The sequence below is a fragment of the Copadichromis virginalis genome, linkage group LG17 (assembly GCF_057382275.1).
Source record: "Copadichromis virginalis isolate Kocher_CV1m ecotype Utaka linkage group LG17, C_Virginalis_male_GT1.1, whole genome shotgun sequence".
Classification (NCBI taxonomy): Eukaryota; Metazoa; Chordata; class Actinopteri; order Cichliformes; family Cichlidae; genus Copadichromis; species Copadichromis virginalis.
Genome location: NC_140634.1, coordinates 6466278 through 6710344, shown reverse-complemented (window position 1 = coordinate 6710344; position 244067 = coordinate 6466278). Strand labels below are relative to the sequence as shown.

The 244067-nt window shown below is 40.8% G+C and overlaps 6 protein-coding genes and 6 long non-coding RNA genes across 14 annotated transcripts in view; 4 read left to right on the top strand and 8 right to left on the bottom strand.

Moving 5' to 3' along the window:
• Positions 1-4955: 4955 nt before the first annotated feature.
• On the bottom strand, positions 4956-9574 carry LOC146688901 (uncharacterized). 2 transcript variants are annotated; one of them, XR_014916201.1, is made up of 3 exons: positions 7205-9562; positions 5398-5442; positions 4956-5215 (listed from the first exon to the last, which is right to left on the bottom strand). It is a non-coding gene; the product is annotated as an uncharacterized LOC146688901 (long non-coding RNA). The 2 variants fall into 2 exon arrangements; XR_014916200.1 differs by having other exon boundaries at positions 4956-5442; positions 7205-9574.
• Positions 9575-10202: 628 nt separating this feature from the next.
• On the bottom strand, positions 10203-13209 carry LOC146688900 (uncharacterized). The gene is made up of 2 exons (XR_014916203.1): positions 13139-13209; positions 10203-12087 (listed from the first exon to the last, which is right to left on the bottom strand). It is a non-coding gene; the product is annotated as an uncharacterized LOC146688900 (long non-coding RNA).
• A 1149-nt stretch (positions 13210-14358) lies between these two features.
• LOC146688899 (uncharacterized) lies at positions 14359-22741 on the bottom strand. Its single transcript, XR_014916202.1, has 2 exons — positions 22611-22741; positions 14359-17790 (listed from the first exon to the last, which is right to left on the bottom strand). It is a non-coding gene; the product is annotated as an uncharacterized LOC146688899 (long non-coding RNA).
• An 11319-nt stretch (positions 22742-34060) lies between these two features.
• LOC146688896 (inactive tyrosine-protein kinase transmembrane receptor ROR1-like) lies at positions 34061-169171 on the bottom strand. The gene is made up of 12 exons (XM_085437603.1): positions 168823-169171; positions 81030-81092; positions 72892-73182; positions 72598-72637; positions 48851-48978; positions 47334-47651; positions 47007-47252; positions 46700-46902; positions 37305-37484; positions 36404-36631; positions 35843-36207; positions 34061-35644 (listed from the first exon to the last, which is right to left on the bottom strand). The coding sequence occupies exons 1-12, from the start codon at positions 168926-168928 to the stop codon at positions 34942-34944; spliced, it is 2871 nt and encodes a 956-aa protein (XP_085293729.1). The 5' UTR covers positions 168929-169171; the 3' UTR covers positions 34061-34941.
• On the top strand, positions 40622-41816 carry LOC146688898 (uncharacterized). Its single transcript, XR_014916178.1, has 3 exons — positions 40622-40988; positions 41197-41524; positions 41765-41816. It is a non-coding gene; the product is annotated as an uncharacterized LOC146688898 (long non-coding RNA).
• On the top strand, positions 41849-44079 carry LOC146688897 (TOG array regulator of axonemal microtubules protein 1-like). The gene is made up of 7 exons (XM_085437474.1): positions 41849-41856; positions 41933-41988; positions 42169-42292; positions 42409-42514; positions 42614-42852; positions 42948-43103; positions 43191-44079. Exons 1-7 carry the CDS (start codon positions 41849-41851, stop codon positions 43423-43425), a joined length of 924 nt encoding a protein of 307 aa, XP_085293600.1. The 3' UTR covers positions 43426-44079.
• Positions 169172-179981: 10810 nt separating the features above from the next.
• On the bottom strand, positions 179982-189068 carry pgm1 (phosphoglucomutase 1). Its single transcript, XM_085436493.1, has 11 exons — positions 188714-189068; positions 185977-186139; positions 185714-185857; positions 185375-185500; positions 184991-185181; positions 184035-184189; positions 183821-183936; positions 183592-183727; positions 183088-183271; positions 182605-182739; positions 179982-180744 (listed from the first exon to the last, which is right to left on the bottom strand). Exons 1-11 carry the CDS (start codon positions 188957-188959, stop codon positions 180655-180657), a joined length of 1686 nt encoding a protein of 561 aa, XP_085292619.1. The 5' UTR covers positions 188960-189068; the 3' UTR covers positions 179982-180654.
• A 4834-nt stretch (positions 189069-193902) lies between these two features.
• On the bottom strand, positions 193903-205208 carry efcab7 (EF-hand calcium binding domain 7). The gene is made up of 13 exons (XM_085436659.1): positions 204826-205208; positions 203350-203561; positions 202894-202980; positions 202259-202442; positions 200750-200871; positions 198482-198623; positions 196576-196685; positions 196213-196376; positions 195852-195985; positions 195592-195740; positions 195256-195465; positions 194790-194897; positions 193903-194639 (listed from the first exon to the last, which is right to left on the bottom strand). Exons 1-13 carry the CDS (start codon positions 204953-204955, stop codon positions 194559-194561), a joined length of 1833 nt encoding a protein of 610 aa, XP_085292785.1. The 5' UTR covers positions 204956-205208; the 3' UTR covers positions 193903-194558.
• On the top strand, positions 195690-202368 carry LOC146688894 (uncharacterized). The gene is made up of 3 exons (XR_014915979.1): positions 195690-195756; positions 195860-196091; positions 202232-202368. It is a non-coding gene; the product is annotated as an uncharacterized LOC146688894 (long non-coding RNA).
• Positions 205209-218250: 13042 nt separating the features above from the next.
• On the bottom strand, positions 218251-236167 carry alg6 (ALG6 alpha-1,3-glucosyltransferase). Of its 2 annotated transcripts, none has more exons than XM_085436726.1 (14): positions 236102-236167; positions 235594-235678; positions 235214-235303; positions 234901-234989; positions 234604-234686; positions 234152-234216; positions 232676-232861; positions 230248-230383; positions 227061-227146; positions 225622-225706; positions 225360-225430; positions 224212-224280; positions 221851-222043; positions 218251-219229 (listed from the first exon to the last, which is right to left on the bottom strand). In XM_085436726.1, exons 2-14 carry the CDS (start codon positions 235659-235661, stop codon positions 219032-219034), a joined length of 1419 nt encoding a protein of 472 aa, XP_085292852.1. In that variant the 5' UTR covers positions 235662-235678; positions 236102-236167; the 3' UTR covers positions 218251-219031. The 2 variants fall into 2 exon arrangements, with proteins under 2 accessions (XP_085292852.1, XP_085292851.1); XM_085436725.1 differs by lacking the exon at positions 236102-236167 and adding an exon at positions 235916-236089.
• Positions 236168-241618: 5451 nt separating this feature from the next.
• Positions 241619-243683, bottom strand: foxd3 (forkhead box D3). The gene has a single exon (XM_085436453.1). The coding sequence runs from the start codon at positions 243287-243289 to the stop codon at positions 242096-242098; it is 1194 nt and encodes a 397-aa protein (XP_085292579.1). The 5' UTR covers positions 243290-243683; the 3' UTR covers positions 241619-242095.
• A 174-nt stretch (positions 243684-243857) lies between these two features.
• LOC146688890 (uncharacterized) overlaps positions 243858-244067 on the top strand; it is a 9168-nt gene continuing 8958 nt past the window's right edge. Inside the window, exon 1 of the long non-coding RNA XR_014916036.1 lies at positions 243858-244067. This exon is cut by the window's right edge and continues 49 nt beyond it. This is a non-coding gene — a long non-coding RNA (uncharacterized LOC146688890).

The window sequence follows — 244067 nt, the reverse complement described above, 5'->3', positions numbered from 1 at the left end:
GTGTGTACCTCACAAGTCAAATTATACATTGTGATGGAGCAGTCACAATACACCCGCACGAGACACAGTTTGATTTTTCTAACACAGAGTTTGTATGAAGTTCACTTTATCAGCTGAAAATATTAAAGCCAGAACTTACAAGATCAAAAACCTTTTACTTCATGTACAGGGTTTCCAAAAAAGTTTTATTTCAGGTATATAAACCATTACATTTGATTCAAGTAAAACAAATAATTACATTGATTCTTGTAAAGTGTTTCCAAGAAAGTTTTATTTGATGTAACGGGTTTCCAAAATTATTTAATTTGATGTAATGAAACCAATAGATTTGAATGGGGTAAAACAAATAACTCGATTGATTCTTGCAATGCTTTTCCAAGAAAGTTTTATTTGATGTAACGGGTTTCCAAAAAAAGTTTTATTTCAGGTATATAAACCAATACATTTGATTCAAGTAAAACAAATAATTACATTGATTCTTGTAAAGAGTTTCCAAAAAAAGGTTTTGACTGGCAACAACGCTCACCTGCTAAATCCAACAGAACACCACTGGGACATTATGTTTCACTCCATCTGACTGTGCAGGAGCTCAGTGTTGGGTATGGTAAATGGTCTGTTTCATATTTAGTGCTTTTAGACTCTTCCTGGTTGTTGATGTTTGTTTCTAAAGATGTTGTTGATGAGACTTTGCAGAAAGCAGCTTCACCTCTGATCACACACACACACACACACACACACACACACACACACACACACACACACACACTCACTCACTCACTCACTCACTCACTCACTCACTCACTCACTCACTCACTCACTCACTCAACTCCACTCACTCACCTGGAGGATCAACACTCAGGCTAATGATGCTGATGTGGTTATTGCTCTGGGGATTTAGCAGGTGAGCTAAATCATGTGTAACATGTGAATTTCCTGAGTGTGGCATTAATAAAGTCTGTGTCTATGTCAAAGCTGACGTTTAAATTCCTTTTTAAATTTACCAACATTTCTGATTTGCGGTTAAGACTGTGACATGTTTTCACCATTTGAAAGCCAGAAGAGTGATCACTCTTGAAGCCTGGTTGCTGCAGAATACTAGGACTACTAGTACTAGTTCTAGTACTACTGCTACTCCACAAAGCACATTGTTCAGGAATTTCACAAATTTGCTTACGTCTAATGTGTTGGCTTACAGGTAAACTTGTTTTGCAGGTGGATAGGATGAAAACTTCCAGCATCACATAATGTTTTCCGATCAGTAGGTTTGGAGTAAAAAAGAACTGGACATATATTTGTCTTCTTTGGGCTACTTTTATGTCAAGAAAGTTAACTTATTTAGAACTGTGATCAAGGATAACACATAAACCCTTGCAAATGTGATGGTAAAAGAGTCTAACATCTAGGTGTTACATGGTGTTGCAGGTGATAAAGATCCATAAACTACTTCCATTTGTTTAGAGGTGATTGCCAGTTTTGTTGGGATTTTTAGAGATACAGAGATCCTGTTCTGCTTTACTTTAAAAAAAAAAAGGATTTTCAGAGCTGTTGATATATTAATCAGTGTTCATAGAAACATGGATCAACCATGTTTTGACAGTGAGAGTGTTACATTGTGACAGTTTCCATAAAAGTCTGCAAATTCTCTGAACAGGTAGCCATGAAGCAGCCAATTAAACTTAATATTATTTGTATGGCCATATCACAACAACAGCATAGCCTTAAACCAGGTTTGGAGTAAAGAGAACTGGACATATAGTTTCTTTTTTGGGTTACTTTGAAGTGAAGAAAGTTAACTTGTTTAGAACTGTGATCAAGGATAACACGTAAAACGTTGAACGTTTCAACATAAAAAGTGTACAAACTCCAGAAAAGTGGCAACTGAGGTGGCAAAATTGCAGGCAATTTTCACTTAAGTAGAAGTACAGCTGCTAGTGTCAAAAACACTCGAGTAAAAGCTTGATAAAGTATCGGGTCAGAAATGTGCTCAAATTGAGGAAGTCAAAGTAGTAACCTAACTGAACCTTGTGCTATAATAAAAAAATAAAATAATATTAGTAGATAGGACTACAAACTTAGTCTGGTGGTAAAAAGCACAAAGGCCTCAGGGGGACATTTGGCAGCCAGGGTTAGAGCTCAGACACCTGGAGCCTGGGGGTTGGGGCTAACAACACTGACTGGTAAAAGAATCTAACATCCAAGTGTTACATGATGTTGCAGGTGACAAAAAGCCATAAACCACTGTTTAGAGGTTGTTGTGGAAGTTTTCCGTTTAATAAAGCCTGCAGACAAGCGATGAGCGGTAGCTAACATTCTTTAATCAAGACAAAGAACAGAAATCAAGCTTGGTGAGGGACTGCCATCGCTGGGACAGAGGGTGAGCAGAGTCTCTCACTGAGCCTAGCATGGCTCTCAGTTTTGTCTTTCCCGCAAAGAAAGTTTCACACTGCCTTGCTATCTTTTACAGTGGAGAAAAGACAAAAAGACTCTTCCTGTGGAGTTGTCTGCTTCCCCCCAACTTCCTTACCAGACCCCACTATCTGTTAAACTGTTTAAATGGAGTGTGAGGCAGACATGCTAAAACAGTGACCTAAAAGCATTACCAATAAACAATGGGATCAATACATAAATGAAAGAAATGCAGCTGATAAAAAAGCCATAAACTACTTTCATTTGTTTAGTGGTGATTGCCAGTTTAGTTGGGTTTTTTTTGAGACACAGAGAGTGAGAGATCCTGTCCTACATTACTTTAAAAAAGAAGATATTTTCAGAGCTGTTGATATATGAAGCTCTGAGCATTGAGTGTTGCATTGTGAGAGTTTCAGTAAAAAGCCTGCAAATTATTGCATTTATACTGGAGAGCAAAGAAAAATTAAATTCTACTTGTACTATGGAAAATCAGTTTCATAAAAGCTACATAAACAGAGCTGAAGAAGACTGCGTTTGTAAAACTAGCGGTAACGTGTGAGAATTATAAGTTATAAGACTGTTTCTGCTATCGATACAATTTGTGTTGTTAATCCTAAATGATTCACGGTGACAACATCATAAGAACAAGGTCATTTTACTCCACACACACACACATTTGGAAAATCACATAGTTTGACCATAAAAATTCCCAGAATAATTAGTATTTGAGATTGCTGAAGCAACATCACTAAAGAAAAATATCCTTGCATGTCACTTTCGTTTAAAAATATAAAAAATGTGAAGTTTTTTTTTTGTAAAACATAAAAACAACAAAACTTAAGACCTTAAGAATCTCCTTATGAATGTTGTGAATATCTAGATCATTGGTGTTTGGATTTGAGGGTCAACAGGGCGAACACTGAGGCTGGGTATTAGAAATACAACATGGCAACATGAGACATGTTAACTCTGAGAACACTAACATCTAGATTAAGGTGTGAGAGGTAAATACATAACAGAAGCTAAAAAGGAGTTGCTTGTCTCTAGATTAGTTAAAATAAATTGAAAATAAACTGATTTGAACACGTTTGATGCATTATACAAAAAAAGGTTCATGATGTAGTTCACATGATCTAAGCAAGAGTGACTCGGAATCTCAAATGTTAAAGTACACTTACTGATTGTACTTTTACTACATGAGCTAATGTAGATGCTCTAAAAGCACGCTGGCTGAAAAAGAACCACACGTTTGGAGAAACTGTGCTGTAACTTCTCATACTGTGAAGTTTTCTGACAAAAGTGAATTGAAAACTTATGCTGTACAGCTTACTAAGGGGTCCTTTGCTGGGCCATGTGCAATTACACAAAAGAACAAGTTAAATTTCACCATAACACTGACTGGAGAAAAGCCAAATTGGGATTCTAATTGACATTACAACTGAAATCAGTGCTGTGAAAGTTAGTTTAAAATCACTCTTGGTTCTTGGCTAGCTTTGTGTTAGCATCCTTTGTGTACTGATGCTTGCAAGAAGCTAAAGTTGCTTTGGCAGAATTTTCTTTCTCATATATGCACACATAAGGAGAGAGATGTTTTATAAGCTTTAGTCATCACCGTGCACTTTTCCTGATTCACACAAAATACAGCAATCTGGCACCTTCCCGCAGGGTCTTGCACGAGTATTAAACATGTTCATTTGTGCTTTGGACTGTCACCAGATTTCTTCTAGAAGTTTCTTGCCAGTCAGCAACTATCTTGGCAACACCACTTGAGTTTGTGTGTTGCATGCTAACACCATTATCATATGTGTAATAATACTAAAGCTTCATCTTATGCACACACAAAAAACAAATATGGCTCCTTCGTGCAGGGTTTTCTGGTATGTTCATTTATGCTTCCCAATTTAAAAAAAAAGAAAAAAAAAAAGAAAAAGCAAACTTCTTGCTTCTCAGCCACTGCGGCCACATCCTCACTGTTTTTTAGACAGTTATATAAACATACTGTGAGTGAGTCATAAGCTTAAATACAATAGTTGAAGGAACAAAAACTTAATGTTTAAAAATACCAGTCAAATCTGATTAAAGTAAATAAATAATAAGTATACAATGTAGTTTTAAGACTTATCTCAATGTTTCGTAACATTAATGTTCTATGAACTCGTGAGTCCAGAAATCTGAATGTCATGAAAAGTATTTATTATTCGTGTATTATTATTTTACAATACAAGGTTGTTTTTCTCCTGATACTTCATGCAAACCACATTTCTCCAGGCCGGTCCTAATCAGCTTACTCAGTATCACTAGATCCAATGCTGCTCCTCCAGCACAGCACACAAAAGTAGGAGAGACCGGAGATGCCATGGCTTAGTTAGGAGACTGTTTGCTTCAAGGCCACTAGAAGGTGCTGCCATAAAACTACAATAAATGAATTGACCTTTTGACCTGCTCACACTCTTTTATGCAAAACCCTGCTGATGTTACACACACACACACATAAAGAGATTCTAGGTCTGACCAACCGTCTCCGCCGTGGGCAAAAAGATGACAGTCAATAAAATTCTAAAATTTTATTTATAAACACAATGAATAATAGTTAAAAGTCCAGTGTCCCATTTAGGTACAAAGTAAAAACACACAGTCCAAGGCCAGAGCCAGCTATGCCACAAAGCCAGTTGCACTCCACACGTTGTTCACTTCAACAGGGGTAGCAATTGTCCTCTGAGACCCACCACCCTGTAAGTAGAAAGCCAGTGATCACTCCATCCTCTGCAACTCAGCTGCCTTCAGGCTACAGCATATAATAGGCCCTAGCCTGCACAGAGCGACAAAATAAGACAATTCACTATATAATTCACAGCCCATCCATCCCAAACATATCAGATCATTAGAGGTTTTGTCACATTACATACCTGCACTGAGAGACAAAATAAGACTAATGACGCTAAATTTAATTACGGGTCATGGACAGCCTTCATAAATGCTCATATTACTCACCCACACTGAATTCCAGCACAGGTTCATCTGGGTCCTGACTATTTCCTGCAAAATAACACAAACGTCATCAGAACATTAAGTCAGAGAAACAACATTTGGAGCTTTTGTACATGATAAATTATACTGCAGTAGTAAAACAAAGTCAAGCAGCAGTACATTTATTAAAATCACCTTCAGCTGTAATATTTAAACTGATTTAGTGTCAATTTAGATTATGTTTAGATTAAAATGAAACTAGTACCCTTGTAATGTCTTTTTAAATTAGAGGTAAATATTTGTATATTTTTTTACATAATATAATTATATTTACTGGATTTTCTCTCTATTGTAGTTTAATATTATAGCTATTACTTGTTTTTTATTGACTTGTCTTGTTTTTACAATGATTTGCTTTGACTGCAGCCTTTAAAGAAAAGACTATCTGTTCAGTAACTATCCATCAGACTGGGTCCATGTTACCAGTCAAATGGGTAATAATTAAAGTAAGTTTTGAATTACGTATATTTGGGTGTTTAGGTGACACTTTTGCAAAAAAAATTATATAATTAGGTTTAAAAAAACTAAACATGTATGTATTTAAAAACAATAAGTGTGTTAGAATTACTACAGCAACAGGTTGTAGCTCACTGTACTGTTTTTGAGCACAACTTTGGTGCTTTTGCCTCATTTTTAAATCAGTGATCCCAGTAGCACAGTCTAAGCAGAGACCTCAGTGCTTGGCAAACAATCAATAGAATCAATATAATTATTAAAAAGAAACAAAATAAATGCCAACCATATAAAAAACATAAACTTAAAGAAAAAACTAAACTTGATTTTATGTCTTTAGGCTATTGTTAACAGCAAGCATGAGGTTAGTGCATATGTATTATTATTGGAAAGATTACTGCAAAGAAAAAAAAGTTGAACCAGGAGGGGGCGATATTGCTCTTCTTACAATGAGTTACATGCAGGCTATTACTTACCGTGTCACTCACATTTATTTCACAAATTAGCTGAACCCACTTAATTCGATTTAATTGTATTTATGCAGAGCTGAATCACAACAACATTCTCCTCGAGGTGGTATAGATTGTAAGGTAGAAAGTCTACAATTAAAAAGAAAAAACCTCAATACAGTGGGAAGGAACAACTCACTTTTAACAGGAAGCACCCTCTGGCAGAACCACGGTCAGGGAGCAAACTATCAAACTACGAGGTCTTTAAAATAAGGGTTCCACAGTGTCACAGTTTTCTGCATATAGTCGATTAATAAATGTTGAGAAAACAACTAATCGATTCAAATTTTTTATTTGAACAAGTATCAAATTGATTTTCACAGAAGCGTTCAATGGAACAAATACATAAATGGTAAACTGACTGCTTTTTATATAGGGTTTTTGTATTTTGCTCGTGCATTAAAAAGCGCTTTATACAACATGCCTCATTCACCTATTCACCCAAACATTATTACAAGCACCTTTTCTACAATTAAGCTAAACATGCATAAAATGTTAGCAGTGGAGATTTGGCACCTGAAAGGACCCCCTTTGATCCACTCCTAGTTTGAGTCTATTTACATTTAAATACTGATACTTCAATTTTGCCTTGGTTTGAGCTCCATAAAGCAGGCAAACCAGAATTAATCACAGAAGGCAAAAACACTGAAACTACGTTTTAAGCTGCGAGCCAAACAAACCAAAGGTAACCGTGTTTTGAAAAGAGCTATGAAGAGAAACAGACAGACTACTGTAATTTCTCAATAAAATGTCGCTTATTATCGCTCACTCTCAAGAACAAAAACGTGAGTAATTTTCCAGTAGCTCACCATATTTGGGATCTTCTAACATCCACACTTCATGTTTAAACGGTGGTGCGGAGGCGGTGTACCGTCGCAGGACGGATGTAGCATTCAGCGCGGTGTGCCTTTTTTTCAGTTGCTAAGCAACAGATTTGTCCCGCCCCCTTTCGTTATGACGAGCCGGGCCAGTCCTTTGACTGGTGACGTTACAATGAAACCGACCTTATATATAGACCTGGCTGTTCAGTTGAAACGCATTCATACAGCGGGACAGCAGCGCTTTAAACGTTCAAACACGGAGTTTAACACAAAACAACATTTTAGGCATAAAAAACAAAAAAGTGAAATGGCAAGCTCAAACTGTAACACAATGACAAATGATGAAACAGTTCAGACCAATCGGGATAATTCTACAGTACATGCTTTAGTATCCCTCTTGAATAACTTGTTCAGTGATTTTTCGTACAAGCAGTGGGAAGAGCTTACCTCAGGCTATCCGGATTGCTCCACCGCTAAGCGGCTTGCAGGTTTTGTAGAGGACGTAATGGACCTGTGTGAACAGTCAGGAGCAGTATCACCACTGAGGTCTTCCCAGAACTCCCCTGTACATCAAAACTGTTCTGTCCACACCACCACTGGCAAAACGTTTTTGTCACCTGTGAAATTTTTGGACGATTCTGCTGAGCAGGAGTTTGATACAGCACAGAATATAGATGCTAACAGCCAAGAAACAGCTAACACAGAAGAACGCTGTCAAAATGCTGACCAACACAGTGCTGCAAAAGCAGAAAACAATCCAATTCCAGATCCCCAGCAGCAGAAATCCTGTGTTGAACATGAAGCCAGCATCCCACCGTTAACAAACATAAGTCAAACGGAGTCATATAAAAAGATACAGAATCACAGATCTTCTGTAGACTGTGAGCCACCTGAAAACACCTTGTTAGAGACATTAATTCAGGCTGTGCTTTCAAAGCTTGGTAAACTTTTAAAGTGCCCTCATTCTCACCAAAAACGTTTGTTGGATCTACTCTTGGACAAATTCAAGTGGATGGATTTGCATTTAGACCGAAAAGTGCAGAATTATTTTGACTGCATTGCTAATGCCATTTTCACTGATATTTGTGACAAATTACATAAATTGTCACTAATATCATTGGGGAGGAGTGGGGAGGAGGATTCAATGAATTTAATGGGACAACCAATGTTTAATATCATAACTACTTCAGTATTCCAAGAACACCTGTTGGCAGTAACAATTATCGATAGACTGGAATCATATGAAAAGAAAGAAAGATGCAGACTTTCAGTGGAAAGCTTTGTGGAAGGACTGATTTCCCGGGTTGCAAAAAAATCAGGCACAGTCTTCATCATTGAAGATGCTGAAGCTATCTCCAACCGGCTTACCATGAAAATCTGGACTGAAATCAGGGCAGAATACGACAAAATCCCCCCAGAGAAGTTCAAGAAACTCAGCGAGAGGGTTTTCAAATCCCTCTGTAAAAGATGGAAGCATGCAGCGGTTATTGTGACATTCTGGCAATTAAACGTCCAAGATCTTGATGAAGATATTGTTAAAACTTTCAAAAGAAAGATATTCACAGAACCAAGTTGCATATCTAAGTGCTTCTCATCGGTGCGTGCATTTTTTGGGAGGTTTAAGGGAGGAAACAAAGTTTCCCCTTTATAGTGACATCGTGATATCAACAGCAAGATATTTTCTAAAACTCACTGGACACTTTAAATTAGCTAGTTTTACATTTAGATCAGATCAAGTCATTTTTGAAATCCCCAGGAATGGTCGCGGCAGATGGCCACCCCGCCCTGAGCCTGGTTCTGTCGAAGGTTTCTTCCTCTTAAAAGGGAGTTTTTCCTTCCCACTGTCGCCTCGTGCTTGCTCAGAGGGGTTTGTTCTTTTGGGGTTTTCTTTTTAATACTGTAAGTTGTTACCTTACAGTGTGAAGCACCTTGAAAACACCATTGTTTCCTTTGGTGCTATACAGATTGAAGTGACTTGCACTGACAACATAACTAAGCTGGGACTTTAATTTAACATCAATAAAATTATAAAAATATTACATCTTGATTTCTGCTTGTTTTCATTGTCTGTGACTTAATGAATACAAATGTGTAATTTAACAGATTTTTTCTTTATGTTAGTCTGACCGGTGATTCCACGTTGGCCTTAGGTGTTGGCGCGGATACGCTGCAGCCCCTGAGCCATTAATGGCCCAGCACACTACAGTAAAAACAAAACAACAGCCATCTCTCCAACTAGGAAAGGAAAATAATAAACTGCCTCCTTGGAGGCAACCTGACTCAAAACAGTTGCAGTCCAACTCAGACCGACTGCAATCACTCTCAGGCAGATTGATGAAGATCTGCAAATAACTGTTGTCTAATTTATAAATGCAGACAGATTGCCAACACGTCTGTTTACAATAGAGGACTGTACTTACATGGTTGCAAACTGGTTGTTGTCTTGCTTATATGAAAACATTGCTTTGGAGCAATGAAACTCAAACACATTCATTTTTAAAATGCCTCAAAATGAAATTTTGAAATATTTGGCTTTATGCTTTGAAAGTGCCGTTGTGAGTGGGAGTGTGAAATCCTTACTTGATGTGTTCCCTTTGCCTTTACTGTTTTCAGTTTTATTTGTCATATGCAAGTTAGCACAGGGTCAACATTGCAATGAAATGTGTTTGACGAGCAGCAGTCACTCAGCAGCATGGTACAGTAGAAATATAATAAAATAAAAAATAGAAAAATAGTAAAGAGCAAAATATTAGAGAGACGTGGTAAAAGAGAAAAGATGACTAAATATATATGTATCTATAAATATAAATATATGTACACTAGTGATTAAATAAGAAAATCTTGAAAAGAAATATGACGGGAGGCCAAATGGGATGTTGCACAGGAATGAGCAGCAGAAAATTACAGTATTACTCAGACTTTTAATAGTCATATTGTCAGTTTTGGCCGACGGTCATGGGTCACTTCCACTAAAATAGCACGAGACTGGAGTAAAATGTACTTTATTAATGAGAACACATGGTGATACAGCAAAGAATCCAACCCTTCTGAAAAGCAAATGGCTTCCTGTTATACTCTACCTGATTCAGGTGAGCATCTGGAATAGACCAAGTCTGGGGGTCAGCAAACCAAAGGAAAACAAAACCCTCCCCATAAGAAAACCACTACAATATAACCAACACGATATAGCACATCATAGACATATGAAGATTTGGAACAAGTCCTATAAATAATTCCATAACATATAAACTTCAGTCTCTTCTATATACATTAAAACAGCGGTCCCCAACCTTTTTTGCGCCACGGACCGGTTTATGCCCGACAATATTTTCATGGACCGGCCTTTAAGGTGTCACAGATAAATACAACAAAATAAAACTAGTACCGGTACCGGAAAAAAAGAAGATTTATTCATAACACACGTGAAAGACCCAGGAAAACAGAATTAACGATAAAAACGATAACAAAATAACGATAAAAACTCTGAAAACCATACATTTCACACCCGAGCCTCATCTCTCGACCAAACGACGGTCCGTGGCCCGGCGGTTGGGGACCGCTGCATTAAAACACCTTAACCACACAGTTAGGTTTCAGCCCTCGCTGACTCAGAACAAAGTAAGACAATCAGAGTTCGATTGGTTTTTACTTGTGCAGGGGAAGCCTGGTCAGATTCTCAGAGTTGCAAGCTCTACACCCAAACTCAGACAACTCCAACTCCAGCCTTTTATTGAATGAAAACAGTTACACAACCGCCCATTGTAAACCCCATATGTTGTGTGGTAAAAGCTAAGGCACTGTGTGTGTGTGTGTGTGTGTGTGTGTGTGTGTGTGTGTGTGTGTGTGTGTGTGTGTGTGAGAGAGAGAGAGTGTATGTGTGTCTGTATACGTGACTTCCTGGTTACAAACGTTTTAACCACATCTCTAGTCATAAAAGGGTATCTCCCCTCAACCTCGTATATGGCTTAACCTATTTAACAGTCCACCATTTACATGGTGAGCCCATACTGTAAAGGGCAGGAAGTGAACATTCCTTACCAAATAAGGAAACCAGAATCTTACATAGATTGTGCCTGCAGTTGAAAACTATAGCTAGTAACATCCCCAACATCCTACATGTGGGGGAGGAACAGAAAAATATCTGAACATACAGTTCAAGACAAGGTCCAAGCACAATAATGACAACTTTTAACAAAATCACTCCAACACACACTCCCCTAGCCTGGCACATTGGTTTGCTCCAGGAGCTCATAAGCAGGTGATTGAGCTGCTTTTACTCTTTACAAAGTGAGTACTGTTAACACTTCTCTTTTTACATATACAACTAATTTAGGTTACAGACAAATGTTTAAATGTGAACAGCTCTAACACGGGTTCTTTTCCTGACACAGGTAGGATGGCCAGTCCCCCTGTCTCTTCACCTTTCACGAGTCACTTAAATAACAACCCAAAAAACCTAATAAAGATCACAATCAACCAGTGTGTGTTTTTCTTCATTATGGTTTTTAAATACAAATCAGTCAGTCAATTAATAAAAATACAAGTAAGGGTAATGGAACCCCTGGTCTCCATTACACACATAAATACCATAAAGACACTAAGTCGTAGAGCTCTGAACTCCTTGCTTTTATGATATTTACACTTCTTCTTGGCCTTCTCCTTCACTCTGAGTCACTGCAGGATAAACGCATCAGCTCAGACATTCAATAATTAAAATATGTGTAGGTGACCGTTTGGCAGAAGACGATGTCGAGGCGGTACTGCAGTGACACGTCCGTGGCTATCGTCGGGGCGGTGTCCTGCATCAGCAGGAAGTCCATAGACTTCTTGGCTTTGTTGCTCATCGTGGCTCTGTAGTCCGTGGGCGTGGCCTGCAAAAAGTGTAAATAAACCATCAGAGACCAAACACAAATATGCCTTCCAACCACTAGTTTAGACAACATCTTGCAAAGAGTGTGTATTTCAGAGTGCAGTTGTTTTTAAATTTGACAGAAACAGAAAAAAAGACGGAACAGAAGGACAACAGGGAAAGCAGAAGCACCGACACACTGAAATCTTTTAGGGTCAAGCTCCAGAACTAGCCACAAATCCTGCTGGAAAGAACCTAAAAATACTTAAAAATACTTGCAGAGATCTAATGGAGCCGTTAACTCAAAAGCCTGGTGTCAGGCATGTTCTTTAATAAATAAGAAACGAGCTGATATGTTACAGACCCCAGTCTTTACGTAAAGAAAAAGCTGACATTTAGAGCGGTCTCGCAGCAGATTTTAAAACAGTGACACTGATTTGTGGGGTTTTTGTGCACAAATTTGAACCTTTTTGTTTTATCCATGTCCTTGAACACAGCTTGTGACTTGGGCGCTTTCATATGTACCGATTCATTTAGGTTTGTGCACTGAGGCCAGATTTAGGTATTAAAAACGAGTCAGTCATAACACTTCTTACATTAGTTAAAAAGCTGAGCTTACACTAAACCAACATTTAAATTTCCCCTTGTGGGACTAATAAAGGTATATCATATCATATCATATCATATCATATCATTACTACAGTATTGCTGCAACATTGTAAAGACAAAGATGACACACGGACCAGACATAAAACACTGAACACTTTTTAAAGAAGAGTCATTTAAGAGTATTTTCTCTAGAATAAAGTCGGCTGATATGGTGAAGGAAAAATCTGCTCACGAATCCTCCAACTTCTTAAAAGTAAGGAGTGACCTGAGCTGGAAATCAACATGAGAGGGATGACTCAAGAAGAAGAAGAAGCAACAAGAAAAGAAAAACAGAGTTCAGAGTCTAGTTAAGATATTAAGCTGTATCCACAATGTGTGCCAAGAAACTAAGCTTGTCTGTTCTCATGCTAAAGAAATAAAAAATCTGGAATCAGAAAACAGCCAATAACTGCTGATCAACTCACCCACTCCTCTTCGTGCCAGTCCACGTGCAGTGACGACTGGCTGTTGTGACCGGTGTACTTTGCTCTCAGCGTATCCTGGTCATTGCGGAGCACTACTTGTTCAGACTCAGTGGAAGGAGAAGCTTTGGTTGCGATGTACTCGCCCCGTACTGCGTTCAGGGCCTAAATAGCTGAAGCTAGCAGCTTGCAGCCGCACACTGTCACCAGCTGACGGGTCTGAAAGGAAGAGGGTATGAATGAAATATGAAGCGTCCCCACGTAACGTCAAACACTTTTAGTACCTTGTCAGCCAGACTGGCGAGCGATTGGTCTTTGGCAGCTTGAGATAGCCTCTGCATAATAGCTGACCTGAGTCTTCTGCGTGTTGACGTGGGCGATGATCTCTTTGGCTCGGACAGTGTCCTGGGGTATGTGGATGATGACTGAGCTGGAGAGGGCGCTACTGCAGGGAACAAAGACACACAGACACGTCTTTATCCAAGCTGGGACTGAGGATACTCTTACACTCACCAGCCACTTTATTAGGTACATGTGTTCAAAAGCTTGTGGCAGCAATTTAGTGCATTTAGTCAAATAAAGACAATAGAGTGGCCTGCAGGTGTATATTTTTGTAATGTTTCTGTCTTATGCCTGAAATATGCTTCAGCAGGAAATATATGCTGTAACTGGAAACAACAGTGTGGAATGGACCGGTTTAGTGTTAAGAGGTGTTACATCTGAAGTTAGAACGTAAATTTCCTGCAGAAATCTAAATCAAGCTTCAGAGGTACTGTTCCAAAAATATAGGGAGGGACGTTACCCACCAGATGTAAAAACAAACACTGTCTGCATGCACATGCCTGCTCTCAACGAGCCTAATCGTGGCTTAGAAAAAACAAGGAGGAGCCGACTGCCGGGGACGGAGAGCGATACCACTCGCTTCACAAATTCAGACCATCTGTGTAGAAGAATTTTAGAAACGTCTCATTAATATTGTCAGGATTTGACTTGTTTTTGATAGACTTTAAAATGACTGAATTTATACAATGAGCAGTATTCATATACAACTTTGTGACAAAGGATTTGCTCATTTTAAGGTAACACACATTTTAGTTCTATATTAGTGAACACATCACCGATGCGCTACGTGCCCTTTTTTCCTTGCATTAACATGATAAGCTGTGCAAAACCCCATTCTTCCAGCTTAAAACTGAAAATACTTTGTTGTACAAATCTTAAGGATAAGATAAGAAGAACTTTATTTATCCCGAGGGAAATTCTTTAGTCATACACATACTCAATGCAGCAAGAGAGACAGAGGAACAGAGGAATAAGATATACCATATATACAATAAGAATACTACTATTACAGTAATATACAGTAGGATAGTGCAAAATACAATATCAAATAACTCTAATGAAGTTAGTTCAGTCAAATGAAAACAAGCAAAGCAGTGCAAGGACTCACCATTCCTCCTCATTTACGCTGATTGGAAAAGTAACAAAAGCAAAATTAAGAGGAAGCCATAAAATGGGAACTGAAGTATTAATGCAGAAATTGAAGAAACAAGATGACCAAAAACGACTGTTTAAATACAAATCACAAGACGAATAAAGCAAAATATAAAAACCCAAAACAGGAGCAGAGGTCATCGCTATGCCATTGCATTTGTCCCTAACCACCAGAATCCCTCACGTTAACTTTTATCAAGTGGAAAAAAGTGAAGCTGGCGTTCATCCTCCAGCTTCACTGTGCTAATGTTATGCTAACAAACCTGTGTCGCTAGCAATCATGTAGCACAACATTATATACCAGGTAGTCCAACTTCAGTAACCCTGCAAACGCCACTGCTGTTTACTTTTCTGTCTTCATTTATGTTGGAAGTGGTAGCAGAGCTGTACGTTTTAATTAGTTTAAAAAATCTCTCAGTCAGAACATGGTATGAAATGTTTAGGTGGAAACTAGCAAGCTAACTTCCTGTTAACTTGTAACTCCGTTAAATTTAATAAATTCTGTTTTCATTGATGCATGGATGTTAAACTTAATTGTTACACCTGGTAAAGCAGCAAGGTTGATGATTTTATTAAAGATGAAAGAATTTAGACCGTTTTTAACTCTCAGTGTTCATCCGACTTTGGGAGCTGAAGCCCACGGAGTTTTGGACCCAGATTACTCCATGAAGCTCCTCACTACGGCAGCCGTAATGCTCTGACAATCCATCAAGCAGTGCAGCTTACCAAAGTAGTACTAAAACATTTTTTAACAGATGTCTGCACGCCAAAATCGGTTCGAGGTCAGTAAGCACAACCAGAATTCATACATAGGCACTCTTTCGATTTTTGAGAAAATTAATTAAGTGTGCCATATAGTGTGGAAAATATGTTATACAGAAGAAAAGAATATTTCCCGATATATATCATTACCGCATGTGCTTCAAATTATACAGCGATATGGATTTTAGGCCATATCGCCCAGCCCTAATGTGACGCCCGACTTTACTCTCAACTTACTGTTTCTTTGCTTCCTCAAACTTCTGGATGAGCTTCCTCAGAACGCCATTTTTAGAAACCCTGGCAGTGAGAGGCCGGTGCTCCGACAGTTACGACATCATATGTCTGTTCTGGAAAGACAAACGAGGATGTTTTAGAGGCACAAAAAGAAGTATGTGTGATCACAAGAAGATTTTTTTAAAATCATATGTATTTGTGTCTAAACCAAAACCCATTTCCCCTGTCCAAATCACGTTTTATGTTTTTAAACCCACTTTGCACAGAGAGGCATGTTTTGAAAAATTATTCTTACAAACGGGGAATGAAACAACTACGCTTAAAATAAAGATGGTATTAGTTTATTTTGTTCCAACCTGTAATTTATTGTAGTTTACTTTTATTTGTTTGCTTTTGGTTTTTTAAAGGTTTGAGGTGTGAAAGAAACTGCAGTGGAGTTTGAAAACAATAAATGGCTGTGTGTGGTTTGAGAATGTGTTTGTGCCGGGGGGCTGCGAAGATTTTCTTGTAAAACAAACAGGGGCCTAGCAAAAAAAAAAAAAAAAAAAAAGGTTTGGAAACCACTGGTTTAATGTAACATCCTTTTATTTATCCTCCCTGTCCTATATATCCACGTTCAAAGTCATGGGTTTGGTCAATCTAAGGAGAGAAACTTAGACCTCCCTTTTGCCAGCCACCTCTTCCAGCTCATCTGGGGGAAAACTGAATTATTTCCAAGCCAACTGTGAAATGTAATCTCTCCACCGAGCCCTCAGTTTGCCCTGGGGCCTCCTACCTCCAGGACATGCCTAAAACACCTCATGCAGGTGGTGTCCAGAAGGCATCCAAATCACATGCCAGAATCACATCAGCTGCCTCCTTTCGATGTGAAGGAGCAGTGTCTCTAATCCAAATGCCTCCCCAATGACTGAACTCTTCATCCTAACACAAAGGCAAAGGCTGCCTACCCTTCAGAGAAGGGTTATTTTGTCACTTATATCTGCCATCTCATTCTTTCTGTCACTATCTAAAGCTCACGACCATAGTTGATGGTGGGGAGGTAGATTGACAGATAAATCAACAGCTTCACTTTTATGCTTAACTCTTATTTCAAAACAACAGAGCCCCAATCTGTCTGTCAACCTCCCGCTCTGTTCTCCCTTCATTTGTGAATAATTCAATTCAATTCAATTTTATTTATATAGCGCCAAATCACAACAAAAGTCGCCTCAAGGCGCTACAGAGAAAAACCCAACAATCATATGACCCCCTATGAGCACTTTGGCGACAGTGGGAAGGAAAAACTCCCTTTTAACAGGAAGAAACCTCCGGCAGAACCAGGCTCAGGGAGGGGCGGCCATCTGCTGCGACCGGTTGGGGTCAGAGAAGGAAGACAGGATAAAAGACATGCTGTGGAAGAGAGACAGAGGTTAATAACAGATATGATTCAATGCAGAGAGGTCTATTAATACATAGTGAGTGAGAAATGTGACTGGAAAGGAAAAACTCAATGCATCATGGGAATCCCCCGGCAGCCTACGTCTATTGCAGCATAACTAAGGGAGGATTCAGGATCACCTGGTCCAGCCCTAACTATATGCTTTAGCAAAAAGGAAAGTTTTAAGCCTAATCTTGAAAGTAGAGATAGTGTCTGTCTCCCGAATCCAAACTGGAAGCTGGTTCCACAGAAGAGGGGCCTGAAAACTGAAGGCTCTGCCTCCCATTCTACTTTTAAATACTCTAGGAACAACAAGTAGGCCTGCAGAGCGAGAGCGAAGTGCTCTAATAGGGTGATATGGTACTACAAGGTCATTAAGATAAGATGGGGCCTGATTATTTAAGACCTTGTATGTGAGGAGCAGGATTTTGAATTCAATTCTGGATTTAACAGGAAGCCAATAATAAGACCTTGAGGTACCAAAATTCTCCATTTGATGCAGCGAGTCATCCCTGACCTGCAGACAGGACTCTGCTCTTTCTTTGCTGAAGACCACGGCCCTTGACTTGAAGGTGCTCACTGTCCTTCCTGCAACTTCACTCTTTGATGCAAACCATCCCAGTTTACATCTAAGGCTGTCTGGGAACGTTTAGAGACAGGACACTCTCAGCCATCTGCTCCAGCACTCGTAGGTGGTTCCCATCAGTGGTTGGGAAGCGGCACATCCTCGACATCATGCCGCCAAACACTGAAGAAACACAAAATTCAGTTAGCTGGGATTAGATGAAGACAGATCTGACCAACGTTTTTCTCTGTGGACTGCCACTCAATCTCCGAGGTAAACAGACACCTCCCATTCACCGGGGACAATCAATTTAACTCAACCTTTTCAGGATATGTGACTGGAAGAGTTAATGAAGCTCTGTAAAATTGTCCACTTCTTTGTAAATGAACCGTCCCATGTTGTGTAGCTCTCTGGATTTTGTACTTATTGGCCTACATATTTATTTAAAATAACAACAGCGTGAATATCAAAAACTGTTAACATTGCTTTAAAGTTCTCATCTAGTTTATATTTACCTATAAAACCAGATGAGATGACATTGATAATATAACAGCAGTTTTCTCTGCTGAGTTGATGTTGCTGATCAGTGGCTGGACGACAAAAACAAAACATAATCAGAATCAGAAAAATGTATTAATCCCTAAAGAAATGATGTGGTTACACAATGATAATAACATCATAAATGTTGCTTTGGCTCATTGACCTCAGGTATTTGAATTTCTCCACCTATATTACTTCTACTTCCTGCAGCATCTCTGTTAAATCTGTCTCCCTCTCATTCACACAACATCTCTCCAGAACACTCCTCCACCGCTACAGGCCGTCTTTCACCTGTTTCTTAATGTTGTCCACAAACATAATAGACCAGAGACTCCTGCCTGACCTCAACTGTCAACATACCCATCATCATAAAAATGAGAACAAAATAAAGAGCATAGATTCCTTTCAATATTTTGGATTTCTTTTCTTTTGACAGAGGAAAAATTCAAAATAAGATGAACAGTAAAAACAGGTAATAAATAATAAAAATAGAAGCTAAGGAAGATCTTCGGAACACAAATTTGAAACTCAAACACAACTCAAAACTCTAGGACCATGGCACTGAATCCTGTGTGCTGTTTAGCAATAGTTTTAGTTGTATGTTTTCTATCCAGCCTTTTCTTAGAGCAACTGCTCATATCCATAGCAAAGAACTCCTGGTACCAATTATATTTTCATTTAAAAAAAGGAAAAATAAGTGTATTATAATGTAGCTGGGCACTGTCCCAAAAACTGGTGTTTCTTTAAAGATAAAAAGGCCCAGTTTGCATAGAAAATCTTATTTACTCATTTTTGTTGTTTGAGCTTAGTTGTTGTTTGAGCTTAGTTGTTGTTGTTTCGGAGGCAAATTGAATGCAATAGTTTGATCAGTTATACTTTGAGGATCTGTTTGGGTTTAAGTGATGGGAAATGTCTGTATTTGTTGAGTATCTATAATCATTTACTCACAAATCAATAAATCTGAGTTTGTAATTCCTGGCATTTCAAAGCAAGTCAGTCCAATATTACATTACAAAATATCAATTTTTTTTTTTATATAAAAGATTGCACATGCACACCCACACAATAATTTGTAACCATCAATATAGGCTGATAATTCTTATCATAAAGCTAGCACACAGTTGCAGACTTTTAAACAATATGGTCTTCAAGACACCATAGGGAAAGCTTAAACTGTTTGATTATAAATTTAAATGTACAAAAAAGGCAGTCTGAAAATCAAGTATAAACATTTAAAAACAATTTTACAAATGGACAAAGTACAAAAAGAGCAACAGTCACTCAAAATGAAGAGAAGCAATGTCTGAGGAAGTGGTTCGTAAATAGGAAAAAGGTGTTCATCAGTTTACTGTAGGTGCAGATGGCGGTCTGGCCGAGAATTGTACAGAAAGCATCAGAATGTTTTGCATACATTCTTGTTTGTTTGTTTTTCTTCTTTGTTTTTGGCAGTTTCAGTTCAACTCTTGTGTATAGAAAATAGTCTAGATTTAAACGGCATGGGAGGATGAAATGGGAAACTGAATGATGTAAGGTAGGAGGAGGTGGACTGTTCCATTTCACACACAAGGATGGACATCTGCACAATCCCTTAGGGCAGCTTTGAAAATGCATTGGCCTTCAATTCATTGTACATTCACTACTCTACATTAAGGTGTAGATATATATATAGATATATCAATATACAGTACTTGTATCCTGCACCAACATAAAGTGGGACACTGAACAGGCATCACTGACGGATTGGCTTGAAGTATTTCAGATCAAATATATTTTGGGTTAGGAGGGGTAGCATAGAGGTAGCCTTGTGTCTCACTGTTTACTACTGTGAAGTCATCAAACCTGTAGCATTTAGTGAAGCTCAGAAGTGTTGCATGTTAGAAATCCACCGCACTGATATTAATCTTTAATAGGGCTGAAAAAATTTGAGAGCAAAGAAAACCACTGCTGTTTAATGCCCTCCGCTACCTTAGTTTAATTGGTCACATGACTGCATCACATGACTAAAATGTGTCATCGTTTTCAAGGCTCCGGTTCGATGGCCACAATGTGACACAAAAACTGTGTTTTCAAATCTATCCGCTTTGGAGAGCGTTTTCAAAACGCTGCGTTTTCCTTGACCGAAAACACCGTCTCAGTGTGGACGGGAGGCCAAAACGGAGAGAAAACGATGTGTCTTCAAACAAAACTGTATTAGTGTGGACATGGCCTGACTCTGACTCAGGCATCCTTTCCTTTAATGTTGGTTTAATGGCCATGAATTCCAACATGAACAATAATGATGTTGCCAATGAGATAGCATGAACTCATTAAAAAAGCATGTACTGAGGTCACAGTGTAGGTCAAGTGAGAAGTATGGTCATTTTCCTGCGAGACAATCAAACTTCTTTTTGAATCCAGAGGAGGCACCAATGCTCTCCTTGGCTTGAGTTCAATAAAGACTAAATATCAAAAGGGCCACAAATGCAGTGTCTACTGTGGAGCAGTTGCACTGGATTGCACGAGCTGTAGTTACAGGTGTGGAATGAATCGGCAATGCATTGTCAAAAGAAGAAGCCTAAGGGGATGGATCACTCTGAATCTATTTAATCTGGGTTTTGTCAAGCCTATCCCAAGCCCTTTCACCAACCACAACATTTTTCAATTAAAGCAAGGAAAGAAAGTTTGTATGTAACTGTAGCTGTGTCCATTTTGATGGGATGGGACACTTAACAAATATTTGTTTTCACTCAATTCTGGTCGCTGGGGTTTGGATCTTTTGTGTCTCTAATGGTCAGTGTTTGATTTTTCAACAGGTAAAATTAAATATATGTTACAGATAGTTTTCTGCCTTTAAATATGGCAGCATTTCGGAGCTATTACAACAAATTGCAACCACAACTCCAGCTTGACATACTTACATTGTTTTTCTTTTTCTTTTTTAAACATTTATCTCTTGGATCGTTTTCAGACTGCAGCTCAGCCAAAAGTGGCCCAGTCTGTCCGTGAAACTGCTAATCCCGACTGGCTGTCTGACTGGCATGTCTCTTTGGAGAGAGCAATGCTGGTTTACTCACAGACAAATATTTCATTACACAAAAAAGCAGTTAGGGGGTCTTCATTAACAGAGACAGAAGGATTTGTTTTACAGGATTACCCCATTTGCACTTTTTTAATTACAGCACAGGCCCACAGAACCACCTGGTTTGGGATGATAAAGGAGGCGAAGAGGAGAAACTGAGGCTGATTAGACCAGGATTCAGGATTTGTGAATATATTAAATTACATTTGGGGTGAGATCCAGCAAAGTCCTAATCACAACAGGAAGACTGTAGGGTTCCACATCTGGCTTCAAAGACTTTGACTGAAATTTCTGTTGGCATATAAACAGAAGGAAACATGGCTATTACCTGTGGAAGGGTTAAACCAAAACCATCTTTGAATCCTTCTTCTGTGAGGTTACACAGCTACATATATACAGAATGGTGTTCTGGTAGAGTAGGTGCCTCGGTGCGTGGGAACTAGAAAATACAACAAATGGATTTTGTCATGCTGTGTAAATAAAGCCAAAGCCAGATTCAGTTAATGGAGCATACACTGCAATCACTAAGCATGGGTGTTGGTAACACAAAGATATTTACAGTGAAAGACTGAAAACAATAAAAGCTTCATATAACACTGGAGTCGTGGTCCACCAGTACAGGACGACAGCTGGACATATAAACAGATCCTTCCTCAAGCGATACTCAGGCTTCCATAAGGTTATAAGGAAATCTGCTCATGTATGATGCAGAATGATTGTAGTTCATTCTTTAAGTGTAGGATGTGGATACAAGTAGAAAGGACTTGTTTGCTGGGTGACAGATGAAAGGGGAAAAGCTTTGATAGCATGGCAAAGAGTTAAGGTTGCTCTGTTTTCATCTGAAGGCGGAGTCCCATTAAACTAACCAAATGACTGAAACGCAGAAGACATTAGGTCATTAGGTAATAAATTGAATAAAATGAATTTGCATCACGATTTTCCATTTTTGCTCCGGATGGAGCAGCAGGAGACGCCTCCACAAAGATCTCTTTGATGAAGAAAGTCTAATTTAATTTTGACAGTAATTTGGCTGTAATAACAATCAGTCACTGCTGTAAGATATAAAAAAAAATGTAATCATGAAATATGTAAATTAACACTGATGCAGCATCAACCTTAGTTTACTAGTCATGGTAAGGTGACTTATGGGAGGTATGAGGCTGCATGTCAGTGGTTGTGTTACATCACTGATAATTTATGGGACAGGGGTGGGATTAAATAAGTGTATACTTCTTCCCACTCCCTTTCAACATGTAAATTAATCAGAATGTTTTTTTGTATGTAATTTGTATAGTATTTTTTTCTCTCTTATTTCTTTTCTAAATGTACTTGTATATTGTTCACATGTTGAAATAAATTACCAATCAATCAATCAATCAATCAATCATTGCATGAGTGTCCTTACCGCAGCACTCTTCCCAGCTGGCCCTGGGTCGCCTCAAACCACTTGGAGGGAATGTTTTGGGTACAGCTGCTCCTCATACTCCTCTTTGCCTCAGACAACAGCATCATCGTGTTAAGGAAAAAAGACATCATCATTTATCTGATGTTTAGGTCTCATCAGAAAGATGAAGGGAGCAGCAATGTTTCAGGGTTGGTGCTAACTTCCAGTTCAACTTATGACACACTGTGGCTCATATTTAGGCTCATAATTTAACTGTGGAAACAGTAATTAGCACAACAGGACCATTGTAAGACAAAATGTGACACTTGATACCACTTTCTCAAGAACTCTAAGCACCAATTACATTTGATAACATGGAAGTGCAGAGGAGAGATCCTCCACGACTAACCTGATTTTCTGTCTCGATGACCATGGCGCCGAGGTGATTACTCAATTGTAAAAACAGAAGTAATTTTAGACATAAATAACCTCTGAGTTCCAGCTGACATGAACTCATTGGCAGCTTCTGAGCTTGAGCCTCGGAGTCTCTGGGCAGCCATCCATCAGCAGACAGGAAACGCTCCAGGGACAAACTAGCTGGACCCAGTCTGGTCCAGCAGACTTGCCTGAGTGAAGTCTCCTCATTTGCATCTCAACCTGGTATTGAGTGAAGGTGATGGGTGGGGGAGGGGTGTCAGGAATCTCACAGGAGGCAACATGTGAAGAGAGAGGCTGGCACAGTATACGTACAGCCATCCCATCACTTACATAACTCGGGTTGCGGGGGAGCCTATTCCTCTATTCATCGCTAACAGGCCCCTACTGTGCAGACACAATTTCCCAAAATGTCAAACTGTTTCTTTTAGAATCAAGAAAAAAAGAGGACAGACATCCATTCAAGCCTTTATCTCCAGGAAAAGGGAGACCTATCATAATCACACATCTGATCTCCACGGTGATCCTGCACATTCGGCTCAAGGTCCCTTTCAAGTCCATGTACCCAAAACGCACTCGTTGCTTTTAATCCAAACCAAGGCTTTTCCACAAAAGCGGTTTTGTTGGGACTGCAGTAATGCGTTTGTCACTGATGCAAGAACAGATAAAAAAAGGAGCGTTTTCCAGAACACTGAGCTGTACAGTTGTATCACACCCAGACATGCTAACCATACAAACATGCATATTTTTTGTTGCCACACATTTTCACCTGACATAAAAACACCTGCTGCCCACTGTTTGTCTTTTGAAATGAAGGCTAATGTTGCAGCCCAGACAATGGTGTTGCAAATAACACATTTACAGTCTCTGACTGAAGTTTTGCTACACAGCTAGAAATCTGAGGAACAGCTAAAACTGCTTTGAGTATTATGGTGAGTGTTCCCTTTTATGGCACTTGCATTGCTCCACCATGATTACATGCTGCTGAAGCATTAACTATCCCCACAGAGAGTGGGTTGATTTCTGTGCAATCAGACTTTAAGAAAAATACTGGGTGGTCTATCCCATGGTCAAATGATTCATTGCACATGTCAGGGGTATCACACATAAGAATCGGAATCAGCCTGGCAAAGACTCTAATCCGGCTCACTGGTTGGCTTTGGAAAATAGGAAGGAAGACATGAATTTTGGACATTTAACTGTATTTTCAAAACAGGTTTTACAGTTTTTCTTACTGATAAAGACCTCCTCTATAGCCATCTTTACTACACCAAAGTAATTAAAGTAATAGATACACAATTAACGACAGAACTGTTCATGGCTATTAATTGTATACTATAGAAATTTCTGTTTTGTTTAGTTTTTTTACAAAGTAGTATATTTTCTGTGAATATAATCAAAACTTTGTGTTGTGTAGGATTTCTTTATCATGTTGACAAACTGAAATGTGCTGCAGAAATTGTGCTCCTTTATCGCCGAGATAACATGCGTAGTTAAACTTCTTTGTGCCGACAAAAATTGGAAATTTCACTGGTCCAGCCCACTAGAGATCAAAGTGCGCGATGTCTGGACCTACGATGTCAAACGGGTTTTACATCCCTGGTATGTGTCAATTTAGTCCAGATATAAATGAACATTAAAAAGTGGTTTTCAGATGGTCCCTGTGATAGATGGCTCACCCATGCAGGGCTTAACCTGCTTTTATTCTTTGAATGACAGCGGGATGAGTCGATGAGGAAACAATGGTGGAATGGGTTTTCAGATGCTGTTCATTGTATTATAAATCATTCATTTTTTTTATTCTAACATTATGGCTAACTGAGGGACTATTTAATCAGTAAAACGTCATATAATAGAAGAAAGAAATCTCATCACATCTCTCAAAGTCTATGCTGACATCTTCAAATTGTCTAACCAAAATGTCAGAGGTCCTATAGTGAAAACTCATGACTATGATACAAAATGGCAGCAGATCAGTACCTTTTGAAGTGCTGGAAATAGAGTTTGTTTAAAATTTGTACTTTTTACAGTAAACCCTTTCATGCATGAATTATGACAACCTCAATCAGGATTTTCTCGTACTCATACTCAAGTATTCTTACTCATCTTTAGGCATGAAAAAAAGATTTCTGAACTTCATTTTTTTAAACATGTGCTTTTCAAAGAGTTTGTTACAACAGACATTTTAACTTATGAATTTGACACACAAATAAATAATATACGCAGTGTAAAAACTATAAAATAACAAAAATATATATATATTTAAATATGACAATATAATAGTCTCTGACTATATAAACTATCACACACTGATGTTATAGTTTAACATCAGTACAACAACTGATTAATTATTTTGTTCATGCACGTTTGTAAAAATATTCTGAGAACACAACATTCTGTTCCCTCAATAAGAGCACAGTCAAAATAACATCTGACACATTCACAATCACAGAGACACGAAGCCCCAGAAGAAGACAGAAAAAGTGTGATTTAGACAAAAAACGCTGTCATTTCTTCCTGTAGACATACAGCACCTGTGGACAGTATTGTTTTTGGATCATCTGTTTTACACATTTTACATATATGTATAAAATCCGTTTTATATATAGAATTTTATGCCCAACAAAATGCATTTTTTCTTTTCCTATTAGGGTGATTTAAAACAAGTTGGAAAATCTCTTTACCAAATTAACCTCTATGCCTTTGCCTTATGTAAATATGTAAATATGTAAATATTTAAATATGTAAATGTTATTTTGTTTTTTTTTCCAGTCTGCAAAAGCAGAAAAGGTGCAGCATTAAGTTGAATATGTAGCTTGTGCTCTACAGATAGTTTTTTTTTTTTTTAAAAAGCTCTTATTTTGCTTCTCATCAGCATATTAATAGTCGTGTATGTTTATGCATGTTTGGAAAGAAATGAATCGTTTCACAGTGACTCAGAATCTGCAGGATCCAGGGGCCCGACCAGCCTCCCCCTGCTGCCTCAGGCCAGGAGGGGCCCCAGCGTGGAGTGGGATCTTAGACTTCAGGGCTGAGTGGAACCAGACAGGGTTTTGTCAGAAAGGAGTTGAAGTGGAGATGGGAGGGGTGGGCGGGGTGAATAGGCAAAGAGTGGCAGGCCTTGCCCTTGGAGCCCCACAACTGATACACACAGATGGAAAGCATTAGCCCTCCATTCGAGCACAAAGATGGATGGATTATTAGATAGAAAGTCTGAGTGGAGTTGGAGAGGAGAGAAGGAGAAGAAGGAGGAAAAGGGGTGTGAGTGTAGGCCAAGAGACTGAGAGGAGATGAGATGTGCATTCACATGTAAAAATGTCGAAGAACTTTGACATGTAAACAGTACATGATAATTAAAAAAAACCCCAACACATATGAGGAGGAAGGAGGAAGACCATATAGAGACCGGATCTTAGTAGAAACGGTTTGTGCTGATTCAGTTTAGACATGCTTTGATCAAGTCAACATATACATATACATTTGTCCAGGATATTTATTCAGTAATCAAAGTCCACATATGTAACACAGGTGATGGAGTGCTTTTCCACTGATACTGAATTTTTATAGGTGAGGCGTCTTTCCCCACCAAAGTGGGTCAGTTTTATTCCAGCCTTTCTTGCAGTGTCACCTACAATCTGGAATCTGTATCACCCTTTTCCAACTTTTTATTAAAGCTACGGCCAGCTACGAGATATTCAAGACTGAGACGCCACAAATAATTTTTTTAAATGAACATAACTTTCTAAAATATCTCTTAGTTATAAATGCTTTGTTGATTGAAGTCTTTACCATCACTTTCATCACTGAGGACTTACAGCCAGATCTTCTAAGCAGGTACAGTATGTGGCTTAAAAAAGATCTTTCACAGAAACATGCATGCATGAATCTGTCTTTGTGTGCATTTGTATACATTATAAGTGAGTCACTCGCTAAAGGCTGTGACCTTAATCCCAGAGCTATTTATGCACGCTGTCTCTGCACATAAACATAAGCGTTCTCTTTACTTTTACATGCTGTGTGTGAAGATACCTATCTCTTAACCTCTAACAGATGTTTCTTCACTAAATCTAAGCGTAGCATTTAATACACACCTAGTTTAATTATCCACTTGGTCTACCTTAGTCATTTAAGTCTCATTATTTATTTATTTTTATTTTTTATTTTTGGTTTGACCAAACAATCATACTTACTCAAAACATTTTAAGTGTAAACTAAAGGTGTAGAGATGATTATCATGTCATTACTAGAACAAATAAGTGGAAAAACAGCATGAATTTTTTTTGCTACAATAAATAAATAAATAACCTGGGAAAGGTAATTGCATGCTCTCAAAGTCCTGTGCCGTAAGTCCTGCCTCAATCATTGTCTTGATTACCAAGGAGGGACATAGCAAGATTGTGTGATTAAAACTAAATAACATTACATTTTAAGGGGCACCACGGTGGCACGGTGGTTAGCACTGTTGCCGCACAGCAAGAAGGTCCTGAGTTCTGTGTGGAGTTTGCATGTTCTCCCCGTGTTTGCGTGGGTTCACTCCGGCTTCCTCCCACCGTCCAAAGACATGCAACTTGTGGGGATAGGTTAATTGGATAATCCAAATTGCCACTAGGTTTGAATGTGCGAGTGAATGTGTGCGCGAATGGTTGTCTGTCCCTGTGTGTTGGCCCTGCGACAGACTGGCGACCTGTCCAGGGTGTACCCCGCCCCTCGCCCTATGACAGCTGGGATAGGCTCCAGCGCCCCCCGCAACCCTGAAAAGGATAAGCGGAAGCGAATGAATGGATGGAACATTACATTTGGACTGTGAACAATCAATGATATAAGTACACACGATGGGGAGGACCAAAGCCCTAAAATGCTAAGGCAGGCGAGGTAATAAACTTTAAACAGGAATCCAGAAACCAAGCATGAGGAACAACACACAGGGAGCACAAACAAAAAAACAGCTTGGAGCAGGGCAAAGGTGACGAGACAACAAAGATTGAATAAAAAGGAGGGGTAAAAACCAGAAGTGAAACTAAAACAAGGCACAGGAGGAAAAAGTAAAGCGGGACTAGTACGCCAAGACTAGTACTAAACCGGACAGGGGAACATGGATTGACAAATCTACTTATGCACAGAGGAACTCAAGACAGGGAATAACGAGGAGAGCAGAAACACCAGAAGCATCATCAGAAGAGGAACCAACATTTAAAAAAGGAAAGCACACTTTAAAGCAGAAAACAGTATCTGGAGACTGGCTGATTCATTTAAGTGCCCAGTCACCCAGACTGCATCAATGACCAGACTATTATGTTTATAACTCAAGATACAGTTAGTTGTTTCTTGAGATTATATGATAGATGAAAGGGTGTTGTACCTACAGATATACTTCATCCTACAGATTGATTAGTGTGTAATTATATTACATAACAAATTATTAATTATATATTCTCATAAACTTAGAGTTAAACCAATAAAATTACATAGCGGGAGGTTTCTGTAAGCTCCCACATTGCTCCCATCTTTGTCCCAACTGACAAAGATGGACTTCTCCATTCTGCCTAATCACACTTTATGTATGTGGCTAAAGATCAAACACAGACATAGCACGCCAAAGGCGGAGGATATAAAAAGTCTTTGGCATTCATGTGCAGCAGAGGCAAATTTTAATTAATGCCTGCACCTTCAATCTCAAGATACAGTCCTGATCAAAATGTTTTGTCTCACTCCCATTTCTTCTTGTGGCATGTTGAAGCTCTACTTGGAACCTTGTTAAGATCCAACAATGCAAAATATGATTTTTTTTTTTACCATTTTTCAAGTGGTCTTAAACTTTTGATCGGGACTGTATATGAGTATCTGTATCACAATAAGGACTGTTTATTTTTAAAATGACTGAATCATTTTAACCTGAACAGTGAGTGCTTCAGATGATGTTACTAACAGCAAGGTAGATAGCTTCATGGACATACAATTGCAGTGGTGGTTAAATGAGTAGTTTGAACACACCTATCCCTTTACTCTCTCATCTTGACCCTCCCAGTGCGATGAGATGATGCTAGATTCCATCCTGGAAAACCAAAAGAAAACCAAAAGGCCCTCTTGACTCACTGTTTACATGCTGTCTCCATAGGAATCTTATGGTAAAGCAGATACACCTTGATCTCTCTGCTCAAATGCTGTTAAGCCAGACATTACCTCAAGAGCCATTCACTGCACTTTGCCTGTATCCCTTGCTTCCCTACCCCTTCTATTCATCTTGCTTTTCTTATACACACCTCTGCTCTTCTTTATCTTCAAAGCCCATTGCAGCCCATTTCATTCTGAAATAAAGGGGCTAAATGAGGCTTCTTTAGCAGAAAACACCCTCAGGGCTCACCTTTCTTTGGTAACGAAGGGAGTGGTCATCCTTAGTTATGCAGGAAGCTGCTTCTCTGGCTTTGAACCAAAGAGATTCAAGCATCAGGGTGAGTCGCACGCATCAGCTAGACTTGTTTGTGTTTATTTAGACATGTTCTTGTCTGCATAGCTGTGGCAGATAATAGCTATAAGTACTGTTTTTTTTAACTGAATTATTTCGGTTGCACTTCTACTCTGCTACATGTCAGATAAAAATATTATACTCTTTATATTGTCTTTTAGATCTATCGCCATACTGGATTTACTTGTCGCTTTTAAGATTCTGATTACATTAAACTATGGGAAAAAAAGATGTTGAAATAAAATAAAATAAAAGTTTAAAACTATTTCCCTAAACCATTCAAAATATTTTCGTCTTCACTTCAACAGAAACCATAGTTCCTAGAAAAGCCACTTGAGGCTGGCTCCAATCTCACTTCCCAGAGATTCCAAAGGAACCTCCAGAGCTGAAAACTTAAGCCAGTACAGAAGGGCCAAAAATGGCAGTTTCCCTACAGTCGGTGCCATTACAGCAGTTTTGCACCAAATAGGTGTCAGTCCCAGTTCATACAATAGATTAGAGCCCTGCACTGGGACCAGACGGTTAAAATAAGACAGCATGTCCCGAGATTGTCAGCTGGGTGGAGAGTATAACTGATCTTACTAATTATGTGATATTACTATGTGTTAATATGCAAGAGGTCCGCCCCCTAGTGTCAGATCTCTCATATGACTCTGCGGCTCAGTTCATCTTATAGCAGTGTTTTTGCCAAAGCACGCTGCTGTTTGCAATTAAAATGCTTCTTACGTTCACCAAACAGCAGCTTCTTTCTAGAAAAGTTAATGAAGATGTGGAATATTTAGCACCTAAATATCCAGATGTTTTCCTCAAGAATCACAAAGAAGCTTAAAAAATAGTGAATAATAGACTGAATTCAACAGATGGCCAGAAATCTGGCTGCAGATTTCTCATATTTTGATATTGTTTTGCCTTCCCACAAATGGCCAAAATAAAGTTCATTCAGACACAATATTAAACAGCTTTTTAGAATTTAAGGAAAGAAAAGACGGTGAAAAGATTCAAATTGAAGGTTGACTGATTAGGGTTTTTTTTTTCCTAATCAGCTTGTGAGGTAAAATTCAACACTCCATAAGAAGGTTACATTTGAGTATTAGGTAGGAAAAGTCTGCCCAATAGAACATTATTTTCATTTTGATATTTTATGTTTCTGAACCATGATTCTAAATCACCCATGAATGTTAGCAAGAACGGTCACATGTCCACATGGTACTCTGCCCTACGGCAAATGTTGATTGAACTTCCTGACAATTAGCTGCAAACTTCCCCAAAAAACTAATGGATGGAAAATAACCATTGCTTGCACCTATAATATAGTCACCCAGAAGCTAGTAAACAGGATTTTATTAAAGGACTAGGAATTAAAAAGGGTGCATTTGATAGCAACATCAGTTGCTCAGTCAGCAAGCACATGGTGTACCAGTACTGGATGTACAAATTGGTTTTCTGGATGACACGATGCTGGCATCTCCCATCAGCGCAGATGTTGGTTTCTATCAAATACAGATGCCTCCTTTCTTCTCTTCTGTTTCCTGTGCACTCCTCTCTTTGGTTGCACTTGCATGCGTAGCAAATGGTTTTGGTTGATGCCTTGGGAGAAATTACATTAAATGGTGTCAGAGCGCGGAGTGTCTGATGTAGGAGTCGTGAGGGTTTACTGCTGTGCTACCGCTGCTCACAGAACACAATCACAAAACAAACTGTTCCAGACCGGCAGCAGAAAATGTTTTGAGCAGTCTGAAAGTCTGCATTGCTGCTAATGACCGACTGTCTTCTCTTTTCCTGCGAACACTCGCAGGCTCATGCTTGACAGGGGGAAGAAAGGACACCTGCACTGCAAAATGGAGCTTCAGTTTTGGTTTGTTTTTTGCATGACTAGTTCATTCAAATGACAGAATACTTATTTAGTTTGTTGGTAATTATATTTTATCTCTGCAAAAGGGAAGAACATTACTAAATATTCTGATAGCATTTTCTGGTCCATGAGTTCATTAACCCTTTCAGGCCTTTAAAGGCAATGAAGCAAAACACCTAGATCAGAGCTGAGCTCTCAGGTTGAACCTGGCAGCGTTGAATGGACAGAAACATAACGTCCTAGAGGTGTTCTAGAACATTTAGGTTAGGTAAGTGTGAAGTGTCAATGATATCAATTGATCCTGGTACCTAATGGCATTCAGAGTCCTGTTGTCTAGGTTGAGCCTGTTGAGGTCATGAATATGCCTCCACAGACCATCACTGACCCACCAGCAAACCGGTTATGCTGAACAATGTTACAGGCAGCATAACATCCTCCACAACTTCTCCAAGCTCTTTCATGTATGTCACATGTGCTCAGGGTGAACCTGCTCTCATCTGTAAAAAGCAATAGATGTGGACCTGCTAATTCAGGTATTCTGAGGCAAATGCTAATCAGACTCCTCTGTGCCAGCAGTGAGCAAAGGGCCCACTAGATGATGTCTGGCCTTCATAAGTCTGTTTCTGATTATCTGGTCAGAGACATCAACACCAGCGGCCTGCTGGAGGTCAGTTTGTAGCTCTGGCAGATACTGCTCCTGCTGATGGAATAACGATCTTGTGCTGTTCTCATAGAGTAGCCTCCTTTCTCCTGGAATGTCCTCCATGCTCGTATGACTTTACTGGCAGACACAGTCTGTATGTCTGTAAATGTAGAACATTACATCTGTTATGACATTCATATGCTGGATGACAGTCACTCTGGTTCACTTATTTTTTTTTTTTCCCAAATCAAGGTGAAAGATCTGAATTTGAGTCTGAAAGAAATGAAGTGAAGCAGACAAACACACACCCGGAAAGGCTACACAGGAGCCATTTTTTCATCTTTGACTATTATTTCCAACTGTTTCCAGTTGTGACTACAGTAATCAAACAGCTAAAGGGCCCCACCACTTGGCCAACAGTGGTCACTGCAATTACAAGGCAAAGATATTCAAAACTGTTCTCAGAAATGGTGATTTGGTGGCCCCCAGTGGATTCACATTGCTATTACAAGTCTGTATTCTTAAAACTGATCGATCATACAACAGAAGCAGCGGGATTTACCAAACATTATTTAATAAATGATTTTGCAATACAAAACATCTGTGCAAAAATATTCAGACAAAATACAAAGCCAAGGCCTCTCTTGATCAATATGCATGTAAACCTGTTATGGGTACACTGGCATTGAAATATACATATACTTTTGTTTCTTCTTACCAATAAAAGACAAAAAAAAAGGCACTATAATGAATTTTTGCCAAATACAAAAATACCTAAACTTGATTAAGATTCACAGTCTTGTGTACAAGTGGTTTGTGCACTGCTATATTAGTACATAGACTACATAAAAAAAGATGACTGTAGCCACAATGACGGCACCCAATGGTTGAAACCTTCACTTGAGCATTTTCACTTTTATTATTTTATTCTATTAGACTCTGTACACTCATACGGTAGCCATGCCTTATACTATTCTCTGCCTTATTAGCAATTGTCAGTGACAGCATCCTTAAGAAAATGAGAAACGTCCTGTATTAAATAAGGCTTCACTGATGTCAAAAATCAAGTGAGAAGTGGACTGGACTGGGGGAGTCGCCCCCTGTTGGCCATCAGTGCAGACTGCGTTGGCCTTGCTTTTTTAAATCTGGAAGCAAAGTCCAGCTTATATATACAGTCTATGTTAGTATTCGTACATCATTTACATTGCTGGGGCTCATGGGTAAAGATGCTTAGGTAGCTCACTCTGCTTTAGATAAATAGAATCACAAAAACACACAGAGAGGAAAGGCATTTGAAAAATACACTCTCAAATGATTTCAAATAGCATGGAAACAAGAGCACACCCTTCATGCTGCTAATAACAGCCAACCAGCTTCACTACTGACCTCTACTCACTTGAATGCTGAGGAAAACTAAAGAGCAGTAGGATTTATAAAGACAACTGAATTTGATTGTGATGCCATTTTTGCAGCTACTTTTTTCTTGTTGCTACATTTCACATGTGTCCACTTACTTTACAACTCAGAAATGCACTTTATTCTCTGCATGTCCTCAGTAAAAACAACCCGGATGTGTTATTGCTGTAGTTAAAACATGCACTCAGGAACATTCGCACCCATTGATTGTTGACTTGACACATTACTGCTGGTTTTCTGACTTTTGTTTTGAGGGAATGAAAGAAGCTTCATATTTGGCCTCTCATAAACCATCGTGGATGGCTGAGGCATAGTTTGTGCGGCTACGAAACTGAGACTCACCAAACACACACTTCATCATCCTTCACTGGGAAACAGACAAAACGGTCAGACTTTTTTTTCAGGTTGTACTTTTTCTGTTAAAAGCTGCACGTGCTGAGCTTTTTTTTTCCCATCTCCAAAATGAAATCCGTAAAAACTTTCGGAAAAAACATAAAAGACTGTATCCAATCAATTATGCGGCGAATGAAGTGTTTGCCCTGAGAACGGTGTGGGTTAGCTGTGGAAGGAAGCGAGTGCTTTGTGATGTCTTTTGTTCATCTGCAGGGGGCCCTCTTGCCAGCTCTGAAGTTAGATGCGATGTCTCCCGGAGAAACAAAACTGGGGGGGGGGGGGGGCGATGATGAAAAGAAATGATACTTAAAGGGAGGCCGATCAGATAAACTTCCATCTTCACTGTGTCCGGTCTTCTTGTTGCAGACGTCTCAGACAGCGTGATGAAGTTGGAAAATAAAAAAACAAAAAAAAACAAAACACACATTCAGCTGTCATTCTCAAAGGGACTTCTTAGCACCTGCATTAGTGCTTTCATAGCTGTTGGCAGCATGGGAATTATGCATGCTAACATAAATGTTACTGATTGGTTTATGAGGGCCAAGGAGGCATCATTTATTGGAGCAGGCCACTGTTGATCGTTTTTATAAAGTTACTCGCCGTTTCAATTCGCGCTCCCTTGGATATTTGATTTTTTTGTGTTGACAAGCAAGCCAATGAACTAGTTTAGAAAAAAAGGCACCTGAAAGTCATCACATGAATATCCATGTCTGCCTGACATCCTGTAGGAAAAAGTCCATCGAGTGGGAATTGTTTAGTTTTTTTTTGTCTGATTGGAACACAAACTGTTGAATAAGGCCACGGGAAGAATGTTTTCACCTTTAAAGTGTTTTACTTAATAAAAAGTTCATTTGAATATATATCTTTGTATTTCATTCATTCATTCAGGACCTATGTACTGTATTTACACAGAGGTTAAAATAACATTTTCAAACCATGATAGTAAGTACGCCTCCTGTAAACAGTAAGGCATGACAGAGTCAGACAGCTGCTTATATAGCCTGCTTAGTGTTTCTTGGATACTCAGATGTGTGGCACGCTCCATCTCTGTTGGGTCTCGGTAAGACCAGAGAAGAACTGTGACGCTGCGCCACTGGCTGAAGCGCTAAACGTCTCATATCTGGGATCTAAGCTCAAAGAGGTTGAATATTTACAGGTCTGCAGTGATGACTGAGTCGTTGTACATCAGCACATCAGAGTCAGGGGTAAGCAGTGCTGACGTCTGAGACACGTGGTCCACCATCCCCTTCTGGGAGATTTGTCCGTACACCTGAGCCGACCCTCCGCCGCTCCCCGGCATGATGCAGTGGGACAGCAGCGGCGTGTTGGCGTCATGGTTGGAGCCCGTAGTGGAGGGCACGCCGCTGACGTGACCCGTGCTGGTGGAGCCGCTAGCGCTGCTGGGGGAGCGGCTTTTTGGAGGGGGCAGGTGGTGCTGGATTACCCTAGTAGGCGGAGCTGGGGGTGCAAAGTGAGCTGGGAATGCTGCGTATCCTGGTGGGATTGGGTATCCGTTGACTGGGATAAAGCGCTGGTGGGTTTGGGTCACGGCCATGGGCGTCCATGCTGGAACTGCACCCATCTGTCCCGGCGCGGGAATAGCCTGGGCTGGGTAGAGGTACCCCGCGGCGGCGGCAGCAGCGGCAGCATAGCGTGGGTTGCTAAGGTTGCTGACGGGGCTGGCGCTGAGCGAGGTGGTCTGAGTGGTGGCGTTGCCTCCTCCTCCAGAGGGCGTGCTGGAGCTGGCGTGGGACGACAACCCCTCCCAAGCTCGCAGGCGGGCGTGAATATCCTTGAAGCGCGGCCGACGTGCTGGTCCTTCCTGCCAGCACTCTGTCATCAGACCATAAAACCTAAAAGCCAACAGAGTTATTTCATTACCACAAACAGCAACAATCAGACTGCTTCTAAAACTCTATTTGAATTGAATACACTAAACTAACCCTAATACCAGAGTCCAATAAAGACACTTGCACACTTGAGTTTCACCATTAGCTGGATGCACTATCTTCTTGTATACTTCTCATATTGCACCGGTAATTGCAACATACCTTGGTGGGCAGTCTTCGGGGCAGGGCAGCAGCTGCCTCTTTCTCACCATCTCCATCACTTCCTGGTTCGAGAAACCATAGTAGGGCTGTAGCCCGTAGCTGAAGACCTCCCACAGCACAACTCCAAACGACCAGATGTCCGAGTCTGTGGTGAACTTTCCCGAAGCGACGGCCTCAGGGGGCATCCAGCGGATGGGCAGCACAATTTTAGGCTGGAGGCAGTAGTAGTCTGAGGAGTAGATCTCTCTGGAGAGACCCAGGTCAGAAATCTTGACGTGGAGCTGCTCGCCTACCAAAATGTTCCGAGCTGCGAGGTCCTTGTGAACGCAGAAGTGGCTGGCCAAGTACTCCATCCCAGCAGCCACCTGGTTCACAATATTTAGAAGATGTTTGAAGGAGCAGTGAAAGGTAGACATTAAAACACTGATTTTAATTCAAAGTTTCTACATGAGCGATTAAGATCATCATCAACATTTCATGTAAATGGTTCATGTTTAAATGGAAGGCACAACAGTACTTCTTCCACTTGTAGCCAACTACGAGGATGTTTTTAGATCCTACCTGTATGGCCATATGCAGAAAATCTCCATGATCCAGGCTGGATTTCACCGTGCCGTCCTCATCGCTGCTACAGCCGACGTCTGAGTGTGGCGAACGCATGATGAGGAACTCGTGGAGGTCACCTTGGGGCAGAAACTCAAACAGCATGCAGACCGGCTGCTCCTGGGTAACCACACCCACCAGGCACACCAAGTTGGGGTGCTGAAGCTCGGTCAGCACTGCGGCCTCCTTTGATGAAGTTGGATAAATAACGGTGAATTTCAAAGAAACAAACAAACAAAAAAAGGTGGCTGGCAGGTTGATTTCAACATTTACTGGAAAAGTGGATATTTACAAAAGATGTGGGAGTTTAATGGAGAAACTGAGTCTGAAACTGTGTGGCTTTGACAGGTGATTATAAGAAGATCACCCAAGCTGGTTTCACAACGGCTCATTGATCACTTTTGAAATTGAGTCGATGGCAGTACCACTTTAAAATGTGGGCACAGTTCAGGTCTGCCTCACTTTCTGTAAACGGAAAGTGAGGATTACGTCTTACACATGCCGACTGCCTCAACCCGCCGTCACATCTAAATTTATCTGGACAACCTTCCACCAAGTTACAGTTTATTTTGGGAGCTATTTCCAGAGAACTCATCTACAGTTGAGCAGTTCAGCCGTCTCCAATCTTTCACTGCGTCTACCTTCTATAGACATACAACAAGCCGTGCTTGAAATCTTGTGGGCCTAGACGCCTTTCCTCTAAGAAAGCATCCACATGTAGTTTTTAGCAATAGGATATTTTAGTGGTACATTTCATTTTCCAACTCTACACAAAGACGACTGATGTGGCTTCATTATTGTATATATATACATTTTTTATGTGTGTTGTAAAAACGGTTAATTTAGAAACATTTCTTACTTGCTGGAAGTCAGCCCACTGCTGGGCATTGGAAATGTCTTTGAGGGTCTTTATGGCCACAAGCTGGGCCTGGTCCATGCCCGGCAGATACAGATGACCTTTGTAGATCTTCCCTAGAGTACATTCTCCGAGCTCCTCCATGAAACGGACGGCTGATAAGGGAAGCTCCTTGGCCTTGCTCTACAGAAAGAAGGAGGAGGAAAAAAATGGTAAGGTGACATCAACAGGTTGAAAACACATTCAACAAAAATGAAATCATTACTTTCTTTGTCGGGTCAGCAGCCTTTCATCACCGCTGTCCTTGTAGGGAAAAGAAAACATGATGTCGCTGCTTTCAATCTGATGTAGGCGAACTGCCTAATATAACACCAAATCCGTGTTTGAATTGTAGAAGAAAAATAAAACTATAGCTCAGAGCTGATAATTCACGCAATCAGACTCAGCCCATTACATCAGCCCCCAAATCGCCCCTTTCACGCCTCTGGAAAGCGATGTGGGAAAATTGCGAAATCTGGCAACATGTCGCAGCTTAAAAATGTCATCTGGCTGACAGGTTAAGCAAAATTTGGGAAGATGAGGCAATTAATTCTCTTGCCAGTAAACCCTAGAATCAGCTGCAACAATAGCAGAAAACAATGTAGCGCTCCCTGTGAGGGATGACTTTGCTTTTTCATCTTTTGGAACTCACTGAGGAGTGCTCTGACTGGAATGCTGGGTTACAGCACATCTAAATCCAACAGGAATGAGCTGGGCTGTGGGGTTAGGACAGGGTCAGGCACGTTTTGGAATTCATTTAAAGTAAATTGCAGTCAATTAAATCCATTTCCTCATTAAGATAAAGAAAACGAATGATTCAAATGGAGAAAATGCGGTTCAGCAGTTTCCCACAAACACCACAGCAGATACACTGTGTAAATGCCATCTGTTAGAAATTAGTCACCTTAATAAGTATATTTAGTGTCAGATTTCTGTGTAAAATAGTTGAGGGGAAAGCAGATCACTTGTTTAAGAATTCATGAGGACTGTTCATAAGATGCCCCCACCTTACCATCTCTCAAAAAAAAACAACCCAAAATCCAGGGAAAATGGCCTTCTTCAAAGGAAAGTTTATAAGAATTTATTTTTTATATTTTATGAGTGATTATTTTTTAATTTTTTAGGGGGCAAAGTCTGTGAGCTACACTTCTGAAAGTGTGAGCACAGACTTTCAAACCTCAGCTCAAGTTAATCCAATTTGGATGTCCGATCTCCAGCAGCAGCTTGGGAGGCCAGTAGAGGAGATGGGACCCACATTTTGTTTACAGCTTCACATGTGCAAAGCACGTAATAGACTTTAAAATGGAGCAAATCAGCTGAACACTTCACAGATATTAAAGCCTGATTATGGGGGAAAAACACATTTTCATCCATCTTCAGTGCGATAAGTCCCAGGTATGATGCCATAACTTTTTTTGAGACTCTTATCCAAAATCTGTGACGGTATTTTAATTTCTCAGTATGAATTTTTTTTTTTAACATAACGTCTTATTACAATGTGTATCTTTCCCCTGATTTTTTCTTCAGGCAAATCTGTGATGTCAGGTTTCTGTGTGTGTCTTCTTTTTTTATTTTGATCATTAAGATTAGTCTTCTTTGCAACCAGAGCATGACCACGGTTGATAATCATACCGACCATCTCATTAGAACAGCACCAACAGATGACGGTGGGGATGTTGGGGACTGAATATTTTTTATATAAAGTCGATGGTGCCAAACTGCCACTCGTATCTATGCTTGGGAAGAGATAAAAGGTGCAGAAAGGTTGGCAGAGATTTCCAGATTCCAGGAACTTTGAGATGAATAATGAAATTCCTCTGTGAGGACACATGCACTCACACACTCACACATGCACACCGTCTGTACGAGCTCTGAGGGGGGTGGTGAGTGTGTGTGTTGTGCATGATGTGAGACACAGATGTTTTTAGTTATGGGTTTTTTTCCCCGCTGTCTTTCCTCCCCACACCCAAACCCTCAGATCCTCCTCACACCACCACAGATTTCTATGTGTGTGTCTAAATGGACTGTCATAGGCAGTAACCCTTGGGTGACCCCCTGCAAGCAAAGCCTGTTAGGTAGCAGCTTAATCCAAGACAAAGCTGCAGATAATGAAAACAGGAAAGAAAGACATTTGACTTAGTAAAACGTCTAAAAGTCGGAATATTTAGCCCATATAAAAAAGTTTTTAAAAGACAGAAATCACACAGCCGCTCCCTTTTATTAAAATTTTCTTGTAGATCTGTAAAATTTAGCTACAAGGCTGAATGGACGCATGAGGGCGGGGCTTTGGTAATCTTTCAGCTGATGGTTATGCAGTCTGCTATATTTCAGAACCAAGTTGGCAACAAAGACCATTTAAAATCAACTGTATAATTCCATGACTGCATGGCTGTCACTCTCCTGTAAACGTAACTCTTTGCAGACACAAGGTCTTCATGTAAACAGCAAGGAGAGACTCCCTTTTTAGGTCAGTGAAACATTTATTCCAGTCCCCCTCCCAAAAAACCCTCAGAAACAAAATAAAGCAAGGATATTAATGGATTCTGACGCATCTGTGACATCTGCAATTCTCTCCGCGGCTCTTCGCTGTAATACTATACGCCTTACCTTGAGCATCAGCTCAAGTGTGCCCAGCAATACATGCTGTCTAGATAAACCCCCAACCCTCCGCCCTCAACCACCACAATTATGTGGAAAAAAAGATGCGCTTACACGACATGACAGGGTGTGCAGCCTTGAAGGCAACATGATACTCATGCTGATGTGAGCTGTGTGTTTTACTGGGAGACCATGATATACATTACAAAAAAGAAAAAAGCTCCAGTGGTATTAGGATGGACAGAAGCATAGCAATGGAAAACTAGATCTACTTCTACTGAATCGAGAAAAGGTTCCTGAGAAGAGATTTAATTTTCAGTATATAAGAAATTTGGGGCGTTTCTGAAGGTACTGTACCATGTTAGAGCATCTTAACATAGAGTCCTTGAATACTAGGCAGTTGTAGAGGATGAGTTACTCTACTTTAAATGACTCCCACCCCTTATTGGAGGATTTCAGCTTCTTCCTTTGGGACAGAGGTTTGCAGCCCCTAAATGCAGGCGAAGCTTGAAGAAACAGCTTTGTCCAAACTGCTATTTTGTTGTCGTTGTTGTTGTTGTAGCAAATGACACACATGTTTTTTTCTGTATTTTTTAAAAACTGTATTTATTTATTTACTGTACTTATTTCTCTGTTTATGACAGTGCTTTTATCTCCTTTTTGCCGTTTTATATCAGTATAGTGTTGTCTAGTTTTAGAAGCTGTGATTAGGACGTCTATTTAAATTTGTTGATTAAAGATCATAATTAGAGATCATAAGCTGCCTTTGATTTAGACATGTCTGATATTTTTGTAAAAACACAAAATAGTGTATATATATGAATATTTTCAAAAAATGCACAGAATGCTCTGTGAGTTCATGACATCATCATAACTGATTTACTGAGCAGCTGAGTTAGAACTTGTCACTCACACACTGAGAAGCACTCACAAACTTTCTGTTTCTAAACAATTTGTTCACTTTTTATCTCAGTCATGCCTGAAAAGACATCAGGTAACTTTTTCCATCGCTTTCGAGATTTGATTCAGAGAAAACGCACAGGTGGAGATGTAAGTAACTAAACATACTCATTCTTGACTTCTCTGCTGTTCAAATGTAAACGTTTCGGAGAGATGTGTTATATTTTGCTGCTTTGCACAGTGTAATTTTTGTGTAAGTCACTGTAGACAGAGCAACTGTCAGCGCTTCACCACAGAGTCCAGGATCCTGGACTTTCACAAAGCTCTGAGCAGTAAGAGAAATGTGTTCTTTCAACAGGCAGACACATCGCATATCGCACAGAGACCCAGAGATTATGCTGTGCGACTCCCACCTTTACCTAAGCAATGCGCAGGCTCTCCACAGAGAGTCCAGAGAAGCAGGAACTTAAGTCCCTGGTTGGATGACCCCTTTTGGAATCAGGAGGACCCTAAAAGAAGTCCGTGTAGCCTCAGCTCTGTAGACACACACACACCAAGTGAGCTGAGGGCCATTCCTCTCATTGACAGTCCTGTTGAGATGACACCGCTCCCTCCAGTTCCTCCACCTCCTCGAGCAGCTTGTCCATCACAATTGCCTGTTTTCTCTGCTAAACATTTAGGAGCAGGTCAGTTCAAAGGTGATGCTTTTCTTTAGTGGTTACACCTGCTGTTAATCAGTTAGTTTAGATTTTAAAATTTGACACTGTAGATTATCTATTTTAATGCTAAATTACACATATTCTTGCTGTCCATTCATTTTATATGCTTTTTTGTAGAAAAAAAAAATCAGGAAGAAAAATGTCTATTGTTGTTTTTTTTAGTAAGATGTCAATTTGTAGTTATTTATTTATTTTTTGTCTAAACAGACACGAAGGTCATTCGTGGAATAAGAGTCTTGACAGTAAAAGACAAATTTGGGACTATTTTGGAAAAACTGCAGCATTTCCAGGATGGGATTGTAACCTCACCTGGACACACAGTACCAACCAAAACATTTACTGCAGTAAAGCCTTTGACTCCAAAACCTCCAACAGTTCCCATACCGCAAAAACGAGGACCTCGGCTTGGGACGCTGCTGCGCCGTGCAAAAGTCGTCCCTATAGACGGTAAGTGGTTTTCCTCAGTAACTGTAGAAGATGCTGAATAATCAAACTTTAAATTAAGAGATTTTTTAAAAAGATTTTAATGAACAATTAATCACTGCATCATGTACAATGCTTCAAATTAGAAGAAATTACATTTTCTCTTTACTAACCTCGTTGATTATCAGACAAAAAAGCAGACAGTCAGTGCAGTCAGAATAATCCAAGAGAGGGCAGGGTCAAACTCCCGCCTCTAGCTACACCTGTAGAGAGCCTGTCCCACAGCTTTAGTCTGCTGTCTTCAGACGACTGGTAAGAAGCGTAGTAAGGAGACATTAAATACTGCACAGAAACAGTGCTGCATAATGTGGCTGTGTTATTTGTGGTGTTCCTGAAGTCGTGTTCAATGTTGTGTTGTGTAAATACAGGATTAAGAAAAGACAGGGGTTGCAAACTATTCAGTCTCTGGCAAAGCACCACTCGGACATCCTGAAGACTAAACTGCATGAAGTGTGTCTGGTCCTCACTGAGGAGGTATTGCACACTTTATGTTTCTTATATGTGTTTCATGCAGCTAGTTTCCCTTCAAGCGCATACTACAGCCTCAACTGATGATTTTCACTCACATTTTAGGTGAAAAACCAACGCTCAGCAGTAGCCTGTGAGGCCATACATACCATCGATGAGCTCTACATTCAGCTCCAGAAAACAATGGACCCAGAAGTTGAAACAACAGGCCGAGCTCTATTGCTGAAGCTTGCACAGACCAACAACAACTTTCTTCATCAGGAGGTCAATCTGGCACTTGATGCCATGGTGGAAAATTGCAGCCATGGACGGATTCTGAGCGCTCTGTTTAACACAGGACTGACGTAAGAGGAGAGAAGAAGCTGTAGTGATTTTATTAGAAGACATGAAAGAGAGATGATGTTCACTGAGTTGTGTGTCTAATATTGTCCTTGCTCAGCCATCGCTGTGTCGCAGTGAGGAATAGCACAGCTCAACACCTGCACCAGCTGGCTGACAAAGTTGGAGCAGCCGTCATCCTGAAAGCAGGAAGCTTCACTGAAAGGTTTCTAATTGCTGCCTCTAGAATGGCAGGGGATGCTGCACCTGAAGCCAGGTGGGTACTTTTAAATGGGTTTGAAGTGCATCAATGTTTTATTTTCTGTGAGTTTACACAATTAATGACAACTGTAATCTTCCACAGGTACCATGGGCGAACAATCATCAAGAAACTGACCCTTCACAAGGACTTTATGAATTTGTGGATGAAGATTGTCCCTGAAAAAGACAGGCGTCCTGTGGAGAAGAGCCTGAAAAAGGCTAATAATTACAGGCAGCAGGTCAGCATTCAGACTAGGCTCTCCTCTCCAGCAGGGCCTGGGATCCCCAGATGTGACAATGCAAGTCCTGACGAGTACAGAGGAGAAGAGCTACAGTAGCAGCAGCACTCTGAGGCTAAGCTGGGAAAGTGGTTGGAGGTTCAACCATCATGACCACAGACAGTCCCAGTCGCTCTGCAGGAGTAAACTTCTCCATCTTCAGGACTACAAACTATTTCTCTGAAGGACAATATTATTTAGATTTACATTAATTATTATTACATCATTCTTATTATTACATTATTTGTATTATTTCATTATTATTATCACATTTTTAAGATCCTGAATGGACAATGAATGAATAAATCCCTTTTTTTTTCATGTGAATTAAAATGGCACTTTGGTTGGCACATATACAGTTTCTGTTTTTCTGTCAACAAATATTAATACATTCTTAGTTCTCTTGTTTTCGTTTTTAACCCATGATTTTGCATTTTTATCAGGATTCAAAGTCATTTTTATAACATAAAGAAATATTAAATAAATACTAGAAAGTGAAAATTTCAGAAGAAATTTTAAGTGTGTCTATGCTAATCAGTGTAGTTTAGAATAGAATAGAATAGAATTCAACTTTATTGTCATTGCACAGGTACAGGGCAACGAAATGCAGTTGGCATCCATTCAGAAGTGCTTTAGTGATATAGATATATTACAATATATATTAGCAATAATATAGATATGTAAGTATATTACAGAAATGGGTCTATTATGGAATGTTATAATGTACACGGTATGAAGTATGTTGTGAATATTCTATAACTATAAGTATGTACAGGCTGTAGTGAGTACAAGCTATGTACAGGCTATGAACAGGATATAAATATGAAAAACTATACAGAATATGAAATAAATAACTTTACAGAAATAATGGGAACTATGCAAGTTGTAAACAGTTGTAGGATTAAAAATTATCGAATGTACAGGTTTGCCATTCATACGGCTACAGAGAGCAAAACTCAGCAGAGCAGCCATTCTCCACCATGAACTATGGTAAAAACAAACACCGCTCGCGCCTCACAGATGACAGCTTACAGTTTTGTGTAAAGATGAGGTGACTTCGTACAGCCCCGATTTGCAGACGCTGTGCACAGAGGTTCATGAGCAGAAGTCCCATTGTACCACGGCAGACCCGACAATGTTTGCATGAACACGCTTTGAAGCATTACGTTATGGACCACTTTTCACACATGGTTGGTGTACCCACACAGCCGGCTGTAGCTTTTCAACTCACAGCCCAACACACACCAAAAAAAAAAAAAACAGCCGAGAGAGCACAGACTTTACGCCCGTGGGTCCACCTCCCCTGCAGCGGCACTGCAGACCACGCCCTGCCACACACATCAAACACGTAAAATAAATATTTATGCACTTTTGCATTCACTTTTTGTTTTTTGTTATTTTTACACAGTGTTCTGAATGATTAACAATGGTCTACAGCCAATCTTGTGTATTAGTATACAAACTTTGGTTGTAAGATTCAGATAACTATTTAATAAAAGGTAAATGTTTTATATGAGAGCAAGAAAGAAAAGTATATCTTTGTGTCCCCCTTTCCCTGTTAATGCCCCACCTGGCCCCCTGGCAAAAGCTTTGCTAGATCCGCCCCTGCACAGTTACCAGCTGTCAGCTACACAAAAAAAGGAGCTTGGTGTTATTTGTCTCTCAGAAACAGTTGATAACTTTCCTTCAACTCATTCATGTCACCTAAAAGGTAAACCTGTTTCTCCATCACCAGTTCAGCTCTGATGACTCAGTAAGGACATCTCATGGTTAGGACCAGCCCTTTTTTTTTTTACAGCTGTGGCTCCAGCAAACATCAGCTGATACTAGAAATTAAAATTAAATGAATTCTAACAACAGCTGATCAAGCTTAAACGTGCTGCTGTTGTTTAGCGCAATAAACAAACAAGAGAAAAGCCGATCATTGATCAGTTTCATGATTGAAGTTTCAACAGGCGAGAGAATGACAGGGGAGGCTGTCATAACGTTCAACATCAGTAACTTAGCGTGTACACAGCTGTCGTGCTAGCTAGCACGCAGAACGAGTTATTGTAACTGTCAGCACAAGGAAAATAAACTACACCTAAACTCGGTTTATATCTGACCCAAATAGAGTGCAGTTCATAACTTCTTACCTGAAATTCAGTTCACCTCACGCTCTGACCGACAGCCGCCTGCTTCTCCTGCCTTCGGTTTCCCTTATCCACGATTGAGCTCCGTTAGCCACCACTGGTCGATCGGCGGCCGCCTCGCCGCCTCATATGTCTCTTTCCCCACATACAGTATGAGGGGAAAGAGACATACACCGGTGGCTAGCTGCCCTCTGTTGTAGCTCCGCGTTAGCCACCACCCAACAACTCAGTTATTTTTCCCACATCGACCAGCATCATCGGCCCATATAAACGAAATATAAGTCCACTGAAACACAGACTGTTTGCGAGCGATCGGGGTGGGGGGTGGGGGGGTGAAAGGAGTTAGAGCCGCCTCACTGTAAGCGAAGCCCGGGTGCTTTTTAGCTAAGGGTCGCTAGCCGCGCTAGCTAGCTAGCAGCAACACGTAAGAGAACTTGCTAATATGGGATGTCTTGATAAAACGAGCAGCTATTTGAAGTTTACACACCTACATTCTCACCTGAAAATATCTTTAAAGTTTATTTTGTGACCTAGAAACACTAATAAAAAACATATATAAAACGAAGAGGTAGCCGCCATTGTTTTACTCGGCAGAATTGTGGGATATGGAGTTTTCCACCAAGCGGAAAAATAATAATAAGAATAAGAATAATAAAGCCGACGAATAGTAATAAGTGTGCCTCTTGGCATAGGCACATTTAAAAAGATTAATTAAGTGAGAGGACCAAGGATAAGGAGAAGTGTAAGGGAAGGGTGTGGAAAAAGAGACAGTGAGAAATAAACAGGAGGGAGGTGGTGGGCTGCAGTTGAACATTCCTGAACCTGCTGAGCTCTGATGATGGATCTGATGCTTTGTCTGAGACAGGTCGTTTCCACACACACTCAAGCCAGTAACCCCGGCATGCCGTGACATATCCCTAATGACACACAGAGGGCTGTGCCAGTGTTTTGACTCCTTCTGCAGTCTGTTTGCATGCCAAACGACAGCCTCTTTACAGTCATTACACAACAGCGTGATGATGCACTTAGTGTCCACTTCAAAATCGTGAAGTTTACAGTGTTTAATTTTTGCGTTGATATTACATGTAAAAAGTGTTCTATATCTGCAGAAATAAACGGTAATCTGCAGGATTACCAGGAAGGCCCTCCGTCATTTATTCCCCACCCTGAGTGCCATCTGCTGTGACTGTAACGCTCCCTACCTTAGGCTTGTATGCAGTCGCGAGCATGGACATCTCAACGTTCTGGCCGCGGACGGGTTTGGGTTGGCGCGTCACGGGAGGCCTGGAGGACTTCTGGTTGTTGCGGCACACGCAGATGAAGAAGAAGAGCAACGCGATGGCTAAGGGGATTACCACGCTGGGAACCAGGATGTACAAGATCTCAATGCCAGACTCCTTATGGTCTAAACAGATGGGACATCGAGAGAGGGGAATCATGTCATTTCACACGTCACACATGTGTCACAAAGGCAACATCGCAAACTACGATTTAAAACTAGTGTCTCACCACAGAGGGGTATGTCGCAGAGCTCCATTCTGACCCCCTCATCTAGTGTGAAGCACCAGGGGGCCTCGTGTTTGTTCCCTGGGTTGCGGCAGTATGAGTGTCCTCCGTTAAGCTCCGGGTAGCGCACAGCCTGGTAGTTGTGGCTGTGAGGATACTGGGAGTTCCACGGCTGACACTGACGCCCTGACTTGGTTATGCTTACCGTCCCTCTGTAGTCTACCCCACTGTTGTTATAACATTTGTGATCTGGTGGAATATAACAGACAATGATGTTTTAGCAGCGTCAACACAGTAAATCATTACAATTGCCACATGAACATGTCTCACTCTTGTTAATAGGCTCTGTCATAGGGATCCCGATCCTCAGACAGTTGGCGGCCTCGGGGCTGTCGGAAGTAGCCAGGTCATCGCAGTTTGGCAGTTTCAGTCTCTTCAGTATTATCGGGTTGGAGCGGGCGATGATGTACTCAGTTTTACACAAGTCGTTCTCCAGGATCTCGCATTCGTCCTTACAGAGGTCACGGGGTTTGTCGGACCCCGAGCTGCGGTCGCACGTTGGGAAGGCAAAGTGGCAGAGGGAAGGGATGGCGAACTGCGAGCAGCGGTCAGACAAATGGTTGGACGTCCCGATCATGGTGAAGGCCGCTGGGAACGAGAGGATTCAATTTCAGTTGCTTGAAAGTTTCTAAATAACGAAGAATTAGGAGACTGAATAAAAACAGAGAATTTCATACTTTAAATGCACGACTCGCGCACAGCGATGCTGTTCACTTATTGCAAACATGTGCATTGCTGCGGCTGTCATTATCACTACGGCGACTACGATGAAGAGGAGACGCGAATAAAAAGCGGCCAAGTGAACCTGACAACCATCCAAATGTTTCTCCAGCACATGTTGCTTGAGTAAAAAGGAACATAAAGATCAGTAAGTGTGACATTAAATTCAAGATGCTGAATCTGGACTCTGATATGATTTACAGTCCTACTGTTGGCCTGTTACGACTCTGTGGCGCCATAAATCTCAATTATCACTCGTCCTTGATGTTTCAGATCAGGCTCTGGATTCATGGCCTGCGTCATTCCCTGAACTGTTGCACGGATATAATCAATAATGACCTCTGAGGACAAACGCATGCATACGCATAAAACAAAAAGCACACACGCTGAGACACAGACGTGTAACAACACTGGAAACAGTGTGTTGGCCACATGTGATTCATACTGAGTGGTGAACTCCCTTTGAACTCTCTAAGTGACGTTCGGCTTCCTTCCTGGAGCATATTAATTATGATTACCTTCTGAAAAATCTGAATTTACACAAAGTTTTTATTGAATTACTACATCTTTTTTATTTTTAGCAGCAAATTATGTCTCTAAAAGAGTTTGGCAGTTTCAGTCTCTTCAGTATTATCAGTATTATCAGTATTATTTGTCTTTTAGAGACAAATTATGTCTCTGAAAGACATAATTTTCTCCCATTTAATTGAATCTACCAAAAATGCAGGTGCCATCTGCCATCAAGAGCAAGGACAGAAGAAGCGGCACTTATTCCAATTTTTCAAACAAAGCATAAAGAAATGACTTTTGGCTCAAGACTTTTGCACAGTACTGTATGCCCTTTGGTCATTGATTGTGTTCAGTTGTCTTTCTTGAATCTGCAGGAACTAAATATTTAGTAACATGGAATCATCTTCATCAAGTTAAGCCTGTACACACAAACTAATCAAACGTTTCTTATGAATGAATATGTATTTATGATGGATGTAGAAGTAAATTTAATCTATTCTCAAAACATTAATTCGATTTGTGTTGGCTCGAAGGAGGTTTAGCCCGCTCAAACTCACCTGTGATCTGGGTCTCAATCTCCCCCTGCATCTGCAGCGAGTCGACAAAAATGCTGCGGTTGCCGATAAAGCGGGCGCAGGCTATGCCTCTGTACGGCTGGCAGAATCCATCTTCAGGAAACCCGTTGCTGAGAGGTCAGAGGGGCGAGAAAGAGAGGGTGCTTTTAAAGTTCGTCTGAACAACATGAATCAATTTCATCGACTCTTTCACAGGAAAACCACTAGAGGTCAGTCTACATTAGCATATCCCACAAGACCAACTAGTTCCACTTCTGTGGGGGGAAAGGCTGCTCCTTGCTGCCTTTGCTTGGCTACAGATCAGGCAAACTCAAAGGCAGATATCTAATACACATAAATGTCCTTATTTACAGTAAACTGCTTTAAGAATTAATATCTCACGTCGGACTTTATTTGTGTTGCGTCAGAGAGTCGTCACTCTGAGCCACAATTTAAAACATATGAAAGGAGAAAGAGAGCAACCTTGTTTCTACAGCTATGCAACTCCACTCAGTGAGCTTCTTTTGGGGCATTTCTTTTAATTTCCTCGTTAATGTAACGATTCTTATCCCGCTTAACACAGTCATCATCATCCTCTCCCCTTCCTGTCTCACTCTCTGTGCTTTTTTATTCTTTCTCCATACACACATACACACACACACACACACACACACACACACACACACAAAGCCCACGCTCACCGGCAGACCACTCGCTCAGTGTGAGATCACTTTGTCATGCGCTTTAAGTCATACCATATGGGACGTTAAGACCAGGCACAACTGCAATATGTGGTATAGGCGAGTCCACGATGCCACTGCATATATGAAGTATATCCTCATGGTGCAGACCTGCTGCCTGAGTAATGGCGAACAGAAGCAGCTAGACTATGACATTTTTAATATATTTAACTTAAAGTGCAGCCAATCACAGCTAAGACACAGGCCTCAGCTGTGATTGGCTGAACAATAACACCAATAGTCAAACATTTCGACTCTGATAGGTAAGGTGGCCCCGAGAGGTCGATCGGACCGCAGCTTATGAAAACACCAGCAAATAGAAAAATGCTGAAAAAGCACACAAAATAAAACTGAATAAAAACCCCAATAGAAATAGAAAAAAAGTTGCTAATAATCACAAAACAACACACAAATGTTTTTGGGGAGACAATAATGTGACGGAAGAGTTGCACAAATGACAAGCCAACAGTAGATGGCCAATAGCAAACTACCTACAGTATTATATGAAAGTGTGCAATTAAAACAACAATATAACACATAACATTGATGAATCCTCAACTGCTTTTAATGACGCCTCCGTATTTTTTGATTTCTGTCCGTTCTGTGGCTGGTCCATCACATTATTGTGTCCCCAGAAACATTTCTGGATTTTGTTTTTTCTACTTCTGTTTTATTCAACTTCTGTTGTGTTTTCTACGCCTTTGCTGCATTTTTCTATTTACTTAGTGTTTCCTTAACTTGCAGTCTGTTTGACCTTTCAGGGCCACCATATATGGGGGTTTAAAAAACACTATTGTGTAGCAGCCTAGTGAGAATTTAACTGCTTCTCTACTTCTTTTGCACATCATTCTTTTATTACAGCTTTACAGAAACGTCACTTTTGCTAATGAGAGTTGGATGGTTTACAAGAGATGGTACAAAGTGCGAAAAGCACTAATTTTACTCCACAAGCTGTAAAAATTGCACACACATTCCCCCATCCTGGTTTGGTGTGAGTGTGAGGTCAGTAGGTTACCTCTCTCTGTGGAGTGTTAAGTGACTGAAGGGCCAAGGTCAGTTAACCCCCTTTCCCTGTCTGTGCAGATCTTAAATGGGCTTTCCAGACATGGACACACACTCACACACACACTCATGCACACACACACCCACACTCACACACATGACTACCAGGGCAGCGGTCTGCATACTGCCGATTCCTCAGAGATAGGGTAACTTTACAACTTAATGCAGGTTTAAACAGATTTTATCCCCGGAATATGTAATTTCCTACTAAAATATGCAGTAATAATGACTTCATGTTGCGGTGGGCCTGCAGAGGGCTTAGCACCCCTTCAACAAGCCGCAAATGCATAAACTGATACTCCTTTGGATGTTTTTCACCCTTTTGGGGAAGAGCCGCCTGTGTTTAGGTGAAAGCAATAAAGGGAGTGTCTGGTAGTTGTAAGCAGTAATAATTGAATAATTTGAGAGACTTACAATTGGTTAGGTTCCTGCCATTTTTGAACGTAATGAAGCGGAACATAAAAAAAGGTAGCTCTGGCATGAGAAAACATACACAAACGGGATAAAGAGCGAGGGCTGGAGTGTGTCCAGGCAACCCAGAGGTTAGTTTGGTTGTGCGTCACAGAGAACGGTGGACACAAACATCCACACTAGCATGAAGCCACACACAGACAAGCAAATGACAAGGGAGAGGAGACGATCCACCGCAGTGCAGCCAGATCCCCGCGGGCAAATTATAACTACTGCAAGTCAGAACGCCCTAAACCAAAGCGGCTCAGCTTGAATCCCAAGTCGCCCTCACTGGGCTTCCTGTATTTTAGCTTCTTTCACTGGTTTCCAAATCAACGGAGCTTCCAAGACCATGTCTAAGAAGATGATTAAAGCATCTCGTCTGGTAGGGAAGGAATGGATAACAGCATGTTCGAAGAGCGATAGACACATCTACGAAAACCTAATCACTGTGAGACATCTGAGGTTTTCCGAAAACCTCTCTCGGTGTTTTCTTGTCCATTTATTTTCTCATGTGTTTGTGTGTGTCAGTGTAAGCTATCCCGAGCAGGGGAAAGCTAAGCGTGGTTGCTATTTGTGTAAACAGTGAATAACTGTTCAGGCCTTTGATTTTACACACTAACGCCACGGGCCCTCTGTATAATGTTTTATAACAGTTAATTACAAAGGGAGCCTTCTCCGTTCCAGACTCGATCTATAATCCAGATATAAACAGAAAGACGAGCCTCACCACAGAGCCTAAACAAGGTGCTGAAGACACTGATGCATTGTCCAATTACATTTTTTCCGACCTCATTATTTATTCAGGGAAGTGCTTGCTGAGCAGCCATGGTCTTTTTCCACCCAACACCCAGGTTAACATCCACAGTATTAAATAGAGACTAGTATTTACCAGACCTGTGTGGTAAATACATTTGCACAATAGGTGTGTAGAAAAGATATAGAGTTCAACTCATTCGATTCATATGTAATTCAAGTATTTATTTACTTTTTTCACGCTCGAAATAAATAAATAGGGAGATGGATATAAATGGAACATCTAGCTCATGTGAGCCACATGAAGCAACCCTGAATTGGACAAATGGAAGACGTTGGATGGGTGGATGGTTGTTGAAGAATGGAAGTACAAAAACACCTACGTACATGTTGTTATTACCTGGTTGGACCCCATTATAACCGTCCTTTCAAAACAGCTTTAATTCTTGGTGGCACAAGATTTTATCCATACTAGCGTGAGAGCATGAAGCAGTTGGTGCACATTTTTCTCCCCTTCCACCGCATGCCAAATTGGACTGAGATCTGACAGTGTTGTGTGTCAAAATCCCAGTATATCAGCAGTTTCAGCACATCTAGCACCAACAACCATGCCACAGTCTTTGTTCAGCTTTCTTTTCCATTCCAATGCTTGGTTTGAATTTCTGCAGCTCATCTTGACCATGTCTGCATGGCTAAAGGGTTACTGTCATGTCATTAGCTGATTAGTTATTTGTTAATGACCGGTTGAGCAAGTGTACCTAATAAAGTGGGAGGTGAGTTTTATATAAATTTGAAAGCATCCAATAAGAGAACAAGACTGATCCTATCCATACTAACTATTTTGGCACTGTTATAAAAACCAAGCTAACACTGCTTTATGTTTTCAGTCTCACTCGAAATCCCAAATGTAAATCCACACGGTGGTGCTAGGAGATTGTCAAATACATAAGGTAACATAATCCAACATCTGCATATTATTGCATGGTAATCCATCTAATAGGTGTTGAGATGTTTTAATTTGAACCAATGTGGTAAACCATCAGACTCAAACAGCAGCTCTGGAGTCATTCTGTAAACTAAAATTAGGATTACAAGGAAAAGAACATGGACATATTTACAATATTGTGTCTTGAGCCACTTCAAATTTCTTTATGTTTTGCTAGCAAAATTGGAAATAGGTGCAGGGATATATTAAAACATGTGCAAGCCTACATGGAAATAAAGTATAGAAAGCAAAAACAGAGTTTGTACAATTGTAGTGTGAGAGTCAGTATTTGGTATTTGGCCACCTTTATTTTTCATCACTGCCTGAATTCCCTTTGGCATCTTTCTTATAATTTCTTTAAGTAGTCTTCAGGAATAGTTTTCCTTGAAGGCCATTTAAGTTTTTTGTTTGATGTTGCTTCAGCTAGATAAATGGGAACAATTGCTACAGGCTGCTAGCCCAAAGTTGCAATTTCAAATTGGTACCTTGCGAAGTTTTCGATTATGTTTTGACACAACACTGATTCATCATTTGAGTAAGGTGCCTTTTTATGCTTGAACAAGCCATAGGTCAGCAGTCAGTTGCTTGAACTGGTCAGGTGCACGGACTACACTGTGAAAAAGCAGCCAATGTCCAAACAACTGTGAAAAAGCACCGAGAATCGTTGCTCAAGACCATTTTAATAAACATCACAAGAAAGTCTGGCTCCTAGAAGCAAATTCTAAAGAAATTAGGAGTGGCTCAAAACCTTTGCACTGTACATTTTCAGTTTTTCATAGGCAGAAACACACGTGCTTGGACAATGAAACATATAAACCACAAACTGATGATAGGATGGAGTGGGCTCGTTTTGATGTCTTCTCTCTGATCTCTTGACTAATACTGTGTCAGAACATCAGTACAATGACACAGACACGTTCCGGGATTTAAGGGCTGTGGTTTAACACAAACATAGAATTATCAGGAAAGGGAGAGTTTTCAGTTAAGGAAGAATGTTAAAAAATGTTGAGTCAACTCTGAATATCTCTAATAAGTTGTTCAATCTGGATTTTTTAAACCATATTCATCAAAACGTCCAAAGTTCTCAGTATTTCCACAGATTCCGCAAACTCTCCCAGTTCCACTTTCCAATGTGATGACTCGTCTTCACTCTTATCTGCTTTAACTTTTCCGTGACGATTTTTATTCATTAGTGGGACACATGGCAGTGAAGATAACTGTCCGACCAATGAACACAGAACATGAACACAGCTCAAAAAGGCTGTGACACGAATGAGCACACACTTTCTTTATTCCAGAATATGACAAGCGGCCTCGTCCTGGTCTCATTTGAGGATTAAACTTTGGTGTAGGGTTCTGATAATGAAAGAAACCTTTAAGCCTTGAGGATATAAGCTCGAGTGTTTCCCCATAAGAAGTCTGTGATGATGGGTTTGTGCTTAGTTGTGGGGTAAAGGGATGTGAATCTCAATGCTCTTTGTTGGAGCATGCTATGGAAAGGAAAGGATTTGAGGATGATGAGAAGGGGGAGGGAAATCCTGATGACACTTTAGATTTTAGGGTTTTGTTTCCATTAGCTGCTCTGGGTGCTGAGTGAAGAGGAGATGAGCTGCTAGCAACATGAGGTCACAGCTGTTGTATCCTGATTAGGGATGCCCCTAAACTAGTTTTTATTTAATCACTCTCATCCTGGTTTGACAGGAATAATAAATGCTTTGACAGAATCAGGAGGTCTAACATGACCAATAACTTTTTGCTGCTCTAAACCTGCAAATTTAGTTGATAATGTACCTTTTTGTTACCAACCCATTATACATATTACGTTGTATAAATTCATAATTGTCATGTAAAAGAAGCCAAAGTGCAATGATGTGCAAATCATCTAAAGAGAGTCAGAAAAGAAGGTGACTGGTTGGATATGCCCAGTAAAGCTCATGAGTTGTATTGTATCACTTGAATACAACTGTTTGCAAATTTATGTGTTAGACGCTATGTATGTTTGCAACAGATTAAAGATGCCCAACAACAAATCAGACGGCACTTGTGCATCTGGAGATGCACAAGTGCATCTAAGTCTCCGTTTTTCAATTTGTCTGTGCAGCAGGTGAAATCTACACGCATTCGTCAGCATGTTGGGCTCTCTCCATTGGTGTGCACTCGTGATTTCATTATCACAGTAGGGCTGTGTAATGATCTCTTACTGACAGGGAGCCAAAATGGCCACCAGAGGCTGAGGCTGACTGGGATCTGTGGCTGCCAGTGGCCCGTGACCACACTGGGAATGAACAGCAAGTGAGGGCAAACTGAGGCACTGCATCAGGATACAATGGAGAGAGAAGGCCCTCTTGGTCATCATGTTACTGCTGCTCGCTGACTGCAACAATAGAGGCTTCTGTCAGAGAGAAGGAAACTAACAGAGCGCTAAGAGAAGAAGGATGTAAGAACAAACATGAGGGATTAATTTGAGCTGGTGTGCATTTTTTTTAAAAGGGAAAAAAATAAGGAGGCTTCTCTGAAAACAAAATCAAAATCACAGTTTTTTTCCATCCAGCATAGCAAAACTTTGGTAGTATGGTCGAAACTGCCTGAATGCTAAGCTTGATTAATATAGCCATCAGTATGAGGGTTTATTGGGTGCCAAAACCATGAATGAAGCTTTATAATACTAGGAGGAAGAAGGTTTCTTCTTCTGTGGTTTTGTATCACAGTATTAATATAAACAGTAACGGGGTAAACAGTACAAATGGGGAATTCAGTGTCTGCCGTTTACAGATGATCCAGCTGTTATTTTACTGCCTGCCTGGCTACCCACTCAGTCTGGTATCATTTAAATAAATGGGGAGGCTGCACTTTTAAGCACACAGACAGTGGGTCTAAGGCAAAGTGTATAAAACATGGATGTGTCACTGGTTTGGTTTGTGGACTACTGTTTTGGAGCCTCTATGGCCTTTTAAGAGACAAGTAACCAAACACTGGAGTGACCATATAAGCTGTGAGCTAATGCTAGCTAGGTTAAAAAGGATGATGCAGTGGAAACCAGCTAATTATGTGCTAATATATAAAAAAATCTCTCTCTCTAGATATTTATCTCACTGCGACTGTAACCGGGGTTTAGACATTAGAATTCTCTCCTAATGAGTCATATTTAAGGTGTAGCATCTGTGCTCCACTGACCAGCAGAAAGGGTACACTTCTGAAGAGACCAGGTGCCAAAGAATCAAAACCAGACATTTTGGAAAACTGTGAACAACTTCACTTTAAAAAAATTTCCTCTTTTACAAGAGCAACTTTGTATCAATAAATATGGAAGAAGAGTGTTGTTTACATAAAACAATGAAATAAGACAACAAAATAGAGAATTATTCCGAAACAAAGTTAGTTACTCAGTGGCTTTGACCCTTTGAATATTTTTACTCTGGCTTCATTTTTCAGTCTCATTGCTTATCACTTGGTCTGAACATAGTCTACAGTCGCAGTCTTTGTTTCTCTGCTAATGCCAAATATAGAATTCTTGCACATACTTCAACTGATTTTTACTGAAAAGCCAGTGCAGTGATTAGTGACTTTGAAAAATAAAAGCTAAAGCTTTCATTAAGCTGTCTGTTTGAATAACTCTTGAATTGAGATAAAACCTAGAAAATTATTTTTGTAAAACACTTCACTGAATGCAACTTAGATACTTATCTTATCTATAATAACGCAAAAATGACTCCCAGATATAGATGCTGGTGTTGCACTGCGCTCTGCTATAAGACCCAGAAAAGTTTAATACAAGAGTTCAACATGCAGGAAAGGAACCGACATCAATCCCATCACTCCTCACAAAACTCCTGACCTGGTGACATCACTTTCCCAGAGGGCAGAAGGGACTCAGAGGTCCTGGAGGGTGGAGGGTTTGGGCAGTGAAGGTGTCAATCTGTCTGTCAATTAGGAGTATAGGAGGCAATATGTCTGCTTAAGCCTGACATAAACCCAGTGGTTTTTCGGCAGACGCATACATACAAACAAACAGAGCTCAGGGGTCACAGAGTCAAATTTGCTGCCTGAGGAGGAGAGGGCTGGAGGGTTTTCGCTTGAATAGCCACATGAATGCCTTAGCAAAAACTATAACCCAAAGCAAAGGAAAGTAAAGGAAAAAGTGTGATGAAGAACATTAAAAGGAGGGTCAAAGATTAATAAAATACAAAATACAAAGAACCTGGCAGCTCTGATATCTGAAAAATAGAAATGTTGATAATTTTCAGAACATCTAAAGTTGTTTAAGCAGGAAGGACCAGCAAAATGGGAAAACAGCCTTATAATGTTTGACTTCCATGTAACAAAAAATTAGGGCTCTGAATTCCAAACTGTCAGTCGAGTATAACAAATACATCAGTTCGTAATTTATTTTCGTAAGAGGTCTTCTCCCCCCGGAGAGCTATTACAAATTTTATTCTTGTTTTCCATATCTCTGTTGCAAATAGATTCCTGACTTTATCTTTTTTCTTAATAGCATTCCTTGAATTGACTCCAGGCTGCCAGCAAACATCCGTGTGGAAACAATAATGACGAGAGAAGAAAGGAAAGCAGAAAATAAAGAAGAGTGAAACAAGACTGCCAGGAGCAAACCTGCTTCTACCCCCCGACACACAGATATACACACACACACACACACACAGATATATACACACACACTTTTGTGCATGATTTACGACAGCTTATAGCCTAGATCACAGATCCCAATCTGAACACACAGAGACAGACACTTAAAAAAGACAGGAGGACACATGTTTTGGCTAACTGGCTACTGACGGTGCTTAAGGAACAAGAATGTGCATGTTTGAACACAAGCACGGCTTCCTGAGGAAACTGAAATAATCCTTGATGAGAGCGAGTAAGAATCACAAAAGACACGGAGAAAGGTAACACTGTTGTGAAGCTCATAAATAATCCGTCTTTAAACACACTGGGGACTGTATGACAGAGAAAACACACAAAAAGACTTATGTTCAGTTTAAGGACATCCACCTTAAACGACATTCCTGTAACTAAACAAAGCTTCTAATGAACTGCTGACAGTATCTTCTGTATGCCTTTGTCCACTGGATACATTTTCTGCAATTCCCACGGAAAAAAAAGCATTACAAATGATAACACACTTTATTTATATAGCACCTTTAAAAGCAGTTTACAAAGTGATTTGCCAAAAGTGCAAAGCACTTTAGAAAGGTAGAAAGGTTTCAGGTGAAAAGGAAGGTGAAACTTAAAATTATATCTACTGCAATGTAAAAAAACCCAAACAAACCCTAACATCATTAACCCTTTCAAAATTCGCACTAGCAAAATGAAAATGTCAGGGAGCTATACCTGAGCCTGTGACTTTAAACACTGTTCTGGGGGTTAGAAAGATAGTCTAAGAAATACATTTGAGAAAAGGGATACTCTTCAACTGCATGTTGATAACAGATGTCATAAAATACATGTAGATTTTTTCTTTCTTTTCTTTTACAGCCTCTTTTTAATTTACTGCTGGATATATTCAGTCCGGGTGCGGTGTTGAATTTGGCTCTTTGTCCTTGTAGGAGGTGATAGAGTGAACAAAGGTGCAGCATGTTTGATTAACAATGAAGACCAGATCCTCTGTGCTAAAGTTTGCAGTAAGAGCAGTTAAAAGGAAACAACAGTAAAAAGTGTCAGAAATCAATATGCAAAATACTGGATTTTGATCCCAGTCACTGAAAATATATCTTTGGTTCACTTTATAAATTTCTTTTTAGGATGAATGAACAATTATTACCCAATGTGATCAGGTGGAACCCCCTTTCCTTTGCTATACACATCAGTCGTGTTGCTGTTTCTCAACACATTTTACATTCAGAGTATCCAGGCATTTTGTCTGGAGTTCCTGGGAACTACAGGCAAGTAGTAATATGTTGATGAAACTGAAGCACACAACCAAGCTTAAGGAATGTGAGTACAACAGAAAATATTTATTGGAATGCTCCAGCCATAATAGTACAATATTCACCTGCTGTGTGACAACCGGTGTAAAGCACAAATCTTGACACGGACATAAGAACTTACAGGCATACTCAAAAATGGTTTTGCTGAAGGTATTTTAAGGGATATGACTTGTCTTCAAGGTCCAACCTTCCAATAATAAGATAAGTTAAGGCTCCTGCACTCGTGGAAACAAACACAACTATTCATTTGGTGAAAGCGCCAGGCAAACCCTCTCACAGCTGTCGTATATATTTACAATGTGCTTGATATATGTGTACGTATGTGCAACTTTGTGTATGTTCACAGAACCTTTTTGTGATGGAGGAAACATTATAGTATTTCAACAAACCAAAAGGTTTCTGTGCATGCACGAACCTCGCCGACTCACACGAACTGCTTATCAGCCGAAGCTGCATTATAACAAAGTCAAAGTCCCTCTAGAAGCAAGCCAGCGCAAAACACCACTAGACACATATTTGGGGATTATTCTGAAGCATTAGCTAAATTAACTTTAATTTGATTGTTTACTTAGACATGGAAATGGCATGTATGGAATCACAGGTCAAATCAGATGAAAACTGTTTAAAGTGTTTGCTGGCTTGGCTGCAAAAACAACCCTCCTTGCTGTTTGGGGGATTTCCCCATCAATTTAAAATAGGAATTCTTTGAGTTCTGTGTTTATACCAAGAGACATGAAGTCAAAATGATCTCCTAATAGCAAATAATTTCACTTTAGCTCTTATTGAGGCGGTCGAGTCCTCAAGATTTTCTGATTAACAAATGCAAATGCAACTTTTTTTTAGATTCTAACATTTTATAAAAAAAATGGATATCCTGATATATCTCTGCTTTTCCACATAGTACTACATGGTGTATATAAAAAAATCACTTAACACACTTAAAATAAATGTATTGAGTGGGTTAACTTTTGGAGGCTTTGTTTATTTTTATTTTTTTGGACTGACGATGATGTGAAAGTGTCAAAGTGTATCGTTAGAATGTATCAAAGTGCTACAGAAAGCATTATCAGTGGTCAGACAAAGCAATGGCTATGGGGAAGGGTGAAATCAAAAAGGTATGCGATCCCAGTTGTAATGCATTTGGCAAATTCATTTGTGACTCATAAGACTCAGTTATGAACATGGGTGTCTGTGTGTCATTTTTCACCACACAGACTAAGAGTTTTCATGCTAAGACTGGGTCAGCAGCATTTTATAAAGTCCACTTTAAAATTGCTAAAGTGCAGGAGCAGTGTAAACTCTAGGCATACAATATATCTCTTACAGTCTTTACAAAAACAGAGCTGAACACAGGCTGGAAAAAGAAACATAATTTAATCAGTTTTGTCACCAGGCTCCAGCAGCCCAAATTTGCTCATACTTGACCTCACCCTATCCTGGCCCACCTAAGATGAGTTTGACATCATTTCACAGCAGTGAATGAATCTGATCAAAACAGAAAAACATACGTAATCTGGGCTCTCTGCCTCACACTGACACTAATAAAACTGTAGAATTGGTCCAGTGAGGTTGCGTTCATCTAGCTTTTCAAGAAAATCCAGAAAAGGAGACTTTATCAAAACCCTGAATGGCCTTTGGTCACATGCATGCAATTTGGTGGGCGCCAGGACTAATAAATGCTAAACTGATTGATAAACTGACCTGAACTGATGGAAGATAATAACACTCTCAGCGCAAACTGCATTGATCACATTAAGTGCTGCATGCCATCTGGCTTTCGCTGGCAGGACAGCGATCTAAACTGCTAACAAAAGCGTCTATATAACCTCGAAATAGACACAACGTACACTGTGCCCATTTGTTTCTCTCACACACCACCAAGGGCAAAGAAAGAGCACTTTCTCTGCATACAGTTCCCTTTTTTCCTGTGCAAAAGTGTATATGTGTGTGTGTGTTCATGGGAGGTTTAGGGCAGAGTTCAGGGAAAACCCAAATACCCTGTGTAGACCTTCTAACCCTCAGGGAGAAACTGTGATTCACAAAATATCTCTCTCTCTCTCTCTCACACACACACACACACACACACACACACACACACTTTGCCAGATCTGACCTTGACCAGACCTGCCAACGAGATCACCAACACACATACACAAAGAAACCTGGGAAACAGGAAGTCGGCCTTGTCCAAGCATGTGTGCGAAAGCTCCGTTAATAAAGAGTGGTGTATGAAAACTCATGTGTGTAAAGACAGACGTGTGTCGCGTCTAATGCCTAATAATGTAAATTGCTTTAATGGCTAAGGCCGTCTACAATTTATGCCCCCCCCCCCGAGTGTGTGGGGCAGGATTTAGGTGGGGCTTGTGGGAGGGAGGCTGTGGTGGTATCTCTGATTTCAAACAGCCGCTGGTGCTCTGGGACCAGGGCATGTCAAAAGGACCCGTCCCCGATGAGCCATATTAGGGCCCTGATCCCCAATCAATCAGCACCACGCTAAAAAGAATCCCAAACAAGACGGCAATTAAGCCCCGCCGAGGACTTAACTAAACATGTGAGAGAGATAGGCTTTGTAAGAGTAACTCTGTGGGCACTTCTTTGACTCGGTTTGTGAGTGTGCATTTTTGCGGGGAAAAAGGCCCCAATCTATGCAAAGTACAGAGGTTCAAAATGTCCCTGCAGAACAACCTTTGTTTTTCAAAGTGGAACAGTAAACACACTCATATTTGAACACGAAGCATCAGAGCGCCTACCGATTATGTTTTGACGACTAGACTAGAAGCTGAGTCTGATATGCAAATGCAGGTAAAAAGGAGACCTTTAATATGCTATAACTTGCTTTTTCACCTGGTGAGGTGACCACTGAACCTTTAACTATAATGCCCTTTTTTGAAAATTTCACCAGTAAATTATTTGATACACACCCCAGCTTATTTTAATGGGGTCAGGCTGGAGGATTTGATTGGCTTTCATTGAATGACCCAAACATGGACAGAATACCTTTTTATAAATTTCGCCAAGAAAGTTTCCCCGCTTCATGTTCCACGTTTTGCAGATAAACATAAGCAAATAGGGGACTGTCCACCAGCTACTGCTCTTACCTCAATTAAACTGCAAGCAGGTTGAGAAAACTCACAGAGCCATTTGCGTGCAAGTCCGAATGGCAAGAAAAAAGACTTTCAGTGTGACAGATGTGTTCCCCCTACTCCTAAAATTAAAAGAGAGAGAAGAGCCCCATGTGTTAGTCTGAAGCGCTGAAGAAAATCAGCATGTGGTCGAGAAGAAATGCATCCAAAAATTGAGAGGGCCTGTCATCCCCTCAGTCTGAATGGGTGCGATGCTTGTGGTGTAGAGCAAATCATAATCAGTCCTGGCCAGCATCAGAGAACCGCAGCCGTGTTGACACTGGCACCGAGGTGCGAAGAAGTGAAACCAAAATCCAGGGTTTCTCAATACAGCACACAAGTTCACAGTCTCAGTAAGAGTCTATTGTGACCAAAAACAGCACATGCACTATGCTGCGGGCTGGGGGGTTTAATGGGCGAGTGGTTTTGAAATGGCGGGCCTGCATATCTCTCTGAACTAACAGGACACTTTTTTGCGCCTCGTTTCAGAGTTAGCATGCATTTGGGGTTTTGTTAATATCAAATAAGGCAACCGGTTAGCCAAACAGCATGTTCACCTTCTTCCTGAAGTTAAGAAATAACGTTTGTATGCTGAATGCGACTCTATCGCCAGGGGTTGCTAGCATGATGACATAAATAAAGGAAGCAGCTACCTCGGCTTTGTCCAACACCACAGATTCACATTTTATATGTTGATTGTGTTATCTGTAAAACTGCTAAAGTGATTTAAAAAAAACCAAAACCCAGATTGTAGGGTTGCAGGAGGTTATGTGTGGTGCTTTCTGGGAGTCCTGAAGGCAGTTGATGCATTTCAGTGTTTTCAATGGACTAAACAAACAGTTTGAATTTTGTTTACTTTGGACAGCAGCAGGCTGGCTCATTCCCTGTTCTCAGTTTTGATGCTAAGCTATGTTAACCAGCTGGTGCAGATTCACATTCATCAGGCTGGTCTACTCATTGTAAGGCACCTTAGTAGCTGTGCAATAACAAGAGAGAGTTTTAAGGAAACTTGCCATATGTGGAAAAATGTAATTACCCAGAGTTTCACTGGAAGGCAGCAGATAAAATGTGAATGCACCACATAAAACACTGCAGTCAGTGTAAAAAAAAGAAGAAGCTAGTAACCACAAAGACAATAGGTGAGCCTAAACTCAAAAGAAATGCTTACTGAGAAGATAACACCCTACAGAAACGGCCCTATACTGATTAAACTACGTGACTGCGGTCTCTTGTTGCCTAAGAGCTGGAAGATCTTGAGAGGGAAATACAAGATACAGCCTTGAGCTGAAAATCTGTAATAGATTCCCTAAATAATTATTCAATTTAAAAGCTTAATTGTGGTTTAATTTTGCATGCTTTGCTGATCGTTGCCAGATTAAAAAACCCTCGACGGCATCGCTGTATCCTCCCCCCTGCTTGCAGAACACACCTAGAAGGCAGTGCTGTACATCAAGTGTGCAATTACAAGCCGTATTAATAAATCGGTGCCAATTACATAGATATTGCAAGCACAAACATTTCATAACAGCTGCTCTACATGAGGAAGAAAAGACTTTTCAGGGTCTCAATCAGTCTGTTTTGATTACTGCAGGCGCACGAGCCTCGTCAAGCTACAGCATCAACTTTGTGTGGCATCTTCAAGTCATTACACGTTATGAAAACGACTTCCTCAAACTAATTTGTCAATCAGCCCCAGCACCGTGGGACACACACACGCCATGGTCCCGTCTATACAAAGTCAAATTGCGCCTGGATTTTTATTTTTTTTTAAACCCTTTGATGCTTTGAGTGTACAACAGGATTGCCAGCAGGCTAAAAGGCGGAGCACGCCTCCGGGCCGTTGTCTCCTCAGCTCCAAGGTCGATTTAATCTAGTGTGTTGACAGCTGGCTAATTACAGAGCCTTATACAGTGTGTTGGTTGGTTTCTTGCCACACAGCCACATGCACACTGAGATACAGAGGACATATGTATATACACACACACACACACACACACACACACACACACACACACACACACACACACACACACACACACACACACACACACACACACACACAGGAAAAGTTAAGACTGAATGTGCGTTTACACTATATTACAGTTAAACACACCTGATTGGAGCAATCACCTCAAGTCATCAAGTTACATGTAAACGAGAGATCAACCGGCAAATTAATCGCAAGCTTATAAAAAGTAAAAAAAAGATATTACACACACACACACACACACATATATATATATACACACTCACTACAACAGAAATTTTGATACAATAAAGACTTTCAGCTCTTGATGGACACTAATGATGAGTAAACCAGCACAGCGCGTCCTTCATCGAGCGCATTCAACCGTTCACTTCCTAAAAAGGGGGATACGTCGAAGCGAGTGAAAGGAAGATTAAGTGTAAGCAATGAGCAGAAAGGTTAGAGCTCTGACCAAATAAAAAAAGGAGCCAGAGAAAACAGAGCTGAGAGAATCTGTTCTCTGTTAAACCTGCCTCTCTTTTATTCTTCGGCACAGAGTGGACTGAGGAGAAAGGAGGCACAGGAGAGGGAAAGGAGGAAATAAGAAAAAAAGAAAACAGCCATTTTTGTGATTTTCTTAAGTTTTTTTTTTTTTACCAGCGCCGAGAGAAAAGCAGCGGGGGAAAGTTTTGCGAAATTTAAACAGCCTCGACAGCCGGGGTGCAGTGTTATTAATCTTTTCAAACAGCGAGAAAACCCCTGTATTATAAACACAGACAGAGACTCTGGGATCGGCGGCTGTGTTACGTAAAGTGTGTTTATTGCTTCTGTCAGATTAAAACTGTGTATATCCAGTAAGTCAACATCTTTATTTTGAGGGGGGGAAACATATATAAGCTGCTGTTTCTGAAAATCTGAAAAGGAACTAGGAAATAGAATAGAATAGCCTTTATTGTCATTGTACAGAGTACAACGAAATTGGAGTGCCACTCCCTTGGTGCAAGTTTCAATAATAAATATAAATGTAAAATATAAAAAGTACAAAAAAACAATCGTAAGTACTCAAACAATAGTATGTACAATATATACAGGATAGCAGCATTAATATAATGACAGTATGAATAGCAGCATAATATAATGACAGTGACGGTATGGAATAGGTTCAATTGTTTTTGTGCTTATTTACTACGGTGATAGCTCTGGGAAAGAAGCTATCCCTGAATCTGTTTGTCCTGGTTTTATGTGACCTGTACCGTCGGCCTGACGGTAATAGTTCAAACAGTTGGTTGCTGGGGTGAGAGTAGTCCTTGATGATATTGCCAGCTCTGCTGAGGTACCGAGAGTTTGCAGTGACCTCCAGGATGATATTGCCAGCTCTGCTGAGGTACCGAGAGTTTGCAGTGACCTCCAGAGAGCAGCCAGTGATCTTCTGGGCTGTGTTGATGACCCTCTGCAGTACTTTCCTGTCTGCAGCTGAGCACCCTGCATACCATGTTGTTATGCCGTACGTTAGGATGCTCTCTATGGTGGCTCTGTAAAATGTCACCAGCAGCCTCTCCTCTGGGTTGTTCCTCCTGAGCACTCTCAGAAAGTGGAGACGCTGCTGGGCCTTTTTAACCACCGCTGTAGTATTTGCAGTCCAGGAGAGGTCATCAGATATCTGCACGCCCAGAAACCTCATGGAGTGTACCCTCTCCACACAGCTCCCGTGAATGTAAAGTGGGGCCGGGTCTGCTCTGCCCTTCCTGAAGTCCAAGATAAGTTCTTTAGTTTATCTTGGACTTCAGGAAGGGCAGAGCAAATAACCTGTAATCTGTAGGAAGATGGAAAACACATCCCAGCAGACACAAAACACCACCGGCATTTAACTTACGTTAGTTGTGTTTCTTGTCATCTAGTAAATGTATGATCAATATTATTATGGCTTTGCTTTTGGTCTCCACCAGTATTGAGGAAAAATATCTGGTCTGCTAGCTGCTAATCACACCTGTGTGCCTTTCACTTCCATGCAGAAACTGTATTGTGGGTTTTGGGTCAAAGCTCTGCAGAACTAAAAGGAAATGTAGAGTTGGGTGATACCTCTGTGGGTTTGGCACCAACACAAAAATCTTTCAGGTTTTATATTTTACAGCTGCTTTAACCATATGAATGATGCAAACTTCCAAGTCATGCATTCAGTGCCTCCCTTTAGTGTTTTAACATTATAATTCAAGTAAAAAAAAAAAAGGCATTTAAAGATCAGGTTCAGCCTAATGTGAGTCTCGTTCGAATGCAGACAGAAAAAGAGACTTTAGATGCTAGCTTTTTCTGGGAGTATTTAACTGCCTCTGATGGGAGCTTACATCGGAATCTCACGCCGGCTCACGCGGCTAATCACACCTGAGTGCCCCCGACCCCGACCGGACTCCGGCATCAAAGAAAAACATGCAACTCCCAAATGTTAATGGTGCCATCGTCCTCCTACTCTGCTAACAGTATTTGTCTTTCACTCCCTTCACCCCACTCGCCGTGCATAGGCAGAAAAAAAGGGAATGAATAAAGTTGGGGCGCTCTAATTTTGGCAGGCGAGACTTTTCCCCCCTCTCCCTGTGTTTGTGCAGGCTCTGTGAAAACATCTCCAAGGTGGAGAGAAGATGGAGGAGAATGTCAAGCAGGAGCCCTGACACAGTAATCTGCTTCTTAATTATGGTAACTGCTGATATAATAGTGGACTGTGGACTGAATCAGCGCTTTAGATTTGATGCGAGTCAAAAGTAACTCACAGCAATTAGGCGTTGAAGCTTAACTTGGACAGATGACAGGTGGACCTGAAGGCACATTTTCAGATATTAGAGGAAAATACACCATGCATGGCTGTAAATATAAAGCTACAATGTTTGTACAAGTGAAATGGCTTCGATCAAAGGCTGGAAACACGGACATAGGAAGCCTCAAAAATAACACTTTTAGCTTATCACTATAAAACAATTAAAAATACAGTTCATATTGTTGTGTTGCAATTTTATTGTTGGACAATAGCAAAGGATTTCTGGTCTGCACTCGGACAAGTTAGGCCCACACTTGTCTGTTGCAACCACAGGAGTCGCCCCCTGCTGGCCACCTGCACTGGCTGCACTGGCCGCAAGCTACGTCGCGTTTTACATCGAATTTCTAAAATTTAGAGCAGCGGCGCTTGCTTGCTTCGCTGGTGTATGAAAACACAACTGATTCGTGCAACATATCCATCACATAAGACAAAATAACATTACAGGCACTACCAATGAACACTAATTTACAGTAAGTTAATATTAAAAATGTACATATACACTGTGGTGGGGTGTGGTACATGGCTCAGCTGTAGGGGAGGGGTGGTGTCAGGGGAAGGCTGACTGACACAGCTGATTTTCATGGTATAATTATGCCTTCCCTATTTGAGTGGGATGCCGGGACCTGACAGGAGAGCTGTGTGTACTACACTGGAGAGAGGCGGCTGTAAAGCTGCCTAACCGGAGTGGCTGCAAAGCAGTGTGCCGTGGGTCATCATGTACACATAACTCATCTCATCCAACTCTTAGCAAAAGTATCCTAAAATGACAAAATTTGCGATTAAGAGGGTTGCGAAACTGGCATAATGTTTCGGCTGTAACCTGAAAATTAAAACAATTTTCAGGTTTCCACTGTTCCATACCTGGAACAACAGAAACAGAAAGAATAAGTAAACAGACATGCCACGCATAGCCACATATCCATATTTAATTACTGACCATCTATTGGTGCTGCTCATTTTTAGCTGTTGGCATCTGGAAAGACAGAAGCTCTGAAATATCTTCATTTCACCAAACCTTTAACATTCCAAAATGCCATGCTTTAAACTTTAAGATGTCTCTTTCCATCTCTCAATCATCTACGTGTCTTTCCCCCCCTAATTTCAGACCTGCTTTACTGCACTTCCTTCCTCTGGTCTCAGGCAGCTCCATTCAACACAAACTGCTTGGATTGTGAGCTGAAACCTCGAGGCTCTCCGCACTAAAAACCAAACCCTCGGGACACACACTGTAATCCTTTGCACACCACAGAGTGTATACTTTTTAGTTCGGCTCAGAGGGGATGGAAATCTCAGCCCAGGCTGAAGCAAAGGCAGCACAGAGGACCTGAAGTTTGCGTTCAGGTTCAACAAGGTGGGTGGCGAGAAATTTTCCCCAAAATTTATGAGCAATACTTGCGGATAATTCTTCCCTACAACACCGCTGTCACTTTCAGCTTCTTGGGAGCAGGAGGTGAAAGAAAGAAAAAAAAACAGTGCAGGGTAAATGAATACAATTCACACAAACTGACAAGCTTCTAAACCAGATGTCTTTCAGAAAACTCTAAAGGAGCAGACGTTTTGATTGCTGAACAGCTGTGGTATGAGGTAACTGGCCAAAGGTCACCAAGTGTCATCATTAGGTGAACTTGTCTTCTTGATGGCTGCCACCCTAACTTTACAGCTAATAAGCTGGCCGTGACACTAATGATGAGCAGCAGCCCGCCGCCACCGCACCTCCACTGTTGTCAAAGGAGGCACCTGTCTATTTAAATGAAGGCTGTAATGACTGTAATGACTCGAGCTCGCGCTGCTTCCGCTTGACTGCAACCCTTTCCTTTAAAAGTCGACAGAAAAGAAAACAAGGTGAGGAGAAGGTAATTTCTTCCACACCCATGGCGTACAATGTGTCTAGTTTGTTGAAGAGCTAACTCGATGAGCTTTTCAAGGCTCAGGCTGATCACTGTGTTCTGCTGGATCAAAGTTTTCTTTGTGCCAACTTTTATCACTAGTATAAAGCCTTTGAAAGCAGTTTATAAACCTTAACAAACGTTACCATAAAATGATGTGTGACTATGATGCAAGAGCAGAAACCTCATGGTTTAAAATGATACTTTGACAATGAAAATAAATCTTTTATACATAGCATATGGGTGTATTTTAACTAGAATGCTTGAAAATTGTGGTTTTGTGTGACAACTGGAATGTTTGGCACTGTCCCAGTTATAATAACATACACTTGTTCAAGTGCTAGTTTCAAACCAAGCATCCAAAAGGGGAAGAACGGTGACTTGAACGTGGCATGATTGAAAGAGTTGATCAGCTGGTGTTTTTGCATGCAACCATCTCTAGGGTTTACAGAGAACGGTCTGAAAATGACACACAAAAAAAGAAAATGCCTTATTGGTGTTAGAGGGCAGTGGAGAATGAGCTAATGGGAAGGGAGAAGTAACACAAATAAGAAAAGATACTTACTTTGTGACTATAAGGTGACAATCAACCGACAACAAGGAATAAAAGTGTCACGGTTCTGGGTCCGTCGGACCCAGTAGTTTGAGTTTTATTATGTTTTGGTTTTAGTTTGCATCAGGGATTGTTTTCTTGTTCTCTTGTAGTGTTGATTATGATGATGTTTATTATTTGAGTTTCATGTTTCTGTGGTGTTTAGGATTTGTTCTTCAGTTGTGTCTGCTTAGTATTTGTCTAGCTCCATGTGCCATTTTCTGTCTGTCTCTCTATGTCGAGTTTGTGTCTTAGTGTGATGGTTGCTTGTTCCTGTTTTATTGTGATGGTCTGCGTCTCATGTGAGTGTGTTCAGTTTTACCTTTGTCTCGTCTTGTTGATTATTCCCAGCTGTGTCCACCACCTGTGTGTAATTCCCCTGTGATTCTCTGTGTATTTAAGTCATGTCTGCCGTCATTGTAGTTGCTGGTCCGTCTGTGTATTTCACCCTGCGTCATCTGTGTGTTTCCCTGCTGTCAACCGCCAAGTGTTTCTGCTCATATTCAGGTTCGTGTTCTGTAGTTAGTTTGTTCCCAGTCTAGTTAGTCATAGCTCCCTTTGCCGTTTGTATTTACTTTCATGCTCAATAAACCACCTTCACACCTTCACGACTGCCCGCGTTTGGATCCTCCTTCATTGCCTCCACACGGCTCACCTCACTCGCCGTGACAAAAAGTAGGTTTTAAAAAAATAAAAAGAACTATTTAAACGAAAAACCTGTTATACCCAAAATATGCAGAAGAGCATCTCTGATCACACAACACAAACATTGAAGGGCTACAGCAGCAGAAGACCACAAAAGGTGCCACTGCTCTCAGCTAAAATCACAACTCAGCAAAATGGGACGACAGGAGATTGGAAAAATGTTCGAAGGTCTGATGAGTCGCAATTTCTAACTACAACGCTCACACTGCATGGTCAGAATTTTCTATCTTGCCTTGTACTAATTGTTCAAACTGCTGGTGGTGTTCTGGTTTTTCTTGGCACAAATTGGGTACCTTACCACCAATTAAGTATTGTTTAAATATCTCAGCCTGCCTTAGTTTTCCCCTCATAGCATAGTTTCAGGAAGGCCATGGAAACATTCCTCCTCCCATTTTTGTCCATATTGACGTGACAGCATCGTATAATCGACCATACTTTGCTCATCAAGAATTAAAGCAGTTCTGAAAGCAAAAGAGAGTCCGATCAAACTCTAGTAAGGTGTATCTAATGAAGTGGCTGGTGAGTGAATGTCAGTATGTAGCAGAAGGAGGCTAAAATCACTTCCTCCTACTTGAAATCTCATTCAATTTTCCATTTCAGTTTATTTCCAGCACGACCGTACTGCGAAGCCAAAAGTCTCTTTGAAATTTCTTCTTTTTATTGATGTTTCCCTTGAGAAAGTGCATTGTGATTCTTTTGTGAACCAACTGCATCATCTGTGAAAGCTGTAATTTGGCTGCACAGGAAGACACCAAAAAAACATGTAAACAAAAAGAAACGGCAGAAACAGATGTTTTAAGAGGGAGCGGGGCGCGTGTGCACGAGGCCGTGCATGAGGCCGCGCTCATGCCAGCGTGTGACTGGATATACTAAGTGTCTGACATGCGTTTTGTGCCAGCAGTTTTGATTCACAGGACGCCGCATGGAACATGGCAGCGAGCCTCGCCATAATGTCATTGGGGAAAATCATCCAGCTTCGTCTCTTTTGATCCTGCAAGAATCAAACGAACTGAAAAAAATTCAAAGAGGTTTTATCCAATAACCGGGGAGACGTTAAAACAAAACGAAGGAAGCATGCCAGACACAAAGAAAATTTTGATTTGGGCAGCGTTAGAGTGCCAAGAACATGAAAATGTTTTATGGAACGTATTTTGATGCTGTCTAAAAGAATTTTGTAGAACTTGGTTTTTATTTGCCACTTAAGGCCTCCTTTAATTTTATTTGCATGTTCATATTAGAGGATTAGCATTGTGGGTGCGTTTGTTGCTGGTATTGAATTAGGTGACTTTAAAGTATCATTTAACAAAAACCACTTACAAAATATGCAAGTCTTTTTAGACAGCATTATTTAAGGGAGAGTTCAAGCAATCGACCAAGGTCACCAGAAGACAGAATTCATTCTCGCTTTATACTCCTGGATCTGCTCTTTTCTGAACTCAGCTGTTTCTGTCAAATTTTAAGGCCCACTTACAGGGCAGAATGACTGTAATCAGAAGTTAGTGAAGGTGGGCTCTGATTATGCAGCTACCTTTGGAAACTATTCTAATAGTTGTCAAACACTATTGTTATTGATGTATATACTGAGGGGGGAGGTTGTCAAACTTCGTCTTTCTAACTTAATTATAGACTAGAAATCAGATCAATGCTTTCAATGCATTTTGTCTGTCAACACAAAAAAACAGCAGGTCCAATTTCATGAAACTTGGTGGAGTGATGCACTGTGGGCATTCTGTTATGGATCTGGATCATTTTTATTCGTTTTCCTCTAAAACTGAATGAATGGCACAGGTTTCGCATTTGTTAACATTATGAACCAAACCCTGTTTGCTCATTAAAGTTGTTGTGTGTGTAAGTGAAGTAACCCACTTTCTCCAATATGAGCATCAGTGTATTAGATGCTATATAGAGACAAAGCACTGTGTGTGTCAGTGTCTGCTTTGGGCCCCAAACTCTGCGCGCAAGTGTGTGTGTGTGTGTGTGTGTGTGTGTGTGGGTGTGTGTGTGCGTGTGTGTGCGTGTGCGTGCATGCATGTGTGTGTGTGTGTGTGTGTGTGTGTGTGTGAGACGGCCCAACAGTCCACATCCCAAACCGTGGACTGAAATATTCAAATATGGACCATGTGCGTGTCTACAGTTGGGTGGAAAAGCTTTCTAGAACAGGAGAGATCTGAGCTTTAAAGGCTCATATTAAATATTCATTTAGTTCCCCATGAGACCTGTACCAATAAAATGGAAAATTACAGACCAGGCCTTGTTATAAAGTGAGTGATTACTCAATGAATATGCTTTATAGGACGTCTTAGGGTAGCTCTTTGCAAACCAGCATTGAATTGCTGTAGCTGGACAAACAAATCATCGCTGTGTTTTCCACTTTCAAAACTGCATGTGCAGACTTCAGTATGAAGTAGGAATGCTCCATACACTAATATGTGTCTTTAGTTAAAATAATTATCAGAGTAAATATTAAACAAAATTACAGTGTATATTATCTTTTTGGTTCATAAGACCTGCAAGTTGCATGTTTTACTAACCTAAACCGATGAGGTGCTTGTGACACATGCACGAGCAGGTCTTTCTTTAGTTTTAAAGTTCCAGCAATATGTAAAATGCAATTCTCTCATAATCTGCAAGTTGTCTGTGGGATCTGCTCACAAACGAACTTATCTGAAGCTGTCCCTTGTATTGTGGTAATGAATAGACTGACAGAGAGAAAAATGGTTAGAGGAAAAGCGACTTACATGGGCTCTTTTGGCAGAGACGTAGGGAGCGGATCTGGATCTGGAAAAGAAGACAAGGGGATTTTTTTTACTACAGGATAAACAATATTGTTTCCAGATTTTTCTCTGTGCAAGCTGCCAGCTACAAGAAGAATCAGCTGAGATGAGTGCTGCTATGAGGAGCCAGATCTCTAGGAAAAGAAATAGAAATAGGTGGGGGGGAAATGGACGGCAGTAAGTTTTTAAAAGTTTGGCTGTTTTATCAGTTTGAGATGCACAGATGCTTAGATGCTACTGGTAACAAAGTCTTCTCACCGAACTTGACAAACAGCACGCCCGTAGTGGAAACAGAGCCCTGGATGTTGGTGGCCACACACTGGAAGTATCCCGTGTCAGTAGTGTCCAGGCTGCGGATGCGGAGGCGTGATCCAAACAGCATGGACCTGTAGGAGACCCGCCGCGGCTCCTGTACCACAGGAGCGTCGTTCTTAAGCCAGCGCACAGTGGGTGGTGGGTTTCCGGAGACACGACACAAAAGCTCGGCCGTCTGGCCCACGGAGGTGGTTATGTTGTTCATGGGAGCGTCGAGGCGGATGAAGTGAGGTCCTGGTAGGCAGTGTAGGTAGGATAAAAGAAAAGAATACGAGAGAGAGAAAGAAGAGACAGATGGTGATCATGTGGAGGTGACTAGAAGAAAAATGCCCTTTGCATGCATTCTTTACAGATTATGAAATGTATGTATTTTCTTTGTTCTTTTTAAATGTACTTAAAGATGTTTGTAGTGCAGTAAAAACAACTGCAAAGTGCAAGTTTTTGATTTTTTGCCCTGTTGAAGCCAAAGCCAATTTATTATACCTGATACACACACGCACACACATATACACATACATATATATATGTATGTGTGTGTGTGTATATGTATATATGTATGTACGAACAAGACCATGAATGAAGAAAATCAAGAAAATTGTACTACACAGCCAAGAACGATGACATAAATCAAACAACACTTACTGTACTACCTCAGAGCCAGATATTAAATAAAACATGCTGCTGTGTGAAAAAGAAACGCGGTAAAACAAACTCCGTGTTTTCAGACACACATATTCAGAGCCTGGTTTCACAAGTTATTTTGTGGTTGCCACTGTTGTGACACCTAATTTCTCTTTTCATCATGGCTGTATGATGCCAGAGGGTTTCCCCCTCAGATTTATGTGTATGAGCTCATGAGGCAATATCACCTGCGTTGCGGTCTTCGAAAAAAAGAAGAATCAAATTTAAAATGACTGGTTCCCAGTGTTTCGTGCCTGTTTTCAAACAGTCAAAACAAACAGCTCTTGATTACTGTTATGAATGAGAGGAATGATTACAGCGAGCAAAAAGTGCCTCGCCATCGAAACCAATTCATGAAGGGTAATGCTATTAGAACACACTGCAATACAAAGATGAACTAAATCGTGATTCCCTCCAGAACCGTATTTTTCCCCTTAAGCTGGTCAGTAAAAAAAAAAAAACTATCTGGAGGGCCACCTAAGAGTTTAATGTGCAGGAAAAACATTGGTCTTAATGTCATGAAAAACCTCTGGAAAGTTCTCTCAACCCCAAAACCTGTGTTAGGTATGCAGAAATGCTCCTGGTTACACAAACTGGCCAAGACAAACAAATGAGGAAAAGCACATAGGCCTACAGAAGAATCTCAAATGAAAAATGATGTGTGTGAATAGAGAGGTTGATGGGTATAAATAGAGGCGCACACTTACTTGTGCGAGTACACCAGCACTCAGATTTTTACTACTGTATTCCATGCAAGATTAACTTCAAGGTTTTCCAAGGAATGTTAACAGAAAAATGTTAGAGAGCGGTCAGAAAATTAACCGTATCAACATCGACGTCTATGAAGGTGAACATGCTGGTGATAGAAGAACTGCATAAAACAGTGCTCATTCATATTACAGCCTCGTTTGAATAAACTTTACTTGGGTTGGAGTGCGGGCCAGCTTTCTTTCACTGTGAGCATCCCGTGTTGTGGTTGGTGGAATGATGATGCAGTGTCTGTACAAAAGTTGGAGGGGCAGTCAGGCAGAAGAATGTGTAGTGTAACTTAGTAAAACGTGTACAGCGTAAGACGAAAAACTGCAATCACGCAAAAGGTGTCCACCTACATATTGAGCTTCATCGTGGGCAGTCTTTGTTTAAGGCTTTTGTAAAAGAAGAGAGAAGTCATCGGAAAAAATGTGTCTACTTTATGTTCTTTGAGTGTTTGGTGTAAAAACCTGAGCACATGGCCTCTATCTCAGTGCATGTGCTTGGCAGGTTGTAGAACACACACTCACAGCTTCTTCCATAAAGACTGAGGGCTTAACACAGCACTGTGGTACTAACAAGTACCACCCCACCACCGTCTTCTCTCCCCATTTTTCACCAACCTTAATATGACCTCTTTTCTTCATGTGCTCTACACAGTCCTGTATCTCAAAATTACAGCAGCGAGATCAAACCCTTCAGGAGGTCGATGCTTTTAAAGTCAGCTGGAACAATGACTGTAAACCTTCATCCAATTTTCCTTTTTATTTACTCCTCCACTCCACCACTGATGTGTGCACTTCATTTCCACACATAAAAACTGGAAATGCTTTAGCATGACATCACGTAGACACAATGCTCTGTCACAGGGCTTTGCCGAAAGCTGTGAACCTGTTTCATATTTATCTATGACAACGACACACACAAACAGAAAATATTCCCCGAGTGAAGCCGTCTCCGCGTGCCACTTGTTGGTTTTCATAACTTGTTTATCCAGCCGTTTTGCTACTTTGTGTTTTGTTTTACTTTTAAATTGAATTTGTCCAATCCGATTATGTTACTGTTTCTAACGATCTTAAAAGTCATGAGACGACCATAAACATACCGAGATCGGTGGCGAGATTACGTTCCGTGTCTGTTAAGTCCAGTTTCACGCACATTAGGCAATGATATTTTCTTATTTAACTTCACTGTGGAGCGCTGTGTATACTCAATTTGTCGCATTAACCCTCTCACGGCTGCAAAAGGTAAAAATGTGCTCTGACCTCAAGTGTGGTGCAATCTATCACTGCCGTTCAGTCAAAATGCACTGGAAGTCCAGAAATCGGTTAAAGAGAAGAAAACGCTCTGGAATTTGTTGCTGATTTGTTTCTCAAAAGTAATTATGAGTCTGAAAGCATTCATTAAAGCAGTTAGACAGCTTTTAAACTTAAGGAGTAATAATTACGCTATTGGCATAATGTGCCTATTTCCTGATACTTGGTTTGCTTCGGGCTCTGTTTCTCTCCGTAGTTTACATTTTACTGCAATTTTTATGATTTCTGTCTGTACTGAATGTTGGAATGTCAGTAATCTGGTACTTCAGGGATGTCAAATCCCGGGTCTCATACAACCCACTTAGATTTCAAGTGGACCGGGCCACTCAAGTTTCCCCTTTCAGTCAGTGTGAACAAGTTTAACACCTCAGATATCTTAATATGAGACAAATAAGTATCATTTTAACAGCTAGAAAATATTCTGGTAGCTCACTGCTCAGCTTTACTGTTGATTCAAAGAAAATGCCCAATATTTTCCATTTTAATTTTAAATTGGAACTTTTCTGTCATTTAATTTTTTATCTATAACTTTATTACTTAGTTGTTGTATGAATGCCCTTGGAGAGGAAATACCTTCAAATGTATGAAAACACAGTTAAAAGTCCAAAATTTATGCCCTTCTTCAAAATGTCCAAAGGTATCCATTGGGCCCGATCGGAGTCTTTGGTGGGCCGATTCTGGCACCCAGGCCTTATGCTTGGCAACCCTGTTTTAGTGAGTGGACTACGCCGTATTACTGCTTTTCCATTGACAAGAGGCTGGTGCCTAATGTACAACTGCTTCCATGAATTTTCATTAGTTGAGTTGATGGAAAATAAAAATGCTCTTTGGAGCGGTGTGCCTGCACACTTCATTAGCCGTTATAATAACTCATAATAAAGCAGCGGGGAGCAGAACGAAGAGCGAAAAAAGAAAAAGAGACAAGAGGAGAAGACAAAAGAAGAGAGGTCAAGAGGAAAAAAGAGAAGGAGGAGAAAGATGTCCTGCCAATGCCTGTGTAACAAAGCCACTCTGTATGTAATTGTCCCGTGGTGAGTGTTGTGGTATTTGGCACAAGGAGGATGCTGAAACTCAAACCCTTTCTGCGGACTGTCCCTTTAATGTGGCAGGGGAGCTAAATGGTGTCCTGTCATCAGCCTGCATTTTCCTTGCAGTAGTTTTTGCACAATCAAACGCTCACATGCAGGCACATGTATGTAAACACCCGCACACCCACACAACCGCCAAGGAGACAAACTATACGTGCTCGAAAACTGCACACATTACTCAGTACCTTTTCACGACATTGTATTCTATATGGTTTCAGTGAACATACATACAGTAAGGGTGTGACCGTCGGGGCTCCTGTCAACAAAACGCAGGTTCAGAAACACGAGTGGCTGCAAAGCTAACTAAACATATTCAACAGATACACTGAAGGCCTCGCACTATAGTGCTTCCAGCTTCCAGCTGTGGGTAAAGGTGAAGTTAATTAAAGCTGGGTCACTATCCAGCAAAGCAACAGAGGAAAGAAAGTAAGTAAAGAAAAAAAAGGGTACAAAATGAAACAAAGAAACAGAGAGCAATAATGAAAGAAAGCCTGCAGGGAAATGAGTTCAGTAAACTATCATCACCCCTGATTTCAGCCCAGTAATGAGCCTCTTTCAGCACGATAACTTCCTGCTACTGATGCATACTGATAGAGCCACGCTACCTGAATTGTGCCTGTTTGGTCAATCAAAACCATCCCCGCCTGCAGACAAAACAAGGGGTGTAATCACCCTCCATCCATCAGATAAGAAACAGATGTAAGCACAGGAGGGCTGAGCACTAAATGACAAACACATACACATATACTTTACGTTTATAGTTTTTATATTTGATGATGTGGAAAAATAAAGCTCTCTGGATGATTTGTTTAGAAGAAGAAAGTGTGTACATTATTGTACTTTATTGAGCCCCGTGGGGAAATTGCTCTCTGCATTTAACCCATTCACTCAGTGAAGCAGTGGGCAGCCATTGGGCGCCCGGGGAGCAGTGTGTAGGGACGGTACCTTGCTCAGGGGTACCTCAGGGTAGCTGTTAAGGGGAATCGAACCCCCGACCTTCCGATCATGGGGCAACCACTCTACCTACTGAGCTATCCCTGCCCAGTTTGGATCTCATTATATTTATGACTGTTTTTGAAAAATCCTTGATTGGTCAACATAATCATTATCTTCACTAAACTGCTCAGTCTTGTCCAGAAACTGGTGTGTGTCTGCTTTTGTGTACACAGAATTTTCTGTGGGAACGAAGCTGTGGGAGAGTTGGAGTTTCGAGAGATGAATTAAGCAAACCAGACGAAATGAGAGAGCCAAACTAAGGTTCGAGTTAAATACAAACTTTAAGTTGAGCATTTTCCAGTCAGTGTTTCTTTGTGAGAGGCAGATGTTTGCTCTTTTAGCCAAAGATAAACTGTGGAGAGGGGGTGCAATTTAACGGATACATATGGGCAACGACGTTGAGAAAGTACCCAGAAACCTATCGCATCCCACATACATCGTACTTACTGATAAGTTTGTTCTCTTGCAAAAGCATTGGACTTGTCATTGAACACATGAATCCACGAATCTATCTGCAAGCAGCTAAAGCAATCATGTGGAGGTTTTTGATGCAGCCCCTTCCTTGTGACCGACTTCCCCTAGCAACAGCAGGCAACCTCCAACAAACCTTCAGCAACCATTTGTGGAATATACATTTTTTCTTCCTAGTGGCCTAGTGTTGCCCGCAGGTTACTCACAGTTATCTGGCCTGTGTGTTGGTCAGCAATCGATTTTTTATTACCATGCTCAAACAAGCGAGCTTGTGACAGCAAATTTTCTGGGAGTTACGAGGAGACCTTTTATTTTAAAATGTTCTTCATATCAGCAGTACAGGAATCAGAATAATGGAAATGGAAATAAAGGAATAATGTTTATTTGGGAAAAAAAATCAAAGTAACCAAGGAAGGAAGACATTCTGGTGAAGCTCAGTTCCATGCTTAAGATGACTGCTTAGAAAGAAAAATCAGAGACAAGTGAGGGAATCAGAGTCCAACTCTGTTTATATAATGTCCATAATCTGCGTTTATGAAATGAAAACTGTGCAAATCAAACATGAGAGGACTGTGGAGTACACTGATTATGCAGTGCAGAACCACAAGAGTTACTGTGCTGTTCCTCTGTGAAGCCAAGTGTTTTGGCCAGCTCTAACAAACAAGCCCACCCAGGGCTTCATATATGCTTGAAGCTAAAGACACAACAAAGAATTAAATGGATGCTGTGCAAAGAGAAATTAAGTCATATATTGTCCTTAACTCCATCCCTATATATAAAAACAAACACGGGCATTTTTTCCACAAAAAACTGAATAGATTTGATGCATGTCATTTGGGCTGATTGTTCTCTTTGTTCCCTGATTGCCAAGACTTTGTGGAACAATTTACAGTTTTTTCTGATTGCTTAAGCACATTTTTTGTAACTATTGGCTAATTTTGCAAAACTCTTCACACAAATAAGAAAACCTGTCACCCAATAATCAAAACATTGTAGTTCTCTTGCAAAAGCAAACACAGCTAGATTAACTCTTCACACCTTTGTAAAAATGGTGTTTCCGTATCAAACAGTACACACAAGCCATCATCTACTAAGCACACAATGCGCCAACTGCACACTGATGGTATGAATACAAAACACATCTGGCTTTTGCTTTCTCTGTGCACAAGGTAGGCTATGTCAGTTTGAGCTCATACTTCTGTCATAGATCCATAAGCATAGAGGGATCCAAACTTCAAGTACATCAAAACAAACACAAGTGTTTATTTCCAAGTATAGGATTATTTGCAATCGCCATAATGACTATATGGGTTACTTGGTCTGCAGTGAACATGCTTCCTCTGCCCCAGCATCTGGTCATCTAGCAATTCTGTAAAGTAACAATTTCAGTATTTTTACATCAATGGTATTGGTGTGTTTCTCATTGGCATATGGCAGTGCTACAAATCTTTGTGCGAAGTGACTGTACTGACCGATTCTCATTTCAAGATGTCCTTATGGTACTTGCTACAGTGTAGCGGCTCGAGTTAGGCTGGACCCGTTGGCCAGCTACCCTCAGGGTCATTCCACGGTTGATTACATGGTCCACTATTGTAGCTCTGATGTCATCAGCAATTCTATTTCTTACTCTTCCTACCCTTCCTCTCCCCCCTCCTCATCTTCCTCTCCCCCCCTCCTCATCTTCCTCTTGCTCCTCCTTGTCCTTGTCGTCCTCTTCATCCTACTTCTTCACCTCCACGTCCTCTTCCTTGGCCTCCTCTACTTCTCACTCTTTCTGCTCCCTCCATTGTACTCCGCACACACAGCTTACCTGTATTATAGTGCTTAGGCTGATTGCAAAGTGAACTAATTATCTAAGAAAGTTTTCACATGTGAAAGTGTGCCAGACAGTTGGCAAATTAGTGTTAATGATAGCCATACATGTGTATACTTTTGCTAGGAGTGTGTTGGAAATTTGGTAATTGAGTGTTGTGCAGTGAATTGTGCCTACAGTTTTGCAAAGTGTGTGTTACAAAATTGCAAACTGAGTGCAAAGCAGTTTTTGTGCTTTTAGTTTTGCAAACTCAGTGAGTGGTTTTGCTATAAGTCTGAATAGTTTTAGAGATTGTGCTACAGGAATCACAGTTAGGGTTTAAGCATTCAGAAAAAACTGTAATATAAAGGAGAAAAAAACATATTCTAATTGTTGAGGGTCAGGGTTAGGGTTAGGACTGTGCTCATTGTGATGAAAACTTAAGACCTCAGAAGTACTCAAGTGCATGTCCAGAGCCCACAAATGTTGGTATAAACATGAGGTCAAAATGCAAAGTTTAAGAAGATGTACTAAAAGCAGCAGCACCTTGGAGACTACACTGGTATTTTCCACTTAAGAAAGAGTAAATGTAGATATAAAGAAATACAATGCTCCTGTGGCTGTATTTCCATATGTTGAGTAGATCAATGTGCAATTTGTTCTGTCAATTATCTGCTCTAGTGCCTTACACTGCAGTGGGTGTCTGGGTTGCTGAAGTCAACCATGTGGAGGATGTGTAATTTTTAACACTTCATTTAAAGTAATTTCAACAGCACATGTGGGGTTACAGTTCAACACTGTGTGTGTTAATTTGAACTATGAACATGTCATCATCATGTTGTCTCTAACAGATGTGCTCATAGCTTTGCCAGAGTGAGCTTTGTTAAGAACGTCATGCATGGGTTATCTGTGGTGTGTGTGTGTGTGTGTGTGTGTGTGTGTGTGTGTGTGTGTGTGTGTGTGTGTGTGTGTGTGGTGTGCATTTACCATCGCTAGAGGTGTTCCACAAAGTGGCAGCTTGCATACTGGGATCTTGGGGGAACTCAGATCCTGTGAAGAGAGGAAATGAAAAGTAGAAAAGCAAAACTTTTATTTTTAAATGCTTAAACATTAAATGCTTTAAAAGGTTGAAGAATTGATGTCTTGCATATATTTTCCACTAGCAAAATGATGATGATGTCGATGTTAATGCCAACTACCAGTTAGCATTAACATGGGTTGTATCTGATGCTTTTGTGCGTTTTTAGTATTTATGACATAGACAATTTATTTATGGTCGGAGACTCAACAAACTGCAAATGTTTGCAAATGTTTGCAAAAAGCAGCAACTAGCAAGGAAACTCAGTGAAAGGTTCCAAATGATTGGAACCTTTCAAGCAAGTTTTCAGTATCAGATATCTGCACAACATAATTGCAACATGTAACAAATGGACATGAATTAAGTAAATTTGAATTGAAACTACGGGTTTTTTTTTTATATAAAAAGTCAACATAGCCAAGTACCCACTTGAGGCCTCACACTTAAAATGGAGACTCTCACAATCCTGGTGCTTTGAAACAAGACATGATGAGAGAAGGGTAGATAACTGTTGACTCACTGGAGTCCACCTGCTCCACTGATAAAACCACTGGTTGCAAGAAAAATGTTTGTATTCCCCAACTGGTGGGTGAGTCCTTATTGGAGGTTCCTGACTGTTGCTAGGTGATATTGGGCACAAAGAGGGTGCTACACTAAAAACTTCCTTAAGCTTGCTTTGGTTGCTAGCAAATAGTGTGGAAGAGGCTGATTTGCCTGCAAACACTACTGTTTTGCAGTATGTAGCGATACTCAAAAAAGTAGATCACAAAGTGGAAGTAGAGGACATCTGCCCAAATCAGAAATGGCACATGCCTTCTTTTAGAGTGAAAACTGGGCTTCAGCACTGCAGCCAACATGTTTCAAAAAAACTTTTATTTTGAAAGCGAGTCTCTCAGTTTCCAGTTTGTGCCACACTTTTTACAATTTCCCTCCTTTTTAGAGAGTAGTTGGCGAGTGCTTGGGCCCAAGTTATCATGTTTCATGCAAACCACAATTTCCTAGTGACCAAAGCTATTACAAAGATGTTTTTGCCAGCTGGTTGGGGGTTGCACTTTTTTCTCTATCAACCTGTGGTTGCCACTGGATGACCGACCATTCTCTAGGCATATGTCACTGGGGCTTTATCAATTGATTTCCCAGAGACTGTCATCAAGCTCCAGCAACCACTCACCAATAGTCGGGGAACACACGACTGGTGGTTAGCGGATGGTCATGAACGAGTCTCTAGGCCTGTGTGGCTGGGCCTTATTCACTTGACCCTACATTGTCACCATTATTGTCATGTTCCTGCAAAACATCAAGGTAACTTGACTTGTGTTTACAACAGCTAGTTTAAAAAAACAAAAACAATCAGCTTTACAGCTGCATTCTTTACACCTGAAAGCTATATCCAAATGTAATCCACATGGTTGTGACAAAGTAAAAAGAGGGTCACAGACTCAAACTTTCTGAGCCAGTGGCATGGACCTACATTTAAACAATGCTTAACCACAATTCTGGAGAAACTTTTCTATGTAAAATACTGTGTACAGACACAAACACACTGCTTCTTAAATGTAAAATAACAGTGGTGATAACGCTGTACATTTTCTAGTGCAGATCAAAGGTTTGGGTGTACAACAGGGAGCCTATCAACAAGCCATGTGGACCTAATGCGCTCTTATTACCAGCTGAAGACAGAGCTGCTCTCTGCTTTTCATTACTGGGGAGAAGAGACAGAAAATCGGCTTCAGAGTGCAGTGCTGCAGGTCATAGGTGATTCCTAACAAATTAAACAGCCAAAAATGAAGGACTGGCAAAAAACTCTAAGCTGTTTTACCTTCACTGATTCTCAGGGCACCAGACCGCTGACAAACTTTCAGTTCACATACAACATCCCACAGTTCTAGCCGGCTACAACAGTGTGTGAGTCTGTGTGTTTTGGTGCAGGCTGGGATAGTTCAGCATGATGAATAGGCAAATGGTTGCCATCCAACTTTGGGAACGTAACCTAAAGTCACAAACGGATGTGAAAATGCAAGCATGTGCATGGACACCGCTGAGAATTGACTGCAAACTTAACTATACACATGGTGCATTTGTTTCACACATACACACGAAAAATACAGAATTCCTAAACACGTCATAAATATTTTTGAATTAACAACTTGAAAACTGACAGTGCGTGGCATGCAGGGTGACAGTCGACGAGAGAAAGTCTGCAGACAAACAGCACCAGGAGCCTGGTGACACAGGGTCACGCTAATTGGGTGATAATGTGTCAGGATGGTAACGACTATGTGGTGGTGCTTGTGAAATGAACTGTGTTAATGAGCAGCGCTTTGGGCCTCAGCACCTGTTAGTGAGGAGTCTGGAAGCTTGGCAACAGGCTCACAACAACAGGCTCACAGTTATGGGTGTTATGCTCATGATTGTTAAGAGATATGTAGCAAACCCAGAGGGCAGACATAGAATCAAAATGTGTCTCTTTACTAAATTAGTAGTTCATCTGTAATGCTACCTGATTCCACAAGCTATTCTGCACTTTTGGAGTTAGAATGACTTGCTGGTTTCTTCCAGGAGGCTACTAACAGTGTTTTATGGCATGTCCCGGCCCCATGGTGAGTCTAAATTTACTCTGTGTTCTCTACTGTTAGACTAAGAAGTCTGGAGCTCTGTGCTTTACAAAGGACAGAGGAGAGTGGACGTCGCAACTCACTAGCTTCACCAACACAAAGCTAGCCAAGGGCAGCCAGGTGAGAGTTCAATAGAAGTGGATGGTCGTGGGAATATAGTGAGGGAAGGGGGAGGAGGACGAAGTGCTCGTTTATGGAAAAGGAGGCACAACTGTGTACTTCTGAGAAAAAAATGTTATCATTCCAGAAAGATTTGAAGTTTATAATTTTGTTCAAAAACAAACACTTGTGCACAGCGATTTTGCTGTTATGTCTAAGGTCTGCTTACTTCCTGCGTTTCATTTTTTCCCCACATTGTGCGCCCTTTAAAGAGAACACATCTGTTCTCTTTCATTAAGACAATCATCTGAAATATCTAGGAGAAAATGCAGAGCAATTTTGAGATTAGCTTTCTAATGTTTTTCAGCAGTGGAGGCGAGCTGTTGTATTAGACCTGTTTGTTAAAAAGGACCTAAAAATAGATCCCAGGTTTCATCAGCTGTGGTTCTGGCCATTGATTGAATCACGATTTGGATACTGACTGCAAGACCCATATGTACCTCTGTACTGAATCCCTGTCTGTCAATATGAATAACCAAAGAAGAACAAAAGCATTGCTTGCATTATAATATAGGGAGGAAGAAATCGTGCACATATGTGTACCAGTCAAGTCTTTCGACCATGAACAGGCTGTTTCCAGTAACATTGTCTCAGAGTTGCAAACATTTTAAATTACTGAGGTGGCAGATCAGAAAATAGTGATGAGAAGGGAAACAGAGATAAGGAGTTTCAACAAACCCAGCCTATTTTTTGCAGTGGTCAGGAGAATGGCCAGACTGGTTGGCGCAGACAGGAAAGCAACAGTAACTTGTAACAAACAAGGTATTTAGACGAATCTATCTGAGTGCCCGTGTCAAACTTTGACGCAGACGGAAGCAGCTGGAGTACAGCCAGGTGCTCCTGTTATCAGCCAAGAACAAGAAACTGAGGCTACAGTTCACATGGATTCAGCATAACTGGATAACAGAAGATCGGAAAAATGTTGTCTGGTCTAATGAGTCTTGATTTCTGCTACAAAATTCGGAAGGTATGATGAGAATTTGGAATATCCTATCCTATCCTGCCTTCTATCAAGAGTTAAATCTCATCTTCCCAGTTTCTGATTGCTGCTTCTAGTAGAACAAAATGCTGTTTCACAACGCTCAAATCATCTTAAACTGCTTTCCTGAACGTGACAGTGAGTTTGCTGTACTCAAATGGCCTCTACAGTCATCAGATTTCAGTCCAACAGAGATTCATATCATAGATGTGCACCACGCAAATCTGCAGCAAATGTGTGACGCTATCATGTAAATATGAACCAAAATCTTGGAGAAATGTTTCCAGCAGCAGATTGAATCTATGCCTTGAAGAATTTTCAAAGTCAAAAACAGGTTCAATCCAGACCTAGCAATGTGTACCTATCAAAGTGATCTAAGAAACAAAAGCAACTGGACTTCTTTAAGTTTCTCAAAAATACCTCACCTCTCGTCTGAGAAGCTTGGTGGAGAGTCCAAGGTATTTAAGGCTCAGTTGAAGTTGTCCCTTAAGTGGGAAATTGACCTAGTATTGATCATGTGCCTCTTTAAACTGAGCCAAGACGTGAAAAAGGCTATTGGTCATTATCAGCAGAGGTTTTGTGTGAAGCCGTTGCGTTTATCAAGTGGCTCAGCCACTCCAAAAATGCATGGCACAACACAGAAGAGACACCTCGACAGGATGAAGGTCACATTTTGTTAATATTTTTACCGTTCACATTTAGGCATCTGAAATAGGGATAAGATCAGAATGCAAGTTTTGTACTACAAGAGTCCAGCTAACTTTAAGCTGTGCTTCTGCAGTTTCAAATAATTTCCATTTCAAAAGTCACAAGTTACTTTTCCAGATTTTCCAGATTTCCATATATTTCCACTGGTTTTTATTATAGTGATGATTATCACAACTGTTAAAAACATTTTTATCTCTAAGTACTGTCGAAGGCAAGCAATTGGACTTCACTTGGAAAAATAAAACTGTGAACATATTTTCCATAGCATGTCAGAAGTGACACTTTTAAAAATTCAATTCTGGTATGGCAGTGAACGCCCATCAAAATTACGGATACGTGACAATCTTTATAAGAGTATCATGTTCCCTTCTTGGCTGCTTTGTCATACTTCATTCACGTTAAAGCTCTGGAACGTCCTCTTTCATTTGCAGCTGAGTGCCACTCCTAGTAGCAAAATATGCAGTAAATGGTTAACGTGAAGGTGCCTCTGAGAAGTCCAGACATCAAATCTCCACACAGAAAATTCCATGAGAGCAGCCTCTGATCCCCGTCCAGCTGTATTTGGCTTACGATGATAAAAATCAGGCAGGGACACGAGCTTAACCCCCATAAAGCTCTCCGAAATTGGTGTGACTTTACTGTCGCAGCAGTGTATGGCAATTAGTGCAAATCTTTAAACTCAAAGGCTTGGGAATGAGGAAAAGGAAGGAGTTAACAGAGAGCTAAGAAGAAAATGAGACACTAGGTTCCTCACAGGGTAAAGCTTAACCAAATCAGAAATGTTCAATTTGAGCAGTTATGCGTAGCAACTAATATGCTGTTATATGGTCTGGGGGGCTGTGTTTGGAGCCAGGGTGGTTGGTGTGGTGAGTGAGACTGATGTATGAGCTCTCCCACTCTGTTATTAGGGCCTCTCCCAAGGCCCCCTTCCATCCCTATTAGCTGGAAAACTGACCTAACTCAGGGGTTAACTGGAAGAATGGGAAACCAACCATTTTCACAGTGCAACTATGAAATATTTCTGCCTTTAAGAGATGAAAGCTACAGATGAGGAATTATAATTATTTCTTTCTACAATTTGTCTTCATCAAGTCTCTGTTTCCATTCAGCAAGTTTCTATTCCTGTTCTGTCTCTGTGATGTCAAAGAGAGAGGGTGTCCTTAATGTGGTCTTCTTGAACACACCGCTACAGCTGTGGAAACAGAAGCCCCACCAACCTGCTGGTCAAGCCTCCTGTTTAAGAGGCAACAAAAAGAAGGAAGGAAAGCAGCTAGTCTCAGATACTGAATCAACGTGTAATGTAACCCCAGTTACAAAAAAGCACAATGCAATGATGCAATGCAATGCAAATCTCACAAACCTGTGTTTTATTCATACTAAACATATATGTGAATTGTTGAAAATGAGACATTTTAGTATTTCGTGAAAAATAGAAAAAAGGGGAGGTTAACTAGAAACAGATCGGTAACATGCTTGGGTATGAAAAGAGCTTCATAGAGAGTTTCTCAGAATTAAAGATGGGAAAGGTTCACCATCATCTATAAAAACTGTATCTTTATAGTAAGATGATGCAGAAATATGGTGATCTCTGACCTAAAGATCATTTGGATGGAATCATTTGGAATCATTTGGAATTGAGAGATTAGTTTGATATGTTTCCTATGTTCTAAAATATGTTTTTATCTGTATTTAACATGGAATTGGGGTTTTAGACTAGTTGAATTCTGAATTGTGCAAAGTTTCTCTCTTAGAGTCCAGAAAAAAACAAACACAAAGCTAGTACTGAGCACGTCTCCTTTAAATGCTCTAATTTTCCCTAAAAACCACTCAACTCATCCCCTGCATACTGACATGAAGGAAGTAGCTGTGAAGTTTTTATGTCATCTACTTTTCAAAAATGTGAAGTTTTAGACAATGTAAAGTTTGAATAAAACAGTTAATATTCCAGTAATCCTTAATGAATTATTAGCCTCATACTCTCAGACTGGAAAATGAATGAAAAGTTACAATCACTAAATGGCAACAGGCAGTGAAGAAAAAGAGTGGTGAGAAGTGAGGGAGAGAGGAAAAGTGAGGGACTACAAGGCAATTATGGATAAATTGAGTGAAGATGATTTGGAAAATGTGAGTGCAGAGAAATGACAGAAAGAGAGGAAATAAAAAGGAGAACCCTCAAAAAAAAAAAAAAAAAAAAACTCAGTAAAAGAGCCGCTCGTAAAATCGACTTTTTAAGAAGTGGGCTTCTGTCCCACTGAGCAGAGTGAGGGTTTATGTTGGCTGGAGAGTTTAGAAACCACAGCGAAAAACTGTTGACATCTAAGAATCTGGTAACCTGAGCGAAGAAAGAAAAAGGCAACACAAACAAGTAGTGGGTAACGGTAACTCAAGTGGACACGTTTCAGGTTAAGCCTTCAGTTACAGCAGGTTTGTACACAACACTGTTCAAAACATCCAGGCGCTTATGTGGTCTGCATTGTGTTGAACTTGTCCTCTACTCATGTAAGAGAAGAGTAAAGTAATCCTTCATGCAGATTTGAATTTGCAGACATTTATATTAGGGCTGCCACAAACGATTATTTTGATAGTCGACTAGTCACCGATTATTTTTGCGATTAGTCGACTAATCAGATCATCATCCATTGGACGTACAGCTTATTGCACCAGCAGCATCTGGTCTTATATAACTATCATTAGCTTACAGCTTGAAGTGTTTGTGCTAACTAAAAATAAAGACAAGATGGTAGTTTATTAATTTTTAATGAAATTTGCAGATTGTTTCGGTGAAGTTTAATAAACTCCTTGCTTTCTAAAATATAACAGGACACCAGAGTATATTCTCCAGCGTCTCACACTTCTGATAATCAGCTGTCTGCTTGACAGTTTTAGCTGTGCAAAAACTATAACTTTAATCTCAGCCAAACCGATTTACTCAGGAACAAATAAAATACTAAAGAAAGCCAAACAATAACATTTTTAAGTTATCTAAGTGACTTATATATATGTTTAACCTGAGTAGCGAAAGACGGCGGTGGGTTTGAAAACGATCTGCCGGGAGTCCGGTGTTCTCACGGCTCTAGTTAGCCTCGCCCCCGCCTAGCTAACGAGCTAGTGGGTAACAGACGTCTCCGAAAACGTCGGAGCGCTTTTGAAAATATGTGGTGTCTTGATAAACTGAGCAGATATTTGAGGTTTACACAGCTACATTCTCGCCTGAAAATATGTTAAACGTTTATTTTGTGACCAAGAAAGAATAATAAGAGTAAAGTTAAAACTAACTAGCTGCCGCCATTGTTGACAGCTGCGCTATGAATTCTGGGACACAGCTTCTTCTTCTTCGGGGTTTAACGGCAGCTGGCATCCTTGTACATGCAGTGCTGCCATCTTCTGTTTCAGTCCGTTATTACACTCTTAAATCCTACTACTCATTCCTGCGTCTTTTGTGATCTTACAAAGCTTCAAACGATGCGTCGACTATTAAATTAGTCGACGACGATTTTAATAGTCGACATAATCGTGGCAGCCCTAATTTATATGCAATGTAAAGTTTATAAAAGCTGGAATAAATGATGTTGGTAAAGTCATTTTAGAATTTTTATTACAAATGGAAGTAACGGTATGACCAAAATCATAATAATCCTAAAATAAGGTGAAACTGATTCCATTAGAAAGAGATGGGGTGTGTGTGTGTGTGTGTGTGTGTGTGTGTGTGTGTGCTTGTATAGCTGCACCTGGGTGCTTGTGTGCAGGTGTTTGTTCCCAAGCTCGACTAAAGCGTACAAAGATATAAAAGCAGGCCTGTTTAGGAAGCATTTACTGAAGACATTATGGGGCCGAGAGCACAGGAACTACTTACTCTCTCTCTCACACCACAAACACACCTGCATTGCATTTGAAAGTACTGCGCTGTAACCTTATATGAGCAAAGACAGGGGTGAGACACACAAGAGAGAGGAAAAGCAAGCTAGGCTTGGGAAGGGAGGTTTTGAGGAGGTAGATGACAGGAGGCAGCATGACAGAGGCCTTTTTGGATCAGAACAATAGGCAACAACAGGAAGGGCTCATGTTGCAGCAGACATTTGCTCCAACATGTAAAAAATTGTGGAGAAAAAAAAGGCACATTGCTTCCCATCAAAAAAAAAAAAAAAAAAAAACACCAAAAAAAGAAAAGACAAAGTGCTAAACAGGGAAAATGGTTTAATTCAAGTTAAGAATACTAAAAGTGGAATTACTGCTTTGGCTGATAGGACATTCATAATAAAGTTTGGGTAAAAACATCAAATTTGCAGGCAGCACAGTGGTGCGCTGCCTCTTAGAAGCTAAAGGATTCTGGCTGAGGCCTCTCTGTGTGGACTCTGCATGCCCCAAAACCTGTATTTGAGGTTAACTGATGATTCAACACTGGTCTTACATGTGAACATGAGTGTGAATCATAGTTTGTCTCTCTGTGTGTTGACCCTGTGATAGGTTGGTATGTCTCACTTATGACCAATTTCAAGCACACCGTAAAGAAGCTGAAGGTTACACATATGAACAAGTAAAAGTGCTCAAGATGTCAGTTCTGCAAAAAATGATCTGGCAGTGTGAAGCTCACATCAACAGTTGTCACTTGATAGAAAGAAGCTTGTGGATGAAGCTGAGTAAACTGTGATGCAACATTCTTAAGACAGATGCTCTTTTGAACCTGCTGGAGAAACTGAACTTTGAACTCTCTGCAGGTGAAAAGCAAAACAGGAATTTAAACCGTTAGCTGGAATTATCTAGTTGTGGTTTTAATCTAAACCAGCGATCCAACATGATTAAGTTCTTCAGGACTCCTCTGTCTAACCCCACAAAAGTTAAGCAGACTGCACTGCATGCAGCTTCCCTCCAAGAATAAAAAAAGCAAAACAACCAAGTGCAAGAAGACCATATAATGTATACTGATAGTATTTTGCAGTAATATTAAGGGCAGGATATACAGGAAAGCTGGAGGCATGGTGGCAGCTTGCAAATGTGCATTTTCACCCATAACTAGCACTTGTGACTAAGTACGTCATTGGAATTATATTTTTTTGACAGTAATATACTTTTTATGTGGTAATTCTGCAATCAGTGTACATATTTGACACAGAGCAACATCAAAAAAGTACTAATCTCTTAAAGTGTTCAGAATTGTGACCCAACACACCAGACTACTGCTGCCAGTCTTTGAAATAGGATAGGCAACTCAAAAAGGTCGAGGAAAAACCCGCAACATGTAAACTTGACACAGAAAGGTCTCCATCTCAAATGCAAGGCCAGCTGCGCAAAGCATCTCTTATATTCTACTGTTTTGTCATAAAAGAAACCTTTTAAGTAGCGCCGTGCTGTGCTGATGGTTCTGCAGAGGTCCTTCCCCACGGATTAAACAGGCCGACGCGAGAGCCCCTGCTGTCCCTGTAACGGAAACCATGCTGATCTTTAAGGCCCGGTTAGTCCATTTTGGGCGAGGCTCCCCCAAGCTCCTGTTACCAGCGATGTAAGCAGACTAGCGAGGAATGTGCATGAGCATGTTACCACCTACTGTGAGGCTCATCTGTTTTCACCTGGCAGAGCTGACACAAGTGTGTGCACAAGAGCTCAGCTTTCTGGAAAAAGTGATCGCCTTCAAGCAGATAGACAGAGAACTGGGACCCTGACGTAATCTGTCTGCTCATCTCTTCACGGAATGTGAACAGAGACATCACACGCTGTGCAGAAAGAGCACCGAAATGCAGATATGAAACATAAATGGACAGACATAAAGCACAAATGCTCATGTATGTTTTATATCCATTTTTGAAGCGTCTGTCAAGGGTCATGAGCGGAATCTAAGATTTAAGACCTAAAGCCAAAGCCAGTCGGGCTGTCTGCATGTAGGACATGAATACGGACGTCTCACTTGGCTTTTGAACGTGACTTTTCTGCTAAAAGTGTATCATGTGTGCCAACAGTCTGAATGGTGTGAATAATAGCCATGCCATTTTACATGCCAGCCTCTACAAATGGGTGGGGGGCTGGGGGTGATTTGTATGAGTGCTCAGGTGAAGCCAGGCAAACAGACACACACACACACTCCATGAGCTCACTGACAGCAGTCCTAAATTCCTTCAGGATGACAAATTTGAAAGGAGAGGCCAGCGCAGATGGAATCTGGGAAGAACAGGATGATGCCGTCAGATTTCAAACGTGACTCAGATTTAGCCATCATGTGACAACAGTTGGGCCGGGCGCCATTCCAAAAAACTGTTCTTTATGTCTGTCTGAACCTCCTCACTCGTGTTATAGTCATCATTTCAAAAACTCTGGGACCCGAATAGTGCACTTATTTGCATTTCTCAGTTTGTATTTTCATCAATTACAAACATAAAAATACTAACTACTCACATCATTGTATGTGCTTTTTAAAAGGAAACCACCAATTTTACACACCGGATTCTTTCAGGCATGCTTTCCCTTTCCAGAATCTGAAAGCTCTGTCACTTTTTGTAAAAGTCGCAACACCTCTCATCCAAGAGGCCTTTTCAGTTCTAAACTAACTAGCAGAGCATCCCAAATATTTAATCTCTAGTTTACACATGGTTGTGAGGGGTCGTTGACTCACTTGAACGAGACGCAAAACGTCTTCATAAACCTAAAGACAGACGTTTATCTTCTTTTTAAGCACAGCCAGACAGCAATCCTGCTTGCTGCAGTCGTGTGGACAGGCAAGTACAAGATTACAATTTCCGCTTTTGAATGACAGTCTGTGACTCCGCATGTCTATCTGCTGCAAGTGCAGACAGACACACCGGCACAAGCAAAACATCTCCAGCACGTGCTGATATATCAATTCAGCGAGGGCACATCAGATTAAAGATGAAAGCTGAAGTTTTGGTTTATTCAAGCTGTTTTTACTTTTCCCTTTTCCTGCAGTTTACACCTATTATTACAAACATGCTGCATCAGTTCCATCTGCAAGCATCTCCAAAACAAAAAGGGCCATACATCTTCAGTTAAGTTACAAAAAAAGTATTAGCAGAACAAAGCTGGAATTGATTTTTATTTTATGGTGAGTCAAGTGTGTACGAATACATTGCCATACCTGCATATTCAACGCAACTTAAAACTACCCAAATTGCGCTCTTTGTTGTCATGCTTGTATGCATGTATTGATTTTCAGTGTTGTGCATATGGAAATATTACTTGGCTTCTACTGTCACTGCTGTGGGTATGAATGAAAGGTGAGGTACTTAAAATTAAAACTGGCCCACGTGAATGCCAGAATGCTGGCAGTGTTACAGATCCCACATCTAAAAGGGGCTGAAAAAAAACCGTCTGATTATATTACGTAGAATTATTTCTTTATGGTTGCATAATGTTAAATATCATGCTAGGCTTCATTTCTGTACTCTAGTCATCTACCTGTGGCCTGTGAATTTTCCTTTTAACACTACTGTGCTGAATATGGACTGTGAGATACACAGGCCACTGCGTGCCTGCTTCTGACTCCACAGATAAACTGTGCTTAGTAATTCTTGGATGCCTGTGGGAAACTGGGTGTGAGGCTTGTCTCCATCAACTTATAACTGAGTCAGCTCCCAGTAACTGACGCTCGAGGAGATACTCTGCCGCAAAAAACCTGACTGCAAGCCAGAAACAAAGTATGACAAGGAAAGGAGGGAAAATGAAAACCACAAGTAGTGGCAAAGAGGAGGCAGAGACCAGGACGGCAAGAGATGAAAGTGTGAGGAAAAACATCAAGCGCGCAAGAAATATTCATTCCAGTGAAAATGTCCAGTGTTATTCTTATTTCTTGGTTTTCCAGCCCTATATTAAAGACCGACTGTTGGCAGCCAACAGTGAGAGTCTGAGGCAAACAGAGAACCTCTGAGCGTTTCCAGCACGCTTCTCTGTCAATCATGTAGATCCTCTATAGGAACTCTCTGCTTGTTGTAGGTTACAAAAATAAACACCAGCATTCTTCCACTTGTTTAGATGAAAAGGTAGCCAGCTAATGAGGAAGACAGGAGGACGGAAAGGAGAAAAAAAGGGACAGCATAAAAAGATGAGTGGTGAAAAGGAGATGGGGAAAGATCTGAAAAAAGAAAGAGCGTTTGTCGCTCCGCTACTGTGGTAAAATCATTTTGAGCTGGGGGACTAAACTGCAAACCATAACATAAAAAACAGATTACACATACATTTAAGATGTAAAACAACAAGCCTCGACTGTCCTACCATGGTAACTGGACACGTATAATATTCAATTCAGTCTATTCAGTTCAATTTATGGCATAACAAATCACAGCAACAGTTGCCCCAGGATGCTTTGTGGTACTAAAAAATAAATCTTATCTTATCGTTGCACTGGCATGCCCCAAATTGATGCAATCCTGTAAAAGTTTCTGGCTTATTTTCACATAGTGACTGCCAGCAACCACCAGCAACCAGTTGCCAACCGGCCAAGGAATGCTTGTATTTTGTGGTTTTCCATAACTTTCATGCAAAACTTATTATATAAAAATAGAGAAAAAAATTGGATCGTCAAAAGTTCTTAACATTTTCTTAAATTAGACTAAATAAAAAATCCTTATCATTGCAAATACAGGAAACTAAAAGCTGGGATTGAAATAAAACCAGAATGTCAATGACATAGCAGTTCGTCCTGCTCAGATTATTGTCCATAAAAATACAAATGTGGGATAAAGACCCATTATGAAATTACTGTAGGCAAGTTTTACTAAAATCTAACCAATACTCCTGGAGGAGTAGCGAATCTTATGAATTATGGACAGATTGACTGTCTCCATGAGGCTTAAGATCATTGGTCATTTGGCCAAATGGGCTAAAAAATAATTTTTCCAAAGCAAAATCCCAACACACACAAATATTAGAAAACACCTCCCCCGTGTATTTCCATGTTTTTAAAGGAAATCTATGGGCCAGAGGATCAGACTATGGATCTGTCAGTTGGTCCTTTTTCCAAACCCATCTGGGCGTCTGCAGCTTCATAAGGTATCACTAGAATCCAGTTTCAGCTACAAAATAGTATTTGATTTTAATTTTCACAACTGTGACATGAAACTAAATTACCAAACATGTAAAAGAGAAAAAAATAAAAAATAAAAGACATTTTTAAAAGAGAGGATTTAGGTAGGGGGCTTTAACGGGGAGGATTTGTCAAAATGGATGAAATCTACCATCATGCACACACGTACAAAAAACCAGATGGACAAAGTGTGTGTTTATGTGATCATACACTATGTGTTAGAAAAAGAGAGACCCTGTTTTTTGATTCCCTTTTGTCTCATTTCTGATGTCAGACAGAGAGGTGAAGACACCTGCTCCGGATTTGCTCAGATCCGGTGGGGGTGGGGAAGGGGGGCAACAAAATGTGAAGAAGAAGAACAAAGCAGAAATTTCAAGCAGATGTAAGTGACGAAAACTGTAAAGATGATATAAGGTAAAGCTGACAATGTGGAAAACTCATGGAATTGGAAACGTATACCGGAAGATTTTTCAAAAGCAAGTAGCAATCGGGGGAAAAAGAAGGAGAGGCTTTATAAGGTAACATAGCAGAGACAGTTGTGGGTTAGACGGTGCCAAATGCAGCATGGAAAAGTACAATTTATACAATGATAACGGATAATGCACGGGGCCTCGAAGACACAACTGACACAACTGAAAAACAGCAACTGATGCTGGGTGGAATCTTGATGTAGTATTTTTATTGGATGCAACTGTGCACTGACTAAAAAAACACTTCCACTCAAGTAATCCTTGTGGATGAAACACAGGGTTTAAATAAAATCCAGGCTTTCCAAATCCATTCCCATACCTACCATCTACATTTTTTTCTTAAAAAAAAATCAGAAGAGAAGCTAAAGTGCCAAAGAAAGACACACAAAATCTGCCACAAGAGACAAAGATGAGCATTAACTCCGACATTTCCAAAGCTTGTCATAATTTCCATCTTGTTCCACTAAATGACTGGTGCGGGGGCTGACTAAGCACATCTCGTAAAGCATCCCAGTTTGCTTCTCCAAAGACAGTCTCACCCCACCTCCCATAAACTGTTTTCTCAAACGAACACACTTCATAAGTGATCCACCTCCACCCCAGACGACGGCAAGGAGTATAGGGAGATGGCGGCACTGGGGAAAAAGGTGTTTAAGGAGCACTACAGGCATAAAGATGTCTTTTGTATTACACCATTTCCTGTTCAGATCTCCCAGGCTCCAAAGACTAAATTCTTCTTCATCTGAGAAATGGGCCGAGCTGATTGCTATGTACCTTATTTCCAACACAGACTCATTGCAGTTCCTAAAACTGTCACGAAATGTATTCTTTTGCTGTTCGTTCAGGGACATGAACGGAAACTAATCATTTTTGTGTGGTTGTGTCTCTGTGTGTTTAAGTACATGGGCACAAAAACATCTGGAACACAATATGATGGCACATAATTTGTTCCCATGTCTTCAGCCGAATCTATCAAAAAATGTCAAAGATAGTGCATTTTCAAATGCAGAAGCTAGTATTTTTACACCAACAAGGAGAAAAGAAAAATAATCCAGCAAAGATTTGACACAGGAGATTCAATTTCAATTTTCAATTATACATCACAACAACAGTCGCCTCAAGGCGCTTTATATTGTAAGGTAGACCCTACAATAATACATACAGAGAAAACCCCAACAATCATTTGACACCCTATGAGCAAGCACTTTGGTGACAGTGGGAAGAAAAAACTCCCCTTTAACAGGAAGAAACCTCCAGCAGAACCAGGCTCAGGGAGGGGCGGGGCCATCTGCTGCGACCGGTTGGGGTGAGAGAAGGAAGACAGGATAAAAGACATGCTGTGGAAGATTAATGACAGGTATAATTCAATGCAGAGAGGTCTATTAACAAATAGTGAGTGAAAAAGGTGGCTGAAGAAGAAACACTCAGTGCATCATGGGAATCCCCCAGCAGTCTACGCCCATTGCAGCATAACTAAGGGAGGATTCAGGGTCACTTGATTTAGCCCTAAATATATACTTTAGCAAACACGAAAGGTTTAAGCCTAAGCAATCCCTAACCTAAATTAGAGATGTATCTGACCTTTAGGTCCATCTTCTCTTCACTGAAGCCTCATCAGGAATGGTCTCAGTGGAAGGATGTTTATCAAGAAGCCATTTAATGACAGGAAACAGAGAAAAGGCTGAGGTATGCCAAATTACACAAGAACTGGACTAAAAATCAGAGGCAACAGGGCTGATGGAGTGATGAATCCAGAGTTGGAATTCTTGGTTTAAATCAATGTCAAAATGTACAGAGGACAGAAGAGTGAAAATCAAATGGTTTATGGCTCCATTTGAGTGAAAACTGAAGGAGTTATGATTACAGAAGTCCATCAGATGCGCATTTCTATATAATCAGATTTGCAGTACCATCTGTTAAGCTTCCAAGTGGCAACAACTGCATTTTTCAGCACGATAATGATCCCAAACACACTCCCAATGCATTATGCATTATCTATCAGAAATTATACTACTGAAGCAGCGTGGGATGATCTTGACAGAGAATGAAAAGGCAGCCAACATCCAAAGAAGAGCTTTAAATGTCCTTCAAGAAGCCTGGAGAACGATTCCTAAAGACGACTTAAAGAAATGACAAGAAAGTTTGCCTCATGACATCAACAGCACTGGACAGTTTTCATTCTATCATGTACTGTTCTCATTAGAAAAGTTAGGAAATTATAGCATTTGAAGATAATTCCAGAAAGTAACAGCAACAGGAACTTTCCTCAGTGTGTAAAAGGATGTGGGTTCCTATTGGTTATTACTGCTGTGTCGACATGAGAGAATATAGTTAAGTAGCTAATTAAGTTCAACAGGAATGCACCATTAAATAAAGAAGCAAGAGATGCTAAAGTTGGTGATCTATTTATAACAACTTAATAAAAATGGGTACTCAAGTAAAATTAATGGACTTTGGAAAGATGGTGCTTTTACTCAATCTTTCCATAGTCTCATATGTCTGCTCTACATTTCCCTGCAACTTCTTGGAGAGGACAGTAATCAACTTAATCAACTGTGCTATTATATGAGACTGCTATTTATTCGTAGCCCTTTCATACAGCTTCAGTAGTTATCCAACTAAAGCAGAGAGGAAAGATCTGATTTTACTTATTTATGAAACGTAGTAGAACATTGCGTTTGAATTGAATGCACTTAGGTTGATGGATTAAAGTAAAAGGTTACTCTTTAAAGGCAGAGTAACAAAGATGGAAGTCTCCATCTCACACTTATCCACACCATTTGGAGTATTTATTGACTTTTGTGATACTACTGAAGAGGCAAGAAGAAAATATGTGCAATATATAGAGGAACTGTGTGACGGCTCTTGTCATCTGCACACTCATGTGCGCCTGAGAAAGTTCTTGCATGTGCAGTGTCCATGTGTTAGAATTGGCAGCAGGTTGGTGTATTCTGGCCTTGATTACACGTCTCTTTTCCGTCCACCAGTCGCCAAGTGGAGCAGTGAATTACCCTGCCATCTCCGCGGTGTAATTGGGGACACATGCAGCCTTAAACCTTTCATCCCTCCCTACCCTCCCTCCATCCATTCGTAGGTCAAAGTAGCAATGAGATCAAATGCTCTCCTTGGTGGAGAATTCCTCAATAAAACAACAAGTGGGCAGGAAGGGCTGAGAAGAGTAAGATGGGAAATCAAAAGAGACAGAAAGGGTAAAAGAAGGGAAAAAAAATGCAGAGACATTGAGAGCATATGGAACATGTTTCGAGTAAAATCGCTGGCCCCGATGTTATTGTGGTGCTTCATTTAACGGACAAAAACATCTCATTAAATTTCAGTATTATCTGTCTTTTTGCTTTTTTGCTTTTGTTTCTCACTTTTCCACACTTTTCAGGAGAAACACTCCTGCACTTTCTGAATTTATTCCCTTTTAAAGGATCAAATTTTTTTCAAGGATGTCCCACAAGAACTCGGTCCGTGACTAAGCGCGTAATACCCCTGTAATAAAATGGAATTCCAAAGTATTAGAAATAACAAGGCAGCACGGTGGCTAGCACTGTTGCCGCACAGCAAGAAGGTCCTGAGTTCAATTCCAACATCAGGCCGGGGTCTTTCTGTGTGGAGTTTGCATGTTCTCCCCGTGTTTGCGTGGGTTCCCTCCGGGTACTCCGGCTTCCTCCCACCATCCAAAGACATGCAGCTTGTGGGGATAGGTTAATTGGAAAATCCAAATTGCCATTAGGTGTGAATGTGCGAGTGAATGTGAGTGCGAATGGTTGTCTGTCCCTGTGTGTTGGCCCTGCGACAGACTGGCGACCTGTCCAGGGTGTACCCCGCCTCTCGCCCTATGACAGCTGGGATAGGCTCCAGCGCCCCCCGCGACCCTGAAAAGGATAAGCGGAAGCGAATGGATGGATGGATAGAAATAACAATTGAATTATATTTGCATAGAAATAACTAAACATATGTACGCTAGTACAGGTAATTTTAAGTAGTTATTAATTCTGGGTATTTTGCAAAAAATAAAACACAAAGTATAATGTAAATAATTGTGTTGTGTAATTTTTCTTGCAAATTTTGTGCAAACAGAAACAGCATTACCCCAACTTACATAGTTCACTTTGGGCATGTGCCGTATTATGGCGTGGCTTAACATTCCCCAACTTCCAGGTATTTTACAAGAAAGGCAACAATCCTTTCGTCTACACTCTTTTTGAGAATTATGTTTGAACAGTGATGCAAATGTGCAAATTTTTATGCCATTTCTTTTTTTGTATTGTAACTTGATGAAAGGGAACAGTCCTTATCACATATATATTGGTAAAATTGAATAATACAACCTCTATTGTGTACTAAATGAACATGTAATGAAAATAAGTTGAATTGATCCACTCCATATTATGGGAGATTTTAATGGGGATTTTTATTTTTCAATTAATTACATGAAATTTCAACTAAAACAAAATATTGCAGAGGATTTACATCCGTAGTCAGAGGTTGTATTATAAAGTGTTACCAAGCAGCCAATATACTGTCCTCATTATCTCTCTTGTATATACATTACACAGTGTCCAGGGTCCTTTTTAAAGAAATAGAGCCATGATGGGCTCAGGTCTGGTTCACACTAACATAAACAATCCTCCCTCCTCTTCCAACAGCAAGGAGAAACAGAGTCTGAGAAATGAGAAAAGAAATACCAAGTGTCCACTCATTTGTGATCTGCGGTGACAAATGTAGGCACAAAAATAGTCTGGATCAAAGCAAATGCATAGCTAGCTTTTAAGACTACAAAACAGTTTATCATCAGTTTCGGACAGAGATGAAGGAATTTTTCCCAGCGCTCTCCAAGTCTTTGATGATACAGTGTAGAGCACAATGACGCACACAGTCCTACGCTGTCAGAATGATTTCACTAGTTACTGAGCTGTTTTATGAAAGGCGTAAAACTGATGTGTGGGATTGAAGAGAACCATTTAGGGGATAAACTGAACGCAGGCTGAGACGTGCTTGGATGGGTAGTTAAAGCAGGGAAAAAAAAGAAGAAGAGAGAAGACGTGAAAGCAATAAAGTTTTAATGCTGTCTTTACTAGGTCACTATTATAAATAAAAATTAGTTCATAATTGCTTGGCTGGTTAAATACAATTTAAGCTCCCCATGATGAAGTGCAGCCTTGTGTCTGAGTGTATATACATGTAGTGTATTGTATAGCTGCAGGCTGCAGACAGACAGCACAGACACTGGAGTGTGTCATGCTTCACATCTGGTGGATGGGCTCTGTCAGCTCCGTTCGTCTGCCTATTATTATATAGGCATGAAGCCTTTGAACTGAGCAGCCACTGCTGACAATCACCAGACTCCAAAAAGGCACGGGTGCGCTTCTTTCTCAGTAAGTGTTTTTCATGCTGTAAAGAGATCATACAGTAGAGTCATTTTCCTCAGACAACGTGACAGCCAGGTGTTTGGGCAAAGGAAGAGGCACAGAAACCTTGAAGGAGGAAATTCTCATACTGTATTGCACCATTTAAGGTAATGCACAGCTTGCGGATGTTAGAGATTTAACTGGTGGAGAAATGACTAATGATTCCTTATCCTTCGATCAAAACAGGCTACAATATTCAGCTCAAGTGTTTCCTAAAAAGTGGAGTTCCTGAGTCCTCTTCACCATCTACACTGCAGACTTCTCCCACAATTCCACCCAGTGCTTCCTGCAGAAGTTCTCTGATGACTCTGCAATAGTCGGCCTCATCACTGATGGGGACGACAAGGAGTACAGAGGACTGACTCAAGACTTTGTGGACTGGTGCCAGCTGAACTACCTCCAGATCAACGCCAGTAAAACCAAGGAGCTGGTGGTAGACTTCCGCAGGCACAAGCATTCTCCACTGCAACCACTGAACATCCAAGGTATGGACATTGAGGCTGTGGACAGCTACAGGTACCTTGGTGTTCATCTGAACAACAGACTGGACTGGACTCATAACTCAGACGCCCTCTACAGGAAAGGGCAGAGCAGGCTGTACCTGCTGCGGAGACTCAGGTCGTTTGGGGTGGAGGGCCCACTCCTGAAGACCTTCTATGACTCTGTGGTGGCTTCTGCTATCTTTTATGGTGTGGTCTGCTGGGGCGGCAGCATCTCTGCTGGGGACAGGAAGAGACTGAACAGGGTGATCTGAAGGGCCAGCTCTGTTCTAGGATGCCCTCTGGACCCAGTGGAGGTGGTGAGTGACAGGAGAACGGCGGCTAAGCTGTCATCCCTGATGGACAACATCTCCCACCCCATGCAGCAGACTGTGACAGCACTGAGCAGCTCCTTCAGTGGGAGACTGCGGCACCCACGGTGTGGGACGGAGAGATTTCGCAGGTCTTTCCTCCCCACTGCTGTCAGACTCCACAACAAAGACTTTAACTGAACAAACACACACATCCACACATGTGCAATAACACTAAGTGCAATAATCTTTTCTGGCATCGTTGTATTTTTACTCAGTTGTATATAGCATTCGTATTCTATTTTTATCTTATTTTATATTTTTATTCTATTTTATTCTACTGTATATAGTATATTATTTTATTCTATTCTGTACAGTTGTGTACTGTATTTATTCTTATTGTATTCTAATTTTTGCGTCATAACTTTTGCACTGTCCACTTCCTGCTGTGACAAAACAAATTTCCCACGTGTGGGACTAATAAAGGTTATCTTATCTTATCTTATCTTACAAAAAGTCCCAATTTTTTTTTTCTGCACAAAAATCAGCAGTCCTGTTTTTTAACGTGCAGATGTCATCACCTTTTATGGACTGGTCTTGATATAGATGAAGTGCCTGAACACATGCCAAAGACCTCCATAAGTCTTCCACAATAGGGAAGTAAATTTTGGTAGCTTGGTGTTTCCTGAAGTTGTGGGCAGTATGCTGAAAGGTAAGCTTCTTCAGTTGTCTTCAATAGCAGTTTAGGCAATTTTGTAGTGATTTGAACCCCAAGCATATTTTAAATACACCATTCTGCTAAAAAATAATTATTTTAAAGATGTGTGCTTATGTGCATCCCACTGCCTCCACATCTGCACCTGCAAACTTAATAGAGGCTCCAGCTGGAAGACACGAACGCTTGTGGTTTTGAAATGGCCTTCATGGTGAACAAACACCAGCTCTCAGGTGACCATCCTTCACCATCACCTCAGCAGAGAGAGCCCAGAGTGAAGTGAAGATGGTGTTCTGCAAAGCATCAGACTTTTTTTTTTAAACTGCCTGTTCTTCAACTAAATGAGGCCATTATAAGCTAACATGGAAGCAAGTTTAGCATTTATACTGGACAAAGAAAAAGTCCAGTAAAAAAACAAAACAGCTGTTTTAGCACTTTTACACTCTGCTTTTGGGTACAGCTGAGCTTTATATGCTACGTTACCATCCTGACACCGTGTATATGGATTAGCATGAACTCAAATACACAAACAAGACACAATAACAAAAGATTTGGAAAAACTTTTCCATTCAGCGTGTCATTTGCATACAATATAGGAGCGGGAATAAACTGTATTGTTTCCACATGTGAAGGGAAGAGTCTGAACAGAATTAAACTGAAATCTGAAAACAGTTTTCCTGTCACATATCACCAGCTGCAATTTTGCACAGTTCGTTGCAAGGCGGCATGTGTGCGTGTGTTTATTTGTGCATGAGCGCATTCACACACGCGCGCATACACACAGTTACCCGACCCAATCTAAGAAACCACATGTTGCAAGTGAAACGAGCACATGCAAAGACAGAACCACACACACGCTCGATCATACAAATTTCTCTCATATGACTGATTCAGCCTCCGCTTGCATTTTACTGCTTACCCCGTGCATGTCTACGAGCACCGAAGCATGTATTCGAACAAATACCGCACTGTATTGTTAGGCCCGTGATTTTAAATCACTTGCAGGCTAAGTTTTCTCCAAAATTGTCTTCCTTTTGTTTGACTGAAACGTGATTTAAGCTCGAGCCTTTTAAATTCTTTCATCACACAAGCATGCCAGACTGACTCTATGATCCACACTCCACTTACTTTGATTGTTTTTGGTAGAAATTTCTGTTCTGGCTGGCACTCTGCAGCACATGCCTGGGGCTGGCTAAGTGGGAGCGTCTGCGCATGTGGTGCCCCCCCCCCCCCCCCCCCACTCCCCACACATACAAACATCACAGTTGCCTGATGAAAACCACCTCAGATTTGTCTCATTTACAAAAAAAATACAATCTTAAAAATGTCACGCTTCTCTTTTTCAACAATATTTAATCAAATTGTTAACTGTAAAACTGACATGCTGTGCTTTTTAAGCTACACGGCGATGACACAGGGAAGCAGTTTGGCACACCACTTTTGGTCAAGACTCATTTATGAATGATTAAACTGAATGTCTACAAAGCTTTGTGCATTCAGTTATCCAGTGAAATAATACATCTACTGGATAATCTACTGCATAGCCTCGGATCGACTGAGAGCCTCCTCAGCTTAAGCGATCCTTTCTGTTTCTATCTGGTGACGTAATCTGTTTGAGTCGTGTCCAATACTTTGACAGGAGCACAGAGGGAGTAAAGAACGGCTTCCAGATTGTACAATCCTTTAAATCCTATGAATCCAAGCTTATTGCATGTGTTTATCAACCCTGCCATGTATATTTGTGTTTGAAAATGCACAACAATGACATCAACATCACAGCAGTGGAGCTTCTGCATATCTGAGCCACATCAAAGTGTTTTTTTCTCAACTCTGTTTCTTCAATAGACTTTCGGCCAGTGTACTACAAGCCCAGCGGCATGCCTGGTATAAGCTGAACTCCCGCCAGACCCAAGTACTAAGTATGAATCTGTGGGCTTTTCAATCCACCCAGATCGGAAATCAATAAGGGAACTAAGAGCCTAAATGCGAGCAGAATCCATAGAGGTACTGCTAACAGTAAAATCTCAAAAACTAGTGCTTTAGTATTTGACTAAATCAGTCTCAGCTGTGCTCTGTGTTCTGAAATGAGCTGGCTCCGTATCGCATCCTGAAACAGAACATTTCTGATAAATAATCGGGGCTAATAAGCTATTTCCAAACATATGTGGTAAATGGCTCTTACATAGTGCTTTTCTACTCTATGTGAGCACTCAGTGCTTTAACATCCCTTATTCAGTCATTCATACAAGCACTTTTTTCTACATCGAAGTGCTTTCTGTCTAATGCTCACTCACATTCACACTCACATGAATGCATCGGAGTGCAACTTGGCGATCAGTATCTTGCCCAAGTATTCCTTGGCACGCAAACTAGAGCAGTCAAGCATTGCACCACCAACCTTCTAAATAGTGCTCTACCTCCTGAGCTACAATCACCCCAATATCAGTGTATTTGTCACTGTGTAAATGATAAGAAATCCAAAGACAAAAAAAAGACACCACACAATACGACAACGAAACCTATTTGAAAAAAAACAAAACATGTTTAATATCTACCAATATAATCATTCTCTGATTTTTTAAAAGATATGAATCAATGACCAATATCTTTAGTAAAGCTCTTTGTAAGCATACAATATCAGCTGCACTCACGCTCATATTAATGAGAAAGGCTTGTGGAAATTTTTAGATCTAAATTTCTCATTGAAAGATCAAAGCCAGGCTAATTCTTGCACCACAGCAGTAATATTGAGCATATGTGCAATAAAAGTATTCACCTCGTTCTTCATTTAGATGGCGGGCCCCCACCGTAACCTTTATGACGTCCAGCTGGACTGGAAGTCACCGCAAGGACAAGCCGCTAGATATTAAGATCTGATGATCTGTTTTTGCTTGCAGAGCAGATGGCATAGCAGGCGATAGAGCTGTTGCCCGTAAAGTAACAATAGAAGCGACTGTACCGTCCGTGACTAGCTGACCTTTCATTAGAACTGGAGTGACAGTGAGACAAGGCTAGGCAGGAATGAGAAAATGAGCAGTCACTCAGGCTATGAATAGACCTTTGTGTCATCTTCTCTGTCTAGAAGAGAGGATAGGAAAATAAGGTTGATGATGACTGGGGGGGGGGGAATGAAAAAAAAACAGAGTGGAGGAAAAGGAAGAGTATTAAAAAAAGAGTGGATAGTGTGGAAAAGCAGAAAAGTGAACAAAAAGCATAGACGTGGATGGTGTTAGCAGGTACCAAAGAAAGCTCTCGAGGGTAACAGTTAGCCAGTTGGGATCTGAGGAATCCTCACTGCTATAAATCCACTAGAATTCTGAGCGTGCCCGCTGCCTAGAAAACAAAGCTCATGTTTTCTTTTGGTCCTGTTGTTTAATCACTTGCACATGAGGGGAGGAACAACAAAGCTGGAACAGCGGAGGCTAAAAGACAGAAAAAGAAGGGAAGCGCTGGGATGAGTGGAGGCGGCCACTCGGGGCCAAAGCCTTTGATGCCCTCGCTTGTCTTTGAAGCTTTCCAACAGTTGTGGAGGACTGAGAAGACAAGCAGAGCAGGCACACAGCAAGAACAGAAGGACCAAACAAGGAAAGGATTGTGCAAAGAGACAATAAGGGATAACAATAAGAAAGTGAGGAAAACAAGAGGCGAGATTGGCATTGATTCTGTTTCTTGGATTGGAAAAGACCTCTGATCAGAAGCTTGAGAGATACTCTATAGAGACTACTCTATATGTCTATGAAACCCCCTCCACATGCTGCATCGTGCCCAAACCGATCATATTCTCACTCTGTCCTTATAATTCAGCTTTAAAAAAATAATAAATTCAGCTTGAGTATGTTACAGGATTGTGAAACCCAATCCTTCCTTATGCCCTTCCTTTGCTCATCTGCAATCAATCTGACAACAGTCCCTGTGCAGGGGTTAAACACAGCAAGCAATAAATCCATTTCCCCACAAGAGCTCTTTTTCTGTCCACCACATACAACTGCTGCTTCACATGTATAAATAACTCCTCTCTCCTAACGGTAATGGTGCAAAAAAGTATAAACTGAAAGGCAAAGCTGAGGCACTGTCACAAAAATTAGCATCATATTTCAAACTTTAAACTTCATTTCATCACATATTTAAAAACACATTATCTTGTTGTGCTTGTGGGCCATTTTTATTTCATGGTAGTTTGCTGTCTTTCAACGCGTTTACTTAAAACGTTTTAATCCGAAGCCAAATTTCTTTCTTTCTTCTTTTTTTAAGATCTTCGTCGTGACAAAGTGGATTCATTTCATGAGAAACGTCTCAGTAGGATTGCGCTGTTTCTTTTGTGTTATTTTTAACTGCAGTTGAAGATGGGTCCACATTAGTTCAGATGTCTTTTCAGACCCGACAGTTGAGTTGACTCAGTCAGCTCACAACAAGCAAACTATGGCTCAGATTTAATGTGAACTTGCAAACAGGAAACAACTGCTTCCAGCTATGAGCAGTGCTGAAAGCAGTGTGCATGAAATGGATATTTTAAAACCCTAAATGAGTGAGTAAAAGTATGCGCTAATGTAGTGTGAAATGAGTTTATAACACTGCAGTTAAAGGCCACTGATGTTGGAATGAGTTGAATATGACTGAGAATATTATATAGACTATATCGGCAAAAGTATTTACTTGTCTGCTTTCTAGTGCGTATGAATTTGAGTGACATCCTGTTCTTAATCCGTAGGATTTAATATGGAGTTGGCTGATCCTTTACAGCTATGACAACTTCAACTCTCTGGAAAGGCTGTGAGTGTGCTTATGCGAATTTTTGACCATTCTTCCAAAAGTACATTTGTGAGGTCACATGCTGAAGTTGGACAAGAAGGCCTGGCTCACTCTAGTTCTCACTCTAATTCATCCCAAAGGTGTTCAGTCAGGTTGAGGTCAGGACTCTGTGCAGGCCAGTCAAGTTCTTCCACACCAAACTTGCTCATCCATGTCTTTATGAACGTTGCTTTGTGGACTGATGCACAGTCATGTTGGAACTAAGGGGCACTGAAAATAAGTGCTTTGCACCATTGCATCCACTGCTTTGCATCATGGTTGGTGATATATGCTTGGATGCAGCTCTGAAAATGATTTTCATCTTCTCGACACATGTACACACACAATATCCGAGACATTCAGCCCGAGCTTTCCACTGCACACACACACACACACCTACACACACACACACACACACACAAAAACACACAAACGAACACACACACGCACACTTCATTACTTTTCATTATCTTTGATGGCTATCTCTGCTGCCAAATCCAGTTCTGTGTTGTTCTTTTGGCAGTGCGGCTAACACTAATCCAGCATCTTGAAAGACAATTCTCCTGTGATTCAGCTGATACTTCAGCTTTTATTTCATTTTAAACTAAATGTTTATTCTCAGAAATACAGGCCAAAATTAAACTTAGAAAGAGTGCCTGGCTTTTCCCCCCGCTCTTAATTTAACACTGGTGTTGGGGGGGGGGGGGACTTTCTGAAATAATTAAAGCCTTGCTGCTCATTTTTCTTACCCCTGAAAGATGGCTTAATGGCAGTAAAATTTATCACCAGCACAGATTAATGAGAATCATTACATACGACTGAAACTGCAGAACGTCTTTCCAACATTTAAAAACGAATAAAAATTACCCCGTCTATGCATTTAATGCCAGCTGAAACAAAAGTAGAGGTTTCCCAGCCAAGAGAAGTACAAGGCAGCCAAACAGCTCGCTTTGACATCCCCGTTTCTTATGATAAGGAATTTTCATGAGAATCACTGAATAGGCATTGTGTTCCTCATGTTTGTCCTGGCATTCCTAAGCCTTGTGTTTATTTGGGTCTACTGTCTTTAAACCTGTAGGGGAATAAAAGCTATTCCTGTAATGCTGGCCACCTCAGATTCCCATCATACCCACCAAGGGGCCAAACCAGGCAACCCGCCAGTGCTGAGAACACCAGCCATAACACTAACAATGCCGGACTCGTGCAATTAAAAGTCATCAAATGCAAAATGATGGCATGATGAATAAAGCAAACCTGTCGTGGAGTTTAGCCAGTGTTATTAGAAAGCAGTCATCCTTCACCTCTGCCCTGTGGATCGTCTGTACTCTAGTCCACAGCTCTATTTATTCACTTTGGTGTGCTTGACCACAAGGCATCGTTGTTCCCGCTGCATTGTTCCATATCGCATTTGCTAAATTGCTCGCTTCCAAAACAAAACATCCATCCACATTTGTCCTACGGAGAAAATAATAAACACACATCTTCATACAGTTTGTGCTGACAATGAATGTGAATTATGGGTCTCTGAATCCTCTGGAGTGATGTGCATTTAATGACGCTTTATTTTGTTACATAAGTAAAAAGCTGGGGTCAAAGGTCAACAGAAAATTAGAAGTAAAATATCTTTTTCAGCGCTTATGTTAACAGTAACACTTGAAAGCTGAGCACTGATCTCGCCATTTATGTATCTCTGCCAGTGCCAGATGTTATATGGTCCTAAAGAAAATGCTTCAGCTCCCTATAGGTTAGATAATATAGATTTGTGGCAGGCAAATACAGGTAGTTGGGTCATTAAAATAGTGCACACTCTTTCAGAGTCTGGAACTGTAGAGCACACTATGGGCTGTTAATGCAGCTCAAAGGAGCTTTCAACCCTCCTGCTACCTCTTGAAGAGGCCCGGGATATTTCCTGGTGTTGCTGGCAGGAGTATTAAAATTCATACACATTTGTCTTTGTTTGTGTGTAAGTGTCTGCCTTTATGATTTACTGCATCATATACTTCTTTCTTTACTTTAAATACAGAGTATGTGTGCATAAATATCACGAAGCTTTTCCAAGCTTTGGGGCACACCAGCTTTCTCATTTTTCCATTTCTCCCCCCTTACACAGAGAGGTGTGACAGCAACAAGCCCTGACGGCTGCTTCCAACAAGGACAGTCCCAGCTCTCAGTGCGAGTCCCATAAAGAGCAGGCTCCTAAATTTTTACAGGCTGACAACAGCCTGGCTTCCACTACCTGCAGAAATAGTCCCAATCACTTTTCTGTGTGACAGTTTTAGCAGTAACTCGACCAAAATGCTGAAAATAAAGTTAAATTCTCAACAGATTAAGTACCAGCAAGCATACTGCAATCGACATGGTGCTCTTAAGAAAAGCAAAGCATGGAACTATTCCTGCTTTCGGAATACCAGCTTAGCTACAGAAGTAAGTAGTAATTCAAAAGTACATCCAAGCATTGATGTATTCGTGAGCCTTTACTTTAACCGTCACTATGAAGTCCCAAGCCCCAACAGTAACTTGGACCAAATTAAAACTTTAACCTCCAAATAAGACTTAACCCTCAAAAAGACCCTTCAAGGGTGTGAAAAATAATGAGAGTGAAATCTAAAGTCCAGCATCTGGATGACTTAAAATGCTCACAAAAATAGCCAGACAAGACCATACAGATATAGAATTATAATTATTTAGTTACTATTTGTGAGATCCTGGCTACATGCCACGGAAGTGACCCTTCCTCGAAAGGGTGATTGGCTGTCTGACCTGCCGAAGAGTGCCCGTTCTCTACCTTAGAGACAAGGTGCAGAGTGCAGTCATTCAAGGGGTCAGAATAAAGATGCTACTCATCAGGCAGTTGGGATGGTTTGGTGGATCCTGCAAGTATGAGGTTCCACCCAGGATATGTATGTGACATATCTCTTGGCTTGGATAAGCGGAAGATGGATGGATGGCTTTTGTAACTGTTTTGTATTTTTTGTAAATTTTGGGGATTTTTTGTAATTTAATTAGCATTGACAGTTGCAGAAAGCTGCAATCTACAACCTGCACATTCTGCACAGCTACAAGCTAAGCACAGCTAAGCATAATCACACACACACACACACACACACACACACACACACACACACACACACACACACACACACACACACACACATACTTTCTTAAAGGGGCTCTTCTCTCTCTCTCTCTCTCTCTCTCTCTCACACACACACACACACACACACACACGCACGCACGCACGCACACACACACACACACACACTAGATCCTTACAGCGCTCCTCTTATCAAAACAGCAACTTTATGATTGCTAGCATTCACCGGCAAATGTGAAGCATTTAGAGTACAGTTGTAAATTGTAGCCGTATAAAAATAATCAGGGTTAATCTCTCTTTGAACGGGTTCTGCACTAGTTTAAAGAAGATGCTCTTGGCATGTGAGTGTTGTACATGACAGACTTCATGTCAAACCTGCTAATTCAGTTTCATAACACTGCACAAACTGTGAAATTACCATTGAGAGAGCATTAAGTGAAACCAGGCATCTGAGGCACCTACTGGAGTTAGACTGCAATGCACATAGAAGACATATTAATTTGAATGCCACTGCATGAAAGGCTACTTCACACTTGAGCCTTTGCTGAAAGGTAGTAATGATTGAAAATGTGTCATTCAAGTGCAAGAGTTATAAAGAGCAGAGGCATAAACACCTCTCTGTAGCCTAACTTACAGAAAAGAAACATCCTTCACGCTGCTGTGTACCAGATTTGGCATTGCTCTCCACTCATCAGCTCATACATATAGTCTGGCAACATGAAGCCAGATCCAATTGCAGGGTTTAAGCATGTTACTAATATTGTCATTATCCCCGGAGACCTTCAGATCTGCTGTGCCCAGGAGTAAGTGAAAATAATAGGCAAGAATAACTGAGAGCGGCTGGTCATTCCTGTGATGATTTATGAAGAGGGGTTGACAGTAAGTGTCATCTGATGGCGATTGTATGCCCATATTTATGACTCTATTTTTCTTACTGATCCGACACATGGGCTGTCTCTATCTCTCTCATCCTCTGGGGTAAAATCAAACTTGGTGTAACGCTTTGATGGGAGCTTTTCACATCATTTCAAGGAGCTTGTGACACAATCACTTTTAGTCCAGGCTGAGTGAATCATCTTGGCTTAATGGACCATTGAAAATAGGATTAGAGAATGGAGGCGATGGGAGGGGGTCCCCCCTAAACTGTAAAGCATATCAGGGGGTGGGTGTGGGGAGATAATGGAGGAGTTGAGGGATGAGAGAGAGGAGAGGGTAAAAGAAGAACAGAGGGTTATAATGATTAATCCAACCAAAACTACAGTGTGTCACAAAGTGCTTTCACTAGCACAGCAGGAGCAAAGTAAGGAGAGAGTGCAGCAAGAGGGAGACCAACGAGAGACAGGAAAAAAGTTCAAGAAAGCTCATAAAAACAGCGTGCATCTTTTTTATTTTAGCACTCACTGTGACTTTTACAAGCTACCGTGGCAGAGCTGGGGAAGCGGGTTAGCAGACAGGCAGGGGGGGACCGGAGCGAGGCCCCCAGGTACTGGAGCTCTCTCTGCAGCACACGACCCCCGGCTCTCGCTGCGATGAGATCACGGGTGCGGGCAGGCCCGTTCTTGAGCAAGAAGGATCCGATGGCAGCGCCGGCATAAAAAGTGTGTGTCGTGTTGGTAAAAGAAAAAAAAGGGCGACAGTGCTCTGACAACCTGAAGCACTACAAATGAAAGGGCACAATGAAGAAAAGAAAATCTGCTGTTATCTACGAACAGGACACGCTTCTCCAATAAGCAGGCATCTGGGAGCTGAGTGTGCTGATGCTTGCAGCTGCGTGTGAGCAATGAGAGACAACACCTGTGGCGAGCTGTGTGGTATTTAAGGAGTTGGCATTATTACTTGATGAGCTGAAGTGCATTTGCACTCAGGTGTGTGTGTGTGTGTGTGCGCCTAGAAAATTGTGCCCTTTGTTATGGTGCTATTCGTTTTTTTTTAATGCTGACTCAGGAGGTCTTTTTCTTGCCTAACCCATAATTTCATGCTCCAATGATGAGATTAAGGAAGGGGTAATATTTCTTGATGGATGTGGAGTGTAAATACTTAAGAGAATAACAGCAAAATCTAACAGGAGTGTTTTTGGATAGCTACAAGTGTGAGGCTATCCTTTGTGTGTGTGTGTGTGTGTGTGTGTGTGTGTGTGTGTGTGTGTGTGTGTGTGTGTGTGTGTGTGTGTGTGTGTGACAAGAGCCCCTTTAAGAAAAGAAGCCTTGAGGCTATTCAGAGCTAATAAATCTAAGCGTGTGTGTCTGTTGGTGGTGTGTGTTGATCCGAGGGCCCTTTGGTGGGTGGAGGACAAGAGACTGATGTCAAACATGATATGGTAACAGCTGGAAAGTTCACTTTACCTCCGCCCTCTGCACGCTTTCTCCCTCTCACTCTTTCCCTTTACTCCTCCCGCAGGCAGTTGTTCTGGTTGGCATGTGGCTAATTTGGCTAAGTTCTACCCTCCGTCTGCTATTCTAGGAGTATACACTGCATATTGCTGTATGTTTTTGGGGTTGTTTTTGCATAAATTTATATTTATCATCTTAGTTTCTTTTTGCAAACAACTTTTGGCCCGGATCAGTGTGCATCTACCATCGGTAATAACCATTAAAACAGGTTCAAAGTGATGGTTTATGGAGTTGGCAGCATTGCGCTTTCACCAGGCTCCAGTCCAACATCCAAAATACAGTTTTTCTTAACAATGTATTCAGGCAGGTCAGGCATGATTTACAAGATAATTATCTCTTCTACACAAGATAACTTTGGCTCTCCATTACCTCCCCGTGTTGCTTGTGCTCTGAACCTCCTGAGAGTAGTACGGGGAGATGCAACGGGTATGACACAAGGCACCAAAAATGTTGGTCAGCTTGTGAAAACTGAGCTTTTTTATTTGATTTGCGTATGATAAAACCAAAGACAACCAATAAAAAAACAAATACAAAGAAAAGAGTTCATCCAGCAATATCTAGATACTTCTAGCATCCTTTGTTTGGTCAGTGAGCCTCTGAGCCAGGGGCCAGTGAAACTGTTACTGCCATCCTGCTGCTTCCTCTTACCACTTCCTGCTGCTACTTTGGTAAGTGTTGCAAAGGAAGTATCACCTGATTCCTTCCCATCTAAAACTGTCTTAGTGGGTCTTTTTTTTTTTTACTTGTTGTTTTGTTTTGTTTTTTTGGCATCCTGTTGTAAGAAAGTTTAGATGATCCTCTTCTCTCATCCCATAAACTATTCTTCTTTTGCATAAACTCAAACCAAATCTGACAGGCTGTTGCTTAACTATGTCCAACCTCTCTCTACACACGGAGCCATTATTCTGCTCCTCTTCACATCTTCCCCATCACTCCTCCTCTCTGTTTTCCCTTGGGGGGAACCCCGTCATTGTCATTACACCTCCCAGCCTGATGAAAACTTCCCAGGCTGGGATCCAACTGCACAGCGCAAAAAATTCCTTCTTTTACGGCCTTCACTCGACTAATAGCTCAAGCATTCAGCTGCCTTCAAATAAAGCCTCTGTCATTTTCACTCTGCCTGCTGCCGCCCTGAGCGCACATACAAGGTGCAAATATAAGATGAATCGCACACCCCTTGCATTATCTGTCTGTTTATCCCCCCCCCCCCCCCCCTTCCATCTTTTTCTTGGCAATGCAAGCTTGTTATTAATTGTCGATCTGGGGTTTCTGTTTCTTCTAGACACAAGAAGAATGTACAAAAACAAGATGGTGTTTCACATCTGGGAGGTGGAGGGGTAATTCATAATGAAACAAAACAATGGGCCTTCTTTACCAGCACACACACAGGCTGGTGACGGCACGACTGGAGACTGATGTTGCTGAATGCAGTTTTTGTGATGTCATCTTAACTAATTGCATTAAGCTGATGGTCCACCTAATGGATCATCAGATTCCAAGAACCCCAGTCTGTCCACTCACCCCGTCCGAACAATCTGTTCTTTAGCCTCTTCTTCATTGTCTGTTACTGGTGTGTCTCCAGTTTATATTAAACACAGATGGAGGAACCATTTAGATACTTCTACATAACTGCAACTGCCAACACCACCATATCTATGCCAATACTACCCTTATTGGGGTCCAGACAGATATTTATTACAGTCATTACACTTGGTGTTACTAATTATTTCTTTTCCACTAGTAACAGTCTGTTATGTTGTGACAAAGACGGGAGCCCACAAAAACAGACAGTAAAGCTAAACCACTAACCAACTCCAGTCACAGTGATTTCAGACTAGCAGACTCTGTCTAAACGGCAGGTTATAAGACGATTGTATCTGGATCATTTTGTTCTTTCCAGATGGCACGTACTGAGATCAGGTAATCTCAGGTCACGCAGATGGCTTCATCTCCCTGAAGTTTCTTCCTTCACACTGTCACCAAGTACTTGCTAATAATGGATCATTTGATTGGTGCAGTTTTATCTTCTTTCTCTCATCCTTTTCTCTGTATGTTTTATTGTAGGGTCTAGCTTACATTATAAGGCACCTTGAGGTGACTGCTGTTGTGATTTGGCGCTATATAAATAAAATTGAATTGAATTGAAAATTTAGTTGAATTATCTGTAGTATTGTACCATCTTTATTATTCAATTCAATTCAATTCAATTCAATTTTATTTATATAGCGCCAAATCACAACAAAAGTCGCCTCAAGGCGCTTCATAGATACAGAGAAAAACCCAACAATCATATGACCCCCTATGAGCAAGCACTTTGGCGACAGTGGGAAGGAAAAACTCCCTTTTAACAGGAAGAAACCTCCGGCAGAACCAGGCTCAGGGAGGGGCGGGGCCATCTGCTGCGACCGGTTGGGGTGAGAGCTTTGCAATGGCCCTTAACACACTCCCAATCCAGTAAAAGCATACCTGGTTAGAAAAAACACCATGGCCTCCTCGGAGCCTGAACCTCAACATTACTGAGGCAGTGTGGGATCATCTTGACAAAGAGTGAAACAAAGTTCAGAGTTCAGGTTTTGTTGACGAATAAATGTGGCTGTATCAAATATTGACTTTCAAGCTCATTAGAATTGTACAAACTCTGTTTATGCCTTGTATGCTTTTACATGCTTTCCTTCTGTGAGATGGACTACATGCACAAGATATCTTTTTACACTGATAAATTTTTTTATGGTGATAAAGCCAACATTTAGAGGTTGCTAGTAAGGTTAATGACTGGTTAGGTTTGGGAAAATATCACAGTATAGCTCAGAATATAATATAATTGATGCACGTTGAAAAATGACACTTAGCAGTACAAGGCAGGTTTAAAGGTAATGCCATGGTGTCCCATATAAGCATCCATATGTGGCAAGTTAGGACTGAGAAGCGTCTCACTGTGGCCTCCATCTGTGAGCCAACTGGAACCTTACGGATAATAAATGATTGGTTACAGGCAAACTCTCAGTGACGTACAATTACTTTACCCACACTCTTATATGTGCTCTAGTTTAACAAATATATAATCTACCAACACTAACTACAAACACAAAACCTAACCACACTTTGAACAGTGAAAGAACTGCCACCCGCTCTTATTTACACTGCTGAATCACACATATCCTTGCATTATGCATTATCCTTAAGACAGCCACCAAAGTGATTTTCTATTTCCTGGGTCACAAGCATACTGTGCAAATGACAATGTTTCATTCTATAAAACACACTAATGCACACATTCATGCAAGACAAAGGGGCCTATTGAATGCAGAATGCTAACGGCCCTTCATAACAAAGGCAAGCTGGAGCAGACTGAAGGAGAAAGCACATAACCGGGTCCAAAGTCTTCATCAAAGTGGACATTTGATAGCTGCTTGTGAGGCTGTTTGCATGAGATTCTGACATTGATACCTTCTAATAAAACAGCCGACTGCATCCGTGCATCCAGGCAGTCGAAAGGTCACTCCTAATAGGTCAACCTCGGACAGATGGGCAAGGACAGAGCGGGTGGTGTTTGTAGGTGCTTATTCCCAAAGAGCTATTTGGTTCCCTACACACTACATTACTGTCTTACTCTTTTGACTGATAATGCACAATAATATTAAAGGTCAAGCAAGAAGAGAATGAGTACAGAAACCACAGGTCCTTTCATCTGTGGAAAACAATAATGATATCAGCCTGTTAGGCTGAATACTGATGTTTGTGGCATGAAGAGGAGTTGTGTCTGTGAACATTTACTGCACATATGTGTTAGTTTCAGTCCTGTTTCAGGACTTCTCTTGGCTCCCAAACACTCCTTTTACAGCATAACAAGTTTGGAGAGCATGCATTATGCTCATCCACTTCTCTTCTCCAAGTCCTGACAGCAAGGATCTATTATTTTGGATGAATATTCATGTAATCCTTTCACCAAAAACTCTTCAAAATGAGTAGAGATGTTTCTTTGATCCAAGAATCACACATCAAAAAAACTGCAACTCCTACATCAAAACATACATAACTAAAAGCCCGTGGCATATCTTTTACTTACGTCAAGGAAGAATGTACATTACCGAGAGAAGAAAAGGAGCAGCAGCTTTACATTCTTGCTGGAAAGGATGTTGATGGATCTAAGCTACAACTCAAAAACCAAACGGAGGACTGAGGTTATCATGCAACATGGTTCAAGGGCCAAATCTAAGCACACCTGAACCACGTTATTTGCTTTGGCTAGAGAGACAGGGTGGCCTGCCTCTCCCTCTCATCCTTTTCTTCCATTTGCCTTCTCCATCCAACTGAAGCAAGAATGAATGATATTGTAGTGGAAGCACAACGGAGCGCATAGCAAATCTCAGTTTAGGTGAAACATCTGTCTGGAGTTTGGAAAGCAAAATTTTCACATGTAGAGAAACGGGGCCGATGTGAGGGAGTGTGTGATAGGTCAATATAATAAAAAGAATGGAGGTAAAGAAAGAGGAAGTAGACAGCAATTTGTTTGTCCTTGGTAAATTAATCTAGAACTAGCAACCTGTGGCTGTATACTGGGCAGTCAGGTTGGAGTATTTGTTTCTGTTCATAAACATATGAAATGTGAGACTTTGAAGGAACTCAATAAAATTGGTATTTAGAGTTATTTTCTATAAAGTGAAGGTTCAAAACTAAATGCTGCTGTAAAGAAGATACAAATACTAATACTTTCAAGGTGGTCAGCATCCAGACCAAACCATCAGAAAATGTTTCTGAAGAATGTGAACATGTAACAATCAAGTTTACCTTTGACCTTATGGATATACCACACCATCAATACAGATTGCCATCCTATCTGTGAAATTTTGCCTGGGAATTTTTTATTTGTGGCACAAAACAAGATTTTTGACCCCTCAAAATCTAACCAGTTCATCCTTGAGTCCAAGTGAATGTGAATGTTTGTGGTATATTTGAAGAAATCCCTGTGCTCAGTTAACAAGAACCGAGTGGGAATCCTAAAAACATAATTTCTCTTTCTTAGGGGCATGAAACAGCTACACAGTTGCTCTCTTACATTTTCCTTCCAGACTTCTCTTTTTCTCAGTGTAAATGTTTAAGACACAAGCTTTTCTGAATACTATCTTTCATTTTTAAGTTATAGAAAAAAGGTCAACACTTCTATCCATACTCCATTAAAGCATTTCCCTAGGACAGATGTGGCGAGACAACGCTTTATCTTAAGGTTCATTGTGAGCAAAGATGGCTACGAAGATTAACACACATGCTTACTCTCCAGCTTTTGCTTCCTTACCTCAACCAGTCCAAGACTTTAGAGCCTGATTACCTCCGAGGTACGTCTAGAGGGATTATAAGGAAGCAGATAAGCAGAGGTTTGAACACAGCCACAGAGGTCAGGCCTTTCATCTCAGCATGCTGAGCAAGCTACTGTCAGTGGGTTTGTGCACAAATGTGGCATGAGAGTGTATGGTCAGTGCCACAATTCACTAGTTATTGTTTTATATTATTGTATAATTATTACTTATAACATATGAAAACTGAACTACACTGAGTCACACTAAAAACATACTTCATTATTTGGCTATCAAGACCTACAGCACTGTACCCGTGTCGCAAATCCATTCAGCAGACCTTTATTTAATCAGAATCAGAAAGACAAGCCCTGATTCGTGCCAAAATACTGTATCATCACAATTACATTACTAGGTTGGGTCATCCTAAAGTTCTTAAAAGAATACAGACTGAACGTTAGGATCTATTAAAGCGTGTAACAAGTTCAAGCACGGGCCACTTACAGCATCATTTGGCTGGACAAAGCAGATGAGGAAATGAGTTCTTTTCTGTGCAGCTGGCTCTGCTCAGCAAGCATCTGGTTGCAAGGAGGCAGAAAAACAAGCCCTCTGAGAACTTGAATGAAGAAACTGTGTCCAATTAATTAAAGGATAATCGTCACCGGATCTCTCTGTCCCTCTCTCAGGCCAACATGTTTGGTGGTGAGGAAAAGCAAGAGAGCATGCAGCCAGGGGGCTGAATGAAGATGAGAGAAGAGTCAGTCAAGTTGTGAATGAAGTCGGTTGAAAGGGTTTTAGTAGGTTTCTAAACATTAATGGGGGAGCTTCCATATAAGTGCAGGACCACCAGCTGTGACAGAACTTCTCTCACATGTCCGGCTGCTTTAGTCCAGGTCAGGGCTTTAAAGCAGAGGTCAAACGTTTCCTTTAAAGACCTTGTGGAGAGCAAACTTGTACTTAAGCTTAAGCTACTTTATAGTAGATGGTGAAACCTCTTACTTACTGCTTCTTTATGTTTGATTGTCAGTCTTAAATGAAAAGCTTATATAATGCCATAACTGCAACACTGACTAGCAATAACCAAAAAAAAAATCACTAAAGTGCTATCATCGAGAGGTCAAAGCATGACAGAAAAGACATAACACCATGCCATTTATTCACATGAGAGTCACGACAAAAATTTTCAGCACACTGCTGGAGAGGAAAATAGGAACAAAGACTTGTAGACTAAGTACAAGCACAGGAGATAAAGACATTTCAAAGCTTTCATCTAGCAGGGCTGTTATCTGCCCCTCATATCACAGCCCAGAGCAGCAGGACAACTTCAATCACACACATAGAGCTCTTCTTCTCTGCCTTGCATTCCTGTGTGTGTGTTGAGGTGAGATGTCTAGAATGAGAAGTGCCGTACTTTGCTTTTTGTCCAAATGCTACATCAACTCTAAAGGTGCCACACTTACAAATATTAAACACAGAAAGGCTGACAAATTTCACGTATATTGGCTAGTGTGCGCATTTTATAGATGAACAATTACACGAGCAATAGGGAAAAGTGAAATTTGTGAGGAACACGTACCAGAAAGCTGTGTGTGAAAGCCAGAGAGGGATATACGCAGAGACTTGTCTGTTCCGCCTGTGAAATGGCACCTCGGGGTCGGATATGATTTCTTACTAACGCACAGGAGAACCTTTGATTTACTGCTCCGAGACAATTTTTACAGATTACACGAGCGATATATAAATCTTCCCTTAAGGTTTTTAAATAGGCCGAGTTCAGTGAGTGGGAGGTGAAGACAACGTCGCAGCACTAAAAACCAAACATGAGAAACTAGAAGCTATGCAGGCACCCCGGGAGAGGAACACATGTCAGAGATCTTAGAGAGAGAGAGAAAGTCAATGAACAAACAGGTCATCGATTGGCACGTTGCATGTTGTCTCTTTATTAACTAATTTAGTTGCAATGTACTGAGTGCAGCCTGCATGATGGGCTTACTGGCCTAAAATACAAACATTTAAAAAGTAGAACTGGCCCAAAAAAAAGCCTCAATATTATCACTAAAACACACACATTGGTAATACCAACACAGTGCAAGTAAACCATTTAAATTTAATAATTCTCCACTACCTATGGAGTATTATAGGTAGCGGGGACAGGGAAACGTGTGGAGAAACAGAAAAAGTCAACTCAATTTTAATTTTTTTTTTGTATAGTGCCAAATCACAGCCTCAAAGCGCTTTATATTGTAAGGTAAAGACCTACAATAACAGAGAGAAAACCAAACAGGAAAGAATGAAGCAGCAAAAAATGAGGTGAAAGACGAAGGGAGATAAAATGTGGGGCTTTTGCTTAAAATAAAGCTTTTCCAGGCGACTTTTTTTCTTTTCCTTTTTTGCAACAGCAGTGTAAGGCATCCCTCTGTATAATCCTCTGGCGGTGACAGATGCTGAAAGATGGAAGGAGTGAGGGATGGCGGTGGAGGTTACGTGGCTGTACGCACACAATTCCACACTGTCAGTAGGGTCCATATGTCACTGTGTGCCTACTGCATGTCGATACTCTGCGTGCGTGCACGTTCATAATTTGGCAAGCCACGTATCCACCTCTGAGAGCAAAAATGTCCTTGTTCGCCTTCTTGCTGTCTTTCCATTACGCTGTAAAAGCCATTTGCTCTTCCTGTAAAACCTTCTGGGTCACCTTCAAGTTGTGCAGCTGCACAAATAGTTTAAATCACTTGCGACCATCAGCTTATTAAGTGAATTTTGGACATCTGAGGACGTCGTGGCAGGACGGACAAGGCTATTATATTCCAATGAATCTTCGAGACAGTTATAACTACACCTTTTCAACCTTTGACAGACGAAATGGTGAGACCAGTTCGGATTCCAAGTGCTCATCAGTATCCAGTTTATTATATCACTATTTATTCTGAATGGTCTCTTGTCTTCTAACAATAACACAACAGTGAAAGTGTTTCCATCCACCTGCTTTTCTTCCCAAAAGTTTGCACAAATGTGGAAAGCAGCACGCTGAAGTGCAATGTGGTGACGCAATTAGGAAAAAGGGTATATTTATGTAATTAGTTTCACTTGACACTAAACTTTTACCAATTAATTAGTAAGTAAGTTAGAAGTAACTTCCCCTAACCCTGGCACAAGAACCAAGAGTTTAATTTTGTCATTCCCTTGATCTTTCCGTTTCCCACAATTTATCAAGTAGTGCCAAAGTCTATTTTGTCTATCTCTGTCCTCTCCCTCGGGATACGTCAATCCCACAAAACAAAAAGTCCCCATTCACACACACACACACACACACACACACACACACACACACACACACACACACACACACAGGCAGTCCTTATTCATAGATTCTTTGCTGACTGTGACATGCAGTCTTGGTGGGTGAAAGATGCAACTGGCTTGCTGGAGGGAGTGCTTAGAGCAGGTTAGCCGGGGTCATCGAGACAAAATGTGAAAGAATTCTGTTTTTCAGGCCCTGGGGCATCTCGTCCCTCATGTGAAAGCTCCAGATCTTCTCAGGGCCAGAGTGTTTTAGCAGGTGACAGGTACCTGTGGATGCTTGGGAAATTTCCATTTTTCCAACTCCTCCTACACTTAAGTTGAAAAAACAATTGAATGCTATTGGCGTGCAAACTAATTAATTTTGCTAGTTAACTATTGTCACCTGCTTTTTTACGATGTGTGTGTGTGTGTGTGTGTGTGTGTGTGTGTGTGTGTGTGTGTGTGTGTGTGTGTGTAAGCGATTGAAAAGAAACCCTATTAATTGAAGACCTCCAGTCGTTAATACAGTCATTGCATGTGCATGAATGACATACCAACAGCCTTTATTAATCCATACACAAATACACTTTTTATACATGGACATTAAAAGAAAGAATAAATGACTGTGGAGACAGATGCTGGACTTCAGGTTCGCGGGTAACAGGATCATGGGAAAAGTCTCCATACCATATGTTTGTTTTTAAGTGTGTGCATGCGTGTCTACCTATTGGCAGCCTCTGTCTCCATGTTTGAAGTCTAGCCAACAGGTGGTCTGGTATTCTTTAACATCAACAATGGTCAAGGAAAAGACAAAGAGTATAGGCAAAGACCAGGGCAAGTGAAGGATTGGGAAATGTAAATTCAGGCAAACTGAATCCAAAAATGATTTGGAATCATCTATAGAACAAATAATGATACGTAATGGTAACTGTGTACTCGCGGTATTCTTTTCCCTCATGTATCTCTCAGCAGGTGTGGAGAAAACTGCATCTCCATTAAGATCAGGATTTTTTTTTCTGAATGGGATGAGGAGCTGTACAGGAGAGCAACATCAATCACTGACATGAGCGTGGAGGTCAGCGACAGTTCACCGGTTAGAGAAGACTGAGCAAGAGAAAAGGATGAGATAAAGAATGAGAGAGGGTGGGAGCATGAGACAGAGAGGATTAGAGTCTGAGTGTGTCAGAAAGAGACATGGTCTAAATACAGAAAGTAACATAATTAACATGACAGGACACGGAGGGCCATGAACCTACTTTAGACTTCTAAAGAGTACAATTGTTGAAAACTGATAAATTAAGTCGGCCTAAACCCCGAACACTGCCATCCTTGTACATCACCCCTTCTCCCATTTACTGACAGAGATGGGCAGTAACGCGTTACTTGTAACGTGTTACTGTAATCAGATTACTTTTTTCAAGTAACGAGTAAAGTAAGGGATTACTATTGCAAAAACGGTAATTAGATTACCGTTACTTTCCCGTAGGAACGCTGCGTTACTGCGTTACTAAAACCGTGATTTTTTGCGAGAATGTCTCATGACAGTGACGTAAGCAAGTGCGATGGTCTTGGCAACAGCTGTGTGCAGATCAACAGTGGATCATATATCGAGTGCGGGAGAGAGTATGAGCGTGCAGCGTTTAAAGCGTGGAAGTACTGACCTTATTTTGAGTTTGATTCCATAAAAAGTGACAAAAGCATTAATGTCCGTTGTGCGTGGGAAGAAAACGTCTTTTTACAGCGAAAAAAAACCCCTAAACTTCCAAGCAAGCACCGAGTGCGCTACGACGTAATGAGAAATTCACAGAGAAACTCGCGGATTGTTCCACTGACCGCTGCGGCACACCTCACCAGGGTAAACCTCCGCCTACCCACTCCTGCTTTACAGGTGAAAATAGAGCAAAAGGACCGCTAGTCTTTGATTTTATTTATTTTCTGCTGTGTTTTACTTGCATCTATTTGAAAGAGTGAGTGTAAACACAAAAAATATTTTATTTTATGTGCTGGAATGTGCAGAAAATAGGTTTAAATATTAAACAAATGTCTTCCAGTCAGAGAATGTTGCATATAATTCAATTTTTGCTTGATGCATAAAGTTAAAAGGTTAAAACTAATACAAGTTTTAAAAAGAGACTTTTCCATTTGATTACATTTTGTATGATGGATTATGTAGAAAAAGTAGAATTGGGCTGAAAGATCTATCGCTTTATAACCTCTTCAGGTTGTAAATCATGTTTTTAAAAAGTAACTAAGTAACTAAGTAACTAAGTAATTAATTACTTTTGAAAATAAGTAATCAGTAAAGTAACGGGATTACTTTTGGGGGGAAGTAATCAGTAATTAGTTACTGATTACTTTTTTCAAGTAACTTGACCAACACTGTTTACTGATTCATTTACTTCCCATGTGCACTATTCCCACCATCCTAAATGTACTTCACTCGCTGTGTGTGTGTGTTCGTGCATGTAGGTATGTGGCACCCCTGCAAGTATTAAAACTTGAACGTGTTTGGTAACATTATACTTATATCCTGTGTTGGAGCAAAGGCTGCACACGTGCATGTGTTTAAGTGCACATAGATGCGTGTCTGTACTTACTTTACATGTCCAATATGTAAGAAATGCTCTAAACCACATGTAGTCCTATACACCATGTAGCTCAGCTACAGGATCCCCCCTCCCTGGTTTGTGATGAATTATCTCCCCACTGAGGTGTATTTATTTGTTGGTTTGTTCCCAGAGTTTTTTGTTTGTGGAGGTGGAATTGCACTCCCAGAGCAGGACTAAGGGTGTATTTACACAGCCTACAGTGATTTAAGGCAGGATAACAGGATGAAGTCCCCTTGTTAGCATAATTTACTATTTTCCAGAAACCTCTCCCTACTACTTTGCACCTTATTAAATGTGAGAGCAGAGCAGCGTCTGGCTTCGGGTGTTACTGTACAATGAAGGTCACTTGGGAGAACTTACGGGCTTGTGAGGAAAAGTTTTGTTTCCATTCTACTGTACAGTGCTCAAAGGTTACTGCCGGAGAAAAACCAGCCTGTACCTGGACCTTGTTTTAAACTTTGCATGAATTGAAATGCGTACAATTCGGCCAATAGCTAGGTTCCCGATCTTTGGCAATCCTCCCCTGAGTGTGACTGGATCGGTGGCCATAGCAGACTTCATGAGGCCAAAACGAGCAGACTATAACTTAAAATGGCGCACTGGGAATTCTCTGTTCAGTCTGAAAAATGGCAGGGATAAATAAAAGTGGATTTTGACATGTACGCCCACATACACATGCACCGTGTAGTGGGCTGCACGGTCCATTGGTCTGTGCTGGATCAAATTAGGCTTTGAGCACATAGATTTATCAATATACGAATCTTAAGGCATTTAAAGGAAAACTCTGAGAGCTATGTTCATCAACTGTTCCAGATCCAGCTGTGAGATGAGGAGCTTTCAGTAAAGGAAATGTCATAAATTATTTCCAGTGCAAAGGTAAGGTGGGAAAACACAGAAAAGACTCAAAAGGAAGGTGGAAAAAGCTAAATGCTTCACACTGGTTACCGAAGCACAGCCTCAAAACACACCCAAAATATCTGTATTTTAAAAGGCATATCCCTATGAGTGAAGTATCAAAAGGAGAAATACTAATATGTGGAAATCAATCCTTGTCAGATTTATTGTTTCTACATCGATCGACTGACCAGGGGCTGGAATTCGCCAATTCAACTCTTCTTGACCCAGACCAGCTAGTCAGGCTTGCAAGTGAAGATGGTCCATTTTATGCATGAGTAACATGCAAAAACACCAGTGCAGGCAAGCAGTTGCATGCATATTCACAGCCTAATGCTAATGTTGGGTGACTGTGGCTGTTAGCAAGTTCCTCAGAATAAGTGAAGAAGACCAAAGTAACACACAGGGGAAACATTTGTAACAACAGACCTAACAGAGACTTTAAAATCACCCACCCAGGTTAACATGCTCAGTTTGAAAAAACTAACAAAAGAGAAAGCGGCTAAAGCTATACAGAGCTGAAAGCCAGCTACAAGCCAGCAGCCTTGGTATGAGCAACAAAAAGAATGAAAAGAAAATCACAGAGACAAAAATACAGATTGCATATAAGCCTATAAGAACAGAGCTTCATTTGATCTCTTACTTCAAAAAGAGATGCTCTTTTGGTAAATTATGGCCCTGTGTAGTCTTAAACAGTATCCTTTAGGGCAAGGCTACTTTGTAACTGACACTGTGCTACTGTTTAAACTTCATGTATCCTTGGTTTTTTAGTCAGATTGCTTGTGACAGCAGATTTTAAAATGTGAGATTTTAGAATGGCGGTCCACAAATCAATGGACATCGCGATGGTCATCTTTTATGTACAGTCTATGGCTGTATTTATGCAAGATGATCTCTCTCAAACATGTCAGAGTAAGGACAGGCTGTAGCCCAAACACAAATGTCCAAGCCCAGCTACCTTACATTTCATAATAAAGTACAGTTCTTGGATAAATGCTCTCGGCTGCTTTGCACCACTGTATCACAGCGAGCCAAAAATGTCCGGAAAAATGGATGAAGACAAAAATTTGAGTGCACAAAAGGTTAACGATGACATGTCTTTAATTACAACAGTATAAATTAAGTAATCCATCCATATTCGTTCACAGAATGTAGGACACACCTGCTCTTTGTTAATGGGCCGAGTTCTGATAAATGACTGTGTGAAAAAGAGTGTTGCAGATGCTTCCTTAAAATAATGAAGAAATGGGGAAAGGATCACATATTTGATCTGGAGTGAATTAGTGGGAAATCAGGAAAGATGGGTGAGTGGTTTTGTGTGTGTGTGTGTGTGTGTGCGTGTGCATGCGTGTGTGTGTGTGTGTGTGTGTGTGTGTGTGTGTGTGTGTGTGTGTGTGTGTGTGTGTGTGTGTGTGTGGAGGGGGGGGCAGTGTTAGAGGCCAGTTGAGCCTGTTTGAGGCTTGGAGCATGGGGTTGACGAAGTGAGCAGAGCCCTGGAGAAGAGAATCTGGACGGCTGTAAAAGAGCCATAAAACGGGGTCGTGCAGAGGGGACACAGAGAGGTCTGGGAAAACACCCCCTGACACTCTCAGCATCCCTCACTCCCTTCTCCGCTCGTCCACTCATTCACGCACATTCCTGCAGCGTCTCTCAGTGCGTCTGTCTCGCTTTTCTCAAACCACCAAATCTATCATCATCTCATCCTTCTGCTCCAAAGCTGTATTCTTCTACACTCATTACTTCTGTTTTGCGATGCCAGAAGCCATATTAGTGTTTCCTTTATAGCCATTTAGATTTACCGTTTCCATGCAGATTTTTTTTCTCCTTTAAAAAAGTCACTTCAATAAATACTGAATGCAAAAAAATTGCAGTTTAGCAGTTTAGACGCCAATTTTCTCTCTCTTTGCAAATTACAAAGTAAGCTGCACAGAATACTATCAAGCATATGTGAAAACACTACTATTGTTCCTCTGGGAATTGTGATTGACTTTTTTTTAAAGAGCACACCAGATAAATGATTCTATGTGTAATCAACTAGTCTACAGCTTAAAACATATATCATTTGATTAGCTGATCAAATTAAAATTTGTGGACAAATTCAGCTGAAAATGGATGAATGATTTCAATGTCCTAGCAAAACAGCAGAGCATCTGTAGCCTCTAGGTTTCAAATGTGAGAATCTGATGCTCTGGTTGTTCTAACATTAGCTCAGGATTAACTCACTGCTGAAGTTAAACATTTTTTCACTTGTAAAAACACTCCCAGAAAAAATGTTTCTGTAAAAAGGCCAAGCTTTATGGACTTGATGATTAATTACATAAATAAATAATCCGCAGGTGAATAATGGCAAGCATCCTCTGCTGGAGTATTCACACTTCTACCACGTTTATATATAAATCTCAGGGAGATGCAGCAAAGTTTTCATTGGCTTGTTAAAACTGAGAAACAGCTCAGTGCGCTGAACCCTGACCTGTGTGTTGCAATGCTCACTCACCCATCATATTAGATGCCATCCCTCTTTCCCCGTATCCATCTCTCTGTCCTGTCCTCCCTCTCTATCGTTCTCTGTCCTTCCATCCCATATGTAGATCCACAGACTGATAAATGCTGCTACTCTATTATCCTTGACAGCCCTTTTCCCCCCTTTCATCCCTCCCTCCCTCCTGCATTCCTTTCCTGCACATCTTCGGTCTCTGTCTTGAGGCCTGCTCTGATTACCCATAATCCATCCCATTCCCTCCGCCTTCCAGATGATGTGTGGGCTGTGTTCAGCCAAGCGCTGTCTCAACTTTATGTTGATGAATGGTGATTTGACATCATATCAAGATAAGCAGGTAAAGAGATGCCAAAGGAGGGGTACAGTGGCTGACTCGAGCTTGTCTGACTGTCATCGGTAGTTCTTGGCTAACAGCAAAAGGCTCGGGTGTACTTTTTCGAGAACAATTTACAGTATATGGTTAAATCATTCACCTGAGCAGCTCGCCATTGTATTTTTTCTTTCTTTGCTGGCTCATCTCCGTTTTACATTCCATTACACCACGCAGCCAATATAAAGAGATCCCACATCATTAATATACATTTATGATTCACCGTATCCGCCTTTAGGGGCTCATGTTTCAAAGATTAAAAAAAAGTGTGGAGCTGTACTTTCAGTAAAGACATTTTTACAGTCAAAAAGAAAACCTCCAAGTTCAGTTAAAAAAAAAGGAAAACAGTTTTGAACAGTAGAGTTGAAATGCATCGTAAGCCCTTATACAAACCCTAAAACACAGGGTGGTCACACCATCAAATTGACAGATTGAAATTTAAAGCCTTTTCTTCACATATTTTGGGGTCGTTAAAAAATAGCACTAGTTGCTCCTTTAGGCAGTTCTGGGCACACCTGAAATGACTGAAAAGTGACAACATAAAGCTTTAGATGAACTAATTTTATATAAATTTTAAAAAATACCAGTAGCGGAAAAAGGCTACAACACTCGATGGCTGTACTATACTACAATAGATACATGCTGATTAGGGCTGCCACAAACGATTATTTTGATAGTCGACTAATCAGATCATCATCCATTGGACGTACAGCTTATTGCACCAGCAGCATCTGCTCTTATATAACTATCATTAGCTTACAGCTTTAAGTGTTTAAGGTATGTGCTAACTAAAAATAAAGACAAGATGATAGTTTATTAAATTTTAATGACATTTGCAGATTGTTTCGGTGAAGTTTAATAAACTCCTTGCTATCTAAAATATAACAGGACACCGGAGTAAATTCTCCAGCATCTCACACTTCTGATAATCAGCTGTCTGCTTGACGTTTATTCAGCTGTGTAAAAACTATAACTTTAATCTCAGCCAAACCGATTTACTCAGGAACAAATAAAATACTAAAAAAAAGCCAAACAATAACATTTTTAAGTTATCTAAGTGACTTACATATCATGTTTAACCTGAGTAGCGAAAGACGGCGGTGGGTTTGAAAACGATCTGCCGGGAGTCCGGTGTTCTCACGGCTCTAGTTAGCCTTGCCCCCCGCTAGCTATCGAGCTAGTGGGTAACAGACGTCTCCGAAAACGTCGGAGCGCTTTTGAAAATATGTGGTGTCTTGATAAACTGAGCAGATATTTGAGGTTTACACAGCTACATTCTCGCCTGAAAATATGTTAAACGTTTATTTTGTGACCCAGAAAGAATAATAAGAGTAATATTAAACCTAACTAGCTGCCGCCATTGTTGGAAACTGAGCTGGGCTGCGCTATGAATTCTGGGACACAGCTTCTTCTTCTTCGGGGTTTAACGGCAGCTGGCATCCTTGTACATGCAGTGCTGCCATCTTCTGTTTCAGTCCGTTATTACACTCTTAAATCCTACTACTTATTCCTGCGTCTTTTGTGATCTTACAAAGCTTCAAACGAGGCGTCGACTATTAAATCAGTCGTCGACGATTCTGATAGTCGACGTAGTCGTGACTAGTCGACTAATCGTGGCAGCCCTGATGCTGATTTAGATTCAGTGTTAAATCAAAGTGGAAAATAAGAGGAAAAACACAGCGATACTGCCACTCTGCACTCTCACACTCATTTTTTTATTGCTTGCAGTTTCACTGTAATGTCAAAATACATTAGTCAACTCATTGCATTCTAAGCTAAGCCTGAACAGAAGCTTACCAACTGATGTATTGCTACTGGTTATTTTTACCCCCTGACAAACCACAAGTAGGGTCTGGGATTACACGGGCAGTATGAAAATACTGGAGCCCCCTAAAGACAACAAAAAACCTACCCATGCAAGCTCACACAGGACACAGGTGGTGTCCTTATTTCATCATGTCACACATTCACACAGTGGGGTTTAAAAACTGCTACTAAGACATGTGCAGGCAAACTTTCAGAGAGACATGAACGCAAAGCTTAAAGCACACCGTAGCAGCAGAGGAAGGGTCTTAGAGGGACAAGATACTGTGACCATGTACGCTCACTTCCCACTTAACACTGAGGCCCAATACTCCCACGCAGCAACTCCCCAACCTTCACCAGCTGGTCTTGACCGAGGCATGGCGTGTTCAGCGCACAGTCTTTCTCTTTGCCACCTGCTTGTGGAATGTTCCATGTGTGCAGCTGTGTATGTATGAAGCTCTCTAATGCGCCAGCAGCAGCAGCTCAGGTTGGCTCGTTGAGAACTCTAATTGACTGCCGTACTGTCTCTGGCAGGGGTGACTGAAAAGCTCATTAGTCCCTGAGCACCACTGGCCCGTGACCTGGCAGGGCCTCTCTGTCTGAACCACTGAGGTCTGAACACAACAGAAAAGAAAGTAAAAGTAAAAAATGTCAAAGTAAAATAGAGCACATCCCGAATGTTACTGAATTTCAGTCAGTTTTGAAACTCGCCATCCAACTTCCTGTTTCATAAAAATGTTTGACATGCTATAAGACGTCTAAGAGCTCAAACAACCCACAATATGATATTATCAGGATGCGATATTATTGAGATTGAGATTATTGAGTATTTCAGTAAAAGTAAACGTGATAAAAGCAACATTGTCAAATATGTTTTTATCCAAAAGATAAAGTTACCTCACTTCAGTTATTGTTTTGCTGCAAAATGAGATTTAACATTATACATGAATATAACCAATCCAATTGTGCTGATTAACAAAGAATCATTCACATTGATGGCAACATTTTGGCAATCTGTCTGCACTGATAAATTAGACAGCAGTTATTTACAATCTGTCTGAGAGTGAAATATTGCGATACTGTGCTGCATTGACACTGCATTGATAGTTTCTGATGAATTTGGCAAAGAAAAGCATTTAGATTCAAGCTTCACCCAGAACCCAATGGCTATGAAAAGTTGCCTATAAGCACTGACACATATATTGGCGTTTTAATATACAGCTCCTCAGATGTCAGTCTGACTTGTGTTAATCATAAAGTGCTGAAGTATTGCATCTGCACCGAGCCTAGCTCTGCTAAATGGCCGAGAGTGTGAATGAGCCAACCATCGAGGAATGTGGGTCACACATGATGCAAGTCAGCATGCAGGCCTGGGCTCTCTCTCTCTCTCTCTCTCTCTCTCACACACACACACACACACACACACACACACACAAACACTTACATATTCACTTTATAGTCTTTTTACCAATCCCACAAACCCACAAGTGCTGTCAACCGCTTGATATACATGCGACTGTCTTCAGCTTATTTGTATTTGTTCTAAGCAATTTGACATTTGTTTAGGACCCAATTTTTAAGCCATCCTGTTTTCAGCACTTTAAGTCTGACATGCTAACTAGATACTCTTACTGTCACTCTCCCTGCCAACAGGCAGTTGTAGAGAAGGACCAACCCATGCCCGATTTAGACTCATTAATGACAGCTGTTATGTACACCATCAGCCAGGAAGGAGGGAAAGAGATGTTGGTCAGCGAAGTTGGTGTAAGAAAAGAAATGTGAAAGATGAATCATTGGTTATTGTAGAGCATTTTGAATATCATCCCTGTCCAGAGTCTGTTTCTTTATACCTTGGCATATAAAAAAAAAAAAAACACTCAAAAATTCATGTGTCTCCAGTGATTTAAGACAGGAAATTCTCATAATCTAATCCTGCAGAATACAAGCGGATAACTTAAAAAGCCAATTGCCTTTGGGCCTGGCGGTTTAGGTGTTGTGGGGCTTAAAGGAAGGTAGCGGTGTAGGAAGGTAACATTGCAGCACAGAGAGGGACAGCAAGCATGAATGAACACTTTGTGGAGTGTAGAGGAATGCAAATACAAGGTCCAGGCCACAAAATGAGAAAACAAATATCCTCCTTTTGCCGTGCTCCTACTTTAGCTGTCTGTTAATGTGTGTCTGTCCTGTTCCCTTAATAATCTATCACTGGACATGTCACATGGCAGGTAAGATGACACTTGTAATCAAAGGAATGCCTGATGTCCCGTGGTTTAAAAGAAGTATCAAACAGGTTTAACTTTAAATGTGTTTTAAATTTGCAATTAAATTAATCAACTACGTCCTAAATTACTGATTGATCTTTCGCTACAGCCTCCTTCCATGAAGTCCTTCCAGAAAATGATCGATCAAGTGCCCAACCCTAATCAACACGGGCCATTTCTGTGGCACACTAACAATTTGGATTTGTTTTTAATGGACATTATCGCTGACAGACAGCGGTTAAGAGCTTCTTATGGGGCTTCTGTTGGACAACGAGGGCATCTGTGTCCAACAGCGAGGAGGCCGCCGAAGGGTGGGAGGACAGATGACACCCCTGTCAACGCTACCGCCGCAAACACCATGAAAACATACAGCCGACTGTCCCGACCTTCGACAGCCTTTCCCTTCCTTTGCTCTGTGTTCAACATATGTGCTGTTTTGTGCCACGTTGAGCAAATACCATAAAAACAGATATGGAACCGATTAAGAGCATTGAAACTGGATCTTAGGACTGTATTTTTTTCCACTGCACAAAGGGCAAAACTTATCACAGCTCTACGTTTTACGATTTTATATTACACAGCGAGAGCAGCTCGGTCCAGAAACCTTTGCCAATGGTCTTTTCGAACTATTTATTGAGGAACTGGAAAAGTGAGAGGAGGGGTGAATTAGTGGACTGTAAGAGCACCCAAGGGGGCCCCGTGGTTGCATTCAGTAAGAGACATGCAAGGATAGACAGGGTAACAGTAGCTTTTAACTCCAGCAATAGTGGATAGATGGCCTGTGCTGAAACTGGTATCTGCACAATTATAAGATCACTGACACAATATGACTCACAAGAGGTTTTTTTCTTGAACCAATTATTTATTGATTTTTTTAATATTAAAAGAAAAAGGCAGTACAAATAAACTCTATGAATCTATAACTAAACTTCACACACAGCAATTTATTTTACTGATAAATCTTTCAATACAGAACTTAAGAAGTTAGAGTTCTTAAACATAATAGAGTGAATAAGCACTTCTATCGAAATATGATTAGTGGTGTTGAGTTCCTGCCAGGTTCTCACCATGCTAAAGTAGTTTTTATCCTGTAATATGAGGGCTATTAAATTTTTTTTCAGTTCAAGACCAAGAGGAGACACTTAGTCTCTTGCCTCCGATCCAGAACCATGAAAGCATATTTCTGAAAGCGTCATGGGAGGAAAGGGACCCGAAACAGGTAGGCCTGTGGCCAAATGTGGCTCCCTAGCTCATAGTTTCAAACAACAACATTTAATACAATCCTGCATTTGTGAAGGGTTGAGGGAGAGCTTATAAAGACAAAGAGGTCCACTTTTGAGGCTTTATTTAAAAACATATTAGACTAACATGTCCAGATTTATTTAGAATTTCTTTGTCTTTATGATGAAAAATAAACTAGAAGAACTGTTGTCTGTGAAGGTTCTCAGTCATCCAGGTCATCGTAGTCAAAGGAGCTTGCAAAGAAAAGCGTCTGGACTTCTTTAAGTTGCTTGAAGACGTTTCACCTCTCATCCGAGAAGCTTCTTCAGTTCTAAGGTCAAATGGAGGGGAGTCCCAGCCAGGGTTTCGGGTGAGCTCATTGTTGTCCACAGGACAAGACTCAGCAGTCCATCTGCATCTTAAGAATAAAGGTCACTCTTTCGAGGATGCCAATGTTCACATTTTGGACAGAGAGGACAGATGGTTTGAAAGAGGAGTGAAAGAAGCCATCTATGTCCACTGTGAGCGACCATCTTTGAACAGAGGCGGGGGTTTACGACACCAACTGTCTGCCATCTATAATCCAGTTTTGAGTTCCCTCCCCAGACGCCTTAACGCCCACTCACATCCTGGGTCATCTGACCTCACGAAATCGCATGATAAGGTGGGGCCAGGTTTCACAATGAACACACCCGAAACTCTGGCTGATTGGGACCCACACCCAGTTTCACACCTTGGCTCAGGCGATTAGAGGATCATCAGGGGGTCCTTTTGTCCCTCTGTGGGGGGATACTCCCACTAGGTTTAAATCTGGGACTCTCCACCATTTGACCTTAGAACTGAAGAAGCTTCTTGGATGAGAGGTGAAACGTCTTCAAGCAACTTAAAGAAGTCCAGACGCTTTTCTTTGCAAGCTCCTCTGACTAGAAGAACTGCTCTATACTGTGCAGCAATCCATGTCAACAGATGCTGTGTTTTATGCTGGATGATCTGGATTTTCAGCACTTCTCTCAAGCTCTTGTTGTTGATAAGTGGCAAAAAAACATCTTCAGTCTTCTCATCTGCCATTATTCAATGTTATTATTGTTAGTCCCACCTGTGTGGTTTGAATTTGTTGGGAAAAGAGAAGCGACACTGATGAGTTTCATAGGATTTGTACAAAAACTAGACACTTTAAGTGCAAGAAACACTGCTATAGACATGATATGCCATATTCTTACTAAATTATTTCTTTAAAAAAATCAAGAGATTAAAAACTTAAAAACATACACTACTGTGACAAAGTAATTAAAAAACAAATACCAGCAGGATCTTGTGGGTTGGTGTGAAGTTAAGCTGTAATTAGCTTTCCCTACTGTGGCTTGCCACAGAGGTATAATAATAAAAAAAAATATTACAGTCACACTGGGAAAACCAGTGCAATGAACTTGCATTTGTTTACTTTGCACATGGGAACCGGTTCTTGTAGTCAGTTGCCTTCTTCAAAGCGACTTTGGTGTGTCAAGGATGTTGCTGCCTGCTATTAGTTTGGGACTGAATGGGGTCAAGTTGGTAATTACGTGCAATCTGTTTGTGACGGCAATTAACTGGGATAAATTGGGGAAAATTGCAAATCTGCTAGCATCTATTAAAACTCTGCTGGTATCTACATACGCAGAAATTTACATTACTTACATTCAGAGTCCAACCAGAACCCCAAGGAACTGAAACACAAATTCACAAATAGTGACGCAGTTGCTGCAGGACAATGGTTTAACTGCAAAATAACACTTGATACTTGGCAACCTAGTTTGATATAGGAATATAACCAGAATACAAGTAGTTGGCAAGTCCACTATTGAAAGACCCGGATTGCAGATAAATTGTCCTAACTGGCGGGAAAAAAAATCACTGCAATCACCGAGCAATGACGGATTTTTTTTCTTGTTGCAAATAGGCTGCCATCCTGTTTTTACGCTACTGTGACTGAGCCATAAAAGGTTACATGTCAATCAGTGATGTAAATCGCCTCCATTTGCTTGATATTTCAGAGACAATAAAGAGAACATTGAACAAAGATAAAACCATTCACAACCCAGGGTTAGCATTTGTATTTTACTGCTCAGTTTGACTAACTTGATATAGAAAAAAATAAATAAATAAACAAAAAATAGTATCTTAAAGGTAAAGTGTGAACATTTTCACCACTAGACTTCAGTAGATTGCACAATGCAGTCAACTGAAGTCTGTTTTCCTGTTTCTCGGCTCGTAATGCTCTGTGTCCTTTATGAAATTTTGAATTGTGTCGTTGTTTCGAGCTGTAGTTCCCACAGGCAGAAGAGATTTCCAAAAGTTCTGTTCTCTCATGTGAGGATAGCATTAGAGGTTTGTTTCCCAGCATCCTGCACTCCTCTCATTAACAACCCATCCATCAAATGGGCCGCTGTCATCCTGTGCTGCCACCCTGTCATTTAGCTCGCTGCAGAGAAACAACATACTCACATTACTCATTACTTTCCTTACCAAAGTCTGAAAAGTGAACATGCATTTTTGGACAGGGGTTGTTTTTTTTCTTCTTCTTTCAAATCACAGCTTGTGAATGTATCCATGTGGAATTTGTGTACGTGTGGTTTCTAAAACATACATTCGTTCGCATTACAAACCCTTGCAATGATAATCTAAATGTTGGGGGGCAACAAAAACAATGGGATGGGAAAGGAAACACACACATTATTTTAAAACTACTGCCTTTATGTAGCACAAATCATAACAACCAATCCCTGGAGAATGTGAGCAATTTTGAAGTGGCTTGTGAAAGTGGTCATGTGTAGTTTTATGTGAGCGAGGCTGCTTTCCCCTGCAAAGGTTAACGTTTAAGGGGGAAAAGATGCTTGAGGGCATGCCGAGGTCAAATCCATGTTTTAATCTCTATCACATTCCTGTGTCAAATCTGTTACTCTCCATCACACTAAATCTGATGAAACACAACAAAAAACACACTTTTCTCTGACTAATGCCTTGCAGAACCTTCGGCCCTGCACAGCATGTAGGCCCCATGTGAGCATGAGGGTGTCTCCATGACTAAGCTGTGAGTGAAATGAAACAGAATGCTACAGTGATAAATTAATGCCGGTCTTATTTTTCTACAGCACTCTGGCCAACAAGCAAGTGAAAGTATCACCAGTGGGAGACCCCGATATGCTTTCTAACTGAGATAGGACCGAGTATCTGGGAAATCACACGGACAAATGCATACTCTCTCAACCTCTCTCCCAAACAATACTCAGGGACACAATGCACCTGGTCTCTCACCATGGCCGCAATGACACTCTGCAGGTCCCAGATTCCAGAGTCCAAGAAAAACAGCAGAGTGTGTTTGCAGTACACTGCGCTCTGAGAGGCATGCACAGAAATGTCAATAAACTGAGACCATGCGAAGCAAAACAGAGAGAGCTCAGACTGAATCTGCAGATTGGTGCGTCGCCTACTTTAAGAAAAAAAATGTCACAGGACTGGGTTTCTTCATAATGTCAATCCTCAGGCCACAACACCCACTATCACATTTTCTGACGCCAGAACAGTAGGAAGGCTAGTAACACATTACATGACGCAGTGTTTATGAAAAATACTGCATGCAGGCTATGTTTTAGTTGGGGTTAAACATTCTCTACTGTTTTGTTTTTCTTTACGTAATGTGTGTAGAAGGCAGGAATACTGCGCTCTTATTCTGAAAGGCCCAAGCTTTATTCTGTGTTATATGTTATGTGCTCTAACCCTTCAATGTTAAAGCGCATATCATGAAATAATGTTGCCCATTTTCTTCCTGGGTGTTCATGGGGAATAATGCCAAACATATATTGCAGAAAGTGAAACTTTGGTTGGTAATCAGCTACATGCAGGTACATGCTGGTAGATGTCATGTTTGCATTGCTGAGAGTAACACAGTCACACGTTCTTCCAAAGTCCCAATAAAACCTGACTTGACCTGTCCTTAAATGGCCCTCCACATACACGTCAGTGGGCAAGCCATAATTACTTTTGCAATATTCATCCATTGGCATCCACTCTTAACCACTTGAAAGTCTTAAGAGGAGTAACAGTATGAGTAACACTCTTTTCTAAAGACAAAATACACACTATGTATATTTATGAGTACAATAATTCTTTTTCTCTGTCATACTTTTATTTAAAAAAATGCAAAGCACAGTTCTGTAAGTTCCTGTAGCAACCTGTACGATAAAATCATCACCGATACAGAAAACAAATCATCAAAATATTTGAGGGAATGGATCCGACCTTTAAAAAAACAACAAAAGAAAGCACAACTATATACTAGATTAGGATTAATGAGGCTGATACAACATGTTGAATGGTGTTTAAAATGGACTTATTCCACTACTTTGAAGAAGTTCCCAAAATAGTAAAACCACAGAGAAAAGAACAACGAACTTTAGTCTAGGGACTGAAGCCACCGCATGCTGTCAACGTGAATTATTTCTTTTGATTACAAAAGGAGAGGGGAGAGAGAGAAAAAGAGCAATTCATTTAGCCATGTGTGAAACATCTGCAAATTAACACTGTTTTCTGTAATGTGAAAAATCCTTTGTTTCCCTTTTTCGCTGGGATAGTTTGACAGTTCTCTCCCACAGGTCTCAACAAATGTTCAGCTTGATGGAGGGAATAACTTCCTTCTGAAACACGAACATGACGCCTCTCCAATTGGAAACTGCGATGTATTTGGAATACACTTGACCAGCTTGTGTTGAAAATCTTTTTATTCCTTTTAATGCCAAAGCCAAACCCCCCAGTCTTTTTCTCCCCCGCCCCATCCCTTCCCTCATGGTTTAAGTTAGCCAAAGATGCCTGCATTTGATTAGGGCTTCAACGTCAATAACGCCTGTTTGGAAAAACACCCTCAAAGGGCCCTAGAACGAGGATCAAGAGGAGGGCAACTGGTTGATAGGGCCGACCGAAGGAGGGATTATTTGGAAGCAAGGGGAAACATGATAAGGTATTGTGACTTCATGTGCAGTCCACATGTTACTGTATCGTGTTTGTGTGCCCATATGATATGACAGCTCCGCTTGACTGCTTAAAACACAAATCTTTAATAAGTATAACCGTGGAAACAGGAGGAGACAGAAAGAACAAAGCAGAGCCGAACATTCGAGTGAAGGAAGGACATCGATGATGGATGAATAGGAGACGTACAAAGCACCTCAGTTTACAGATGTGGTGCAAAAGCTGTACGGACAGAAGAAGCTGAATTTCACTGCTCTTCCCTCTGGTGATTTTTTTTTCCTTTTCCTTCCACAGGAACCTAATTGTGGCTAATTTGGGGTTTTTGAGATACTAACTGTGAGGTCAAATAAATGTTTGCTCATGTGTGTAAGGGAGATAATAACGCTACAAGCCCTTTCCATTCTTCCACTGGAGATACAGGGCAACTGGGGAGCAGCTGGAAGCCAGGATGGCAGTAAAATAAATTAAAACCTTTTATATATCTTGTATAAGGCAGTCAATTTTCCACATTTTTATGAAGTAATTCTACGAAAGTGCAAAATTTATTTAAAATTAGTTAAGGTATGTCACTTATGTGACCTGAAGCTTTGTTTGAATTAAGTTAAAAGTGCACCCTGGTGATGATGGGTAGATCACAAAAGGTGCATGAGCCGATTACGTGACAGTTATGCAGTATACTTCAACATATATTCTATATATAAAGTATAATCAGTGTATATGAATAATTAGCATTTTTTATGTAGGCAGAGTCATGTTAAAAGTAGCTCACTAGCTGAAGAAATGTATGCATCCCTGCCTTAGCGGGTTAAATCTGTTTTATTTGGTGAGTGTTGAAATACAAAAAAGTAACCAGCTCAACTAAATTATAATGAACATGGGGGGGAAAGGCCACACACGATTAAATGATAGAGAAAATACTGGGTGGATTAATCAATGATGGAAAAACTTAGTAGCTGCACAGCTCCATTCAAAATCCAAAGAGAAAAAAATGGTAATCCTGATTTGGCAGCACTGCTTTGTGATATTAGAACATTTTCTTTTTTCTCCTTTTTTTTCTAGCAGTGAAATAATTACGACATCACAGCACACCCTCAAACAAAACACCCTCTGTGTTTTTGTGAGATTCAAGTGAAATTTTGGTGATGGCTGAATGCTCAGTGGTTAATATGCACTGGAAACCGCATGCATGCATGTAGGGTCATGCTGCAGCACCGTGTACTTGGTGCTTGCTCTGCCAACAGTGGGTAAGCCAAGCAGTCGCTAGGAATCAACAGTCGAATGGTTGACAAACATGGAACAAAGTGCTTATATAATATTGTATATGTGAGCATATTTGGGTTTAACGTGTCGTGTACGTGTGAAAAGACACGCTGCATGTGTTTCCGCATACACAGGATACACTGCCTGCCTTTTCGGGGCATGAATGCTTGCCTAAATTAATGCCACAGTGGAGGTGTGTGTGTACATTAGCGCCAGAAGAGAAAATCCTTTGCATGGCCCCTTAAGATAGACAGAGTGTATGACTAGACTATGGGTGGTCCTCTTCCTCCCTCCAATTACTTTGAGAAAAACAAAACTTTTCTAAACCAGTTGGCCCTCGAGAAAAATCATATGATGCAGCCATCAAACTGTTTTTTCTTTGCTGTTCAAAGAAAAAGACAAACCTGCTTGTTCTTTACATGTTGCGGACGTTCCTTGCACGCATGTGTTTGGAACTTTAAACGCGCACCTTTGTGGATTCAGTTTATTATTTTCTCAGTGCTAGAAAAAAAAAACATGCAGTGCATGGACCTCCACTTTAAGTTCAGCACACGTCATGACAGGCGTTCACCCTCGAACTAAACATCTGCAAACATGCGGCACTCTAAACCAAGCCCGCAACCTCCAAATACACTCGTGGCTGGCTTTGAGTTTGGTTTTTTTTTTCATACCACTACTAAGAAAATACTTTCTGAGGAGCCGGGCAGCAGCTACACAGCCATCCACATCTTAGCACCGCAATTAATTGAAATTAGAGCTAAACAATGAAAAATAACAGTGTTATTGGTTCAAAGGAGTGAGATTTGGAATAATATTCCCAGCTATAATAAGAGTACGCACTACCTTCAACGTATTTAAGACTCATTTCAAGTGATGTCTATTTAATGCTTTTAATGCTGTGTGCTTTCATATTTATTTGTTGTCTTGTGTTTTCTTATTGTACTGTGGATGTTTTCTTGTACACTGTCAGATTGTAATATTTATATTTCTTAATTAGCATAAGTGGAGTTTCGATTAGTCCTTTAACCAGATGCAAAAACAACTCAGCAGCCCCAAGCTGCTATTGGAAACTACTTTACATGTTAAAAATGTGGCACATTAGGATGGATTAGAGATATGTAATAAGAAAAGTAAGATTTATTTAATGAAAGGCAACAAACTTCTGCTGGATCTTTGCAAACAGAAACCATCCCCTCGCTCCATTTCACAGCACCAAGCATTAAATATAGCAGCGAGAACTCATGGCCTTTATATACACAAATATATAAGCACTCACGCAAACATATATATGCAGTGGCGGGAGAGGTAGAGGTGTAACACCCCGTGTCACCTCCAATAACATACCAAATCCATCAAAGCGCCCCTGCATGCAGAATTGAAGGCTGCAACTGCTGGAAGCACAGATGGTTTAATAAAACAGCACTGTGGCAAATGAAGGCTTTGTAGATTACGGCACATAGTGTGCCATTCACGTCATGGGCTTGACCCGTGATTATCATATATAATCCCATTACTGCCACATACTCTTTCATCCAAATATTTAGTACAAGTGCCAGCCTTTCTGACAGTCGGTGTACATTTAAAATGGAAAGCATGGAACGTTCACAGGCAAGTTTTGCATCATGGAAAAGCATTTCATATACCAACTACAAGATATGATGGAGGAAAACGTCAGTTGATGCAATAAAAATAACTTTGCCCACTGCTTGAGGATCAATAGTTACAGCCATCATTGTGCAGAAGAGACATTTCACTTAATATAATCTTCTGCCTATAATGATTGTAAAATGTGTATGTATATATGTCTCTAAGTACCCTATCTCCTCCTTAATGGGTGGTTCAATCTTTTCAAAACATTGCACAAACATCGTCACATATACGGTGATTATTAACATCTGCATTATAAATCTCAGATCTTTTGATTTTCATATTTGTTATCTTAATTTCATCATCTCCCTGCAAATGCCATGTTACACTGTCCATTTGCACACGCCATATGCATCCGGAAAATTAACGGTCACAAAAATTTGCACCTGTAACGCAATTTCATTTAATTCCCCATAAAAGCCTGGCAAAAACTGCCCACAGGGCACAAAAAGCACACCCACTGATTAAAAACAAACTACTAAATGTCAGCTCAGTTCTTGTAATGTGACTTAAATCTGCAGTTTCAGGCCTACTGAACACAGAACTGCAAAACAATGGGCTCCGATTGGAACTAGTCTTTGGACTAATTAATGTAAGGTAAGGTTGAGTATCTTTTTAGAATGTGGAAATATATGAGGACAATGATTCCTTGTCAAGCATTCCTTTGTAATAATTCCTTGGTAGATAACCAAGCTATCATCACACGCCCACAGTCTCATACTGAGTGCACTAGTTCAAGAAAAAACGGATTCTCTTTGTATCATAATCATCTTTTCTTTGTTTTTTCAAAATAGACTAACATTCAATAACGTTCAACAGCTGCAGCTGGCCTTTTGTTCTCTCTGGAAAAAGGAAATAGTTAGATGACTGTTAAAGCTTACAGTAAACATTTCAACACACTGGATTAGATTTGTTTTTCTTACAATTTATTCTGGTTGCCAGTGAGGAAAAAGAAGTCTGCTTTAACATTTCCTACAGTCACCTTGATCACACCATGGATCTGACTTGTGCTCCACTATGACGCTTGGACACATGCAGCAATTCTAACGCCCACCCATGTGCCAATCAGCCCACTGTCCATCAACAGTCTCATACACAAACTCACCCAACTACTGTGAAAAAAACCTTTTAAACCACAAAGGAGAAGGGCCAGTTTGCCAAAGCACAAACCCAGACATTACACACACATGCACGCACACACTCGTGCACACACCACAGCGTCCAACCTGCCCGCCTGTCAGCACACCAAAAGGCTTCTTTGTCCTTTGATAACCCTCGTCCAGCCGTCTCTACAGGAGGCTGTCTTTCTAACAAGTCTGCCCATGCAGGAGCTCTGAGCCGGGGGCAGAGAGCAGAACAATGCCCTCTCTCGTGGAGGACGACTGCTCACGCGGGGAAGTATAATGAAATCCATGTCCCACCAGCCTTTCCCAAACTAACAACAAATTCCTCCAAAGAATTCATTGATTTAAAAAAAAAACAAAAAACTATATCTAGAGCTGTGGCCAAGGCACCCTCAAAGGTCTCTCCAAACTCTCTCTCTCTATTATTTTTAGTAGCTGCAAGCAATAAAAGTACATTATCCCAAACAAGCATCAGGACTAAAGTGGGGACAGGAATCTGATGTTCTGGATCTGGGTACAGACATGTTAGCCAAAACAGAAGCCTGGAACTAATAAGAGTGGGAGAAATCAAAAAAGGTGCATACAAAAGAGGAAGAAGTAAAGCAGAGGCAGCAGGGACATGGAAATGCTGACCTCTGTTCTGTGTGAGATGGGCTGTGAGGAGTGAAAAGTGGTGGGGCTCATAAAAATCCTGTCTTTAGTTTGCAGTCGCTGTGGAAATCCCGTCTGGACCAGTCACCACAACAAACACTGAACTGTCCATGAATCACATCTCTCTACTTTCCCCTCTCAGTTTCCCCTTTTAAACATCTCGTCTTGCAGTCAAAAGTGGGAGCTAAATGGGGGGGGGGGGGGATAAATGTTAAATTGTAAAATGCTCTTCCACGGGAATGTGCCATACACACCATGTTATCATTAATGGATTATTGTTGGTGGAATTGACACATCTCCCCTTTAAACAGGCCTATATGTCTTACAGATGTTACCTCATCCCAAACAGAACTTTTCCCCATTTTTACCATTTGAAGACTTTTCTTGATTTTGTTTTGTCTTTTCGCTGATATGAACTCACCTTTGTCCCAAAACTACTTGTCTGAGCCTTTTGTGTTTAACGTTTCTGTCAACACTTTAAAGGAGTTGGCGGCTTTGTGAAAAATGAGCCAGAGCGCATAGTAAAGGGAGGTGATTTCCCCTGAGCCGCTTGTAATTGCTTCAAGCTTGGACCAGACAGGACAAAACCAGGAGGCCTGGTGCAGGAAGTAGGACAGGAAATGGTTTGTATTCAGCCACCGAGGCAGCATGTTGGCTTCTCCTAAGAAGTGGACTGGGCATATGTGTCATGACGTCGTCATCATTCATGGTTTCTGTAAGATTGTACTGGTTTTAGACATATGCAAGGCTGAAATGCAAAGTAAATTGCACGTCTTCTGACGTCCAATCAGACTTACCACCAGCATCTTTGTCCCAGTGTTGGCATGCCATTGATTTTTCTAGGTCATTTTAAGTCTTAGTCCATGTTCCCTAAGCTCTCGTGGTCTGGTTCCTATCTGGGGGGTCAATCTGATGCTGCAGTCTTTGCCAACATTCATACAGAGGCTTTGAAGATCTGCTTTAAATCAAAAGGCTCAGACTGTCTCTTCTCATGCTCAGATTGAAAACATAACTTGCTTGCGCGCCTTTACTGTGTCAGCAGTATAACTTACTACAAATGAGTTCAGAAAATATTTCTGTGCCCACATGCAAGAAAAATGGGCAAAGATTTCCAGAGAAGGACAGACATTTTGCGTAAATGCCTCTGAGATCTGGACAGTATGTGGAATTCTGAGCACACTTCACTAAATACGCACAGGGAGCCTTTATTGATTTAATGACTAAAGAGGTCTGATCTAATCTAAAAATCATCCAAGTGGCCATAAACAAAAGCAGGCCAAGGTAGGCGTTTGTTTCTATATAAATGGCCCTTGAGGGTGAGAGTGGCATTACTCACTCCCCTCAGGACTAAAAGGACCAGTGAGCGCTGGGCCATGGAGACTGAGCAGAGCTGATCTAAAGGACTTCACCTCTAAAATAGTACAGCTGTCTCATTAACTCCAAATGCCTCGATAACTGAACAGAGACCAGTTGGACCACCAGCGGTAAAGAGAACACCCCGGAGCAATGGAGAGAAAGCAGGTGAAAGTTAGAATGAAACTGGTGAATGGGAAGAGGATTTTTTTCTCTCTTTTCTCAAGCGATCCTTTTCCATTTCTGCCTCCCAAAGAAAAACCCTGGGACCTTCCTTTGCCATCTTTTCATCTCCTCCCTCTCTCTCTCCCTCGCTTTCCACATTTTCTTCTTTCTTCGAGCTAGGATTAGCTCAGCAGGACACCGGCATTCCTTCCCCACTGGCAGCCTTTGTCTTGACATTCCCACTCCTCCCAGTGTCCTCTGCAGCCCTGCGCCTTACCAAGAAAACCAATATACTGGCAACAGCTTTCACTTTTTTTCTCCCCCCTCTGAAAATGGCAACCAGTTTTACATCAATGTAATACAAGTATTAAAGGGCAAAGTGATTCCGTAAGGAACCACAGGTCAAAGTGTTGGATAGGTCTACAAACAAAAATATACTGTACACTAACATTTAGACAGGGTCGTGCCTACAGTGTTGAACTCCTCTTCACTTCTGACTCGAGGTTGGGGGTGGCCTTGCAGTGACTTTGATCTGGGGTCAGTTATGCACTCGTCGACTACCTGGTGTGATGTTTTGTATGGGGGTGGGGGCGGGAGGTGTTGAGATAACGGATACGCAGTCAGAAACAGGGCGTAGCTGTGCTCTGCACTGCTGCGCCCCTCCAGGAAAGGTCAGCATATTGTTGCAGACATGTGTTAATCCTATTACTCCAATTTCTGTGTTTGAGAATCAAAACGTAGGTAACATGGTGCTTCTTTTGCAAAGCTTCAACCCACTGCTATCTTCGATAGCCACCAACCAGAGGAGCTCTGTGGTTTTTAATAAAACTACAGCATCTGCATGCAACAATATTAATACGCAATAAAAGCTGGTTTCATAGTCCAACAACATTCCCTCCTGACAATCTTATCTGACCTAGGAAATAAACACTGATGGCCTCTAAAAAACATACCCTGCTCAGTGAGCTGCCAGAAGATATCATTTTACTTCCCATTATTTTCATCGTAGATTTAGACCTTTCTGCATTTTGGCTGCAATGAAGCCATCAAATGTTTTCCCTTTCACCTTGGCAAAGAGGCTGTCTAAGCTAGCCAAACTGTGTAATATTTGAGGTCTTTGTAAGTCCGAGGCTGAGAGCTGAGACCCAAGAAAACTTTATTTCAGGGGTATCTGGTTTTCTACATGCATAATACGGTGATATTTTCCAGATTTTTGAATGGTTAGACTGCTGTAACCCAGCTTTTCTTCACTTTCATTCTATTTGCTGGTTGTTGTACACAGTTCAATCGAACACAAAGATTCATGCTATGCGCAAATCGGTCAACTAGTTTTAAAAGTAAAATAAAAAATAAATAAAAAATGAGTATTAATGATTTGCCAGTGTTAAGGTCAGTGCATCTAAGCTGCTTGACCTTAGCACACAAACCTTTTATACCTGTATATTGCCTGTACAGATACAGGTGTCAAGCAACCAGCAGATGCTACCTAGACACAACTAGCGAGGTTCAGATGAGGCAGGATTTATTGCTGCGCAGGGAATATGGGGAGACCAGGGGTTTAAGAACCGGCTGCTTTCAAGGAAGAAGCTGCATTATAACAATATGACAGCTGTCAGCAATGATTTACCAACCATAAGATACTCACACACAAACCTGAAAAGCACATGTTGGGTTTTGGTTTTATATTCTGATCCAGGTTGAAATCAGTGCATGCAAGATACTTGACCTTAACACATAAAACAGACAAGGACAGCAGGAGAAAGGAAACTAGAGTTACTGCCTCGTGGTTGAATGCCAGCGAGGCAAGCTGCAGTTTGAATGACACGCCTTTTCAAACCTGAAAATGTGTTGTTGTTTTTTTATTATAATATTGCTGTGGTTGACCATAAATTGAAAGATGGCAACTTGTCTGCAAACAACCGCCAACTACTCTCTGACCAGTAGTGAAATGGTGACAAGTGCGACACCAACTGGAACGTTTGCTTTCAAAGTAAAAGCTGAACCTTTTGCAATGTGTTATCTTCAGTGCTTTTACTTTGAAGGCAAACCGTCCCCATCTCTGGTTTGTGTCACACTTTTTCTACCACTCAGCCAGTAGTTTGCAAGCATCTACACCAAGTCTGACAAGACTTCAACCAATACGAAGCGGTTGCTGACCAGTCCCTTGGCCTGTGTAACTGAACCCTTAGATTCAATTTGAATGAGTTCATCCTTGAATTTGTGGCAGAATTCCATCTAGGCACACATAGTATTACATTCATAAAATGGCACAGAAGTGAGATCACAGTAACTTTGTCTATGTGGCCCCCAAAACCCATTCATCCTTGAGTCTCTCCGAATGTTTGTGCCAAATCTTAAGTCGAGAATGGGACAGAGTAACAAAAAACCAGTTTGCATAAAGATGGTCACGATGAGAAAAGATAGAAAGATAAACATCCTGTGAAGGCAACAGGAAACGTGTTATTACATGCTCTGGAAAACACACAAACCTCTATACTGCTGATAAAGATAAGCCTGGTGCACTGTTAGTATACATACAAAAGTAGACATGTTTTATTGTTAGTTAGCTCACTAGTTTTATTAGCAATACTCATGTCTGCCCTTTTAATTTCTATAATGAGTGAATCAGTGAGAACACAGTGCCCTCAGTGTGTTTGTTAATTACACAGATGGGATTTTTCATATGATGTCCAGGTCCCAAAAGGTCCCGTGTGTGTGTGTGTGTGTGTGAGCACTGCTCTCAAGCTGCTAGCTTAGTTTACACAAAAAGGTCATTTTAATCAGGTGAATACCAGGACGCCAAATCTACGGGTCTTTGCCTGAGCATAAACAGAGGATATCCCTGGGCTCAGCCGGGATCACATACCTGGAGTCATGGAAAAGTCATTTCTGGAACAGACTGGAGCAATCCAGTAACCTCCTGCCCTCCTGCTCAGCTTTCTCTCCCTTCAGACTCTGTATCTGAATCATCTCGGGTACGAGCGTTCATCCTCACGTCTCCTCACGACTCCCCCCCCCTCTCTCTCGCTTGCTTCCCTTAGCTCCCAGATCCTTTTGACTATTATTATTGTATGGCTTAGCAGCCGGCCCACGAGACCACGGGGTCAAATTGACACAAATGTACAAAAATAAAAACACCATTACTTACACAAGCATGTTCACATGCTTGAAGTTACACATTTGCACAAGTGCATCGCATTCAGGATCACAAAGACATGCACAAAAGATACACCAGTCAGGCCAAAAAACCCTCATCAGGCTTATGATAGTAAATACATGACGTCTGTTTGTTGAATGAAAACTCACTCCTGGTGTCTATGTCTCCTTTGTCTCTCGTTACTGTCAACAAGCCATTATTATTTCTTAGGCATATATTTTGTTTCCAATCACAAAAAATAAAGAAAAGAAATATGAATTACGACTCATGAGGCGTTCACTATTTCGGTTTTAAACATGGGAAATTTGCCACACACAAGTAAAAGCCTAACAATGTAATATAAAAGTCTTATTTTAATAAACTTTAATGCTAAACAGTGATTAGATATATCACTTTGGTTGTGCAGTCCAACATACACCCTGGGCTCTGGGCAAATATAGGGGTCTCAAGCCAAAGTCAATTCAAACATTTTGGATAACTCGGGCCTTTATTAGTGATGAGTGATGATCAAACAATGAAATATCTAACTGAATCCGAGGTAGCTGCTTGTAATGTGTACAGGAATTTGCAGCCTCCCCTTTCCTCTCTCTCTGCTGCCGTCTGGCATTGCCTCTCTTCCTGTGGGTGATAACGTACCGATAAGGACTGGCTCTTTATCGTAAATGGACACCAGTTAAGGTAATGCGGCAGCCATAAAGTGGCGACCTTGTTATCGCAGTCTGATTTGTGTTAGAGTAGATAGACCTTTTGTCTTGACTGTGTGTGTGTGAGAAACAGAGATAGAAAGAAAGCCCTGCGAAACTTCACAGCATGATAGGAAGCTCTATATCTCTCAGATAATTATCACACGGTAATAGAGTAATCAATATTAAATCAGCTGGTAATCACGGCTTTGAACCACTTATCAGATATAGCTTTACAGCGTCAGCACATTAACACAACAACAGCACACGCTTGCAGCAGACAGACCTTGCTGACTATGGGAAACTCTACACTGGTACTGATTAAAGACTTAAAAAAAGAACAGTGAATTGTTGTGGTCGCTTCTATTCTGAGGCTGCCTCTTATCCATTTGCCTCTATCAGTAGTGCTCACTTGTGGAGGGCACTGGAGCCTCTGAAAGGCCTGGATCATTAAGAAACCACTCATTCACTTGACATGCGTTTCTCTAAGTGGTTGTTGCTTGAGCACATTCTTAAAGGAAAAGCATTGGACTGAAAAGCATCTGAACAGAAACATCAGTTGATGTCTCATAAGATTTAATTCATTTTAATTTATACAGCTCCAAATCACAACAACAGTCACCTCAATGCTTTAAACTACATTGCAATAATATAGGAAGAAGCGCAACAATCAGATGACCCCATGTGAGCAAGCACTTGGCGACAGTGGGAAGGAAAAACTACCCGTTAACAGGAAGAATCCTCCAGCAAAACCAGGGTGAAGTAAAATGAATGCGTACCATCATGGCTTGGAGGTTATAAGAGAAAGTGAGAGAACGAGATCCAGAAATGCGACTCATCCTCAAGTCATTCATTGTGGGAGGTGAAGTGTGAGAGTGTGTGCATGGATGTGCGTGGATGATGATCGTACTGATTCACACATTCAGACCAAAGAGAAAAAATAAAAGCAGCAGCAGGTTTTTTCTTCCAGATGTTTTACCGAATCTGACTCCTGTCTGAATTTGCTCAAGGCCACAACAATAAGAATCACTCAGCGTGGGATAAGAGCCAACCGTTTATTAAAGAATAAAACATCATCCTTCTGTCTGCACTGACAGACATGCACATTATGTTTTAACATGAACAAAAAGATGCACACAACTTCTAGGCGTTCCAGTTCCACTAAATACGCCTGCACAATATACACACAATGGAGGCACTGTGAGTCATGCTTTAAAGGGGTCAAATGGGTGGCTTCTGCTATTAAAACTCCCTCCTGGATCGTCTGTGCTGACTTTATATGTCACCTTAGTACAGTACTTTGTTGTTAGAAACCTCCACACAAGCTTTTAAGATCTTATGAGTAGGGGAATAAATTATTATAATACTGAATTCCACATGATAGAATTATGCATAATTTAGGTTTCCAACAGGTAATGGCAGAGGTATTATCTGATTTGAGTAAACGTAAAACCTTTTGCCAACCCCTTTGAAAGCAACACACATCATTCATACACTGTTTCCTCTAAATCCAGTCACTGAAGTCTGAAGTATTGTGTGTGACAGGTGAAGCGAGGCCACTCTCGGAAAAACCAGAAAACGGGTCACCTTAATCATGAAGCACTCCAAGGAAATGGCACAACCAATCCAAGAAACTGTGATAGCGCCATGCCAAAAAACCTGAAAGCCACTGGAAGGGATGCTGACTGCATTACACTCAAAATGGGAAAAATGTATAATCGCAGACTGATTTAATTCCTTTTAACAAAATTACAAAATGACATCAATCATGCACTCCCTGTTTTTCCAGCAATCAAAACGGGATTTGTGTACTATTCTGCTCAAATCCTGAGCTGGATTTTAATAACTTCTGGAACATGATGAGAAAGAGCATGATCCAATCTAAATTAATTTACCAGCTGGGTTGGGCAGTGCGGAGCAGTGGGAAAGCTGTCTATCTCCTTAAAGAAACAGGAGTTTTATGCGATTTCAAACCACAGAGCCAGGTGGTCCTGGAGCAATGGGCAAAAAGCACACAGGGGAGCACGCAAAGAAACATGGGATAAAAGGAGAAGGGTGCAATTTGGTGGAAAAGATTAGATCAGAAGGATAAGGTGGTTGGATAAGGGCAAACAAAAGAAGGTAAAAGAGAGAGAGAGAGAGAGAGGGAAGTGACTAACAAGTGTCTGTTCTTGGGCTAGTTTTCTGAACTCTCAGTGGACCACTGTTGGAGGAGTGAGCTGGGGCAAAAGAAAGAAGAGGTGGGGGTTGTAAGGTTTGTCACTGAACACCTGCCTCCACTTAACCCCTTTCCCTCTCTTTCTGCTTGAGCTGCCTCTTTCAGCCATCTCCTTTCCACCTACCCGGGCACCCCCTTCTTCCCCGTCATTCATGCGCAGGGCATCCTACGGGCTCACAGGCCAAAGGCTCCTTCTTTTCCCAAACATGGGAGGTCCCTCACAGCAAGGCAGGGGGACTTAGCCGGCCATGCATTCAGCTAGTAAGCAGAGATTTCTTAAAGCTCTAGAAAGCAGTATTGATATTAACACTGACTTGAATATACTGTTGTACAGTGAAAGGAAGTCTGTTACTTTCACATGTATTTTTCTAGCTTTATGCTCGTTCTTCTGGTTCACAAGTCTGTGTGCTTTTATCCCAGTGGCGCTTCATTTAGCACAGACTGATTGTATGCAACCTTTTTGCATTTACAATAAATTAGCTGTGGAAAAAAAGTGCGAGGGCCTTTTCCTGAGGAGCTGATTAGCAGAATCAGGGCAATTGATGCTATGTTGGTTGCGAAGTAGGGAATTATATTCTTATATATTCTACACTCATTGGAAACTGTGTTAGGTACACCTGTTCAATTGCTCCTTAAGCAAATATCTAATTGCCCAATGTTGACTTGGTCAAGTCGATCTGGTGAAGTTCAAACAGAGCATCAGAACTGGGAAGAGAGGTGATTCAAGTGACTTTGAGTGTGGCATGGCTATGGTAATTGAAGGGCTGTCTAAATATTTCGTAAACTGCTGATCTGCTGACATTCTCCCACGCAACCACCTCTAGGGTTTACAGAGGATGCTCCAAAAAGGAGAAAATATCGAGTGAGTGGCAGTTCTCTGGGTGAAAATACCTTGATGATGGCAGAGGTCAGAGGAGAATGGCCACATCGTTTCAAGCTTACTGGAAGGCAACTCAAATAACCACTTGTTGCAAACAAAATACGCAGAAGAGCATCTCTGAACATAAAACACATCCTATCTTGACCACACTAAATGCCAACAGAAGATTGGAGTCTCGATTTTCTGCTGAATATAACACTGAGTTTGTCTCCACAGTCAATCCAGTGAAGCACCTCTAGGTACATGATGGTCGACACCTCTGCAGTAACTGCATCATGCTATCACGTCAATAATAGCATCATGCAGTCTCTTTCCAAAATCTCTGAGGAAAGTTTCCAGTAACTTTCTGAATCTATGCCATGGAGCAATAGGGCACAGAAGGTCAAAGGTCATTGAATCCAGCACTAGTACTACGTACCTATTGAAGTGTCCAGTGAGTGTACATTGGAGCATACCAATTCAGATTTCAGACTCTCTGCACTAAGACCTTAACAATTGCAATCATTTATTCTACCCCGATCACCATTAAGAAGTATATATACTTTTAATTACACTGGCCTTACTTGAATTATGTTGGGCTAAACATCTAAAGCGGCTAAAATTTCAACACCATACTATAAACACACGTTCAAGAGCACTTTACACCACCACGACAGAATGTGCACATTTTCTCACTTTCCCACGATGCAACCAACCCGGCACTCCATCCCAACTGGTGGCTACACCAATTAAAAGCCTGTGTCAGGTCAGGAGTTATTCATTTAACATTAAAGAGAACACGGGGTCCTTCTATTCAGACCCACCACAGGCATCAACTCCCCCTCTCTCCTCCTTTCACCCCGTTTTCCATGCCTCATAAAAGATCTGCCCTTCTCTCTTTCACTCTCTTGTTTGCCCAGTGTCCCTCCTTCATTCACTCGGTCCTTTCCTCTCTTTAGCTCTTCAATTAACCACCTCTCAACAGCCATCCGTCCCTAATCTGGTGGGCATCAGTGAAGGTTATGGTCAACAACAGATAAAACAATCCAGGTTTTAAATGATTACCAATAATCGTCTTGTTTGTTTTTTGTTTTTAGCTTGCTGACCTAGCCTGGACACATCATTGTTACTCCAATAACACACGAGGCAGACATGACACGAGCTGCAGGGGTCACTAAGCTTAAAGAGTGTGTTATACAGTAGGTATCCCAAAGGTGCTTTATTCAGAAACAAGAAGATGCTTTGCTGTTTGAATGCGTCACTGCCTGCCTAACGGTCCAGCAGCATTTTAATGTCCTGTGAACCTCACATTAAACACATGCAGACAAAAATCGCAGCTGTGCAGACAAGATTTAGTGGGAGCCGGGAGAGCCGTAAATAAATGTTGGAAATAGAGACGCCAAGTCAAGTCAGATCAAGACATTTTCACATGAAAATACAGCAGATAAACGTGGTCAGCTCACTGAAAGAGCAACACAATATGGCATTTTTCAAAAATTTTAGTACATCTAAAGAATATAACATATCAAAAACAACTATACGATAAGTCAAATGGAAATTTCTGTGTCCAACAGAGATCATGAGAATTGAAAATTGACTGGAATTTAAAAAAAACAAAACAAAAAAGCAGACTGTTTATTTTTAATGGAAACCTAGTCTGACAGCAGGTCTGACTGCATTCTTGGAGGTCCGGCGGCACCTTTGGGACTAGGCTGAGTCTGATTTTTGAGGAAGTGTACTGATTTGCATGAGTTACTTTACAGATCCTTCCCCTTTTGATTTCTCCGACTGTACTGAAGCATCAGGGTTCAGGGTCACTTAATGAAGAGCTCTCCGAGGGCTTGCAAGTGCTGTTCATGGGTACACTTGAAGGGCATGGCTGCTACTATAATTGACTTCAAACTCCAACCAGGCGGCTCAAAAACATATTTAAAGCAGAACACTTGCAGAAGCCTTTCGGTAACAGCTGTGACATTTATATCAAAGTCGAGAGCAGCTCTTCACGCAGCTTTTTGCAAACAGTGCGAATAAAGCCTTTAAATCTGAAATATTAAATGCGATGACTGTAAATAAGAATTGCATACTGTAAGCAAGATGTCGGTTTATGCGCTGTATATACAAGGAGCTCGTGGGATTACATTGTTGTCCAAATCCTGTCTACCTCTTGGTGTAGCTGTAATTTGTCTGCTGCAACTTTGTGTCCTTGTTTACCCAAAGTCTAACTAGTGTGAAACCTGAAAATCCTGAAATGACGGGCTAAGAGTGAAAGGCAGTAATCCCACTAAATCTCAGCTGTGAGCCTCGCTTTGATAGACACTGTGCTTAGAACGACTGAGCTCCCTGCCTGGGTAAGAGAAAGAGGGGTGAAGGGAAAACACGACAGTTGTGGTAAATAGAAAAAAAAAAGAGCAGTGAGATGATGAAAACAAGTGGACAGATCAAATACAATTAACCCTCCCCCCTAAAAAGGAAGAAAAAGAACAAAGAATGAGTATGACAGTCAGGAAGAGTATGCACTGTGAATTTAAGAAGTTCCACTTTCAATTAAACTTATACCAAGATGCTCCACTGAGGTGATGGCACTTCTCTAGTGGTCAAAGAGACAGCTAAGCTAGGTAAAAATAACGTAGCTAGCAAGAAAGGCTTGGCCGCTGAAGAAGAAGCTCTGAAGACTGATGTTTTTGTGGCTACAAGTAGTGTCCAAAAAGATCTATGGAGGAAGTGAAGTCTAAGCATGTCTGGGTGCTACTTATTATCATTCAGTTAAAAGGAAATGGATATTTAGAGCAACTAACTGTGTGGCTAATGTGAGCGGTGCTAACAACTTTCTTTCCCAGCGTGTACCACACATGTGCATAGCTGCTACATCCGTTACTGTAATCACTCGTCTCGTCAGTCAATGCACCATTAATCCACAATGTAAAATGTGTGCAGATTTATATGACAGCTAAAGCTAGAGTAAGTATTTCTACTTTTCATTTCAGGTCTTTGATCTTGCCGATTTTTTCCCCTCCCTTCACGTGCTCGCCTGTGTTTCTAGTCGCGAGGTATAGTTTATGATTTGCTGATAGAGCGGGCAGGCAGAGGTCTTCGGTGGGTCGCTCGAGACAAAAGCTGCTTTTTAGCTCTCGAGGCTGATATCTCCCAGCTCCGCTCCCTTCTGATAGCCGAAGTATGCCGGCTGGGGTGTGGGGGTGGTGGACTGGTGGTGTTTGAGGTAAAGGGCGGGAGGGGTGGATGCTTCTCCTGGCCTCCTCTCCCTGCGGAGGCTGCAGTGAAAATGACTTTACCATGCGATGTGCTGTGGTCGCTCCCACTACGCATGTAACCCAGTCAAACTGTTCTCGTCTTAATCTGATTACTCGGGTTATGCTGGGACGCCATGTACAGAATATCTTATGTAAAAAGCATACTCATGTTTCATGCTTGTACCCCAACCCAATCTCCAACCCCCTTGAAGTGGGCTAGAACCCCCCCCCCCCCCCCACATACACACAAACACACACAAGAAGAGAAGGCATATTCAGATAGTTTCTGTAAAAGAAAGAGAGGAAGAGAAGGCAAACTACTCAAAGCGCTTTTAATAATGTATCCATATCTACGTGCATGTTTTGCATGGAGCGATGGGAAAAACAAAGTGTGAGAGAGTAAACAAGGACACCAACACCAGGTGAGCTTTCCTGAGGGCAGCTGGGAGTATTTTTCTCCTCATTTAGCAGTTCATGAAAAAAACCACAAGCTTCCAGATGTGACAGAGGGCATGCACCCTGCTCGCACACACCATAGAGACATGCAGTTACACACACACACCAAAAAAAAGGGAAAATCTGACAGAGAAACAGGCCTCAGTCTAACCCAAAGTAAATGTGTGTGGCACAGATTTACTGTATTTCTAACTAAAGTTAGCGGCAGATCTCTATCGCGAGAATCTTCGTCTCATTAAAAGAAATGTCAGATGAAGGAAACCGAGGGTGAAGACATCAAAGGGGTCTGCAGGGAGCTGAAGAAATCTGGCTTTTAACTCGTTATAAACCCACTGACGGCAGGAATTCTCACTATGAATTCCTACGAGAATCTGTCGTCATGCATCCTCATGCACGTGCACTGAAGTATAACACCTATCGATTTATTTACATACGTGACCTCTTAACTTACCAAGCAGTTCCTAATTGTTACTGACCAACAGGCCACTGTAGTTTGACGTGCATACTCATGGGTCCACACTGAGTACCTGTGGCTCAGTGGTGACCTACATTCCCCTTTTGTTATTCCACGCATATCGGCACTGTGTAAAACCGCTGGCTGCTAATTGCTTTCACATTACAGAGCAGCCGGGTGATCTTGGTGGCTTTCCAAGACCACCAACACTGGGACAGGGGGTGTGCACGTTTGCAAAGGCATACCACCAATCACGCAAAGGCTGCATTACTGTGCAAGCACAGGGTTAAAAAACACGCGGGCTGCTATCTGCCGGCAGTAAAACACCTTTCGTCTATTGTCTTGGAAACTCTTTAACTACTGTTTTTCTTCTAGTTTTATAAGACTTGAGCCAGGAAAGCCTTTTAAAAAAATCTGAATGACTAACTGTCGCATTTAAAGGGAGGAGTCTTTGCAAATTTCTGGAGACATTTTTTTGCACACTGAGTGATGGTATTTGACAATCAACCAGAGTCCTAGGACTTCCGAAACACGTTTACAAGCTTACAATAAATTCATTAGCAATGAGCTATTTGTCCCAATTAAACATGGAAGGGCAGCTGGCAGGAAAATTACAGCTTCCTTAAATAAACTCGCAGGTCTACAGCAAGCACAGAGGCCATTTCTAAATATATCACCTCGCCATAGTCCTACCCTTCAACTCGGTCCAAGTGCACTCTGGTTATCTCGTTTTGATGTGCCTAACATGTTTCAGCCTAATGCAGTTCAGCAAAAGTATCAAACAGATCTAACAGAAATCAAAGAGCCCATTTATCAAGTGCAGAGACATCGGCTTTTTGCACTTGTGAGCAACAGTAAGGACTCTGATGCACTAAATCTTCTGTTTGTCACGACTCGGGGAAGCGCGATCACACAGACGTCATTTGGCCATCAGTGGAACGCTGTTTTTTATGACCAAAATGAGTGGAAGAGTGTCGGCTGTTTGCAGCGATCATAAAGGGGCGCTCAGTTGCCTGGAAATTCAATGTTTGGAGGGGCCGTGTGCTCTCCATGCACGCAAGAACACATATCGAGACAAAAACACAATGTCCACTCCTGCTCAGGGCCGTCATGAGTGTTGGTGGGGGGAGGGGGGGGGGGGGGGATTAAGCTAGCCAGCTGGCTGGAGTTAAATCAGGTTTGAATTAAAGGGTAAATGGACTAACAAATCCCAGGGAGTGCAAAGCGAGGGCAGTGAGGAGGAGGGTGGGGGGCAGTGGGTCACCGCCGTCTGACTGAGGACACAGAGGATTGAAAAGAAATGAAAATAAAAAGTGAGGAGAGCAGAACACATTCCAGATCTGAAATAACTATATCTTAGACAGTTTTCACAGCAAACTGTCTGCTTTGGAAATCTTAATAAGTATCGGGGGGGGGGGGGGGGGGGCTGGGGGCATTAAGATGCTGACAAAGAGTAGGAGAAAACTGAAGGAGGAGAAGGAGGGTTTAGACAAGACGTTGGTCTGCCAAACTCCATCGCAAGTCCCTGCCATGAGTTGTCCAAACTGTTGAACGGTACCAGGAGGGGAAACTTCTAAACCGAATCCATTACTGTTTAAAACTCCCACTCAAACAGTCGTGAATCACCACTGCGGCGATCTGTCTCGATCCAAATTATCAGCGCCGGCCCGTTTAAGATCAGCACGCCAGCCGGGCACGTCAGAAATAATAAGCTCCAATGTCCACAGCAGAGATGTCTCAATATATCTTTCCCCTGTTTAACTATAGAGGTCTGCATACATCTACAGCGACGGGCCGAGAGCCTCGTTGCAAAACATCATTACACAATGCATGCACGGTATAAACAGCTGTACATTTCAATGAAAAGGCCAATAAATATTCTATTTAAGCGCACCGGGGGCCGTGGGTAAACGTCTGGAAAGATGCTGACGCTGTGCCATCTCTTCTTTGCTCCAATTATGGTTGCAACGACATGACAGGTTTTATGTGCCATTAGAGCTTGCTGCGGGACGGTGAAATGCTGGGAATCTGTTTTTTGCTCTGGTAGGAAATAATGCCGCCTCCATGCATTGCTCAACAATTCCAAATTTAATCCTTGGTTGGCTTTTTGTTTTTTGTTTTTTTTAAGACACAAGTGCTGACATGGCATGAGATCACATCATATTTTAGTGTAAAGGGTTTAACGACGTTCATAATCAGGAGCACTTAAACCTGTGTTCCAACTGCTACAATGGCTCAATGAAGTTGAGATAGAGGGCTGAGAAAGTAATGAGCTCTTTGCGGGCAAAGCTTAGTGCTGCTGAGGCAGCCACGCAGAGGTTAGACAAACAGGCAGTGGGATCACAAGGGCCTAAGCCTCTTATATAGGCCCCTCTTGTGGAGAAGATCACTGACTTCTGGTGGAGGGATGAAGGTCAGGAGTTTTCAAAGATCGTGAAGGCCTCTGCTCCTCTTTCTACGAAGGCCCCTACCCCTTCCGACATTGCTGCTCGGAGGCTGTTTGTTTCAGTTTAACGGGTCGGATCATTCAGATTCTTGACTGATAGGACTTAGCTGGGAGTAAATTTAAGCCTGCTGTCAGTCAAACACCTCTAGGAAAATATTTTCCCATCTCAATAACATTCGTAGCCTGCTCAGATTTCTCCGTGCCGAGACAGTTCCATCCCGATCCTCACTCACCTCCTCGTGCTTTAAATCTTTTAATCCCTTTCTGCAGAGAGAAAAAAAACCTCCACTAGTTTTGGACTCCTTTTGCTTCATGAACCTCTTCCTCTTTCCCTCCCCAGGTCCCTTCTCTCCTGCTGGGAGTCACAGGGCAATGTAGTTTCATTTCCTGCCCTGCTGAAATCAATGCTCTCTGAAGACAAGCAGGGGTTAGAGACTTAGAGGGAAGACGGAGACAGATGTATAGAGAGACAGGAAAAGAGAGCAGAGCTAGGTGTGAGAAGACTGCTGGCATGCGGGACACAGCCGTACCAGCACATAACCTTAAAGTGGGGTTGCTTCCAAGTCGGCGTCAGCTTTGATAAACATCTACCGGGAAGTAAAACAACCGTTCAAAGCAGAAATATGAAAAACAGGAGGGCAGCTTTAATGGGTAAATTGAATTTTCCCCTCAACACTCCCCATCATTTTTTATTCGCCTCAAAGACGGATGGGGGAAAAAAAGAAAAGCATTCGGCGTCCCACAGGATAAATGTATGAATTCCTGGTCAGGAGCGAGCCAGCTGACGAGATCCCTCTCCAGCTTATGCCAGGTTCGATACAAACACGAGTTGAGCGAACACAAAAGGAAGAGAAGTGGAGGAGATAACATACATTTTGTCACTTTTAAAACAAAGAGATTCCTGCTCCATGACTGTACCGGATTTTCTTTCATAAGCATTCCTGCAGATCTGACCACGAAACCCACGGGCCGCTCAGACTTCAAACACAGGACTGCCTCCATCATTCTAAGCTCTGGTTAATGCATCCGGACAGTCAGAAGCACATAACCTTCGGTCCTACTGTTATTTTCACTCATTTGCTACAAAACAGAGACACACTCTGGATAGTTAGGCAACAAAGGAATCAATAACTTTTCACCTTGGAGGGAAAAAAAGTTGCCTTATAGTGAGGCCATCAAGCCAAAAGGGATATGAGTATGGTAACAGCTATTCCTCACCACAATAAAGGGATCTTTGAAGGCTTGCCCAAACTCTTAAGAGTTAAGCATGCCATAATCTGCTAAAATCATGCTACCACCAGGTTTCTTGAGTAAAAGACAAAGTGGAAAATTAGAATCTTAAAGTGAGAATTTTTTTCAAATCTGCATCGTTGAACATTTTTCCTCTTTCACCAAATCCGATCAATGACAGAAGACTTGACCGCACAGGGACAGCAGCTTCCTGGTGGTGCTAAATCAGCCAGATGCCTGGGCAGCAGTGGTTTGGTAGATGGGCATTTAACTGCAGTGACTGCATTTCAGACTCACATCCAAATGAGACCTTTAACTCCAGATTCCTCGGTGAATGCGGTCGACACAGGATTAGAATGGATAGAAAGGGGATTTCCATTTAAGTCAAATTTCTTATGGTCATTTGTGCCTTTTTCCCCTCTATTCATGCTAAGTCACTGTTAGATTTATAGTTGCGTGCTTGCATCTAAATTTTGCCCCTGAAATCTGGTGTCACAATTCACAGGCCGCACATGCAAACAGACCTGTTTTTACCACAAAATGCTGACTTGGCGCCGTTTGTCAGCCTAATGGAAAAAAATGTGCGAGATCAGTCGGACAACGGGACTGTGCTGCCACTTCAAGGCGCAGCCTCTCTCGAGTCTTTTTGTGTGAATCAAGTGGCTGGGTAAACACTGGCTGCTGGTTAAACAGGGCGCCTGCACGGAGAACAAGGTGACGAGGCTTTGGTTAAACAAACACACTAAGGCCATGTCTCCACTAATGCTAATACAAAGACATTTGCTGAAGGTGACTACGCTGCACTGAAAACACGCTGGATTTAGTAATATTACCCCCTACTTGTTTAGTTAAGTTGGATTGTATTTCTTTAATATATGTATGGACCAAAAGTCTTCACACTAGAGCCAGATGGATGTTTTGGGTGTAAAAAATTCAAATGCTGATATTTTGGCACTTTCCGCCAATGTGTTTCACACACTCTGCCAGATGTGCTGCCGACAGCGCTCAGAGTCGAGCCTCTGCTGAACCAACCAGGTGCTGACAATATTTCTAAATGACTGACTTTCCTTTCCTTCTGTACTGTATTGTTTTTATATATATTGCATTAATTGAGTTACATTGCAATACCAATATATCCATAGAATATAGAGGTGGAATAAGATGGAAATAGTGGCAAAGTAAGTTCAATTCAATTTAGTTTTATTTGTATAGTTCCAAATCTCAACAATAATTGCTTCAAGGAACTTGACATTGTATGGTTAAGATCCTGCAATACTAGAATGAAACCTATGAGCAAGCATTTGGCGACGGTGGGAAGGAAAAACTCCCTTTTAACAGGAATAAACCTCAAACAGAAAAAGGCTCAGGGAGGTGATATGCTAGAGGTCTTTAAGATATGATGGGGCTTGATTCAAGACCTTGTTTGTAAGGAGAAGGCTTTTGAATTAAATTCTGCAATTAACAGGGAGCCAATAAAGAGAAGCCAGTATGGCAGAAATGTGTTTCTCTTTCAGTCAGTTTGAGAGCTCAAAGCCTGCTGATTGGAGCATTTTTATTCCCCAATAACAAACAAAACACATAAATAAAGTGAAAGGAGCTTAGTGTTGTTTTAGCAGATCCCTAAACCTGTTTAGTGGCCAAATCGACTTGTTAAACTGGCAGCTTTACACTAAAAACCTTTTTAATCCCCAAAAGGGAAAAATGCTTCAGCTTCTGGCAACGACGGGATTACAGTTTCTGTGGCCACTAAATGTAATCACAAAGCAATGACAGGCCAAAGACACGGGAAAACACTTCTCTCTGCATCTTATACAAACATAAAAACCTCCTGAGTGGCTGCACGAGAGCCTAAACAGACACATTCAACAAGGAAGCACACAGTTTATTCAAGCCGAACACAAATCATACGATGCCCCGTAAAATCAAATTTCCTGAAGCCCAAATGTGTCTGGTTTAAGTATTTTGCAAGCAGGCTGAAGTCTATATGCCGAGCACTTTCGGCGTGTGCTACGGCTTCGCTCCAGAGGCATGAAAAAAAATGAGAGAGAGAGAAAAAGTAAGAAAAATAAAGATTTGAGCGAAGGATCTGCTGGGAATGATTTTGGAAATTGTGAGAAAAACGCATGTGATACGGTTCTATTAATAACTGCGGAGTGATAAGTTTATACATATGCCACTGTGGAGCTGATGGTCCAGTGCTTTTTTTGCCGCGTAACCACTGCGTTCTGAAAAGATTACCCACAGAGCCTCAAAGACGCATCAAGAGTTGCGTTGACTACGGAAAAATCTGGCTAAAGATCCCTCTCATGATCTCGCCATGGCTGCAATGAATCATTTGAAAGAATGAAGTGTTTTTGCGTCAGCTGACAGCACAAGATGCCGCTCCATCTCAGCTCTAGTATGAGAAGCCGCGTACTGGCAAACAATCCTGCCAGAAAGCCTGCACGAGTCGTTATCTTTGTTTCCCTGAAGAGCGTAGGAACTGCTGTGGAGCCACCCTGCTCTCAGTTATTGTTGAGTAAACACAAGCAGCTCAGCCAAGAGCAGCATGTCAGTCAGCCAGGCAAAGAAAGGAGAAAAAGTTGAGGAGCCACTCAGAAACTGAAGAGAAGGAGAGGGGGCAAAAGAGACAGTGTGTGTTTGAGAAAGAGAGAGAGGACACAGCCAGGAAAGTGAGAAAGTACAGAAAAGAAAATTAAAAGGGAAAGAATGCCAGCATTAGCATGTGATTGCCAGCCAGATAGGAACAGTGCCAATGAGTTTTGATGTCATGCTGATGGTTTTGAAAGGTAGCAGAGGGGTTGACTATTTTCTGATTCTCATCATGCGGGGAAAAAACGTCTGTGTGTCCCCATGAAAACATGCAATGATAGGCAAGGCTTTTCTAAAGAATGCAGATCATCTGCGACCACGAACACTGTGTACTTGTTAGGGCTGAACGATATATCGCATTTGCGATAATATCGCGACATGATCAAGTGCAATTTTCTAACCGCAAAGGCTGCGATTATACTCTGGACATGTCCAAATTCATGGGCTGCATCCTCCTGAGGCCGCATTTGTAGACCGATTACGTCACAGCGACGCGCCGAAGGCTGTCCAAATTACTACCATATCCCAGAATTCATAGCGCGGCCCAGCCAAACTCCAGTTTCCAGCAATGGCGGCCGCTACTAAGTTTTAAAATTACTCATACTAATCTTTCTGGGTCACAAAATAAACTTTTAACATATTTTCAGGCGAGAAAGTAGTTGTGTAAACATCAAATATCTGCTCGGTTTATCAAGATATCCCATATTTGCAAAAGTGCTTCGACGTTTTCAGAGGCGTCTGCTACCCACCAGCTCGACAGCTAGCCGGGAGCTCGAGGGTTACTGATGCGGCCGAGAACGGCACAACTCCCGGCACATCATTTTCAGATCACCGCGGAGTTTCGCTGCTCGGGTTAAACGTAATATATAAGTCACTTAGACAACCTAAAAATGTTATTGTTGGGCTTTTTTCAGTGTTTTGTTTGTTCGTGAGTAAATCGGTTTGGCTGAGATTAAAGTTATTAGATTAGATAAAATAAAACTTTATTAATCCCCCGGGTGGGTTCCTCCTTGGTTTTCACACAGCTGACTAAACGTCAAACAGAAAACTTATTAAACAGAAGTATGAGACAGTCGAGAATTTACGCCAGTGTCTGGTTATATTTTAGATAGCAAGAAGCAGACGGCCGAGTTTATTAAACTCCACCGAGACAGCGGTGACGCTAATCAGAACTAGACCGTCCAATTTCACGCCTTTAAACTTTAAAGGCGTGTTTGTGTGTGTGTTTATACAATTGCTATTATGTTTGCACTTTATGTGTAATGTTACTGACTGCAGAGATCAGTAAGATGTGTGTATTTTTTATTTATTAGTTTTATTTATTTAATATTATTTTTTAATTGAATGACTGTCTAGTAGTTCACAGATGTCGAAAAACTGAGTGTGGTAAAGCCACTGATTTTTTTTATGTATATTTCTGCAATCTGCACATTGTACTGACTTTCATTTTAATGTTTACACCAGGGTTCCTTGTCAGCACTTTATGCTCAGATGTTTGTAAGCTAAAAATAAACTATTGTGTATGTTCAAATATACTGTTGTGATTGAAGAAGTTAAATAAAAATGTCAGTCATCAATTCATGCATCACCTCATGTCATCATAACAGAGGTCTGTCTTCCAGGAAAGAACAGTTTAAAATTAATGTAATATAGTATTGGCCATACTATATGATGTATTGCTTGTCTTTGTTTAATAATACAGAAGACAAAGACCTTAAAAAATAATCGCATATCGCATCGCAATCGCAATATTGGGGCAAAAAATCGCAATTAGATTATTTTCCATAATCGTTCAGCCCTAGTACTTGTTTAATGCTTTTGACCATTCCTCCAGTGTCACCTATCAAAGTGAACACTCCTCCTCAGGCTGGTTAACCCTAACACACAGAGAGAAAAAGATCACGGCAATCAACCTACACAGAGGCTTGTGTGCAGTCCTCCAAGCAGCTAAACAGACATTATGCTGTGCGTAAGTCAAGCGCTCAACAAGTAGGCCTAAACAGGAAAGGGAATTATCCAAGTTGTGTCCACCACGAAGAGGAAGAATGAAAAAAACAACAACAAATAAAGGTCGTAGAACCACCGAGGAGAAATCAGTGAAAAAGTCTGTGTATGTGGCATCTGTCTTCTCTGAGACACAAGTTAAATGTTAAAGGACCCACAAATATGGACAACTGTGTCACCCATAATCAGTTGTTCCACATATTTTTGACACTGCCCCCAAGTGGAAGTATGCAGCTACCACAGATGTGGGTCTGAGGCCTTCGGTCCAGCTGCTGTGACCAGATGATGAGTTGATTTAGTGCAAAATGCTGCACATTGTGTGGTTAAAGCATCACAACTCTGATGACTTTCTGCATTTCTCTCTTTTAGATCTTTGTATTCTTTGGATTTTGAAGCTTTAGCCATAGAAAGGTTATCTCAGACTTAAGTGTTATGGACTAACATATTACTAATTGAATGCAGAAACAAAATAGCAGATTAAAAGAGAATGCCAAACCCTATACTTAAACAGCTGTGAAGAAACGACACGCATATTTCTAGTTTTGCACACAAATATGACAGTGCCATCTCTCTTAATAATCCATAAAGTGAACATATCTTTCATGGAAAACAAATATTGATTTTTTTTTGGCAGTGACGCCCATTAAATTGGGGGTATTTCATCCCCTTGGTGGGAGCCTGGTGTTGTACAAAGATTTAATTGTGGCTGAACTGAGATCTGCCCGTCTGCTTCCAGTAGGAGTTTCTCAAGTCCTTAATGCTAGACAAACAGGGCTTAAAAAGATTTACTCTGGCACATACAGGAGAGTTTAAAAAGCCATGTTTCATCCGAACCCCTTATTAAATGAAATGTAGCATGATCTCCACATATTAAGCACGAGCTGTGAAGGACACTTGCAAAGCAGTAATTTGATAAAACTCGAACAAGGAGTGGGGCTTCAGTGACATTTAGAGCTCTTTAAAGCAGCATCCTTTCCCCACGGTCCACAACGCGAAACCGTGCCAAGTCCGTATGGAAAATTGATATGCAGTATGTGTGGCTTATTCCATTAGACTCATTAAAGTGTCACTTTGTCATCAGCACGGTCTCTCTCTTAAAGCCTACCTTACAACTGCAGCAAAGGACTCATTGTGTTGTGTGTATAAAATGCAGCACAGAGCTTTTTTTTCTTTTCTTTTTTTAATGTGGCAGGAGTAATTTGTCTTCCAGGCAGCAGCCAAAAGACATCAACACAGAAAGTATCAAATGGAAGGTATAGAAAGCAAGTTCATTTGCGGTTGGACGTATACGGTACAGGTCAGTCGGCGGGAGCGGGAAAATATGGCCAATTAATGCTCTGCTCTGGAGAACGCCACCCTAATGCAGCTTATTTCCCCGCTCAGTCTAGACTCTCACTCTGCTAAAATCATTCAAGTGCCATCTACACACTGGCTCCTCAACTGCAGCACCAAAGCCTGAACCGATGTTGTTTCTCCTTTTTTCTTAATCCAGACCGCAGTTCCCTGAACCCTGTAGAGGTTTTTTCCTTTCTAACAGGCTGACCTCCTGTGCAGACAGTAAATTGCAGGAAAAAGGTTTTCACGCTTGGCTACAGTTTGTAGTGGCAGAAACTTTATCAAACGTCTCCAAAGAGGATCTGAGTGCAGCGCTTTTAGCCTCTGATTAAACGCTGCCTCTCCAAGGAAAACCTTGCCACTAAAACACCACCCCGCTCCACTGAGTCCGATTTGTGGAAATGGGAGCATTTTTCTTTCTCTCTTTTTTTTGGTCTCTGCCAGTATTGCGCAAATGCAGGAAATTTACACTTCTCGTCGTTCACAAAAAAAGGCTTTTGCCTCACTTGGCAGAGCAGATATACAAAAGAAAGGAAACTCAAATCTAGCTCTCCTTTTTAAAAAAATTCCTTTGACAACCCAACTACTGACAGCATATTATCAGGACATTCCAGCCAAGCAACATAAGGAAAGTTCTTCTGAATCTCCTATTATGTGAATACTGCAATTGTGGGTCTTATTAGGGGGAAAAAAACAACCAAAAAAGTTGCACTCAAAGAGTCATTTGATATCTTGAACCTTTTTATTATCATTTGGAAGCAAATTACCTGCTGGCTCTACATCATTTAAACAATTATCACACAATATTCTCCAAAACAGTTTGCCCCGTGGCAGCACTGAGGCACGCCGAGCCTCGGCAAACACATGTGCCTAATAACGAGTGGGAAGTAGGTAATTGCCAGTGCACGACATAGTTTACACACCGGCGCTTTAAATCAGTGACATAAAACAGAGTTTGAGCTTATGATTTACAGGCGTGTGCTGATTAAATTAACGTCTATGCTTTTTCTCCCAGTTTCGCACACTCAGAACTGAGTCAAGCTGTCTCAAAATATGTAGATGTGTGTGTGTGTGTGTGTGTGTGTGTGTGTGTGTGTGTGTGTGTGTGTGTGTGCGTGTGTGTGTGTGTGTTTAAAAAAAAAGACATACATCTCTTTCACACACACGCTTCCTGCCACATTCTTTTGCGTCTGCCAAAAGCTTTTAGAGATCCTCGGCAGTTGATGCCTGACTTAGTGTAATGTGCAATGTCAAGAGCGGAGGAGTGGAGTTTTAGACGCGGCCAGGTCATCGATCTTAAAGAGATGTACCACTCGAGACCGAGCCAAACATTTGCCAGAGCATCTGGATAAAACGCTGAATAATTTGAAATAGGCACTCTCAAAGTGAGAAACGTGCCATCACATGCACTGCGCAGCTTAAAAAATACAAAATAAAAATCAGCAGGAGTGGCTGATATGTAAAATTTTTAACAAGTCCTCATAAAAGAAACGAAACCACAAATTCTGAGCTTTCTTTTTCACTTCATGTGGTCTGTTCCCCCAAATAAGAGTCTAAGAAAACACCAGGAGACATAAAACAGTCCAGATAGGCATGTCAGTGGCAGACGCACCAGGACAAGCTCCTACACACTCAGCCTGTAAGACCAATTGGATTTTCCAGGGGTGAAGTGCCTTTATTGTCAACAGTGTGTCCCACTGAAAACTGTACCGCCTCAGTTCCACCCGGCATGATTTATAGCCTTCCCAAGTGTTATTAAACGGCTAAATGCAATTCTAAACACATTTCCCATAGTCCCTGCCCTGCACTGGACCTTTTCATGCCCAGAGGTGAATGTCCCACATTCAGGAACATTTACACAGTTTACATGGATTTAAAACATTTTTTGTCCATTTGGTTTTAGGAATTTGTCATAAGATTATCACTGAGCCGACAGATGAACATGCAGTGCTTATCTCCATGTTTAAATAAAAAGGTGGGACTTTTTAGCATGGCTGCTTTTAGCTGAAATCTGATTTCCACGCGGTTCCACCTGGGTTCAAACTCAGGTGATTCAAACAAAAAAAAGCCCTGCTGGCACAGCAAAAATAAATAAAAAAATAAAATAAAATCATGTTTGGACAAAAAATAAAAAGCCCTGTTAAACTTTAGGTGGCCTTTTTTTTTGTCCCCCACTCTGCACAAATGCATGGCAGTAACATTTGTGATTTACAAGTGAAGCAGTGCCTATAAGAATAAAATCTCACGATCTGTTGGTTTTAGCACCCTGAGGGCTGATAGTGATGCCTAAACTGCTTTTGGCAAGTAGAGGGAATGCACGGGGAAAATCATCAAATTTCCTACAATCAGCCAATGGTGTACATTAACTGACATTTTCTAATCCTGCAAATGAAGAAAGTATTTCCTTAGGTTTAAAATGTTTTCTGAAAGGGTGTACAGATTTTTAACCGCTAATTTGCACACCCTTTTGCATGTCCACCATATAAAACAAAATCCTTCCCTGCGGCCGGGGAAACGCCTGACCTTTCCTGGAAATGCTCGCATTTAAACTACAGTGACAGACTTGTGACCTCCGACCTCTTCAATGGAAGCACACAGCCTGCCCAGCGCACCAGACGGCGGCAAATAAAGACAACAACGACCACACTTTAAAGATTCCTCTTTGTCCCGTTTGCTCCGTTGCAACCACAGTACAGCCCCTGATCACTTTGTCCGGAATTATTGTCTTAACATTTGATTACAGTGAAACCGCACTGTTGTTCCTCTCTGACTCTGCCGAAAAAGACAGCATTGTCCACAAACATATCCTGGAGCTGCTGTGATTAAGGGATAAAAAAAAGCTTGCAAATGAGTGTCATTAATGTGCAGCACACCAGTAAGTTTCATCATAAAGTGACATTCATTTAAATGGAGAGAGAAAATCAGAATGAAAGTCACTGGAAGCAGCAGCTGCCGATTATCTCTGGGAGAAAAGGATTCTGAAGCTTTTTTTGTTTATAGATGATATTAGTTGAAGAGGGTGCCATGGGAGTTTTCTTCATGGAAAACAGTATTAGTATTTCAAAATTAATTTTCAGAGTATTTTCCCTCTGGATCGTATGTGGGTGGGTGGGAAACACAGTCATTTCCACTTGTCTCTTTCCAGATATGAAGTACCTAAAGGATCAGGGGGTTTGGCTCCTCTCCACTTCATATTCAACCATTAAACTCCATTTGAGGAATAAGTTATAGCTAACTCATCCACTTAAGTAATGTGAATTAACATTCCTCTCTGCCTCAGAGCAAAAAAAAGAGAGGACTGAGGATACAGAGAGGAAAGAGAAAGAGAGAAAAAAGACAGGCCTTGGTGAAATGCTTGACGCCCAATACAGGAAATGCTGCACACCTTCACTGTAAATAACAGTTGAAAAGGCATTTATGGAGGACGGGGATAATCCAAGCAAACCCCGAAAAACTTTCCGGAGACAATTCATCACCACTGGTCTGGATGGGGAGGATTGTTTCATACACTATAAACACTTAAAAGCCAGGACAAAGGAGGAAAATGCCTTCCAGGAGCAGCTTCGTAAACAATTCAAACTCAATTCAAACTCAGTTCAATCACACTTATGGGAATCAGCCACAGGCCACTCGCATTTGCTATCAGGTCATCTTTAACTTTAAGATGCCAGCACTGCACAGGCACACATGGCTCTGTGCAGTGCAAACTGCAGTGAGAGAGTCCGGACACACAAATAAACTATAATAAAGAGTTATTTAAATGTCTGTGTTGAAGGATACACGTATACGTAAACCGAATCCTGTTTCCAAGAGGCCACAGGCTTCTGGAGCCCATGCATGCATCCCCATCATACTGCCTTCATCAGCGATAACCCCTCCCGCCATCAACCAAACCTAACACTACATGCAGTGGTTGTTTGCCTTTTAAATAAGCCTTCACACATTCCTTATCTTTAACGCTCAGATTTTTGAGGGGCGTGGTTAGAGTGGGCACAATGGGCATCCAGCTGACTCGTTAAGAGCCCCCCTATTGTCCGCCACTGGAGTGGAGTATTTCCCCGTGCCGAGCCTTCAGAATGACAATGGGACGATAATCTAAAAAACCAAAGATCATTTGCATGAGAAGAGAGGCTGAACGATGGCCGGCAGTATGGGGTCACTTAACAGATGATTTCAGGAGCCACAGACAAAAAGTCGGCCTAAAATATACAAGCAAAATGTAAACATGGGGATGGATGGCTTGAACCGTCTTTACAGCACGTTAAAATAAAAGAAGCGCAACGCCGCAGCGGAGCGCGTTGGGAACATGTTGGAAGCCCTTGCAGGAGTTTTTCGTCAAGGCTGACAGATTAGAAAGTTGAATGTCAGCAGAGGAGAGTAGGAAAATGGATGATTTTAGAAGTGAAGGCTAAGGAAAAAAAAGTTTTGGGAGACTCACCAGACGCGCTCAGGTCCAGGACACTTTGGAGGAGCAGGGCGATCCAGAGCGCGCATGGTGGACATCTCCAGAGTCGCTGGTTCGCCGCTGCCCGGTTTAGATACATTCCTTCGGTTGTGTGTTAAACCTTTCCACGCTTTTCACATCCACCACACACAATAATCAATTTCGAGTCCGTCCCCCTACAAAAAAAAGTAATATAACCCCAACAATAATAATAATAACCACTCTAAGCTCGGCGTTTTGATCAGTTCTAGGTCGTTTCAGCAGTTTTTTCAAAGCCCACCAAAACTCTCCCTAGGATGAAAACAAATTGGTGCTTCTTGAAGAAAGCTGTCTCCGTCTGTCCTGGCTTTCCTCTTCGCTCGAGCCCAGCTCCGCTTTGCCTCCTCTCAGTCTGTCTCTCTCTCCCTCTCCGACTGAGCGCAATCCTTCCAGCAAACTTCATCGGGAGAAGTTGTGCCCACAGAAGCCACATGGCTCTGATTAGCCAAGTGTCGCCATCGTGCGTGCACTACAGGAACTGTCCGGAGGGCGGTCAGAGTCTACCTCGTGTGTTTTTTTTTTTATCTGTGAGTGAAATATCTGAGGAGTATTCAGTTTTTAGATGGAGACCCCGCATTTGTGCTTCCTGCTTTACTTCAATCACTAAAACGCTTAATAGAAGAGATCAGTGATTCAAATCTCTGCCGTAAAATTCACGACAACTGAATTTATATCTACAGCTGTTTATATCGAACTATAAAGTGCATCCTATAAACTTAAAAAACGAACGTATTTGTTGTTCTTTTTTTAAAATTTGCATATTGGTTGCATAGTTTTATATATTGACCCATTTTATATTTGTTATGTACAATTTGGGGCTTTTCCAGATAAATAAAGTATAGCAATTAATAAACAAAAATCAACAATTAAAAGAAGACAGCATTCCCTCTAAGCCACGTGTAAACAGATTCCCTGGATCCAGAAGTCATATTTTCTTGAGAACATCAAATCAAAGTCTACCAGTTGCTTTTTCCTTTTTAATCTGACATGTGATTGTAAAGATACTGCGAGATCTGTGCATCTTTGTACCCAATTTCACCATGGTGAAGAGTCCTTTCAAAAGTTCCTGGATCCAGATCCAGATCGGCTGCACCTTTGGTAAAAAATGTTCATGCAAATCCCTTTTTTTTTTAGTGCAACCAAACCAAACCAATCCCATAACTTCCTTGGTGGAGGTAATTAAATAACCAAAGAAAGCTTCTCAGTTCCCTGCAGGCTGAGAGGCACTAAACAGCCTTTTTGTTCGAGCTGTCACTGGTACACATGATTTATAAGGTCCAGTGGTTACAAGAAGGAAAATATTCTCTAATGAAAAAAATACACGCTAAATACACTTATAAGAAATTCAAGGAGTGTGAACTGAAGTTACCCTTATGATTGTGCTTTATTGCACTAATGATGTTTAAGGGAACGTTTAGGTTTTCCAACAAAGTGTAGAACCTTCACACTTTTTGAAGTCTTTTTTTTTTTAAACGAACACCACTTCCTGTTTCCTGTGAGCTAACTCTTTAGAAGATCAAATTAAAGTGATTTAAGAAACTGCAAATGGAGCTTAACTGATCTCTCTGTATTAACTGATAATGATCCATCTGGTGCTGTTCAGTTTAGTTTTTCTTTAATATTTTTAATTAGATGAATAATGTAACATACTAAAAAACAACATATGCAAATGTTTAACTCATTTTACATGCATTAAGTGTATAAAACAGATGAAAGCTGGAAAGTTACAAAAAGAAAGAAAAGACAATGTTCTCTTGTGCCTGGCTGGACACACACACACACACACACACACACACACACACACACACACATCTCAGTATAACTATTCAGACGTTTACAATACGACTGACCAAATTCACTTCTCCTCTGTAAATCCACATTCTGTTTAATTTCACTCTGCTGACTTCTGGATTCTGACACATGCATTGTCTCTGCAGGTGTGTGTGTGTGTGTGTGTGTGTGTGTGTGTGTGTGTGTGTGTGTGTGTGTGTGTGTGTGTGTGTGCACGGAGGATTTTGAAAGCCATTTTGGGGAGCAGGAAAAAGAATGGTAGCAATTTAGTATCTCTGGTTCTCCAGTGCAGCGACCCACCTCTGCTCATTAGAGGGAAACATCATCCTCTCTGAGGTATGTTTTGATTTAGCTGTAACAGAATAAAGGAACAGTGTGCATAAATAATGCTCAACACTGAATTATTTGCCAGACTCAAGAGACGAACATGAAGTGGGTTGCTCGCAAGCAGCAGTACTTTACCCTGCACTTTGTCAGCCCCAAGAGTCCAGAACATGTCATGCCTGTCTCATGATCCTCTTTCCCTTTCTTAAACCCATATAGACTCAAAGTCATCCCAGAGTACAGGGATAACACTCTTCTAACCCACCGTAAACCCTGGTGCATTCAGTGGTCTGTACAGTGGCCCTAAGAGGTCAGTGCACTGCAACATAGAAAACACACAAATAAACAGAAACAGACACAAGAAAATTAACTAAAGTCCTTAAAGCTGACTTGGTCTGCGTTTATTATTATTTAATCTGTTATAGTAATAAATGGATCACATTAAACATGAACAAAGTTTCAATAATAATCTCATCATATGTGCAAAGCAACCCAAATGAGCCAAAAGCTCTCAGGGGTTCAGACTTCCCTAAATGCTCATCTTCAGGTAGATATCCCTAATGTGGCCATCTCAGGCTCACAGCACTGGTTGTGGGAACAGAAGCCCCACCCACATGCTTTTCAAACCTTCTGTCTACAAGAGGCAGTCAGTCAAATTTAAAGATAGGTGAAATGGAGCTAAAAAGGTCTGTTTCAGTCCGTGGGCGAACTGAGTGTCTGCACAGAGGCCCAGTGTGACAAATAAGGATTGTTTGGAATTGTTAAGCACACAAAGATACTCCAGCAGAACCTGACAATTAAAAACATGGAGCTGGCAGTTAGTATGACAAGTGCCCTTTAGACACATTATTCTCCACTGTGTGACTCTGTTCACTCTGTAGCCAAAACTTTAATTGCTGATCCTTACAAGTCCCTGGGGATTTAATTTGACTGACTTATACTGAACACCTTTAAATAAACAAGACTCTTGTCTCGAATTGAAAGATTGCTGTCTTTTTCCAACTACAAAACCAGTCTTCTTGTTTAACCTGAGATATCCGCTGACATTGGAAAAACTGTTTTCAGTTACCTTAAACTTGAAATGGTATGAATTGTAAGCTGTCCTAAAATGAATTACACCCCTTGGTGTTCTCAAAGCGTCATTGTTGCACGCTTTATGATTCCTGCAACTGTTTTTATCCATTTCTTGTATTGTTTATTTATGTTATTTCCATCTGCTAGCTGCATTCTTGTAATTGTTATTGTTCTCAAGTCTCTCTTGAAATGACAGATTAAATGAAGTTTCAGTTAAAACCATCAAATACTCACAAACAAGCAAATCCAGAAACTTCAAGCTCTCTCAAGACTGTTCTGTGTTAAATTTCTTTAATGCCGTGGATTGTATATCAGCACACTTTTGCAGTCTCCTTGGTCTGCAACTACTGGAGTAGCTGAGGAAATTAGGAATACATTGATTACGATGGTTGAGAGATATAAAGCAGCCGACTGAAACAGCTGCCTGATCCTCTGATCGAAACCAGGGCTGCGGTCAGTTCATGTAAATAAATATGGCAATTCATGACAAATGAGTGTTCAGCTGCACTTTAACTCGTTACATGTAAGAAGTCTTTCATACCCGAGTTTAAAGCTGGCAAGTGGGGATTTTCTTTTGAAGATATAATTCTGCTTAAGTAAATTTATGGTGGAGGAGTGGTGAATTTCGGACACTGAAATACAGTGGGGCAAAAAAGTATTTAGTCAGCCACCGATTGTGCAAGTTCCCCCACTTAAAATGATGACAGAGGTCAGTAATTTGCACCAGAGGTACACTTCAACTGTGAGAGACAGAATGTGAAAAAAAAATCCATGAATTCACATGGTAGGATTTGTAAAGAATTCATTCGTAAATCAGGGTGGAAAATAAGTATTTGGTCACCTCAAACAAGGAAAATCTCTGGCTCTCACAGACCTGTAACGTCTTCTGTAAGAAGCTTTTCTGTCCCCCACTCGTTACCTGTATGAATGGCACCTGTTGGAACTCATCATCTGTATAGAAGACACCTGTCCACAGCCTCAAACAGTCGGACTCCAAACTCCGCCATGGCCAAGACCAAAGAGCTTTCGAAGGACACCAGGAAAAGTATTGTAGACCTGCACCAGACTGGGAAGAGTGAATCTACAATAGGCAAGCAGCTTGGTGTGAAAAAATCAACTGTGGGAGCAATCATCAGAAAATGGAAGACATACAAGACCACTGATAATCTCCCTCGATCTGGGGCTCCACGCAAGATCTCATCCCGTGGGGTCAAAATGATCATGAGAACGGTGAGCAAAGATCCCAGAACCACACGGGGGGACCTGGTGAATGACCTGCAGAGAGCTGGGACCAAAGTAACAAAGGTCACCATCAGTAACACACTACAACGGCAGGGAATCAAATCCCGCAGTGCCAGACGTGTTCCGCTGCTGAAGCCAGTGCATGTCCAGGCCCGTCTGAAGTTTGCCAGAGAGCACATGGATGATACAGCAGAGGATTGGGAGAATGTCATGTGGTCAGATGAAACCAAAGTAGAACTTTTTGGTATAAACTCAACTCGTCGTGTTTGGAGGAAGAAGAATACTGAGTTGCATCCCAAGAACACCATACCTACTGTGAAGCATGGGGGTGGAAACATCATGCTATGGGGCTGTTTTTCTGCCAAGGGGACAGGACGACTGATCCGTGTTAAGGACAGAATGAATGGGGCCATGTATCGTGAGATTTTGAGCCAAAACCTCCTTCCATCAGTGAGAACTTTGAAGATGAAACGAGGCTGGGTCTTCCAACATGACAATGATCCAAAACACACCGCCCGGGCAACAAAGGAGTGGCTCCGTAAGAAGCATTTGAAAGTCCTGGAGTGGCCTAGCCAGTCTCCAGACCTCAACCCCATAGAAAATCTGTGGCGGGAGTTGAAAGTCCGTGTTGCTTGGCGACAGCCCCAAAACATCACTGCTCTCGAGAAGATCTGCATGGAGGAATGGGCCAAAATACCAGCTACTGTGTGTGCAAACCTGGTAAAGACCTATAGTAAACGTTTGACCTCTGTTATTGCCAACAAAGGTTATGTTACAAAGTATTGAGTTGTATTTTTGTTATTGACCAAATACTTATTTTCCACCCTGATTTACGAATAAATTCTTTACAAATCCTACCATGTGGATTCATGGATATTTTTTTTTTTCACATTCTGTCTCTCACAGTTGAAGTGTACCTCTGGTGCAAATTACTGACCTCTGACATCATTTTAGGTGGGGGAACTTGCACAATCGGTGGCTGACTAAATACTTTTTTGCCCCACTGTATGTCAGGTCGCCACTTTGAGAACTTCTGGTGGAGTGTCTTGAGGACCCAAGACCTTTATTGCATCTGCATGATTTCACATAAGCAACAAAGGTCTTTTGTTCTCCAGCGGTATCACACGGACAGCAAATTCAAACTAAATAACCCTAAATAACTGTCAAACCAGAAGAAATTGGGCATGACTGATTGCAGTCTGCAGAAAAGTGTGAGGTGACGTGCACCATCTGTAAACCCCGTTTCCCCCTCTGCGAAGCACCTTTCGAGATTTTCAGTTTAAGCAGCCGGATGAGTGTTTAGGTTTTCTCCACAGTAGGGAGACTCAGCAGGGTGGAGGAGGCTTTGGAGGGGGGAGACCTCGCTATTGCACTGACAAAGTAGTGAGTTTACATCTGATATTGGCCTGTTTTTCTTTTTGCCTGATGTCTGTCGACTTCATTTTGACCAAAGCAGGACAAGATTATTAAAATTGCAACCATGCATGCTGAAATCCTCGAACTTTCATGTCGGAGTGGAGCGGGGTTCTAAAGGGCTCTTTGAAGAGCAGATCCCTTGGGCTTTCTGCTGTGGCCACAGCAGTCGGACAGGGAGGCTCTTTGTTAAAAACCAGGCGATGATGTCTCAGTCAATAAAAGAGCATGAAAGTTGATGATGGCGATAATGATAGGCCTTAAAAATGGCCTTCCTACATCTTCTCACTATGTTCTCTCTTTCTTTATATCCTAATAACACTAACAGCATGCACTTTTACTTGACGTTCCTTGCAATAACGCTGAAAATGTGTTAGCACTTTGCGCATTCTTTGAGCGGCGGATAACTGAGGACGGTTTTCACCACAGTTTAGACATCTTTAAACAGCTGACAGACTGTCTGGCCTCACTGCGTCGTCTGTGTTCACCCCCACCAACCCCCCAAAACAAAATGTAACTTCTTAAGGAACACACTACAATCTGTGCTGATACAACAGCATGCATCATGCAGAACTGCAGGGGCCTCTTTCCCTCTGTCAGTTCTTCACTGTGAGCAGGCAGCACCTTTGTGATATACAATTAGGAACTGAAAAGATATCAAATTTCCTACAAGAGAAACTCCAGGAAATAGGTCAGTGTATGCAACGGTGCCAAGGCAACGCTTTATTGTCCTTTTCCTGTCTCTACAAGGTCCTAAATCATGTGAAGTTCCAGTGAGCAGGAGAGTAAAGGGCTGCAGTTGATTGTTGTGTACATCTTCTTTGTTTTGTTTGTATTTGTGTATGGAGTGGGAATAAATGGAGCGATGCGAGAATGACTTTTTTTTGTCTCGTCTGCAACGGTAAATTTTAGCTTGTTGATTTGTGGTAAGACCTCAGCACCCACGTTTCTTTCATCTTAAATTCTGACACGTTTCCCCATAGCCCCTTCATCAAACACACACTCCACAGGACAATGGGCCGCATAAGTGTGGTGTCTCCTGGAGTATTTGTTGACTTATTACCTGCAGAGCCAGAGGAAGAGTTGGAAGGGATTCTAACTGGACCACATCCAGGCTCCGTGCAATGTTTGGTAAAACTGTGTGGTCAGAACTCATCTTGTCCCAGTTTTTATAGCCTCACACATCATCCTGTACACTTCAGCTCCACACCCGGAAAGTTGAGAGTGTAAAGATGGCGATGACTCATGCGGTGCCTCTACATCCATCAATGCCATTTTTTAGGGTGTCTAAGACATTTTTAAAATCACACACTGAGCTCAAACTTGTTCACATCTAGAAAATGAACTAGAACATCAAATAAAAACACTATGTTTTTCCAGTCTTTAGATTAAAAATATATACAATATAGTGTCATTTACATTATATAAGTAGAGCAAAGACTTTTCATTGGGACTGTGGAACCAATGGAACAGCATGAGCAAAAGACAGATCAAAGCGCCCATCCTAACCTCTGCTCATTGCTTAAAGGGCCTATAACGGGCAGATGTGGTTCAAAACTGGGTCATCTGTTTCCGTGGTCTTGGATCCTGAGACCACAGAATACCTTCAAAGGTCTCTTGAACCACGCCTATTCTGAGCTGGGGGGGTTTTGTGCTGATTTTTTGTTTTTGTTTTTTGGCTTATTGCTGTACAGTGAGTAATTAAAAAGAAGGCCAGCACATGAGAGATGCTTCACAGCAGCCATGGAAGGTGTTTTTATGAGAAGTAACATTCATCTGCTCTTTGTACCAAATGAAAACAAAAGCAAGATGCACAATGCAGGTACAGAGAGCGCACACAAATCCACCTTAAAATGCATATAAACAGAGCACACAGAATGCAAATGCAGTTCATATGCAGTAACTTGTACACAGACACAGACATGGAAGGATTGGTGTTGAAAACTTCTTGAAATTTTACATTTCTTCAGTTGTTGTATTCAGTGTAATGGGTATTACATTTTTAGATAAAGCATCAGCAGACTTAAAATATAATAATGACAATCAGCTTTATTGACCAAGTATGTCTACACATACACAAGGAACTGAGCTGGATGGATGGACGGATAAGATAAGATAAGATAAAACAAAACAGTATATACAGTACACTTTGATGGTGGATATTTTAGGTACAGACGCTGTGTGAGTGTCATTAGTGTCCATCAGAGTGACTACCTGTGGAAAAACACTGTACATATATCTGCTTGCTGTGCTGTACAGTGCTCCAGAGGGGAGGACTTGGAATGGGGTGTGATGGGTCTTGCACTGATGTTGCCTGCTTGTTTCCGTATTCTGGATTTATACAAATCCTGAATTGAGGGGAAGTCGGTCGGCACCAGTGATTTTTTTCTCCTGACCTCACTGTTCATGGTCGTCTGTTCTTGTCCTGTTTGGTGGCTGATCTGAACCATACAGTGATGGATGAGCAGAGAACAGGCTGGATTGTTGAAGATCTCCTGAGGCAGGTTGAACGTCCTCTGCTGGGCCTTTTTGACGATTGTGTCTATATTGGGTGACCACTTCTGGATGAAGGTTCCTCCTGAAATCCATTGTCATCTCTACAGTGTTGAGCGTATTGAGCTCTAGGTTGTTCCGATTGCACCACAGGACCAGCTGTTCAACCCCATGTTTGTATGCAGACTCATCGCCATCCTTGATGAGTTTGATAACCGTCATGTCATCTGCTTCCTGTCTGTCAGTAAGTTTGTGATCCACAGACAGATGGAGGCTAGGAGTGGAAGACTTGAGGGATGATGGTGTTAAGAGCTGAAGTGAAGTCTATAAACAGAATTCTAGCATTTGTGCCAGGGCAGTCATGGTGTTGCAGGATGTAGTGCAACACTATGTTGACATCATCCACCGAACCGTTGGACCGGCAGGTAAATTGCAGGGGGTCCAGCAGGGGACATGTGATGTCCTACATCTAGGTCACAACCAATCTCTCAAAAGATTTCATGACTAGAGACATCCGGGCAACAGGCCTGTGGTCTTTTAACCCAGTGATAGAGGGTTTGAGCTGTAGCTGTAGCTACAGGTGGTAGAGCAGCTACTAACCGGAAGGTTGGTGGTTCGATCCCACTCTGCATGCCAAAGATCCTTGGGCAAGATACTAACCCCATGTTGATCTCCGATGCATCCATCAGAGTGTGAATGCGTATGAATGTTAGATAGGCACTAACAGTTTAGAAAAAAAAGTGCTTGTGTGACTGGGTGTGATAGGGTGAATGAATTAGTTGTATAAAGCGCTTTGAGTGCTCAGATAGCGTAGAAAAGCGCCGTATAAGAACCAGTCCATTTCTTGGGGACTGGGACTGGATGTTTTTCCCTGATTTTTAAAGACATTACTTTCAGATACTATTTATCTACTGTAATGTCTGTGTTAACTTTGGCATTTTTTGAACACTCAACAAAAAAATAGGAAGAAATGTGTTTTTTGTTACAGGGTGGTAACAAAAAAAGAGACAATTTAAAACAAAAGGCAGATTTCACAATCAGATCTCCAACAAATGCTTCATCTTTAGGAGGAGAGAGCCCACGTAGGCACAAGGAGAAGATGCAAACTCCTCACAGAACGGTCCCAGTCACCCTGAGGATTCAAACCCATGATCTTCTTGTTGTGAGGTGATAGTGCTAACCGAAGCATCACCATGCCATGTATGCATCACACAGAGTGCAGCAGAAGAGCTGCTCATTTTTGCACATAACAGTCAAAACTACCTCAGAATCTGATTACATTCAGCATACTAACCTTCAGCATTCTCAAACTACCTAGAAAATGAAGGTCAATCCTTGAATTGTGATACAGATGACTGAGTAAAAGGATCTCATGTATTTAAGTGTTACTAAAACTATTTCTTACTTTACTTCAAATACTTTATATTAACATGACTAGAGAGCAAAAAGCCTTTGAGAATAGTGTCTTTGTCTGCCACATCGCCCTCTTCTTGTATGAAAGCAATGAACAGGCTGCTCTTAAAAAAAAAACCCACACGGCACCATGCCAGCTCCAGAGAAAGCCATTTGGATATCTAATAGCTTTGGACCAGGTCAGCTTAATGTAAGCCTTATTGCGATTACCTGATGTAATGACAGCCAATCCAAATAGAGCCTGTAAGCCATTATGAGCCAAACAAGGGGAACACATTATGCTTTGCGCTATGTCAGCCTGACAGGGTCTGAACAATGCAGCATGAAAACGTTTCCACCCAGTTACTGCGACTCCTAAGGGGATGGAGAGGAACTGTTTAGGGCAGTTATACGTCCCAAACGTACCTTTGAAGACTAGCAATCAGCCTTAAAACCCCCCTATCTGCAATCTTAACGTAAACAAGAGATGAAAGATTTGAAACATTTACTCAGAAATGGCTCTTAATAGAAAACAGCGCCACGTGAAATGTTTTAAAGCCTTAAAAAAAATGAAATAACATTTAAAAAAAAGAAAGAAAAAAAAATCACAGGAAATGTGTATTAACAGTCAATTGTAACATAATGTCATCAAACAAGAAACTCTTTAGACAGCCGCAAGAAAATACAACTTGACTGGACAGTTAAGTCCAGCTCAGGAACTTTAATTACTTGCTATAGGCTTTGGAGGCATTTGTGCAAACAGGTAGAGCTGTTTGTGTTTAGAGTGAAGAGGAATGCCACCAACTTCAAATGTGTATCATGTAAAGAGAACAAAGTTCCCACTAATACAGTACCTAACTTCTCCTGATCTACACCCCCCCTAAAAATAAAAAATTCCATTTGCCGTTACATAGTTTTGGATCCTTTAACTTCCTGCCACTATAACTAATTGGTAGGATTACAGAGACCATTGCTAAAACAAGAAGACTTGCGAGGGAGGGAGAGAACGCATCAGTTTATACTTCGCTTTCCTCAGGAATGTCTTTGGAGAGGCATCGTCGTCTTGGAAGCACTTCAGGCTCGTCCTACAGTTTGGCTCGCGCTCTGCTGGAAAAGATCTCGGCGTTTACATAGAATAACTTTCAAACTGAACAAAAAGCAATCACTAAACAACCCTACACACACGCACATACACTTTCACATTTGCCTTTTGAATGCTTTGTTTTCTTAATCTGTTTCTGTGCAGTTACCACTTCTCTAAATACCTGCTGTTTTCAAGAAGAAAAGGTACATATTTGTGAGAATATGACAGACGAATGAATGACAAGAATTTATTAGACAAACATTTAAAAAAAAAAAAAAAAAACAGAACAAAGAAACAGGACTACGGCCCTTTTATGTAAGGTTCTTTTATTCACTGGTGGACGTGTTGGTTTAACAGTAACTGTGGTTTGGTGTATCCCATTAGGCTAATGTGGTGGTTTTGGAGATCAGGAGGAGGAGAAGGCACCAGGTCAGTATGGGGGTGGGGAGTGGAGGGAAAGGGGTGAGGTTTCCCCTAACTGCTCAACTATGGTCAGTGTGGCACTTTTTCAGTTTTATGATATATAGTTTAGGAACAGAGCAGGACAACAACATTATTATTCCTGACATTACATTAAGCACATTTTTTCTTGAAATGAACACAGAGCATGTTACTGAAGCAAACTTGTTTCTAAAGTCCAATCTTTTCTTCATAACATCGGAACATGATCTAATGCATTTATGTCATTTTAAGCTTACAGGACAAGATCAGAACCCTCAGGCAGATGTTCACCAACATTTCAAAGAAAACACCATTAAAGCTCACTGGGTACTAGCACTAGAGACAGGAAATGGATGACTTTATGCAAAAATTAAGAGCTGCTCATGTATTCACCCTGCATGTTATTGTCCAGCTCTATTTCTTTAAAAAGAGCTAGGAACTGAAGCCAAGACAGCATTCAAGGGCAGCGTCACCCCAGACAGAGTGTCAGTATCCTGTTGCTGAGCATGAGCGGAGGCAGTGTGGCAACGGAATCATGTGATCACAGTCGGGCCGGTGCGTCCAGTCCTCTCGTGGAGCTGGGAGAGCTTGAGGGCGATGTCTACCAGAGGAGCCAGGATCGCCTAAACGAGATACATAAAGAACAGCGAACGTCGGACTTCCTGTTCAGGTCATTCAGTTTATAGAAGTCCTTCAGTACAAAGCAGCTTCTTCTGGTTCTGTATTGCTAAGCTGCCGTTAATGCCGCCAGTATCAGAGCTATGAGCAGAAACCTCAACTAGCAAGGCCCAACTGAAGAGCTGCCAAAATAAAACTACTTTGGTCCAAAATATGCTAAGCCCCTTTTTAAGAAGCTCAGTTTTAAGTGGACAAATTACTTTAATTTTACATTTAAATATTGTTTTTAATACCTCAGACATCTTCAAATTCTGAGTTTCCCCCCTGAGATATCCTGATAGACATTTACTTTTATTCAGCAACTGGGAACCACGGTCTTGTGATCAGGTGACTGACTTGGCTATTGAAGAATATCACGTTTCTTTGCTTTGAGAAACGTGTGTTGCTTTTGCAGTACGCTTTGGGCGGTTATCCATTTGCACTGCAAAGCTCTGTCTGTTTGCAGCTTTTAAATGAATCTGAGCAGAGACTACAGTCATCCTGCTACTTCTATCAGCAGTCACATCATCAATAAGCACTAGTAATCCAGTTCCAATGGCAGCCACAACATCGGAATTATGAGTCGTCTCTCCTTACTTTTCTCTTCCCACCATTGAAAAAGTTAATCTTGATTTCATCTCTCCACTTTTTTACCCCCAAACTGTGCAGACTTTCTGACCTTCATGGTCCTCAATCCAAATCTAATTTAAAAACAACAACCACCACCAGTGGTTTGCAGCTACTTGTAAACCTGCATTTCCATTCATTAAGGTGTCTCTCAATTATTATTATTACCAACTTTTTAACAGGCCTCACCTGGCCATCAAACTGCTTGTCAATATAGTTATTTGTGAGTTGGAAATCTGCACTTCTATCACAGAGTGATGACTGATTGATGTCAAATCCACTTCGGTGGTCTACAGAGGCAAAACTACAAAAAGTGTGGCCTTGCCCAACAACCTATGGGCTCAACTCTATATTCTTACATCTACTATTTTTTAAGAACGATTAAATGAGAAGAATCTAAAACATGACCAACATCGAACACTATTAACTGTGACAAAACACGACGCAGCGGATTCATAAAATAAGCGCTTTTTGTATCAGTTTTGTGTGAGGTACTTTTTCTTCTCTAAATCCACACAGAAAGGAGATCACCCCATGGGTGTGTAAATCAAACCCACCCAAAGTCAGCCAACTGAACCATTAACCTGCTGGCTATTTATCTGTCAAGCTCTGATTCTGAAGCAGTATGTTTCTGCTTATCTGTTCATTCATAGTGTCCAAGCGCTGAAAAGGATAAAGAGCTGGAGCAGAACTTTTTTCTTTCTTGTACTACATCACCTCCCTGTCTGCACCATTCAAAATTATTTTATGAAGTGTGTCTAGTTGGAACTTGCATTCTTCATTTTTTCTTACCAGTCCAGATAAGGTGCCATAAGTCAAAACTTGGCCAAACATCTCCATCATCTCATCTCCCATGTTGAATAAAATCTCTCAGCCTGTTTTTTTTGTTGAGGGCTCCACCCAGTGCTAGCTGGCCATCGTACACGTTACTGATCATTCCAGGCAACCCAAAAGGTTGAGAAGCCCATGTGAATATTAAACTGCTGTGATGTAGATGGATAAAGGGCTGACAACCTTTATAAATATCTTTTTTCCCCCCCTCCCTCCTAAACAATTATTCACACGCACGCAAATAAAAAAGATTCGTGAAAAAAGAAAAAAAACTTTGTAACTGTTTATTTTCCTATCTGATGACTTCATTGTCTAATCTTTTTCCTCCCTGGATCCAACCAGCTGGGATTACTCCTCTCTGTCCTCACCTGTGGATCCTGGTAAATTTTCTGCGCGTCCTTCTCGTAGCTGTCTATGTAGAGCCTGATGGTTGCTCCAGCACTGCCTGTACCGCTGAGACGGAAAATGACCCTCGAACCGTCGGAGAAGATGATTCGGAGGCCCTGGGAGTGCGAAAGAGAAACAAAGATGTAAGAGATGGTGACAAATTCAAATATCGACTGAGCAGTAACATGTGGTTATATAATGTACGAGGTGGGAGTTATTCCATGTGTGTATGCACAGGGGTATGACCTCATCAGGTATTTTGCCAGCTTTTGAAACGCATCATTAGCAGGTCTGATTTTAATATGGAATCTGTTTTAAATTGGATACAGACTCTTAGTAGCATCTGAAGTGGAAAAAAAAAACCCAACAACTCTAAAACATGAGGCAAGCGGAGCACTGTTGCAGGATATTGTGTAAATTGTGGACTGCAAATATTAATGGGGTCTGTTTTGCAGGCTGCTCACCTGGTTTTTGGAAACACTCCCATCGACAGGGTCTGTATAGGCAAAATTGTCAGCGATGGCCACCTCGTAGGTCTTATCACCCGATGAGAACTTCTTTCCTTTAAAGGACGGATCGAACATTGCCGCCTCCAGATCCTTCATCATCTTATTGGCAGCATCTGAGTCAACTTCCTCATAGTCGTACCTGGAAGTGAAGTTAGACCAAGATTTTAAAAATATACATAGGAACTCATTTTCAACTACTTTCGATAATGACACATTTTTAATCTGAAGAGACAAAAGTAAAGAAAGTTTAATTATAACTGTTGCACTCCACTTGTGCTGCATTTCTCCAATTTGCCACTGAAAGGCGCCATTCCTGCATAGTCTCAAGTAGAGTTTTTTAAAAATGTTTTGACAGTGGTGTTTAAAAATTCTTAACACTGTCAATGGTGTTTAAAAACCCTCATCTTTTAGGATTCAAACTCTCATTTCATAAATCGTAATGCAGGCATCTCCTCTGACCTGGTGAAAAAGTTCCTGCCAAACTTCTGCCAGTGATCTTTCATTATCTCCTCCACGCTCTGTTTCCTGGTGGCTAAGATTGACAGCCACGCAAGCACCGCCCACAAGCCGTCCTTCTCACGGATATGATCCGAGCCTGTTTATTAGCATAGAGAGATGTGATTGGGTGAGGGGCAATTCTTACTGGTGTCAAAGCTAAAAAAAGAAAAATGTGATGACCGAGTCTCACCAGTGCCAAAGCTCTCCTCTCCACACAGAGAGAGTTTACCAGCATCCATCAAATTCCCAAAGAACTTCCAGCCAGTTGGAGTCTCATACAGGTCCATCTGCAGCGTTTTAGCCACACTGAAACACACAGATTACATCATATAAGGAAAAAAAAGATTCTTGATTTGCACTTTTTCCAATTTACCCAAAAATATAAAAACTGTTTTGGTTTTTACTTGTCCAAGGCTCCACTGGTAGGCATGCTACGGGCCAGTCCTTTGACGCCGGTCTTCTGGAAGTACGGGATGCTTTTGATGTTGGCAGCAATGACAGCCACAGAGTCCGAGGGGTTCACAAAGAAGCCATGTTTACCCAGCACCATGTTGCGATCCTGAAGAGGGGACAAAAAGATGGCAATCCTGAGCTGTGATATTACTTTATTCATTTACACTGTAAACACTGCAATAGTTACATCCTTTTTGCACACACCCTTTTCTTTACCTTTTTCTAATGTAGCTGTCAATTTTCTTGATTTTTTTTATAATCACACTCTGGATATTTATTATTTGGTGATTTGTATATATTGTGCTATTCCTTATATCTTAACATATTGTACTGTTAAATAGTCTAGTCTGTTTTTGTTAATGTTACTGTACTGGAGCAACTGTAACCCACATAATTTCCCTAGGGATTAATAAAGTATGCTGATTCCGATTTGGTAATCGGCAGCAGATGGTTTAGTGTCAGTACTTCCTGAAAAAAAGCTTTTAAAACCCTTCAAATCCCAAAGTATATAATTTTTGTAAAACATTTCTTAGATTATATTGATAATTTTGAAGACAAGTTTACCAAATAGTTCTCGTGATTTCTTTGTTAAGCATTTGGTCTGTTCCTTTCATGAAACATGAAGCTGTCAGGAGGAAGGGTGAGGAAAACGGCTAACTAAAAACATTCAACATTAAGTGCTGTTCCAAAATTCAATCTCACTCTGGGAAGTAGGCCTAAAATTGTGATTGACTCATGTAATAAAGAAAATATAAACTTTGAATGAAAACTTATTAGATTAAATACATTCTGAGTGATTTAATATCACAGATTGATATCCAGGTCCAGACTTCATAACTCTGCCGCCCAGCTCTTGCCAATACAGCTGTTAAATGATCCTTTATTAGGGGAATGCTGAAGAACTTACACCATCACCATCAAATGCAGCTCCAAAGTCATATTCTCCACCTTTCATGGTTTTGACCAGGTCAGCAGCATAGGTCAAGTTGGGGTCAGGGTGGTGACCACCAAAGTCTTCCTGGGGCACACAATTGACTGCAGAGTTTGCTGGAGACCCCAGCTCTTCGCACACTATCTTCTTCACATAAGGACCAACCACTAGAGGGAGTAAGAGCGCCATTAATAAAGGATCACACATCACATGCTGCCATGGTCACTAACGGAACAAACTTTCCTTTACACTGTGATGCACAAAGATTATTTCCGTTTGTGTTGCCTGTTGGTAATTTATTCAATTTAGGAACTAGCATCCACTGTTTGAATGACCGATTTAATACATGCTCATCCCTACCTCCATGCATGGCATCCAGTCTGACATTAATGTGATTGGCTCCTGAAAGAAGCTCCTTCAATGCAGCAAAGTCAAAGATCCCCCTTAGCATCTCTGCATAGTCATCAACTGAGTCCACAATCTCCACTGAGATAAATCAAGAGGGAAAAGCAAAGTTGGCACACAAGTCCTGGTACAAATCACAGCAGTACATGAAATTACAAAGCAACATGTATTCAAGATTTGAATAGACTAGAACATGTGTTTACAAAGAGAAGAGAGTTCAAGACGTTGGTATTAATTTAACTAATTCTTCATCTTTCAGTTAAAGATAGGATTCTGCATCCGTGGGTCTGTTACCTGTGAAGGGCTTGAAAGTGTCCACTTCAAAGGTCTGCTTGCCAATCTTAGACAAATCCACTTTGAGGTCTGGGCAGATGTGATACTCCTGCAGGCTTTTGCTGATCTCAAATATTTTATTTGTAATGCCCTCTGGAGCAGGTCCTACGTTCAAAGTTAAACACTGGTTAGAAACCAGGCAATGCCCAAATATGGAACATTGAGCAAACTATGACTTGGACTATAGTGATTAGAGAAACAGTGGGTCTGTGCACTTGTCTCACCTCCGCTGGAAATGTTGTACTTGATGCCAAAGTCTCCATTGGGGCCTCCGGGGTTGTGACTGGCTGTGAGGATGATGCCACCCACTGCTTTTCTCTTGCGGATCACACAGGAGACTGCTGGGGTGGACATGATGCCATTGTGACCAATCACTAGGTGATTTATCTGCAGGCAGGAACAGATGCACACGTGCAAATTAATGGACACAGGCAAAAGTGTGTGTTTGTTCACAGCTCCAACCATAATGTAGAAGTAATAAGGGTACTGATGCTCCATGCAAAAGACTAAATTAAACACCTTTTCCATTGACTAACCTTGAGAAGGTTATCCACACCTTTCTCCAACATCCATCCTGAATTATTCCAGTTTTGTTATTTATTTATTTATTTTAATACGTCAGATTTTGCAAATCATTATTGGAGCTAACCCAAAACACTGCTGCTGGATGACAGCTTGAACTTATTTCACCCATCTTTGCACCATTATACTGGGTAGCTGTGCATTTTATATTTCATTATAAATTTTGTTTACATGCAAGAGCTTGCAAGGGCTCGCCCCTGACTATGTTATTAAACTTTTTACAATAGTATTGCCCAATACCAAGTGGTTAGATCAGCTGAACAGCAGCTGTGAGTAGCACCAGACTGGCTCTTACAGCCAATATTAGGTCCTCTAACACACTAAGGGTATTCAAATCTGAAATCCCGAGCCGAGTAGCAGTTTATTAATGAGTGATGAGTCTACACTATAATGAAACTCAGATTTAACAAAACTGCTGCTTTCAGCTGGCTATAAAAGTTTGTCCCTGTAAGACCCTCAAAGTGAGAGATGTGTGTGCATTTATATATGTTTTAAATTCAGTAAGTGCAAATCTACAGTGGCCCTGAGAGGTCAAACATACTGCAACTTGAGAAAATATCAGCAAATAGGAAAAAACAGTTCACAAAACACCACAGGAGTAATTAAGAGGAGACAATAATGTGCATGACAAGTTGCTCTAAACACCTAACAGAAAACATATATGCAGTATTAAATGAATCATGCGATTGAAAGACATTAGCTCGAGTCTTTTTTCCAAAGCACAACATAGATGAATCCTCAACTTCTTTTAAGTTGATCTCGGTACATTCCTTCACATGTTTCAGTTTTCTGTCACCTCCGTCATTTTTTTATTCAACTTCTATTGCGTTTTGTGTACTTTTGCAGCATTTTTTTTTAGATTTGTATTGTGTTTATAAGCTGCAGTGCATTTGACCTCTCAGGGCCACCATACAAATCACATTTGTTTATAGCCAGCTATATTATGACCTGAGCTGGCCCTGCTGCCCAGTGCTTTACAAGTGCTGCAGAATAGGTTATATTTTGACTCCTTTTATAGTTTTGAAATCATGGCATTATCACGGTCTATTTAACCACACAATGGTTTGCTTTGTGCAATCACACGGGCAGTAGTGCATCTCTGTGTAACTTATGATACAATTTCACCCAGATTTCCTAATATTACAAATGCCCACCAAGATTTGCCATCTTCGTGCAACTTAGACCTACTTTCATTAGATGAACCCTCCATTTAGCAATGCTTCTTTGCATTAGCTACAAGAAGGACAGAGGCCATCTAATGAGAAGGAAGGTCACAGATCGAGGCTAGACTACAATGAATATGTCCTCTCAGAGAGTGAGGAGGTTACCTTGCAAATAAATAAGAAGGTAATAGGGTTTGATAATATTATGTTGATGCATTCTCACTGTGCATCTCTCATTTATGCACAAGACATATGCAGAGCAACGTGACCGGCTGCAGACCACGCCCCCCGATGGCCTAAAATCGTTTGAGTAACATCAGCCAGTAACCACACATTCAATGAAACATCACAACGTTGGCTTATCGTGCCTTCTTTCCCAACATCTAAACCCGTTTTGTTCCCTTTTAGAGAGTTGGGCAAGACGGACCAAGAGCCTAAAAATATATCCAATGATTGAAAAACGGCGAGTCAGGGTGTAAATGTCAGAGGTAAGGGTCTGACATGCAAGCGACCTCCTTCGTGCACTTTATCCAAAAGATCACCACGGTCAAGCAGGCTACCGGAGACAGCGCATGGAAATCCAGAGGGGGGATGGCGATTCGTGCCAAAGATTCACTGACTGCTTTGGACCTTATGGAACAGTCAAGTAGTTTTCCATAAACACAGTTTGAATGAACTGGGGCCAATATCAAGGCGCAGATACAGGCAGGAATGTCATTCAGGATTCAGCGCTGTCTCTCGTGGTTAAGAGAGCTTGTAAGAGCAGCTGATTAGCCACCCCAACTGTAGTCATTGACTTTAAAGTATTGCATAACTTTACATGAACCCATTTAATATAGAACTGAACAGCACCTCTCGAAACATTTTAATATGCAGAACGTAACCCATGTTTAAATACGTATATTTATGCTAACAAGTTAATAATACATGACCTGACAGTAAATATTTTGAGCATTTGGTCGTTCTCTCGGTTAGCATTAAGCTACTTAAGTTACTCTAGCTTTCTATGTAGCAAACTTTTAATTTTTAAACTAACCAAATAATGTCAAACTAATCAACAGACTAGTTATTTAGGAATGCATCTGATATACTTGACAGCTAGCTTGATGTGAGCCTGCTAGCTTACAAGCTATTCTATAGGAACAGACTCAGTGAGCTAGACGCACACATACAGCAAGGACAGCAAAGGTGAACAACATGTCGTTCTGCTACTGACCCCGTTGGCAGCTGAAATCTGGACGATCAGCTGAATAGCGTCTTTCATGAAAAACCTCCCATCCCCTCCCACCACCAGAGTGGCCGCCTGGCGCTCGGCAGGCTCGATGACAGAGATAATGCTCTGGATGAAGTTTTCCGCATAGTGCTGGTTCTGCTGAAACACCGTCACCCTCTTCCTCAGACCGCTAGTCCCGGGCTTCTGGTCCGTGTACGGCTTGGTCTTCACTGTCGTAATTTTCACCATTTTTGACCCCCAGCGAGCACCAATGGTCACCCCCGTGTAATCCGCAGTCCGGTCCGACAAGCAGGCGACTGCAGTGTCGGAGCAGCCACACGTACACACCGGGCAACTCCCCCCTTCAAACACCCGCCCTCCCGGTTTAAAGAGAAAGGAGGGATCAAGGAAGAGTTCTTCAGTCTCAACAACAGCGCAAACAGAAAGGTAGAAAAGTCAAAATTCATACAGCTTTTCAGCCATTCTTGGATATTGCTTAAAAATGAATTTTTATAACTGCAATATGTGGGGAAAATGTCCACAGGGCTGTAGGCAAAACTCTAGAAACCGTAGGGATACGCCCCCCACCAACATTAAGATAAAGTTACTGATGAAACGCTCTAATCACAACTCAGGAGCTCATGTTGGATATTAAATAATACAAAAATATGTTATTTGTGTTGTTTTATTTGCACTATATTTTTAAAAGTCACACACCCAGCTTTTTGATCAATGGTCTGATTTATTGAAATCTCATCCATCCCCTAAGTGTCTGAGATGTATTAGCCACTAACACCAAAAACAATAATATTTTGCATTTTTTAAAAGATCTAAATAGTGTTATACATACATTTTTATAACATTAATGAATAAAGAATTATGGTAGACTCTTTATTCGTAAAGTGATCATTTTCGGTGGTTTAAAGTGGTCAAATTTAAACACTGAGTGAGAATACAAATCTTCCCTACAGTTCATCATCCACTGTATGAAACAAGCAGTTTCTATTGTGTGAGAACGAAGTTACACCTGCAATACTCATAGAAAAAGATGTATGATTATTTGCAGGGTAACGCTTGCAACATAGCCAGTTTCGACCCATTGCTGTTTGCCTTTTGCTTCACAGTGTTTGATCAACATACAGTGGGGCAAAAAAGTATTTAGTCAGCCACCGATTGTGCAAGTTCCCCCACCTAAAATGATGACAGAGGTCAGTAATTTGCACCAGAGGTACACTTCAACTGTGAGAGACAAATTGTGAAAAAAAATCCATGAATTCACATGGTAGGATTTGTAAAGAATTTATTCGTAAATTAGGGTGGAAAATAAGTATTTGGTCACCTCAAACAAGGAAAATCTCTGACTCTCACAGACCTGTAACGTCTTCTGTAAGAAGCTTTTCTGTCCCCCACTCGTTACCTGTATGAATGGCACCTGTTTGAACTCATCATCTGTATAAAAGACACCTGTCCACAGCCTCAAACAGTCAGACTCCAAACTCCGCCATGGCCAAGACCAAAGAGCTTTCGAAGGACACCAGGAAAAGTATTGTAGACCTGCACCAGACTGGGAAGAGTGAATCTACAATAGGCAAGCAGCTTGGTGTGAAAAAAATCAACTGTGGGAGCAATCATCAGAAAATGGAAGACATACAAGACCACTGATAATCTCCCTCGATCTGGGGCTCCACGCAAGATCTCATCCCGTGGGGTCAAAATGATCATGAGAACGGTGAGCAAAGATCCCAGAACCACACGGGGGGACCTGGTGAATGACCTGCAGAGAGCTGGGACCAAAGTAACAAAGGTCACCATCAGTAACACACTACAACGGCAGGGAATCAAATCCCGCAGTGCCAGACGTGTTCCGCTGCTGAAGCCAGTGCATGTCCAGGCCCGTCTGAAGTTTGCCAGAGAGCACATGGATGATACAGCAGAGGATTGGGAGAATGTCATGTGGTCAGATGAAACCAAAGTAGAACTTTTTGGTATAAACTCAACTCGTCGTGTTTGGAGGAAGAAGAATACTGAGTTGCATCCCAAGAACACCATACCTACTGTGAAGCATGGGGGTGGAAACATCATGCTATGGGGCTGTTTTTCTGCCAAGGGGACAGGACGACTGATCCGTGTTAAGGACAGAATGAATGGGGCCATGTATCGTGAGATTTTGAGCCAAAACCTCCTTCCATCAGTGAGAACTTTGAAGATGAAACGAGGCTGGGTCTTCCAACATGACAATGATCCAAAACACACCGCCCGGGCAACAAAGGAGTGGCTCCGTAAGAAGCATTTGAAAGTCCTGGAGTGGCCTAGCCAGTCTCCAGACCTCAACCCCATAGAAAATCTGTGGCGGGAGTTGAAAGTCCGTGTTGCTCGGCGACAGCCCCAAAACATCACTGCTCTCGAGAAGATCTGCATGGAGGAATGGGCCAAAATACCAGCTACTGTGTGTGCAAACCTGGTAAAGACCTAAAGTAAACGTTTGACCTCTGTTATTGCCAACAAAGGTTATGTTACAAAGTATTGAGTTGTATTTTTGTTATTGACCAAATACTTATTTCCCACCCTGATTTACGAATAAATTCTTTACAAATCCTACCATGTGGATTCATGGATTTTTTTTTTCCACATTCTGTCTCTCACAGTTGAAGTGTACCTCTGGTGCAAATTACTGACCTCTGACATCATTTTAGGTGGGGGAACTTGCACAATCGGTGGCTGACTAAATACTTTTTTGCCCCACTGTAAGTAGAACAAAGTTTACCATCAGATCTGTCAAAACAGAAGGTTGTCCTTAAGTACAGAAGTACTGTGCAAATTCTTCATATTGTGCTGAGAAATGGAAAATAGGTGCAACAATTTATAGAAACATGTGCAAACGTAAACATAAATACAGCACTGCTACAATAATGTTGAGGTCCAGTCTATGTGGAGGCCAATCCATGACTGATAGTATTCCATTGTGTCTTCTTCTATCTAGGTATGCTTTCACTGAATTGTGTTTGGGATCAGACTACAAAAACAGAGGCTCCATATGTTTTGCATATGGCTGTGGGCTCACTGTTGCACCTCTCTCCTGATCTTTTCTGTAAATACTGATGATGATTTGAACTACAAATCTCAGACTTGGATTAATTGCTCAGTCATACCTGTTGCCACTGATTTTCAGTCCTTTTCTTGTGTAATTTGGCATACCTCAGCCTTTTCTCCCCATTTCCATTGGTTACTGAGACCAATTCTGATTATTATTGTACTTTATTGAGCCCCGTGGGGAAATTGCTCTCTGCATTTAACCCATTCACTCAGTGAAGCAGTGGGCAGCCATTGGGCGCCCGGGGAGCAGTGTGTAGGGACGGTACCTTGCTCAGGGGTACCTCAGGGTAGCTGTTAAGGGGAATCGAACCCCCGACCTTCCGATCATGGGGCAACCACTCTACCTACTGAGCTATCCCTGCCCCATGATGAGGCTTCAGTGAACAGTAGATGGATCAACTGAAGGTTAATCATTTCTCTGGTGCTGTGTCTGGATTTTTTCCCCCCGTTTCTTAAAAATATGACTTTCAGATACTGTTCATCTGCTGTAGTCTGTTTTTTTCAGGACTGACATATCTTCTTTTGTCCTCCACTTGCCCAATTTCCTTTAAGGACATTGCACACCATGCTGAGATATTCCAAGTTTTCAACAATTAGCTATTTCAGAATTATATTGTTGGTGCATACATACTATTTAAAGCCTGTCAAACTGTTTTATTATTGGGATTTTTCATAGACTCAACAAAACAAAAATGGAACAAATTGGATTTTTCCAACAAGCTGCTAGTTTTTTGCTGTGTTGTCTGTTATGTGCAAACACAACAATGGGTCATCTCTTGAGTTAGGTACCTTCTTATACGTAAACTGTTCACGTCCGTGTTAACGGACATGAACAGCATTGACTAATGCTATATATAAAAAAAAGAGCGGTAACACTTTTGTACACTACGATATACATTTATAAAATGCATATTAACAGTTGCAGGGAAAAAAAGTTTCCGACTATAACATTAGAACACAAATTTGAACCCAATTAATTTCATTGAGAAAAACAAACCAGTATTACAAGAAATATGAACTTCTGGGATTAGCAGTAAATATCAATGTGTGAGTGGGTTCCTGGTTTTAAAGAACAGGGATCTGTTCTTCATAAGAAATGTTTCCAGAAGTGTATCAAGGGATGAACAAAAGTATGTGAGGAAAAAGAATTAATGATGTTAATCAGACTGTTACAAAAACAATTGCTAAAGAGTTTGCAACCCACAAATCACACAGATTGCATGCAAGTGAAGGATTTCCATTATTGTAACTAGCAACACGCAAAAAAAGAAACTAAATCTCTTGTAAAACACACATAACGGAGAAGTCGTTTGGCAAAGCCACTGTCCAACTGCAAGCAGCTGAATGACACCAAACCCCTATATTGGGAAAAGAAGAGCAGACAGGGGCCTGAAACATTAAATGCATCTCACATGTCATGTGACATTTAGTGAGCTGGCTCTACTGTTTCAGTAGAGAAAGTCAAAGGTCAAATAATGGCCTGAGAGATATAAATAGAAGGTCAACACTGTACTCGACTAGAAAGGCCAAGGGCAAATAAAGCTTAGACCCGAGTGCAATGCAAAGGAATGCATTTCATTGCCAACCCCCAAATCCCCAACCCCTCCATACCCTGTAAAGAGTATGGATGAATAGCTGCACGGTTGTATAGTCTGCAAAGCTTGAATGAAAGTTAAGGCACAATTCTTGGTTACATTCAACAAACATCCACAGCATTTAAACTGTTGCAGTTCAGTGTGAACTAGGATCAGTTTTTGTCTTCTTCACAATTGGAATTGAAAATCTGCTTTTCACAACTGTTATCTGTGCCTAAAATCATTCTGATTCTTTATAAATATTCTTGAACTGCAAGACTATGTAACAAAATTAATAACTTCAGTGATGGCCACAATCAGCTAAACATGTACTTACAAGTGTCTCTAATTCCAGGAGACAATGTTGGAGCCAGAATGACATTCCTGTGTTTATGGAAAACTTGCTGATAATTCTCTAATGTCAAATTTAATGAATCCTTGACAGGAATTTTCAATATTGCTGTAAGAGATTTTTTTCAAATAATTAGTATTACTAATTTTCAAACACATTTATGTGAACAGAAGGACTTTTGTTCTTTTCCTTTAATTTTCTTATCTGTTCTGTCGAAACAAGATGGTAATGACATTCAGCAATATTAACATAAGTAAAATCCACCGTTACATGACAAGAGTGATAAAAAAAAAAAAATGAACATAAGAAAGTGTTGTGTCCCTAATAATGACATAACACTCTATTGTGACATGATAATAATGACATGATTTTCTAAATGTTAGAAATTAAACCCTTAATCTTCAATCCTTGATTCCATGTATCACAGTAATAACAAAGTAACAAAGACAAATTCAACAGAGAGAAATAATAAAGATAATAACAATAATAATAAAACAACAGAAGGAAAAAGAAAACAACTTAAAACAGCAGGAAAATTGTTAACCGTCTCCATTATAACCAGATGTTACACAAAACTCATCGACTACCTACAAATTCAATATTACAGGCCAGGCAACAAGTCAGGCAGCTGAAATGATTAGGCACTCAGCCATTTCTCACAGTAAAAAAATACACATAATCATTAAAGCAGAGCTAGAACAACTTATGATAATTCACATTCATGATATAATGCCAGATATAGAACAAATCGCTCTTTAGTGCCCACATTTAAAACCTTGACGAATACATTTTAGCCAGAATATAAAGAGCTGTCCATTCAGGCTGGACTTTACATTCCGGGTAGTATGGTCTCCACACAGCTGTAGATCCAGTCCTGTTTTTCATTGATGGGTAGAACATGTTGGCACACCTACAGGAAATCATCAATATCCTGCATCATGCTTTTTACATGGAGTGAATAACTTAAATGTTAAAGTGTCTTTTTTCTTCTAATAAAATAATAATGATTATAAATTCATTATAATATTAGCAAAGCAGCATTGTTACCATGCCTACTTACCATTTTAGTCCTGGCTGGCACTTCTACAGCAAACACTGTCATGCCTCTGCTACTGCAGCAGTTCCTGCTCTGCTCGTTGTTCACATGCACAGTCACGCTCTGGTTTGTCTGCAATCAAAGCAGTCAGTGTGCAACTGATTATTACACAGAATAAAGCTAAACATTCTCATGATAATCAGGTGCACTCTTATAAAGTAGCTGCTTTGCTTCACTGGATCATTCTTTTAGAGTCGCTCTCGTTGCTATGAGAAAGGACACTGCTGCTGCATAACAATTACAAATGAATAGTGCGACTCTATAGCAGTTGACTGTATTAAGACAGTAAGGTTTGGGTAGTGCTATCCACTGCAGATGTTTGGCAAATACAAGTATCAATCACGTTGATGCTCTAAACGAACACCATTTTTATTTAAGGGATTATCTGTGACATTCTTATAATTCCTCCTACACAAATTTTGTACTCTACCTTGTTGGTAATGAGGGAGGAAATCCTGTGCTCCCCTTTGTAGGTGTAGATGAACACATTGTCGTGTCCCCTCAGTGCTTTGGCCCCTGTTCTAGCTGTGATGGACTTCTGGAGCGCCTGGTTCAGAAGCTTGGGCCCTGAATCCATGCTGAGGGGCTGGATGGATGGCTGAGTGCTTTCACAGTATACGTCTATCTGGAATGGACAGGCCTGGTGGAGCGGGAGGGAGGGTTTATGTAGTAAGTAGTCATGATGTGTGCCTGATATCAGGCTATTGCATGTATGCCAAGGATGTATGTTTATGTATTCTGACTAAAACCATATATGCAAACCTACCTCTACCAGCTCCAGCATACGGTTGTAACCCATAGCTTCCAGCGTGACCCACATGTCTGCAGGGTCTCCATCTTTCTCAGTGGCCTCCATCAGGTTCAGCTCCATGAATCCCTGTCGTGTCAGCTGGTTCTTTCTCATATCAAAGTTTTCTGTTACCACAAGGAGGTAGAAGACAGCTTTAATATCACCGTAATATCAATATAATACTGTAATAGCGCCTTCTCCTCCAATTAATTTCATATTAATTTCATAATTTTTACCTTTGCAGACGGCCCAGGCATCCTTGTCACACTTCTCTCCGCTGGTCCTGAGCTCAAAGAAATTGTACTCCTCCAGGCTGAGCAAACCATTGCCATCAAGGTCTATAATCTCAAAAATGTCAGACAGCACCTCCCTGTGGCAGAAACAGAGCAACACAGAAATATCAGCAGACCTGCAGGCAGCCAACTTCAACTTTTTCAGATGTCCTCACTCCTTCAGGTCCTGTGAGAAGAACAGAGGTAGCAAAGCACGGCACACTTTTATCCCAGTGTGGATCCACTGAGCTTTATAAACATTTTATAGATTAGTAAACACTGAAATTCTCACCAGTCAAACACTGTAAAACTGAGACAGCCTCACCTGAACTCCCTGGTCAGGTCTAGTTCTTCTGTGTCAGTCCTGTAGAACAACTCCACGGGTTTACCAGAAGGGCTCTTTCTGCTCCTTTTCTTTAACCTGCAGCCACTGGTGAAGGGAAGCAGGTGGTATGTCCCAGCATTCAGTTCCCCTTTCCAAATATACTTCTACAGAGATAGAAAAAAAGAGGTTGCACAGTAAACAGACAACACCAAAAATATCCTGGCATACAGTATCATCACATTTCAGCTTCCCAAATGATTCCAGCTTTTATGATATCAGTGGATCTGGGTCTGGCTTTTAAATCAATCAAGTCCCAATGGGACTGATTTAATAATACGGACCTGTTAAGACAGCCAAACTTACTTCTTTGTCTTTTGACTCAGTGAAACACACTAAATTTGTGTCTTCTTTAGTTTCACCAGCTGACATGACAAAAAGTGCTGTGTCCACTGTCATCCATGCTGAGGACTTGTCTGAAAATTAGAGCAAAACCACATGAATGCATAAAGATTTTACACAGGACTTTAACATTTTAGCTCTACAGACTATTTAATTCAGCACAGATTTTTACCCTACAAGCAATAAGGGAGGGTTCAAAGAAGATCAACTTACCCAAGATTTTCAACGTTTTTTTCTGATTGTACAAAATGAAATGGACCGATGAGATTTTACATTCCTCGAAGACTTTTTGCAGCCCACATTAATCCAGTCAGTCTACTGATTGAGCCAAAACAAATAAACTGATGTGCGCCTTCCTAATAAATGATCTTCCACTGAGCTGAAATTCAGTCTGACCTGATGCTACACGATGTAACAGATTTTTAAACAGCAAAAGGAAAGTAAATCTTCTTTGTGATTTCTATTCTACAATACTTTATGTTACAGCATCACAGGGAACATCTAAAACCACTCAGCTCAAACAGTGGTTCTCAAACACTGTTCAATAATGTACACCCCCTTTGAAATGTTTCTTCACCCAGTTAAAGTCGTCTGAAAAATAAAGTACAACCTCTTTCAGTTTTTATATATCGGGATAATAAAAATAACCTCACCAGCAGGTCTAAAAAATGAGGTAAATACAACCTCAGATGAACTACAAAACATGACATTATGTCGTTATCCCCTGCATTACTCCAAAGTACCATCGGGGTATTCCAGTGAGAGATTAAATATGGCCCTGTCCCTTTCTTATAGTAATATACACAACCCCAACTCAAAAGAAAAGAGACGGGACACTATGCAAATTCTAAATGAAAACAGAATTCAATGATTAGTAAATCCCATAAACCTATATTTCATTCACTGTAGAAATGTTTAAAGTGACAAAATGGACCATTTTAAGAAAAATATCAGCTCATTTTGAATTTGACAGCAGCAGCATGTCTCAAAAACGTTGTGACAGAGGAACAAAAGGCTAGAGAAGTAACCGGTCCTAAGTTGGAGGAACAACTAATTATGTTAACTGACAACAGGCCAGTAATATGACTGGGTATAAAAGAGCATCTTAGAGTTTCTCAGAAGAAAAGCTGGGCAGAAGTTCACGTCTACAAATAGTGGATGAATTTCAGGATAATGTTCCTCAACATAAAGTTGAAATGGTTTTGAATATCTCATAATCTGTCTTTCATAATATCATCAAAAGGTTAAGAGAATTAGAGATTAAGATCAGCATTCGATGTCTGTGAACTTCAGGCCCTCAAGTGGCACTGGTGTGGAAATCAGGAACCCTTTCAGAAATCACTGCGAACATAGTTCACTATGCCATCTACAAACACAGGCTAAACTGACACCATCGATGCTGAAAAGCAGATTTTAGAGCAACGCATGCGCCCATCCTGACATCTTTTTCAGAGAAAGCATCGCATATTCCAGCAACAAAATGGTAATCCACAAACTGCTTCTATTACAACAGCACGGCTTCACAGTAGAAGAACCCGGGTGCGGAACTGGCCTGTCTGCAGTCCAGACTTTTCACCAAGTGAAAACATTTGGGGCATCATGAAAGAAAAAAATATTTCTACAAAAAGACTCAGGACTGTTGCACAGCTAGAATCCTAAATCAGAGAAGATGGAACGACATCCTCTCCTAAAAGTCCAGCAGCTGCTCTGCTCAGTTCCCGCATGTTTACAGACTGTTGTTAAAAGAAGAGGTGATGCTACACAGCGGTAAACAGATGCCTGCTCCAGCTTTTTGAGATCAAATTCAAAATGAGACAATATTTTCTCTAAAAAGATACATTTCCTCTGTATCTGCAGTTTAAGTACCAACCAGGTCTGTGGCTGAGGCCGAGTGGTTGGATGGTTAGGTAGACGGTTGTCGTGTGGGGGATGTGGAGCTGGTACTGCAGAGCGCTGATACTCCCGTCGTCTTCCAAAAAGAAGCAGCCTTTCATAAAACTGTGATTCCAACCCTAGAAAAATGGAAAATATTCCTGTTCTGACTCAGACATTAATATAATATTGAGGAAACAGTGAGGAATAACAGTTGTTACAGTTGCATAAATACTATGTGTACAGTTTTCCTTAGTTACTTGTATGCTATTAAGTTTTACTACGTGTGACCCCATCTTAGATCTCAACACAATCTGGACACAGTTTTCCTGGTTGACAACAAAACACATTCATTCAGCAGAAACCAAAACTAATGTGCAGCTCCTGTTTAACAGGAGGACTGATCTCGTGATAGGGACAAAGTGAATAAAGCAGTCAGTCATAACAGTTAAGCAGCTCGCTTGATTAACAGAAAGTGCCATTGAGATAATTACCACTCCAATCTTCATGGGGGCATATCCATTATTACCCAGCTAATGTCAGCTCGGCAGCATGAAAACACACGTTATACACGCGCTGATCCAGAGGAGGGCAGCAGAGTCCCACTGCCTTTCTGCCGCAGCCTCAACTAAATCTTCCTCTAGGACTTGATATGGCAAATTGGAGTCCATTTAACTTTGATAAATACAGACTTTTCAATCTTGGGCCAGCGGTCATTCAAAACTATCAAGAGGCTACTTTGGCAAAATTTATGAATCCTAATATTTCTCTCCTTTTGAAATCCTGTTGTTCTTATTTCTGGCAGCACAACCGAAATGAGGTCATAATTTGAAATTGAACAGGAACATCAGCGCGAGGAAGTTTTCATTCCACTCATTGGAGACACATTAAATGAAAACACAGTTGGTGTGGACACACGGTAAGAGGGCATTGAGGGCCAACCGCGTCTGGAATAGGCTATATATCCTTTTAGTGGACAAATAAATCACCAAGTTAAACAAAGAAAGTACCATAAAGACGGAGCATGTCACTCCTTTAGAGAAAAGCTATTTTCTCAAAGTATTTATCTTGGGCTGAGAGGCATAAAAGATCAAACCATAACACTTCAGAGGTTTGTCCAGACAATATTAAATGAGGGGAAATGCCACAGGCTCCCATCCACTGCTTAAAGACATCAGAATTAATGCCCCCATAGAGAGAGGGTCAGCCTGCAGACTAATACAGGCGCTGTCACCTGCTCCGGCCACAGGTCTGATTTACTGTTTCACACAGGGTCACAGGACACCGAACCAGCCACAAACACAACCACACACACATACACACACGAGCATTTAAACCGCAGCCTTCTCATTTTGTTACACTTGTAACCTGTACATAAACACAAACACTCAGAATAAGTAAGAATAATCCTTACTGGCTGGGTTTCTATTCATGAAGACATATTTGCATCCCACACACACATCCACACACACATTCACACAGTTACAAAAACACATCCTACCCTCCACCCACCACCTCCCAGTCATCAGCCTGTGGCAATATAAAAGCCAATATGGCGAGCAGAACTTCCCCTCAGAGGTAATCTCTGGACAACCATTCTTTTACCTCGAGGTTGTCTGGCCCTTTCCAATCTCAACACCGCGCTCGCACCTGAGAGATGGAGCAGGGGGTTGTTAGTTTTATTTATATATTTACTCCCCACCCCCACCGCCCCTTTTGCTGTAAAGCAAACCAGCTGAGGTTAAGCCAGAAAGAGTGAAAACAAAGAGTGTGAGATCAATACAGTGTATATCTGTCTGCCCTGGGCTAAATTTGCCCATCAAAAATACTGCATGACACCAGGCAACGCTGTAGAGCTTCTTATAATGGGGTCCCTCGCACAAGGGCCCCACGTACTTAATATTTCCAGTTTGGTCTGTGATTCAAACTTAACAGCAATGCATAAACTCCAAATCATCTACAGATATTGTTCATTTTCTCATTAAATTAAGTTTTCTCTAATCAAATGCTGGTAAAATGTGGTTTTAAAACAGTGATATCAATGGATGGACTCTTATTTAAAGCACAAACTGATTGATGATGACTTTCATTATCACTTAATTATTTCATTTCGTTAAATTAAACACAAATGTACACTCTTCTCTGGTTCCAAGTGTACAAGCCAGTGTAATAGACTGAGAGGCTCTGGGAAAAACTGACAGGTTAACCAATAATGAAGTTATTCATTAGATGTAGCTATGAAGTCAAAACGACTGAAGGGGGTTACCTGTAAACCTGAAGGCTCTGGGAATTTGTTGGCTTTAGTGCTGCTGGATGTCATCGTGATTGAGCTTGACAGAGACGAACGTCTGCTGCGAGCTGAAGAAGGCCGGGAGGATGAGCGGTTGTCTGCAACACACACACAGGCCAGACACGTAAAAATTCTCATGGACACACACACACACACACACACACACACACACACACACACACACACATCTCGCAACTTTTTTTTTTTCCTCGAAGACTAATTGAAGCTCGAAAATGTCAATTTGCTAATGAGTGGTCTGATTGTTTCGAAGTCTGGGAAATGGAGATGCGAAGGAACGAGACGGACTTATGAGCAAATTACCGTAGCAAAGAAATAAACAGACCCACTGTCATTGGGTTTATCACAGATCTATTTTGCTGGGACTATTCTAGGCGGTCTACAGATGCATTAAAACGTAACCCCCCCAACAAAAGCTTCCATGTGAGCGCACATTGAATGTTGGGGTAGTTTTTTCTTCAGCAGAATGAACAGATAATCATCTCTCAGCAGTTCTTGGTAAAGAGAAAAAAAATATGTCAAAATTACCCATGTCTGATATGATTAAAATGTATATCTTGGGGCAGTTCTGGTTTCTACTGACAAATCTAAGACCAAATGAGCAGTCCAAATTGTTTTCGAGCTGGAAGAATAACCCATTCAACATGTGCGATCACGTAGCATCTTGTGTCAGAGCCTTGTTAAAATGTAACGCGTATAAATCAATACATGGGAGAGGCGCAATAATGTGATAATCCCGACTACTATCTGGAAGCTCATTTGTTTTTGCAGCAGTGGTGGACTGGGCCTCCTCTCTAATCCCTCATCATCTCCCCAGTGAGAAGTGGTGGAATCCTCCAAATCAATAACATGAACATGGACTGACCACTTAAATCAACCCCATCTATCTTCCCACTGTGAGCCTGTCCTTGGCTCGCTCATCCTGGACCTCGGTTCTTTTCGACACAGTGCTTCTAAAGTGAAAAAGTGAGCGTTTAACATCCACTTAATAAAAAAAAAAAGTGGCTGGAGAAGCACACATTTCTCATGTTTGTAAGAAATAGTAGTTTAGCAAGTTGGAAATTACCAACTTCGAAAAAAAGAAAAGAAAAGAAAAATAATCACGTGGGATTTCAAAAGTGATTGAACGCCTGGAGTTTTCCTCAGAGTTGACAGAGCCAATGTCAATCTCTTAATGGCAGAAATGATTACTCAAATCAAAACACTTTACAGTCTCCTCCCTCCAAACAGGCCACCTTAATTGTGTGGCTATTATGATGTATGGACTGTCTTAATGAGGTGATTTGTCATGGAGTGAGTGAAAAATCGATCAGTAACCGAGCAAATGGGAAATCTGTGTGTATGGGTGTGCATCCAAATATATGAAAATTTTGCACAAAACTGTTGTATAGTTGATGTTGTTTTTTTAACCAAAATTTTGATATCCCTTTTTTCTTTTAGCTCTCGCTAGAAGGTCGAATCCTGCACCTTTCTTTGGCGTCGTGTCCGAGTCCGCCCGCTGAGTTGCTGATGATGCTGATGACACGGAGCTCTTTGGCGGGCTGTATGATTGACTGCCAAAGTTCAGTCTCTTCAGCTTGGCATCAGCCTCAAGTCTCTCCAAAGCAGCTGTTTGACACTGCTCTACTGTAGACGCAAACAATCTGCAGAACTGACAGCAGCAGGAAAGCAAGAGTAAGAGGATGATGCATGAGCGATACTTTGAAGCAACAAGCAGCGGGATGAATGTTTACAGTCTGGTGTTAGGCAATGTTAAGAATGAGTAGAAGACGTATTAAATAAACATGAATGTGGAACAAATATGAGGAAGAATTAGAATTTCGTGTTACTCATTAATGTTCTGAGTAAATGGCATATTAAGATATAGTGTATCCATAACAAAAGTCCAGTATAAGCAAGCAATAAGAATAATGACGGAAGACTGAAAATTCAGTATAAACCTGATAACTTCAATGTTTCTTTAAGGCTGCACGACTGCACTGTACAGTATGTGTGTACAATCTGTGATACAGGAAACAGGGACAAGGGCTTTTAAGATAAGCTGTTTATAAAGTATAATTACATAAAAATCAGCAAAAGTCATTTCATATGTCTACACTTACTTCTGCGTAGTGCAGTTTGCCATCCTTGTTGATGTCAGCCAGTGAGAAGATAGCATTCACCTCCTCTTTTGTCATTTTCTCTCCTCTCTAGAAGAGCAAGAAAATATGCTTCAGTTCGTTTGCCATGTGATTTGCTAGTAAGATATTTGAGGTAACGAGTAGCTGAACAGTTGTACCTAATGTCTTGATGCATCCAGGTAAGTAAATCCCAAAAGGTTGATTCTGTTCAGTCTCTAGAAGTCACTTGGATGAGTGACGAAACATTTCTCCCACTGAAAACGCTAATTCCAGATGAACAGAATCAACCTTTTGGGAGTTGTACCTAATGAAGTGGCCAGTTAACTCAAAAATGACATCTATAACAAACTTATATAACCATATACCATACCATATTCACTTTATAACTAAAGTATAACCACTTGATGAAAATCTAATCCAAAGTGTTAGGCTACTCACAGTGATTAAGGCCTTCTCCAGTTCACTGTGTGTGATGTAGCCATCACCGTTCACATCCATCTTTTTAAAAACTCTCATCAGCTCACTCTCCTCAGTTTTCTCCTCATGCTTGAGAATCTCACAAAAGTCATCAAAGTTCAGCTTAGATGTTGTAGCAGTCCAGTATTTATTAAGAGTGGCACTGGATGGATTTCTACCAGCTTGTTGAAGAACTGAATGGAGGAATAGGAAACAAATGTTTACACAAATAAATAAATAAATAAATGAAACCCCCTGTATCCACATTGTCCTGATGGTAATCAGGACAAGGAAATCATTCAGATGAATAGAACCGACAGTATTTTACAGTGAGATATGCAACCTTTTACCTCAAAAAATTTGATGCCGACTCAACTTCAATAGAAATTATAATTAAATTCAACACTTAAGGTGAAGTTTATTTTCAAATTTGGCCATCCTTCCAAATAGGATGAGCAGATGTCCTTCTTTAAGTGGAAATGCCACAGCATTTCTGTTCCCTGACCCCCTGTCCCATATTTTAACTGGTTCTACAGGACATGCACTTTTCTCCATACTGGATTTTACCAAATGCACATGAATGGAGGGTTTTTTGTTTTTTTTTTATAGTCAGAAGGTTAGCCAGTATAATGCCATACTCATCAAAGAGTTACAAGTTTCAATTCACCAAAAATAAAAACATTAAAAAAAAAAAATCACAGCTTTGGTTGAATTTTCAGTTTGAACAGAGGGAGAAATATGGTGTGAAGTCACAGAGAATATGTGTGTCATAATTGGTAATTATTGCTAAAAACTGGGCAGCACGGTGGCACAGTGGATAGCACCTGAATTCAATTCCACCATTAGGCCAGAGTCTTTCTGTGTGGCATTTGCATGATCTCCTGTTGTTTACATGGGATCTCTCCGGTTACTAAGACTTCCTCCCACAGTCCACAGACATGCAGTACCCTGCCTCTTGCCCTAAGACAGCTCGGATAGGCTTCAGCCCCCCCACCCCCCGCGACAGAAGAAATAAGTGTGCCAGTTTAAGGAGGCTTATAGATGCTTCCCTAATAAAATATTAGTCTGTATAAAGACTGTTGAATGAGGCTATAAGAGCAAATTTTAACTTTTACTTAAGAGAACTGCAAACACAATTGGCCTTTACATGGCAAACACCAATCCTGGATTTTTATCTTTAAATTAGCGATGAAAAACCTCCCGTCATTGTTAATGTTTGCCCCACATTTAGGTTGTTGGGATCTGGTCACCCTGGTCTCAGAGTTTGGGGGAAATTCCCATTTTCTACTTTCAATCATTTCTTTTCATAGTATAAGTATAGAACACAGAGAAAAGTGGCCCATTATAGTGAAACTCAGCGATAAAAACTTGTTACTTACTACACATCACAATCACAATGAACTGCTTACAAAGGTTTATTTGTTGCTAGCTAACAATCAGTGAGTTGTCTTCGCTTACCACGGCATAAGTGCTGTTTCGAAGTGATATTTGTCAAACTAGATCTGAACACAGCCAGGTACGCGGCTCTGCACTGCATGTAGAAAGCCTCATCCTCTTCAGAAGGACGGGGTGACTCCTGAAAAGACATCTTCCGAAGAACAGATCGACCTGCTTACCCTTAGCTAAGTCTCGCCAGCTTAGAAAAAAACGGTAGCCGGATATGGCAGCTTTTACCTCATTATCAAGCTGTGACCGTCATGTTTAACCAGCTAAATGCAGTGTATTGAATAAGATTAGAATGAAACAATGACACTTATCGTCACACATCATACTGGTACATCTAGGCTGTTGCTATGTAAACAAAAAAAATCCAACGGTACGCATGAAAACGGACACGGAAGAAACACAAGTTAAACGTTCCGGTTGCTTTTAAAACGGACGTGAAGCGGTGCTTGCCCTGCCGAGGTGATTAAAAACAATATGTATGATAAAAAAAACATCGCATTTAAAACGTTGTTTGAGTCTTTGTTTTTAGGAAAATGTATTTTAGGAAGTTCGTATATAGCAAAACATAAAAACTACAAATGCGATCGCATAGTAAGCTGTTCCTGAAGGCTTTAAACTTAAAAAGACAAAAAAAAAAAAAAAGGATAAAGTATTCTTCCGTGAAAATTTGGTAGCTCTTTATTACTTTAGGTCGTTCATTTATGATTTTTTCCATATCATCTATGTTAACATCAAAGAATATGTACATAACAACAATTCAGGCTGTGAACACTCATTAAAGTAATATCACCTGTTTAAGTAAGTGTGGGCAATGCAGCCCTACATGAACTACACCAATAGTTTTTTGCTGCATTATAGTTAACTTAAGTTGCAACAAGTTTAAAAAACAAAAACAAAGATAGTTTAGAGGTTTTAAATATACTTGTAATTTACATTCACATTTTTCACAAGACCTTTTCACATATATAGAAATTCTTAAAGGTCTGCTGATAATGTATTCACAGCTACAGTCCCCCATTCTCAGAGGTCAAATAAGTTGACAAACAATCATAATTTTAAATATAAGTATTCTTTCAATACTTAAATGAAAATCCTTTCCTCTCAGTGAGTGCCTGAAGTTTAGACATTACCAGAGAGGGTTCTTCATTTGCTGCTTTTCAGTGGGTGTCTCTGCATTCATTTTCATAACCTGACAATTTAGAATGTACAATTGAAAAGTTGCTCTATTGGCTGGGTGAATACTTCAGGCAGCAAAAACCCAAGAAAGAGGAGCCAAAATGGAAGGACAGGCCCCTGCACGGTATGTACCTCTGGCAGATAGAGGAGGTTGTTGACATGCACAAATCCTGCCATCCTACTAGTGGCTGGACTGAAAGACAGGATAGAAACAAGCTTTAAATGCAAGATCCATAGAGACAGGGGTCTACCACTCCAGGAAAGACCCCAGGTGCAGACTGTGTAAAGATGCCCCTGAGACAATCCAGCACATAACAGCAGGGTGCAAGATGCTAGGAGGCAGGGGAAACATGGAACGCTATAATCAAGCTGATTTCAAATACAGATAGCTTTTCACATTCAATTTAAATATGATGCTCAAAGAGATGCCAACGAGGAAGCCCATCATTAAACTGCAAAAACAAAATAAACCTATTAGAGAAAAAGGAAAAACTTCAGGAGTGGCCAAATCCACAATCTGCTGCATTCTTGAAAGGAATGAATGTTATGACAAACTATGACACAACACCATAAAGCCTGAAAGAGCACAGTAGACAACTTAAGTGGATGATGACAGAATTATTTCCATGGTTAAGAAAATCAACTTCACAACATTTAACCAACTCATAAATACTATCAAGGAGGCAAAAGACACCTTTGTGAATGGAGATACAAAGAGTAGAAAAGAGAGTTCATGATCTGATACATACCACATCATTGAATGACAGAACATCATCAGTATGTTTACCTCTGGTGTGACTGCTGATAACAGGATGAAGTATACAGGACTGTACGCTCTGTTCAGATTCTGCTAAATGCTGCGAAACTGATCAGACAGCGCGTCACAGTGAAAATGGATAATGACCCAAAGCATGAGCAACACAAGAGCTCTCAAGACAAAGAAATGGGTTATTCCAAAAGCGGCCAAGACTGTCACCTGATCTCAACCCAACAGAGTGTGCTTTTCAGTTATTAAATACAAGACTGAATTCAGAGAGACCCACAAACAAGAAGTAACTGACGTTTGCTCCAGTAAAGGCAAGGAGAGAATATCAAAGCAGGAAACAGCATTTGGTGAAGTTCATGGGTTCCAGATGTCAGGCAGTCAAAACAATCTTTATTTTTTAAATTATGTTACTTTGTCCAGTCATGATTGAGCTTCTAACAATTGTGAACTATGTATAAAAATGTCTGTAAACAGTTTCTGCAAAAGTTTTGTTAAACCCCCTAAATTAAAGCTGAAAGTCTACACTTCAATCACATATTGATTAATACAGTTTTTTTTTTTTAACTTATGGACCAAATTATAATGAACAATTCTTTCCTGAGAAAGAGAGAAATAGATTTCAGCTTCTTTCATTGTACAAAACCTGCCATCCTTGACTGGGACTGCAAGTTCTTAAGCCGATGTGTTGACAATGGTCCACGCATTGCTCTGCAGAGACACCAACAATACTCACAGGTGTCTCTGCAGAGACACTTTAAGCATGAAGTATGCGCGCAAAATTCCCATCAGCCCATTAGCCCACATTTTGTTAATTCTGTCCAGACAAATGTAGGGGTTCCTCCGATTGTATCAAAGATAGCACCAATATAGGTCTCCTTTTTTAACACATAGACAGAGCCATCTTAGAAGGTCTGTTTTGGACTGAGGAGTGTATAATCTGGGTGTAGAATGATTGGAATCACTGCCTGCACGTACAAGATATACAATGGGGCAAAAAGGTATTTAGTCAGCCACCGATTGTGCAAGTTCCCCCACTTAAAATGATGACAGAGGTCAGTAATTTGCACCAGAGCTACACTTCAACTGTGAGAGACAGAATGTGAAAAAAAAAAATCCATGAATTCACATGGTAGGATTTGTAAAGAATTTATTCGTAAATCAGGGTGGAAAATAAGTATTTGGTCACCTCAAACAAGGAAAATCTCTGGCTCTCACAGACCTGTAACGTCTTCTGTAAGAAGCTTTTCTGTCCCCCACTCGTTACCTGTATGAATGGCACCTGTTTGAATGGCACCTGTTTGAACTCATCATCTGTATAAAAGACACCTGTCCACAGCCTCAAACAGTCAGACTCCAAACTCCGCCATGGCCAAGACCAAAGAGCTTTCGAAGGACACCAGGAAAAGTATTGTAGACCTGCACCAGACTGGGAAGACTGAATCTACAATAGGCAAGCAGCTTGGTGTGAAAAAATCAACTGTGGGAGCAATCATCAGAAAATGGAAGACATACAAGACCACTGATAATCTCCCTCGATCTGGGGCTCCACGCAAGATCTCATCCCGTGGGGTCAAAATGATCATGAGAACGGTGAGCAAAGATCCCAGAACCACACGGGGGGACCTGGTGAATGACCTGCAGAGAGCTGGGACCAAAGTAACAAAGGTCACCATCAGTAACACACTACAACGGCAGGGAATCAAATCCCGCAGTGCCAGACGTGTTCCGCTGCTGAAGCCAGTGCATGTCCAGGCCCGTCTGAAGTTTGCCAGAGAGCACATGGATGATACAGCAGAGGATTGGGAGAATGTCATGTGGTCAGATGAAACCAAAGTAGAACTTTTTGGTATAAACTCAACTCGTCGTGTTTGGAGGAAGAAGAATACTGAGTTGCATCCCAAGAACACCATACCTACTGTGACGCATGGGGGTGGAAACATCATGCTATGGGGCTGTTTTTCTGCCAAGGGGACAGGACGGCTGATCCGTGTTAAGGACAGAATGAATGGGGCCATGTATCGTGAGATTTTGAGCCAAAACCTCCTTCCATCAGTGAGAACTTTGAAGATGAAACGAGGCTGGGTCTTCCAACATGACAATGATCCAAAACACACCGCCCGGGCAACAAAGGAGTGGCTCCGTAAGAAGCATTTGAAAGTCCCGGAGTGGCCTAGCCAGTCTCCAGACCTCAACCCCATAGAAAATCTGTGGCGGGAGTTGAAAGTCCGTGTTGCTCGGCGACAGCCCCAAAACATCACTGCTCTCGAGAAGATCTGCATGGAGGAATGGGCCAAAATACCAGCTACTGTGTGTGCAAACCTGGTAAAGACCTATAGTAAACGTTTGACCTCTGTTATTGCCAACAAAGGTTATGTTACAAAGTATTGAGTTGTATTTTTGTTATTGACCAAATACTTATTTTCCACCCTGATTTACGAATAAATTCTTTACAAATCCTACCATGTGGATTCATGGATTTTTTTTTTCACATTCTGTCTCTCACAGTTGAAGTGTACCTCTGGTGCAAATTACTGACCTCTGTCATCATTTTAAGTGGGGGAACTTGCACAATCGGTGGCTGACTAAATACTTTTTTGCCCCACTGTATCTGTATATTTGTGACTTTGTTCTGCATAAACAATCATTTAGTAATCTCTATGTGGGCAGCATTTACTGGACTATATTGCGCATGTCAGTGCAATCGAGATTGTGTTATTAAGTATGTGGGGGTTACTTGTACAGCAAGCGTAGAGTTCGTTTGTTTGAAAAAGTTGGAAAAGTGACTACCTAATTCACAGCTTTTGCCATATTTTTTAAGATTTTTTTTTATTAATCAGTCAATAAAAATTGTAGGCTGCAAATTATGATTTTTTTTCACTGCTTTCACATTAAGTACTAAAGTCTGTACAAAGCTACAGAGAACTCGGTTTTATGAGTTGCTATATTTCAGTTGTCACAGTTGCCTGATGGTCATAATGACATATCAGAATTTAATGACAGGAGGCACAGAATGACGGAGATCCATCACTGGCCAAATTATCGGTGATTTACATAGCACTAAAAATAGTTGTATAAGAGTCACTTAACACAAGGGCCATTTCCTTTGCCAAGGCAGACATTTGGTATTGGGCCCATCCATCAAGACAAGCATTAGTTTTTAATTTTATATTGCTGTCACTAATGTGTTACACGAGCTCAGTTTACAGTACATTCATAACACTCACTTGATTATGTCACATGGGGTTGGGGGGGTTCACCGGTTACTTAACTTATTATAAATTTCCAAGCAAATGTAATATCATTTGGGGAAATCAAACCCACATTGCCAGATAAAGCCAGTTACACTTCTAAGCCAATAAAACAGTACAGTAAATCACAATAAAGTGAATTTAAATAGCCAAATAAAGATTAAATCAACGGCTGATTTACAGCAGGATTTTAAGATGATCAACTGTTTACAGTTACAGACAATTTTTTAGCTCACAGACAATCAACAAATTGAAAAAAATATAATTTTCGCAAGTTTTCTATAAGTGCTATCTATTGTTCTGTTGCAGTGTACCATAGTGCTGAATAATCCTAGCCTAGTCAGTATACTGTATGATAGATGTATACACAGTAGGAGGATTGATATAAAGACTTTGTTGTCTCTCTCTCTTTTGCAGCACTCCATGCAGTCTAAACCAGAAAAATCAGTGGACGCATTCATCAGAAGCAGCAAAGAGCTGGAGGAAATATTCGTGAGAGAGAGACTTTTTCTTTGGTCCTAAATCTTTAGAACAGGCGGAAATGGCTCAGCTTCCATCATATCTTCAGATTGAGAGATGATGCTTTTTATTACATACTGAATTTCACTCCTGACATAGCTTTTCCTTTCAGAATCGCCGCTTGCGTGGGCCGCGCGGTATTTCTTTGCTCATTCACTTCCAGTGGGGGCTTTTCCTCCTTTATCTGCTATCTGTGTTTGTGTTGTTTGTTTGTTTTCTGTGTTTTAATTAGTCAGCAGAGGGCAGCAATGAACAATGCTCATTTGAAGGCTTTACTGAAGAGAAATATAGAAAGTCGAGTAAGGACACAAAGAGTTTTGTTTTCAGAAAGTCACTGACCCAACTTAATGTGAAATAGCTTGAAATGCTTGGTTTATATCTATAATATATTTGAGCCAGAAGCTGCATAAAATAAGAGTAAAGATTTTACGTCCCGTGTTTGAAGTCATACTCATGACATTTTATTCCCATTTACGTAGTGCAACAATAATTAAATGGAACACTCTGTATTAGATCAAAAAGCTTTTTACTGCTTAGCATTCGTGTGCAATTAGGCTTTTAAGCCATCAATTACTGTATATCACTGGAGTTTTGTAACGCTAATTATCAAAAAAGGCTTTATGGCCACGTGGTAATCAAGGCCAAAGGTTAAATAATATCACAAGATTTACTGGAGATTAAATCTGTCACATGTTCAAAGATAAATATAGAAAGCAACACTTATTTTCTTAAAGGCAACATTTAGTTTGAACTGTTTGACAACTTGTATATTTATTACTTTCTTGGTTCTTCCTGACCCAAAAAGCTCTGTGCAGGTTACATACTTTGTCAGAACAACTGATCAAATTATAACTGAAGTACTTTACTGTTATATTTTCTAGTGACCGCTTTGGCCAAATGACTCCATTCAGATTGTTTTGATTGTATCTTTTGGTCTTTAAATGACTCAAAGAAAACATTTTTGCTCCAATTGTTTGGTTGACTTTGCAATGATAAGGAAAGCAAACATAGTCACAAGGCTGTTTGATTCCCGAGGTCATGCCCATACTATGTACTTCACTATTTGATTTTCTCCCCCTGGATCTTCTTTGCTGTTCAACATTAACAGCATCAATTGATCCTTGTTTAAGATGCTTAGACAATTGTGTGCTCTGTGACCTTTGGAGAAAAACAACATTTTGTTATGGTTACACAAACGAGTCAATAAGCAGCTTTCCGAGGGAAAGAATTAATTTGATTATTTTAGGCACATATTGTGCCTGCATAAGAGCAATTCTTGTGATTCAATCGCACAATGAGCATTTGTGGAAAATGAATAGCAGGCATTGTCAGGAAGCGAGCTTGTTTTCCGATAAGGTTGTTAGAAATTATTTTAATTAGTTCCGGTGAGCAAGCTGAACATACATGATACATTGTGGATCCACACCTCAGGAATGTCACATTTTTTGTCACATGGTGGTGCCGTGAAATTTATCAGCTTTGCATAAACCTCCTTACAACAACAGACTTCACAATGTCAAGGCAGATAGCTGTGGGAGAGAATTGGCCCTCTATGTGCACTGAGACACACATTTTTAAGCAAACAAACTGTTATTCAAAGATACTAAAAAGCTTCGTCTACATCTGCTGGGAGCATGAAATCCAGACAGATGATGCTGTCTCGAGCATGATTCAGCTCTGGTGTAAAATGTTTGTTCAGATACACTGATATGACATTTACATCCTATTGGCTCCTGTGCTGAATACAAAGGTGCAAAGTGTCCCACACACACTGTAAAAGGCTGAGTGCTTAGCAGATGTAGGATTATTATGTAGGGTTATCTAGCCTATACATTTTTATTTGCCCTGTTGTGCATTATTATGTAAGTATTTATTAGCGCGTAGTCGGCATGTGGAGTAAATACTGGTTCAGGGACAGTTGAAATAGACTGTTTTCCACTAACAGACTCAGTACCTATTGTATCCAGATACAGATTTTAAATTGGACTGCACTATCATCACTGGAAAATAATTTGACTTAAGTGAACGATCATTAGTTCATTCATTGTACGTGCTTCACTCAAGTTATTAGACAACAGAGATTGGAGATTTTTTCTGTCTGTAAAGATGAAAGCTCAAAAAGTTTTGCATGAAATCTGATTAAACTTTGCAGGGGTGTAGATTGGGGTCATGTTAGCAATCCATTAATTTTGGCTTAAATTCATTGAAGTCTTCAAGGTAAGCTCAATGATTTATTATTCAAAAATGGGCAAAAAGCCTTATAATTCAATAGATTAATCTATTGAATTATAAGAGCAATTCAAAACTCTATTTTAACTGCTGTTGTTTGTATTGAAAACATATAGGCATATAGGGAATGATACATGGGGAGTCTAAATATCACTTTACTTTGGACCTCTGACCTCTTCTTTGAGGTGAAATCAGGTCAAACTTTAATAAAATCTTATTTGTCTTTAAAACTTTCGCCACACGTGATCACATTTGACCTCTGACATTTACATTTCATATCTGATTTTCTTTCAAGTCGACCCAAAACTGCATTTTATCTTTAAAGAAAGTGCCGTCAAGAGAAAGAGAACGAGCTGCCTAGTCAGTATAATGTTATATATAAAAGCTTAAGATACTCATGGTGAATTATTTACAAATCATTACTTATTATTCATTATCTGCTTTTACAGAATGTTTGTGTAATAAAAGTAAACAGGGACAAAGGAAACAAAATGACTATATACTATTCAGTTAATACAGTCCAGAGAGTGAGCTGCCTTGGTGGAGGTTTTACTTTGGTTCTTGTCTTTGCCTTTTTGAAAGCGCACTTTTTTTCCTTTGCCAGTTAAGAGTTTGTTGTTTCAGTGTTTCACAATTTCAGAAAACTGGAGAAAGCTACTATATTATTAGAGAGAAAAGATGTCGTCTTGCTGCATTTGTTGCAACACTTGTTGTTGGAAAAAATTGACTGTTTTAAGCTAAACTTTGCTAATTTTGCTAAAGTATAGGCACTGTAGCTATAAGAGTTATGGGATAATGGTACGCAAAACACAAGCAAAGGAAAGTCAGAAAGCCTGCAGCTATCTTGGTAAGGTCAGGAACACAGTGAGGTCTGACTTAGTAAAGGTAGTAAAGATATGCATGGACTTTTCTTATCTATTTCTTAAAAGTTACAAATTCCTACTTTTACAACTGCCTGTTAGTAGCTTTGTATAATGTCTGCATGTCAGAGTATTGCATGGCATAGCAAACACATTAAAACCAGCCCTTTCTTCATGGTTAGACTCTGCACCCATGCACACTTACCTTGTTCCCAGCTCAAGCCCGTAGCACCTCCACCACCTATATTTAAACCTTTGTTTCTTCCCTTCCTTTGGCTACTTGTTTCTTTCTTTTGGCCCTTTTGTCATTTCCTGCCTGACTGCAGTGATAAACTACTTTGTTCCTCACACAAAAAGTACAGCACTAAGAAGCGCTTACGACTGTCCTTTAAGGTTAACAAAAGTTTCAGTAAGCATTCTAAAGAAGTCACATTCGGTAAGCAATCAGGCTTGAGGCGGGCATAAATCCTCTGGGCCCAGTCGCGGCATTACAAATACCCGCAGCGCCTGTATGTGCTGATGACTACAAAATTGAAAAAGAAAGGCCCTAATAATTCTGAGGCAAGTTTCCCTCTGCAGTAGGTATTGATTATTTGTGTGTGGTGAGAGATTTGGAAAATTCAATTAAAGGAGTTGTGCAAAGGATTCATAAATTCAGCCCCTCCAACCCGTATCGAGACACGGTTATGTTCTAAATCAATGCTGCACTTCACAATATATTTTCTTAGCCACATAAAAATAAATAACATTTAAACAGTTCTGCTTACTGCAGAAACAAATTTTATTTTCTCCCAAGATTTTCAGTAACAGTCAGGTACTGACTTGTGCACATCTTCGGTGTGGTGACGTATTTTTATTGCACTTTTCCCCATAAGGAAGTCCTATATAATATGAATTTTGAGATGACAAAATGAGGGGGAAAGGGTGCAGCTCAGCAGTGTAAAAATTGATCAGACCGTAGATGGGGCCACACCGGGTGGGGGGTAGGGGGAGGGGAAAGATTTGTATGTCGGCAGTAATGGGCTGTATTAAAAAGAAGATTCCTTAAGATGTCATAAAAGCGATGGGGGCTGTGTCGCAGGTCGCGGGCCGCTGGCCCAGCGGCTCCCAAGCTGTGGCACATCAGTCAGCTCATGGACAGATGCCACCTACCCACCAGGAGTTTTATGCTTTCTGATTGAACACATGCTTGCAATCAAAGAGGGAGAGTTGTATATTAGACTGTTTTGGCCCAACCGAAGCCGGTGGTCTTCGATCGACACCTTGGATTGCAGAGTATGCAATTTTATCCGATGCGATTCCTGATTTAGTAAGTGCCATTGCCATTTTATCTCAGGAAGCAAAAAGCAAAAATACACTTCCATGCTTCTGTGAAATGTATAAAGGCCGAGCAAGCGGTCCTTTTCATCATCATAGATGAGTATAATGCTCAGGGGATGGTGAGTTACCATCAATTAGTGACTTCCAGTTATGGTTTTCTTGAGGTTATTTTTGTGTTTGCTCCTTCAGATCTTCACACCAGTGGTATAGCCTCAGTTACAGCTCAGATTACTGAAAAATTGGCATCTAATTGTAAACTTTTACCCGTCTGTAAATGTTTGATTTCAGATTTAATCACTTCTCCTTTCAGTTTTATGACAAGATGAGAGATTGCTCCTACATTTTTAGGAAATCAGCTATGTCCCAGCATACACTAATCCCCCTTCAACTCTAATTTTGGATGTAATGTAAAAACTGACAGAACCACGGCCATGTGTACATCTTGGTTTGTTAACCGATAGCATTGGGAATGCAAAACACACCACCTGGTAAACTCTCTTCTTTGTGAACATTCAGTTTTGACAGCGACTGTTACATTGTGTGCAATATCACTGAGTGCCAGAGGGGTTACAATCATGTTTTCCTCTCCCATACTCCCCAGGTTTTTGTTAGCGAGGCATCTCGGCTGTTGACAGCTAATGGAATTGCTCTTCACCTCTTGTGCGTATGATCCCACGGAGATAAGGCAGGAGATGAATGTGGAATCTGCGCTGTCAGTTGTGTGGCTGAGATGTCTTGGAAGCCGTCATTCATTTGTGGGAGAGTGTCTGGAACGGTAGGAGCGAATCCTTTGACATGTTAGACCACCACCACCCCCCCAAACCCCTACCCCGTCTCTCCTCCGGAGCCTCTGTCTGGCAGCTGACAAATGTTGATCCTACATTAACCACAATGCTGCAACGCTGTGCAAATAATGTTCTTCAGATGGCAACCCTCATCCCCTTTATGGGTAAAACTATGTATGCAATCCTCCACACCTGCGCACTTTAACACCTTTGAAAAGTAAATGTGGTGAGGGTGGAGGGTGGAGGAGGGCAAACTGTCTTACACAGCACAGTAGTCTCTTTATTTGGCAGTGCCTGGGAAGGCCGAGGCCTCTCGCTGCCCGAGCCGACCTAAGCAACAGCTGGTGCTCGCAGCAACATTTCCTATTTCTGCCTAAGGTGGATCGTGTAACTCTCACTTTATCACCCATAGAGGCCACGTGAAGGACAAAGCCAGCACGCCCATAAACAAAACTAATGTTTTCATACAAGCCCCTTTGGAGATTGGTAGAAGGATCTGTGGTGCTTTGAACCCCCCAGTCCTGACACATTACAAACAATCTCATACCTTTCTCACTGAAGGTGGGGCACTTGAAACTGTGAGCTCCTCTTTTGACAAGGTTAAAAAATTGATGTTAGATCTAAAGGGAGATATTTTTTTAAATTTCACAACACAAAGCTTGACATCTATTGCTTGCCACACTAAAAGTCAAAGCCACAGTAAAAGGGTAAAGAGTATTCTGGATGCGTATTCAATAACATGATGATAGAGCCTTATTTTTTACTGTGGCTTGAAAATACTTACTACTGTGTATTTGAACTTTTTGAAACGCTGGGAGAACATGAACTTAAATCCCGTCTCACAGTCTGAAATTGTCGAATGCGATATTTGTGCGTGACTTTACAAGCGCAAACTAAATCTGTCTCAAAGAGTTGCAAGAGTCGCACAAGACAGCCGGTTGATGCAGTGAGAGTTATATTTCATTATTACCGCTTGTTACTGGGAATACGATCACCCATAGTGCAGTGTGTTTACAAGAGCAAATCTGCGAATGATAGATGGCTGGATCTCCAAAACAGAAAGTACTGTGTGGTCTTCTCGGCATGCAGCGGTCAGTACTGCTGGACTGGACCATGAAACAATGTGAGAAGATGTATTTCATTTTACAGCATGTGGACAGCTCTGTGTGTGTCATCTACCTGGGTAAGACTGCAATATCGAGCTGGGACATTTTAGGTCCTGGCATGTATGACAGTGGCCCCTCTCAGCTCGTTACACTGCAAAATCTGTAAAGGAATCGTCTGAGGAACGTATCAAAGAAGCTCAGAGTGCTGCTTTGGCCTCTGCTTCTCCTATATCACAGTCCAAGTGAACATCTACGGGATGATCTGTAAAAGAAAGTGCAACCCAAGAAGGCAACGCTTCACAACTTTCAGTAATTAAAATATCTGGATAACCACAGGACACCCAAAGACAATTTGTGGAGACTTTCCGGGCTAGAGCTCTTTAAGCATGAGGTGGACAATATTCAGCAGATGGTTTTAGTGTTGTCTTTTTTTCTACAAAGAAGCAAGAATTTTAGGTTTAGCTTTTTGCTTGGTAAATGAAGTATCAGTTATCACAACAAAATGAAGTCGCTCTTTTTGATTAAACTCAATTCATCTTAATAAATGAAAATGAAACGGTTCTGAAAGAGCCGTTTTCTTGAAATGTATTTTACGGTTTTATCTTACTTACAATTCTGTTTATCTGTTATAATATTAACTTATTTATCCAATATTCTTCATATCTACTTTGCCAGACTCCATCAATACCAGAATATTTTTTTTGTGCCAAGCTTTTATTTGGTTTTCTTTGTCTTGTTGTTATTGTGATTGTTTGAATATTTGTTTCTTTGTTTCTTATTCTTTGGGCTTTGGAGGAAAGAAGAATTTTTTTTTTTTTAAATAATTAAAAAAAAATAAGCAAATGTTATAAAAAAGAGCAAGCCAACACCTTTCACACCACCACTAATTCGCCCCTTGTGTTCACGCCCCATTGTAGTAACTATTAACTCAGATCTTGGGCTCCTATTTGTCCCTGCAGCCCTTTATTGGCCGCCAGCCCGGAGCCTCAGATGCACAGGCAACCCTGGCTGACCTGATAACATTTATAGTTGTAATGGATTTTTTTATGCCCGTCATTAACTAGCAGAGAGATTGGATATAGAAATTGCTTGTACCTTTTTCTGTGGTATTTCAACTTTATAGCATTATGTTCAGATATGTCACCTTCCATCATCCTTATTTTAAGGCCTCTCCCGTCACTGGTTTTGTTTTAAATGTACGGGTCTTTTGTGCAGGACACTTGTAGTATCAAGGGCTCGTAATGAATATTTAATGATGTTGAGTAAAGGCTCGGAAAGATATAATTTCTGTCCAATAATTGGTTCTCTCTCTGCCAGACCTTTAGGGGTGATTTAGCACGCAACATGCTTAATGTAGACAGTTTATACGAAGCTGCTTTGAATCAAGTCATTGAACAATGTGGCAATAAAGCGGATGTTCATTTTTAGGATGCTGGTAAATTTGATTTATTTTCGCAAAAACTACATTTGTACAAAACAGCTTTAATATTAGGCAAAAATGTACAGTGAAAAAACAGTTCGATGAACTTCAATAAAAAGTTCACATGAATGGGTGGATATCAGCATTGGCAGGCCTGAGTGCAGCACATCAGGTGCATCTTTACCACCACCTCAAGGACATAATGTGGATAAAATAACAGAAACTGTTCATAATATGATTACACATGACCACAAACTTTGGTGTCAATAGTTGCCATAAAATTAGACCAACACTTCTGGTCCCCATGAAAAGGAAACATTACAGCAGGTGTTTATGTTATTGTGTCTACCTCCTGTGGCCAAGGCATACAGGCCTATAAGTCAGTATAGGCCATACAATGCCAGGTTAGCCAGGAATTGCGTATTTTTTTGGTAATTTATGAGTAGTCTGAGCAAATAATTCAACAAGGTAGGTTAATTTCACATGAACCTATATCATTTTTAGCCAAAATACATTTCGTGACCTTGACAACATGGAAGATTTGTCTTTGAATTGCACTAAATTCATTGGTCCACATTGAAAAATACCACAATTTCCTTTCATTTCATGTCACAATTCTTCTGAAATGCCATTTATCCAACTCTTTAATGAGCACTTGTGTTATTTTGTATTTTGTACACAAAGGCATGGGTAAAAGGCCTCATGCACTTTAAAAGCAGATATACCTCAGTGGGTAAGGTTGACTTCACTGGTGTAAAATCAGATCAACACCTTCACCTGTGGTGTGACTTAGTTGCTCTTCTTCTGGCTCTTTCTGCTGGGAGGCTCACTGAACTGAACCACGTTGAAATGTATAAAAGTTCCCAAAAAATGCAGGAAAGCTGTAGTAGATATTAAGACTGGGAACAAGTCGGGCAGATGGGGCGGAGCGATCAGAACTGCGGCTGCGATGCTCAGGCCAACCATGGCTGCAATGCTGATGTAGAACTGTAAGAGATAAAGGCAGTGTGATTGTTGGCTCATTGAAATGAGACTGGGAGTTACAAGACCATGCAAAATGCTGATATCATAATAAACAGCACAGAGGCTCAGAAAAAACTGTGGATTACGTGCTGCTTTACAACATAAAAGAAAGCATCTCATGCTAGTCTAACAAAACAAGTTCACCTACTAAGTTAGTTACTTAGCCAGTGCCTTCATTTACACTGAAAACCTCTTTCAAGGTCCTTTATATTGTACGGTAAAGACCCTACAATATTAGAGTAAAAGATGAGTCTCTGTGAGCAAGCATTTGGAGGCAGTGGGAAGGAAAAACTCCCTTTTAACAGGAAGAAACCTCCAGCAGAACCAAGCAGGGGCAGCCACGTGTTGGGACCAGTTGGGGGGCCGGGAAACGGGACAAAAGACACTTATGTGAGGAAACAAGTGTAACTTTGTGCCTTTGGTCAAAGATGGGATCTCTGTGGCAGATAAGCAAAAATTTAAGAACTGATCAAAATGTTTGGAAAACATTTGTGGAGCTTGGCTTAAAAATATATTGCTGTGACACAAATATCTTTTACAGCTGTATTCATCAAAATAACAGCCTTTAGTCAAAATCTTTCATGTCGAGAACTCTTAAAATAAATGTAATAGTTATTAAAGGAATTTTTTCATTTAGAAACTTGTAAAAACTGATTACCCCGGGCTATAAACAAACTGTTGACTTTACCCTTAACACTAACTATGCACATAACATCAAACTAGTAATTTAATTTAAAATAGAGCTCATATGACATTGAATATTTATAACTAAGTGACAGACATCAAATTAGTCACTTGAGAGGTGCTATAAAGAAACGAGGTCTGCAATATCATATTACAGCAAATTAGATTTTTTTTCTTCAAGGTATGGTCACTGCTTTTTATCTCGTTACAGATTTGCAAACAGATGTGATGGTGAGCGTTACATCATTCATCTATCTGCTTGCGGTTTATGACCCAAAGATCAGTCTGTGAGGTGCAGGAAGCACCTCGGGCCTGCCAACCGCCCAGCCGCCCAAAACCCATGAAACCTTATCCCCATCATTGGGGCTCGCTATTTATGCTGCTTGTGTAAATAAATATATCTAGGCAAACCTGTGTTAATGACACGTGCTCTGACACCCCACCAGTGCCCCTGTCGCTAAGGGGTCGGCAGAGAAGCCACTTCAGACGCTATGGAAACTTAAATAAGCGATAAATAATTCTTTGGTTGGCAGCAGCGTTCATCCCTGGACAGCTTACACAGCTTACACCAGCACATGATATTTATTTATACAGTCGGGCATGTCTTCTCACACAGTTGCAATTTAGGTCTAGTGTCACTGGGACCCTGATATCAGCACTCTTCTTACTACAAATGTATCATCTGTACATCCTCCACCCACTATGTAACAGAGAAAACATGTCTTTGTCTTTGTTTGCCAACTGCAAAGCCGAGCCTTTATTATAAGCAAGCACACAACATGAACGAAACCACACTTAAAAGATAAAGCGTTAAATCCAGCTAATGAAAAATTGTTCATATTGGGTTGTGCTGGAGTTTTACCTGCTTTTTCTTGTGCGAAATCTGTATTTAGGGCAAAGTCTAATTTAATCTGAATGACCTTTAATAACCTTTAGTAGCAACAAACTAAAACAGCAGCCATAATTATAAACGTTAACCCCATCTGTGGGACAGCACCACACACAGCCAAAATCAATGCTCTTTGACTTAACAAACTGACATTTACTAACTTTAATTTAATGTCTAGATTTTAATTCTTCACACTACTATTTAGTGCAACTGGTAACAGTGAATCATATTTTAATGAAATACGTGCATTCAAGCGATTTGTAACTATAACTGAAATGTGTGAGTGTGAAATATGTAGTGAACTAGAAGGTTGAAGAATCTTATTGGGATCTTCAGTGAGAAATCTGCACTGTAGCTACGTTACTGCAAACCGCTCTGAAACCCTCAGTGTAACCTGACATGCACCTGATATGGAAATGTAACTACACGTCACGTCGATGGAGCAGGCAACTATTTTGATTGACCTGTTCAGTACGATCAATTCCTCCAGTGCATTTTCGCATACGCAGTTTTTTAAAAAATTAGCGAAAGCATAACAATCATCGTCTCAATATAAGGAATAAGGACTGTCGCCATAGATGTGAGGGAATGTAGAAAGAAATGGAAAAACCTGAAAGAAAAATATGTCTACCTATGAAAAAAAATGGCCATAACAAAAAGTCAGGACCCAGGACTCAGGATCCAGCAGTTCATTTCTTTCTATTGAAACAAATGGACTGGACACGCTCACATGCTAATTAACACGTCACATTGCACAAACATAAATGCTGGCAACGATGTCGGTTACATTGTAGACTGCTTCACAGGCTTTACAAAGATTCCCTACAGGGGCCATCTAAATAAGGCCTTACACTGGAAGAACCCCTAAGTGTACTCAAGTACAGTTCTTGAGTAAATGTGAAACAGTTACAAGATTTCATATATGCATGGTTTCTTTTGATGTGCAAACAAACAAATCAGTGAATATTTGGAACTATAATGTAAATTATTATAACAGCACTTCAATACTGACCTTCCATCTCACTATAAAGGCCAGGTCCATCTTCAGTACCCAATAAAACAGCTTGTTGTAAGCTCCCAGTCTCAGTTTATCCTCTGAACAGTGATCCAGTGCAGACAGTAAATAAATGCTGAAGAAGAGGAAGCCCAAAGAGGTCACAATGTAGGGCACCAGCAGGCCGTCCTTCAGGAACAAAGGAAGCATGCTGCACACAGAGACAGGAAAAGGACAAGCATAGCAGATTTTATTACATTTTAAGCCTGTCTGTCTGTTGTCATGGCAGAATCAGTTTCAACTACTGTAGCAGGACCTACTGCACACATAGCAATAGCAAAATATAGCTATGAAAATTCACAGGTGTGTAGTTCAGACCAAAATGAGCATCAAGTCTCTGGATGGTCCTGTTCCAATACACGAATACAAAGTGAAGAGCACCACGGGGCGACCGTGGCTCAGGGGGTTGGGAAGCGCATCTGTAACCGGAAGGTCGCCGGTTTGATCCCCGGGCTCTCTGTCCTGGTCGTTTACACTTTACCCTACCGCCTACTGGTGTTGGCCAGAGGGGCCGATGGCGCGATATGGCAGCCTCGCTTCTGTCAGTCTGCCCCAGGGCAGCTGTGGCTACAACCGTAGCTTGCCTCCACCAGTGTGTGAATGTGAGAGTGAATGAATAGTGGCATTGTAAAGCGCTTTGGGTGCCTTGAAAAGCGCTATATAAATCCAATCCATTATTATTATTAAAAGCACCCCCAAGTCTCACATTCTTTTTCATTCTTGGCATCTTTGTATCTCTACAAACAAAAATATTTGCACCTGTATAAAGACAGAAAAGTTCTGAGGATGGGCATGAACTCACGCTGATGTCTTTGGTTAGTTCAATGTAATATAGCCCCAAAAGCAAGAATCACACGTGATTCTTATATCATGAAGATATTATAGCTATTGCCTTTACATGCAAGGTACAGCTGGACATTTATACACACAGTGTATAAATGTGTGTATCAGAGGAGGAAGACAGGACGTCTTCCTCCTCTCACCCCGAACCAGTCGTGGCAGATGCTTGGCCCTCCCTGAGCCTGGTTCTGCTGGAGGTTTCTTCCTGTTAAAAGGGAGCTTTTCCTTCCCACAGTCACCAAGCGCTTGCTCGTAGCGTTCATCTGAGTCTTGGGGTTTTCTCTGTATTATGGTGACCTTACAATTCAAAGCAACTGTTCTCGTAAATTTGGTGCTATAGAAATAAAATGCAATTAAATTAAATTAAATTAAACTGAACTGAAAAGAAAAGGGACAATATCAGATTTTTAAATGATTGTTAGAAAATAAATCAAGTTTGATCCTACAGCTGATGGAGAGCACGACAGAGTTTCATACCCATCAACATCATTAAGTTGAGTGCAAAGTTTGTTAAGTGCAGCAGTAAGTCAAACAGTTTTTATCCTGCAGGCCTGTATGTGCATGCATCTCCCAGGGAGAGATGGCTCTGTAATTCACGAGGAGCTTATCTTAGTTTAGTAGAGGAGCATGGGCAAGAACAACAGTTGACTCACAGTGAATCACACAACGCCCCAGCTTATAAAAACCTTTCCCCAGACAAAAAACTACTTATTCAGATTTGGACTCAAACAAAAAAACTTCTATTCAGTAGATAAATGTTTAACACTTCCTCCATTTACACTGACTGGCTGCATTCAGTGGCCGTAAAGTGGTCATGCTTGACCATCCATTCAGCCAGTTCTGCTAACAAAAGATGTATTTTTTTTCTTTTTTAAATTAGTCTGGAGAGGATGCAGATAATGTGAAAGTCCAAGGCAGACTGTACAGGGGAGCAGCTACAGAATGACCTCCTGTCCCTACACAACACACACTTAGACAGCAGGCATGCAGACTATGCAGTGTAATCCCCAGATATCCTTATACTAAACCACACGCACAACAATTAGTGCTGCCGGAAGAATTTAACAACAGCTGGTGAAAGTTAGATGGAGCATTTGCAGCACTACTTGTGTTTTCCATTCATGGTGCTTAGCTCCAACCCACACAGCACACCATTTAACTTTTCAGGTTAATTTTTGTATGTTTCTCATTAAATAAGAGATAGAAAACAAAGTAAAAGAAATGACAAGAAACAGCACCCAACAGCCGGACACCAGATTTATACGCAAGCAAATCAAACGGGACATTTTAAAGCAATTATAATTGCTGAACTTTTTCCCATCATAAAAATAACTATAATTGCATAACTCTATTATTACATTATCCAAGTTGCAGTAAATAAGATTTAGAAACAAATCTAACAACAGATCGCCCGTTTTTATATGTTAATCTTCCAACCTTTGTGTGTTGTCAGTGATTTCAAAAGACTTTCCTTCTTACCTGAATGTCGAGGCCTGTAGGAACCAAAGGGCCATCAAGGGGAGGTCATTCAGCAGGAGACAGGCAGGCCTAGAAAAAGAAATTCAGATGAACTCAATATTAAATAGACTGCCGTGACTTTTGCGATTAGACAAGACTAGAGTGAAAAGAATATTAAAGCTACTGAGCTGATCAAACATCCACTTACAAGTATTTACAAGTCAGTCAGTCTTTGCTGTACCACATTATTTTATTCGAGAATACATCTTTTACACTTTAGCTAAGTTTTCTATTTTCATTTGAAGAACTGCCAATGTTTTGCCAAGAAGTTGCAATGATACATTTATGACCGCATGCGTCACATGCACATGCATCTGTGTTCATATGCGTTTAAGCCTGTTGCTAATTGAACTTGCTAGCTCGCTTCAGTGCAAGTTGTACACTCTGCTCAAAGGGGGGCACTTTCCATCAGTCCCCGATCCCATAATTACAGTCAGTGCTCTTCGGTGATCCTGTTACAGCCCAATAATTGATCCTGCGCAAACAACACCCCGAGCTGCCGCCTACCATTCTTTCCTAATCCCTGGACATGTATTACTGATTGATTCAGGAGGACAGGTGGGAGATATAACTCAATAGTTAATAAAGCAACAATCTACCCTAATCTAGATTAATAGATGAGCCCAGATCTAGGAACCAAATCCCTCGCTGTCAAATCTATCCCAGGCTTTTCACCCCACCTACAGCTTTCTACATATGGAGGTAAATGATAATGAAGCACGCACGCACGCACACACCTCACTTCTTTTAGTGCTGCTTTCACCCTGTTAAATATGACCCAGCTCTGACACAGCACAAATCATGGCAGTGGAAGCAGGGTTCCTATCTGTGTTGACAGAGGTGAATAACTTCTCGGTACTTAAAAAGAAATCTGGGGGTACAGCAGGAGGATGACGTCATTTTTACAAAGCGAACATGATTTGAAACCATTAGAATTCTGTACGACATAATCTGAGATTTGACAAGGCGAATGGCTCCTTTGTGAGTAGAAATTAAATCTATACTCATGAATATTTCAGATATCGCTACAAGACAGAGAAAGTACCATTTACATTTGTCACTCAATGAGACAAACCTCAAGAAGTTACAATTATCTTCTTTGTACTTACAAGGCAGCCAAAAGGATGGACTTCTCATGGACTTGAAAGGAGAAGAGGAAGAACGCCAGGGATGAATTGACCTTAAAGTGACATTGGGGCTATCAGTAAAACTGCTATATTTAATATTACACTTTTTATTACAAAGGGAAGGAAGAGAAACATATTCGAGATCGTCTTCTCAAAAAAGAAACTGGGTTTGTTAAATTAAATATGATACTTATGTATGATAAACCTCACTGGCTTAAAAATGCTGAATGCCAAAAACACTCACCAAAGCCAGTTTAAAGTGCCAGAAGGTTGGTTTTGTTAATAGCCTGATACAGGAAGGTAGAACCGCCAGGAGAGTGCAGGCAAGACTGAAAAACAAATGAAGATGGAAGATGAAGTTACTGAAGGAAAAAACAAAACAGTATCACCTGTGCTATGTAGGCAATGTTATTCTCAATTGCATTTGCATGACATTTCAAGGTTTGTATGCAAGTCTTATGAACTGAGTGGACGTGGATGCATGGAAATGTTTTTCATGAAGACTTTCCTAATACATTATTTTACCAAGGCAACAAAATACATAAAAACAGCACGATTTGTTTTCATTAATTGGCACTGTATGAATATCAGCATTTAACTCTCAGTTCATGCCACAGTTCTTTTTAGACAGCCCTCTGATCTGTAACCAAGTTGTGTGCAGTGCCATAATGGACCAAAATAATGGCCCCTGCTGAGGGTTACCAGGCAGTAACCCTCAATTGTCACCTTCTGGGGGTAGAAGCGTGAGAAAAAAAACGTGTTGGAGTCAGTGTGTATAAATGTGCTGAAAGGTCAGGCTGCGAGTTAGTTTGAGGTGTCAACTAACTAAACTACAAATCATAGAAGACAGAAAGAAGTGTACATGTACAATATACACAAGAGTAATGGCAGACCTGTAAATGGATATTTATTGTGTATGAAAGCAAGTGTGCTACTCGTGTGCTATGTGTAGGGCATTTGCTGTCTGGATGGAGCTGTATGACTTTACACAGCTGATTCATTTTATGTACACCCACAGCAGAGCATTTAGCAATCCACCCTGTGCGCCATAAAGACAGCAGTGTTTTTCATTTGTTTCAAATGCACGACAGTAAAAGAAGTCTAACTTGATCCCCAGACTTAGCAGTCTGGCAGAAACGTGTCCGTGCTGCGAACGCAGGACTACTAAATTTAGCGTGCTGGGTTATTTAAGCAGGCTCCACCACGACGCAACTGTTGCAAAAAGTTTTTCTAAGCGTGGCTGCACAGGACCCCAACTTTTGGTCAAGATAACTTCTAATGTATGCGGAGAATCAGCTTCTCTTTCATACCTACATTAGAATTACATTTGCACACAAGATCCATAATTATGCTAAAACAAACAAAAAATAAAACCTCGCCGTCACATCGATTGAGTCTTTTCAATATTTCTCGGGTGTTTTAAAATGTTGTCACCACATTTTCAAAGAGATCAATGACTTTATGTTCAAAAGCTCCTCATGAGATGTAAGTGATGACCTTACTTCCAACTACTGGATCACTGTCTTTAAGCTTGGTTTTTTCAGGAAATGAAAGGAGTGAGGAAAAAAATCAAACAGAGGGAGAGAGAGAGAGAGAGAGAGAGAGGAACTGTGTGTGTGTGTGTGTGTGTGTGGGGGGGGGGGTACAATAAAGTGAAACTTGTTAAACAGATAGAGGGATCACCTGAGGTAGAGCTGAGAGTCACCTGACAAAATGGATCTGATCTTTATCAGGGTGTTCAGGCTGCACCATGTGTTAGCCACTTTATCCTGTACACACACACACACACACACACACACACACACACACACACACACACACAAACACACACCTTGGTCAAATAGAAAATGGCAGGAAACACAAAGAATTAATTGTTCTAAGAAATTATTCCTTCTCAGAAAGTGTAACAAAATTCCTCTGTGGGATGACGTTTATTCATAACCCTCCATCATACATTTTCTCTCCTGTCAGGAAAAGCATGGGGCTTATTTGTAACCTTGGGGTTTTGGGATCAAGTTTGATGAAGTCGATATATTAAGCCAATAACTTTCTTTGAATTCTATTTTCTGACAATAGCTGTTATCTTTTTGATTTGTTGCTTTGCTGATAAATGTCAGGCATTGGAAAAGTGAAGACATAATTTCGAGCATGAATGGATATTTTTAAACTATAATCCAAAATACGGCTATAAAAATTTAAAATATATATATATCTGAAACAAAAAAGAAGTAGCAAATTCTCATTTTTGGGAGGCTGAATCCAGAGGAAGTTATGGAAAAAATAAGCATGTAAACATTTACATTATTTACTATTATCATTATTAATCAAAAGTCGTGCAATTTCTCATATTAGTGTCACTTTTGTTAATAATGTGCCTCATTTCTAAGATGACTGAAATTATATATACGATACAGTACACGGTATGCGTGAAGCTTCCTCTTTAATACCAGCTGAAAAGTACTTGCGGTTTAAAGCTGATATCAGATGAGGAGCTCATTGTGTGTGCTTCAGCTGATTTAAGTGCTTAAGCAGTTGTGCCGGGATATCGAGGCCAAAGCCACCAGTGTGCGCCATGATATCACACATCACAGAGGCTGTGGATGTTTTCACTGTGTGATTCTATCTAGAAAATCTATTTCTGGCCTCTTCCCTCTCTTTTGTTCTACAGCTGCTGGCTGCACAGCTGTGCCGATCTTAATGGCAAAGTAGTCAGCAGCACAGGGCCGTCCAGTGCTGTGTTTTCTCAGCCCAATCCCTCTGTCCTTCCTTTCTGGCTCATTGCTCCAAATAACTGTTACAGCAGTGCAGCAGGCAACACATGGATGTCAGGGTGGGCTGAGCGAGAGCGGTGCAGCCCCCTTCACCTATAAACTAGCATGGAATTTCACAGGGAGAAGCATTTGGTGCCATTTTTGTGTGCAGGCAGCAATGTGAGACGCCAGAATGCAGCTCAGTGGGTAAACTTACAACTGCTCCCTCACAGAAGCCACCGGGACCACCAGTCACCAGCCCTCTTCTTCCCCACCGCCCCTTCTCGCCCCGTCCCCTTGTCCGAGGCGTCTGCTTACGTGCACAATTTCCCAATTAGTTCAGGACAACTTGCCCCCAGCAGCCCCCTTCGTGCTGTCGTCACAGGCGAGCATAGTGTCTCTCACACCCTGTGTATTATGTTTGAACCATTTCGTTGAACAAATACTGCCGCGGTGCTCGATGCCAGCCGCTCCCCCGGCAGAATTTTCAATTACTTCTCACATCCGTGACACCTTATGGTGGGTTCCACCTCGGGAACCGGGACAAGAGGGGGTTACAGGGTTTCAGAAACGAGAGCCGCAAAGCTTGGCCTCCGAGCTGTCAGTCACACGCACGCAGTTACTTCAACTCAGCCGCTTTCATCACTCTGACTGCGGAGTATTCTTGTTCGCCATCATCACTTTACTTTTTTAATTAATATCATATTCCAGTGACCAGGCTATAAGTGGGTGACCACGGTATATCAAACATGTACGTTTGTTCTTGCAAAACAGTCAAACATACTCTTATGTGTCTGTTTTCCGAAGATGTAGTCAGTAGGTGAAAGCAGCTGTCCGACGTGCTCTGATATGCCTTCAAGTGTTGCGTCCACCAGACTCCTTGGTTCGTATGGCTAGAACATGGCTGTGCTACGAGGTGGCGAAAACAACCTGGTCATAAATTAGTGAGATTTATCTCTATCCTCCTACTGTACACCCCAAACCCCAACACCTCCCGGAGATAGAGTGAAACTGATCTCCTGACCTTTCACAGATTTATTCCACTGTTTTCTTTGATCCTGCAGGGTATCTGTTTCCAAGCAGCTAAGCGCTAGTGGATGGAAGGGTATTTCGCCATGCTGTGAGTACGGAACCAGTGCAATAGCGGAGTAGTGCCGTGTGTGTTGTTTCTAACATTGGTAACAGCTTAATGCTCGAAACAGTAGAACAGTAAATCCTTTAATAGGAAACAGCATTTCACAGTAATTCTCAGCCCAAAGAGAAGTCGTTTACCAGTGATCATAAGATGTGAAGTTGCTGATATTGATCACAGTAATTTGCTTTGATCAAACAGAAACATAACTGCACCCACGCTGGCTTAACCCACAATGGAAATTTTTAAAGTCCATATACATCCCTTTTTATTACATGTCACTGGTTGTACTTGGAATTGTATTATACTTGATTAAAATAATTGCTGTCTTCCCATTTTCAGTTAAAAAACTCAATTCAAGATTAACACGGCTAGTATTCGTTTCAGCTCTATATTATTTATATAGTGCAAAATCACAACAACAGTAACCTCCCTACAATAATACTATTTTGGATAATTTTTTTTTTTTAGAACCAACCATTAATAAATGCATAAAGTAGGTTTTCAGCATCACTCTGTGACAGGATGTTTCAAATTTTAGAGATATTTTTGGAAAAATGCAAGAAAGCAGTCCTAAATATTTTTTAGTATGCACATTGAAGGACATATCCTGCTGAAAAACAGCTCCAAGATTCAGACCAAGGTAATACCGTCCACACTAGTTAGAAACCAAGTCTCTAAGATTTTTAGTAAAATAACCTCAGTTTTATCTGAATTTATAAAGAGAAATCTTTATGGATTTAAGATGTTCCTGCAGTTTAACGAATTAATGTGTGAGTTCTGGCTTGGATAGATAAAGTCAGGTATCATCTGCATAGCAATGAAAATGTATGCTATCATTTCTAGTAACACTGCTTAAGAGAAGCAGGTATAGTGTAAATAGAATGCAGATGTTGTTATGACAAAAGCATACATGTTTTCTTTTTAATATTATGTTTGTCAGATGTGGTTTTTTGGTAAACCTTTGATTTAAGGAACTACACGTTACCTCAAACAGACCCCGAGCCACGGGAAAAATCCTCCTGACCACCTGCATGGCCTGGCTGGGTTCAGCCAGGAAGGGCAACCAGCAGAGGGCAAAAGTCGCCAACACTGTTACACCAACCCTCACCAGCAAGAAAAGCCTACATGAAAAGACAACCAGGAGAGTAAATAATCATATGTCATAAATAATGAACTAATGAAAACAAGCAATTACTAATACTTTCCCCACTTCCTATAATCACTTTCCCCCAGATGCTTTAGTATTTACTTTAAAATTGTCTGTGAAAACAGTTCACACATACTGTGTGCAAGTCCTAAATTTGGGCTTTGACCCTTGTGTTAAGGAATGCAGTGAAAGCCATGCATCAGCTGAAAGTGTTCAGTGTAGGTCAGGATATCTTGTCAGCTGTAACTGTGAAGCTGCTGGTTAAGTTGCACACACAGGCATAGCTGAGGAGTTTGGGCATGGCCAGAGTGTCATCTGGACATATCTTCCCCCCGGGCCTTCTAATCCAGCTCTCCATTTGCTACTAAATGCCCTTGGTACATTGTTACTAGATAAACAGACACTGGACACACTAGTAACAGCATCCAATCTGATTACCTCAGTCATTCTGTGACACTCCTGAGGACACTGCTATCTTATACACTGACATTACATATCTAGTGTGGGCATTCTGTTGAAACATATGTGCACAGTGATCACAGAGTACAAGCAACAAATGTAGAGTTGAACATTCAGGATTTCACAGTCATCACTATAAGTCCTCCTGAGACATTTTGTGTTCGGCTCTAGTGAAGGGCATCACTGATCGCAGCGTGTGGGGGAAAGGCAAGTATGCACACATATATATATAAACGCGATCCACCTGTAAACTGGAAAGCCAAAGAGTCTTCTGTGTTACCTTATTTGATTGCTTTTTAAGTTTAATGAACAAAAGTACAGTGCTCAACAAATTTATTAAATCACCTGTTTAAAACTAAAAGAAATATATTGTTACTTATTAGGAAAACAACAAACTACATACAGGTTTTTATACCCAAATTTGAGCCGGCACTTTGAACTTCTCTAAGAATTTAGAAATTAATCAAGTGTAACATTCAAAAACTGAAACTTATCTTTCTCGTGAGTAATGTCAATGAGTAAGTGTAATTTGGCATATTAATCAAAAAACAATAATGTGCTTTTTCTGCGGTCACAACGACCGAGACCGACGGTCTCGGTCGTTGTGTCCTTGGGCAAGACACTTCACCCGTTGCCTACTGGTGGTGGTCAGAGGGCCCGGCGGCGCCAGTGTCTGGCAGCCTCGCCTCTGTCAGTGCGCCCCAGGGTGGCTAATGTGTGTGTGAATGGGTGGATGACTGGATGTGTAAAGCGCTTTGGGGTCCTTAGGGACTAGTAAAGCGCTATATAAATATAGGCCATTTACCAAAGGGCTTGCACATGTTCTAGAGAAAAAAATGTTTTGGTAATTACCAATACTGTTAATTTTGGGCAGCTATGACATAAACCTTACATCTAAAAAAATTGTTAAGCACCGTAAATACAATCCCAGTAAACAATATTGGGATTCTTTGTTTGTTTGTTTTTAAATGCTGTTGCTTTTCTTCCACATAGTAGCACTGTGAACTTTATGTTACCACCAGCACGCTAAAATGCTTACCAGTGTTGTGCTTAAAATTGATTGTCTTCCAAAAAGTAATTTACGATATTTGACATAAAACAATTCCCCATAACTGCTGTAAATAACTTGTTGGGCTATGATCTGTCAAACATATCACTTATTAATGATATCAAGCCATTTTGAGCCAGAAAGAACAGTCTTGTTACAAGATAGAACCTAAAACCAGTTTCACCCTTAAATATTTTTAAGAGAGATCTGGCCAAGAGGGCAGCAGATACTGCAACAAAAATAACATCACAGCTCTACCGAGACATTTTAAGTGGCCCAAAAAGACTGGACTGATTAGAATGCAGGTACAAAAATTAAAAGTCACAAGTATACCCGTACAAAACAGGACATTTCTTTATTTTATATGTAACCCTTTCAGAAAATCCTGTTGATAACAGGCTGTTTACCAACATAAGGAAATGTATTACACATAGAAAACACCTAAAAATATTGGAAATTGCTTTAATGCACAACACTGGGATTTGTTAAGTAACCATTCTCATCATTTTAGCTTACAGTATTTGAATCATACTATTATCTTTTTTTTTTTTGCCTGTCCTGTCTGGCACTGTAGCAATCAGAATTATTGTCTGAAGGCCAAGAAAAATGGACCCCAACTGGACCCTTGAATCATACTAAGAATCATACTATTATCTAATCAGTGCTAAAATTGTGGGTGAGGTTGGAGATGAACATCTGGACTATGCGTCAGTGCAAAAAACAATCATCTTCATTATGGAAGGAAATAATAAGACTCACCCTCGGCCCATCAGGCCCGTTTTGATGCACTTTCCCAGAAGGTAACAGAAGAAAGGCAAAGCATGGTACAGCTCCATCTGTTTGTAGTTGAGAGCCAGAGAGAAAGCCATGGAGCCCAACACATCCCAGCCCAGACCCAAAGCCAGAATCCCCCACAGGGCAAAACCCAGGCTCACTCCGTTGTACCTGATACCGTTAAGGTTAATTTTGGTCTGGAAGGGCAATTTTCTGGAGCTAAACAACTTAATGTTGCAGATGTATAACAAGCGATCCAGAAAATAGCTGCTGATCCTGAGGTCAGTTCTGCTGCATAGTGTGCACATCGTCAGCTTTTCATTGTTGTATTTGGCAGTGGCTGAATAACAATAATAACAGCCTGGTTAGCTGGTGCGCTCTTCATCTCTTCAAACTGTTTTTGTAAATCTATTGTTTTAAGCCAGAACAACAAATGTTTTTAATCCTATTGAACCTACTGTATGTAGGAAATCTGAATAATAAAGAATGCAGAAATTCCACATCCATCCTAGGATCAGCTGTTCAGCGTTTCCATAGATATGCTGTGGTGCTAAATCTGCCCCATGGGACAAGCTGTGTTTTTTTTGTCTTTTTTTTTAAAGTTATGTTACGTAAGTCAGTAAAATAAATGTATATTTTTATGTTGTTAAAATATTTTAAATGCTTAAATCTCTGTTTCTCAGTGAACTAAACTCAAAAGATGCTGCAAATATATACAGTGTTAAAAAAAAAGAAAGAAACACTTTTTAATCAGAGTACAGCATCAAATCAGTTAAACGTCTGGGATATTGATCTGGTCAGTTAAGTAGAAGAGTGGTTGTTAATTCAGCTGCTTTAGTGTTAATGAAATTAACAACAGGTGCACTAGAGGGGCAACAATGAGACAACCCCAAAAACAGGAAAGGTTTTACAGGTCACTGAGATTATTTTTTCCCCTAGTTTTGTATGTGCCTAGGGACAGTATCACTACTCGCAGCCTGAGGTGATACCTGGACCCTACAGAGGTTGCACAAGTAGTCCAAGTCCTGCAGGACAGCACATCAATGACATAAGGTTTGCTGCCTCCCAGCACAGTCTCAAGAGCATGGAGGAGATTCCAGGAGACAGGCAGTTACTCTAGGAGAGCTGGACAGCACCGTAGGTCCTTAACCGACCAGCAGGGCCAGTGTCTGCTCCTTTGTGCAAGGAGCACAAATTTCACTCCTAACACATGACCCAGTCCATATCAGTTATAGATATCCAGCATGATTTTTTCCCATTGAGATTTGATCTGTTTTAGAGCAGTGCATTTAAATATAACTTACTACACTTTATTATGATTGGAGCTTTCAAGTGTGATACCTTTATAGGTCATTATTTCATATTACATTCAATTTAATTACATTCAGGACAACCTTAATGGTACATATAATATACAAGAATACAATTTATAATAGGAATGCACGTGTGCATAAAGGATACTGGAAATGTCCGTAGTCAATGAGAATTAATCCTGGGTACAGTAGAAAGCAGAACATAACGGAAACCTAAAAAGGGAAAAGGACAGACATTTTAATTCAACGCAGCAGTAAAAACACAACCTTTTAAAATCAAATCCTGTGAGAAGCTTGTTTAACTACAATTCCTCTTTCACTGTTTGATAACATAAGACACCGTCAAAACATTAGAAATGATCCCTTCAAATTGACTGCACTGTAAATGTATGAAGACCAGCTGAACTGTAATAACTTCTTGGAAATGTAATAACATCATATAACCAGATTAACTTACAATAATGACGCCATAATTTCCCAATTTGGAGGTCTAGTGCTGTAATCTGTTTTAATAAGGGTGGGTTCCCAGACTGAGAGAAAATGGGCTGGTCTGGGTCTTTAACTGAAAACTAATCATTTCATGCTCAGCTCGTCTCTGACCTTTTTCTTAGAGGATCCATCAGTCAGGTATAAACAGTATAAAACCACCGCAGGGATGTATATCAACAAATCTGCAACTAACACTGAAACAAAAAGAAAAAAATACAGACTGCATGATCTCAAATTTACGTTATACAAAGTAACAGAAAAGGTCCATGGGTATACAATGATGTGAATGATTACAGTGATTTGGGCATAATATCTAAGCAGGTATAACCACAAACATTGCTGTAAATATGAAGTAGACATGGATTATGAATGCTTTTCTTTTTCTTTCACCTCTCATAGTTACAGTACCTGTAGTTCTCATGAATAGCTTGTGCTGTGTACTTTCATAACCTCTGGACTTGTGGAGTTCCACCCATTCAGGGTTTATTGTTTTGGCTCTGCAGAAACAACAAAGCATGTATTTTGATTTTTTTTTCTTTTTCCTTACAGAAAATGTACAAATACTTAACTTTATTGGTTCCTAAAAGTGGGCAGCTGTGTTATTACATCACTATACCTTAACATTTCTCCCATGGTATGCTCACTCTTGTTCTGTCTCTCTCCTAAATTAACATTCAAATATTATGTGAAAGATCCTTTTTAAATAATCCAAATGGCTTACAGATAAGCACAGATCCAGCTGTGGTAAGCAGTGAGGGGAGGATAGTCAAGACCCCAGTAGTTCAAGTCATTGTTTGTAGTATTGAAGTACCTGGGGGAGCAGAAAGATCACATAGTTTCATCAACAAAACTGTTTCATACTACATAAGCAATGTAGCGTGTACTGTATATAGGAAAAACTGTTGTTGATGTTATCCGTATTTAATGTTTCGCACATCAATCCATCTCAAACTTGTAAGCTGGACACAAGAGCAGGAACAGCACATGTCAGTAATGTGCGTCTTGAGTGTCACAGTACATTTCTCAAATCCATGACCTGTAATAAGACCCAGTTACTACAAACAGGTCCTGTGAATAAACACCGGGAGGTGCTAGACTGACCATTCCTGAATGGGGAGGTTGTAGGTCACTTCTTGCCAGTGCCTCTGAGCTTCATAATCGCCGAACATGAGAGGTTTCCCCGCCCCTGGTGGAAAATCATTGAGCCGTTAGTGTGAATACTATGAAGCTTGCATCATGAACGAATGGCCACCACACAACACACCCGCGCTAACACGTTTTTAAATCACTGAGTGGACGCTAACTACCAAAAGAGTCACTCTGATACGGTTAAAACAATTTGAAAGCATTGTTTTGACTAGTATAAACAGCACTGTACCAAGGGAAAGTAGTGTTTAAACGCCGACCTCCACAATTTTCCTACCTGAATATGAATTTAGCGAAACTCCCCATCTCGCAATAATGGAAAGCAACACGCAAATTGATACGAGACTCCACGTCTGCATAGCTTTACTCGGTAAAATGAGGATTTGTGGAAGAAATAAACAATAAAAATCGGTACATTGAAACACTTTTGAAATCTGTTTCGCTTCCTGTATACGTCACTCACCAAGTCTTCGTTTCAACTACTCATTGGTCGCTGGATTTCTGACGTTGCGACCGACAGTTATGATGCGTTCATGAATACTATGGAAATAATTGACATCTTCACTTTTGTCGATCATTCGTTCAGTTGTTGCAGTAATCAAACGCGTTTTAATAATCCAGTTTCAGATCATCCAAGACCTTTTTTAACACGTGACAGGAAGTTTTTTTGGTATATTACTCTCACAGTTTGTGCTCACTTGTTAGAAGTTACAAGTCGAATAATGTATTCTAAATTTCCCAGGCACAGTGAAGGCATCTCTGAAAAAAGATTTATGATGGGTATTATGCATTATTAAAGATTTATTTCTTCCGTATTTTCGCTTTTTTTTTTTTTGCAGCTGATGCTGAATTTGGAGGTTAGAGGCCGCCTGGTAATAAATGAACACTCCTAAGATTGCTTAATAACATGGGTTGGGGGGGCGAGGCTGACTGCATAGGCATTAGGCAACTCCAGGCCTCCAGTGCTGGTGTCCTGCAGGTTTTAGATGTGTCCATTATCCAATACAGCTGATTCATAACAATCATAATCAGGAATATGAATTTGTCAATTCCAATAGTCTACAATATCCACATAACATGATTACATTTATAATGAAAAACATTTTAACATTTCTTATCAATATAAATATGACTATGAAACATTTTTGAAATCTCAAATTATATCCAAGAAAGTAAAAACATAATAATACTATACAGTTTATAATATATTTAGTTGTTTTCTGCAAATTTGGAGGTACGTGGAAGCAGAACAAACAAATTGGCAGATAAAATGGATGCACATGGAATCAATAAGTTTGGACATTAAAGAAGCAAGCATCCATGCCAAACTGGAACTTGTTGCTGTCATAACAAATGCTTAATTCTAAGTCTTTGCAAATAGCTCAGGAACAGCTGATTTCACAAAATTTATATCAAAGTGACAGAGAAAAATCCACTATATAATCAGCAGCAGAGGGGCGACAGTCTAACTAGTGTATTAGTTTGTGTTAATCTTCTGTACACAGATGTAGATATGGGTATCACATCCTTACCTTGTCTTCCCTGCACACTGTAGGCTAAATCCAAGCCAGAGGGCGTCTTTCTCTTTGTGACCTTTTCTTTTGTTGACACCATCATCTTTGTTCTCAAGGTGTTAGGGTTTGTTGGATGAGACATGTTCCTTGTGGTTCTGGCATCAATTATGCATAAATAATAATAACCTCGGACAACTGCTGATTTGCAATGACACTTTCATTACAACAGCAGCAGCCTATAACTCACTGGTACCCATTAGTTATTAATGCCCAGCCACGCCAGCTTTACTTTGTCATTTATTGCTTCATCTCTATGCCTTTTTAAATATTCAGCAACTGCTGTACCTACATTTACTGTCTGTAATCTCCGCCCAGGAGAAGGCTATAGCTTGTGGTGCAGGATGACCTAGTTATTATTAAAGGCCTAGGCCTTGCTTCCCAATGTCACTAAAGTCTATCATGTCAACAGTCATGTTTGCTACAGCAAGTCAAGCCGGATCAACAAATCCAGAACTTCATAGAGATTTCTCCTATTATGTCTTATTTGGGAATTGTGATGATAAAGAAGTCCTGCACCTTTTCAGATTCATTCTTGAGTGCATAATTAATTGCCATTTGGAAAAATCCTGCACTATTTGTGTGCATTTAATAGCATTTCAATTCTGTGCTAGGCTTTGAAAGCCTACGTCCAGAGGGGTGTTGTATCAGTCTGGTTCAGTCTTTCAGTTATACTTGGCAGTCACTCTCTGAAACAAAGGTCATGGTTTGCACTTTAACAGCTTACTTTGAACAATATCATCACCCAGATGTTTAATGTTCTGCATGGATCAGAGACTTCTCTGGTATGTTAAAGACACATCCACCCTCATAGGGTCCTGCAAAATGTGGAATTTTGGCTTCTGAGATTGCAGCATCATTACACTCTTAAACACTAAATTTGTGTACTTGGACAAGACAGATAAAAACTAAATGCAAATGAAGTTAAACAGCCATTTTTGCCTTTCGGTGGGACAGAAAGGAGGATTTAAATGGGCTCATGAGCACTAACAAGCCTCAGTGCAAGTGGACAAATCACTATTATATATTCCTGTGCAACTGTTTACTTGGGTTTCAGTGAATGGACAAATTGAACTATTTTTCATGCATCATTGTTTGCAGTGATGTCATTTCCCAACCTGCTACAGGATGTTTTTGTTTTACTTTAGCATCCCACAGTTTGTGCATGGGCTTGAGTCCCAAACCTGAAAGCTAAAACTCATACAGAGTTACAGATGACTATACACTGCTCTAGCAGCTAATATTGATCACGCATAAGCAGCATAGTGTAACATCAGTAATTGTAAGTTTTTGGTTTTAAAGGTTGTACTGTGAAAAATAAAGTGCATTATGTTGGATATTAATTCAATTTCTCTATAAAATATTCCTTCTTAATCTACCTCACGCACTTTGAACTTAAGAGTTGTAGCAACTTCAACAGGCAGTGATAATTTCTCTCTTTCAGTTTTCTGTGTATAGGTCTTCAGATTCCCCCCCACCACCACCACCTTTTACGTTTTTTTTCTTCACACAGGACAGCACAAACGTATGTCTAACACAAAAGAGATCCAAGTAAAAATAAAAAAAAATGTTATGTTTTGTTTTTTGTTTTTCCCGATAATCTAACTTTAGGTTCAAAAAGAGCTGTGACCTCTTTTTATATCACGAATGCTGACTGGACACATTTATGCATTGATAATATACTAAAAAAAAGGATTTGTTACCTATCAGAGCCACAAGCACAATCAGCACTAAAAAACAAAACAAAAATACAAAAAAAAAACAACCTCTACATAAACTCTTTCCGCTCAGGAGGTTATATGGAGGTAAAACAAGTCAGGAATCACAGAGAGAGAGAGAGGGGCGGGAGAGCGAGCTGTATTTACAGATTGTGCTTGGATACTAATATAGCCTGTCTGGTGGAGCTGTGGGAACTACAACCCAGGCTTTTCTCCACCTGTGCACAAGCACGTGCAGCTGCATGGCTCATTATCGTGTGCGCCCGTGCGGGCGGGCGCGCGAGCGTCTATAAATGAGCGTCTTCGTTCGTTTAGCAAATTGTGCGCCATAGTTTGCACCATAATTACACGAAACTGCGCTTGGTTTTGATGAAACAACAAGTAAGAAATAACTTTAAGCTAACGTAGCATAATTTTAATAATAGTAATAATAATATTAATAATAGCCATTAACTCTGTTATTGTTATTATTGCACTGGCTTACCCTTTAAGTAGGCCCGTGCTGCTAGAAATCTTGTTCATGCCTGTATTTGCAGCACTGCAGCTTCGGTTCAGGAATTTAGTGCTCTGTCGTTAACAAAAGCTTTGCTTTCGGTGTTTCCTCTCTGTGTTGTATCTTAAATATTAACACAATTAACGTTACCAATTTTAGCTTAAAGGGAAAAAAAACCACTTGCAGATACTCTGCTACAATGTTACTACAAACTACAAAAATAATGGTAAATGGTAAAACATCACTTATGATCTAAAATCAAATTTGCAGTTAGATTACTCGGATAAATTTGTCCAGCAGGAAGTGTGTGTGTGCAAAGAAGAAAGAAAATTAGGTAGAAAATGTTGATGTATTATTTCAGGTTTTCACAAATATTTATTTTATTTATGATCACCCTAATTAAGAGCCGCAGGTGTATGTTGACGCCCCCTAGCGGCATGGATGTCACGGCCTCAAGGTGTTGTCAGCCTGCAACATCGCTCCTGTTGCAAGATCTCACACCCGGGCTTCACACTGCAACACTGCAAGTGTAATTATAGATGCTCGCATCCTATAAGACAGACGCGCGAGGCTGGGTTAATGTTGCTTTGTGGAGTCTGAATCCCCGCTCGTAGCCATGTACACACGTCACACAAGAAATAAATTAGAGGTTTAAATAAACAGGTTCAACAAGTGCAAGTTTGAGTCTTTTTGGTATTTAAAATTTGATGCTTTTTCTGAATATTTCTGCATCCCCCAAAATTTCACTCACCTTTCTCTAACTGTACTCTTTAGCCATCACTTCATTGTAGAGCCTGCTATATTTAATGCCTTGTCATTTTATAATCGCATGATCGAATGGCAAGGGGAAAAAATGGCAGAAATGATCAGAAATCTATTACGGGCAGTGCAATGCAGACAATGTCTCACATTTTAATTTATATATTATTTTTATGTTTCAGTAGATAAATAATCAAAGACTGGTCTTTAAAATAATAACATCACAGTCACTGCTGTAGGTAATTTGAATGATATCAATAGTCTGAATAATAATGAATTTAGTAAGTAGAAATGTCACGGTGACATTGGAGAAGACTTTTGCATCATCAGCACCTTCTTCGGTGTCTGAAAGTGAATTGGAGCGGAGAGAGAGGCCTTTTTCTCTTTCCCATGGGGATCAGATAAATATAGCCCCTAAAACCCCTCGCGCTCACCCTCTTTCTCTCTCTCTCTCTCACACACACACATTTACACATTCACACTCTCGCTTTCATATGCACACACGCACACCACTTGCTGTTTGTGTAAAAGTGATTAGCCAGACACAACTGCGAAATTGTTACCTTTATAGGAGCCAAGCCACAGAATATCGCGCAAAAGCGTACAGCGTGTGATGTGATGGTGAACCTGTGGTCTAAACTGTAACCCCCTGTCAGGGAGCATTGTCAGGAAATTCCAGGGTAAATACTTTAATAAAGGGCTACACTGATTTGTGCTCAATATTCACCTCTTTATGCCACATCCCATCATCTGAAATATGATACAAATTAGATGTATGCCTTCCTGCAAAAAGCATAAATATAAGGTAGGCATACGCGCAAATTTTCAGGATTGAATTTACTCTATAGCAAGCTAATCTCAAAGCTTTTACAAGTTTTTTTTATTTTTATTTTAAAATTTACGATTACATATTATTCATACACCTTTGTCAGTATTTTTAGTTATTTTTATTTGCATACTATTGTTAAATTGTAACTTTAAATATGTTTTTAAACGCTACCACGTCAATCGCAACAGCAGTAAAAAAATATATTTTGTTAAATTCTAATCCTTAGGAAGTGTAAAGTAAACTGTAAAGTATAACTAATTTTTTTCTATTTCAATTTCTAAATAATGAAATACTTTGAATTATGCTGATAAAATGAAACATTGAAAGTAATGTTAAAAACATATATGTTATATATTATTATTATTAATAATAATATTTTATATATTCGATATTTTTAAGCCTGAAAACAGACAACAAAAAAAAGACAGCTTCGATTTTTTTGTGTAGCAATATTAATAATGTATGCTTTACACGAACTGTGAAGTTATTCAAATTAAATTTACGATTTATTTTTTTTACCGTGAAAAATGTTCCCTTGAAATAATGCGATTTTTTTCTCAAATCACGTGTCAAAAATGTTAAGAATGTTAATAATGAAAATTGATTTTTAATTCTTTCTTAGATTTATTTACAAATAAATTCAGTTTACAACACAATATAGCTACATAGAATTACATATATTTGTATTTTTTAAAAATTATTATTATAAACAGTCTCTTTTTTTCCAGAGGTTTTGTGTCTTGTATGAAAAAGAAGCCAAAGTAACTATGTCCAGTTGAGCTTCTGTTACAAAAGGAAAGGAGAAAAAAAACGTAAAATAATTACCACAGATCTCAAACAGGAACAAAGGGGAGAAAGGAACAGGTAAAAGTCAAACTGGCAAAATCATTTGTCTTTTTTTATACAAATATTTACAAATATTACCTGTACAGAAAAAAATCTTCTTTTTCGTTTTTTGTTCTCTGTTTTTCAACAGTCTTTACATGGCTTTACAGTCCAGTGCTGCCTATAAATTTGTGCTTTTCACACTTCCCAGTAATAATGTCTCTATATAAAAATAAGAGTTTGCTTTCTCTTCGGTTTGAAGTCATTGTGAAGGCCATTTGGACACTGCCGCCGCCGCCGCTGAGGGTAAAACGTGTCCAGAAATAATATTTGAAGGTACACTGAGGATGGGCGCGATAGCGGCTGAGGTCCGTGTCAGAGAGAGGGACTGCGCGCTCAGCAGGGCCGACTGGACGGTCACAGGAGGCCGCAGGAAAGCCTGAGCTGCGCCCGGCGAGGAAGAGGAGGCACTGGACACCCCGATTATATTTTCTATACTGAATGAAGGTCTGTTTGAAGGCTCTGATTTGATCATAGACGCCGTGCTGAGACTACTGAGTTGAAGCTGAAGGCTCGGGCTGAGCTGAGAGTTGAACGCTTTTCTGTTTAGCTCCGCCGAGGGCAGGAGAGGGACGCCCGGGGGCAGCATGGGACCTACAGGGGGGATGTACGGGTACTGCAAAGCAGCCGGATGGGAATACGCCGCCGGGTGGATACCGTAGTGTCTCCCGTAGGGCCCTCCAAGACTGTACGCCCCGAAACTTTGCATCATGAGAGCAGTCTGGTCCCTGAGCACATCTGGCTGAACTCTCTTGAACCTTTTCCTCCTCCTGAGGAAGCTGCCGTTGTCGAACATGTCCTCTGAAGCGGGGTCCATGGTCCAGTAGTTGCCCTTGCCGGGGTTACCAGGTTCCCGAGGGATTTTTATGAAGCAGTCGTTGAGAGACAAGTTGTGACGGATGGAGTTTTGCCACGCCGGGAACTTCTCACGGTAATAAGGGAAGCGGTTGCTGATGAATTCGCAGATCCCGCTGAGGGTGAGCTTTTTCTGCGGGCTTTGCAGGATAGCCATGGTGATAAGTGCGATGTAGGAGTAAGGCGGCTTTACCAGGCTACTCTTGGGCTTCTGGATCGCACCTGGCGCTGCGCTCTGGTCGTGACCCTCTCCTTTTCCGGTGCCCGATTCTGCCTCCCCGGCGCTCTCGCAGCACGGACTCCCTACCCCGGACGTCATCTCCTCTTTCTCCACCTCGATCTCGTCTTCCACCTCCTCGTCTCCCGTTTCCCCCCGGAGGTCGTGCAAGATGCCGTCTCCTGGGCTGTCGCAGTCGCTGTCCACCCTCTCCATGCCCTCCTCATCTCCCTCGCCCACTACGTCAATATCCACGTCCTCGGCTGTGAGCACAGTTTGGCCGGACATGTCGCTGGCTCGTTCGCTGCCTCCAGACAGGGTCATCTCACTTCTTACTGACACCGTTTTATTTTTTTTATTATTAAAAAAGTCTCACTGCAGCCGAAAAAGACAGAGCAGCCGCGCGATCAGTGCGCTCGCGCTGCTGGTTGTCAACAGATCGGATGCTTTCCCCTCCCCAAAAATCTAAATGTGATCGAACCGGACGCCTGCCAGTCCAGCCGACAAGGAACTTCAAACTTCTACAAATATTTCTCCACTCGGTCAGTGAGCAGGCCCGGGGAGCAGCACGTCTCGCCTAGAAGTTGTTTTGCAGACAGCGCGACTTTTGCGCTCCGACGTCCCTTCTCGGTGCTTAGATTTCCTGGACGAGCGATATTTGGAGAACCGAGCCGAGATGACACATGCTGCTCTGAAAAAGGCCGGGGCTTTTAACAAGACTGTCTGATAGATTACTTTCCCTCCCCACTATAAGATATACTATCAGCGCTGGACACGTGGTTTGGTGACGACAGACGCCCCCCTGTCCTCTCTCCACTCTCCTCCCTCCACCCACCTCTCCTCTCCTCTCTGTTAAACCATGCAAACTGGAGTTGTTTCATGGATTTGTCAACAATGGGACATCAGCAGTGCTGCTTTCCGCTTATTTTTGTGTTCGTCCGTCATAGACCATTTAACGGTGGCAGAGGGAGGAGGAAGAGGAGGAGGGGGAGAAAATTGGCTCGCGTGATTGAAAGATCTGACGCGCAATAATGTGACCGCGTTAAAAAACAAACCAAAGCTTTAACTTTGCTAACGCGAACTCTGCTGACAGCTGCAGAAT

What these genes read in the sequence shown, in the direction of transcription:
- alg6 (XM_085436725.1), bottom strand. Translation starts at nt 235,997, where the DNA reads ATGCAGACGTGGAGTCTCGTATCAATTTGCGTGTTGCTTTCCATTATT. An exon ending in ATTGACTACGGACATTTCCA is followed by an intron (nt 232,862 to 234,151) that starts GTATCCTTTATG and finishes TAACGGTATCAG; the next exon opens with GTACAACGGAGTGAGCCTGG. An exon ending in CCTTTATAGTGAGATGGAAG is followed by an intron (nt 219,230 to 221,850) that starts GTCAGTATTGAA and finishes TATCTCTTACAG; the next exon opens with TTCTACATCAGCATTGCAGC.
- pgm1 (XM_085436493.1), bottom strand. Translation starts at nt 188,959, where the DNA reads ATGGTGAAAATTACGACAGTGAAGACCAAGCCGTACACGGACCAGAAG. An exon ending in CACTTTCAAGCCCTTCACAG is followed by an intron (nt 185,501 to 185,713) that starts GTAACAGACCCA and finishes GATTTATCTCAG; the next exon opens with TGGAGATTGTGGACTCAGTT. An exon ending in ACTGGATGCCATGCATGGAG is followed by an intron (nt 185,182 to 185,374) that starts GTAGGGATGAGC and finishes TACTCCCTCTAG; the next exon opens with TGGTTGGTCCTTATGTGAAG.
- efcab7 (XM_085436659.1), bottom strand. Translation starts at nt 204,955, where the DNA reads ATGTCTTTTCAGGAGTCACCCCGTCCTTCTGAAGAGGATGAGGCTTTC. An exon ending in GGACACGACGCCAAAGAAAG is followed by an intron (nt 200,872 to 202,258) that starts GTGCAGGATTCG and finishes TGTGTGTTGCAG; the next exon opens with ACAACCGCTCATCCTCCCGG. An exon ending in CTGAGTCAAAAGACAAAGAA is followed by an intron (nt 196,377 to 196,575) that starts GTAAGTTTGGCT and finishes CTATCTCTGTAG; the next exon opens with AAGTATATTTGGAAAGGGGA.
- LOC146688897 (XM_085437474.1), top strand. An exon ending in CGCTGCTGCGCCGTGCAAAA is followed by an intron (nt 41,989 to 42,168) that starts GTCGTCCCTATA and finishes GTTGATTATCAG; the next exon opens with ACAAAAAAGCAGACAGTCAG. An exon ending in CTGCTGTCTTCAGACGACTG is followed by an intron (nt 42,293 to 42,408) that starts GTAAGAAGCGTA and finishes GTGTAAATACAG; the next exon opens with GATTAAGAAAAGACAGGGGT.
- foxd3 (XM_085436453.1), bottom strand. Translation starts at nt 243,289, where the DNA reads ATGACCCTGTCTGGAGGCAGCGAACGAGCCAGCGACATGTCCGGCCAA.
- LOC146688896 (XM_085437603.1), bottom strand. Translation starts at nt 168,928, where the DNA reads ATGTATCTAAACCGGGCAGCGGCGAACCAGCGACTCTGGAGATGTCCA. An exon ending in CGTGCTGTTTGTCAAGTTCG is followed by an intron (nt 72,638 to 72,891) that starts GTGAGAAGACTT and finishes CTTCTTTTCCAG; the next exon opens with ATCCAGATCCGCTCCCTACG. An exon ending in GATTGAGACCCAGATCACAG is followed by an intron (nt 47,652 to 48,850) that starts GTGAGTTTGAGC and finishes TCTCGTTCCCAG; the next exon opens with CGGCCTTCACCATGATCGGG.